Source organism: Microchirus variegatus (genome assembly GCF_963457635.1).
Source record: "Microchirus variegatus genome assembly, chromosome: 7".
In the NCBI taxonomy this organism is placed as follows: domain Eukaryota; kingdom Metazoa; phylum Chordata; class Actinopteri; order Pleuronectiformes; family Soleidae; genus Microchirus; species Microchirus variegatus.
In genome coordinates, this window is record NC_139808.1 from 13,818,832 (window position 1) to 14,107,189 (window position 288,358).

A 288,358-nucleotide genomic window follows, 5' to 3' on the forward strand; every position below is an offset into this window, starting at 1 on the left:
ACCAGCTGGATAGTCAAGACAGACGGTACCTGGCTCCATGGGTAATATCACACACAGCTGACATGGATGATGACGTGGCTACAGGTTGCAGCTGTTCTTGAAGACGCAGTGAGATGATTTGATGAATGAAGGCAAAAGAGCAAATACTCAAGCAAATTATTTAGTTTTTATGATTTCAATGAGCCTGAATAACTCCCCAACCCCCTTTTAAAAAAAAGAAATAAATACATTTGGGCATTCTGATAGGTATACAGTTTTAACATCTCAAGGTCATTCATAAATGTCTTACTGTGTTAGGTTTACCATAATAAAAAAAAAAAAAAAAAAAAAAAAAAAATATTTCTGTGGTTGCCAGGTGAAACCTCAGTGACTGCGTGTTTCCCAGTCTACTCATCGAGTCTATTTGAGGTCATGTGCAACGTCTCTCTGGACAGCCCTCTAGTATCTGACCAACTGAAATCAGACCTCAATCCTATGGTGATCATGATTTTGTCTGCCTCGTCAATGCCTTCATCCCCGGTCCCTTTCCATGTCTTACAGGTGTGAGTTCCTCCATATTTTCAGCTGTAGAATTACAAATACGTACATTGTCTGATGAGACACAATTTTACTTTACACGACTCATTCTGTGGTTTATTCCTTTCCTTAGGAGATGTGCATGCCTGTCTATTGCCAGTACAAGTTCTATAACTTGAGCATGCACAGAACAAACTATCACGAGCACGGCAGCAAGATCTGCTTCAGGGATGTAAATGTGATCCTTACTGGCTTGATGAGTCCTCAAGAGCTCCAACACTTTCTCGCCAGTTCACCTCTGCAGATAGAAGTCCATGATCGTGACAGGATGTTGGAGGAAATGCCAGAAACGCCAGTGATGGGTACAGTGGGGTCAGATGAAGACATGCAGAGCAATGCAGCACAACATAAAACAATGGGCTTTAACTCCTATGGCCTTGCAAGCCTAAACCTGTCTGAGATGCTACTCGGTAAGAAGAGTCTAACGGTGAACTTGCCAATCAAATGTGGCCCTCCGCCTCCAAAGCTGGACAGGGAGAGGACTGCATTGAAGAGGACAGATGCAGCCGCTCGAAGAGACCCCATGCCACAGGCCCATTACTATGTTGCCAATTCCCAACTCAAAGTCAGAGTTGAGATAGCTTGCCCACTGAATTCTGAGGAGAACGGCAGTGAATCCTACGATGGTTCGTTTGGTCGCATCGTCTTCCTCTTTCATCGCAACAACATCTCTGTTGTGACCAAGCTGAGATCAGAGATCCTCAGAATCAATGCATTGGCCTTCAATCTCCACTTGCTCCCACACAAATATATAGAGAGAGCTCTATCAAACAACAAAGCCCTAATGAATTTAAAGTGTAATGAGAGCGAGGATCTGGATTTTGTTACAGGATTCCATGTGCGAGATAAGAGCACACACATCTTTGTTCTTGAAGGGCTGAAACATAAAGCAGTGAGGAGACTCTGGGAGGCTGTTCCGATGAAGTAAGCCCCGAGAACACCGCCTTGCTCTTCCAGTCTGTGTTAACAGTTTTCAGCTGTGCTGTCAGTTTGGACAGAGTGTTTGAATTCCATTCAGAACCCTGTGCTGTTTTGTAGGATGAGAGGGAGTGAGGAGGAGCAGGTGATCGTCCTCTACAACTCAGATCTGGGTTTCTTTAAGCGCCTCTATGACTCATTAGACATGAGTCTGAGTCCCATTTATCTAGATGAGTCACTACAGACCATCGTTCAACAGCCCCTGGTCTACATTAGAGACAAGGTACCTCAACGCTGCTGCCATGCTTTGTCAAGGTACTCAAACAGTTATATATGTACACTGTATATAACACATTACACAACAGAGTTTTCATTTTATTTTTGCTTTACCTTAAGGTTGAGCCAGTTGTGTCAAGCGAGGCAACTCAAAGATGTGGTGCGGTACAATCTCTTCCCCTCAGCTGACATGATTGTCAGCATGAGTGAGGAATGTGGCACATCTGCTGAGCAGTGGGAGGAAAAAGCCAGAGCACACACTGAGATGGACTTACTCACTCCGTCTGTCAGGATGAAAAGACATGCGCCTGTCGACACACACAGCAGAGAATATGTCCGATGGAAACACAACAGCCAGCAGATGCCATTCGAACCCTTCAGGGACTTCATTCAGGTCTGGAGGCCTCGGTAGAGTTAACAGAGTAGAATGTCATCCATTAGCAGAGCAACTCACTTCTTTCAACTCATTTGTTTCATAGGAAAATATTCAAAAGGTGCAAGAGCAAAGTGAGAAGCTGCAGAAGCCAAAGGCTGCTGCATTAATGGTGGACCGGGCTACAACCAGGCCAACACACAACTACAGCATCCAGACGTTCAACTTAAATGAGCAAGGCAGGGAGCTGCTACACAAAGAGATGGCTAAGGTTTGAGACATATACAGTACAGTGCTGTTTTATAGATGCACATTATACAGTTTATTAGGGTATAGCTTTGTAGTTCATGTTAAAACAAAAAAACATGTTTCACCTTTAGTTTGCGAGATATGTCCTTCAAACATCAGCCTGGTCTACCCTGTATATCCCTGTGTTGCTTGCATACACTCACAGAAATAAAATTGCTAATTAGAACCATATAATGTTCTTCAGCTTGTCCTCTTGGGGGGACCCTTTTTGGCTTCAGGCGGAAACTTTTTATAAAGGTTCCACCTAGAACCCCTTTGGGCTGTTCCACCAAGAACCCCTTCAAAACCCCTTATTCAGGAAAGGGGTTTTAAAGGGTTCTCTGGATCAAAATGGTTCTCACTGGAACCATTAGTGTTACCCTTGGAAAACCCTTTCTTTGGGAAGCAAATATTTCCAGGTAGAACCTCAGCCCTTGTAGAAGGACCCTTTTGGAACCCTTATTTCTAAGAGTGTAGTTTGAAGACTCCAAGATCTTATGTTTCCGTTTCATGTTCCTGCAATGTGAACTCAAGTTTCACAACCAAAATGTTGGTTGCATATTTACATGTCTAAATGCAGCTATCACACTATTGCATGCTTCTGACACCGCTGCCTGTAAAATTCCCTGGCATGTAGACTAGCGTAGCCAGGTAAGAAACCCTTAAAAGAATCAAACCCTTGGAAGACCACCCGCTCTGAACCACAGAACCACTGAAACCACTGAACCACAGCCACCTCTTTGTCTGTAGACGTACGCATATCAACTTGATAGTTTCAACCAAATGTGGAGCCAAAAATAAACATTAATTAATAACCATTTCAACCATTTAACAATTCAACCATGTCTATTTATTTGGGTTATGAGTGCAATTAGGGATAGTCACAGTGAGTAATTGTTTTTTTGTCACAAGCTCCCCATGGAACCCACTGGGTTGAATCAAACTGGGCTCATAACACCAAAATATTCTGCTTTAAACTGTGGTTCTGGCGGGAATTAAGGCTGAAATAGTTTAGAAACACAGGAATCATACAATTTGCCAAAACAAAACAAAAATTGATGTAGAGAATGTATACAATTTAGATTCACAATGATAGGAAGAGTCGACATCTACGGTCTGCCACTAGTCAGTTATTCTTGTGGTAACTTTTTGCTTACACCCAAAAAGTCAAAATCAATGTCACATTTCACGTGGTTTGCAACAAACAGAGATTACCTGCCCAACTGAAAGATGGATGCATGCAATAATCGCAACCTGTAGAAATAGAACTTTTATATGAAATGGAAATCAATGTAAGGACACAGATGGCATTATCATCCTTTTTTTGTGTCCTGAAAGAATGTAAGAAATCAAGTGTGCTGTTTTTCTCTGGTGATAACTTCAGGTACCTGGACGGAGGTTCACCTACAGTCAAGAGTACCTCAGCGCCACAGTAGAGCCTGGAGACGCGACTCCTAAAAATGACTTCAGGGCTGCTTCTGCCTCCAGTGTTTGGGTCACAGGTTTTATCAGTGGCAGGTCCAGAGTGCACCCAAGACACCCAGACGAGGCTCGTGTGGAAGACCTAAGAAAGGTGATGTCACTCTCTGTGTTTAGTTAATTGACGTTCCCACGAAACTCGGCTCAGGGATTCAATTTCATTGCCGTTTAGGTTAGGATAGAATAGCATGTAACATGACATGACTAACTCCGTTAGCCCTGCTTGTCCGGACCACACAGTAATTTATTGCCCCAGTGGTAAAATAATATTTTTAAAACATTTTAAGCATCTAATTAATCTCCAGAGGCATCCAGTAATAGTATGCGTTTGTACCCAGGGTTAAAGCTGGAGTAGGCAGGACATATTTTTGTAATATTGTACAATTATTTTCACAATATTTTTCAATATAATGTAAATGTAGAGATATGAGAAAGAACTAGACCGCCACATCTTATTTGGACTCTGTTCAGACACGGAGAAATCTGGCCGTTTAATGGAGAAAGTGACCAATCACAGGGCAATTCAGAAATAATTGAATCTGCAAAACTAAAAAAGTCAGAGTTGAGATCGCGCACGATGCGTTTCCATGACGACTGACAGGAAAAAGACGTGCGTGTCTTCATGTTTACGTGACTCCGGATTGTTAAGATGAGTCTCTAAAGTAACGCTAAACTTTAAAAACAGAGGCACACATTACGCAATACACAGGCACGCTGGTTATTTGTAGCGATGCTCTTTACGTTTAATGCGCTAATGGCGCTAAAGGACCTAATGCAGCTAACGGAGCTAACTGGTAAACAGTGCCTGGACTTGCACGTAAACATGACGTCGCGCGTCACTTCCTGGTCAGTCGTCTTGGAAACGTCACGCGTTAACGTGCTAAAAAACAACAACAAAGAGTTAGACAATAAATGATCTGTTGCACATATAGACTGTATATAAAATGGACACAACCTATTTTTCCAAAACAAACTCCTGCTGCAAAGCCTCAAGATTCGCAATTTGACAGAGAAACCAGAAGTTCACGTTGTCACCTGCAACCAGGTCCCTATTGGTCGATACCAGCTGTCAATCACACTGGTGTCCATTCTAACTGGGAACAATTAGAGGTGCTGGTGCTAATCCCTGCTGGCAAAGGGCAAAATGTGGCAGGGAAAACTCTGGAAATGTCGCCAGTCAACCCAAATCTGCATGTTTTTGGACTGTGGCTTCCTCGGCTTCACATTTCAAAGAGGAAGACTACGTCCATTTTTATAAACAGCCTACGGTCACATATGAAACAAGTTAATCTCCGCATCTGTTGGAAGGGACTTAGGGCAGATAACAGATAATCGGGGAAATGTCAACAATAAGTTAGTTTTCCTGCCGGCTGCAGCTTTAACTTGCTAACACTGTTCACTGTGCATTCAGCCATGGAGGGAGAACATCCTTCATGCGAACACGCTGAAGCCCACGCTGTCACGGGACGTGTGGGTCTGTAGCGGACGCAGTGAGGACTTTCAGCTCTACAGCAAACCTCCCCCTGTCTTCAGCACATCTCCTCTCACCATTCAATTGGCTGGTATGGACGTATCATACATGTATGATTCTGGGTTTATTTTTTTTTTTACTTCCAGTGAGGTTAACAACATGTCATATTTAAATATTTCTATCCCCGTGGTCGAAGACATGAGTTGTAAATGTCAGGGTTTGGTGTCAGTCGGCGAGAATCAAAGTACGAGAGCTTTTTTTAATAAACATAATTTTCAGTCAGAGTTTACAATGCAAACAAGAAGAAAACCCCCCCCTTGAGAAACGTATACACTCACTGCTGCCTTAATATACCATAATGTCATGTAGGCCACATGGTGTTACTTACTGCAGGCCACATGATAGGCATGACATAGCTGCCAAAAACCAAAAGTACCCAGAAATTACACTTCAATAAAAGGTATTACATTACAATATGCTACTTAAATTAAACTGGCAAGTGACTAATTTACTTACACTTTATTTAGGTTTTTAGTCTTAAAGGTTTACTAGAGGTTTTTCTTGGTCTGGTCTGTGTGAGGTACTTGCTGGTAGTTACTTAGATGCTCTAGATGCAGTAGATGATAGAGTACTGTATATATACAGTATGCCATGGAGCCAGAAGGTTGTCAGTCAGATATAAAGAGCAGCAAACGGAGCCAAGTTAATGAAAACCACAACACAGCCCAAAAAAAGAAAGAGAGAAAGAAAGAAAAAGATTTAAACATTCACGACAGAGAGCAACATCTTTATCGCATTTTCAATACATGATTTTTCCTTCAGCCCTCACTGCGTAATGGAAATATTTTTCTTTGGTAATGTATTGCTTTAGGCTGAATGACTTAAATGATTTAAGTGCTATGATCAAAAGCATTGATTTACATAAGGATTGCTTAGAAGTGCACCATTTACAAAGTATGAGCTACAGTATGTCTGTGGCTATGTGTAATGAATTAAGTTTTAGAATTGTGCATATGTTGTTAGTGTTTGTTCAGTTTAAGGATCAAAATTATCAGGTAAGTTTTTAAAGTGTTCAGCTATAGGGTTAAAAATTTTCAACTATAGGGTTTCAATGTTCAATTTAAAGGTGCCACATGTAAGAATGTGGCCAAAAACTACACTCAAATTCAAAATACAGAGGTCTTTTATGTTTCGTTTACTCCGCCATTGTAGCTCAGACGTAACTGGTAACCCGTGGTTGCTCGGCAGCTGAGACTCTACTGACTGCAATGATTGGTAGACGGCGGTAGGTGGCGCCACATGCCAAAAACATAATTTCAAAATAAAAATAAATAAATAAATTTGCAGTCTGCAAAATATTTTTTTTAATGCAAATATTTTTGCCTGTACTGTTGTTGTTGTTGGTGAGTTGTTATATGAACATTATTCCTGAGTCTCTGTGACATATTAGGAGGATTTTACAGCCTGTCGCTTTGGATTTATTACAAAATGCACCATTAAGGCTGAAAGTGTTCAGTTAAAGGGTTTAATCCTACATTTATTGGTTGCACTACAGTATGTAGTGTATTAATTATTTCATTATTTTATCTTAAGTTTCTCCCAAATGAAAATAACTGGCTTAATTTCACACAGTGGACCTTTAAAGGGTTACCTGTAAGGGTTTGTCCAATTTTAAATAAAAATGGAAAGGGTTCATTATTAATATCATCATCACTATTTTATTAGACCTTGGTGCAGCGTAGACACCAAATATCAAATAAACACTGTATAAAATATCTTGTAATTCTGGACAAGATATTAACTTTCCGCCAGGTCAAGTGCAGCTGAGATGTTTAAAATGTGTCTGTGAACAGTTTATATTCAGCCATGCCAAGCTATGAGGAGCTCTTGGCAGTCACCGTGGCTTTGATTAAAGTTTTTCAAAGCAGAGGTTGGTTAGGGAGTTGCAAGGCATTTGTATTTCCATTAATCAAATGCAGTTTAAAAAAACAACTAGACAGTCTGTATTTCATCCCCACTTGTTACAGAAGATAACACCTATTTATTATTCTTATGTTCTTTGACCTGATGTGACCTCTGAGGTGATTATGAGGATTCACTAACAGCTTTAATATTTAAGATATTGTGGGTCCTGAATCTCTGTCACCATTATTTTTTTTGTACAAAATATTGTATACAAAAACTACGTTTAACTGGTTAACCTAAGACCCTCTGACACAAATACCTGAGGACCAAGTGAAGTGAATATGAGTTAAACTGTATCCAAGAGTGGATTTTTTCCTATGGCTGTCTCTGCTGTAAACATTTGAAAGCTCATATTGATATGTTTTGATTGAAGCTGCAGATGGTGGATATTTGAGCTCGTATCCGTCACACTCCCACACCGCACTGGAGAAAACATTTTGACAGGAAGAACTTCAGTATGATCGGCAGTAAACAGACGTACCTGTTGATATGTGTCCTGTTGTTGTTTGTCCAGCCTTTCAGTGCAGTCTGTGTCAGGTATGTGGAGTTCGTCACTTGTGTGACAGTGTTGTCGATCCTCAGGAGAGTCTCTGCAGCAGGAGCGGCTCGACGCAGACAGAGCTCGGTACAGGCGCTGGCTGAGGAAGCTGCTTCCTGGCAGCAGCAGCACAGAGCGACCAGACAACGGCTCCATCCCACAGTTCGAATGCCACATGAGAGGAAACTCGGAGACTCTTCAGAGTGTACTAAAAGACGAACCTAAGAAGTATTCACTGAGGAAACCAGGCCTGATGCTGAAGGTCGAGTATAACTGTGATCAACACACACACACACACACACGGTTAATGTGCAATCGTATCTATATAATGTGTATACAATACAGAATATGGGTTAACCAAAGCAGCCCCTATGGGAAAAGGAGCAGACAAAAAGGGATTTTACTCAGGTGATGTGTTTATACTTGGACATTAAACATTTTTACAGTGAGAAGGAACATTTCAGACTTTTCTGTGCATATGAAATGTCAAGCAGTATGTTTGCTTTAGGTAAGTTTATAAAATGTTCTCAATATCAGTGGTTTATCTTACTCAATATCAATACAAGTCATAACCAGGAAAAGCAATGGTGGTACGTCATGGCTTTAGAGATGATGCCTATAATATCTGGTGAGGCTTTAACATGGCAGCCACATGTGTTTGGGAATTATAATGTGCATTTAGCTCTTAGTTGCTAAAGCTCTTAGTTCTCTCGCTGTATCGCTCACTCGTCTCCCTGTCTGTCACTCGCTCCTCACTGCCTTCATCTGTCCGTATTCAGGGTCGCAATATTTAGCGGGATGCACAGATTTGATTGGCTTTTAGTGGCGTCACGTGGGATGTCTTAAGTCGAATGCAATTGGTCGGTAGGTTTCTGGATTCGCTCAACCAGTACCGTAAGGTCTAGAGAAGCTGCGCCAGTCAAAATAGAAGCACCTCGTCAACATTTAAAATACTTAAATAATGTATTCACTGTAGGTACAGGTCCGTACAGGATGGCGTCTGGGTCCGGACTCAGACCGCGGTCTGCCTGTTAGTGACCTCTTAACTAGACTGTTGCACTTGCACCTAAATCCTTCAGAGAAACCTTAAAAAAGGGCAATCCCCTTTTTCTGAAAACATCCTACCTACTGCGGCTTTAATAAACATGGCAAACTTGTTATTTAACAGTTGCTTATGAAGCATTTAGGCAGGCGTTACTCAAATAATAATTGGGATTATGGGGATCTTTTAAATGTACCGTTAGTCAAATATTCATTTCAAGTCCAGTATTGACTCTTTTTTAACTCTACTTTTGGTCTCCACCAACAGCTGCGGGAAATATGTGTCTCTTTAGTGGCTAAATGTTCCACAATATCTAACAGCTGCCTTGTGTGACTGAAAATGACTGCGAGGGTGGTGAGAGTGAACAAAAAGCTGTGGGTTGTTCAGTTTTAACAATAAGCTATAAACTCTGTATAAAGCTACATAAATCCAAGGGGATTTGGGCGACAATTTGCTGTAGATTTATGTTATTTTCACATTGATTATTATCATTATTATAAAAACATGAATTATGGCATCTTTTTCTGCCTTCTTTCCTACGATGCTTGTTAACATGTTTTTTTGGTTCTGGTTGCAATTGAATGAAATAACGCGTACCTGGTGAGTCAACAACTGTTTTTCCCTTTCTTGTTTTGCAGCCTTTGCCTGAACTGTCTGTGATCAATGCTGTCGACAACAGAGAGGAGCGACTGGCTCTGGCTCCAGGCCCCTGTGTGCGCCGCAGCCTCGGCAGCAAAAACAACTCCATCTCCAGACACACCCCTCTTCACAGCAAGGACCCCCACATGTCGGTACCTCACATAAAAGAGACAATTAAAAGCACAACTTTTGTCTTAATGTGGTCAACTCTGCTGCTTCTTTTGGTAGATTCAGTAAGCGGCGTTCTTTCCAGTACAAGCGGACGGTCCTGCCTCTGACAGACGAGGAGAAGAGTTTCTTCACTTTCCAGAACATGGACACACATCACCCCTCCAGCCTTTCAAGAGACACCCTAGAATTAAGATCTCACAAAAAGTGAAAGGCTCACAAGGACTGTATGTTCACATTACCAGGCCGAAGGAACTTGAATCCAATTCCGATTTTCAAATCAGATTTGTGTTACTTCAGTATTGAATCGGAACTGAAAAATAATGTGACTGTGAGGAAACAAATACTACCCATGTTAATATAAAGTCATATACTGTACTAAGTACATTTGCTGCTTTCATGAACCAATTTGAAAATGCTTCTAACCTTGCCCTGTCATAATCACGACCTGTAATTTCCAAGTTTAGGATGTCCTATTCACGACTTCCCACAGCAATAGAGTACATGTGGGACCATGCAGATTTACCTGCAAAGAAACCTCTGCTCTTGGGCTAAAAGGATAGGCTAGACCAACATGACTCTGAACGTTGATGTAGCGATACACGTGACACCAGTTTAACCCTTTAAGTGGGCTCTGAAAGTAAATCAAGTAGAAATATATTCAGTATCCCTAAAAAAAGGATTAAATTAGGAGCCAGAACTTCACAAGGATGCTTCCCCTCTCTGCTCTCTAAATGCCCACCCCAACAAGGGTGTCCATAATGTAAGAAGGAGAGAGGGGAATGCCAAAAGAACAACGTGTCTTGACGGTAGCTTCAAAGAGTACTTCAAATAGGACTAAATGAAAAACCATGAGAGTAGATTTAAAGTTTTATATTTGCGGCCATGGTTAATAAGAAACTATGAACACAAATCTCTTAATTTAATGTTGAAATAACTTCAGTAAAAAAATAGGGACGAAAAACAGTTCATGTACAGTAATTCCCGAGGACTGTGGATGGACTTGCCCTTGTCGTCAAAACAAGAGACACAGTGGTGGTGGTGTGGTCACGGGAGAGCGCTCAGAATGTTCTGTCAAGAGGATGAGAGCAGATGTAGGATCTATTTTGAAACACCGCCGCTGCGATCTTCTTGATGTTGGCTTCGTCGTTCTCGGGAGTGTCTAGAACAGATTGAGATGGGAATTACAAGGCAATTTTTCCCCCCATTCATTTAATACAAAATACAATATTCCCATCTGTCATCATACAGATTATTAAAAAAGACAACACAGTGTGACAGTAAAAAGCAGCAGGGGTTTGAGTGTTGGTATGCTGGGTTTGGGGAAAATCCGCAACACATGCAAGTTAGTTCTACTGACATGCTGTAAAAAACAAAAAAAAACAAAACAAAACGAAAACATGGAGCTGTTCCTAATTAATGTGTAGCGCTGGACTTACGTTTCTGCAGCTGAACAAGCGTGTAATTGTTCCTGAAGGAAGCCTCGTCGCAGAACGTGTTTGTGAGCAATATCTAGAAAAATCATCAACACAAGCATTCATTAGAACCTTCACACAAACAATATGTGACTGAGAGATGAAAACTAAATAGGAGACTCTTAAAAGAGGTCAGTGAATTCAATTGTGAAGACAGACGACTGTAAACATTCACTTAAATCTGTCAGTGTTTGAAAAACAAAAAAAATCACATTAGCAACATTTCTGGTTGAACATGGGATAAAGTAACATTCAATGGTAAAGACGACAAAGTTTTTGAATCACAGTGGAACTACACCATATGACTGAAACTGTTTTATGATCACTGTTTGGATCTTGTGTGACTTCGGCAAATCATCTCAGTCCCACTAAAAGAAGTGACCGGCTATCTTTGGAATGGAAAATAATTAGAATAGGATCCCACTGTCTGCTTTACACAAAAAAACATGGGTGGACCACTGATGCCTGAGGACAGAGCTGCACATCTGAGACACAGAAGACGACGAGACAAAGCATCCAGTGCCTTCTTTAATGTCTCACTCTTGAGGATTTGTTTTGCTCTAAATTACTGGTTCTGATTACACACACATGCACGCATATGTAGTTCCTATTGTTGTGAGGACACTTGTAGTCAAATTGAATTCCCTGGCCCCTTTCTCTTTCTATAGCCATCTCAAATACATATGCCTAACCACAAAGCCGTATAGCATTTCTAACCTAAACATAATTTTAACCCCATCCTGACCATCAAAAAGAAACAAAAACTCTCATTAACTCTGACGTCTCAAAGCATCATGTCCAACATCTATTTTCAAGCAAAACTGTCTGAACAAAGACAATAACATTTCACAAAATTAACAGTCAGGGCTGCATTTCAAACAGAGTGACGATCTGCCAGTGCCTGCAAATGCAGCTCACAATGTGTGGCAACAATATTTAGGGTGACAGCATTTATTTGTACAGTAAACTCATTCGTTCAGCCTCTCCTCATCACTACATCTCTAAAACATAGGCACATGTTTTTTCTAGCTCAGTCTCATGTCAGTCAAGAAAGCATCTGAATATTTCTTCATCCCATCAGGTGTAAAGTCAGATAACACATACAATTTATAATTCATTGCTAAATATTGTGTGGACCCCCAATCAATTGAATGGGTCACAGAGCCTCAATAGTCCCTAAAACCCACTTTGAAAAAAACTGCTTCACACCTCATCAAGCCTCTATTTAAAATGTATAAGCTTCATATAAACTATCGATTTATTGTTTGTAATGGAACATAATGTTGCTATAGATACACACAGATAAAAATATTTTTATCAACTCCTCCACCATTTATCAACTAAACAATAGAGTTAAATTAAAAACTCTATTTAAGTGTGTTCTTCACCATTTATATATTGTTGACCAATTCTACATCGAGACCAATTATGAGATAACTAACAAATTATGTAATTATCTGGCTATTTACAAAATTCATCAAGATTAACAAATGGAATTGCAGGGGTTATGTGTGTGTGTGTGTGTGTGTACTGTACAAACCTCATGTTCATGCTTCTTGAGGCCTAAGCTGATGGAGCGGCTGGTTCTGGACAGGACAGCTGTCATGGCGTAGAGGTTGATCAGCACATCTGCTACTCTCTTAAGGGCGATCTGTTCGTCCACTATCGTCTGATGACGTCAATGTGTGAGAAAAAAAAATGCAATCAAACATCCATGACTTATGACTTCAAAGATTAAAGTTGCGTCCACTTCAGCATGCCTTTTATAAATCTGTTTTGTGTTTTTATATAAAAAAAAAAAAAGAAACCAAGGAAAAGCAATGTGAAAGTAAATTTGTCCTTGGTTGATCTGCATTTGCTGCATATTGATTAATGGTCGTTACCAAAGAGAAGCGGGACTACGGGAAACACACACTTCATTTGTGCTTAGGAGACTGTTTAGATTTGGCTCTTGAGTTGTGATCATATCACTTCCTGTGTGTGGTGTTTTTTTTCCTGAAAGAAACCACAGTAGTGCCACCAGGATTAAACCTCGGTCAATGAGAGAAGGTCTGGTTGAAACGGAAACATTGTAGAGAAGAGTCAGAGCAGATTATTTTTTTAAACAGAAGTCGGTAATGCAAAGATGGCTGTGTATGATATAATGTGGTCATGACATAAACTACAATGTCCCAGTTACACTGTTGCAAGACAAAACCATTATGTGATGAGTTTTATCCTCTACTTTCCACTTTATATAATATATAATTTACACATTTGGCATCATGTTCTGTTGAAGTAGTGCTGAAACTAGGACTGCACGCAGTCATGAAAGGGCCCTCGCTCCGTGTGACCTCAGTGGTCCAACAAATCTAATTTGTTGGACCACTGAGGTCACACCTTTTGAGGTAGAGAAAATCTTTTGATAACTTCTGGGTGGTCAGAGCTAATGGAAGTACATTAGAAATTTGTTTGGAATCATTAAAGCAACAACTGTATCGAGTGTGGTTCAAATTGGAACAACTATGTGCAACACAAAAGATAAAAGAAAACAACTAGCCTACGCTGTTGGGGGCAGACAGCAGGGGTATATCTGCAAACTTGTCCAATCCTCAACTTTCCAATATACCCAAAGTATACGCACTCACACCTGCCACCAACTGTTTTAATTAATTATTAATAAATTCAACAAAATAACTGTTAAATATTATGATATAATGCTGACTACACTTTATACATGTTCAAAGTATCCATATAAACTCGATATTGAACACAGAATATCTGAACTCATACATTTCTCTCTAGTTTTTAATAAAACTAGTTAACCTATTATACCTTGTTAAATATTATGAATATTAAAATGCTAACCACACCTGCCATATCTTCAAAGTGTCCAAATGTCATGAAAAAGCATACACTATGTTTATTACATTTCATGAAAAAGCATACAATATGTTCAAACTTTCCATTCAATGCATTAATAAAGAAATGGAGGCTTAACTATTTATATGATAATTAATAAATTTATATTATAATGTAATAAATATTATGAATAAGTGCTAAATAAACCCGATATCCTCAATGTGTCCAAATGAGCTCAATAATAAAGAAAAAATGACTTAACTATTTTGTAACTATTACCAATCATAGCCAAAGTAATAATGATTGTACTTGTAGATAGTTGCTACATGAATCATTGTACAACATTTGAAGGCAATATCTCCATCAGTCTGGAAGATAAAGCCGAAAATGTGTTTTGAGCATAATAAATTAATTAATTTGCTAATGAATAATAAAGCTACAAAGATAGGGATAATTCTCAGGTGGTATGTGATGCCCATGCAAAATTTGAAGCCAATACCTGCAATACTTTAGAAGATACAGGCGAAAATATGGTTTTTATATCATTAATTAATTAATTAACTAATTAATAATAATGGTAGACAGCTCAAAGTGAATAGGGATCATCTACAGGGGGTATGTGACCCATAAAAAAAATAAGAACATTTAATCTCAAACGGCTTTCCAGTTATCGCGTTAACGGCTAAAATCTCCGGACACGGACGACAACGCGGGCGCGCAAGAGCGATTCCATAATATCTGTGCGTGTTTCTCGCGGATATAATTAGCATTTTATGCAAATTTGACCACTTGTCTTGTCAACAATTCCCCGAAAATTCCTCAAGAAAATTTGGACAAAGCCTACCGCACTCGCCAAATTTCGTCGCAATCGGACTACTTTTGACTACCATAGCACAACTTCTGGGGGAGCTATAGAGCCCTGGGGCTATAAACGGGTTAGAGTTGGCCCTGGCACATTTCGTGCTTGGGCCCTAACTAGTGATTAAGACCATTAACTCATCACCATAATGTTTACCGATGTTAAAATTCAAGTGAGAATTAGACTGGAAGACTATGTCAAATTTACAGTCGGTGATCGAAAAATGAAAAGCAATTTTCTCCCTCATGCTCCTCAGCAGCATCTCTAAGACTTCAACATGTGAACAGGAAGAACTGGAACCACCAGTGTGACACATTCCACCCCAAAACCTCCAGAGGTACTGCTGTCTGTAGCTTGTCTATGTCTCCATCTTTTCTCAAAATATCTTATTGCCTCTTGTCTAAAACAACAACAGCAACAACAACAGGCGTGACAGTAAAAAACAACATTTACACATGCCCATTAAACTTAATAAGGCATATGTGATCCACTTCCTCTAATAATGAAGACACCACTGAGATTAAAAGCCCACCAAGAACAATATGTTGGGAAAAAACTAGAGTCAAGTGATATACAGGAAGTGGGAATATGGGGAAAAAAAGACCTGATTCCAAAGGGTTTATAGCTTCTTTGGGAAAGCAGTGATTGCAAAAGTGCAGTCACATACAGGGGCTTTCTCACAGAGTGGAGCAGCTGTCTAACAGATGAACGTCCTACAAATTCTGATTGGAAGTCATGAACAGCTCTCTAGTGGTGTTGCAAAACAATACATGCATAATGGGAATTTTATCCAAAAGGTATTCCAAACATTTGAGCAAAAAAAAAAAAAAGGTTCCACGGCTCTATTTTTTATTTATTTTGAGAACATAAAAATATGAGTCCAATGTTACCTTTCCAAATCTGTACAACAGGGTCTCCACAGTCCATCCAAAATGAGTGACATTCAGCTCCAACTTCTTTGCACTTTCCTACAAACAGAACAATGTTGAGCCTCTGCTGAGTAACTAAACAAGTCTGAAAGAAGAAAATAGGCTGATTCCTTACTTTCAAGCTGGGATGTACCACGCCATCTTTTCCTGTCAGACCAAGGTCCACTGAACCTGGAGCCCTGTTCATCGCTTTCTTGGCTATCATGCTGATGGCCAGACCTATGTTTCCTTTCTTCATTTCCCTGGATGCAAAGCAGAAACAAAACTTAGGGATGAAGCCAAAGTATTTTCTTTATGACGATGGAGAATATAAATATTACTGCCATACAAAATTAGATCATTTTATTTTTGCTTAAAAATAACCTTAGCGTCTTCTCTTTTACCCAAGATGTTGTTTTTAATGAGGACAAATGTAAAAGGTAAGAATAACAACTAAAGACTTTAAAGATGACATCAATATTTTCTTATCACCAGAATTCAGCAAAAACAGGGTCATATGTGATGATACAAAATAATGAATATACTCTTCAGAATGTTATGGTGGTTCAAACTTTGTAATACTTTGTGAAAAGCAGAAAACACAATAACTAATGTTCTCTTAAATGTGTTATGATAAGGTTGAAATCCCAAGGGGGAAACAAGGACGAACACTGTAACATAACGGTTGGTGAATTTTGGTGAACTGTCCATCCATTATATTCTTACTTGATTTTCGATGTGGCAATTTTGCCAGCATACTGCATTCCAGTGAGAGCGATGTACATCCTCAGGACTTCATTGGTGCCCTGAAAACACGCACAAGAGAATCAGTAAGTCACACATTAACAATCTTACTGCTATTATATCATTATGTGTATGGTGAAGATGAACACCACACTATGTTTTCACACGTAGGTGTTCAACATCTTAATGTAAAGTGTAAAAAGCTTTTTTTTTTAAATGTTAACATTTCATTCTGATCAGATTTTCAGTGATTATGACACAGCTAATCAGATATGTGCTGCATTTTTATTCAAATTCTGAACAAACCTTTATCCTTTAACAACAACAAAATAGTCATCTGTAAATTTAATCCATGTGATTTGATGCCAAAGTCAACTGTGACACCTAGTGGCTAAAGCTTAAATAACACACTGATTTCCACAAGTCTAAATTCCCACACACCAAATTCATTTTCCGACCAGAGGGTTAAAATTTTCTTATGTAAATAAACAAAAATGTTCATCACTAAACAAGTCCACAATTACTTTACTATACTTTAAACGTAGCACAATGTAGGATTTCAACCTTCAAATAATGTCCCCAGGATTATAAAACAAGGTAATCTTATTTGTATAAAATCATATTTGTATGAAATGCTACAGCCTGGCATGTCTACAGACCAGGCTGTTTACCAACTGTGGCAAATTCTACATTGTGTTACTTTAAACCAATGGAAAAAATGTTTCAGTGGATCTTCTTAACAAATAGTAGCAACACAGGCAGTAGGAAAAGGGAGAAGGAACAAAGGAAGAGGAAGATGGAGGAAGAAGACAAAAAAAAGACCCTCTTTCTGTCTCATAGTCGTAGAAGAAATGGAAGAAGGAAGAGAAATTATTTTAATGGCGAAAATATCACAGTACCTCAAAGATGGGCAGAATGCGACAGTCCCTGAGATAGCGCTCATACGGGTAATTCTTGGTATAACCCAGACCTCCGAGGACCTGGAGAGCTTCACTGACACAGATCCACGCCCGCTCTGAGCTGAACACCTAAACACAAAACAGGGAATACACATCATTACACGGTTTTTCTTTACATGGAATTATTTCAGTGACAAAGTTGTCGAACCTTGACCATTGCGGCCTCTAGAGAGCAGTCTGGAAGCCCAGGCCTGTCCATCATCCCCGCTGTCAGGTACGCCATGCTCTCCATCGCAAAGGCGTTCAGGGCCATGTCAGCAAACTTCTCCTACAGTGACAGATTATTTACACATTATTTACTGAGCAGAAAGAGATGTAAAGATAATTCACCATGTTCCTCTGAGGGGAGAGTCGTCTCTACCTGAATCATACCAAATTCACTCAGGCTTTTGTTAAACTGCTTCCTGGTTGCTGCGTACTCAGACGTCATTGCTACAGAAAGTTTAACAAAGATGATTTTAGATTTTTATAAACAATACACAAGCTCTTGCTCAGTTATCTCCAGCTGTGGTACTGGACTTTTTACATACTTATGAGTTTTTTTATCATCCCAGCTGAAGAACTGCCCATACTGAACCTCCCCGAGTTCAGGATGTTCATAGCAATCTGTCCAACACAAAGCAAACATTCCCATAACCATACAGGTGCAGATACAGGTATGTAAAAAAATGTTGCACTGAGGACTGTAAAAAAAATCTCACCTTGAATCCACCACCAACTTCTCCAATCACATTCTCCACTGGCACGGGAACATTGTCAAAGGACACTTCACAGGCTGAAAAGGACAGAAAGTTTCCATGTTAATTACATTAAAAAGCACAGACTCTTCCAAGAGCATTGCAAGCACCCATTATTTTTCTCAGCCTTACTGTTTGAGCCCCTGATGCCCAGTTTGTCCTCTGGCTTGCCACTGGTGATGCCTCCAAAAGCTCTCTCCACAATAAAAGCTGAGATCTTATCTTTCTTAACGCCATCTACGTCCACCTCCGTCCTGGCAAACACAGTCATTATATCTGCCATCCCTCCATTTGAAATCCAAATCTGGCAACACAGATCAAAAATAGGAAAGATTAAGGCCACTAGAACAGTGAGGGTGGATATTACTTTGTCAATAAAAAGCTCAGATCTATGGTTTGCACAGCGTGATTCCTCTCACCTTGGAGCCATTGAGCAGGTAATGTTTGCCGTCTTCAGACAGGGTGGCGCGGGTCTGAATGGAAGCTGCATCGCTTCCACTAAAACGATCAAAGTGTAAATGAATGCATCTGTAGACTGAGACACAATCTACTCATGCAATCACACAGTGCTCAGTCATAGATTGTGAAGTACATTAATATGTTACAATTGGACTCTACAAATATTAGGTGGTAACAGTATAGTCTACATTTAACTTGAGCTCAAAATCTAGATCGTCTTAAACTGGGCCTGGAGAAAGTTTTCATCACCCTTGTGAGTTTTTGATTTATTGGCTTTTACATCATTAAAAACAATTTCTCTAACATCTACTGTGCCTCAAAAGAAAAACATATGATGGTACCTTTTCTGTTAGTTGTGCATGTCATCATATTGTGCATACATGACCGTTCAAATGACTTGAATGTGTTTACCTTCCAGGCTCTGTCAAACAAAAGGCTGCTATGTGTTCTCCAGAGGCCAGTTTGGGCAGATACTTCTGCTTCTGAGCTTCAGTCCCTGCGATCAGAATCCCCTGAAACACACACGACGACATCAGTGTCACTGGTACGGTAATCACAGACTTAAACTTTTCAGTTTCATTACTTTTACCTTCAGTCCAATGGCTTGATGTGCAGCCAGTGTCACAGCGATAGAGCCGTCCAATGAGGTGATCTCTGCCAGCCGTGCATACATGGTGTTGGACAATCCAAGACCGCCTGAGTTGGATAGACAGAGACAGGGTCACAGCAGGATATAGCAAATTTAACATTTATTAATATTAATGACATGGCTGTGATGGATATAAGTTAGCATTAAGCCACAATGTGAGGGGAACAACTGGTCCTGCCAACCTTGTGTGCACCAGGTGTGCAAAAGTGTTTTTCCCCCCCTCAAGCCTCTGTAACTGTGCTGTTACTTGATCTCTACTGCAATGTACAAATCTCACACCGTCAGAGCTCAGTACATACATTAGTGTTTGGGTGACCCTGCTAACAACCAAACAAAGAGCACATGTAACATAAACTCCTTCATTTAGGTCATTGTTTCGTCGTTGAGAAATTTCCTCAGATTTCAATTTAATCAAATACTGGTCATTGTGATCTTAAGAGATAAACTTCCAAGATAAATGGGTGCAAGTGATTTCCTGTTACTGTGATTTTTACCATACTCCTCAGGAACCATAAGTCCAAACAGCCCGAGCTCCTTCAGTCCCTTCAAAGTTTCCTCAGGGATTTTGGCTTCACGGTCAATCTTCGCGGAGTCAACTGAAAGCACAAAATAAAGTCCGTCACAGAAGAAACAGATGCCAGGACCATGACTGCTGCATGTTAGTGGCGTACACATCCACCAGTTTCCATTTCTCTCACCTTCCTCACTGAAGAATTTTTCCACTGGAGCAACAAGCTGATTGATCTCATCCTGTTCTTCTTTTCCAATCTCTGGATAAGGGAAGACCTCATCCTGGACGAGAAACAGGATAATTCATGTACCATTTTCTTAGAGCAGATGAAGCCTATCTCAGGTCGAACTCTTACACCAAGGTAACTAAGAAAACATTTTCAACATCAAAATTTGATCCAAAAATATACTTTAAAAATACTTTCTGGTTTATTTGTACAGCCACACGTTCAAACATACGGTGCAATTTGATTTGAGGCGTTGGTTACACATGGGAAGAACATTTTGGTTACACATGGGAACAACATTTTAGTTACACATGGGAAGAACATTTTGGTTACACATGGGAACAACATATTGGTTACACATGGGAACAACATATTGGTTTCACATGGGAATAACATTTTGGTTACACATGGGAACAACATTTTAGTTACACATATCAAAACGGAACGAACTGAAGGTTCACTTTGAGTCCAAACGTGTTTACGAAATCAGGGGGAAAACCTCTAGAGACCCTCCTTACCTTGTTCAACAAACCGAGGAACAAATCCTTAGCATAGGCCAGTTGTCTGCAGTGAGTTCTGAACAACCTCTGCTGTTGGACCTGCTGCAATTTTTTCTCAGCATGTCTGACGTTACAGGCGAGCAGCCGCTGACCGGACTGAACACATTTGGACAAAACGATAAGTCTGTTTACGTTCATCATCATCATCGTTCTTCTGAGTTCTCCCTTACGTCCTCTACTCCATCGATAAACCACTGGCACACACTAATAACACAGCCGGCTACCTTTCACCCAGTTCTGTCGCACACTGATGACGTAGCTGCAGGGTTAGAAAACAAATGCAAAGTTCCTCGCACTGTCACGTTCACGGGGACTTCTCACTAACGGAAAAATGATGATGAATAGTGATTTTCGACTAGATGAACACTGCGGCAGTTCGAAGTTTTCTGCGTGGATACCTTTTTTCTTGAACGCTGTGAGGAACTCCCACCGTCGCAGTTCCTCGACAGTTGTCAACACAAATTACTGTTTGTGAGCAAAAAACAGCTGATGGCCAGTACGGGGATCGAACCCGCGACCTTGGCGTTATTAGCACCACGCTCTAACCAACTGAGCTAACCGGCCCATGTGTCGAACAGAAAATACACCCTTTATATACTATACACAACAGACCACCAAAACCATTAAAATTTTACACTGAACGCGATAATGTACAAAAGATTAAGTAATTATATCACATGTTATTTACTGATAGATTACCTGTGACTTTGACCACAACAATTTGCAAACAGTCTCTTGTGGCCAAGTCCCATTTTCAGCTGCTATTGATTGCTTTTTGGTCATTTGTTCAGACGCGTAACTAGGAGAAACTACGACGTTACTTCCAATAAGTTTTCCATACAAAGTCTTGAAATCATATAATCCCATACAAGTCTCCCGAGCCCAGTCAAAAACGTTTTGCTTCCACAAAAATATCAACACCTGTGATCAGTGACATGAACTAAATATGTTCTGGTCAGCCTCGTCCTTTACCATTACGCCCCCAGGTGGTCAGGAGGAATAAACCCAGAGAATATTAATTATTATATGTCTGCACGGAGTGTCTTTTCATGCCCAAAAGTCAGGACTTTGACAACTTCTCTGCATTTTGTTCTATGTCGGAGAACTGTGGCGGTGAGTTTCGAACAGAGTTGAAGAAAAGAAAACTTCGAACTGTAGAGAAAAGCAAAAATTATTATAATATTATTATTATTATTATTATTATTATATTACAACCAGTTGAAAAGCATTGTTCATCATAATTATCCGTTAGTGATAAGTCCCCGTGAACATGACACTTCGAAGAAATTCGCATTTGTTTTCTAACCCTGCAGCTACGTCATCAGTGTGCGACAGAACGAGGTGAAAGGTAGCCGGCTGTGTTAGTCTGTCAGTGGTTTATCAATGGAGTAGAGGACGTAAGGGAGAACTCAGAAGAACGAGGATGATGATGATGAACGTAAACAGACTTATCGTTTTGTCCAAATGTGTTCAGTCCGGTCAGCGGCTGCTCGCCTGTAACGTCAGACATGCTGGGAAACAAGTGCAGCAGGTCCAACAGCAGAGGTTGTTCAGAACTCACTACAGACAACTGGCCTATGCTAAGGATTTGTTTTTGGGATCGTTGAACAAGGTAAGGAGGGTCTGGAGGATTTTTCCCCCTGATTTCTTAACACATTTGGACAAAAAGTCAACGTTCAGTTCGTGTAATGTGTAACCAAAATGTTGTTCCCATGTGTAACCAAAATCACAAATCAAATTGCAGTGTGGCAACAGTTACTGAAACAGTTACTGAATTAATATATTGTTAATCGGTGACTAAATTAATGGTCAACTATTTGGATCAAAAGTTTTCTGATTTTTCAGCTTAAATATGAATATTTTCTGGTTTCTTTGCTCCATGCATAAAAAGAAATAATTCATTTCCATTAATAGAGAAAATAATGGACAGATTATTCGATCTAAGAAGCTGGTAAAAGAATTATCCTTTTTCTCCTCCAGGATGAGGTCTTCCCTTATCCAGAAATTGGAAATGAAGAACTGGATGAGATCAACCAGCTTGTTGCTCCAGTGGAAAAATTCTTCAGTGAGGAAGGTGAGAGAGATGGAGACTGGTGGATATGTACGCCATCACAATGCAGCAGTCATGGTCCTGACATCTGTTTCTTCTGTGACTGACTTTATTGTGTGATTTAAAGTTGACTCGGCGAAGATTGACCGGGAAGCCAAAATCCCTGAGGAGACTTTGAAGGGACTGAAGGAGCTTGGGCTGTTTGGACTCATGATTCCTGAGGAGTATGGTAAAAAAAAAAATCACAGTAACATGAATTCCTTTGCATCCATTACTACTGAACAATTACCTAAAAGAAGGAGTTATCTGTGCTCCTTTTTGATTGTTAGCAGGGTCACCCAAACACTAATGTACTGAACTCTGACAATGTGATATTTGTACATATTGCAGTAGAGATCCAGCACAGTACAGAGGCTTGAGAAAAACTTGCATCTCTTCACTTTTGCACACTTTATGGATTTATTTGAGAAAGATTCAGTTCATATGCGCCCATTAATCTACCCTCGGATTGCACATTAACCTAAAAATTAAAATATTAAAGGGATAGTTGTGATTTTTTTTTTTGTTGGGGGGTTTGCGTTACTTTTTGAACTAGTCTCTCTCTGCACCTGACTCTATTGAGTGAGTTCAACTATGTTATTTATTTGCTGATTATTCTGAAGAAATAAGCAGCCATAGTCAGTGTTATTGCTTTTTACTGAAGGGATACGTCGTCGTCATCATCCTAGAAATTACCCCTGAACTTTCTTGTAAGAAGTTAGATGAGAAGATTGATGACAGAGCAGTTGTTCCCCTTATATCCTGGCTTGATGCTAATTGTATCCATCACAGCCATGTCGTCAATATTAATAAATGTTAAATTTGCTATATCCTGCTGTGACCATGCCTCTGTCTATCCAACTCAGGCGGTCTTGGATTGTCCAACACCATGTATGCACGGCTGGCAGAGATCACCTCATTGGACGGCTCTATCGCTGTGACACTGGCTGCACATCAAGCCATTGGACTGAAGGTAAAAGTAATGAACCTCAAAGGTTTTAGTCTGTGATTACCGTACCAGTGACACTGATGCTATCCTGTGTGTTTCAGGGGATTCTGATCGCAGGGACTGAAGCTCAGAAGCAGAAGTATCTGCCCAAACTGGCCTCTGGAGAACACATAGCAGCCTTTTGTTTGACAGAGCCTGGAAGGTAAACACCTCAAGTCATTTGAACAGTCATGTATGCAAAACATGCTGATATGCACAGCGAACAGAAAAAGGTACCATCATATGAAAATATGTTTTTCTTTTGAGGCACAGTAGATGTTAGAGAAATTGTTTTAATGATGTAAAAGCCAATAAATGAAAAACTCACAAGGGTGATGAAAACTTTCTCCAGGCCCAGTTAAAGACAATTTAGATTTTGAGCTCAAGTTAAATGTAGACTATACTGTTACTACCTAATCTTTGAAGTCTTATTATAAGATATTAAGATACATTACAATCTATGACTGAGCACTGTGTGGTTGCATGTGTAGATTGTGTCTCAGTCTACAGAAGCATTCATTTACACTTTGATCATTTTAGTGGAAGCGATGCAGCTTCCATTCAGACCCGCGCCACCCTGTCTGAAGACGGCAAACATTACCTGCTCAATGGCTCCAAGGTGAGAGGAATCACGCTGTGCAAACCATAGATCTGAGCTTTTTATTGACAAGGTAATATCCACCCTCACTGTTCTAGTGGTCTTAATCTTTCCTGTCTTTTGATCTGTGTTGCCAGATTTGGATTTCAAATGGAGGGATGGCAGATATAATGACTGTGTTTGCCAGGACGGAGGTGGACGTAGATGGTGTTAAGAAAGATAAGATTTCAGCTTTTATTGTGGAGAGAGCTTTTGGAGGCATCACCAGTGGCAAGCCAGAGGACAAACTGGGCATCAGGGGCTCAAACAGTAAGGCTGAGTCAAATAATGGATGCCTGTAATGCTCATGAAAGAGTCTGTACTTTTTAATGTAATTAACATGGAAACGTTCTCCCTTTTCAGCCTGTGAAGTGTCCTTTGACAATGTTCCCGTTCCAGTGGAGAATGTGATTGGAGAAGTTGGTGGTGGATTCAAGGTGAGCATTTTTTTTACAGTCCTCAGTGCAACATTACAGTGATACATACCTGTATCTGCACCTGTATGGTTATGGGAATGTTTGCTTTGTGTTGGACAGATTGCTATGAACATCCTGAACTCGGGGAGGTTCAGTATGGGCAGTTCATCAGCTGGGATGATAAAAAAACTCATAAGTATGTAAAAAGTCCAGTACCACAGCTGGAGATAACTGAGCAAGAGCTTGTGTATCGTTTATAAAAATCTAAAATCACCTTTGTTCAACTTTCTGTAGCAATGACGTCCGAGTACGCAGCAACCAGGAAGCAGTTTAACAAAAGCCTGAGTGAATTTGGTATGATTCAGGTAGAGACGACTCTCCCCTCAGAGGAACATAGTGAATTATCTTTATATCTCTTTCTGCTCAGTAAATAATGTGTAAATAATCTGTCACTAGGAGAAGTTTGCCGTCATGTCCATGAGCGCGTTTATTATGGAGAGCATGGCGTACCTGACAGCGGGGATGATGGACAGGCCCGGGCTTCCAGACTGCTCTCTAGAGGCCGCAATGGTCAAGGTTCGACAACTTTGTCACTGAAATAATTCCATGTAAAGCAATACAGTGTAATGATGTGTATTCCCTGTTTTGTGTTTAGGTGTTCAGCTCAGAGCAGGCGTGGATCTGTGTCAGTGAAGCTCTCCAGGTCCTCGGAGGTCTGGGTTATACCAAGAATTACCCGTATGAGCGCTATCTCAGGGACTGTCGCATTCTGCCCATCTTTGAGGTACTGTGATATTTTTCGGCCATTAAAATAATTTCTCTTCCTTCTTCCATTTCTTCTACAACGGTTTGATTATTTTGTTGTTGTTAATGGATAAAGGTTTGTTCAGTATTTGAATAAAAATATTGCACATGTCTGCAGCTCATGAAACATTTGAATAGCTGTGTCATAATCACTGAAAATCAGATAATTCAGAATGAAATGTTTTTTATTTAAAAAAAAAATACATTTTTTTTTACTTTTCTAGATGTTGAACACCTTCATCTTTATCATATGCATTATGGTATAATAAGTGTAAGATTGTTAGTGTGCAGCTTACTGATTCTCTTGTGTGTGTTTTCAGGGCACCAATGAAGTCCTGAGGATGTACATCGCTCTCACTGGAATGCAGTATGCTGGCAAAATTACCACATGGAAAATCAAGTAGGAATATGATGGATGGAGAGTTTAAAACTGTGCAATATAATCATTTCATATTAATATTATAAAGACAGAACTGTTCACACACTTAAAATGAATCAAAGGATCTTTCACAGTTTTCTAGTTGTGTATCAGGGTCTCATGAACTTAACACTTTCAAAAGTCACATTTAGCTTTGTGTTGCTCATTGCTCGACTAAGTTCACCAGCTAATTTCTAACTTTGTCTTCCATTTGGTGCTGGACTGGTTGTTTGTATACCGATGATTTTAACAGCTGAAAACAATGGACCTCATTCACCAACTGTTCTTCTCTTAAAACCAACCTTTCTGTTACAGTGTTTGTCCTTGTTTTCCCCCTCTGGGATTTGAACCTTAGAGTTAGAGAACATTAGTTATTGTGTTTTCAGATTTTCACAAAGTATTACAACGTTTAAATCATCATTCTGTAGTGTAGAATCATTATTTTCATCATTATTTAATCATATATGACACAGTTTTCGCTGAATTGTAGTGATGTGAAAATATTGATGTCATCTTCAACGTTTTTTCTCAGACATTTTTTCTCCTTAAAAACTACATTTCTTAGGCTAAATAGAAGATGCCAAGGTTATTTCTAAGCAAAATAAAATGATCTAATTTGTCCTGCAGTAATATTTATATTCTCCATCTTCCTATTTATCATCACATGGTTGTGTAATTAATTAAAGAAAATACTTTGGCTTCATCCCTAAGTCTTGTTTCTGCTTTGCCTTCAGTGAAATGAAGAAAGGAAACATAGGTCTGGCTATCAGCATGATGGCCAAGAAAATTGTGAACAAGTTTTCAAATTCCGTGGACCTTGGTCTGACGGGAAAAGATGGCGTGGTACATCCCAGCATGATAGTAAGGAATCTGTCTGATTTCTTCTTTAAGACTTGTTTAGTTATTCAGCAGAGGCTCAACATTGTTCTGTTTGTAGGAAAGTGCAAAGAAGTTGGAGCTGAATGTCACTCATTTTGGATGGACTGTGGAGACCCTGTTGTACAGATTTAGAAAGGTAACATTGGATTGATATTTTTATGTTCTAAAAATAAATAAAAAATAGAGCTGTGGGATTTTTTTTTGCTCAAATGTTTTGAATACCTTTACCTTTTGAACAGGTTTAAAAGGCATGCTGTAACCGCAGATTAAAGTAACTTTAATTGTTAAAGTCATAAGTGATGGATGTTTGATTACATATTTTTTTCTCACACATTGACGTCATCAGACGATAGTGGACGAACAGCTCACCCTTAAGAGAGTAGCAGATGTGCTGATCAACCTCTACGCTATGACAGCTGTCCTGTCCAGGGCCAGCCGCTCCATCACCATCGGCCTCAGGAATCATGACCACGAGGTGTGTACAGTGCACACACCTAGACACACACATAATCCTAACTCATTTATTTTCCACTTCCACATAATTTGTTAGTCATCTCATAATTGGTCTCTCAATTTAGAATTAGTCATCAGTATTTAAATGATTAAGAACACACTTAAATAGAGTTTTTTAATCAACGTGTGGGTTCAGTTTCAAATGCAGCCCTGACCGTTAATTTTGTGAAATGTTATTGTCTTTGTTCAGACAGTTTTGCTTGAAAATAGATGTTGGACATGATGCTTTGAGATGTCAGAGTTAATGAGAGTTTTTGTTTCTTTTTGATGGTCAGGATGGGGTTAAAATTATGTTTAGTTTAGAAATGCTATACGGCTTTGTGGTTAGGCATATGTATTTGAGATGGCTATAGAAAGAGAAAGGGACCAGGGAATTCAATTTGACTACAAGTGTCCTCACAACAATAGGAACTACTTATGTGTGCATGTGTGTGTAATCAGAACCAGTAATTTAGAGCAAAACAAATCCTCAACAAATCCTCAAGAGTGAGACATTAAAGAAGGCACTGGATGCTTTGTCTCGTCGTCTTCTGTGTTTCAGATGTGCAGCTCTGTCCTCAGGCATCAGTGGTCCACCCATGTTTTTTTGTGTAAAGCAGACAGTGGGATACTATTCTAATTATTTTCCATTCCAAAGCTAGTCAGTCACTTCTTTTGGTGGGACTGAGATGATTTGCCTAAGTTACACAAGATCCAAGCGAATGTTTACATTTGTCTGTCATCACATTTGAATTCACTGAACTCTTTGAAGTGGCTGCATCTTATTTTAGTTTTCATCTCTCAGTCACATATTGTTTGCGTAAAGGTTCTAATGAATGCTTGTGTTGATTATTTTTCTAGATATTGCTCGCAAACACGTTCTGCAGTGAGGCTTTCTTCAGGAACAACTACTTGCTACATCAGTTGCAGAAACGTAAGTCCAGCACTACACATTTGTACTGTATTATAAATTATTTTGGGGAATAAAATAATAATTGTGCAATTCCCATCCCAAACTGTTCCAGACACTCCCGGGGACAGCGACGAGAACATCAAGAAGATCGCAGCAGAGGTGTTTCAGGACAGATCCTACATCTGCTCTCATCCTCTTGAAAGAACAGACTGAGCTCTCTCCCGTGACCACACCACCACCACTGTGTCTCTTGTTTTAACGACAAGGACAAGTCCATCCACAGTCCTCGGGAATTACTGTACATGAACTGTTTTAGTCCCTTTTTTTTTCTGAAGTTATTTCAACATTAAATTAAGAGATTTGTGTTCATATTTTCCTATAAACAATGGCCGTAAATATACAACTTTAAATCTAATCTCATGGTTTTTCATTTAGTCCTATTTGAAGTACTCTTTGAAGCAAGCTACTGTCAGACACCTCGTTCTTTTGGCATTCCCTTCTCTCCTTACATTACTGTATGGACACCCTTGTTGAGGAGGCATTTATTCATTGACAAACAGCCAAACTTCACAAGCAGAGAGGGAAGCATCGTTCTGAAGTTCTGGCTCCTAAATGAATAATAATATTGGAAACGTTTCTACTTGGATTTACTTTCAGAGCACTGAGACAGAGCCCTTTCATGCCTTTCAAACCGAAAAACAATTGGTATGGCACCTGAAAAGTTAGTTTTGAACTGGAACTAAAAAAAATAGTGACTCTTTCTTGCGGACATCATCGGTGGGTGCGCCATATTCTGTGTTTGTGAAGATGAGTGAAAGTAAAGGAAGTAAGGAGATTTTACCGGTGTTGTGTTTAACGCAAAGTAATGTCCTCCCTGTGTATCGCAGATGGCAAGTTTACGCAAGTGCACTCTGCATTACTGTAATAGTTTGTGCTATTGGAAAAATTAACAGTTTCTGAAAGTTGTTTCAGAAAAAAGTTTCTGAAAGTTTCTGAAAGCGAGTCAAATCCAAAACACCTGGAAATAAATTTCCATTTTTTGGACATTGAGACAAAAACTCAAACAAATATTACTTTAAATATGTTTTATATTGTTTAAATTTATCGCAAAAAATCTGATGTGCATACACAACTACAAACATTTTTTTTTTGTTTCTTTGTTTTTTTTTATAAAATGTTTTGTCTAAATTTTTAATTGTAAATACACCCTTTTAACATGCAATAAACTGTAAATAACTGCCAGATATTTAAGTCATTCTGGATGGGCAAAAGCACTTGCTTAAAATAAGCAAATGAGTCCACATGGACTTTTTGAGGCTTAGTTGTTGGTGCTGGTTTGCCAGAAAGCACCAAGGTTCTGTGGCCAGGGTCACGTGCTGTACGTCACCCTTTAAAGAGCAAGTCAGCAGTGCAGCTGCAGTTCCAACAGGACATGTGTGCAGGTTCTGTCACCACCCTGTAAAGCAGGAGCCCAACAGCCCTCATATTCATGCCAGAATGTTTCCCTGATGTGTCAGGGAATTCTAGCTACTGCCCTGCAAAAGTGTTTTCTCTGTACAAGACACGGCTTAGTCAGGGAGATGACACATCAGATAGAAATAAGATCACACTGTACACTAGTTCAAACAATAATGTTTAGACTTTATATTTGCAGTAGTATTTACTATATGAATATAATTAGTTATGGTATATTGTATTTACTGTATTTCTACTTTTTCTTTTGACGTGGTGTCTGTTTTTATATTTGTAATTTAGTTTTGTTTTCAAATGACATGGCCGTATTTACTTGAGAGGGTTTATTATAACAATAATAATAATAATAATAATAATAATAACAATAATAATAAACAATCAAATGTTTTCATATCCACGTTAATAAGCTTAATGTGCCTTAATATAGGCCCATTAAAGTCGAACTGTAGCATAATATTTGGATATTAGTATTTCATTTGCATAGTGAACTATGTGAGCCTTTTTTCTTGATTACCGGCTTAAGACATTGTGTTCATGAAATATGCTACAGATATAAGTTTATCATTGTTGTTGGTTCAGTACAATCTTGCCAAAACAATCATGCAAAGGCAGTATTATTAATTTACAGCACTGATTCACTTAAATGCTAGCTGTAATCCCCTTTAAGTATAAGCACAGTGCAAGCATTTTAGCAAAGTATTATGAACAAAATTGTACTTTTTGGTGAAGTGGGATTCCAAATCACGACACTGGAGCTTTGGCATTATTAGCACCCTCTAACCAACTGTGATAATTGCCCTATGTGTTGGACAGAAAATGGTATTACGTAAGGTACAATGTGAGGTCATTTCAAAAGGTTAAATAATTTCAAATTCTACACTGATTGCAACAATCTACACAAATAAAGCCAGTATGTCATATTTCATCTACTGATAGATTTTCTGTGACTTTTATTTAACCAAGCAAACACAAGTACCATGAAAGAGGCAGAATACTTTTAGCTGAAACCAAAGTAAATATTGAGGTGGGTAACATTTCCAACACCACCTGAACACACCACAACAATGTCGCCAAAGCACCAGGTGGTGGCGCAATGCTCAAATAAACTGGATCAGGGAGAGTAACAAATAAATAATAAATTAAAAATAGTTCAAATGAGGGAGAAGGTTTATAACTTTGAGCCCATTTGAACAAATCAGAATTTTTAAAGGCCACATTTACATAGTAACTGTTTTTACATTTTTGCAATGTCTTGCAATGCTGTTTGTTATGTGTTGACAGGGTATGTGACCATGAACTCACACTGCCTGGAAACTCTCCAGTAAGGATATCTCTGTTTTTTTTCTGGACTGGATATCTCAAGAACACAACAACAACAACAACTACTACTACTACTACTACTACTACTACTACTACTAATTAGTTATAGGCATTTAGATCATGTGGATATTTTGTTACTGTGGATATACTGATCAGATTTCTGTGTTGCTATTTGACATCACTGGTTTGAGGTTGATATTTAAAATAAAGTGCATGTGTTATGCATTACAGTACATGTGGACTGTGTGCATGTATTTTTTACAACAGAACCAGTACATGAAATGCAGTGTTCTGTGAGGAGGCCCACCTTAGGAACAGAGGAAGTGAAGTCCTGCGTTGGCCCATCCCAGCTGCATGATTTATGATTTATTTTTAGCTCCAGCCTCAAGGGCCAGATAGACAAACAGGGCAAACCGTCTGTCACTCAGACCACCTGCCACAGTCAGACGGGCATTCAGCCAGGCGTGCTGTGCAAGTCTGAGGGAATTAAGACATGTACTGCTGTTTTAAGCCTCATCAGCAGTGATTTTTCTGCAGTTGCAGAAGACTTCAGTACAGCCGTAGAGAAAAGGGGAGATTATCGTGTCACTTTAGAGGCAGGATCGTATACTGTAGCTACTACGACATGTCACGTCATGGATTTAAGTGGAAATCTGCCTATATTGGACAGAGAGGTCAAATGACTTGTCATGGAGGGTATGTTTCTACAATCGGAGAGGAGCTTTGTCAAACCCAGTGATTGGTTATCTTGGCTTGAGTTGTGAGATTGCGACTTCAAGCCACACTGTGCACATTTTGGTGATTTATGTTGTTATTATTCTGCCTCTGTTCTGGGCTTCGTAAACAGAAATTATGTATTTTTTTTATGCTTCTTCTTTTATCTGAAAACAAGCTCTGTCAAGTCAGACCTGACTCGGGGAGCATCTGTGTGTATACAGTGAAGGGGGGAGAAGCATTTATCCTATCAAACTGCAGGACGACTAGGCTTTTTGAGTTGAAGCTTATATTTCTGAAACTTTTTTGTGGGTGCTTCTGTGTGTGCAGTTGTCCTGCTTTATAGTCTAATGCTACTGCTGCCTCTGTAAGGTTTGATGCAAAACATTATATCGTCTCCATAGCACTGGAATGTTGCCAGACGTGGGATATGGGAACACCTCATATACTGAGAGACACGTGGAGCTAAATTAACATGACTATACTTTGAAAAAAAATGTAAATTTACATTTCACGATTAACATATATAGCAGTTACAAAACATACAGAATCACAGCACGAACAGGAAAATGATTAAATACTCTAGCTTATAGAGAGATACAGCGCCACCTATGGAGGCAAACTAAGACGTACATGGACAATGAATCAATTTTCTCCTTGTTGTCCGATTGCCTGTCTTAATCGGACTAAGTTCTTAGCTCAATGTGCATGTTTAAACGTACTGAATGAATAACTTAATGATAGTCAAGGACTCAAACTGCTTGAATCGCACTGTGCAAGTTCAAGTCTCACACAAAGCAGGGGTCAGTTAAAAACATGTCAGTCATCAAACATCCGCTTTGACCATGAGGTAATTGTTGTAGTGTAGTGCCACCATATCCAGCAAAGGTTAAGCAGTGTTGCTTTAAGCACCAGTTAAAGTGAGTTAATAGTTAATGTATCGCCTTATTAGCCATTGCAACTGAAAGCGATCATTTGGCAGGAATCATCAAAAATGCTTAAAATGTTTGTTTTGATGGAAACTCACCATTTTAAAAAACAGCAACACCCACATATGTATGCTGACGTGTAATCCAAACTTTTGTATTAGAGATTGAATGCCCACAAAGTCAACTATTTTTGTCAGCGCGTTGGCTTGCTTACTGCAGAGTATAAAATCTTCCGGTTTTCAAAATAAAACGTGGGTATAGAATGTATGAACATATTTTTATTTTTTTTTTATAAGAAAGAAATAATGTGTCTCATGAAGCAAGTGTGATCCTGCACATATTTTGGGCCAGTAGCTGAAATAACCTGGAAGCTATTGAGCTAAAATATAATATATTTACATAAAAAAATATGGGCCATATTAAAATTGAAAAAAAAAAAAAGCTAATAGGTAATAACAATGTCGGCCATATAATGTTCTGAATCGCACAGTAGATTATTAAAAGATAGCATCTAGCATGAAAACTGTGTGACTTCGAATTAACACGTTAATGAAAACTCACCCCTTTAGAAGTAACTCTAGAGGTAACTACTGTATTCCTCAAAGCGTCCAATTATTCTCATGCAAAGAATATATCCGTTTGTTGTTCATCAACTCTGGAGAAAGTTTGCAGCTACATGTTGCGGCTAGCTGCTTCTTCCGGTAGCATTTCCGTAGCATAGCAGAAGTGAGCTTGGTGTCGTCGGCATCACCAGAAGCCTCTGTCTTCGTGAAGGAGTACAACCAAATATTGGCGCTGTATCAGCCACACTTCTTCTGTAGTACGTTTTTCCTCGTCCATCTTCATTCAACGGTGAAAACGCACGCAGCTTCTCGAGGTTGCAGTAACCAGCCTACAGGAGCAAGGCAGCTGCATATTAAGTAGCCACGCGTTTCTTCTGAAGACCCCCAATACTGTCTTGTCTAATTTGAAGTATGGAGTGGCTTCTTCGTGATTTAAACTTGCATATTCGGTAAAAAAAAATAAAATAATAATAATAATAATAATAATAATAATTAAAAAAAAAATCTCGGGGGGTTTTGTAAAAAAAAAACAGTTTTTTCTTCGTTTACTCGACTTGGGGCTGGTTTTCTTGTGGCTGGTCACACATGCTATAAATAAGGGTCATTCAGACACAGCACAGGTTTGACAGTATATCATTTTATTTTGCGTTCTCAACATCGTCACAGTACTAGTTTTACATCAATAGGGTTTTTGCCTACTTAGAAACAGAATGCATATTAAAATAAGTTCCATTTTAACCTCAAAAGTGGGGCTGTGAGCATGAGAGAACAGGAGCATCTCGGGGAAATAAGTCCGAAACAGTGTTTTTACTGTGTAACATTTGGTTATGATACTTCAGTCCTGTTGGAGGCAGAGAGAAGCAGTTTAATGATTATGTAAATACCAGAGCGGAGCAGGAATGCACCTTCAATGTAACTGCAGACTTTGAGAAGTAATCATAATAATAGTAATAATAATAATTTATAGACCATTCACATATGTTTTCTCATTCTTTATTTCCCACCCACACATTAAGCATTTCCTCCCTTTCAAACCCTCTTTACTTCATCGAGTAACATTAGATTATCCAAGATGGACTTTGCTATTTACACTCAGCAGCAGCAGCAGCAGCACACTGCCACGTCTTCATACTGTACACTACAGTGAAAAATAGAGGTGAGATGCATGCCAGAGTAGAGTGAGTGACACAGCGGTAAACGAAAAGACACCCAAGCAGGCCAGAACTCATCGAAATGTAAACGAGCATCAGTCGAGAGAAATCCAAACTACGCTGAACGTTTAGTGTCTAGTCGAGCCTGCTGCTCAAAAGAACAAGAATTTAAAAAAAGGAAAGAAAAAAAGAAATTGTAGGCATCAATGGCATGCAACAAAGCACCTCACACAGAATCTGGACAGGCTTTACAATAGGTCTGTTATACTTCCAAAGGAATTGGAGGGTTGTCTCAAAAATCTTAAAACATAATTTGGACAACAAAAGGCTATCGGCATCGAAATAAAGCAAGTTTTATTTTCTAATTCCAGAAATACTAATAATCAGATGTTGGTCTGATGACAGAAATAATTAGTGATTCGTCAAATGTAGCACTCTGTTTGCTTGATTCAATTTGGTATACCCAACATTTTTTGTTTGGTAAGAAACTGATTGAAAATGTAATGAGTTTGCACATAACATGGCACATAACTAAGTGCTGCGAATGGAAATATTTGACAGATTTGACACATCCTATACATGTTGGAGAGTGATGTTTTCGAGAACAGTAACACTTGGAAATAATTTGTATATTGTCAGCAAGTTCCATATTTGTCAATGCTTCATTACCAGGTTGTGCAAAAAAATCTCTTGGGCAAGTGTTTATCCTTCTTTCCCCCTGAGTTGCTTTGCAGAGCGTTAGGATGTTGAAATGATTGTTGTTAAAACTGACGCCCTAAACCACAGCCAGTGTTGCTAAGTATATTATGGCACTTACTGTGGAAGATGAAAGGAAACCCTGGCCAGCACGACAGATGCTTTCCCCACTATCTCTTTATCTCATCATCAACTCCCTGAACCACTTACTGCTTTTCTTGTGAATAAATACAAGTTATGTTTGTATTCAGTCAGTGTAGTTTCTACATGGTGCAATATTTACATCAATGCTCACTAGTTTTCTGCTATATGCTTTCTCCGCCGCTGATCGATGGAACAACGAGGAAGCAGGAAAACATGGACACGGTCGTACAAACACTGCTTTGCCATGCTGCTGCTGCTAAGGGTCAAAACTCCACAGTGCAGCGGACAATTATTTATTTGATGGTTAATGGAAATATTGACCGAGTTAAACTTTTAACTGTGGATGACTGAATAAAAAAAAAGCAGGATAAACACAAGCTTGGGGGATTTTCTTGTTTGAACTGCTAACGTATAGAACAGTGGTAAAGATTTGATTAAAAAAAAATATTATGTAAAGTAGCTTATTTTAAAGGTCCAGTGTGTAAGCATTACTAGCACCTAATGGTGACACTGCAGATTTAAACAAACTCCTCCACTCACTACGCCGTATACCAAGAGCTTCAAGACATTGTTCTTCTTTGTTTGCCTGTAATGTAATGCATGTAACATGGCAGTGCAAGATGTCAGCTTGCCTAAATGACCTAAAAAAAAAAAACCAAGCTGTTCTATTTTTAAGGGTTTATACACTCATTTTGGGCCAATAACCCCTCCTAAATGTTACACAATGGACCTTTTAAAGTAACAAATTCAAAACTCATTATAAAGTGTTATTGGAAGGTGGAATCTTGGAAACTTAAAAGAATTTATGAGCTCCGGGACAGCACTTGATAACAGTAATGTGTGATTCATATACTCATAACTTGTCTGTCTGACTTCCAAATGGTGGGGAACATCTGTCATCACGCCGACTGTAAAGATTACAAAGATTTATGTTGGCGTAGAACTTTCTTCTTCTGTCCAACAACTGTGTTAATGTCCGCCTTTTTCCTGAATGCTACGATCCATGAAACTACTCTCTGTGGATCGGTGAGAGAAACAGATTGGTTTATCATCTGGAGTGACACAAATACATATTTGACTCCAGGTAGCCGTAATCATAGAAGTTGAAACTATTCTACCGTTAAAAACTGTCATCAGAAACTCTGATATAGTTTGGGAATACACAACAGATAGAAATAGCCTTGGAATACATTGTTGCATGCAGTCATTATGTTTGACATTCTTTGTCCTCTTGAAAGGTCCTGTCCTTTCAAATCAATGTAGATACTTCACACATATAATAAAGGAAGAAATGACAAAGGACTCTGACAGGTTGAAAAGACAAAACTAACAGAATGGAACAACCATCCGTTTGAAATTGCTCATACACAAACAACGTAAATATATATTGCACAACTTAAAAAAAAACAAAAACAAAACAAAAGCAAAGCCACCACATAGCCTTTAAGCAAATACAGACAAACTCCTGCCATTGATATCAACCAAGTAAAACAAGTGCTTTGTGTGTCGACTTTCAACTGAAAATATGCTCCAGCACTCCAGCCTCTAATCTGCACACACTACAGATACTGTGCACGGGAAGGCTGGAAACTACATACAATCAGCCATCCCGTAATATGTCAAAAAAGGTGATTGATATAAAACTGACATTTGTGGAGAGAGAGGGTGAAGGATTGCTGCCACCACCACAGAATGATAATTATTTATTTGTGCACTGCGTCATCACCAGTGAGGCTCTGAGGAAAAGTCCAATCAGGGGAATAAACAGTACTGCGGGAGTGCACTCGTTGCTCAGGAGTCGCACGGTGGAACTACAGAGAGGGAAAGGGGACACTCAGCCAGCTGAGAGCTTCCACATCAGGCGAGACACTTGGACACTCCCTGCCAGTCTGCACAGACTCCCTCGGTTTCCACGAAAAAAACATTAAAAACCTCCTCCTCCTCCTCCTTCTCCTCCTCCTCCTCCTGCAGAACAGACTTCGAGAGTCTGACCAGGTACAATATAGAGCGTTCTGTATTGTTTATTAAACTCTTAAAAAATAGCGTAAAAAAATAAAATGAGGGCGGATGAGCAGCAAGTACTGGAGGGCGGACATTCAGATGAATCTGTTTGCTCAGCAGCTTCTTCTCTCCAGAGCAGGAGAGGTGACTCTGAACAGGTGAAGTGCGATGGGAGACACTGTATGCAGGGCTGCTGTGCCACCAGCCTTCAACAACACAGCTCTAACTCAAAGGCAACCGTTTACACTTGTGTTCCAGATGTGTTCCTGAACTACCCGACTAACAGAAGCTGTGACTGATTTCTGAACAGTGAAACTACGCCACCTACTGTATGTATAGTATAATACTGAGAGTTTTAATTGATGCCGTGTGTTTCCGTCATAATACGATTTATAATAAGAGCTAATATTATTTTACAAAATACTATGCACATTATACATGAAGCAAGTTTTGTGACTAAATTAGTAAATGCTTCAATAATTGGCACATTTATCACTGCTAACAGAGATATCACAGTGAGCTACCACTACGTTAAATACTCATACAGCTACTGCTGAGGCTGACCCTCTGTCTGTCTGTCTGTGTTCAGCCAAACCACCCCGACACTAGATAAAATCACTTTGTAGACATAAACATCAAGATTACTATTTTCTTCCTGTGTAAAATATTAGTAAGACATTTGATCATGTTACTTTTTTTTCATTAACTGAGGAAGAACAGTAGTTGTGGTCTTTGTGCATGCTCTTGCATTGTTGTCTGTTTTGCCCGCCGAGGAAAGCAGACATGAGTTATGACCTGAAAAGAAACTGAAGGAACAACAGAAAATAAATGTGCTTGGGTTGAATTAACTGTCTCACTGATAAGTGTGACAAAAAATGCTGGAGGAGACACAGAAATCTGGCTGGCTTCACGTCCACAGACAAGTGATGCACAGTGCAACCGTTCTCATCAGCCGAGAGCCTCGAAGGAAGAGAAAATGAAAGATCAGTCACAGAGCCCCGGAGCAGGGCCCCCCCTTGTGCACCTCACACCACTGTACTGATGCCGCTGTGCTTGGGCTTGGTGCTGCTGGAGGCCTGGGAGGGCGCTGGTGGCGGCCCGTGGTGATGGGAGCCATGAGCAGGATGGGAGGAGTGGCTCCCGTGGCCATGCTGTGTGTGTGGCGGGTATGGCTGCTGCTGGCCGTGAGTTGGAGGAGGGTGGAACTGGTGCGGTGGGTGCTGCAAGTGGGCTGGTGGATGGTAGTGGTGGTGGTGATGGTAAGGCGGGGGGTTCTGGGTCATTTGGCAGAACTGGGCATGGTGCATGGGGGCCGCCGTGTCTGTCTCGACTCGGGCCGTGTGGTGCAAGTTGGCGGGATGCGGGGTGTGGGAGATGAGGGTGGGGTGCAGGGCCTGCGGGGTGGGACTGGGGGACTTGACACGCCTGGTGCCGAACAGAGATCCAAGCAGGGAGGAGGAGTTGGGCAGGGACTGGCCGCTGTGGCGGGACGGGCAGTCTCGGCTGGAGGGCGCTCTCCGCCGCATGTGGGGACTGCTAATGATGGACCCCTAAAAGAGAGAGGACAGTCAGAACGACAGACGATGCGAGAACAGAGTCTACATTTGCTATTCAGAAGGAAAACGACACCACGAGTCACAACTAATTGGACATTTTCCACTTTTTCACAGGGCAAAAATAACTACACGACCAGCTACAGCTGATCTAAAATCCCATGTGATTGCTTGTTTTGCCTTGCGGGAAAGTCTCCATTTCCTTTTTCTGGTTCACTGCCTTTGTTTGTCCGTCTATGTTAACATCTCGCAGTAGATTCTGTCTAAATGGTTGGGAGGCTCAGCATGCTTGAGATTGTGAGAATTCACACTGTCAGTCTGTCATGAAGAGACAAACAGCTTATAAGCCTTCACACACACACACTCTCTCTCTCTGTGTCTGCTGATACCCCTGTTACTATTACATCTGGGTTCCAGGTTTGTCATTTCCTATTTATTGTAAACTACAGTAACATGCTTTTATATCATTACCATTTACAGATGAAGGTTCAGCGAGTGAGTTACAGAGAGTACACAGTGTTCATGGTTTGCCTGACTATGACTCCTACTTAAAACAATCTGAACCATCCCTTTTATTAAGTATAGTTTGATGTGTCTAGATCCCTACTCAACAAGACCACATAAACATGAGATTTGTTTCCCCAGTGTGGGATTAAGTCTAAGCTAATGTAATCTAATACAAAAACAACAGCAACAACAACAACAACATTACATGTCTTTTTAAGAGGACTCAATAAAAAACAAAACAAAACAAAGGCACATATATCAGAGCCATGCATCACATGCAAATTAAACCTAAAATGATATTAGTAGTTATTATTAGTTTATAATGTGCTCTTATTTACACTGCACTGATAGAGCATCAAGGTGTTTGCTGTAATTCATACACAAAGTTCCCAAGAATACTCCGTGGAGACTCAAACTAATTCACGCTATTAATCTCTGATATCTACAACAGTCCTTACTAACCGTAATGTTTCCAACAGAAATAAAAATCTACACATGGGTGCAGGTGCACACATTTTGTTTGAATGTTATGCAACGGAGCTGTAGTGACAGATATACAGACAAAGCATGACAAAGAAGTGAGTGACACAACTTTGAGGTTTGACTGAAATAATGGGATGGATGGTTGAGGCAAACAGCTGTATAACGATAGTTAATAATCTCTTATTTTATTATGAGTATTACTTTGGTTGTAATGTCTAAATAGCTAATAATAATTACACTCAAGAATATTCTTTTTTTAAATTTGCCTTTTTCTTTTAGCAGAAAGTAAATTACTTCAGGCAGAGAAGCAGAGTGGAAAGTACCGAGAGATGTACTTCCACATTGTTTTGGGAGTTTTTTTGGGGGGTGGAATTTGTTGACAGTAAGAAAAATAAAGAACAACCTTTAAGTTCCTGGTCTGACAACAGCTTCGTATTCAAACTCGTGCAGGTGAAGTGGAAATTATTCTAATTTCTTCTTCGTCTGCTCTATTTTCTCATTCCTAGTGCAACACTACTATGTACGTATAACTTCTGGCCGTTACCTTAGACATTACTATAAACCTATTTATCAATCGGATCATCTAGACTATTGATTTAAAGTCATTTAAAGTAAAAGATGTAACCACCGTAACATTTTCACTTGGCTCCATAGACAGTGCAGTCAAACATTATTACGAAATCTCAACCTTAGATCTGTTCACTGTTTAATGCTGGTAAGGACGTGTGCCAATATGAGAGGACGTTCTTCAGAGGTCAGGGATCAGTAAAAAAAAAAGAAAGAAAAAGAAGCAGTGTGAGTCAGTCACGCCAAACTGAGAGCATGCAGATGCTGGAAGGGACAATGCACAGGTGGGTGTACTTAACTGTGTGAACAGAAAAAAACCCAACAACTTTATATGTAGCCCACTGAACATAAGAGGGATGACTCAAAGGTGAGCATTGACGACATCAACTCTGAGCTGCCCTACTGTTGTGAATCTGGACCAGTATTACTCAAGCCATGCTGTGAACGTGAAGGGTTAACGTGTCGGTCACAGCAAATCATTCCCGTTCAGCCCAGCGCATGCATAGTGTGTTCACGGTGCTCACAAACAAAAACACCATTAAAGCAGAAAAAAAAAAAAACTCAGCAATAAAAAGAAACAATCATACACAGACTTGTGTGTCTAGAATATACAACATTAAGTCAGAGGACAACTCGACATCAGTTGCATCCAACTTACTTCCATATTGCTGTCTAGTGATCCTGCACTGCTGCGTCTCCCACGCTTGCCTGCCCAGAACATGTAACATGACACATTAGACACAGAGGTTCACAAATCCCTTTGTCTAGTAGCGGAAGCTGCTATAAACTAACACCCTAAGGTGACAGAAGTGGCACAGGGCTTACTAGAGGCAGACTGTCATGGTGACAGAGGGAGGTGAAAAAGGACTGAAGGAAAGGAAAGAAGAAAATCACTTCTACAGCTCCACTACAAGGTCAGCCGTAGCTCTAGTCTACTCTTTTCTTTAGGTATCTACACAGCAAATGAAGCCACAGTTTGACAGCAGACCTTGAAGAGATACCAGCATTAATTATTCAACACCCATTAAAGCTTGTAATGTAGAAAGGGGATCCCAATAGAGGGCCATGCAATCGTCAGAACTACAAAACACGGGAAGTTGACCAATGGCTATAATTTCTCTAAAGACTCTGGTCACGCACTGTAAGAGGACAGGCAGGAGGCCAGGTTGGTTAGAGACAGGAACATAGCCAATCGTTCCTTGGAGTCCAAATGAAATGACTGGTCATGTTTAATGGACAATCGCAAGGACGACAGATACCGGCTTGTTCCGCAGACAACTTAATTCATTGGCGGCTCTTGAAACTCAAACATAATTTCGACAAATAAGATTAGTATTTCAGAAACTTTAAGAGGGAAGCTTCAAAAGAGACACATGGTATCCTGAATGATTGTTCCAAATATGGGTCTTCATCCACAAATTCTACATTTACCATAATGCAACAACAGCATTTTATCTGGTGCTGAAATGACCAAATCTTTCAAACTCAATGTTTCCCGTTTCTAAAAGGAGCTTTCTGTTAAAAAAAGACATGTTGAATTAGGTGAAAGTGTTCTGATTACATCACTATGACATCGATACTGTTGCCTTCAACTTCACATAATTAATCCAGAGCCACAGAAGACATTGTTTTCACAAGATGAGCAGTAAAACAGGGGTTCTCAAAGTTTTGATACCTAAGGGCCAATTTAGGAGCCCAACATTGGACTGAGGGCCGCCAAAGGAAAAAAAAAAGGAAAGAAAACAAAAAGAAATCCCATTTGTCATAATTTTAATGACCAGATTGCAGTTCTACAGTTTAGCGTTAAGTAATATAAGCGTTGATATAATGTCATTTAATTTTAACGCTTTATATTTTACTGGGTAATGACCCAGTATTTTGGCCATTGTTCTTACCTTCTAATTACAGGTTAATACCAAGTAACACATTTTTGTTACCATATATTTACTGGGTAAATAGCTAGTAATTGGGGGCTGTAGCTACCTGCTTATTACCAGCTTATAACACAATAATACACTAAAATTCACCATATAGAAACCAGGTAAATACCCAGTATTTTTGTTTACACTTATTGGTCTGTATCCAGTAATGTCCAATAAACATTTAACAAGCTTAGTACCTCCTGGATTAAAACTATCAACTGTAATTCACTGCGGGACGCCAGAAATGTTTCTGCGGGCCGCCATTGGCCCCCGGGCCGCACTTTGAGAACCAACGCCTTAAAGGGCACTATTAATTCAACTTCATATAAATAAAATTTCAGGGATGCAGTGCAATCCTTGAACTCTAAAAATACTGATGATAAAAAAATCTGAAAGTGAAAAGGCTCTAGTATAAAGGCCACTGCTACTATTTTGTCTTATTCAAGAAGCACTCATGGACCAAAAGCTGCTCAATTCATTATTTTGCATTTCTTCACTATTCCAAACCCAGTGTTGAGGTCGCTCCTGCGTGTTCATGCACAGCTGCTCTGCAGTGTAACTGGCCACACTCTCGCTGAATCAACCGCACAGCATTAATTCCTCTTACGGCTAAGATGCTCAAATTGATCACGGTGACCTACATAGCGCTGCTTCCCCTACCACTGTTGACACAGGATTATTAGCTGAAAGCCTCTAGTAAATAACACCTTAGTCCATGAGCAAATACACACATCTTTATCTTCTTGCTTCACTGGCCTCATGACTCAGAGATTCTCAACACAGCAGGTCAGTTCAGGTGACCGCTGACAAATCAAAACTGAAAATGAACCCAGTCTGTTCCAATTTTCCAAACCCTTATGGTCCAAAAGGAGTAAATGATGTTATAATAATAATATGGCAGCCTTCATTCAGCAGCTCAGGTAAACACTAGCTAAAGAATGAGACGTGTGACAGTGTGTTACCATGGTAATCTTTGATTTTACCTGCATCCGAGAGGTCTCGCAAGGAGCTGCTGAGGGCGCTCCTCTTCAAACCCTCACCAGTAGCGTAGCTGTCATCGAGGCTCGCTCGATTCAGGTTGCCATTTCCTGTTTCCTTCTTTAACCCTGAACTCTGGGACATGCTGGGCCTCACCACTCCCTTCTGCTTTTCCAGTTCAGCTGTGCAAAAGGAAACACGCCAAGAAGTTGACACTCATCCAAGTGTCCATTTACAATACAATACAATACAATAAAACGCATCAAGGTGATAAACCCCCCCCCCCAAAAAAAGGAAACTCTCGCTCACATTCTATCCGATACTTCTCCATCTCTTGAACTTCAGCAATTGATTCCCGCAAATCATCGGTAAATTTTTTGCGGTCCTGAGGATTGGGTGCGTTGAAGTTGATGAGGACTTTGATGTCGGCTCCGGGAATGGCTGAGGTCAGGCGGACACCATTGGGATAATCTAATGAGAAACAACATCAGCACTTACACACCTGTACACACACATAGACACACCACACACAATGGGAGTCTATAGACATAAAGGTTGTTGAAGTTTGGCTGAAAATGCCAAACCAATTTGAGTTTGTCTCTTCATTTTTTTTTATTTCCAAAGGGTATTATTATGGTTTGCTGAACAAAATGCTTCTGGATGCACCAAGATAGATCTACAACCAGTTGATAAAACATGTTATGTACCACAGCATATCGGAAAAGTCTCTGGAAGCATCTTAAGTGCAGCTGTTCGATTTTCTGTTAGAGAAAATACACCATCCAATTACACAGATTAATACTGATGGTTTTGCAGATTGCACGGGCCTCGACACATCATCAGCAGCCATCTCTGTTATTAACAAAATGCTGCAATGTCATTCCTTCCCTAATTTAGACATATATTGTGATCAAACTGTTTGGTCTCAGGACAGTCACACAGACTTCACAGACTAATGTGTTTGAAGCCTACAGAAGTTTACATAAACAATCTCCAGGGCACTTACACTGATTCTCAAAGAGCAGCACTTGCATGCCATAAAGTGAGAAGGACTGCCTAAAGCTGTATGTCACCGAGTTCTTCTTCTTCTGGAAAATTTTAGTCACCTGTGGAAAAAGAAGCACAGCAATTAATGTGGTGCAGACTCTCTCAGTGGGATGTCTTAATGTGTTTCCCAATGTGCAGGAAGAATAATGTGTGCCATACCACGAGCAGGTCATTAAAGAGAAAGATCTCCCTTTGGTGAACCCCCAACTTTTGTGGTTTGTTGGGGTCGGGAACTTCAAAAAGTCTGCAGTAACAGACGAGTCGTCGGTGGGGTAGGGACAGGACCTGCACACAAAGTTTATCATCATTTCTGACTTGGAAAATAACCTTATACAAACACACAAAGCTAGCACCTTTTTCATAATGCATCTGTATTTTACAAAGGTTAATCTCAATCCAGAAGCTCCTAAACGTTTCAGCTCCTGACCCGTGAAATAATGGTGTCACAGACTAAGGACCATTATCCCCCACTATCTTATCGTAACCACAGATGTAGGTGAACAAAATAAATACTTACACATCCGAGACCATGGTGTAAAGTGCCAATCTAAAGAGTAAGATAAATAAAGACATTCATTTACATGGATTAGTAGACATATATATAGAGATTCTGAATCAATGATATTAACAATCCAGTTAATGTTAGGGGACAAATTTAAAATACAGAAAAACAAGATTTATGAGAAAACGCTGGAGATACATGTCACGGTCCCTTGGACTTTTTGCTGATTTGTCTCACTAAATTGAAGTTGATATGATGAACAGGGTGTCAGATCTAAGTGAACACCTTTGAGCTCGTTGGCTGTGAGGATATTAATCATATTCATCATTACGGAGCTCTTCAGAAAGCCCTTTTCATTTGCTGGCTGCAGGGTAAAAGACATATTGCAGTCACAGAGCATTAAGCGCCCCAGGCCTGAAGAGTTAATGTGCTCCACGGAGAGGAAAGACGTTTCAGGTAGTGAACACTCTTTCTTTTCTCTTCTGTTTTGCAGGAAGTTGACACGTAGAGAATGGGGAAGCCTGTACTCTATGTAACATTTAGTTTGCAGTTTGGCAATGTATGGTCCTAGATTCAGGTCTTAAAGAAGCGCATAGCAATGTGGTTCCAGAAGTAAAAAGGAACTCATCTCTGAATTTACTCATATAATGCAGTGCTACACATATTTCTCTTAGATTTGAATCATCAGCCATAATACTGTAAAAACCTAAGGTAGACTCATCAATAGCTAAAATATTGTAAAATAATATGTGTTTCTGTGAGAGCCATACGTCCTTATGATATCAACTCCACATTAAGAAGAAAACTTTTTGTTTATGATCTCAAGGAGAAAAATATTACGCTATCTACAATCCTCAGGTGTAATAGCAGCATCTCTGTTCAGTGGAGCTCGCTGTTACCTTGAGCACAACCTTGAAAATCATGTTGGTTCGTGTCGTTCATGGTTTAATCATTATGTAATACATTACATTTACCACAGAGCAGCCATGCCTTTCCTTTCTAATATGCTGTAAATGCTACATGCACATACATTTCAATACATAACAACATTATTTTGGGTCATGTAAAGAAAAGGGGCACCGGAAGCGATCGTTTTCGCAAGATTTATGAGATGTATAGTTCCTTTATTTGTAGAATGATCGCATACACGCTCCTGTACTTTGAAAATCAAATGTGTAAATGGTTACAATTTATCTTGTAGCTACTCGGCCTGGGTCCAGATTCAAAAACGATTTTCTGAAACATCAATGGAGAAAATGAACGGGAACGGGACTTCCTGAACCAGAGCCATTCTAAAAGTACGCAGAGAGAATCTGTCATATCAATGGCAACAATGTGACAACAATCCAAGGCCAAACTCAAACTTACCGGCTTTTTTCCAACAATGAGTTTTTCCACTTTTTGAACCTGAGACACATGGTCTTCATTCGTCTTGAGCTCCCGCTTGCGAATGCGCTCGTATATCCCGACCAACATCTCTCGAGGGATGTCCTCCCCATCATCCACCCCTGAGGACGAAAGAAAAAGAGAGGAGAGGCAAAAAATAACGGCATTAATGATTAACTAAGAGATTTATGAAAGTTGAGGAACTCCTGAATTGACACATTTCTCACAGTGTTCACAGAAATGTCCTTCACAACTCATTGAGGATGAGTAGTTCTTCTCCACTCAATACTGTACTTTAATTGCTGACATTCCAATGGGCAGAGAAAAAGTTAGCCATGCCTCAAAGCCCCTCTTAATACCCACAAAATCTGCTCAGGGCAATTACAGAGTGCTTCACCTGAATAGACCTGAAACTCTTCACTATGATGCAAACATTCCCCCCTCTCCCAAATCCCATAAGATCCCTTATTTACAGTGATATTAATGAAGGCAAAAGGGAGAATATTCGGTTTTGTGTATTGTGTAAGGAGTGCAGTTACCTCGAAGGTTCTTAACAAAGTCCTCCAGCTTCATCTTCCTCTCGGGTTTGACATTGGGGCTGTACATGTCTGTGTTGAGAAGGATGATGGCAAAGGCCAGGATGAAGATGGTGTCAGGGTTCCTGAACTGTCGCACCACACCAGGGTTGCAGATGCAGTAGCGTTGGCTGCAAACAGGATATTAGACAAAGTCAAACTGAGTTTATGTCTGATAAGAAATCACAGATTCATTGAAATATCAAGAGCGTAGCTGTTGACTTTGTTAGAATAATTTGGCAAGCCGCAACACAAATCTGACTGAACACGAACGACGAAAAGTTACTCAGGGCACAAGAATGCATCGTAGAATGCATCGCTATATCTGTTTTTAAAATGTTCACTTAAGTCTGGACATGTTCATGAAATGGTCCAACACAAATTCCAACGAAAGGCACATTTGTTCGAATGAACCCATGTGAACCCAACACAGCAAGAACAATTATTCCGAAAAAGCAAGTGTCCTGCCTCCTACAGTGCATGCTCAAGCCTGGTGCCACACCCTGAGTGGACGCTGCGCACATTCTCCTACTGAAAAATCTCATGCTGTGTTCATCATAAATTATGTGCACAGCATTTTTCATTTTCAGAAATTCATGCCTGCAAAAAAGGCTATGAAGACTTTTCTTTGGGACATAATAAATCAGTATAAGCTTCCTGTATGGTGATTAGTTCCACTTCAGGCGCATCTGTTGCTTATATTGAAAGTGAAATTTCCATTGTCGGTGCTGTGGTCATTTAGTCACATTATACTTCATTAATGCTTAAGTCAAAGGAATAATGAGCCAGTACTGGTGAGAGTCAATAGAGCCTTAAGCTATCAAATAATTGCTTTATTAACTTTTTCTGTCAACATAAGTGAGTTCCTCATGGTATCTGTACTGGGGCTGCAGGTGCGAGGTAGATGATCCGTTTATGTCGTCTCCCTCAAAGAACAGTGGACGTGGTGTTTAGTGTCCTTGCCCTGTGCTGATCTAAGCTGGTTCTGCTGCTTTTTTACCAGAGGACTGGAGAAAATATATGAGGAACAAAGAGCATCCCCTGTGGGCGAGTTTACCCTCAACTTTTTGGAATCACCTCTGCTTTCGAAGACAGTGGTGTTTCAGAAACAATGCATAGCCAGTCTGTGTTATTCATTAATTATATACACACCGTGTTAGCATAAACACTCGACATGGGAATCAACCCTGTAATGATCATCCCGTCACAAAATCAGTTGGTCCAAGATGACGTAAGCACAACACTGGCAAAAACATTACTTTATATCTCATTGCCTGTTTTCTTGTGGGAATTCTGCACAATGGAGCCACGTGACACGTTACACCCGCCGCTTTCTTACCTGTAAGCCTCAATCAGCCGCTCAACTTTCTGTGCTTCTCCCTGGACTCTGATGTGAGCCTGGAACTTCCGGAGTGCTTCGTCCAGTTCCATACTGGAGAAGTCCATTTCATCCACCACACAGCTGGTGGAAAACAGTCAGCAGAAAGTATGAGGGGCAGTTTGGATAGAGGAATATAAAGTGTAACAGAAAGAAATGTCCACAAATATGCAAAAGTGCATAGTATGGTTTATGGATGGTTGTATAAATTCACAGTTTGTGGAAATATGTGAATATTAAACTGAATACCTTCACAAAGCTGTGGGGAGCACTTGAGTTATTATTCGTGTGTAGCTTAAATACATATATCTGACTTGAGAGCATCTATGCTACGAACGACTTGTACTTCAATAAAGGAGCTGAACAGTTCTTATTTTTAACTGAAGAGGGGATTGTGCCTCTGCTCTCCAGAGGCCCGGTACCTTGATACCTTTGCGTGTCAGGATTTAGAGACATTTTCTCAAGGAAGGAGTTCTTTAGAAATGCCGGTCAAACTGACATTGACAGACCTCTCCTCCACTGAATCTCAATGGTCTCTGATAAAGCTGTTCTGCTGTCAGTGTGATTCAGATAAGTCTGTCCAGTGTAAAACATAAATTAGAGGCACTCTTTGAATGATGAAATGGATCAGTGCTGTAAAATATATCTTTCACTTCCCTTCTTTATAAAAAAAAAGGACTGCAGAGTATAAATGGAATCTGTTTGTGTAACTGAGCATCATGGCACATTCCTGAGTGGATCCTATTTCTGTTTACTTCCTGGATGGTAACATGAGTCATTATGTAGTGCTCAGAAACTCAAAAGACTGTTTGAATGATAGTAGATTGCAAATTGGCAACCCTACTTTTAACTAAATTATAGTTATGTTCCTGTGAGGCAGATAAAAAAAAAATTGCCGTGGCAATTTAATCCAAAACCCTGAATCTAAATGTTTTCAGGGTGATTCATCTGCATATAAATACACAGAATACAAAGGCATGAATTGCTACAAACTCACTCGAGGACATCTCGGTTGAACTGTTTCTGTCTGTTACCCAGGAACTCGCCAATCATCTGCCTACTCAAGCCCTTCCTCTGAAGCAGGAAGTGTGCCACACCCACTGGGGTGTCTGGAACAAAGTTTCGCTCTATCAGATACTGGATGCCTTTTTCGGGTTTCCTGGAAAAACAGGAAAGAGTAGAGACAGAAAAGGGAGAAAAAGAAGAAATAGTGAAGACACTGTCCAAATCTGTGATAATCCACACTACACTTAAGCCCCTGCCCAAAATGCGTGTCAGGATGAAGAAGAACATTTAGGGAGACAGGGATGGACTGAAAGTGGGGAGCGGGAGCTACTTTTCCCCATGGTGTTGATCGCAAATGATTTCAAGGAACTTAATTGCTGGCTATGAAAGAAACCAAATCCACAATCATCTGTGATTAAACATAATGACACAGGCTTTAGATGACGAGGAAGTGGGGCAGAACGAGTCCTGGGTTAATTTGCACCTTAAGTAGAAGGTGCAAATTAAGAACAGGCCGATAGCTGTAGCTGTGTTTCAATTAACGCCATGGCATATTTGTCATACACAAGAGTTTCATGTTGGTTGTTCAACAAAACATTATTCTCTGAACCACATGTAAAGGCCTGGATCTAATTTACATAACATCTTCTATCCCTGATTGCAAGCAATGATTGTGTCTGTCTCTGTGCGGACAGTTTGTTGGAACTTACTTGTTGAAGAGGTTTAGGCCAATGCGGTAGTGCCTCTTCCGGATGATATCGTTGCTGAAAGCCGGTGAGTCCCAGCTGTTGCGAGTCTCTTTGTGGTACGTCTGCTTGCTGAGTGTCTGCTCCCTCAGACTGTCTCTGGATGAAGACTCAGAGCTGCAGTTGATGGTGTCATTGGAGTTGGACGTGCTGTTGATGCTGTCATTGTCACCATCAGAGAAATCCGACTCAGACTTGCTCTGGCGGTTTGCGGTGCCGTTGATGGCCAGATGTGCCTCCAGTTGTCGCGGTCGATGGCGGGAGGAGTCATCTTCTCTCGAAGGCCCTCGGGGTGGCAAACCATGGCTGATGTGTTTGGGGCTGCCCTGCTGGTTGCTCAGGCTTCGCTCATACGCGTTCTGTCTCTTCAAGGAGCTGCGGTCAGAGCGGTCACTCAGTTCCACAGAGCTATCGCTGGGAGGCTCAATGGTCAGCAAGGGTAAGTGGTCAACACGCAAACGCTGCTCTTGACATTCCAAGGAAGGTGTACTGCGGCAGCTAGTGTCCGTGTCTCCTTTCTCATCCTTATGAGCCAGAGACCAGTAATCCTGGGAGGAGTTGAGGGAGCGGTGACGCAAATCTGATTCCGTACTGGAAGGTCGATCTACGGAGTGAGATAGCGGTAGGGGCGGTGAAAGTTCCTCCTCATCAATGTAAAGCGTTACATCACTATAAGATGCCGTCATCTCGTCCAGTTTTTGGCGATCTGAGGCACTGTGGGAGGGCTTCACCTGGCAGCTTACCACCCTGTCCATATCCTGGTGACCTCCCCCTGACTCCGAGTGGCCCTCATCACCATGCATACCGCGACAATTCAGAGCATCATCTATGGACTCCGCTAGAGATTTCACCTGTCTGGAAAAAGCATCTTCTAGTTCCGTGATAGCATCCGTAAAGTCACTTTGTGTTGTGGGGGCCTTTCCCTGCCCCCCCATATCCCCGCCATGTTCTGATTGCACCAGCGCACCCATTTTAGAGCTGTCATCTGTTAGTGAGACCTGTTTTCCCTCGAAGTAGGAGCTGTGGACTTTTTCAGGTCCTTCAAAGGAAAACTGCATTCTCATATTGGATAGGACGATTCGTCTGGACATACGGTTTTCAGACATAGAGCTTCTAAGACGCTCAAAGTTTTTGTTCATCTGATACTGGCGGAAGGCTGTCTGAATGGTACGGGCTGCATGCCGGGTTATGAAACGCCCGCCATATTTACGCTCTAGCATCTCCACCTGCAGGGGGAGAAAGACAGTTTGAGACATAAATCCTGAGAAACAACTGGTAAGAATCTAAATAGTCACTTGGCTTGGAAGGTTCTCTGCAATGAAAACGAGTGGTGAAAACAGTCATGATGAACACAATATTAAAAAACATGCTGTACTTTGAATTTCTTTTTAAGAATGAAATGTTCCTGTATGAAATTAACTAAGGTCCATTTACTATGAAGCACTTAATAGAGGTTTAAATATTTGTCTTAAATAAAGAATGGCCATATGACTCACTCTTTCATGTTAATTAAATGGCCACAGAGTCGCAGTCAATTGACCAAAAAAGCTCTGCAGAATTAGAAACACAATGGTGTCAGCCACTGACAGATGACGTTGCCTTATTTGATAGCTTTATTATATCTACTAATGAGGAACATGACAATGACAAGTTGACATTTTGATGGTCTGCAAGAGTTTTATCACTCAAGTAAATCACAAAAGAGCATGGATAACAGCGGACTGTGATCAATAATGATGACTTGTAAAGGCCTAATACTGTGTTACAGTATTGTAAGTCAGCCAGGCCTGTATTACATACAGTATGCTAAACTGATATTAAAATGCACTGTATTATCCGGGTAATTCATAGCTCTAATCCGACCCAGGTTTCCACATGTGAACTTGGTGAAAATGACACTGATTTTGCTGCTCCATGTGACAGGGAACATGGATCATGACTGAGTATCACTACATGAACAGTATCTCCCCCACATAGACACAGATGTGTTTGGGTCTCATTGGATTACTTTGTTGTAAGTTGTAAGTTCTGTGCGTCAGCAAGTGTAATACCCCTAAGTGGAACAAAGTGGACTCATTATCAGTTTTGACCAATTTTTTTTTTGCCTATTCCACGTAAACATTGCAAAAGTTACAGTACCTCTGTTGTATTACCACCTGAGCCAGAGATTATCCCTCATCCTTTAATTTCTGTCAGACTCAGCTACTGTAATTCCCTGGTCACCTGCCTCAGCAAATCATCTCCGAACACATCCATCCTTTATTCTTTACATCGACTTGCAATTACAGAGAAAACTTTCGTGTCAGAGAAAGCATTTCCTGTTTGATCACTTTTTATAAAGATGCAGCAGTAGCAAGATGCTGGTAAGGGCACAGCCGTAATGAGCACCCATGTGAAAAGCCTGAACAAAACAGGGTGGATGCCTTTGTCTTCATTTTTTTTGGATATGGAATATCATAATTCCTTTGCTTGCTAACCAGAGTCATCATTTTTACAGGAGAAAAAAACATTGAGAGCAAGGCTTTTAAGGGATCAGTATAAATGCAGATAGTGTCATTTTCCTATAATCTTTACAGATATTGTGTTACGGACATTGTGGTTGCGTTTTCTATGCAAAGATGTGTCTTATTCAGCTTACATGTCAGGATTCATTTTCCGGTTGTGGTGTTTAAACTTAGTGTAAAAAGTAGCGCATGGCTAGGCACATATCTGGCTGGTCCAAGCCCAAAGACACAAACAGGCTGCATACATTTTCCAACAAGTTGATTAAAAACTAAACACTTTTTTAACATTAAGTGATGTGAAAGCTAAAATAGTAAATTAATTACACTTATTACTAGTTTTTACTCATTATTAAGCAGTGCATCATGATATGTACATAACCTGAGCAGATGGAGACAGTGAACTGTGAAATGACATGCATTGCATCTGAGACCATTTTGTGCTGACCACACTGTGGATCAAATCATATTTTCCCCTTTCTGGATCCAGTCCAAAATACTGGGTCTGAATAGATCTCAGCAAAAACATATAAGTGGAAAAGAAAAGTCAAAATACATAAAGAAAAACCCAACAAGATTGTTGCACTTTATCTGCAGGCTAACCCTATCAAATGAATAAAGAAATTTGTGATGATAGCTGTCCAGGTATCTGGTATCATGACAACAAAAGCAGCTGATGTTATTAAACACAGAGGGATATGCCCCAATGGTTCATGTTACTTTGTAGTAAAGAAAACGGTGTATTTTGTGTGTCCCACCCCTCTCACCTGCTTGTCCTGTAGATCTGATGAGAGCTCATAGCTCTCCGACAGCGAACGAGAGCGTTTGATGGCCTCCTCCTCTGCCTGCTTGCGGAGGATGGACTGCGAGTGCTGGAGCTTGGGTCGGCGAGGTCGCAGGTGGCCAGGGAGCAAGATTTGCCCATAAAGCTGGCTGTCCAGGTGGTCAGAGCCGAGCCCGCTGCTGCGGGTTACTGGGACGCAACTATAGCCACCGCTGTGGTCCACAGAGGCTCCCACCTCGCTTCCTGGAGCATCACCTTCCACACTGCAGCACATGGAGAGAGACAAAGCACGATGGATTATTCTGCTGCTGAGTCACTTTCCTGACATCACCAACTGCTTTGTGTTTCAGCAAGAGACACGTGACAGATAGAGAGAGTGAACTTTGATACTGCTGGCCGGGTATAAATGTGGATGAGAGCATTTATAGCTGCAATCTGAGCACTGCGATTTGTCTTTACACATCCAAGCACTGCCATTTGTTTTTCCCACGTTCCTTTTACAATCAGGAATAACCTCAAATCCTCCTAAGCAGCAAGCAATGTATGTGGACGAGAAGGGATTAAATGAGTGTGGATGAATTATGAATAGCTAAAGATCAACTAACACTGATATCACTGCACCTCCACCACCATCTCATACTTTCTCTAAACACAAAGCAAAACAATATCAGGAGTGACTGAAGCGTGAAGCAGCTCCTTGAATATTAAGATAAACAAGGATCTTTTTGAAGTCACAGGAGCACCAGCCTGAGAAGATAATTGGATGAACCACGGCAGGCGGTGTTGAGCAGTGAACAGCCGCACCACCCGAGACAGCAGCACTTAAATGTCAACGGCAGATCTGATCACTTCCTGCACACTTCTTAGACGACTACTGTGATTAGCTGCGGGGCTAAAGTGCACTGGTCTGTGGTTTATGTGAAGGTTTGTCAGAAACTATAATTCTGAGGAAACTATTAGTCATTTTCAATGGGGGAAAAAAAAGGCAGAAACCTGGTCTGCCTGCTTTATCAAAGTGTGAAATAACATTATGTCCTCTCCAGTCACAGAAGTCTCAAGTTGTTAAGTCCATTTCTCGGTACAAATGTTAAAAACAAGAAGGATCAAATTTATAATACACAGAGATTTCAAACGTAAATGAGGAAGCCAGCTCAGCAAAGAGGAACTGCTGACATGAGAAAAAGGAAGGGTTCTGAATAGTGTGTAACATAATTCAAAGTCAATATACACCGTCCTCTCGAGATATACACAAAGGGATTAACTGTTAATTATGTATAAAGGTGTAGATTAGGTCTACTCACACACTCACACACACATGCACGTCTGCAGATGAGGAGAAAGAGATAATGGCACAATCACTGCTATCAATTATTATAGTTAGCGCTCTATGATGTATGATGATGGAGAAGTCAGGTGAGATTGAGACAGGTGAAACAGCAGACACCAAGGTGCTAATCGCTTGTTTATTCTTATAGACAAACAAAAGCCTGAGCCAAAATTACTTAATAACTTAAGCATAAAAGGACACTCCCAAACCCCAATCACAGAAGACATTATACAAGTGTTTTCATACAGGTCAACCTGTTTCCTAACAACTAAACTGAAGAGAGCATTTTCTGAACCAAATTTCCATAAATTATTTACAGTATATGTCTATAAATGGCTGGTTGTGGCATTTTTGGCTTAAATGAAGAAATGAGGGTTGTGATAATGTTTCCTGTGGTCAGGTTCAGGAATCAAAATCACATGGTTCGGGTTAAGAAAAGGTCATGGTTTTTACTCATTGGATCGTTATCATCTACACAGTACACTTACTGGCACTATGTATGTGTTCATATATTGAATGTGTGTATTGAATTTTACACTTTTATTGCCTTTTGCTTCTCTATTTAGAAATGTTGATGTGACACATATGAATCAATTTGCCAGATGTTAAATGTTTTCCTGTACATAATTCACAAATGTAATGTTTCCAAAAGTTTGCAAAAACAATAAAACAAAAACAAAAAAAGCAATGGCTTTCTGAGAGAGCAGGCTGCAAATGGTCTGCTGTATTGCTGTTGTGTGAAAGCAGTGAAGTGTATTTCATTACATGGACTGATAAAAAAAAAAATCCGATACTGCAACTAAGCAGTCCTGCTCCTTGATTTGCAGCATTGCCAACAATTGCACCATCAAGGTCAGGCTCTATAGTACCGCTAATATATTTATTTAAAAATAAGTTTGCCTTTTAATGTTGTGTCACAAATGCCCAAATATCAAAATAAACGACAAAAAAAAGCCAACAGTTATAAACATAAACCATACAGACAAACTTTACAATGCTCAAAAAGCAGATGACAAAGCGTTCTTTTTCCTGGCATCAAGGCACCTGACCTTGTAACAACAGCTCAGTCGATCAGTCGTTCTTTCTCGTATTTACAGATACCGTCTTTACAAATGAGACCTGATTTCCTGAACTTCATTTTCTGTAGTTGAGTGTCAACATTTCTACCTTCAAAAACCTTTTATTTTCAAAGCAAAGTACAATCAATATCATTTCATTCTGTTTGTCATGGGCTAATGGATGAGGCAGTAAGACTCGGAGCAAGGTCATCCATTCAAGCACATCAATTGCTACATCCTTGTCAAATACCTAGAGCTCAGCGGGAGAATGTGTCAACATTAGATAATAAAAGACTGAAATAAAACCTTCCAAAGGTTAATGTTAAGGTTTGACGTCCAGAAAATGGCATTTTATATTTTTAGTTGTATGAGAGGAATGTTGACAGCTATACCATCTGCTTTAAAGCTCCCATAAACAAGAAGTTCCAATTAACGCTGTTTTTTTGTTGTGTCTGTATCTCTTGACTCTGGTTCCGACTCCAGGTCAAAGGCATAAAAGGGACTGCCGTGGGGAGTCCCGACAAAGCCATTTTTAAACATTGTTAAAAAAAGGTTTTGACAATGAGTAGCAGTGCATCCACCGTTCCAGAGGGGGAGCTGCGCTTCTGAGAGCTGATGTGCTAATTATGTCACTTCCAGGTAACTGACAGTTGGGAAAGCTGTCGTTGGCTGGCCAATCACAACACAGTACGTCTTCTGGGGGTGAGATTTCGGTCTGAAATAGCGTGGCTGACGAGAGCTTCAGTGAGGAGAGATTTTGATCAGCTGGTTTGCAGCAACTCAGCAAATAAGTTAATGTATGTAAGTAGACCTCCATAACTCACATTATGTGCGATAGGACCACTCTGGGAGCTTTAAATGGTTGCAATAATAAATGTGACACAAACCGCATTTAAACTTCTTTTTGAGTGTTTTGTCATCTTGTCAATCTACTAGCACCTCATCCCTCGTTAGACTGTGTCAGTTTTTATACCGCAATACCAAGACGAATCACAGATAAGTTCAGACAAAGAGGTTGTTCTTATTGGCTGTTTTACTAAGTACACATTCCCTCATAGGTAAAGTCGATATTCCAGCATTGGCCACAGTTGCCAGTGTTACAAAACAACATAAAAACAAGAGTCAGACAGTAACAGTGGAGAGTCAGAATTGGAGAGATTGCCTTCCATTGCAGCACCTGTATATTCCTACAGTACAGAGCGGTGTATTTGTCTTTAACGACCCGGATGGGACTCAACAATCAACTATTTCTCCAGCAATCCTGCTTACTGCAACTTAAATTGAGGATATATTTTGATGTGTATTATCCAGACCATTGATTTCTAAGCTGGGATTCTAAGGCTCAGGGGATTCATGCGTTTCATTTGCTCACAGAATCAAATATGAACGTGCGGGAACTTTCTTGGCAACAGCAACAGCTTGTTGATGCTAAACGAATCCCTTCCTGACTCCGGCTCGGAACAAATCAGATTGATATTGATCTTTTTAGTAAAAGGGGACCAAGCGAATTCCCAAGCTGCTGACCAGGACCACAATGTCAACAAAGCGATCGAGGAGGCATACCGCAAAATCTTACTTTTCTGTGACCGCTATTTTTAAAAGATGTCATGAGATAAATGTGTATGTCCTCCTCTCCAAATCTAATCAGACATATAGAGTCCTCTAATTAGACCACAGGGTGGGAATGTCTAATTGGAAATATCCATTTGTTTAGAGTGGCTGAGCATGAATTTCAAAACAAGACATATGCATCTAGAGAGTGCTATTGTAGCACTCCAGGTATGTTTATGTCTTCACTTAGCTGGTTGTATTGCATTAGTGATGCTGAACATGAAGTACTGCACTTAGTTACACCTTAGAAGGGCATGCCATGCCTTTAAAAATTCAAACTATAAACACAAAAGCACACACTTTTAATATGTATGAACCCAACCTTTTTCTTCATTGATTCACCACAGAAACTTAAGTGTTACCGATCCGATTCTCTTATAATGCACGGGGCAAAAGAGCAAGAGAGAAAAGATATATAGAGAGAGATGACTTTGGTTTGACCCGTGGTCTAAATAAGGGCCTGTGCCAAGTATGCATACAGCCTCATTAAAATTAATATCATTCACCTCCCAAAAATCTATTTTTTTTAAATCAAGAGGCAAAATGGATAAGAGTACATGAGGAGGATGAATAAGAGAATCATGTCAAGAGAGAGAAAATCTTATTCTGAAACAGCTCACAGTCATCCTCACATTGGGAACAGCATTACTCTCCACTGGTGCCATGACATGGCATCATAGTAACAGACGTCATAGAGTTGTCTTTTACATGAAGACATATCAGCAGAAAAAAACACATAGTAGCATCTCATCTCTGGTGGTGACGTTTTCATGCTTGGATAATTGATGCAATAGTAGTGTAGTGTATCAACAAAAGTGGCATTTAATACAAGGTATGAACACCAGCCTCCTGTTACAAAGTTCTGTGGTTGTTGACTCGAATGTCCAGCACCACCTTACTTCTTATCTGAGCTTTGTTGCTCTTTACTATATGTCACCTTACTTCAACCTTGGCACCTTTTCATAATAGCTATACCTATAAAACCTAATCCTGGAGCTCACCAAACAATAAAAGCAAGTATTTTATGTGATGGCTGGGCCACATAGGGTGCAGCCCCTTTCAGTTAGGGCATGCATGTTAATCAAATAGTGCTGTTTTTTGGCAAAGTCAGATCTATCTTGCCAATATATTGCGTATGGTATTGTGTGTTCATGTGTTGCTCCTCTTACTACATTGTCCACCATAATCACTCTCCTCTCCCCATTAACTATTCACTTTGAATGTATAGCCACCTTTATCATATGAGGTGAGATGAGCAAGATAAGCCCCATCACCACAGAGAGAGAAGTTTTCCTTTACACACCTTCCTATTCATTGGCACGAGAGGCTTTTGTAGAGCTCGGGCTTCCATCAGTGTCCTTTTTTCTCAGTTACAGATCTAGGTACACGTTGGTTTCTTGTGTGGTTTCACTGCCGGATTTCAGGAATGATTAAAAAAAAAAAAAAAAAAAAAGCTACTTGGAGCATTAGAGTAGATTGTACCTGTTTGCCAGAATTACATTCTGGTGGCATTAATAGTCACTGGAATAATAATCCTATTATTCCAAAATGACATATTTTGGGGGACTATTTGGCAAGTTTTGAATGGCATGCACACAGGCTATTTTTGAACAAAACAAACAATTTCATCCAATAAAACGTTGAATGAAAACCAAGTGTCAGCAGACATATCCAGAATGAGAAGGGTCAAAACTAACCTCATTCTTCAATTACGCCTAGAGAGCCACAGGAGACATAAAATATATTTTAGCAATCTGAATACTTCCCAAGTTGCAAATTGACTTTGACCTGTAAGATCGAGCCCTTTAAAATTTTGCCCCCTTTCTATATATCTCAACACCGTTATCAGCAAATTAAGCAAAGATTACACTCACATAAAAGGGTGCTCACATTACTTTCCCTTATTTTAAAGTGTCAACTCAAAAGCCAACAAAGTACTGCAGTGTCCCATGACGGTGCATAAATTGCTGGTTGGTCGTGGATGGTGAAGTGACGGCTCCCGTGCGAGGGCCAGGTGATGTGAGGACAGCTCAGTTGTCAACACCTCCTCTCGTGACACCCTCGCCGTGCCGCTGAGTGGCTCTTCAAGATGAGCATCTTCACAGTGTGACACTCCACTGTGATGAATTAATTACATCAACGTACACAGCTCTGAGTTTATGCCAGTACAGGTCCAAAGGAGGTAATAAATAGAGATACGCACACTCAAGCAACCAGCTTGTTTTGCACTCATTTGGTGTAAGGTTATGTGATATAATGTGGATGTGACATAATTCTTTTTTTTGGGTGATTTCAGTTGTTGTTGATATGAATATTCTGCCTCTGTTTTTCTTTGTGAACAGAAACAATGTAATATTTCAGTCTACAATCAGACCTAAGGGAGTGTTTGTGTGTATACACCAGCAGCAGGGACTGGAGCATTTATACTGTCAAACTGAGGATTTTTTTTGCAGTAGAATTCACTTCTGAAACTTTTTTGTGGGCACTGCTTTGTATTTTCAGTCATACTCCACCTGGGTTTGAGTCATGTCGCCTTACTTAGTGCAACGTTGTTGTTTAACTCTGTCTGTCTTTACATAAAATGGATCACTTCCTGTATGCAGTGTGGGAATGTAGCGATGCAACACATGATCTAAACACTATTACGGAGTTGTCTTGTTTAGTGTTCTTGTTTCCATATTCATGCCTTTAAACTCCTGGGGAAAACTAAAACTACAATACAAGTTTAAATGGTAAATGCTATATCGCGCTTTTCTAGTCTTAATGACCACTCAAAGCTGCTTTACACTACAGTTTTTGCCATTCACCCATTGGGGAATTTGTCAAACTGGGAATCTAACCCACACCATTCGAGTTGAAAGACGACTCGCTCTACCACTGAGTTCCATTGCCACATAATATATATATATATGCCCATGTGCTTTAAAGCACTTCATCTTTCATGCACTGACATTTTATCATGTCATGGAATGACATAATAACTGAAACTGAAATAGATATGATCGCCACTACGTTCCTGTTCATAGCCACTTAATTATAATATCTGCCTTTTGAAATTCTGATATTGTAATGTATTTTTTTTTTTTTCTCTTTTTAGCTTTTTAATGTCTTATGAATGTTGCAATGTTGTTGTGCAATTTATTTGTACTGCTTTGGCTCTGTATAATGACAAAGAACTGAGTTGAATTGGATGCTCCAGTTTGCCATTAAATGTCAGTTTTGCCTCAAGAGCTTTTTTAATGATATGGGCGCAGAGATTGCCGCCATCACCAGGGAACATTTCCAAAACATGTATTGCAGTATGCGTAATAGTCCAACATTCAATATGGCAGTAAAATCAGAATCAGCGCCTGATACCACAATGGATTGCTCTCATCTCAAATCTCTAATTTGCATGTAAGTGTGTTTCTTGTGATTCTTATCAGCAGCTCTGTACCCTGTCACATAATCCACCGCATTTCTGGCAACTTATCGAGTAACAGCAATTTTGTTGGAAATGATTTGAGTCTGACAGCAGCGCCTGAATAAAGGAGCCAACATTAGTGAAATGTACAACCTGCATAATGCCACTAATCCTGAACCCAAATCACTAAGCGCATGTCAAGCAACTTATTAAAACTACAGCACACCACGCCAGCATGGAACCCCCCTCAAAGTTGAGCTTACCAGCCATCTGAGTCCAGCTCCAGTAAGGACTGAGTCCTGTCAGAAGCACACTGCAGACACCACATGTTGCCCTCTGAGGCCCTACATCAAACCCACCACCACCCTCATCTCCGTTACTCCATCCGCTTGTTAAACATAGCGTCTCGGCTCCGACCGCACTGCTTGGACACCTCTTCAGCTCTGGCCTTCTTTCGTTCTCACAAGGAGGGGCGTCCTCAGGAAGAGGGAGGGGATTCCTCCATAGGAAACTGGGTCTTATGGCAGCGGGAGAACTTCCACAGATCAAGAGGGTCTCAAACAGGAAGGGACAACACATAAGATGCAAAAGTGGGAGGGAGAGAGAGGGAGAGAGCAAGAGAGCAATCTCTAGTGGCTTTATTATTAGCATCAGACAGGGATAAAAGCCCCGGGGAAACCCCTGGATATACCATTTTAGCTGCTGTGACTGAGGAGTTATGGCCACAGTAATGTGAGCCTCACGCCGGGTACAACTGCCGTTGCGTGTAAACCCTCAGCTTCATTTAGAGGACATGCCCAGTGTTTGATAACGTCCTCCCATCACGACTGCTGATCAAGGCTTTAAACGATGAGAACAAGCAACAGCCGTCTGCCCAGTTTGCCCACTGAGCTCTCGTTTGAACAAACAATTCAAGTTAATAGGGAATGTTTGACTCACATCTCCTCCCATAATCTGCGCTATGATGTTGCGGGTGATTTCCCTTCCACTCCTATTCCCCTGTCTCGGCCCCAAAAGTGAAGCGATGAGGGGCCTATCTATTTCCGCAGAATGACATCATTATCCAAACAATGGGCGTGTATCAAGTGAACCAAAGATCTTATCGGCAGCCAAAGCTGTATGATAACAGAATGTTTTTTTTTTAGTTTGGGTAGAGATTTGTCATGACCGCAAGGTCTGATTCAGTACTGTAACCAGGTCAATACATGCCTCACGAAATAATAAAAAGAAAGGCTGTGGGCATTATCCTAATGTCAGGATATAATAAGTAACAGGGAATAGGGAGATGGTGCATAATGTGTCTCTCATGGGTCATTACAGGACTTAAAAAAACAAGAAGTAATTTCTGCATCCATGACCCAAAGCTAGAAAACCTGAAATGCTGCAAAGTCTGGATCATGTGTGGCCTGTTAAGTATGAGTTTACATCCAAGTTGACACTAATTCAAATATTGAATCAAGCCCTGAATACTATCTAAGACAGTTCTTCCCATTAGCCTCGGTCCTGACTGTGAAGCTTAATGCAAAGATGCAGCAGTTAACGCCCACTTAAAGTGCATCTGTTTGAAAGCAGAGAGGCAGCTGCTATTGAGCCCAACCTTTTTTTTTTGTCCTTCTTATGTTTGTCCTGACAGTGTGGAGCTATACGGTGCAGACGGGACTTGAATGATGCGATGAAAGTGAATATGTGGTACACGCACTGGACGGTGATAAAATTGGAGATGCAATGGGGCAGAGCCTCGCGCTCGTATCACCGACATGGCAGCGGCAATGACAGGCAAACAAACGAAAAAAACGGACAGGGATGAGAGTTTCTGTACATCATTCCTCTCACACCATTAATGTCAGTGTTAAAACAACACTGTGCAGTTATTTTACACCATAAAATAACAGCTTCAGAATAACATTGACGGATCACTGACATGTAATAGAGTAAGTATGTAAGCTGTAGGTTTGGTGAGTGGAAAACATGATGTGTAACTTAATGACAGTCAGGGACTCAAAGTGCCAGAATGCAATAAGTTGCGGTAGTATTACACAAGTGTACATTGAGTCGGTAGCAACTAGACTAGACATCAATGTGCTGATTCAGGAAGCCTCTTGGATGAGAGGTGAAACATCCTCAAGAGAAACTTAATGTCCAGTTGCTACCAAGTCAATGCGTTTTGGATAACGATAACCTGGATGAATGAGAATCAAATTCTTTGCAGCATATAGGCAGAATTGGTCAAAGTCTCACATCACTGGACAGATTTCATAGGTAATAAAGTTTTACAAAGTCTAGAGGAGGGGAATAAGTCTAGTTCTCTCTCATATGACTTAATTTACATTATGCTGGGAATATGGGATTATTGTACAACAAAGCAAAACAAACAACAAAGAAACCTGTTACTGCACCTTGCTTTTTCACAACTACCAAGTCAAAGAAAGTGCAGGAGTACCCCCTCAGGTTGTATGTTGATGGTCCAGAGATTATAAACATCATCTTCATTCCGCCCAGTGTTTGGCGTAAAGCCCGTCTATTGTGATTCTAAAATAGCACGTCTCATTATTCCACCACTGCTGACTGTGCTGCTGGTCTTCTAACACTCCACTTTGCATCAGGTTGCCCTCGTGACCTTTAACGTGCGTGCGTAGAATGAAAACACCTGAGGAAACCAGACCAGGCTGTGGACACGACAGGAATAACTAAGGTAACTGAGATATACATTCTGAGACTATGTGCTTAAAGCAAGTAAGTAAGAGTAAGAGTAAGAGTAAGTAACAGGGTTAAAAATGGTAGTGACAGTTTCTTAGCTTTTTTGCAGCGGGCAGCTCTTAAAAGGTCTTGTCTCGCAGACACACCCGTCACATTCAACCTCGACTCCAAAGTGGAAACAACAGGGTCCCTGATCCTTCTTTTAATCCCTGCCTCAGCTCCAGCTCCACAACTGGTCACACAGAGCGTGTCACACAACCACCATTAAAGCCATTCTTACTCCCGTTGCCTTCTATCTCCAGCGTCCAACTGTCTGCTTCTCCCTCAGCATTTAGGTTGATGACGTGCCACTCTCTCCCCCCCTCCGCCATCACAAACACTCCCGATAGCATGACGTTGGTTTCGCGCTCAGCATGGACAAAAATAGTGTCACAGAGAGACAATACATTTTCTGGTCTGCTTGGTCAGTAAATTGACCAGGTTGTGTGCGTTGCACCAGCTGGAGACAAAATGTGTCTGCACATCCGCCTCCCCAGAAGCTATATGGCCAGTCTGTGAACGAAAACAACAGCAGTGCTCATTAGGAACACAAAGAGCTTGACGAGATTCACCATGCAGAGAGAAACAGGGAGCTCTGAAAAATCTGACACAAAATAGTTTATGTTGTAAAACCCAATTGAGTTCAGTCGTAAGTTGGTAATTTAAAAAAAAATAAAAAAAACTCTATACAGTAACACATTAATCACTGCTTATTCCATGGCTACTAAAAAAAAAAAAAACTTAAAATAAAATGCAGTTTCCTTTAATGAAGAGGTAATTGTATTCCCTCAATGAAATAATCTGGAAGGTAATTTCCCTGCTCTCAGTGCCTTTAAAACACCCTTGATTCTTCTGTGTTCTTTTTGAAACAAGGAAAATGTCCAGCATTAACCTCACATTTAATTATCTCCAAATATACAGTATATGGTGAGAAAAATACATATATACACACATAACAAACCATAAAATGCCATAATGAGAGCCGTGAAAAATTAGGATTCAACCAAGATGTGTAATAAACCTTAACATTTCTGCTTATACCTGTTTTTACTGTTAACAACAAGACATATTGTCCACTGACGTCAGCCACAGAACTCTGTGGTGTGGAATATCCTCTGAATATACAATTCAAATATATAGGAAACAAGAATAAGATTCACATATTATATTTGTTGACATACTGCAGTAAAGTAAAAACACCTTAATCTTAATACCATCACACAATTTCAAAGGTATGACCAAATGACATAAAATACTTTATCTTAATACCATTTTCCATGAAATATAAGTGACATGGCACATATACTATGTCCCTTAAATCCATAAATATGCATTATACAAGACCAGCGCACTGCACAATCAGGAGCAGACAGATAAAATGCAGTGGATGTTTTGTTGATGAGCATATGGCATTGAATCTGTGCAATGTTCATGCTCAGCAGTGGTGGCTCCTCTGTCCAGGGCGCAGTATTTAGTATTTATCTCCACTAATCCTCGTACAGTAACTCAAGCTCCATCCTGTTTCTGAGCCACCAATGAGCTCTCGTGCTGAACCAACACTATTAACCCACAGCGTGAGTCGTAAATACTAAGCAGTCTCTCACAGAGGCTGTAGTAGAATGGTTACAGTTTATTACAACCTGGGTCTTATTTGATTGTACGTTTGGACATTATTTTTTAAACAGGTATGATGTGAATATACTTACTAAAGTCTACACCGATAATCAAATTAAGTCCAATTATCGAAAAAAAACACAAGGTGCAATTGAAAGTAAGTGTACCTGCTTATTCTACATAATAATCCCTGATTACACAATGATGCAAACAAATACAATAATTACACTGGCCATCCAGGAATCAAACTTTCATTCATCCATTGTCTACCTCCACACGAGGGTCAAAGTGAGCTGGAGCCAATCCCAGCTGACATAGGGCTACACCCCGAACAAGTCGCCTCTCCATCACAGAGACAAAGAACCATTCACTCTCACATTTACCAATTACCAATACAATTAACTACTGCATGGAAACCTGATAATAATATATATATATATATATATCCCCTCTGTGACATCCCATGCTTGTTTCAAATCTGTTATAATTAAACTAATTTGGTCAGATTCAATCTCAGCCAGTAACAGTAGGTATACCTCTGCCTGACTCACAAATCTACCGTTTTACTTCATGTTTTTGTTTCACTGAAGGCGTTAAGTTTGTATCACCAGTTCCTATCTCACCAGCGTTTGTTATTGCCACGAATGAATTCTTCGCAGACAAAGCATCCACATAGCATCGCGTCAGAATGAACTCAGAATGATGCTATGTGGTGATAAAAGACAGGAAGTCAGGTGAGTGCGTGTGTGTGTGTGTGTGAGAGAGCGAAAGAGAGAGACAGATGCAACAGGAAGTTCAACTGACCAAGATGTTGTTCATAGAAAATTCCCGAGCAAATCAGATTTGTAGCACACCATGCAATACGAGATAACACACATTCTCATCGCTGAGCCTAAACAAGTCTTTCCCTCGTACAGGAGGAGTCGCAGCAGATCCCGACATGTTGAGTTTGTAGGGAAAACAGACGAGAGCATCACAGTGACGCAGACATGAGGCCCTGCTGGACAAGATGCCGCTTCATTAGTATTCATAAACATTTTCCCTTTCCTGGAAGAACAGCTCAACAGGGGTGTGCTCAGACTGTGTCTTAAAAGGGCTGGACACTGGGATGGTGTGAGGGAGGAGGGGAAAAAAAAAAAACCAGGAACTGAAAAGATGAGGTAGGCTGAACAGGTGATGGCTGCAGTTTGAGGCCTGGTCACACTTCCTCATCTTGTCATATTTTCTGCATTATTTTAGCAAAAGCAGTTGATAGTATCAAGGATGTAATCACATTTTTGTGCCAGCCACAGTGGACATAGCAAAGTAATTTTCTCATATTTGACATGACAGCTCAGCAAGTTACAGATTTAAGTCGCATGGTCACAGCATCCCAGTAAAATGTTGCTATATTACCTTTCTGCACGATGTCACATTTGTACGGTGAAAAAGTGTTTGAATTTAATATTTTGCTGAATTGTGTCATGGACGTCATGCCAGCATCATTCTAATGAGTTTTAACTGTGCGAAGGTTTGTTTTTATTTTATTTTTTATGGAGAGGATGCTGACACCATGTGTTTTTGTGCCTAAACCTAACCACACTCACAGGAAAACATGAGCTCACACATATGCATGTGGTTCACAGAGATGTACAAGTCTAACATGTGATTCTGAAGACTAAGTTGCATATTCCACGGCATGGACAACTTATTAAAATTGACCTAATCATAACTATAACTACAATTCTCAATTTGAAATGTAATGTCACATGTGATTATATATATGGGATTATAACAAACAGTGGGAATAAGTTCATCCCCGAAAAATCTCCCTCCTGATAAAACATTACAATTCCAACAACAACTCTGAAGTATAGAAAAAAAAAAGGGAAAGTTAAGTCTTTACAGCTGGCTCATTCTGGTCATTTCGTGTCATTAGGTTTTGCCCATATGACCCACATTAAAGGAGAGAACACTCAAAAGGAAAATTGTTTTCGAGTTTGAGGGGAAAATATCAAAGAGGCCTTGTGTGGTTATAAGTTCTTGCAGACACAGTCAGTGAGAAGCTGAGGTGCAATCGTGGTTTGAGGTTTAATGTCTTTGTATTTCTTTCGATACAATCCGAAAAGGTTTTGCAGCTGCAACCGACAGCGACAACTACACAAAAAAACTTAGAATCTGACTCCATACATCAGTGGAGTCTTTGAATGTTGAATGGTGGTCTGTCGTCAGCCCTGCGAATTAAGTTGTTTGTTCCTGGCACCAGCTGCGTCAAACTATTTGGATGAAATGGCGTTTAATTCCAGGTGGAGTGGAGAAAATGAATGCAGCCAAGTGTTCAATCCCCTGAATGTTCCACACACGTCTGCAGAAACTCTCTTTCTGCTCCAGCTTTTTTTTTTTTTCTTCTTGCAGCTGCAACTGCACTCTGCACATTTACCCCATCTTGAGGTTAGAGTTGAGATTATACAATTTATAATATGTGAAACTACTGAACAACGAATTCGACATTCATGACGGGAGAGTGAGCGTGAGCTAACTTTGGCTGCAACTTTCTGTTTTGCTTCCATGTCCAAGAGAAAATGGCACAACCCAAAATTTAAAAAACAGAATGTATGGGCTGCAAATGAAGATTTAAACTGAAGGAATCTACCTAACTTCACCGTTACCAACAACATGAATGATAGATCAACAAGGACAGAGGTGAACAGGGAGAAATGGAGAGAGGTAGAGGAAGACTGAATTATCTGCATAACCCCACCTCTTCTTTTCTTCCACTCTGCAATTCTAGTTAAGTGGTCATGACAGGCCACAGACACGCCTGCTGCCCCTGCTGCTTCCAACGATGCTTTATCCAGAGCAAAGGAATCAGCAGCTCAGGAAAAAGCAGCTGCACCTTATCTCCTGCAAGGCACAGGACTGAAAACTGAGGAAGAGTCTATTATCTTCTATTATGCCGTCTATTATCTTCCACAGGACAAAGTAACCAAAACGCCAGGACAAGGTCATATCACAAATATCAAAGATAAGAACATGGTTGCACATGTACCAGCAATAAACAGCCTAAATGAAGGATGCCAGACATTATGAAAGAAATGAATGAAGCCACATAAAAGATCACAGTGAGGATGACAGAGATAAACCTACCGTGACTGTGCAGAAACTCACAGAAAGTACAGCTGACTCTAGGTATGTCTTGACAAAGTATAAACAGACCTGGAGCTGTAAAGGTAACGCTCAGGTAATAAAAAACAGGGCTCTTCTCCTCTGTTACACAGATGGATTTCCAGTGGAACACTGAGCTACTTCTGGTTGGTGAGGCTCATATAGGCACCACCCTGCCTGGCTCTCATCTGCCAGCTCCTGTCCCGGCCCCCTTTCTGTGGTGTGTGTAACTCACACTGAGGTTATTGAAGGACAGGCAGCACCTCTGTCTACACGCAGCCTCTGGGTGCTATTGATGTTGGCATCTGCAATAAAGGCTGTCTTTCTCTTATTCACAGGTCTCCCTGCCCTCCTGCTGGTGTTTTCACCTCTGCCAAGGAGAGATGTGAGGCTGAAATGGAGGAAAGTTTGTATGATGGCATTGTGTTGGCTGTGTGCCTGTGTGTGTCTGTGTGTGTTTGTCTGGGGAAGGGAGTGGCAGCCTGGTGTGACACACTTGATTACCCTCAATGATTGGGGATTATTTTAGGCTTCCACTGGCAACCATCCTAAAACTGAAACTCTACGCTGCGTTTTCTTCTATAATTATCTCCTGCAGTCGTCACTTCGCTTTTTCAGTCACTCATCCGACTTTTTTTATTTGGTGAAAAACATGCTATCACATAACCAGTGTGACACCCAGTGCTACTTCCTCTTCCTGGATCAATTTAAGCAAAATATGGAAATGGTTTAGTGTGAGACAGAGCAGAGAGCACCAAATATTCAGCAAGAGCAATGCCACAACAACAAAACATTTGCATAACTTAGTTTGTCATGTGTCAAATAACATTTCAAATATCTAAATCCTTCAATTAGAATGTTTTTCGTCTCTGATAAGCCTGAAAGTTACTTTCCCAGCAGTGCAAATTACCATGAAACACACACACACACATCTCTGCTTAATCTGTAATAAGCAGTTATTTGTGAGTGTGTCAGCTATAGAGGTGAAATAAGGAATCATAGCCTAACTTAAATGTGAGGCATAGGCTCATTCTGCTGCTATAAAATAATGAACACACAGAACAGCCTCCCCTCAAACAACAAGATAAAAGCGCTCCCTCAATCCACTTCACTTGCTTAATTTCACTCAGTTTATGGATGCCTATGGAGCCACAATTCTTATTGAACTTAAGAATAGCCCATCAATAATTGAGCAACACATTGCTGTTTCACATAACTTCTGTCATTAGATAGTTAAAAAGTTCTGTCCTTAGGCTTTTATTAGTTTTTACCACTGGCTCAACCAATATGCAATATCTTCCTTTTAAAATCATGAGTTGAGTTATTTTCTTATTCATTAACTGAGACTGCTCTGTAAATGTTTAAAGCTTCCCTGGAGAGACTTCCCATTTTGAGAGCCCCTGGTTTCAGTTAAGACCTTAGAAGACAAAATATGATTTACTACATAATTCCCATTCATGACCTCCACTGAGTGCGTTTCAAGAAGAGTTCTCCATCATATGTTAAAAGTCAATCTACATCAAGTACAAATAGCTGAAACTGTGCTGTCAGCCACACCAAATAGTTGCTATGGCAGTACCAGCTGCAACTGCATTTCTAAATGTAACGTACTAAGCATATTAAGTCCTATAGGTTAGTGCAGCATTTGTAATTAGACTAATTGTAAGTCCCACTGGGCAAAAACTGTCAATATGAGTCTTTCTCAGCAACACAAACATGTCCTATTATGCCTCATGCATACAAATATGCTGTATACACAGACAAGTGCTTTAGACAGCAAAGTTAATTATCTTTGACATTGTAATTACTATGTTTGTTGTGAAAGGAGTGGCTACTAAAATGCTTAATCTGTGCACTAGTATAGCAGTGTTCCTCTTTGACACTTCCTGTTCAGATATGACTAGTTGCAGCCTAAACTTCCTCTCCACACGTCCAAAGTAGCACTCCTGCTCCAGTCTATTGTGTGTAGACAACCCGTCTCTACACCAAATTTTGATTAATATGGAGCTGACCAGTGGGAGGGGGGTTTCAAACATGGAAGTCATGCTGACTGAGCCCAAACTAAAAATGACACTGGAAAAATTTGTAAATTGTCTGATGTTCAAGGGTGAGAGAAGTGCAATTGCTAATGCTTTTAAATGATGATCCTTTGCCAGACAATGACATTTAAACAAGGTAACTATCCACTATCCTGCAGCATCAGCATGGCTTTTACAGCAGGGTTAATTTCTTTCCTGTCTCTGAATAAAATTCAAATCTCAGCAAAATTACATTTCAGTGATTATATTTTTGGATGCTCAGCAGAAGTAAATTCTTGAAGCTCAACAAAATATGAATGTTGCAAATAGAAATGACTTCTAATCGTATTTAGGGATGAGAAGGTGAACCATGTTGAAGACTTGGTTTTATTCAATCCTGTTATTCCTTTTCAAAAAAAACTAACAAAAAAAACACTATGGGGACCTAAAATTTACATTATTTGTCACTAGTCTTGAAGGAAGAGTTGAAGTTGAAGGAAACTGACACCTGGGAAATACAGACAGCCACTATACCTCTGGCTGTTTTCTGTTTTTTTTTTTTAAAGTTGTCAGGTGGTGTCCCAGCCAGACAGTAATGTTTTTTCCATAGAGTAACTTCAGGAGTCTCTGTCTCCTGAGGGGATAAATATGTTGTCTGAATATCTGCCAACAGCGAGGCCTGACAGGACCTGTCATGCAGCATTAAAGTAAGCGTCAGGTTGAAGCACTCCTCCCCTGCACTCTGTTGCCATTCCCTTCCCAAAAATGATGTCTGCTTTCCATGTGAATATGACCACACCACAGTGTACCGGAAATGTGTTGGAGTCTTTTAAATTTGACATACACATATTGAACTGAGGAATGCATGAGGAGTTCTAGACAAACGCGGGTATTTGCTGTCCTGCCAGTAAATTATGACTTAAATTGAATTATGAAGTTAGATTTAGACACTGATTAGTCATAAACTAGTGCTTAGTAAGCATGTCAAGTGTGAAATCTGCAAAACTGTAATTAGTTACTCGGAAATATGAAGAGGCATCGTGCATTGCATTGTGTTTACTTCTTGGAAGCCGAGCAACTCAGAAATCGTTTGCTTTGGTGAATAATGGAAAAGCCAGCAGTCAAACCACAGTCACAATAGGACATTTGGCAACAAGAACATGGAAAAACACTCACTGCATTCTAATACGTTCTTTCTACTTCAGGCTGAAAACTTTCTGGAGTGAAAAACCATCTGGAGAGTTTCATAATGTTTTACTTCCAATAAGTTGTGGTAAAGGATAAACAAAATCCATGTTATTTAAAAAAAATGTATTTAACATCTTTGTTAGAGAGATGACATTTCTAAAGTACTTATAGGACAAGGGTTTGGTGGTGGCATGTCACACAGTGAGACCACATTTCAAGACTCAACGTCAGACTATTTGGAGGGGATTGTTGTGATGTTATGAGAACATTCTGGTGTTTTTATGGAGAGCTTGCAAAGCTATGAGAAAAACAAAATTGACCTAGCCCTAATCACCCTCAGTCCAAAGCACCACAAGCAGCTAAAACACTATTATGTTTGTATGCACGTCTGTGGACATGTAAATAAGAAACATGAGCTCACACATATCAGTGGTTTGCACATGTGATAGTGGCAGCCTGGTAGTGTTTGCACATTTTGACATGCGTAAATACATATCTTGTAGTATTTTTAGTATTCCTCTGAGTAGTAGCAGAAAACCACTTCCAGAAAGTGTCATGCTATATTGAGAGCTGCTATTGGCTAAGAGAAGCTTGGCGGTTGCTTCCGCTTACCCTGGATTTCCACTGGACGCGGAACGGCCGCGGAACGGCCGCGGAACGGCATCGGCGCGGTTCTGCTTCGTCCTCTCCCCAGCGTCAATCCCCACCGGGCGCGTTACGGCAGCGGCGCGGAGCCTTGGGAGCCGGCGGTATTCACGGAAGATCGCGCGATAATATCGAACGGACGCGAGTTCGCGAGATCCAGCGATAGACTGTGTGTATAAAGTAAACAACAACAACACAGCTTCTTTTCATTCTCCGACGTGGAAGAACTGTTGATCTGGTGTCATAAATGATTTTATGTTCCTCCACTTCAACAATCAGTCTCTCGTCGTACATTATGACTCTCAGAGACGCTCTGATTAATTGACTGTTTACCTGGCAGCAGCGGTGACGACGTAATGTTGATGTGAAGTTGTGACAGGCGATATTACCTGCGTATTGTGTTTTATTTTGAAATGGGGGCGGAAATGTTTTACTTTGATTCTGTGTCGCTTTTCCTGTCTGGTGCGATCTGCTTCGTTGAAATTTACGAGGTTCAGCAGCGGCAACGGAAAAAATAGAACTGATTCCTATCGATAGCGCTGCGGCGCGGCGAGCCGCTTCTGGGACGCTGCTGAGACGCTCCGCAGCGCGGCCGGTGGGAATACTCTCATTGATTAGAATGGAAGCGATTTGCAACGGCGACCGCGCCGCTGCCGTTCCGCGTCCAGTGGAAATCCAGGGTGAGGTCATAGTAATCCTCTTAGTAAGGAGATACAGAGGGCACTCTGCATCCTTCCAAATTTAAGGAAGTGATAATTTCTATTTGAATAGTTACAATAAAAGCCCAACTTCTTAGTAAAAGCACCAGTCCAATAATCTTGGTCCAATACTCTAAAACATCACGGCAGTCAAAGCCTGTACTAACATGTTGCCCTATTATCATGTACTCTCTTTGCTCGGACATGTCACAGCTGCATGACTAACTGCTGCCATATTGTATCAGTGAAATTATAACACTAACGACACACCATCGTTCACAGTGTTCAGCATATCCAGAACATTAAGTCTACTGACAGTAATTGTGGTAATAATTGGAAGAGACAATGTAAGCACCAGCAGAATAATCCCCTGCAGCTTTTCCCTGCCACATGTTACTGAGCCTTATGGCAAACTGTTATCACCAATCCCAGAGACCCGGCGGGCCAATCCTGGGCATGCATAAACATCTTGTAATCGACAATATGCATTGAATGAACCATGCACTCCTTTGATTGTGCAAACAAAAACTAGACAACTGTCCCTTACCTGTCACATATGCACATTTAGCAAGTTCACCTTTTGTACACTTTGTTGTGTTTACAAGATGCCTGAGAATGTCAAGCCCCTCAGCTGTTCAATTCAATTCAATTCAATTCAATTCAATTCGTAGAGTGACAAATCACAACATTATCTCAAGGCATTGTTAGACAACATCACCGAGAGCAGAGAAACCCAACAATTTCCACAATGAGCAAGCACTATTGGCTTCAGTGAAGAGAAAAAAACTCTGACAGAACCAGACTCAAAGATGTGCAGCCATCTGCCTCGACCGATTGGGGTGAAAGGAAAAAATGGGGGACAGACAGATGAAAGAGACCAAGAGCAGGAATACCACAGTTGTATCAAATTATAGGCTATAATTCAGTCTACAATATTTTTGTATCCCATAGAGGTTCACAGGGAGCTGGAAGCAAACCTAGCTGACATAACGAGAAAGGTAAGGTACACCCTGGACAGGTCGCCGGTCCATCGCAAGGACAAACGCATAGAGACAAACAACGATTCACAGCAGTTCACTCTCACGTTCACACTTACTGGCAGTTTAGAGTGTCTAATTAACTACAGTACATACTGTGCCTAAATGCATATTGTGTTGACATTGTGGAAGTCTGAAGCCGCTGCGACACAGCAATCATTCCGTTCTCACTACGAAGCCTGTGTGGACATTGTGTGACAGTCTAAAATTGGCTAAATAATTTAATCAACGGCGTCAGACAGCACAATTACCCATCTAAACAGACCATCAAAGTCAACATTCATGACTTGACGAAACCCAATACCACAGTCATGCCAGCCACTTGTATTGCACACACCCCCTACTTTCTCAAATGAGGAATAATACCATGAACAAACCTGACCGTGTTAACAATGGCAGCCACCACACAACCCACAAGTGGTCACTTGGTCACCAAGCTCCCAGCACCATCTTTGAATGAATATTTAAATAGATATTTGGGGATAAACAGTTGTTATTCTGCAGAATTTATAGGCATGACACAACTTTAGGGACGGAAGCCTTCAGGTGTCTGTTGTCCACAGGTTACTGATCCAAAATGCATTGGCTGGCAGCTTTTTCTTTGCACGGTTAACATTTTACAGTGAACACAAAATGGAAATATTGGCCTGAACATCTACTGACTAAATGGAAACCCCAAAATATTGGCTGTTGCCCCCAGACATTAATGCGTTGCTAGACAATAGCGGTTGGTTATCAAGATCGATCAGACACTAACAGTATTCACAATTGTGTTACTTTGTTCGAAATTAGATTTTTTCTAGTGCAGCTTTGATGTCTCAGTGTCTTCAATTCGGATTCTGTTCAAATTTGGCAGAATCCTATCACAATCATTATCCCGGAATGAAATTTCCTTAGTGGAATAATGAATGACAGGCCAGAAAAAGCAAGGCCCTATCCAGTCAGAAAGCCTCTACCACAACCCTTTGAATTGCAATGTAATATGACTCATCAGATACTTGTCACAGCTTCCTGGCTCCCTATCGTCTCCTCTGAATACTCCTGAATTTCTGTGATGGACCCATGATTTATTTAACACATGGTGATGTATTTTTCATTAAAACAGCATCAATGCTTCAGTGCACTTCTCCGGTGGAAAAAAAAAAAAACGGCTCCTACAGCAGCAATTTGGACGTCCTATTCTCTGCGTTAAAGTTTTGTTTTGCCAAGGATGGCCGATTTGCAGATTTAAAGCAGGCAGGAAACATTTTTTGCAAAATGTTGGACAAGAAAACACATTTCCTCTGACAGCTGTGATATACTGACTATGGAAGTTATGGGTAACTTCAGAGTAGCCTGCCCGGCACAGATCCTCGCGAGCATAAAACAACAACTCTCTCAGCCCATTTTAATTCATAACCACAAGAATGATATGATACCATGCAGCTTAATGGTGTATAATCTACCCAACCTGAAAATCCTACCCCCGAGGATATAAAGCAAGGAGTGGAAAAAAAACAGATCTGGCCTAAGAGATGGAATTGTATCCACCAAGATCACACAAATCTGTCATAATCCTGTGCTGTGGGCCACAGCCCCAGAATTATTATCGATGAATTAATGTGCGCTCTGCCAAAACCTATTAACTATATTAAGATATGCAGGTACTCTAGTTTCTTCCCACAGTTTCAAAAACCTGCAGAGTTAATTGGACACTCTAAATTGCACATAGGAGTGAATGATTGTTCGTCTCTGTATGTTGGCCCTGTGATGGACTGCCGACCTGTCCAGGGTGCACCCCGCCTTTTCGCCCTATGTCAGCTGGGATTGGCTCCAGCGACCCTGGAGGAGTTGCTGCGTGAGTGTGAGCCTCCATCTAATTTGCAGTAATGGGAAGTATGGCACAGGTGCCAATTCACTTTGTGAGTTGAAAGTTGTCTAGGTCAGCACAGAGCAGCCTGATGCAATGAACTATTCCTGGGGTTTGTTTATTTATGGGATCAATAGGGATTCATCGCACGGCTGCTACACGCTCAGCAAAAGACCATCAGCCAGCCTGTGGCAGGACAAAAAGGAAACAACAACAAAACAACAAACAACAGCCTCTGTCTCATCCCCAGTCTACACAGACACCACACATACATGACAGTATTAACAGTCAGACACTGTCTGAGAAGTTCAAATGTCCCTTCTGCCCTCAGTTTGCAGTGAACAGTGGGTTTAAACATCAGCTGCCATGACATCAAGCTACAGAGTTGGTAAGAAGGGGGTGGGTACGGGGGGCCCATACCAATGCAGCTGCTGCTGCTGCAGACACCTGCCTGGGCAGCAGATGTACACAGAGCATGTGCAGCCCCTGCAGCACTCCCCTCTCCTACATGCTCACTCACCTCACATGGAGGATGCGGTCATTGCAAGTGTTGCAAACAGGACATATTTACAGAGGTAGATGATGACAATGGACAAACAAAAAAAAACAGAATAATTGCAAGAAAGGTAAGCAGCAGCATTCCTACCGACAGAGAGAGACAGCAGGCAGCCCGCCACACACTCCACACTGGCAGCATGAAAGCAAAGGACCATCCTTGCACATTCACCTCCAGCTTGACAGAGAGACAGCTCGGGCCCTTCTCACCATCTGCCTCCCGTGCTCTGAGCCTCTCTCTTCTCCCCCTTCTGTCACTCTCTCCTCATGTGTCTCTCAGCCCCTCCCCTCTCATCACACACTCTCCATCTCTTTCTCTCTCCCTTTCTCTCAGCAGAGTTGTGTCCAGCCTGATGCAGCTTGGCGAGTCCTTGCCTCTCACTGGTGCTGCTGCAAGGTCAAAGTCTGTCTCTGCAACTCATCCCCTGCTGCCAGAGTCACAGCTCCATGCCCCCGAGAGGATGCTGGTGTTTAACGGAGCTATTTCACAGAATGGCTGTCTCTAAACTCCCAGAGTGAAGGCGCGGTAATTAATGAAATGGGTTTGATTGCGGGGAGAATGTTTGGCAGAGAGGTGGAAAAATAAAAAGGAGGGTAAAATATGGATGTGATAAACAAGCAGCAGACGAGAATCAGTCGTGCTGCCGAGATAAAGGTTTACATTCTGCTTTTCTCACACAGAGAGGTCACGTCAACAAATAGCATGTGACTAGAGTTACATGTCAGAGATGTTACTGTAACGCACACAAAAGTGGTTGAGAATACAAATGCTGAAATTTGGTACAAAATCAATAAAGCTCAGCTGTCAACAACAGGATTATAAAGATGTTTTACAAAGTCCCAAAATAGCCAGTCATCTGTGTTAAATGCTCTCTAAACAAATGTAGCCTAAGTGGCTGATGATTCCTTGACATTTAACAACACTGGCAACCTGGCACATTATTTGTTTTTTTGATAAAATACACTGGAACAACAGGAATAACTGACAACCCACAAAAAAATCACAACATAGATCCAGCAGGCTCTTAGCAACTAAACCAATCTGTGGAGCCTAAATGTATCCAAAGATCTAGTGAAAAAGTGAGTGAAAAAAAGAATAATAATATCATAAACATGAATAATAAGAAGTTACTATAATCAAATCCCAGTCTATTGGGTCAAACGTCCTGTGTGTCGACACTAACATCCAACATTTCTCCATCCTTAACATGTGGGCTGCATTCCTACCATGTTTGGTTCTGTGGTCACAGCTCTCTCCACTCTCTCCAGTTGTAATGCCTTTGATAATCCCCTTAAACTTTCACAGCACCACCATCTGGTCAACATTCATATTGGTCCAATAAAATAATTTGGTTTAAATTCCTGCAAATTCCTCACTTAACTGTTTGTAATAAAAAAAAAACAAAAAAAAACAATTGTTGGCCTGCTTAACATAGATGGCATACACATACATCATTCTACTTGCTGAATAATACTATAGCATGTTTGCATTACATTACTCATGCACAGAGCTTCTTGACTCTTCGCCATTTAACGCTAATTGTAAATTTTTGTACAGAAGCAGACGTACATCAGTAAAATGTGATCACACGTTCAACGGGATCTTTGGGTGCCGAGTCCACATTATATATTATATTGACTGACATCCTCACACAGGTCAGAGCGAAAAAAATATCATGCCACTTCTCTCATACTTTCACACAGCATAGCACACGGCCTTCTACCTGATGAAACAGGGCAGTCAAACCAAAAACTGTACAGAGAGAAAAGTAGTATCCTGGTGCAGGAAAAGCTCAGGAGATGAAACTTACTCTTGCAACTGTAAACTGCAGCTGGCATGAAGCGGCATTAATATTCCGAGGTGAGTCTCGTTCTATCCACCTGGTAGGAAGTTTGCCAGGGGTCGTGACCCCTTCTCGCCCTGGCACTTGCAGGCCTGCTGCCAAGACGACTAGTGTGGCAGCACAACTGTTGTGTGGTGCCAGGAGGTACAAAGAGAGAGCGAGAGACGGAGCGAGAGAGTCCAGACGAGTCGCTGTGCTCGTTCCGCTGGGCCTATAGGATTACTGGTAATGGGATTTCCAACTAATGGCTCCATCTGACAGGTGGTGTCCCCGTTTAGCTCAAGTTTAGCTTTGGCTCTAAAAACATTAGTGAGGTTTAAAGCTCTCCTTCCCAGTATTCCAACTATTCAGATTGTGATCTAAGTCCGGCAAAAAAAATATCCAGCTTAAAGCTGTTTATAGACACTGGGAATCCTATTTTCTCTACAGGGAGCACAGGAATAATAAACTTTCTACAGTTTACGGTGTTGTGTTAAGGTAATACCTTAATCCTTACTTAAAGTCTATATTGTAATAGCATTATTGTAAACCGATGTAAATATATTCTATTTTCTGTTTTTTAGTTTTCAGTTGGAAAAAATAAAATTGGAGTGTCAGGAACTCATTTTTGTTACATGTTTTTACAACATCACGGAAGTTAGAGATAAGACAGTCATTGCTGATACAGTCTCAGCACACAAATAACTTAGTGAATTCACAGGCTTTCAGCTACATCTCATGGCCTTCATGAGGAAGTGAAGTCAAAGTTATTGTTTAATTATTTGTATCATTGTACTCCCAAATGAACTTCAAGTAGATTAAAAAAACAACAACAAAAAACAAGGCAGCAGTGGCCAAAGTTTGAAGGGATATAGGAGTGAAAATAATAATAACTCTACCCATGTTTTGCATAATGCAAAGTTATGGCTCTCTTTGTTTTGCATGTTTACAGAGACAATAATGGGTGTTTTGTTGCTTAGTCTATAAGCCTGAGAGAAAATAACCTGAGTGATGCCAGTGGAGTTTTTTTTTTTTAATCAGACTGGACAAAACTCCTTTAGAACCACAGCAGACATTGTACACAATGTATTAAGCCTGAGCCTATATACATACCAGTATTTTGCATTGGTCGCTCACGCTATAACTAGTGAATTGACTTAATGCATAAACAACAAACAGGCAGAATAACTGCTGTTGGCGATAACCACCATTATCTGCCTCTTTCTGTTTTCACATAACTATTGCTTGAACCCCAGCACCACTGCATGCAAACGGTATTTTCTTTATGGTGAAACCACTTCCACTGGAGTAAAATATAGTCTCTGACATTTCCTTGTTCCTCTTCTTTCTCATGAAAATTTAACAACTTGGGCGTGGTTGAGTTTATTCCAAGACGAGGACCGACAAGAAAACAACTAAGAGGGAGAGAGAGCGCAGGAGACACAACAATAGTTGGAGGCGAGTCAAAATGTAATGATGCTAATGAGGATAAGGCAACTTGTTATCTTTTCTCCATAAGCCTCTGAAGGCAGGACAGCTTGTGACATCACGGGGATCAGGAGCACTCAGTCTCACACTCTGCAACACAAAGCAGCGTGCGAGGGTGTCCACGCTGTGCAGCTGGACACAAAAAATATTCACCGAGAAAGTTATGAGAAACTTTTCGTCATCCTCATCCATCTCCATTTCTTTGCTTATACTGGACTTTTAGAGTTTGCATGAGAACAAATAGTCCTCTGAGGTTTGTGCTTGTTTTTGTGGCAGTGGTTCACATTTCACCGGAAAGGCACTTATTTATAATATAATAAATATTTCCAATTTGTCCTTTTTGGATGAAAAAGCAATAAAAAAACTCATTGGTACTGACTAGTTTGCTGCTCCTAATCTGTGATATTGAGGCTGCACTCCTCACTGAACAATCATCCTCATGATTATAGCTGAAAACTCCTTCCCAGAGCTGTTTCACGCTAGCCTTTGATAAATTGCAAACCACACATCTAATAGAGGTTAGTACAAAACCACTAAACCATAAAAAGAAACTCTTAGTCACCTAATCTGTGCTGTTAGGAGTAGTAAAGCAACTTTGACTTGAGAAGGAAAGAGATTGGAGGTGAATGTGGAGGCAGGTTTCACTTTGATTTACTGTGTGAAATCTCTGTAAACAGTGTCCTCTTACTCTTCAAGTTTACAGAATTCAGATGAGAAAAGCACCAGCTTTATACACACTTCCTGAGCTAACCATGTGATGGCTGCAGCCTCAGAGGAACATCTGTTTTATTTTTTGAATTGACATAAAAAAAAATGATGAGCAGCTTTATGTAGATGTTAAAACAGCATGCTCTGCAGCTGATTAAATTATATATTGTTTTGTATTTCGTTTTAATGTCTTTTTGTATCTCCTCCCTGCATGGTTGTAGGTTATTTATTAAATTATTATTTTATTCTCTTTATTCTTTTTGACATGAAAATATAGAAATAAAGATTAACACCGTGCCATATTTGGTATTTTCTATATTGCTTGTTATATTTAGAGAAAGTTCAAATACCAGTAACAAATATATGTCAATGAAAAACATTCCCGTAGCTTACAATTGTGATATAATAAATATTATCTGATTGTGTGACATGTGAGCAACAGAATGAAGCAACCATAACCTCATCGTTCATCTTCTGTAATTCAATATGCAACAACTACACAAAAAAATAACACAACTATAGTTTGTATTTATACCTCAGTGTATTTGCTTGTTTAAAGTCCCTTTGGATATATTTTGTAAAAAAAAAAAATTGCCCAGTTTCCTTTCCTCTGATAAAATATATGTGCACTCCTGACCAATCAGCTCTCCGCTCCTCTGGCTTTGTTGTTAAATGGCCAGTAGAGGGAGACATTTTTCTAGTCTTTAGGTCCTTGTGAGTTAAGGAACATGCAAAGCACTTTGATATTTGGAGCCAACATCAAATTTAGGTAAAAGGAAACAGACATTTAGCAGCACATCTGATGCTTGACGTCTTCCACAAAAGAACACCTGACACCTTTCACTTCACGCATGCACTTTTCCCCTCGGCTTATTGGACACATTGTGGTGATCTCACCCTGCAGCAAAGCATGTACTAGAAAATTTAATGAGGGTGAAGGGGCTTTCATTGTGATTTTGCAGGAATTGTTTGGTTTTTTTCTTCTTCTTGTCTTTTGTCCAAAGTATTGTCTCATGCACTTCTGAAGTCTCCTCTTTCTTCTCCCACAAATTAGAGGCAAGTGTGCAGAGTGAGGGGGAGGAGAGAGGACAGGCCATCTCCATCAGCCTGCTAACCACTCAGGGGATCTCATTAGAGCGGCCCGCAGCCCAGGGGCTTGGTGTTGTGTTGGCACTACTTCTGACACCCCGTCAGAACCGTCGGCTTCAATGCCACCGAGAGGAAAAAGCTGAGATGAGGAGGCAAGGGGAGCTTTTAGCTGCATCTCCTGACAGCCCATCACAACACCGAGGTGTCCAGCTGTAGGACTACGCTTCTGAACAGTGACACCTCGTGAAACGGCTTTCTTCAAGCAGGCCACTCACCCAATCGTGGTTTTGTAAGTCTGAAGAAATACAGAGGCTAGTGTACATGACACTCACACACACACACACAAATTAGGTTGATGTAATCCCTCTGACAATAATAAAGAAAGTAGAAGAGCTTGCACAGGAGACCATACCTATGTGCCCCCTGTGCAGATGCAGGCAGCAGGGACAGTCTGTAGCCTGTGATGTCAGGAGAGAGAAACAGAGATAGAGAGACGCAGATTCTGCTACATGACGGCTTTCTAAAAACATGTGCATGTTAACCGTGTGCCATCTTTCATACATGGCCTGTAGCAGCAGGCTCTGTTCTGCATACACATCTCATCACCTATTACGTGGCAACACTCCTTCACTTCACAGCTTCAGAGAATGGTGTGTGTATGTGTGTGTGTGTGTGTGTGTGTGTGTGTGTGTGTGTGTGTGGGTTTGGTTTGGTAGCAGACGCACGCCAGGGTGGCACAAAGACCTGACATGCAGTGGTGCCTATTCTCTGAGAGAAACCCTCATGATTGAGTGCAGCAGGTAATGGATAAGGCTCACTGACTCATGACTGCCAAAAAGATGGCAGATGTGTGCGTGTGTCTCCATAAGGGAGACCAAAATCTGGTCCTGATGAGGCAGAACTTTTTTTTTTTTTTTTTTTTGCAGAACTGGATGTTCTTATATTTGAATTGTGGTTAGGTTAAGGTTAGGGTAAGGCATTGACTGGTTATGGTTAAGATTAGGGATGATGCATATAGGTTAGGCTGTCCAAATGAATGGAAGGCAATGCAGAAGGGCAGCTGCACATTGGTGTATTGATAAAAGGTAAATGTGAACATGTGAACAATATTCACTTAAAAGCAGTACATGCAAACGCACATAAGTGTGCATTTTCTTTGCCCCGTTTTGGAAGATTTGTTTTAAATCCATGACATGTTTTAATATAAACCTGGCTATTGTCACTGGCGAGCTTCCTGTCCTTTAGTGTTATTGGCATTCCCCTCCCCCATGAACGCTTTAAGGACATTTATTCAGCAACAAACAGCTGAACCTTTCAAACAGTCCTATAACCCGCTGGTCCCATCTGAAACTATACCACAAGCAATCGTAAAAAAAAATCTAGTAATAACAACTCATTTTACACCGCAACATCCTTCCAGGATCAATAGTATCACCTTTGACCACTGTCATTGTCCAGTCTGTCATCATATTCAAACACCATGAAAAATCCATGATATTAGTGAAAAAAACTGAGAAACTCCACAACTGAAAAATCACTAAGGAAAAGTTAAAAAACGATTTTGATATAGGGAGTTTTTTGGTTTTTGATAGAGAGTGAGTGCACATTGAAAACTGAGCAACTCTATGATATCTGACAGAGGGGAGGAACAGAACAATGCTAACAGCTCTTTGATGAATTGATGCTTTCAAGCCAGAAAGCACAAAAAGGATGAGTGGGGTATTCAATCACATTAAAATAACAAATATCATATAAACCTGTGGACACTGCCACTGATGAGACTTCATCTCAGTCATTCAATCATTTTACTTTTCTCTTTTGAGTCGTCAAACGCTCCAGACTCCTCAATGAGCTGCGATGGAGACAAGAACAAACAACGTGCAAACACATCCTTATAAAACAACCATAATGGACACGCAGCACAATTATCTACACCTGGATCACGGAGCTCCTCGATCAGAAAACCAATATTTATCTGCATATACTGCAGCCTCATATCCAAACCACACCCACGCCCACAGAGTGTCATTAAAAGCTAATCAGATGTTAAAAGGCTTTTCATTGAGGCCAGAGGAAGACAGATTGGTGTGCGGGGACCACTGACTGTGCAGCATCGCTGCCCAGTAATTACCAGTGGTCCACCACCTGCCCCACCAATCACACTGCCATCTCATCCTGCTGCTCATAAAACATGCTACTACACAGCTGTGCATATGCCCTGCTTACATCTGAGCACTCGCTTCATGAACCCTTCCTTCTCTCTCTCTCTCTCTCTCTCTCTCTCTCTCTCTCTCTCTCTCTCTCTCTCTCTCTCTCTCTCTCTCTCTCTCTCTCTCTCTCTCTCTCTCTCTCTCTCTCTCTCTCTCTCTCTCTCTCTCTCTCTCTCTCTCTGTGTGCCAACACAGAATTAATCTACTCTTTAATGAGGAGGGCAAGTCATCTGGTGTGGGGCAGTTACTGTACGTAAACCGTTGGTATGCATGGCTCAAGAATGTTGGTCACAACCAGCATTTATCGAGACACTGGGATAGGCTTTCACGAAATCATGCAGTCTCACTCATTTCAACTTAAATCTTGTATAGCAGTGGTTTAGATCTGGTCTTAGGCTGGCTTTACACGACAACGATCTGAACACAAACCGCAAAAGTGGCGTTGCGTTCCCACTTTTTATTTTTTCGCGTTTAGACGAGCGTCTTTGGGTGGAAATCTGCGTGCACACGGTGACGCAGAGGTGTGTAAAATTTGATGTATTATGCATGCCAGGTGGCTAGGTGGCGCTGTGAAGCACTGTCATTCAACAACACCAGGAGCGCGCGCATGCGCTGAAACGTCCTTCTACTTCTCTCTAGTAGCGCTGAGTAGCCCACAGTCGAAAACCAAAACAACTCGCCGTAATTGCTGAAATGACTCCTGGATAGGTATCAGAGCAGCTAAGGTGACTTGAATGTCGGACTGATGGATAATAATTCGACATGTTTGTTGTTGTTTGTCTGTACTGCACATGGATCTGACGTCAACGCGTACAGGAGGATAGCCAGCATGAGCAGCTCAGAGAACACTTTTGCGTTTTCAACCCTTTAGACGGGAACGCGACAGCGGAGAGTTTTTTAAGACTTCCACTCTGGAGGGTGGGTTCATTTTTTTGCGTTTTTAAGCCCCCGAAACGACGTCGCCGTCTAAACGAAAGGCACATCTGATAAAATATTTTGTCGGTTTCACCCGGGAGTGTTGCCGTGTAAAGTCAGCCTTAGATCTTGAACATTCCCAAACTACACAACTACTACAAATTTGAAGAATCGCCTCAAAAACAATGTGATGTATATTCACAAAAGACCTCTGTCAGGTCTGCTAACATTGCTTGACAGAGCCCATTGTCAGAAAAAGGATGCAGCTCATAAGTAATATCACATTTCCTCTGTTCAAGAAGACCAAACATCAGCAAAAATCACTGCAGCTTTAAATGACTGAAGGAATGACACAAATTCCAATTCTTTGCATGATTCCACCAGCATGAGAGAGGGCCATGGATACACACATGCATCTCCTATCCATTTCCATTCAATGCGAGGGACAAAATAAAACATACGCTTTATCCAACCAAATCCACAGTGTGTTTTTCATGTGTTTGTGCGGTTGATCCCAATTGGCTGTCATTGGCTTTTTTTTTAATCTTCAAAGTAAGCCAAGACGGTGGAGACCATGATGCCTGAACGTAACGATGCCAGATGTGAAAAATTATTAATTGCCCAACAAAAGTGAGTCAGGAGACCACCACTGAATGTGCATCAATAATGTCAGCCACAGCTTTATAGACAACGCTGGTTTCAGAGCGTCTCATCCTGCACGGTCAGCAACCGATATGCACACGTCTTCACCTCTGTACGCGATCATTGATTTTGCATTGATTTTGAATCCAATCTCATCGCATAACGTTTCTCAATATTGTTCTCGCTCCACCCGACATCAGCTGGGACCGGCTCAAGCTTCGACTAAGCAGTACGGATGGATGATAGATGGATTCTTTCATTAGACCGTCACTACTAACATGACTGCAAAGTCAGTATGACAATTCGCAGGTTCGTTCCTGCACTGTACAGATTCATGTGAGCAATGTAAATTACGCGGCACAGCCCACTCAACTTGATTAGTGATGCTGTGTAGTAGTTGTGTACTCTACTTGCACGCTTGTTACTGCCAGCTCCATCCTCCCTCTTCCCTCCTTCCCTCCATAATTTATGACATTGTTAATAAAAGAAAGTGTTTAACAGAGAGGAATTTCAAGCATGGAGGAGCTGATTGGGTCTTCTCTCGTACTAAATGACTGCAGATTGCGACCACAAAACATGGACAAAGACGTAAAGGAGGGAGACTGGGCAGCAGGAGAAGAACAGTGACAAGGTCAAAGCAGGTAATAACTTTTTTAGTGCATGTCGGGTCAATAAATAAAAGAACTAGAATTTCTGCATTGACCTAATCAATGTCTGATTTACCCAGGCTCACTAATCCATTCGACTTGCAAGGAGACCTGCAATGAAAGTGTTCAATATGATATTTAATTTAGTGTGTGAGCCACTGCTCTGAGATGATTCATCCTCACAGTCAAAAAAACCTCCCAAAAACATTGGGTGTGGGTGAGCAGCACGGCGTGTAGCACATTAGCCATAGACTGATTAGCTACAGGGCAGCAAATTACCCAAACATGTTGTGAAATCAGCTTGAGGCAAATAACTGCATAGCACACCTGCCTGTCTGCGTCAATCTCAAGTTTTGTAAAGTAAAACTACAAAATGTGGGGGATCTTTGTTTAATTGTGAAGTGACTGGAAGCATTTTCTTTTGGAAAGAGTGAGAAAGCCAGAGCCTAATCCAACATCTTGCGTAACCACACTTCACCCTTCACGTTGACTCGTGCCAGTGGATGACTTGAACAAATTAACAATAAAGTGTTTTTTTTTTTCAAGTTTTATGTAATATTTGACCAGCCAGATGTTGCAGCAGCGGTGCATGCTCTGCCCTGAGCTGCTGGGTTCATACTGAAAACCCTCAAACACTTGGGTCGGTTATGCATACACACAGCCACAGTCTGGCGAGTGCTACCTCCAGCTGTTACATGGAACACGGCAATCTGTTCTGAATTTGCAAAGGTGGAGGCGTAACTCTTCCCGATGAGAGAATAATGGACTTTCTGGTGCCATGCTATGAAAAGTGCTTTGGAAGTGAAAGGTCACTTAGAATATGGCCAGTAGCTTAGATTTTAAGAGGCTGCTGGATCCTGTGAGAGCACTGCCACTGCTGCTCTAATCCATCTGAGTGCCATTAACAGGTAACACATTGCTGTCATTAGATTCAGGATGAAGTCAGGCTATAGTGGGCATCCGGGGCCTGGCTGAAGTCACCCCCTGGACCACTGACAGCCTGGGTTAGAGCCTAGCTGGCCTGAGATAGAGTGATCCCTGTTCAGGGCCAATGTGGCCATAAATGTTGGATGAGCGCAGCCTCATTGAAATGCATAAAAGATGGAGGAGGGACTCAGGTGGCGGCAGCTTCCCCTGATCACCTCAGCCACTGTGAGCTCATTATTGACCGAGCCACGGGTCACAACTAGCGCAAGGTCCAGGCCAATTTTGAAGCCTGCCAGTAATTAAAAAAAGGACTAAGAGCACTGCAGTAGCCAGAGCTATAGTGACATCTAAGTTATTATCCTGACATTTCATCTTTATTACAGCAATTTTAAATTCATTTCATTTTCATCCAAGGCAAGGACTGGCAGCAATAAATGCAGATGATATTTATGTCTAAATTAAACATCAATCTGCAGATACTGTGAACCAGTAGAAATGTGGACTCCTAATTCAGCAGTGAACAGAGCCTCAAGTTTTCCCGAGTGCTGTATTTTTGAGTTTTTCTCTTTTGTACATATTGGACAACATTAAAGAGGGAAAACATTCACACTTTCACAATTCTTTTAAAGCGGACCTAGACCGGAATTTCCAATTAACGCTGTTTTTCAGTATGTATCTGCGTCATTACCTTGTTTAAGAAGCCCTGAAGGTTCTAAACAAACAGTTCAGCCATTGCTAAGAACGCTGTGTTGTGTTGTAATCTCGGGCTCAGCCAGATCTCTGAAAAAACCCGGTCCGGTTACGTAAACAGCGGTTCTCCGGAACAGCAGATCCTCCTGCTCCGGGCACTAGTCCAGGCACATCCGGTTGCGTACATTGAACCGCAGAAGACGAATAACGTCCGTTGTGGAGGTGTTTCACGAGCGACAGTGTCTTCTGACTCTGGGTCTGACTCCGGGTCAAAGTCATAAAAGGGACTGCGGTGGGGAGTCGTGACGAAGCTATTTTTAAACACTGTTAAAACAATATTTTGATAATGAGTAGCAGTGCATCCACCGTTCCAGAGGGGGGAGCTGCGCTTCTGAGAGCGGATGTGCTGAATATGTCAATGTTGGTACTGGCCAATCACAAGACAGTTGGGAAGCCTCTACGCTGGCTGGCCAATCCCAACACAGTCTGTCTTCTGGGTGTGAGAGTTGAGTATGAAATATCGCGGCTGGGGAACAGCGTCAGAAAAGAGGATTTCGGCTCGTTTACAGCAACTAGGAGGTTTTTGACCATAAAAACAAGTTAATGTATGTAAGTAATAATAATAATAATGCATTATATTTGAAGGCGCCTTTCAAGACACTCAAGGTCGCCTACCTCCATAACTAACATATGTGCAACAGGACCACTCTATGTGAGCTTTAAGTAAAGGACCAAAGTAATTCCTCCACCACTTTCCAGATTCCAGAGTGAGGTGTGAGACAGCACAGCAATTCTTTTTTTAAAAAAAAGGCTATAAACATGACTGAACTGCACTAAAGTAGAACTCAACAGATCTACTGTGAGTGAAGAGCACAAAGAATGAATCAAATTACCAGTGGAAATAAGACACTTCAACCCTGAAATATTCATAACAGCTCTCGGCATACAGTCAAACAACAAGCAACAATATTAAAGCCTCAGACTTAACAAGATTTTCTTGGCGTGCAAGTTCCTGAGAGAAATTCATTGACCTCAAGACAAAAACAAGAAGAAGCAGATACAACTTTTCACTGTGTGTAACGACACAGACACTCCTGCGTAACACAACCAACTCTAACAAGCCACATCAGGATGAAAAGAATTCCTGCCATGCTAAAGACACTAAGTGTGAAATTGCTGAGGAATGGCAGCGGAAATAAAGAGACCTTGAAATCAATTGTGCACAGGTGCCAGAGTCCCAGACTCACATCCCAGTGTATAGGAAAAAAAAAACAGAGCACAACAGGCAGTTTCCTCAGAGAACACAAAAACAACAAATCCGCACGATTGCAGAGCACGCCCTATCCTCACATAACCATCCCAGCTCACCAAAAGTGAAACACAGCCAAACTCACCATATGCCTTCAACCCTCCTAATGATAACACTCCCTCTGTGTCTCAGGTGTGTTACAGCAGAAAGAGGAGAGCAGGAAACTCTTCCCGAGACCCAGAGGGAGGTGTTGCTAACAGCTCACTGACTGCTTGCTTCTGTTTACAGAAGGCCCTCCAATTTTTTTTTTTCTGCCTGTACCTTTAAAGAGCAGGGTGGTGGAAGGACAAGTCAGCTTTACTCCACAACACAGAAGGTATACAGCGATGTAGGCAAACCACTGGCTCTGACCTGCACCGTTTTCTTGCTTGCCAGTAAATTACGTGGAGCTGGATCAGTTGTCAAGGCACAAGATGATCTTTAGGCATCACTGTATAGACAAAGTACTTCCTTGCCTAAAAGATGTCAGCTGTATGGGAGGCAGAAAAGACGGACACATACTGTACGCCATCGCAAACTGGCAGCTCCAACTCCAAAGTCTGAGTCCCTGGCTTAAATAAATAATCCTCTGTGCTTGCAGTTGAAATGGTCAGATCATGTTCCGTGGCCTCTACTGTTTCACTGGCAATCCTTTTTTTAAAGTGCCTGCATGTACACACCGCCTTGGATACAAATACAGTATGCTAAGAGTTCAACAACTCTTTACGGAGAATTTATTTTACAAAACTGCTCCTGCAATGCAAGTCAAACATTCCCTGCAGATACTGGGATTGGTATGTAGTCAGGCATTGGATGGGAGAAAAGACAGAGCAGCGAGGTCAGAGGAGAGTGAGACCTGCATGTGAGAGGAGGGGGGGAGTTGTTGACGTATGACTCCTATCTTCAGGAATGCTCTGCAGGAAGATGACACTGCTGCCTTCATTTGCTCAGACAAAGGTGTGATCAAAGGTCAGTCTTAAAATGTCTCGAAAATAATACCGCGAAAGGCTTTGTGTGTTGTTAAGATGCACAGCAAACAGTAGTCATTTTCCTGCAGGGTTGAACCTGAAAGTAAGTCTTAAAAGGTGACTTCTATAAAAAATTCTAAGCAATTTAAATATTTTGCCAAAAAAAAAACCCGCCAAAGACATTTACAATGAATTAATGTATCAAAACTCATTTTCAAAACTGCAGCATTCTTATAGTATCTAGGATTGTGAGATAATGTTCTAAAGTCGCTGTTGTCTCACTATTGTGGTATTTGGGCCTCAAGCTCTGTTCTCATCAATCTTGTTTGCAGCCAGAGCTAGAAAATTCAGGCTGTTTTGAGCTTAAACTCTCATAAATACTCAATATCCCATTTAACAGCTGAAGATACAACGTGTCAAAATAAGATTATACTGTGGTGCCATGAGATTTAATAGCAGACAGACTGTTGTCAATAAATGTGTAAATTGCTCCTTGTTGGCTGAATGTGTGGGCAACTTGTTAACCTCACTAACTGGAGTGGGCTACAAAGATGTTATATTTATGTATTACAACTGTCAGTGTTGGTGCCATAAAGTGAGACACAGTGAGTGAGATAATAAGAAGGACACTACAAATATAGACAAGGTTATTTAAAAATACCGTGCACGACTTAGGCCTGTAGGTCTCGATGTACACACATGAGTGACTGTCTGGTCATTTATAGCCGAGCACACTGAACGGAGTCCAAGCTAAGTGGAAAAACCATGTCACTGCAACATTCATGAGAAATAGAGACGGAAAATGTCTCGTGGCCAGATTACACAAAACCATGTGCTTGTGTTGTACCAGACACGATTTAGAAAATTCAATAAAACAAGCGTACACACTGAGGGGGCGGTTGTGGTGGTGGTGGTGGATTGGGGGGAAGATTCATTTCCGTATTAAAGCTTGAATTCCAAAATGTTGCTATCCGACCTGAGGCGACTGGAATTACAGACCATAGGAGTGTATGAATGGTGATTGGCTACTGCTGACTCAGGCTGCTTTAGCCACAATGGCCACTAATTTTAGCCTTGCAGTGGTGAAATCACTCTGTGGAACCATTAATGTTTTAACCCGTCCCCTACAGTAGCCCAGGGTTTTTAAAAAAAAACAAACAAAAAAACAACACTGTTGTAGGGACAGCAAATCTTTTACTGCATGAAGTTTACAAAAATCTTGTGTATCTATTGTGTAACTATTTTTATACAATCATAAATACAAATGGGCAAATCAAGCAGTCTCTATATAAACCTGAGCCTCAAGAAGTGTCAATGGACATTTTACATGGTTCTAATATTTTATGGACTATGCAGTTAACTTAAATATTATAGACAAAGTTGCAGTCAGAATACAACATTCAGAAAGTTATGAAAAGTCAATTAAAACTACATTTCCCCAGCACAGGGATCAGCATTAAACCTTCACAGAAGTTCACCACCATGCTTTGAGTCTCTGGAGTAACATGATTCACCTACCTTATAGTCCGCACTGAAATGCAGTACTTCCACATTAGATTCCACATGTCCCTGACATCGTCAGGACAGAAACTCGAGATTTGGAGTGGATTAAGTTCACTGAAGAAAGGGCAAAGAGGTAAAGGATACCCAGATGTTTTGAGGCAACTGAGGGCTGAAAACTGTCTGCATGAGAGAGGAGTATGTGAGAGTACCTCCTACCAGCATCCACCCATGCCACTCCTTCCTCTCTTCTCTCCAAACGTTGACCACATTAACATGTACCAGTCTTTCCTTGTTCCTGAGGGAAAATGACTAATGTCCTCTCTTTTGGTTTCTTCCGTCACTACTTCTTCTGAGTTCCTGTTTTCATTTATTTTAATCGACAAACCGTTCTCGTCCGAGGGGAGCAGACCACAGACTTTTCCAGCACTACCAAGTAAGGCCAGCTACTTCGTGGTCCAGACAAGGAGCAAAATCCCTCCTTGCTTCAGTGTGTAAAGCTAGCGCACGTTCACATTCCACCAGCCAGCTGCTGTCCCTTTCTTTAGCAGGCTGTCACTTACTGCTGCCACACATTTCCCCCCTTAATCATAATGAATGCTACAGTAGGTGTGAAAGGTTGGGCCAGTGTTTGATTTCATTCTACTTTTTTTATAATAGTGACAAACCTTTTTCACAAACTCTCTTTTGTGAAAGACATGACTGTTAAATGTAGCTTTTGGAGGCTGTTTGCCTTGTCATGTCGACTTCATGACAAGTGGAAGAGAATAATTTCATTTTGCAGAGTCATGCAAAGTAGCAGTTTGGTTTATTTGGGATACATGACAGACTGTGTGTGTGTGTGTGTGTGTGTGTGTGTGTCGGAAAAGACAAACAAATAACTGAAGTTCAAACCCTAGGACAGGTCAAGACAGGTCAGAGGTCAATTTCACTATCACTAATTGGTGTGTGTGGGAAAAAAAGCTAGTTCTTATTCTAGAATAGTCTTTATTGTGAGTCCCATGTTTTAATTTCCATCATTATTACTAAAATAACAACTGTAATGTCACTCTATGAACAAGCATACAATAAAAAATAACAGCCCACCCTTAGTGCAAAAACAAATTGATATAAATTAAAATAATAATAAAAGTTATGTAATGAAAATAAACCTGTATAAAACAGTGGTGCAATGTGAATTAAACCACTAAAACAGGCACAGCAAATAATAAAATGATGCACCATAAAGGAAGTAGGAGTCTGGTGAGGTGCTGAGGTGTTCACCTCTGACTGTGTCATAACTGCACAACAGTGGAACAAATCTTAATATAAACATTTATAAATACAAATTGTTTGATTGTTGTTGCCACTAATGTGATAACTTTCTGTTTTTTATGTAAACCTAGTGTTTAGATGTTATTAATGCGGAACTCAGATCCTAAGGGGCATCATGACGATATATCGTCTATAAATAATGGCTGTAGTCTCCAAGTCCAAAAAGTAAAGCCAATGCAGACGTGTGAGAAACCTGTATTCTTTGCGACGCCACTCGTTTGTATGTAAGTCTATGTTTATGGTTTTCAGGTGTTCTTAAATACCCTCTTAGAAATAAAAGTGCTAAGTAGAACCATATAAAGTTATTCGGCTTGTCCTCATGGGAGAACTCTTTTTGGCTCCAGGTAGAACCTTTTTATACACCTGGAACCCTTTTGGAGGGTTCAACCAAGAACCCTTTTAAAAACTTTTATTCAGGAAAGGGGTTTTAAAGGGTTCTTGGATCAAAATGGTTCTTACCGGAACCATTAGTGTTACCAAGAACCCTTGAAAAACCCATTCATGAAAGGGTTTTTCAGAAGCGAATGGTTCCAGATAGAACCTCAGCCCTTGTAAAAGGACCCTTTTGGAACCCTTATTTCTAAGAGTGTAGCACATGATGTCGATGTTAAGACATTATGGTCCTGTAGAGAGTCAAATACACACAACACTCAGAGTATACAGGCATATAATGTGACTGACAGTGGATGTCAACTGACAGTAGAAGTTCATTTTCATGGGAATCAGTGTGTTTCTGTTAGTTGTTTTTGCTGGACCACTAACTTTAATTTCATAATCAATGGTAAAACTTGGCCGGCTTTTTCCAAACAAACCTCAGTTGCATGTACAGGATATGCTGACACATAGTAATGCAAATCCTCACTTTGACCATGTGAGTTGTTTGCCTTTGTTATTTTAGATAGTTCAAGAATAGCCAAGTATGTTCGCTCCCCGTTGGCCTCTGTGGCCTTCCTCTGAGCAGCTGCCAAACCTCTATCTCTCTCTCTCACTCTCTGACCCTCACTTTCATGACAGGGTCATCTCCTGGCAGTCAGACAGACTGCAGTCCATCATGTGGTGAAAACCTCTCTTCAAACTCTCTGCTGTCCCAAACTACACTGAAGACGCAAGCTGATGAAACACAGGACACACATAATTCGTGTTCACAACAAACGTAAACAAGGGGGTGCTGTGCTCACTGCGACACAGATCTAATTTACAGCGACTGCAGCCGAGTATTGCATCACCATACCAGTACATATCCACGCCGCAGATCGATTTGACAAGGGGCCTCAGACTTTCATGTTTCCATTTAACGCCACGGAAAAAAAACAAAAATCACAGCGAGCGTGGCTGATAACAAACCGATTGTTTCGTGCCATGTCTGCCGCTCGGGTTGTGCCGACTGGGCTGGCAGGCTGCAGACAGCCCACAGCACATGGTGTGAAAGAGCTGCTGGCAAAATATGAAAGACCTCAGTGTCACTGTGGACTCTGTGGACCAGCACATTCATAAAATCACGCTTCATTTGGCCCAAAAATTGAAGGTAATTAGCACTCTTTTTAAGACGACACAGTGTACTTAACACAACATTAACTCAAAAAGGATATTGAATTATTTACTACACTGGGCTACTACATGCTGTGTTCATCCAACTGGTGTACAGTGGCCATCAGTGAGCATGGAAAAACAAATTAAGGCTATTCCCCTTATTTGAGTGAGCTGGTGTGAATCTGGAAAGCCTCTGGAGATCTCGCAGAAATTCATCTGCAATTGTAAAGACTCAGGTCGAGCTCCACTGGGATCAGTCCGAGACAAAGCAGGCCTGGAAAAAGGCTTTTGATGTCCTGAATTTGGTCCTCAGTGGAGACTGATCCCCCCAGGTCCACAATACGAGAAGAATATTAAAGGCCATGGCTCTGACTATTAACTTCAGATAAAAACTATAGTCAGACAAATCCTTATGGAAAAGGAGGCAACCCCTCTATCTTTGTGCAGGGGGGAATGGAATACATAAAAGAGAAAACTTTGATGTTTAATTATTCCGTCAAGATGGTGTCATGTCTGTCCTGTCTGAGTAAAGAGGATGGAGGGAAGTCAGTATGCATAAATGAATGGGGAGGAGTGTGTGGGGGAGTAGGCACTAATGGACTACAGTGTTTGGACAGTTTGATGTAGGTCAGTAACCCACAGCAGAAGTGAGGGCAGAGCTGTATCTGAAAGTTTTTGGTGTTGTAACTGCAGCTCTGCATACACCACAATCACAATCAGCTATTAGAGGAGGGTTTAATAACGATTTAATCATTCAAAAATAGTGTAATTGTTTTGTTTGAATATACACTTTTTGTTCGCAATTATCGGTAACCTTGGGCGGGCCTTTGGCGGCCTCCTGCTAATTGGCTACTGAGTTTCAGAGCTGTCCGTCTGGAACGACATCCGACAAAATAATTATAAAAATCGAACGTTTGTCAGATTATAAACGTTAGATACTTAGATACAATTATTGTAAGTCAGATGTCGACAGGGAACATTTGGGGAACGTGACTCCAAGCCTGTGACTACTTCCAGTCCATTGAGCTGTCGCTCCAAAACTCAGTAGCCAAACGTATTCTGATCATTGCAAACAAAAAGTGTATTTTCAAACAAAGAAAATACAATATTATTGAATGATTAAAACAATATTTTATTTGCAATTTGTGTACTTTGATTGTGTGGTTTATTGTTGTGTTGTTCGCATCTTAAAAAGTGTTCACACAAATCTAATTCCATAGAGGGAGATGATAGAACCAGAACATAATTTACTTGTATTTTTATTAATGTGAACAGGGACAGCAAAGAAAATGTTGTAACCCCATGAGAGTAGACTAATAGTACTCTATATTTCTATTTTCCATAGTTTACTCTGGTGTGAAACATAGATTTTAAAGTGTTACCTCCTCGGCTGATCTGCTACGGCGTAACAGCATAAGATCATTTGTTCCAAGCATCATTTGTTTGAAGATAATTGCTGTATGTTCTTCTTATGCAATATTAGGGAACTGGCCCTTTAAAAATGTCTGCATCAGATAAGAGAATAATGTTAACTTTTTAATTCCGTCCTAATTATCCTGCTCTCAGAACAAATCCGTGCTCCACAGCAACTTAACACTTTACAGTTGCACCGCACTCTAAAGCAATATGAGAGTTTGGCTCATCCTTGAGCTTAATGAAATGGGTCTCCACATCCAATCACTGACTAGTATTTAAATGGATACACGCGTGCATTAAGCTGTGTCATGGGGGGGATGTTTTTTGTCTTCACCCCCCAGAGACTCATCTCTGTGGAGGAGATGGTAGGGGGATGGGTGGACTCATGAATAAATATGGCCCAGAGGTGTGCTGCAACAATTCATGCTTGGAGATGGCTCCTCTTCACATGACATATTCTCCGTTTTGATTATAATTCTCTCAACCAGACCAAGAGTTCGCTCACTTCATCGTGACCCACGAGGGCTTTCTCATTATAGAGAAGACGAGACTGGCACCGAACGAGTACTCAAATTATCTTTCAAGATCAGCGTGTCACTTCTTTTTGAGTCTTACACTGCAATTTGAATGTTAAAAACAAAAAAAAAAATGTGTTTGTTTAAAGTTGATGTAATTGACCACTTTGCAGGTGTCTTGAGCAACAACTATCCAGCAGTCTTTCATGAGTTACATTTGAAATCATTCTGTAATTTCACATTCATTCGTCCAATTTGCGTTTAGTTATGTTAAAAATGTGGTAAATTAATCAATTAATTAATTACTTAATCATTCAAGACGGTTTTAAGAGACAAAGCAAAGAAAAGCCCACAAACTTAATCCAATTCCCTTTGCTCCATCATTTATAACTAGATTTCATAGATAAAACAGAGCAATAATCCAGATTATTTCTTCATCGCATTAGTATATTTGCAACAAGGTAGCCAGGCAACCACCTGAGGTCACGGCGACCAGGTAATCTGAGGCAGTGCATGTGTCGTTACAATATAATTTTACAATATTCAGTTTACAAACTCCTAGCCAGTTATGGATAATTGATACGTAATATAGCCTAGAAATAAATGTAATGAATTTGATTAATCACCAGTGCTTAACTCTAATATTGCACTTTCATAATTGCATGATGAATGCAGCCATCAACTGGCAATCATTGGTAGTCATTTGTCATTACACAAATACAATAAATGCCATTATGACATTTCCTCACATGTGTAGAAAACCCAAGCATTAACATGGAGCAGAAAACATCACAGCAAAACTTGAACACAGACACTGTTTGTGATGGTGGAGTAAGGGACATGTGTCGCCTCATGCTGTCGAAACCAATAAGCGTGAGTGTGGGACCACACACACAATGGAGTGAATACAATGCTGGAGCTTGTCAGGGTCAAACCACAACAATAGCACTTCCCTTTAGACAGATTGACCTCAGCGACACGTGGGCCCCCGTCTCCATTTCAGTCCCAACATACATGTATAAAAAAAGCATGGGGGGGGGGGGCTGTCCATCACTCCCAACTTGCTTAAATGTGACAATTTACACAGAGAGAGGAACGGACCTCTGTATCCTGGACAACCATAACTTGTGCTGGTTGAATTCAACCCCACAATATTACCATAAAGCACCAGCATGGTTCTTAGTGAGGCGGTTATTCCAGTTTTTAAAATCCTGCCTTTCTCACTTCTTGTTTCAAACATTTTGGAAAAGTTTTCACCTTTAGAATAAACAGACATTATACATACAGACAGAGCGCCTTACCTTTTATAAAAGACATGCAGGGGCTGCAGACAGAGGAACTGCCAGTAATCCAGACAAAAAGCTTTGAACTTCAACATTTTGTCACTCCCTTACAAAGCGTGGGGTACAAATGTCATTCTGCATGGAATCCATAGGAAAAAAAAAAAAAATCAAAACAAATAATAGCTCACAATTAGAGGAACAGAGTAAGCCCTGCACAGCTCAGGCTGAATGGCAACAACAGTGACATCCCACATGGTGCAGTCCCATCTCAGCATCTGCCTGTGTGCATCTAGGCCAAATGGAGGGGGCTGGACCTACATCCCCCTGCTCCCTTTGTTATCCCTGATTTGCCTTTGCTGTCCTTGACTCCCTGTATGTCCAGGTATAGTAGAAGGTAGAAGTGCCTTGACAGAGATATTAGCCCACAGACCCAGTGGCTTCTGATGGAGTTGCTGCTTGACAAAAGGTTTGTCCCACCATAACCCTCAATTGCACAAAACCTCCTCCTTGTCTCCACACTCAGCACTCACTTTTTTTTTTTTTCCAGGATCAGTCAATAATGGAGCAGGTTTCTGTCTCCATCATTGCAGCTCCTCACACTTGAGTTACAGCTGCTCCCATTGTCTGAGCAGCCACACTGACAAGGTGTGTTCCCCGCTGTGCCTCGCCAGGCCAACAAAGCACACAAAGGCCTCCCTCTGTGGCCGTATCAATTAAGCTTTATCAGATGCTGCACCGTCCTCTGCCAGCCTGGCCTGCTCTGAGACGAGCTAATCAGCAGCAGCACATGGTGTGCAGCGAGGGGGCGAGGCCGGCACCCAAGAGACACACACACACACACGCATGTAAACACACACATGCACGTAAAGCCTTGGTTGGTTGCCAGGACAACACCAAACAGCAATAGAGGGCACTGATGGATCCTCGATGAGATTAGTTCAAGAAGAGAGCTGACAGTCAGGATTTTGTTGAAAAAAAAAAACCTGTTAATGTCCCATTAATATTACAGTGGCCAGTACAATGAAAATAAATGATCAATCATCAGATATTTATTGATAAACCTGTAGAAACAATGCTGCATTAAATGAAAAAAAGACAGTTGCAAATGCCAGAAGGAATTAATCACGACTATATCACTAAAAGCTGTTAGTATTCAAGGCCCGACCTCGCTCTGATTCTTATCCTGGAAGAGATATTACACATGCAGAGTGGTTTATATATCGAACTGAACTTTTCATTCAGCTGCAAATAAGCGAATCAATCAACTATACATGTGGTAGACCTCGACACAAACCCATGAGAGTACCATGGTCACACTCTGTTTAGCACCGATATCACTGTTGGACGAGGTGTTGTTGCTCTCACGCATGATGATTCAGCTGTCAGTAACATCCTGGCAGAGACGGTGAAACGAAAGCTGGATGCAACACCAGTGCTGCTCCGTCAGCTCGCAACCCCGCGGACCGGGCTGGGTAGGGGAGCTACGGCAAATTATTCAGCCTGGCACGTCGCTTTGAAGTGAGAACAGACAGCATTTTGTAAAAGGCTGTGAGTCATGAAATGTGCAGAGGAAAGCTTACATCGCTGAATAGTGCACGGTGGGATGATGATGCAGCCCAACACACTCATTCTGCGTGTTTTATTGCAGAAGTATGTGCTCACAAATCAAACGCAAATCGTCACGGTTAACTATAGAACACTACAATTAGGGACAGCGAAAGATTTACAAGTGCCGCGATATTCAAAACAGCAGAGTCAGTGATATCCTGCCTTTTATTTTAAAGATAAATGCAGACTGCACGCAAAAGTGGCAGTGGCACCACATAAATCCATGCCAAGCACCGCCATGTTTGCAAGTGTCAAGAAATCTGTCCACAACATTTGGTTTTATATACGGAAAATATGGAAATCCGTTTCAATCAACAAACCGCACCGTCTTTAAAGCTTAACCTCGGCATTTGTTCTCGTTTCAAAGACGGCTCGATCTCCTCTAAAGTCGAGTCAACAAACTGCATCGGGGTCTGTGCTCAGAGCAGCTTGTAAGAGCAGCTTGCTGAGAAAGGACCAAACAGGGACTGCTACACAAGTGTACGTATGTATTTCTTCTAATCAAAATTGAGTTTGATGTCTCCTGCTGGGTTTCAGTCGTGATACTCCAAACAGCTCTTACACACATATGCTAATACAACCTTTAAAAGACCTGTGTCTTTCAGACGAGTGTTTTTCGAGACTGAATATATTCCACATTTACAGTATCTATCAAAGTCAGATGAAGGTGAATCTGTTTGTTGACCATAATCAATCCTCCAATGCCTCTCTGTACTTCACACTGCATTATGTTTGTGCCGCAGCTGCATGATGACATTTATGTCATTCCATCAAAAACACACCTGAGTGGACTTACAAGAAACTCTTGGAAACTATGAATTTGCCCTAACTTTATTGATTTGTTTGAAAAATGTGTTTATTTTACTCAAGTACTGGCGACAGTGAGAATACAACACGTACATAATAAACCAGAGAGAGTTACTTTTTCTCATAACAGTTTATGTAGGGTTAGCATTGCTAAATTTGACATTTTAACCCAACAGTCTATTCCTTTAAAAGCGGGCAATTAAATGATTTAGGTGTATAGGCTAACTAATTTATGTTAAGTAGTCAAGCTTTGTACAATAAAAGTCATTTCCTTTTCTTTCATTCAGCGCCCCAAGTAGACAGCTTCTTGACTGGGCCACACATGTTCCACGTGCCAGAATAAGGACCAGTGTAAACACTCTCCTTTGTCTCACTGACAGTGTAAGGGGGGCCCCAGTCATGGTGGGCCAGCAGCACATTATTGAGCAGACAGTGCGACCAAATGGTACAGATCATCCATCATGTGGTTTCCTAGAGCCTGAGGTCTACACGGTGGCAGAGTGAGACGTCGTCCGTGCTTGATCACCTTATTACCTCGGCCAAGACAAAAGAAATCCCGTGCCACGATCTAATAACTACCCCGTGCTTCATTCATATTGCATGACTACCGTTTTGGTATTCATGAGAAAACAGGACGAAGAAAACATTTCGGCGACAAATCTTGAGATGTTGCACTGGAACAACAAGCTGTTTCATTTCAACTATGAAACACATCATCTTGTTCTGTTGCCAGGTGCAGCTCTCCCTGAAGCTGTGGGCTCTAATGAGCTGGGGGAAAGCATCATGGTGAGAACTACAGAATATGTTTGGAAACTAATGATGGACAATGTGTAAACTTCACCTGGTGTGGGATTAAATATAAACTATGATGCCTCTAGTGCGCGAGTCAGAGTTTAAAAAAAAACAGCATTATAAACGTTTGATTAATTCTATACTTGACAACATGTAGTGACATTTTTGCACAATCAACATCAGCAAGTATTTATCTATGGAGCCCCTGAAATGACATGAAAAAAAAAAAAAAAAAGACGATTTTTTTTTTGAAATCTCGAGTTTCCAAAAAAAAAAAAAAAAATTGAAAACTTTTTTTTTTCATAATTTTTTGGAAACTCAAGATCTCGACTCGAAAGTTGTAACAAGTATCCTGTAAAACACTCTCACTACTGTCCACGGTGCTGAACCAAAGAAGCATTTTTTTTTTTTTTCTCATGTCACTTCGGGGGCTCCATATTTATCTGATTAAAAACTCCAAAATTTGTGAATTCAGGTCTCTTTCTCTGACTAAGTTTTTTCATGTCTGGCCATGTCTTCATTGAGTTTTTTGGCTGAGTTGCTGACCAGCTATTGGCAGCAACTGAAATGTGTCCAAAATTTTGTGATTAACATTTTATCGAATGTTTGAATGGACAGCATACACAAACACCGCAGCAGATTAAAGCAAACAACTTCAAACAAAGGGAAAAGAGGGGGAGAGGGGAGATGAATATGCAAAAAAAAGAGAGTAGGTGGATACTGCATAAAGTAATGAAGACATTTTCCCATTAAAAATAAATCACTCAATCCTGCCGAGCAAGGCAAAGTAAATATGTTCATATGCCGCCACCTTAGCAAAGCTTATTATGCCAGTCAGTAAGTGATAGTAAATAAGTGGAATTCCACAGACCAGGGGTTCTCAAAGTTTTGATACCTGAGGGCCAATTTAGGAACCCGACATTGGACTGAGGGCCGCCAAAGGAAAAAAAAAAGAAAAAAAATGTAACGAAATCCCATTTGTAATAACTATGTCGTCCAAAATTTGACCATTTAAAAAAATAATAATAATCATTTTTTGGGGAAGAATTTCAACGCCAAAATTTGACAAAAACGTTGTACTATACTATGTTGTCCAATAAATTGACAATTAAAAAAAAAATAATAATTTTGGTCCAAAATTTGACAAAAACGTACTATACTATGTCGTCCAAATACTGTGTCACTATATCATCCAAAATTGGATGACATAGTAAATACAGTTCTACAGTTTACACTCATTGGTCTGTATCCAGTAATGTCCAATAAACATTTAACAAGCTTAGTAGCTCCTGGATTAAAACTATCAACTGTAATTCATTGCGGGCTGCCAGAAATGTTTCTGCGGGCCGCCATTGGCCCCCGGGCCGCACTTTGAGAACCAATGCCATAGACCATCAGTCCAATTTATCTATGACTTTTACCAAAGCTATTCTAATTAACTTAATAATCTCTCTAAATGTGCACATTGGGGTATCAGAGTTAACAGCGTTGTAAAATGGGAAATTTTCCAATACTGACAATCAAAAAAAAATGAAGGCCCACTTGAGGCAGAATTTGGACAGATGACTGGAGCTGAGGAAGTGGGCTCTGAGCTCAGTTTTCATTCTTGGTGTTTGTGTTTTAAATGCCTTAATGTACAGGAGATCAACAATAAAAAGTGTGCTGCGAGTTGTTATCCTACTTGTTTTGGTAATGGAAAAGCCAGGACTATTGGTTCATCCCACTGCTGACGTCTTTCAACAAGTTAAATCATGTTTTGGAAGACAGTTTGCATTTAATGATCCTCTAAATGCTACAAACTGAGACTGGAGCTTGGATTTTATTCCAAGCTGCACACATGATACACACGTGTGTCTTCAGTTGAAATTGGCAGCCACACATAACCTCATGTGGTGTTTGAGTAACATTTTATTCCAATGGGATGGTTGTTAGGATGCTGCTGCTGCGGATGTTGATGAGCAATTGCAGGTATTTAGCACATTTGAGGACCGTCAGTTGCTCACATGAAGAAAAAGTATGAAAGAAACATTTGTTACAGTCATTATTTCTAACTTTTCCTCCCAATCTGATCCACAAATGGAAAAAGAAGAAACACAACCACCAGCGGAGTTTCGCCGCAAACATCATGCAATTGTCCATGTTAATGGAACGTGGAGCTTCTCGCTGCATATAGGAAAACAACACTACAGCGGTTTGCATTTCCTTGACAAAACCAGCTGAGGCAACAAAGCTCCTCCAGCAGCCACACTATCCTGATCTTTCACTTGGCAGAACAGATCCTATTAACTTGTTTTTCCTCATGGAAATGTTACAGTTTACCTCGTGCCCTGTTTCTTTTTTTCTTCTAGATTTAGGTCTCAGGCAGGGATCTGAAAAAATGACTTGCTGTTGATTTTAGAGGGAGTCAGAAATGTGCAGAAATCTCCACTGAATCTGAGGCTAAGCTTTGTAGGCAGGTGACATATCGGTGCCTTTATCTGAGGGCAGCACCTCGACCCCGGCCTGCTCTGCTCAGAGTTTATTAAGGGCTTTGCTCTGCTGAATCATATATAGTATCAACTGTCAGAGATTGCGTGCGTTTCCTGTTCACCTGCTGTGTCTGGATGCTGTGTTAATTCCCTTTTAAGAAAAAGGCCGCCTCCCTGCAGAGATGGCAGCGTGTGATGAACAGTCAGTGCACGTTTTATCATCACCTTTAGATTCCGACCTCAGGAAACCAATAAAGATGGCCCACGGCGTCTCTGCCTGGCCCTAACAGCTCCCATGAGCCCGCTGCCACCCAGGGGGAAACTGCCGTCCATGTAATTGCAGCTATTGTGAGGCCACGAGGAGCCAGCTGAGGCCTGATCGGGAGTGATGAGTTGGAAAAGGAGGAGGTCCTGTACTTCATGTCTTCACGTGCCTTGAATTAATCACTGATTGATGGCTATCTCAGGCTCTGCCCACATAGGACTGAGCTCCGCTCCTGAAGATCTCTTTGACTAAAGACGGGAGCTGACTATAAAGCTTGAGGGGAAACTCCTGACAGCTCTCTTAGGCCTGGGTGACACTCTGAGCTAAGAGTTATCACATACGAGCTGTCACATAAAGGTAGGCTTACCCATTACATGCTTCAGCATCAATGCCCTGCAACAAAACCATTGAATTTAAATACATACAACAGCTAATCTATACTTTACAACTAAATAGTTGGATTTACTTTCTTGATGAACAATTTGGATGATTTGCTTTGCTTAATTGTGTCAAAAACCAAGATGTCAAGCTGAGCTCTATATTGTACAAATCAGTTTCCTAAACAATTCCACATTAAAAATAGTAAAGTGATGTTTGTTCTGATCTTTGAGTAAAACAGAAAAGAAGTAGAAGCAGTTGATGTAACAGACAATGTGAGTTTTTTACTGTAAGTATATTTGTAAAGTATCATCTTTTAGTGACTCAATCATTCGTGCTAAGGTTTCATGGTTGTGGGTAGACTCTCACAGGAAACATCACAGTCTGGTTTATTATTGCAGAAAGAAAAGTTCACTTTCTCCTCAGACACAATGTGTTCCTTTTCAATTTCCCAAACCAATTTCACACTGATGTAAACGTTGGTCTTACACCTCATAAAGCTGCCATCCTCCACTCCAAGCACCGCAGAATCTGTGACCCCCAATAAATGAATTGCAATATTTAATAGGACATTCTTTAAAAAACAAAAAAAACTAACTAATCAAAACTCAAAATAACTGCAGATTATTAACATTTAAATGAACAAGTCATCAAGTAAGTCTAGATAGCTATAAAAACTAATTAAGCCATGTCGTTCCAATGATTGCAATGATTAACATGAATTGTCTGTGCTCGTGCCAGTTTGTGCCTAAACGTTTTTTCTTAAGATCCCATTAAACTCCGACAATCTCTGGTCACACCCACACCCGTACGATCACTTACCGCCAAACCAATAGAGGGTTAATTTGAGTGTATTAGACTGAGTGTATTAATCAGCCACTGGAGCTAAGTCAAACAGCCAGTTAGACTAAGATAATATTTACACTATATCAGCCACTGCAGCCTCCGAGTCAACTGAGGATTGTTCTGCTGTGGGGAGAACATTAGTAAAGGCTTAGAGCAGTGCTCCCTCTAGTGGATTTCTGCCCTAAAGACCTATGTTGGTGTGTAACACGGTAGCAGAGGTGTGGTCACACTTGTCAGTGTGCTTCAATCGAGGTGTAAGCTTGGTGCTAATGTGCTGCTGCTGTGGATGATGATGATGATGATATGATTAGTGCTGAGCTACAGATGCACTGTGTCTATAACCTCATTTTATGAATCTTTACTAAAATGTGTGTTTTGTAGAAAAAAAATTATGAACATTTTCATAATATTCATTTATTAACATAGCAAATGGTAACATAGCATTTTTTTTACTCTAGGCAGTTTGTCAGTAATTATTGCATAAATATAATAATAAATAAATAAATGAATGAATGAATGAATGAATGAATGAATACAAATGTTTGCTCCTGAGTGAGAGATTTTAAACATCTTCAGAATATAGAAAACAATGAAACCCGTTTAACCAGAACAAATATACTTCAAAATCGTCCACATAAATCCAATTATTTAACAATTCCACTGAACACATTTTTTTTTTCACATGCCTCATTTTAGTACTTGATAGAGTCTAATCAGAAAATGCATCAGTTAAAAGACTCACATTGCACTCGAGTGTCAGCGCCACAGTGTTTTGTCGTCTACTGAATTCCATATCACAGGCATGGAAACTGAAATGACATGTGACTGAAATAAAGACATCCAAATCTAAAGCTGGATGAAGATCCCTATTTTTTTTTTTCCAGAAGACAACAACACTTTTTTTTTTTTTAGAGTGTGGAAGCAGCAGCATCTAAGGCTCCATGCAAGGCGTTTTCCTGAGTGACAGCCAAGAGCCTTTGCTGTAAGGACACTGCCAAACTCTGTCCAACTGTGTGCAGACAACAATCTTTGATCCAAGGCTAATTTTACATCTATTTCAGTGAGCCCACATAAAAAACAAATTCAATCTTTACAGCTACTATTTGCTACATGCTACTTTGTAACGTCAGTTATGAGGACCCTGCTATGCCATTAAAGTTTATTTAATCAATAATTTCATAGTAACCTTTCAGCATCATGCAAATCAGGTGATCTGAGAGAGAAATAGTGTTACGCATCTCCTCTTCAGGCTCTGCTTCAGCTCTGGGAAAGCTAAGAAGACTGTCGCACAGAGAGAGAGCGCTCCTATTGGTTAATTTACCTCTGCCAAGGAGGTATACGTTTTCAACAGAGTTTGTTTGTCTGTCTGTCTGTTTGTTTGTCTAACTTTTAGCAACATGACTCTAAAAAGCCACAGACGGATTTGGATGAAATTGTCAGGAAATGTCCGCAATGGGACCAGAAACAAATGATTACATTTTGGGCATGATCCTTAGGGAGTGGGGGGCTGAGCTGCCTCGGAGGAGGTCTGCGCTCTCCGAGTGTTTTTCTAGTTTACTGTGTAGCCGCACATACTCACATACGCACATGTTCAGTTACAGGAAAGGTTGCTAATCCAGCAATATTAAAAAACAAAACAAACACTTTTACTTTGAAATTCTGTGAAATATCATCATGAATATCTTAATTGTGATATCATGATGGAATACTGCATTAGTATTTTAAGCTCATATAGCACACTCGTGAATGAACAGTTGTTGTTTTTTCCCCTCTTGACCAGACTAGACGCTTATTGGCCCCCAGGTCATTTGTCTTTGACACCCCTGATTTAGACGAATATTATGATGTGCTGTATGCTTCTACAACAATAACTAGATCAATTATTTAGGGTAATGTATTGCCATATTGTGAGTTGCCCTGTATATTTACCAGCCAGCACATTCGACTATCATTAAACTGCAGTTAAGGTTTGAGGTGAATTTTAAAGGACGGTGGGTTTGTTTAAAGCAGAGGCAAAGTTACCCCCTGGCATATTTCTGTGTGCTTTCGTTGCCCTCGGGCAGGTCGAACCTGAGTCCGGCCAGTCTCACCTTGTCTTTGAAGTAACTTCTGAGTGGCAAGCACTTTAGGTGAGCCTACAGACGAGATGAAAGGTGAAGCAAAATGTCAGCGGAGCCACGCTGTTCAACCTCTCATGTGCTGACTGTAGCTGACGCAGCCTTTTAATGGCATGCTTCAAAACAAATAGAGAACGTCGTCACATTGTGGCTGAGGATGCAGGAATGAAGAAGGTTAACACATGATTAATTAGGCTGGGTTTATCACACTGAGCCTCCTGCTGAAAATAGGCATATTTCCCTGACATGGAATCCTTTGAAATGGTGTAAATCAGAAGCTTGTTAAAAGAAACTGCGAGGTGCTGTGAATCTCTGCCACACTGCTGTTTAATCAGTTCTGTGTCTGGGTGCAATCCCACACAGAACGCGAATTAGTGAGGTCGGAGAAAAAGAGGCAGTTTTTCTCAGCACTCTGCCATTTTTCCTGTGACCCCCTTCACTTACTGTACTTCAAACTGTCGTCTCTGCTTTGGCAGGGTACGACTCTCTGGGTTGTTGTGAGATTAAAAGCAGCTTTGCACAAATTATTAATTAAATATACCAGTCCATCATTTGTACATTCTTTTCTCCATCATGTCTGTATTGGCTGCACTGGTGAATTAAATGGGGAAAAAAATTATGAAGAGTTTGTTATGGGATATACAGGGTTTATGCCGAAAAAGAAGTAACAAATACATTCATTTGGACAGCCTGAACAAACCTATCCCAAACCTCAACTATATCCAGTTAATAATCTACTAACTTTAAAGGTGCAATATGTAATAAATCTAAAGCAACTGGCCATAAAATAATAATGTCACTAATATGTCACAGAGACTCAGGAATAATGTTCATATAACAAACTGAACTCACCAACAACAACAGTACAGCCAAACTATTTGCATTAAAAAAAAAACTTTTGCAGACTGCAAATCAATGTTTATGTTTTGAAATCATGTTTTGGCATGTGGCGCCACCTACCGCCGTCTACCAATCATTGCAGTCAATAGAGTCTCAGCTGCCGAGCAACCACGGGTTGCAAGTTTGTCAGAAAACGAAACCTAAAAGACCTCAGTATTTTGAATTTGAATGTAGTAACCATCTATGGCCACATTCTTACACATGGCACCTTTAAGCTAATCACATTTCATGTCTTAACCACTTCCACCAGAGCCTCAGAGATGACATAACAGTTCTAACAAAACAATTCAAGGTTGTATCCTACTTTTCCTATGGATCCTGATACACATGCCAAATATAGTCATACACACACACACACACACTAGGTCTGTTTATAGTTTCTACATTTTTTTGCAATTCATACAACTCAGCAAAAATGTGTCCTACCAACCCCAAATACTTGATCATTCATGAAAATCCACACAGCTCAGTAAGAAATACACATTCTGTTTGAGTACTCTCAGCCGAGCGAGGACTCTGAGTGACGAGGAGGAGGAGACGTCACTTTTGTCACCTAAGCTCTGATGCTCCACAGACATTTAGAACTAATGTTGTGTATGCAGGGTTTTGTTTGCAGAGCAAGTTTATATGAGAGGCAAACAGAAAATGGCCCTCCAGCTACTGAAACGTTGTAAGAAACCTCTCTTTCGCTCTGCATTTTCAAAAATGAGATGGGAGTTGTTATGCCTTAATATGAGGTCCATGTAACTTGTGGACAAATTCAACAATAAACCAGTTTTCCAGGTGAAAACCAGCATTGGTATCTCGTATTATTTGCTGATCCAGGTACAAATCTTCACAGTTACGTGTAAAGTATTGAAATTATATCAGTGTAACTTCTGCCTCTCTGGTCAAACACCAGCGACTACGTTCAAACATTGCCATTTCTTAGTCCACTCTTGCTTCACTCTTTCATCAGCCTTGCGCTGATTCTCGTCCCAGACTCCTGCTTTTCAAATACATTCAGTAAAACCAACAAACAACCCCCTGATACCCAGTAGCAAAAGTTTGAGTTTACATAGCAGTGCCATCATTTCATAAATAATCAGGCTGGAATAAAAAATAATAGATAAATGAACCTTATTTAAATGTTAAACTAAAATACTTAATTCTCACACACATCACACGCTATGCATTTAATCTAAAAGAATATGTTTAAACATGATAAGCAACATTAAATAGTCATTAGCGTGAGCAGCTGCAGTTTGTCCAACTGAGTATTGTGATTCTGGTGGTGTTCAAGTGCGACGTGTGTGTGTGTGCGTGTGTGTGGGAGTTGACGTGACGTGAAATACACACACTGACAACACCATTAATCTTGCAGCACTGTCATGACTCTAAATACTGAGACATGTAGCCACCGTCAGTGTGCAGCTCACTGAAGCGTGACATGTTGGCTTGAGAACGTGTTCCTGCCTTCACGGCCCATAATACACCTGTTGTTAGCATATCATAACAAGTTTTGTTTTATGGGCATATTAATCTGCCATCACCAATGCTGAGGCAATATCTTTTACAACGATATAAAGTAGACAAAGGAGGTAAATCCGCTCTTTTGACAAGGGAAGACATGTGAAACCGTTTCTATCTTTTGTTAAGTTTCTTTGGCGCTGTAGGACCCAAACGCTTGCAGCAGGCAAAGAGAGTCTCTTCACTGAAGATAAATCCAAGGTCGATACATGGCAAAGCAGTCCAGACCATACAAAGTGCATAGGTGGCAAGCAAAAACACAGAGTGAAGATCAATCATTAGAAAAATAGGCAGTGGGGAAAAACACTGCTGGATACCTCACAGTTAAGATGAACTGGCAAAGGATGAACTGGAGAGGTGAGAATCAGGGTAATGGAAAACAGTGCACAGGTGAACAGGAAGTGTAGAATAAAAAGTGAAATAAAACTAAAAATAACCTCATTATATGACATAGAATATATATATAAATCCGAAAGCACAATGCAAGTCAAAACACTTAATGCAATTTTTTTTTTCGTAATTAATACATTTTCCCAAACGTATTGTCTCTGTATGTGAAAGCTGGTGTTTAGGTGATGATGAAATTGCTATGATTGCCAAGCAAACTACGTAATACAATCAAACATCTTTCTCCATGCACGAACACCAGTGAACAGCAAAGATCATTACGTCCGTTACACATCATGCACAGCCATCAGAGACAGGATGACTCCAGTGATGTGCTCACAAGATACAGCGGGGGTAATTTAGCACAGTGAACTAGCTGTGCCTCTGCCTCCGTGCAGATTTATAGAAGAGTGCGGCTGCTTTGATCTCCGATACTCTCAGCCTGTGCTCCGCAGCGCTGCCATGAAAGAGACTGCACAATTCACTTCAACACAAACAGTGGTGGCAGGACAGCGAGTGAAAAGCCTGATCTATTTATGGCCTCTTTGTGCACAGTGACAAAGCTTATAGGTTACTTTTAATTAGCGGGAGCATCTCTGGTCTTCTGTTCCATCTGACAATTTCCAGCTGTAATTACGACAGCTTGCTAAAACTGTCACACACACACGCTATGGAGCTCTTATATCACGGTGGCAAACAACAACAACAACAACAACAACAAATACACACAGAGACCTCCAACTAAAACACACTGAGGCTAAAACACCAGGGTTCATTTGAGCTGCATCGAGCTCCTTTAAGTGTGTTTGCTTATGTGTATTATATGTGCATTAAAACAACTGTTGCACAAGAGCAGAGTTTAGCTCATAATTCTCTTGGCAGTTTAAAGTACTGCATAAAGGCTGTTGAACAGCGCCGCTGTCAGCTTTCAAGATGTAACGGCATTAAACTTTAACCAGGAGTGCTCCCTAAATATTTAAAGGCGCCCATTCATTGGAGAGTGTAAGTAAGCCTGCCTCTATGGATAGGTTTACTTTTGTGTTGACACATAAACGTTCTGTGGTATTCTCTGTGGAAAAGTGCAGAACGAGGACGTTTTTTTTCTTTGAATATCAATCACATCAATCTTCGGCAACACTGTCATTTGATATTGCTTGTCATGAAGAGTGATATATGTGGCCTCATTACTGCAGCTCTATATGCACACTTGGTTAAGAGAGACTGTAAGATTAATGAGAAGGCCTCTATCAACTACAACCCCCAACATCCACTTTCTGACAGCATGGCTTCTCAATAATTAACAGCCATTTGTGTCTAATTGTGAAGCACTTCTCTGAAGAGAGCTTACACAATAATTACTTAATCGCTTTGTTAGGTAACGTGTCGTCACATTATTGAAGGCACACACACACACACACACACACACACACACACACACACACACACACACGCGCGCACACACGCACGCACACACACACCAGCCATGTTATTATGTACACCTGTTCAAGATAATATCTAATCAGCCAATCACATGGTAATAGAGTGAGCAGCTGTACTGTACTGAGTCCAGTAATGGTGGTGTGTCTCAAAGGAAATTAAAGGCCTGTTTTAAAAAAAAAAAAAAAAAAAAAAAAAAAAAAAACTCATAATGCCAACATCGAAGTCAGATGTATTTACAAAGTAAAATGCATTTTTATGAAATTTGAATTTAATACTCAAGTGCACTCACTGGCCACTTATTTAGGTACACCATGTTGTCTAATCAACCAAGTGCATGCCAGCAGTGAAACACACTGACGTGGTCAAGAAGACCTGCTGAAGTTCAAATCAATCATCTGAATGGGGGAAGAAAGATGATCCATGCGACTTTGAAACGTTGGTTTCTATGGTACATGGTTGAGTATTTTGGACTTGGAATTGTCAGTTTCCAAAAAAAAGAGAAACTATCCAGTGAGCAGCAGTTCTCTGGATGGAAATGCCTTGTTGGTGCCAAGGGTCAAAGGACAATGATCAGACTTGATAGAGAGGCAAAGGTAAATCAGCATGTCAATAGTTCCAAACAAAAACACATGTGTACAACACATATTTGTACATCAACAACAGATTGAATGACTGTGAGTAAATTGAAAACAATCACCCACTGTCACAAACCACAGCAGTAGTTTGTATATACGCTGCAGTACATACTGCAAAAATGGAAGCTGGTGCTGCTCCCTGTAGAGGAGAATTTATAATAAAAACCAAAGGTGTCTATAGTTTATTAACATATACAAACTGCAGACCAAGTAAAGCTGAAGCAATAGATCCTTGCCATTTGAGTTTCATTTGAAGGAGAGGAATTTGTTATTTCTTCTTTCAACAGCTATTCAATTTTGGACGAACACATTAGCTTAAAGTAGAGATGTCTACTTTTCCTGTAATGCGTTTCAGAGAGAAAACAATGTTCACACCTTGAGGAAGGTCCCTGTGCAAATTGAAAATGTTATCATAATCACCAGGTTTAATAGTAGTATTAGTCGTTCATTTTGCTTGTACCGAATATTTTCTTCCTTCCATCTATGTACATGTCCTTCAGAGTATTTTGACATAAAAGCAGTTGACAGAGTAATGGGAAAGCAACCAGAGACCAATAGGCACAAGGCGCGTTGTCCATCATGTGATGCTTTGAAGTGTTTGAAAGACAGCAAGTCATCACAGGCCCCTGAGTTTCCCACAGAGCTGGATGAAAACAAAACGCTTATAATGGACACCTATTGATCTCGTCAGAACAGAAGAGAAAACCCCAATATAATTGCTATACCTCCTTGTCTGCCTGAAGATTGGATAAGTGTCATATTGCTCATGCCTAACAAGAGCAAAATGGATGAGAAGCTGATTAATGTCAAAATAACTTTACTTTTTTATGCAAGAGTGAATGAGGGAGTGACTCGAAAACCAAAGCTGGAACCACTGCTGAAGTGATCAGTGGTTGAAAACCAAGTGTAAATACATCTTCATCACACGCTGATGTCAGCACTATTAAAAAAAGCCATCGACTCCAGCGACCTTAAGCCTGTGGAGGATCATAGGTTCTACCATTTGCAATCATGTGTCTGTCCTGACTGAGTGAAGGCAATGGCTGCTTGGCTATAATGGCAAAGGCTATAATGAAAACCCTGCTTAGAACAGACAAGCCTAAGGTGGAACAGATGGAAGCTCCTTCTTTGCTTACGCAATCCAGCATTAGTGAGGTAGAAAATACAGCTTTTATGAGACTCACTGTGTGTCCGATAAATAAAGAGTCTAATTAATTTAATGGGACAAAAAGAATCAGCTTCGCAATTAGATGGGCATTCGTATTAGCAAGAGGTCAACTTGCTGTCCACCCACCATGCCTCATACTGCTGAGGCTGATGTGACATATTCTACAGCACAGAGTCACTTTGTATGGTGTGCAAAATATTACATAAGCCTGGTGCATGACAGCACATTTTTAATCCTCCAGTATTGTCAGTATTAAATGTCAGTTCTGTCCTGATGCATGAATAATTGCAATTGTGAACCCTATCATATTTTGTTGTGCAATGTGAACGGCAGCCACTGTCTTCATGGATCAGGGTGATACTAGAAGTTGTGATCTTATTTTTTTTTTAAGTTAGAAGGACTCTTTTTTCGTTTTTGAATTAGAATTCGCTTCATTTGCACACACACCAATTAGTGACAGTGAATTTGACCTCTGATTTTAACCCATCATCATTACATACCAGTAGCGAAAACCCACAAACCGGACACAAGCAGCAATGGGCAGAACTTATCCGCACACAGGGGAGCAATGAAGTACCCTTGACCTCTTTGGAATTTGACCTGACCTCCAGCCAGCCAACAAATCTTGTTGTGTTTCCATCATGGTACACTTTGGTATGGTTTGGAATGGAGAACAGTACCTTTACTTAGGTAGGTAGTAGTTAGGTGGGGTGTGTGCTATGCACGATGGCCGTGTCAGCGAGACACGCAGGATGACGTTGTACCGGTGCATCACAACAACGAAACAAGACAACAACACAATCAAGCAGCTAATTTTCTGTGGCAGTTTGTCACAAGTAGATACCAAGCTTGTATGAGAATAGACTGCAGGCGTTGAAGATGCATTGGTCGCAAGATGTCACCCAATCAGCTGACTGTCGCGGGTCTAGCTCCACCCGTACCGTACCATTTCTCTGGTACACCAGGTTATTGAAAAATGGAACGGTTGGGGCAGGGTATTTTGGTACAATTCCAAATGGAAACTCAAAAAAAATATCTGCCGCACCATACCAAACCGAACTGTCCCACTCGGTAGAAACATGCCATTGTATCGTTGGATTCAGGGCTACCCAATACACCATGGTTTCTCATTACCTGTGTCGCCTGAGCTATTCAATTGAACTAAAGCCTGGTACTTGTGTTTTTCCAAAGTGCCGTCATTGTTGGCTGTCATTGTTTATGTTCACCTCTGGTTTGCAATGAATCCTGGGAAAGACTGGGCTGTGAGTGATCCACTTGTTGGATAATTTGTTGCTCTCTGATGGAAGAGCACATTTGTAGTAGGAATGTTGAGGGATTTTTGGACTGGGACAGTCAAATTGCATCATGCACTTAGCTGAATTGAGAACCTGAACTGAGACAAAGCTGTTTTAATAAATTGGATTCGCTCGAACAGCAAACATTTAGACTCCTATAATAGAATATAAATTAAGGTCAACATAGCGCTCCTAAATCTAAGTAAAACCAACAGTCATTGGTCATTTCAATTGTGTGCCATTATCTGTAAAGCATATTACACAAAATATACAGAGCTGCAATCTACATGAATATTTAAAATAGGATTGCGTCTTTATCTCTCATTGATGTCTGCCTTGGTCTGTAATTAAAACTACTAAACATGTGATTGCGTCTGAGTGTTGTGTGTGTAGTATCTCTGTATGCAACTAGCATCACATGTGCCATGAGGCGCTACAGCTGAAGGCTCCAGATTGACCCGAACAGAGGGATTAAACATGCTGAGAGAAAAGGATGTTCTGGTGAATGGCTTTGAATAATAATAACACTTGAGGAAAGGGTGAAAAAAAGGCAGCCTTCTTGAGACCCCTGCTTTCTAAAAATAACCCAGCTGGTGTGACGTCATCAGTGCAACGCAAACAGCGTCCCACCTTTGCTTCTGTCAGTGCAGCAGAAAAGACCGTGGAGGCTGAGGAGCTGTTTTAGCTTGTGGTTGCATTTGTGGTTGTTTGAGCTGACGTGATGTAAACACAGAAACGCATGCACACACAGAATATGACAAGCAATACATTTTGTTATTAATATTTTGCTTGTTTTCAGTTTCTTCCATTTGCAAATGGGGGACGAGCACATTAAACTAAATAGTCAAACATCAGATTCTTATTATCCCTACAGAATATAAAATCCCCATTGTCATTACATGCTTTCCACAACCACTAAAGTTTGCAGGCAAACTTTAACTTTCGGCAACCTCATTCCCACATCCCCCCAACATGCAACATTTACACTCACGAGTACTCACGAGTAATGATGGCGTCTGTGAGTCATGGCAGAGCTGGGAACCTCTGTGTCTGGTCTGGGGAAGCAGAAGAACACAAAGCTGAGGCACACACTGACTAGCATGTTAAAGCTCCATCCTGAGTCACCCATCAAAGTCTCTCTCTCTCACTCTCACTCTCTCTCTCTCTATCTCTCTCACACACACACACAGCATGCTTACAGTAGACCTTTACCCTTACCTTAACCATCGCAACTACATGCCTAAACCGAACCCTTAAACTAAACCTAATTCTAATCCCTAACGTTGCAAGGACCAGACAAAATATCCTTACTCTCTTTGGTATACGAGTTCCTCTCCTTCCCTTTGTCCTCACAAAGATACACATACAAGAATGCACACACGCCGTCTCTGCTTGCAGCTCATCCAAGCTTGGTCACAGTAGGGATGATGGCTCACATACATCAGTCACATGATGCAACTGGCACTGTACATCATTTGCATGCACACACCACACACACACACTTCCACATACACACAAACTCGACTGAATTTAACCTTCTTATTCTATATTAATGCACGTGGTCTTGTGCCATGTCCATTAAATCTACTTAAGCCTATCTGCATGGTCGAGATCTATTAGTGCTTAAGGCACTGTTTTGTTGTGCAACAAAAAAAAAAAAATTTCCACACAACAATTTCCCTGTTTATTACTTCCTGAATCTAAACACAAATGTATAGATTAAAATGGCTGATACATGAAGCTGAAATAAGTGACCTGGCAAGCTTTCATCAGTCAAATCTTTGAATCTTTACGGCTGTAAATATACCAAACAATACTTTAGTTTTTAGAGGCATCTCATGTCATCAGTGCTTCATGCCCCACACCATGAAAAGCATTTCTGCTCTCACACGTACAGTGAGAGTAACCAAGCAAGGATTACCTCAATGTAAAGGGACCTACGCAGACAGCACACACTGTACTACTGTGCTGAGATGGGGAAAGGGGATTGGCCTTCTGGTCTCTATGGAAACCATTGGGTAAGTTGAGGGCAGGTCTAGAGAGGGAAATGCATCAAGGAATAAAATCCTTTGTGCACTTCTCATCTCGAGCTGATGAATCGTCCACAGCTAAGAGACCACTGTAAAATAATGACCGGGCAGGTGCATCTTAATCACGTTCACATGTCATACGGCTACACAAGTTATTCTGGAAAAACACAGAGTTTTACTTGCGCAAAAGCATTCACTTAAAGCTCCCATAGAGTGGTCCTATCACGCATATGTGAGTTATGGAGGTCTACTTATACTGTACATTAACTTGTTTTAAACCTCCTAGTTGCTGCAAATGATCCGATAGAAATCTCTTCAGCCGCGTTGTTTCAGACCGAAACCTCACCCCCAGAAGACAGGACTGTGTTGTGATTGGCCAGCCAATGAGAGCTTTCCCAACTGTCTTAAAATTGGAAATATTAAAATGGCTTCGTCGCGATTCCCCGCCGAAGTGCCTTTTACGACTTTGACCCGGAATCGGACCCAGAGTCAGAAGACACTGACACAAGTGAAACACCTTCACAACGGACGTTCTTTTTCTTCGGTTCAATGTACGCAACCGGATGTGCCCTGACTAGTGCCCGGAGCAGGAGGATCTGCTGTTCAGGAGACGGGATCCTTACGTAACAATTCCAGGCTTTTTCAGACCGCTTGTTGAGCCCGAGAATACAATAAAACCCAGCTCTGTTTGTTTCAAAACTTTAGGGCTTCATAAACAATGTAATGGCGCTCATGGAGCTTTAATACTGTAATTTCCCATGTTTATGTTTTGCTCAGTGTTCTCTTCCCTATTGTCCAATTCTTTTTCCTCTGTTCTATTAACTGAACAAAGTCTGCGCTTATAGTTTGTTGTACCTCATCTATAACGTGTAGCTTGTTTTCCCTGTTTCCAGACACCTGCTGTGTTAATGACCATTAATACACACACACAGACAGATAACATATCATGTCAAAATACAGTACGTGTCCAAACCCAGCTGGACTCGTATAGGGTCAGCGCTTGAGTGTCCACGCTCCAGTGCACAGCCATGTGCTACCTCTGTCAGCAACAACAGATGGCTTTATGTGTAGGTTCATGATCTACTGATGTTGGTGACTAAGTGAGAATTAAATTGAGATTTACAATTGCTTCACGACTCATCGCTGGCGTGCGCGTAACTATTATAGTAATAGAGCAACTGTTGTATATACTTGGGAATGTACACCATAAATAGACTTACTGGCTATAATTCCACATCAGTATAAATCAATTTGAGAGTAATGCCCCATTTCGCCAGGTTCTCCAGTTTCCTCCCACAGTCCAAAAAGATGCAGATTTGGGAATTAGGCAAATTGGAACACTTAAATTGACTGTGTGAGTGGATAGTTGTTTGTCTCTAAGTGTGGCTCTGTGATCCTTTCGCTCACCAGCACAACCCCCCCGCCCCAAGTAACCCTGATGTCGACGATAAAGCGGTAGAAGATTGGGTGTGAGTGAGCAATGCCCCCATCATTATTATCATCATCTCTGTTTCTGTCCACACAGAGAGCAATGCAGCCCTAGAGTCCCAAACTAAAATGGAGCCAGCAGTGTTTCTAAACCTCTTTTTATGTGCTATTTCATTCTGGGGTAATGTGCATGGCAGACATAACTGCAGCACATAAATATAATACTGTGGAGTGAGGTCTTGTCTTGTATTTTTTTTCCCCCTCCTCTTTGTCTTAAGGCCTCCTGGAAGGTCGTGAACCCTTGGCTATAGAAACCACCGATGTAGACGGCACACATTGTCTGCTTGCACAACACTTTAAAAGCCAACCATCAGGGTTGTCACTGCAGTGACAAGGACGTGACTCTTCAGCAGCTCCCCACCAATGGACACTGTCAATGATGTTTGTTGGAAATGCAGCTAAGTCTGAGGTAAAGCTGCCGGGGCCTGTCGAAGCAGCAGCAGTTTCATTTTAGAGTAGCTCAAGTATCACATTCTATCAGTCGCTTACAAAGTTATTGTCAGCTCAAACAGCAACACACAGGCAAACAGCCCCATATTAAGTAGTGAAAGTGCCTAAGTATCTGTTAATGGACCTGTCTCAGGAGTAAGAGGCAGGTGGGATATCAGTTGTCACTCGTAATAAAAAGACTAGAGGAGGAGCAATTCACAGCACGTCAGGGAAACGGGGTCTTGTACTGTTTGGGGTAAAATTGCCTTTTCTCTCTTTACAAAAACATGTCAAAGCAGCAGATGAGGATTTATTTCGGATTTAATGATGGCATCTCAACCCTGCCTTCCATCTAACTGCAGCGCGGGACTGATTTGCAATTCTCTGGAAGATGCATTTTGTAAAGCAGAGACAAGGAACGGAGGGCGGAGTTGTTCACTATTGTGTGACCAAAAAGAAGGCTGTAAATAAGCAGCTCCGCTCAGCAGATAACATGACTGCTGAATGCGCTTTGCATGTATCACATTATTGTCGCACTCGGCTACCCATTTCTCACAGGAATACGCACCGTACAGACGTGGCTCTTGATTTTTGGCATGACAAAAGTGGGGACAGAAGGAAATGCAGAAACATCAATCACAGGCGAGGCCTTTAACTGTCATGATAATAGTGATGACTGAATGCAAAGATCCTCTATTTCTGCTCTCTGGAGAGTTGCTGACATTCAGCACCAGTCTACTTAGGCACAAACTGTCGTCATCACTGTCATGGCTGCAGGTCCATGAGCTCCCTCTCCCCTTTGCGCTCTGTTTAGTCTTAGAATGTGACTGATCCATATGGGAGATGTCTTCAGTCTGCTTACAAACAGGGAGAAGATGTAGGGCAGGGGTTGCCAGTTTGACAAGTAGTGCTGCAGTGGATGCTGCATGTGTTCGCTATATGGTGTATTTGATTTGTCAAACCCCTCCCTCAGCTGCAGGGAATGAGCAGAAACCCCCAGGGGCCATCGTCCTGTTTCTACAGCACCAAACAGCAGTCATCTGTAGAGACATCTCGACTGAAATGACACTGACAGCCACGACTCTGGTCTGATTCATTTGACAGACTTGGCAGTGCGTATTGAGCATCCAAAAGCTATCTGCCACCAACAAAACGGAGGCTGAGGTTGACGACGCTGAGAGGACATCACTGATAAAGTATGGTCTGGACTCACGGTAAAGGCCTTTCAAGAATGAGGTATGAGCCATTAGTACTACACAATCACAAAAAGAGGAAGCCTCCACAGAGCACATTCGTGTAGTGGATAGCAAGATGAAGAGATGTCAGAGAAAAAAAAAATGTCGGCTTCTTGGACAATCACAGCTGTTTCCATGTGTAAACTGTGTTGCTTATGACGTTTACGTTGTTTTCCACCCATGTCTGCTGAAGTGGACACAAATGCCAATGTTGACTCCAGGTAGAGACTCCAATCACAGAAAAAAAGCCCATAAGCTCTCTCTGTGTGTGTGTGTGTGTGTGTGTGTGTGTGTATAATTAGATAGAAAGTTATTAAGCCACTCTTATCTCTGCGTCTCCCTCCTCTTTCATATAAAAATATACATTTTTAAGTGCATATGTGACACCTAGTGAATGAAGAAAAGGTAACAATATGTGGCTCGCGTGTCCTTAGCATGAGAGCTGTAAAGGTTGGATGGTGCGGTATAAGAACCCTGGAACCAAGACATCTAAATAGCTTCTAGGCTGACCTGGTGCAGAGGCCAGAGAGGAGGCCAATACTGAATACACAACAAAATATTCAGAGTGTGGGATAATATGCACACACAGAGATTAAATATTTGGAAATGCAATGCATCAGTTTGTTTTGAGGCGATGGAATGAAACCCATGAGAAAAAAAAAACACCCTCCACTATGTTTAAAAGTAAACTGGAAATATGATGTGGAGTTACCGAGTTGCCTTAGGCACTGGGGCATTGGAATGTATCAAAGGAATGAGTGCTGCACGTTACAGTCTCTGTAAACTGGGCTTCAGGTGAGGGTCTCGAGTCTTTCAGCAGGACACTGACCACATAATATAAGATATCAAACAGCATAAAAGAAGGTGTGAAAGGGAGAGGATGGACTGATAGAAACTGGCTGGCAACTTACGCCCTACAGTATGTCCTACTGAAAACCTTTGCATAAATGGAAACTTTAGAGGTTTTCATGGTTGCAAAAGGTTCTGCAGGTTAATATTAGTGAAGGATGATATTTCATTATAGCAAAAATAATCTGGTTTGCTAAATTGGTTTCACTGACTCACTCACTCATTGTCTCACAAAGGTCACAGTTGAAGCCAATCCCAACTGACATAGGGTGAAAGGCGCGGTACACCCTGGTGACAAACAACCAGTCACTCTCATATTCACACCATCAATTTACAGTGTCCAATTAACCTCTGCATGTTTTGTAACTATGGAGGAAGCCAGAGTAATCAGAGAGAAAACCCTCACATACACAGGAAGAACATGCAAACTCCACACAGAAAGGCCCTTGGTATAAATGGGATTTGAACACTTGAACTTCTTGTTATGAGGCAAGCGAGATAGCCATTACACCCACTATATTGGCTGATTCTGATAATGTGAATTAAGAAGTGGGTATATGCTGTGGGTATTTAGGTAGGTACTGTACTAGAATTCCTTGTGATATCGAGTTAAAATGTTTGCTGCACCATGTTTGATTCACATGACATATTTGAAGCAATATTTCAAATTTTTTTTAGGGAGGTAATGCCACATTTTCAACACCGTCTGGTGTCAAACAGCCTGGGACACGGGACACTTGCCTCACTGATTGATTGTTCCCAGAAGAGACATAAGGTTAGTCACTAAACCTTATAAAACACATGTTTTTTTTAAGTTTCTGATATATTAAGACTATATATGCTGCTTTCTACTATCATTAGACAGCTTTTCCGTGACATGACACATGATATCCATACAGAAAATCTGTACTGCTGCCCCCATCAGTAAGTCCTAAGTAAGTTCCTCTTGACATTATGTGAACTAAGTAAATAATGCATGTATCAATAACTTGGTCTAGAAGTCCAGTCAGAAACAAATGTGTTACTACAGCATACACATTTTAAACAAGAGTCAATTTGTTTGTTGTCAGTTATGCAATTTCACTGAATGGCCTTGTGACTTTAATAATAGTAAGTGGATTGTAAGGTGAGGAACTTGCAGTTCGAGTCCTTATATAATGTGTGTGGCATTGTGTGGTCACAGTCTGGCATCAGTAAAAGTACCAACAGAGGGCAGTGTGTTTTCACTCAGTGTGGCTTGTCCCACATGTTCCACTGGACCTCATCCTCAGAAATAGGGCAGTGTCAACACATCATGGTTGATGCTGGGCCAAAGGCTCATGTGAATCGTTCATTTACAGTCTCTTTGTATGGAGACATCCTCGTCTCCAGCAAAGTGCTCTAAAACTACTGTACCGGCCTCTCACTTCAAACACTTTGTTGATGCTCCATTGAGTTTCTGCGTTTCGTCCACAGCTAAAATGTTCTCAGCGATGTTCTTCTGCCATACAGGTCGTTGTATGGTGTGGCAGTGTGTGATGTGTGAAGTGTAGCGTAGAGTTTCTTAGTGAACAGTAGAATCAAGCTCAGGAATGTATCCTTCCCCTCCCCACAGAAGCTTGCAGATTGACATACAGTGACACTGTGGAAAAATGTAATATTCAACTATGCACATTTCCTTCATGGGCTATTGATCTGTGCCACGTCATTTCAAATATGCACATGTTGGTAAGTATTGGTTGCAGTGCAAGTTAATTTCATTTATTAGACGGATAACTATCACATACTAGTGTGACAGTGAGTCTCAGTTCAGGAAAGTGGTGTACCCAGTCTGTTCCCCCTAGAAAAAGTATGTTATTTAACTGTTCTGTAAAAACTACCATAGGACATTCCGTCAGAAAAAAATGTTTCAAACGTAATGTACTTGAGGCAAAATTCTCACAAGGAATCGAAGAGTCCATATGGCGGCGTGAAGAATAGTGAGCTGGAGCAAAATGTCAACTAAGCTGCAAACCACAGTTCATGACCAGATCGAGGTTAACAGCTGGATTAAGGAACCAATCATCAGGAAAACCACTTATTTCCACATCAGACGAGTCCTCGGTTGTGCTTGGCTCGTCACATGAAGACGGCAAAGTTAAAAGTGTTGGTTGTTAATTACCAAGTCGATAATTACATCCCCTAATGTAAATGACTTCTTTAGAAGCACTTAATAATGTATGGCGAGAAACACCCCTTGCTGCCTAATTACATCATTGCTGCCAATAAGAACAATTACAAAAAGAGTTATGATTAGAAAAAGGAAAAAAAGCCCAGGACAGAACTCGTAGAGAGAACCACAATTTCAACACCATGTAATATGCCAAGAAAAGATCAGCGTCTCACTGAACGTTACAAGCCATAACTTTAAGTGTCATGGATTATAATTCTTCCTGCGAATACAATATTTTAAAAAAACCCTGCATACTTCACCAAAGGTCTTGAACTGAAAATTAATTAACGTTCAATTTTCAGCCACAAATCATGTAGGGTATTTACAAAGGTGCAAATGTGAGAGTGAAAAAAAATGTGTGTGCAACAAGCCCAGAATAAATTGTGGCCTGTGTCAGATTTATTTGTGACATTTACAGAAGCAGAAGCTCTGCCAAACACACGTACGCGTCCTATGCAGGGTACACAATTCTTCCAGGGAAGCAGAGCATGAGCCAGACTCTGTGACTCTGTGACTGAAAGACCACTGCACCACGATACATGGAGTTTCAACAAACACTGACAGTACTGTATACTAAAAATGGTATATATATTTAATGTGCTTATACGTTATCCTTTGAGGCCTTGCTGTGTGGAGTTTGCATGTTCTCCCTGTATTGTTGTTTTCTGTTTTTGCCCACAAGCAAACGTTTGAAACAATTTCTTTGACAAATTGTTCAAGTCCAAAAACAAGCGGAGGTCAATCGGACACTCCAAATTAATTTGGTTTTACATGTGGAGGATTAAGTGAATCTGCATTCAGTTTACTTAGATTGTCGCCGACAGTGGAGCATGTAGGCAGAAAAGTCTTACCCGATGTTCTTATATGTATACACATGGAATATGTATATTATCAGTGTGATCCAACATTTACACAGCCATTTTAAAGTTGAAATTGTAAACCTTATTCCAGCTGGAGCTTTAAGGTATCCCTCACCTGTGGTTCTCCCCAAGGTTTCTATCTCTTTCTTTTTCCCTGTTACAAGGTTTTTTTTCCCCCATGGTAGTTTTTCCTTTCCCTGGCCGAGGGTCTAAGGACAGAGGATGTTACCAACCCTGTGAAGCCCGTGAGACAAACTGTGCGTTGCAATTGTGGGCTATATACATAAACATTTATTTGATAGGAGAGGTTATTCTTGTTCTTCTTTTATGTTGATAGTAATATGTGTTTTTCTCTAAGGTTGATTATAGCAGGACGTCTAGGATTATGTTTGAGCCATGCTAAAGAGCACCTTTCCTCTCTTGTTAACTGTGTGTTAATTATGTGTTTTATTCTCTTGAGCTGCATGAATTTCATGGAAAAAAAATACAATCGTCACATTCATATAATCATGTATCATTCATACGGTACATCGTAAACAATCAAAGGTGACACAAAGGCAACCTAGCTGCATCTTTTGCATAAAGGGAGCTTGATTATGTGCTCGGTTTTGTTCTAGCTTCAGCTACACTCCACTAAAAGCTGCTCTTTGACAGTGATGAGCAGCATCAACAGTGTTCTCAAACACTCTTCCCTTGCCTCATCTCCAGCGGGCAGAACAGGAAGCTGCTTCTCTCAGGTCTGTCAAGCCACCACTACCACTAACCTCACTGTGTACACACACACTATCTCCTCGTCCTATTAAAGTCATGTCGCAGCCAGACAACGATGTAATGATGATTAAAATGATACTAATCGAAACAGCAAATGGTGACCATTATCATTACAGTTAATTATCTCACACTGCAGCACACAGGAAGTGTGACAGCGAGCTGTCATGGGCAGGCGAACAAAGAGAGGAGCAATAACCTGAATCAAAATAATGGAGAGTGAGACTTCACAAGCAGCATATCTGAATATTTCCCTCTGATTCTATCGGCAGAGGATTTATAGTGATACACAGTCGATCTGACACAAGCTCAGGCTCTTAGGGCTCCTTTAATGTTCAGGAATGATTTGAAGCACAGATGCTTGCAGCAGCAACGAGAGGTTGTTATTTAAGATTGTGCCTTATGAAAACAACTTCATCCGATTTTTTTTTCCAGGCATGTGTGTGTGTGTGTGTGTGTGTCCTGTCGACTGTTGTGACAAGAGGAAAACCGAGGGTGTGTTAAGAGTCGTCAGTCAGCAGATTGTATACGGCCTTCAAATCAAATCACAATTGAACAATTTTCAAGGTCAATGGCAAGAACAACTTCATCTTTAAAAGGATCTAATCCAATTTGGCCTTGACTCCTGCCCTCTAGCCCTCATGGAGTCTTTGTGAGGGATGGGGAAACCTCATTGTTGGACCAGTAACCCAGTCAAACGATCAATCTGGCCATGAACCTGGAAAAGCCTTCTGGGCCATTATGTCCTTTGATAGAGAAAGGAGCTGGGAGAACAAATAGTAGTACTGTCTTTCACTGCTGCTATCCACTGATGAATTTGATCCTGAAGCTGGTAAACAGGATGAGACATAACAATACGTTAAATATAACAGTTAATAGCAAACCCTGACTGAATCTCTAAGCATTTAAAAATACAGTAAGTTAGACTGATCTGATCCAACAACAAAAACACAACTGCTTTAATGCACATATTATCTGTGACCTAGTGTTGATTCAGGGATGACAAGTTTATTATTATCATTATAATATTTAATTGAATTAAAAGGCAAACACTACAGTGCAGAACTTCTGTCACCCTGGACTTAACTCCACGGTCTCTACATGACCTACTTTTCTCTCCCCACGCTCCTCCCCACTCGCACACATAAAAAGAGAAGAAAGAGAGAAGAAACGGTGCAGTCTTCTTTGTAAGATATTACATTTTAGTTTCTAGGGGTAATTTGGCAGCTGTGATTGACACATGCAGGCACAAGGTCAGATAAATGTTTAGGGGACCGCTTGGTTTGCTTTGCATTGAACTGATGGACAGACAATCACATTTGTGAGAAGCTAAAATCATGACTGTACATTTGCTCTCACACTGCCTGTTTTTAAATGTTGACTAAAACCTCACTTCTTCTCCTCGACGTTCCTTGACCATGTATAAGAGCTGTCAGTTTTAGTGTTTTATATATATTTGTTGAAATTTGGGGTGTTTATCACTATATTTTTAGCCTGTTGTGTAGTTTTTATTCCCTGTATTCTTTGTTATTTATTTATTCATTTCTAGTGCTTGGTACATTCTCTCCCACATGCCATACAGTGTTTCCACATGCACTCTGGATTTGAGTTTTTGTGTATGGTTGTGTTGTGGAGTGGTGAAACTGAGGAAACTGAATTGCCCTAAGGGGATAAACAAAGTTATCTGTATCTGTATAAACTCCAAGTATTGTTTAGCTGTTATTTTTATTCACTTTATGACTAATAAGGGTGGATTTAAGAAACAATATGAACATCTTAGAAAGGTCACGTCCAGTTAAATGGATGGGTTTACATTTACTATGATTTACTCCAATTACTCCATTTACTATGACAAAGTAAAGTATTCCAATAGACATTGTGGTTGCAGAGATATACTAATTTAATTATGAGTGTGCAATTTTCCAACAGAGACCTACAAAATAGGCTTAAACGCTTGAAGGGTTAAAGCTGCACTGTGTAACTTAAAGGGGAAGTAAGTAGTTTATAGTGACATCTAGAGGAGAGGCTGAAATTTACAACAAAGACCTGCTGCTCTGCTCACTCCCTCCCTTCCCTGAGCGCTACGGTATCCTCAGCTGGTCAAATGTCGTCCTCGTCGTCTTTCTCCGTGTCAGCAGATGAGGTTCGTGAGGTGAGGGAGAGGGCGAGCTACCGCGGCCGTAGCAGACGAAGCGGAGAGAGAGGAGGCGGGACTTCTGCTACAAGTAAAGAGACGCTTGATTTGTTCTCTCTGTCGTTTGTCCTTACAGGCTCCAGTAGAAACATGGCGTCTCGCTGCTAACAGTGGCTATGCGACCGCGGCCCGCGACCATGTTATTTTAAATGACTTTTTGAAACACTACGAAAATGAAACAAAGAATATTATACAGCGACTAGACAATGCAGGAGCACATAATATGTATACAAAAGTGGATTTTGGGTAATATAAACCCATAAATACTACATATTGTCCCTTTAATGTCAGTGTCAGTGTAAGACACATGACACTTGACCTCGCACCACCCGTACCCCTCTGTTACCCTGTTGCAAGAATCGTTTAGCCCTTCAAACTGCCTAACATCCATTCATTAACAAGATTCAAAATACTGCTACACTGATCAACACAGAGAGAGTTGCACGGAGCTGATGGGCTTAATCAGCATTATGTGTCCTATAGTGAACATGACTTAATTGCTTGAGTGAGTAAACAGTCATTTGAGATCTCGTTCAACTGAGGGGCAGTAAATTTAATCCACAAGTACTGGATCTGCTATGCATGGACACACATGCATTTAACATTTCTGGGCGCTTGTAGATATAAAATCCTAACGCAAATATTTTTCTGACGACTGGAAACATGCGCTTTCATCCTCATGGGCTGAATCTTTACTCAAACAAAAAGAGGTCACACTGTGTGCATAACATATCAGCTACAGTACATCAAAACATGCGATTTGGAAGTAGGCTAATGAATGCAGAGCGTTAGATGATGTCTCCTCTGTTCTTTTCACAGTGAGACGTCAAAACTCTGCTCAGATTGAACCGAAAACAACATCACTGTGGTTTCTTGTCCTCCGTTGAAACAGAAACACAAAAACTGAGTCATTTGCTCGAACTCGTTGTTTATTCAATACAGTGTTCGACACTGTTATACATTATATATTTGAGAACTTCTGCAGTCTTCTTGTGACGCTCAGAAGAGATAATGAATTCATAAATGGCAGATTTCTTACTATTTTGTAAAAAAAACATTTAGACTTGACGGATAGACTGACAAGCAGATGACTGTGTAAGTCAATAACTCGGGATATGCATAGAAGGCCCATAACATCAACATATTTCAAATATATTTCCATTAACGATTCATTCTATCTGTTAGCACAAGATGAAGCAAATCCCATAGTTAGGTGACGTATGTGCATCACAAGTGAACTACTTCATTAATTGACTATGAATTGTGGTTAAAAGCCTCAAACAATTATGGTCAGAAAACAGGGATCATGGATTCAGAAGTGTTACCTACTGATAATGACCTTTTCTTAAAAAACCAACTTGTTGTTAAAGGGGAACTCATCAAAGTTTGTTTACAAATGATGGGTATGAGGCTTTTGAGTCTGTCCTCAAGCGCTCCTTGGTTAAGTCACTCTCAGCTGGAGCAGAAGCTTAAAAAGAGAAAAACGTGCGCATGTGGAGTTAGATAGAACGTTACCAAACGTTCACAGCCTGCTCCTCATCTCAGCCTGACGCTTGAGTTTATGCTATTTCACTTCTAACGTAACATACCTGAACCTCGGGCAGTCAGCGTCTAGGGCACTGGGTTTTGACAGAAAGTAAGAAGAAAGTATGAGGAAAGGTTAATGTGTCTGTTTCTGCTGCGTTCATTTTTAATGTTGTTTTCAAAACTATACATCATGAGTCTGAAGTTCTGAAAACCCTTTCCCAAAGAAAGGGTTTTTCAAGGGTTCTTGGTAACACTTATGGTTCCAGTAAGAACCATTTTGAACCCCTTTCCTGAATAAATGACAGCAGACTCTGAAGCCAGTCGAAATATTCTCTCCTCAGCACTAACAAAGATGATGTCAGTTTATAGATTATATCATTTCTATCTTAATTTTTAATATGTGACAATCAAAATTCATAAAGAGACCAGGTACCTATCTAAATCAATGGGAAGAGTCCAAAAACATGCAATATGGCGATTAGGTAAATTGGACACTGTAAATTCACCGTTTGTGTGTGTGGAAGGTTGTTTGTCTCTATATGCGGCCCTGTGAAGATCTGTCCAGGGTGTAACTGTCGCTGAGAGGTTTGCTTGTTTCTTTGGTTTGGTGGTTTTGTATTTGGATATTTTTTAATTTATTTTGTGAAGAATGTGGATTGTAATCTGTATCTGAGTTGTGGTAATGACGACCCCTAGTGGTTGTATAGGTGGGCTGCACTGAATAGTAGGACGCAGTCATGTGATTAACGCAATGAGTACCTGGGAAATGTACATGCGTTCTGTCTTCGGAGCTACGGTGCTAATGGAGCAAGATGTGTACAGAGTTCGACCATAGCAGTTCCTGATTTCCGGTCAGAAGGCGCACACGGTATGAGAATGTGTTATTTTTGTGCATTTTATATTTATTTTATATGTGTAATTTAAGTTTAATGAGGGCCACAAGAACATTTACAGACTGTGATAAAACTGATGTTGGCAAAAGAAATACTTCGAAGGGAAACCATATTTATGTTAAAATGTAATATTTATTTTATTTCAGTTTTTCACGGTGTTTGGAGATGTCTAGTGTGGAAGAAAAATAAAACATCAAACATCTGTTGAATCGTGGTTTATCTGACCAGAAGAAAAGCTTTGGGAGCAGCTACAGTGAAAAACGTGTCCCACCTCGGAGCAGAAAGGTGTCCACTCGAGGTGATCGTGTTCATGCAGCGAAACCCGGAAGAAGGAGAAACGGCCCACGAAAGAAAACAACGTGGATAACCGCTAGCTGAAGACCAGCGCGAAACCGCGAGCTGAAGAGCAGCGCAACACCGCGAGCTGAAGACCAGCGCGACACCGCGAGCGGCGGGCCAGCGCGAGCAAGAAGAGGACGGTGCTGCAGATGCTGCAAGAGGACACAGGGTAGCAGCAGCGTCACATGAACAATTCAGCAAACGAATATTTTTGCTAAGGATAACAGGTCAGACTGTATATTTCCCACTGTGTTTTTAGTTGATTGAACTGAATATTTTTTGCACTGGAAGTTATAATTGCAAAGGAAAAAAAGACTAACATTTTGAAAAGGTAAATTGAACAGAAATGTAACTTTCTTTGCATTTTATATTGAGTGTTTTCATGACAGTTCTGTATTGGTGTCGGCTACTATCATACTATCATACTGTAACAAAATGGAAGAGTTCAGACCAGATATGTCTGTACTAGAGGGAGTACTAGAGGCGCTGGAAAAAGAGAAAGAAGAGTTAGAGGAAAAATTGGAAACTGAAATTGAAGAGTCAGAAAAACAGGCAATTGAAGAACGCATAGTTGAAATTATTACAGATCTTCAAATCCACAAAATAGGGCTCAAGGATCCAGCACCTCAGACTGAAGGAACAGTGAGGCGATCTGAAAGAAAGAAGCATCCCACAGAAAAAGGGCTTGAATACACAAAAGATGAGACTTCAAAGAAGGAAAAGAAGTTCATGTTTACATATGTCAACTTCAAGGCTGAGGTTCAGTATACTAGGACTAAATTAAAGGAAGAATGCTCCAAAGGAGAATTAGGTGACATGATTCTAGCTTTAAGTAAATATGAGCCAATACTAAAGCAAGAATATGAGAGCTTGCGCGCACTGACTGCACCATCTCAAGATATCAGGAGAAGAATGGATAGCTGCACTTCAGTGACAACAGAAATAATGGCACTCCTGAAAATACGCTACTCAGAAGCAGATAAAGAGTTTGATCCAAGGACTGCGAAAGAAGGACTCTTGAAGTTACTCCAAAGAGAAGATGCCAAGTCAATTTATGGCTCAACTGTGTCAAGAGCTGCAGGGAGTAGTCTGCAGGGTAGTCAGGTGTCATTAAAGAAGGCAGAGGTGGCAGCGCGATTGGCGTCAAAACGTGCTGAAGTTACCAGGGAAGAGGAAATATCTGCACAAAGGAAAGAAGTGTTGGCACAGCAAGAGAGGTTAAAAATGATGGAAGATCAAAGGGATCTTGAGGCTATGGAGGCTGAATACAAGGTGTATGCTGAAGAGGAATCAAAATTAAATGCTGAAATAGGAGATACTCGAGAAATATTCTCACTGCCTCCCCGTCAGCTTCCGCCACAGCATAACAACATTCCATGCATTCAGGCTTCCCAAGTTCTCGCAAGCCCGCTAAGCTCTGAAAGTAAAGTAGCACCATCATCGAATGAAGCCATGCTGGTTCAAGCCTTAAAAGAGTCCCTGGTAATGACTAGACTTCCAGCACCAGAGCCATTCACGTTTGCTGGAGACCCACTCAAATTCACTGAGTGGTGCACTAGCTTCAAAGCCTTAATTGAAACAATTTGCTCGAACCCAGCGCACAGGCTCTTCTATTTGAAAAAGTACATTAGTGGAGAAGCACTTAGTGTGCTGGAAGGGACATTCTATCGGAGTGATGAAGAAGCTTATACACAGGCTTGGGACGCCCTGAACAAACGTTATGGCCACCCCTTTGTTGTCCAAAGAGCATTCCGGGGGAAGCTGAGCAAATGGCCTAACATTGGACCAAAGGAATCTCTGAAATTGAGAGAATTTAGTGATTTCCTCATCTCATGCAAGAACGCAATGCCTCACATAGCTGGTCTAAGGGTGTTGGATGATTGTGAGGAAAATCAAAAACTGCTACAGAAACTTCCTGACTGGTTAACATCCCGCTGGAACCGGCATGTGACTAAAGCATTGGATGAAGGAAAATTGTATCCTGGCTTCGCGGAGTTTTCAGGTTTTGTGGCAGAAGAGGCACGTATTGCGTGCAACCCAGTCTCATCTCTTCATGCATTGAAACACATAGATGAGAAAATTGTTAAGGAACAGAAGCGTCCCAAGGCCAACTCTCTGGTGACAACAACAAAGGTACACCAGAAGGAAAACTTCACTGAGAAGGACTCAAGCCAAGCAGAGGGTTATACAGCCAACCCTACTGCCTCTCAAACCAAAAGGCTCATAGAATGTGTCTGCTGTCAAGAAAATCACTTTATCTACAAATGTGAAAAATTTGCAGCAATGCCTCTAGAAGAGAGGAAAAAATTTGTTATGAGTAATAATATGTGCTTTGCTTGCCTCAGAGTAGGTCATGTTGCCAAAAACTGTCGAAAGAGGGCTACTTGTAACATCTGCAGGCGGAATCACCCATCTCCACTCCATGAGGAACAGCCTCCAAGTGAATGGCAAGAAGTAACATCGCAAAAGGAAAGTTCTTCCACGAACTTATGCAGTGTGAGAAAGAACAGTGGTGACCGCACTTCAATGATTGTCCCAGTGTGGCTTTCTAGCACAGCTAGGAATAGCTCAGAAATCTTGGTATATGCATTACTAGATACACAGAGCAGTAATACTTTCATAGATCAAGATGTCTGCCAAAAAATTCAAGCGCACACAGAACCTGTCAAATTAAAGCTGTCAACAATGACAGACAAAGGTTCAATAGTGAATTGTCACAGAGTAGTTGGATTGAAGGTGAGAGGGTATTGTTCACAAGAGTGCATTGAGCTACCACCAGCCTACACACAGGAATACATCCCACTGGAGAAAAATAGTATTCCAACTCGTGAAACAGCATCAAGGTTGGTTCACCTTCGCAGTGTGGCCGAAGAGATGCCAGATTTGTTGGATTGTCCTGTAGGACTACTGATTGGCTATGACTGTGCGAGGGCTCTGAAACCAAAGGAAGTGGTGTCAGGGGAAGAACATGAACCCTACGCAGTCAAGACGGCGTTGGGCTGGAGTATAGTTGGAGCCACTATGCCTTGCACTAATATAAGAAAGGAGATTGGATTCTGCCATCGCATTTCTATGAAAGAACTACCACCCATCACACCCACCTCTGTGATTAAGGCATTAGAGATGGATTTTCTGGACTCAAACCCAAAAGACAAGACAATATCTCAAGAAGATGTGCAATTTCTACATATTTTGAATGAGAAAGTCAAGCACAATGAAGAGGGACATCTAGAAATGCCTCTACCATTTAGAGCACGCCCTCAGCTTCCAAGCAATAAGCAGCTTGCTACAGTGCGTCTAAAACATTTAAAAAGAAAGATGGAGAAGAATCCTAAATACAAGGAGGATTACATTAAATTCATGGACAATGTTTTTAGAGATGGTGATGCAGAGGAGACGAGTGTGGCCCCTAAAGAAGGCAACATATGGTACATTCCACACCACGGGGTGTATCATCCTAGGAAGCCTGAAAAAATAAGAGTCGTATTCGATTGCTCTGCCAAATTCGAGGGCACATCTCTGAATGACCACCTGCTCACAGGCCCAGACTTAACGAACACTTTGACTGGAGTCCTGTGTAGATTTCGACAACACAAGATTGCAATCAATTGTGATGTGGAAAAAATGTTTCATCGCTTTCATGTCAGCCCAGAAGATCGGGATTTCATGAGGTTCCTGTGGTGGGACAATGGAAACACAGAAAGTGAGCCCAAAGAATACCACATGCGAGTGCACATATTTGGTGCTGCATCATCACCTGGATGTGCTAATTATGGCATGAAACACCTTGCCAGAAAATATGAGAAGAGCTACGCACTGGCAGCGAGTTTCATTTGCAAGAATTTTTATGTGGACGACGGGCTGGTCAGTGTCAATTCTGTTGAAATAGCAAACCAGCTCGTTAGTGAAGCACGAGAACTCTGTAGTAAAGCACAGCTGCGTTTACACAAATTTGTCTCCAACAACAGAAATGTTTTGAATGCAATACCAGAGAGTGAACGTGCTAGTACTGTGGTAGATGTAGACCTGAACTACAGTGAGCTTCCAATGCAGAGTGTACTTGGAGTAAAGTGGAACATTGAGAGGGATGCATTTTCATTCAATGTTGTCCTCACGGAAAAGGCAGCTACACGGAGAGGAATCCTATCAACAGTCGCCAGTGTTTACGACCCACTGGGATTTCTTGCTCCCTACCTCTTGAATGGTAAAAGAGTGCTGCAAGAGATGTGCAAACAGGGTATGGGATGGGATGAACCTGTTCCCCCTGAACTAAAGCCAAAGTGGGAAGCATGGCTCCATGACTTAAAGAGTCTTCAAAAAATTGAAATCCCAAGGTGCTTCGTTCCTGAAACCTTTGGCAGGATCCAAAAAATTGAGCTGCATCATTTTTCAGATGCCAGCAACAATGGCTATGGGCAATGCTCATACATCAGGATCGTTGCAGACGAGCAAGTGCACTGTGCATTAGTAATGGCTAAGGCCAGAGTGGCACCTATAAGGGTTGTCAGCATACCCCGACTTGAGCTAACAGCAGCTACAGTGTCTGCTTCTGTGAGTAATACCCTCCGAGAAGAGCTGGAGCTGGAAATAGATCAAGAGTTTTTCTGGACAGATTCACAGGTGGTGCTCGGGTACATTAAAAATGAAGCCAGACGGTTTCATGTATTTGTAGCCAATCGCGTTCAGAAGATAAGAGACTCTACTGATCCTAGTCGATGGTTCTATGTTGAGACGGGTCAGAACCCAGCAGACCATGCATCTAGGGGTCTCAAGGTGGCAGATCTTCTAGAATCAAGTTGGCTGAAAGGGCCAGAGTTCTTATGGCAACCAGAAATTTTCACAGACCAAAGAGCACCAGAGCTTCTTGTGGGCGACCCAGAAGTAAAGGTCTTAAAAACTGATACTGCTGAACAGGACAGTTTCTTACAAAGGCTGTCAAGAATTTCTGATTGGAACACAGCCCTCAATGTCATTGCACGGATTCGAAGACTGGCACAAAAAGGCAAAACTGGACCCATCAGTGTTGAGGAACGAAGAGAAGCTACTCTTGTGCTCATCAGAGCAGCACAGAGAGAGGCTTTCGAAGTCGAACTCAAATGGTTTGGCCAAAAGTCCATGAAGTTGCCAAAAACTCACAGGATGCATCAACTTGATCCAATATTTGAGGATGGATTGCTCAGGGTAGGTGGCAGATTAAGAATGTCATCTGCACCCCTGGAATTTAAGCATCCAGTGATCTTACCTAAGGAAGGCGTTGTCATATACTTGACCATTGTCATAGGAAGACACAGCACCAAGGCCGAGGGCAAACGTTGAATGAGCTCAGAGCCAATGGTTTTTGGATATTAGGTGCTAGCAAGTTAGTGGCCAAGCATATTAAGAACTGTGTCATATGCAGAAAGGTTCGTGGGCCGACAGAACAACAACGTATGGCGGACCTGCCCAGTGACCGAGTCGAACCCTCTCCTCCGTTCTCATACACAGGGATTGATTGTTTTGGACCTTTCTACACCAAACAGGGTCGAAAGGAATGTAAGAGGTATGGTCTCTTGGTTACATGCCTCAGCTCTAGGGCCATCCATATAGAAATGTTGGAGGACCTCACCACTGATGCATTTTTAAATGCTTTGAGATGCTTCATAGCAATCAGAGGACCAGTAAGGCAGATTCGCTCTGACCAAGGGACAAATTTCCTTGGAGCAAAGAATGAGTTGAAGAAGGGTCTAATGGCTCTAGACAAGGACAGGATTGCGACCTACCCTGCAAGAAAACAGTGTGACTTCCTCATGAATGTTCCTGAAGCAAGCCACATGGGAGGCATATGGGAACGCCAGATACGGACAGTCAGGAGCGTCATGAGCACGGTTCTGGCACAAGCTAATGGAAGACTTGATGACACCTCATTGAGGACATTTTTCTATGAGGCTATGTCAATTGTGAATAGTCGTCCGCTCACCACGGACACGATCACAGATCCTAAGGGTGTTGAGCCTTTAACGCCTAATCATTTGCTCACAATGAAGTCTATTGTGCCCCTCCCACCACCAGGCAATTTTGTAAAAGAAGATTTGTATGCCAGGAAACGGTGGCGTAGAGTGCAATACTTATCGGAGCAATTTTGGAGCAGGTGGCGTAAAGAATACCTGGCCAACATAAGCCTGAGACAGCAATGGCATGTGCCCAGAAGGAATGTGAGGGTGGGAGACATAGTTATTGTCAAGGAAGACAATGTTCCCAGAAACGAATGGAGACTTGCCAGAGTGGTCGAAACAAGGAAGGAGGATGATGGTTTGGTGCGCAAGGTTAAAATTCAAATAGGCCACAGTAAATTAGGTAAGCAAGGTGAGCGCTTAACGCAACCAACCTTTCTTGACCGTCCAGTTCAAAAATTAGTAGTGCTAGTTGAACAGAATTCATAGACTAGTGTCAAAATAGCGTTTAGCACTGATACTAAGGGTTAAACTGCTATACAAAAATAGGTGCGATAGTTATTTTCTTATTTGTAGAAAATTACAAGATTTATTTCATAGGTTTAAAACAAAGGTAACAAATCTTTGTAATTTTGGTGGCAGTGTAACTGTCGCTGAGAGGTTTGCTTGTTTCTTTGGTTTGGTGGTTTTGTATTTGGATATTTTTTAATTTATTTTGTGAAGAATGTGGATTGTAATCTGTATCTGAGTTGTGGTAATGACGACCCCTAGTGGTTGTATAGGTGGGCTGCACTGAATAGTAGGACGCAGTCATGTGATTAACGCAATGAGTACCTGGGAAATGTACATGCGTTCTGTCTTCGGAGCTACGGTGCTAATGGAGCAAGATGTGTACAGAGTTCGACCATAGCAGTTCCTGATTTCCGGTCAGAAGGCGCACACGGTATGAGAATGTGTTATTTTTGTGCATTTTATATTTATTTTATATGTGTAATTTAAGTTTAATGAGGGCCACAAGAACATTTACAGACTGTGATAAAACTGATGTTGGCAAAAGAAATACTTCGAAGGGAAACCATATTTATGTTAAAATGTAATATTTATTTTATTTCAGTTTTTCACGGTGTTTGGAGATGTCTAGTGTGGAAGAAAAATAAAACATCAAACATCTGTTGAATCGTGGTTTATCTGACCAGAAGAAAAGCTTTGGGAGCAGCTACACAGGGTGAACCCCGCCCATCGCCCCAATGTCAGCTGAGATTGACGCAGCGCCCCCCACGACCCTCATGTGGAGGATAAAGCAGGAGAAGATGGATGGCTGGAAGTACACCTATACAAGCACATTTCTACATGCCTCATGCTTTACTTAATCTGCCACTGTCAAGCAAACAGCTTGTCAGCAGGTTACCGTGTCTTAATGTGTTTTCCCTTCAGATGATCTAAGGCTTGCATGTCACAAGCCTGCCTTTCTATTTACTGTTGCACAGGCTGACAACATCTTACAGTCACACGGACATTTTAACTCATTTTGAAATCCAAAGCAGGATTATACATGTGCTAATGAAATTTGAGCTACACTGCAGTCTAATTTTTTTGGTTGTAGCGAGTGGATCGGCTTCCTGCTGTCGCTGTATAAATGACTCTGTGCACTTTACACATCCATCACTACATTCCCTGCCTTCAGTCCTTTGAAGTAGAATTAAAGCTCAGTGTATGCACAGTTTCCGTTGTCCCACACTGCTTGCATTTTTTTTAAATATATATGGGGATGCAATGAAAATTAAGCATGAAAAACCATAGCGACCAAATTCACTGTATAAATGATGATATGCGTATACAACAATTTAGTTACAGACTATTTATACAACTGCTCCTGTAACATCCAATACTATTTTGAAGAGTTTGACAAGTCGCCTTTCAGATGTGCAGACTTTCATCATTATCTCACTGTTTTTTACTCAACTTTACTTTCACTCACCATCTTTGAGCTTTTAAAACGCCTTAAACACTCCTAGTCTGTAACCATGGCTACAGTTGATCAAGTATCCCATAAAGGGTGGTGATGGGAGTTTTGAATCACTCTTAGCACTACTGACTGAGGCATTCGGTACAGTCTTTGTATGGATTTGGGAAAAAAAGTTGATGCAATTTCACATTATTGCCCAAATGAATGGTTTGAGTGAACTTGATTGTGTCAGTCAAGGTTGCATTTAAAGACTTGCTAACATGACGCTTTGTCAAAACATTTCGCTGTTAAAATGCTACTACTGTTTTTTTGTTTTTTTCATTTTGCTGCAGATGTTCTTCAGCAGATTAGGCTCTTTCATAAATGAGTGAAACACAGACAAACATAGTAGAACAATATGTAACCATATGGGAATTAAAGTACAGGTGCAGCCGGATGTAGCCGATGGTGCTATTGTCTTTTCCAACAATACCGTATCAGAGCTAGTGTGTGGTCCTATTCTCCAGGAAAAAAAGCACTGGTGGTTTAACAGCTGAGATCAACCTCTGCAAGGACCTCTCGCTGCAGAGTAAATTAGGATATTTATCTCTCGGACACAAATGTGGGAATTGCGACATTGTTGTAACACTGCAGAGCTGCTTCTTTAAAGCCCGTGCACTGATTTACAGCCTTTAAACATTTTCAGACACTGTCGCAATGTAAAATTGACAGAGCGCAACCAGAGACGTATATATGTTTTTATGCCACCTTCTCTTACTTACATCAACTTTGGCATTTTCATTACCACCATGCAACACACCAACCCACAGGTAACTGAAATACTTGAATGCGTGGTGCTTGTAGCAGCTTCGAGCAGCACAGTAGTAAAGAGAATATACCATATACCATAGTGAGAGCAAAGGCTTATGGGGAATCAATAATGGATGCTGTCATTTTTTCTATCACCACTATGCGATCACTTTTAATTTGAGCCAAAAGGCCGTCTATTTCAGCTTTTAAGGTCATGAACATATGCATTAATATCCTCCAGGTCACCTGGACGTTTGTTGTAGGTGTTTGCCCACAGACTTAAGTACAGTTAGACACTGGATATAAGACTTTAATTTTCTATAGTGTACTCAAGTATATCCCATGTTGGCAATATGGTCAAAAGCATTATCACAACACAAAGTCTCACTTCAAATGAATTAGCAATAAACAAAATGTGATGAAGAAGAGTTTTGCTCCTGAGTGAACGTAGAATACACATTTAATTATGCGTTTCATCTTGAACTGTGTTTGCACAATGCATAAATATTATATCAAAATATATGAAATACTTTGTTGCATTGATAGTGAAGAACAAATTGTATTACAATGTTTATTTCTATTAAATTATTACCCAGCCCTACCCATACTTTGTTTACAGTTGAACAAGCAATGTAAGACAAAGTGTCACATCTGAATCTGTTTGTTTTCTAAGTGTCTAATCTCTATTAACAGGCATGAATTACCAAGCTGATGCAGTCAACACATTTCTCTCCACTCAGATTGTTGACCTGCACACAAAAAAAACCAGCCTGCTCAAACATGATTGGTAAAACGAAGTCAGAGGGCTCATGGCCCCCAGATCTTACTCCTTAGAAATAAGGTGAAAAACAACAGAATCAATGAAAGTAGACAGCAGACCAAACAATGGAGTACAACCACCACCAAAAACAAATTGTTCAGACTTAAAGAGCCAAGGATTCATGCTCCCCATCAAGTAAAGTGCCTTTGTAAGAAATAAGTCATACTAGATTTTTATAACACTACAAAAACCTTTTCAAAAAGAAGCTGAATAATATAATGCCATAACTTGCTTGGATATTTTTTTCCTTCAAAGAATAACCATGGGCAGCAAATGTAGCCTGTGAGTTTCTGAACACGTCATCCCAAATGAAGAGGGATGAGAATGGATCGGCCTTCACTCTGAATGACGCGGAATCAAGTTTATGTGGATATTGCTTTCACCGGACCATGTGTCAGCTTGTGGAACAATTATTTGACTTTTGAGAAATCCCCAAATGGAGGCAATTATCAAATAGCAACAGTCACTTTAAAACCATTATGCCAGCTTCAAAATCAAGTTTGTTTTGCCTTGCTGGGCCAGTGAAATATGAAATTTGCATTTGAGTCAAAAGAACACATCCTTACATCATCAAATGAGAGAAAATAAGCTAAATAGAGGTCAGACCTTGGCTCCAAAGCACAAGAGGCATCCAGTGCCTGCTTTATTTACCGTGACCTTGCTGTGGCCTGTAGCCTCATTACTATGCTGCCCTCCACACACAAGCAATGCCTACATATTGATAAAGAGGGAATGAAAAGCTGTCCATTGCATATTGTATACGGCAGTTAGATTTGCCCCCGATACTGCACAACAAAGTCTGCCGCTGGCTGGAAGAGAAAATGAAAATGTTTATGCAGCAACTTCCACACTGACAGTTTGATTAGGAAGAATACACCATCTTCACCCTTAGTCGAGCGGCCGTTTATCAGCATTGTTCACAGGACGGATGGTTAGCATTATCGCTATCTGATGGCAGCATCTTCAAATTATTTGCCTCAAACACATGCATAAAAATGGGCATTGGCCACCTGAAGTGTGCCTGATGACTACAATTATGGATATGTGCTTGACGGCAGTGTGTGCAGTGTGCGCCACTGTGCACTGACAGGAAGAAATACAATTGTTCATTCAAATATATTTCAAGTCCAATTTGAAAGGATTTCCTGATGGATGTCTTGACATATCACATCTGCAATGCTTAAAATGTAAGCCTGTAATGATATACATATTGAAACTGAAATCGTGACTCTCTAACCCTGTGGCATGGTAGGAAAAGGCAGATTCACGACATGCACGTTCCAACTCCCAGAGTTTGTCCTTCCAATCCAGATACAGCCCTATTGAGCTATCGGCGCTTGCAAACATTTCAAACAACAAGTTTGGCGACCGCTAGTTCAACAATTTGTGCAGAGTAGGAAACGAGGCTAATTACACTGAAATTACTATGGACTCCGCTTTATTTAAGTCAGCAGTATGGGAGCATTTTGGCTACCTGGTAGAAAATAGATATGGCAATCTTGTTGTCGACAAAACCGACACCCTTTTGCTGTAAGTGTCTCTCCAAGTGTCGGGCAACATGTCGATGCACGTTCAACGACACCATCCTGCGTAGTTAAGTGGGACACGGAAGAAACTCAAACCGCCGCAGTCTACGTTTGCAGCGGTCGAGAAAGGGAGGTTCAAGTATTTGCTCAGTGTGTTCGAGCCCTTGTAGCTACATCTGTTCCCAGTGAGAGGTTTTTCCTACAGAGGACACTCGGGACACTGGGGAGAGTGAGAACAGAGAGCAAGCCTCTCACCAGACAATGTGGACATGATGGTGTTTCTGAAGAAGAAGTTTCATTTGTGGTTTATGGCACAGACAGAAAGTTTGCCTCCTATGCGTAAATCATCTCCACGATGGAGTTTAGTTGTGTTTATTTCTCTTTTGTTAAAGCTCACATAGAGTGGTCCTGTTGCACATGTTAGTTATGGAGGTCTACTTACAAACATTAACTTGTTTTTATGGTCAAAAACCTCCTAGTTACTGTAAACGAGCCGATAGAAATCCTCTTTTCTGACGCTGTTCCCCAGCCGCGATATTTCAGACTCAACTCTCACACCCAGAAGACAGACTGTGTTGTGATTGGCCAGCCAGCGAAGAGGCTTCCCAAACTGTCTTGTGATTGGCCAGTACCTGGAAGTGACATATTCAGCACACCTGCTCTCAGAAGCGCAGCTCCTCCCTCTGGAATAGTGTATGCATTGCTACTCATTATCAAAACATTGTTTTAACAATGTTTAAAAATAGCTTCTTCACGACTCCCCGCCGCAGTCCCTTTTATGACTTTGACCCGGAGTCTGACCCAGAGTCAGAAGACACTGTCGCTCGTGAAACACCTCCACAACGGACGTTATTCTTCTTCTGCGGTTCAATGTACGCAACCGGATGTGCCCGGACTAGTGCCCGGAGCAGGACGATCGGCTGTTCTGGAGAACCGCTGTTAACCGGACCGGGTTTTTTCATAGATATCGCTGAGCCCGAGATTACAATACAACACAGCGTTCTCAGTAGTGGCTGTTTGTTTCGAACATTCAGGGCTTCTTATACAAGGTAATGACGCAGATACACACTAAAAAAAGCGTTAATTTGAACTTCCGGTCTAGGTCCGCTTTAAAGAAATAGCGCGTGTAACTGTAAGTCTGTTAACTCAGTGTGGAGGAGATTATTTTTTTTTAACAATAATCGTGGGTCGAAAATCATGATACAAACCAAATTGTGACTTTGGTGTATGGTTACAGGCCGTCACAGTGATGAAAACATTTGACCACCAAAATATAATCACCTCCAAATGAATATGAGAGCCAACTTTGGAGTCAGTGACCAATAATGCAAACCGCTGGAAGGTAAAGCATGACTACAGTGAGAGGCCTGTGGTCAGTGAGCGCAGCGTACAACATGTGATGCAACACATTAGCTGATTAACGCTGCATCGGATAATCTGACTGATGCCGTGCCAGGCCACTAGCCCCTCTGGCATGAACTAACCTCCAGAGTGGTTGCAGTGGCACTGATCAATGTGCACATGCACACACAACTACAATGATAACAGGGGGACAAAAAAAACAACTAAATCAACCAAACAATATGGAACACAGTGACTTAACTGAAGTCAAACTACAATACACCAAGTCAGCATCTCACTGTCTGTATATATATGGCTGTGTATGCGTACTACGTGTGCGTGTGGTGGGGTAATGGTGGTTTCCCCGCGGCTCCAGAGGTTTTGAATCATCAATCTATCAATTACAGCTCAGCGCGGCCCCTTCTCTCCTCCCCCCAAGGCACTGGGAGACACATTTGAGTTAGAGCGACACTATATAACACAGATATGGGGTAGAGACACCACACTGGGATGTTGCTTTAAAACGCCTCCTGTGATTGGGTGGTGGGTGGACTGCCGACTGCTGCAGCAACAGCATATCAGTATGTAAAGCCCAAGCAGCTGCTTAACACCAATTATAAAGATATTAGCCCTGTGGCCAAAACATAAAACACACTTGTTCACTCCATCCTTCCTGTGAAATGCCCACTTCTTTCGATGGGGGTAACAAAGTGTTGTTTTAATAAGCACTGTTTAGTGGCTCCATAAAGAATAATGTAATTCAGATAGAGCCTCATTAATTTAAGCATGTGTAAAGGCCATCACAAGAAAACAACAGAGTGGTAACTCTTGCAGGAACATTATCCGATGGTACCAGACAGTGATGTCCTCTGTCTTCAGGGCTAAACAGGAAAAAAAAAAGGCTCCACCTGACTGGTACTGACTGATGTGCTGGCTTCCTCCTCCCAGTCACTTTTCAGCAGTCTGACATCTGCTATCTTTCACTAATACGCATAGCCAAAAAGGAACACACTGTCTCTTCACCCTCTGACTCTTATAAAAGGCTGGGTCACACCCAGCCATCATGTTGATCTGCTGTGACTGTACATTACTTGTGCTTGTTTGTTTTCAATTACACAACTTTCAACCGTACAAACCCTTAGAGGACTTGGAGACAAAGAAGGAATAAAACGAAACAGCTGCAGCTGCACAGAAACATTATAAGAAAAAAAAAGAGCCAATACAATATTCCGTATCGATCCGATACTGGTCAAATCCCTGCACTGGGTATTGGTAAAATTAAAATGTGAAATCCAAATACCATCCCCAAAATCCTAAATCTGATGGAAACCACACATTAAATATGTTTGAGGGAAGCTGGCACAAGGCATCGGCGTTTAAAACAGAGCAAATAATGTTCAATGTAAGAAATAACTTACTTTTGTTGTTTCCAGAGAGACAAGGGGGATATCATTTAATAAAACCAAAGAGGGAAACTGAATTTAAAAATGTAGGGTGCCAGGACAACTTTAAAAAGTATGCATGTTTCAATCTCATTTATAAAGTCTATAAATTGAGTTGGGTTTAATAGGAATGGGGTAGGTACATATAAGTTGATACTTCTGCCTACTTCTTTTCAAACATGAGATGAGACGTAAATGTAAATGTGTCGTCATTGAATATGTTGAACATGTTTGAAATAAACTATCTATCTATCTATCTATCTATCTATCTAAACGTCAAATAAATGGTTCATTGAGCACAGATTGTTGAGTGAAACATCAGCCACCAACATCTTGTGACCAGAATGTGAGTGATACTCAAAGGGGGTGATATCAGTATCTGTATCAGTCATGAAAAAGAGATGTCAAGCTACTTTGGGAAAAAAAAAAGACGAAAAGAAGAATAAAATATTGTAAGAATAGAAATAATAACAAAAGCTACTTGTCTGGCTTAACCTTGTCATTGTGCTATTAAAGCTATGCACGACCATTGCAAAATGTAATTACATTGCTTGGATATTGATCCTTAAAAGTCTTTGCCACCAGAACATGGGTTTCACAGAAAAATGACACCTTGATTTACAGCACAAAGAGATTATGGAGTTTATAGAGTTAGAGAGATTTAGAGTTTTTCCACAGTGACCAAACTACGAGACTACGAGACACACATTCATTTTGGGACAGGGTTTGGAGTAAATCCATTCACGCTCAGTTCTTTTTCACATTGTGAGATACAGTAGGGGACGGTGAAGAAACCAGAGTGCTGAAAGGAAAGTGACAGCCAAAAAGTACAGAAAGGACAGAGTACAGATTTGTATAATCAAAAAGTACTATTTCAAAACCCAGAAGGCAACATTATGCACAATGACAGAGGTGGATCAAGTCATTTCGACTTGTGGAAAAGGTCATTTTGGCAGTGTGTGGGTCTAATGTCACATTTCCTATGCAGAGTCTTGTTCAGAGAAAGAAAGAGAAATTGGCTGCCTCACTTTAATTCACAATGTGCCGTGATGTGTTAAATTGCTCCCCTGTCAGAAAATAACAGTCCTTCACACTGCAACACAAGCCTTTGTCATTAGAGGGAAGCTCGCACTGAACCCCAGAGTTTTCCCATCAGCAGGACGTGTGTATGTGTGCATGCTATATCTATATGGGCGCGTGGTCGGGAGGCTGTATCAGCAAAATACTTCTCTCCCTCTGAAACATCCATCATTAATTATTTCAACACTGTAATGGAAACACTTATTCCTTATAGTGCTTGTTTCACCATATAGGCTTGTGTTGCTTAGTTACAACATATGACTAAACACTTGTTACCCTTTGACTCTAAACATTTGTTCAGCTTTAACCTAATACATGCACAGTTTAGCTCACTCTTAGGTTAAACATTCACACCAAACTAATTAATTCCCACAATAAAATGATTTACTCCATATTTGAGAATCTTCCTGTTGCTTCAAGGCCCAAGGCTACATTTCTCCTTCTGCAGGCTTCTCTTTGTATGCTGCACAGATAAGCTAATGACGTGACAACTGGCTATAAAAACTGTGTAACTTTTCTCTGTGCCTCAGAGCCATTTTGACCTGCCTGTGAGGCGTTGCTCAGCTTGACTCTCTCTTTGCAAAGCAATAAACTGCACTTCAACAATCCATTTGATACTCAAGCTTTTACATCCTGATCAGATTAATAGAATACAAATGTTTCCACAACAAACACAATGCAGACAACAACAGCACCCGCATGGATATGATCAAGCTCTATGACGCCGAAATACAAGTGTCACATAGAGAGGAGCTTTGTGTTGATGTGGCCTCAGTACAGCGCTGCATGGCACACCGCTGCAGCCAGACGAGCACATAAGTAAGTGTTTTAATGGGAGGAGGCTGACCTTTTGTTTAAAAGGGCAGACAGAGGAGCATCATCCATAATGCCATTAACCCTGAATTATCAGATGCACATATCCATATTGATCTATCTTCATGTCTGCTGTTTGCTTTGGCTGCTCCAAAGGCAGTAATCAAAGTTGTATTTGGGAAAAAACACAACAACTCTGATACCTGAACAAAAAGATGACTAATTTAGAAGTAGGGATGGGTATCGGTCCAATACTGGTGAAAATCCCTGGATCGGATAGTGGACAGATGGTTAGGGTTATGTAAGGGTATGTAAAATCCAATACTAGCATGGTTTATTATGCACACTATGACTAAAATGCAAAAAAGTATCAATCAATAATCATCATCATCATCATCATCAATAATAATAATAATATCGAACACAAGTTCGTATCGGACACAAAAAAGTTTGTCCCAATCCCACTTTAGAAGCAGGTAAGGTTTCTGTTATTTTATTTTAAACACTTCTCTACAGTGGTTTAATTTAAAACTGGGTGTTTGCTACAACTATACGTCTTTTAAAGGCCTACAACTAGGCCTTCATTTGAGACATGCTGACTTTATTAGATAGAATGTGCAAAAATATCCCAGGTTGCTGCAATGGGCCCGGCTGAACCAACTGAGCTATCCTTATTAGTCGACAATGCTTCCATACTAACATCCAGTATTCCATTGATGGACAGAAACAAACACACACAGCGTAGCACTACAGTTCTTTACAGGTCACTGCACTGACTTCCATTCATTTGGACAGTCTAATTCAAGTCTTAGCCTGATTACTTTTAACAAATCTATCTGCCTATCGTCTCCCTATAGGTCGGCTCTTTGCAGACTGGAGGTGAACATTTCTTAGGATGACATGACACCTAGCAGAGCCTTCAAGCAGCTGTGTCAATAGAAAGGGTAACAATGCTTTTCCCTGAGGACTTCCTGTTTAGTAAACCAAACTTCCCTCATACCAACAATTGTGGAGCATTGGAAATGTGTCACTAGAAGATTAGACTTCCCTGCATTTAATGGACACTTGTGGGCTCTGTGTACACAATACTATGATGTCTAACAGAAATGCAATATTTAGCACATGTGTGTAATTTGAGGTAACATGGTGATCTGCATAGAACCCTATGGGTAATTGAAATTGCAGTCTAATGTCATTACTTCTGTTCTCTTCAAGGCTTTGATGGCTCAACTGCTAACTCTGTGGGTTGGTGTGTGTGTGTGTGTGTGTAGCAAAGCAGTAATATGTATTTCAAGATACTCAATCTGATCCCAAAGACCACAGGGCAGTATGCACCCAGAATACACATTATCTGATTGAGAAAGTTCCTTAGTATTTGTCTTGTGTGTAATCTGGGTCCTTGCACCGTGGAGGCTGCAGGCCATGAGGAATACAGCTTTATGCTTTCACCTTTGATTCATACTGTTTACATAGTGCCTATATTCTTCACTTTTGCTATGAATATGTCCTTAATTTTGCCTTCAGAAGAGCTACATATCAAGTACAAATGCCTCAGGACGCAGTTGAACATAGTTTTTAAGCTTTGCCCGGGTTCGAAAATGTCTGAGAGCCTGAGTTAGGGATTAGCAATTTCCCTATACATTAATCATTGCCTTTAGCCAGAAGCAGTAGAGTTCTTCCACAGCCTTTTAACTCAACAACAGTAGCAACAGTGGCTTTCCACATCATGGAAATAGTACATTCATTCATACACAATTAAACTATAGAATATTTAAACTATTAAAGGGGACATATTATGCAAAATCAACTTTTTAATCATTTAAATCCTTATATTTGGGACTCTGGAGGTCCTATCAGTCAGCAAATTGTGAAAAATATCACTCACTCGTGTTTTTTTGGTCCTCCTCAGTCTAAGTACAGGAGATAAAACATGCGATGTTGCCTTCTGCGCTCATTGGGACGTCACAATGTGCTAAATTCCTGGAATTGTTGTCTTGCGGAGCTCCGCTTTGTCCATAAAACACGCCAAATGCTAATTGCTGTTAGCTCCCAGTAGCCTCTGTGGCTGATGTCATTTCTTCTCCCTTAAGTTTTGTTTTTTTTAAGAGATACTACTAACGCTTGGCCCTGCATTGCCTGATTGAACTGCTGTGGTGCTTCATCCTTATGGTATTTTGGCCAAAGCATGTCACAGACATGTTCATTAGGACACCAGGGAACTAGTTTAACTTGGAGAAATAGGGTATAATATGACTCCTTTAACAGTTTTTGCCTAGATGAATACCAACAGCACAGACTTCAGTGTAATCTAACCATAAAAATGATATACCTGCTGTATAAACACTAATTATAGGTCAACTAGCAAGTGCTTGTGTGAGAGAGAGAGAGTGTAATATCCTAATAAACTATGTTAATGTATGTTTTTATTTATCTGTGCAGCTTAAATGCACCACTGTCTACTGTGACCTGTCTGACTAGTGTTAGTTGTTTGTCACTGTGCATGGGCAAAATAAATTAGTTTCCCCTCTGGCCATTAACAGATATTTCATCTCATGATCTCATTACAAACAGCAAAGGATTCACTAACAGGAAGTGGAATCTATTCAGTGGAGAAAAAAAAGAGGTTGATGAGTGTCTGTGAAAATAAAATAAAAAATATAAAAAGTATCCAGCAAATAAAACTCATCCCAGTGGCACAAAAGCATGTATTGGAGGCAATAGTCTTGTTTGTTTACAGTAATTAAACTAATGATCGCAAATTAACATGTTAATGATTTATTGATGTAGAAACACAACATGTCGTGCCTTAATGAATGTCTCAAATTCATCCTGCTGATGCCGGCACCTGTGATGCCACAGTGGAAACAATTACAAAAATAGGGTCAGTCTTATGCGTGAAATAGCATTCATTTACTTTACAAATGTGCAAGATAGTTTAGTTTCATTTGATATTCAGCTAATTCAACCTCACGGGATGTTTATGGGAAGGGAGACATTAGGTGGAGTAAGAGATCCAATGTAATCCAATGGATACTCACCAGACACTTTATTAAATGCAAATGGACTGCTTGTCAACATAATTATCTAATTGGTCAACCACAGCGGTTCAGTGCTTTTAGGCATTTAGACATGTTGAAAAACAATGAAATTCAAATCAAGCATCAGAATAAAGAATTAGGAGAAAAGAAAAAAAACTGGAAATGGTGACTGTATATAACATTGGATGAAGTCTCCTGGTTCAGAGATTGAAGGCAATGCAGAAGTGTTTGAAACCTGTATTTTATTGAATGGCCATCGGGTTGCGAATCCTCTAGTTGCAAAAATAACTCGTCTTCAGTTTGACATCCTTGAGTAAAGTTGAAGATGTTTCACCTCATCTAAGAGGCTCTTTCAGGCACGTCAGATCCAGAAGTGAAGAAGCTTTTTGTATGAGATGGAACGCGAGTGAGAACTTGTGATCTGTGCATCCACGTCTATACCTACACCTGTGCACCTCGGACAATTTGTGGCTTTCAAATTAACAAAACAACACACTTTGCCTGCAGAAAAATCCACTTTGTTGTTGTTTTCTGGAAACTGTGCTGACACTGTGTAAGTGAATAGCCTGGGATTACATATCATCCTCAGACATCCCAGATGGCCCCTGATCTCCCATTACAAACTGCTTCCAGACAGCTAAAGAAATTAAAAGTTGCAGTCCTTGGAATGCTGCTGAGGGCAGCTCTATAAACCAACTTGGAAAATAATGATTGCAAAGAAAAACATAGGATATTAATTACTATGTATACACACACACACACACACACACACACACACACACACACATATATATATGTGGTAGAATGGATCCTCTTAGTTGCTCTTATTGTCAGGGAGAAAAGTTTTAACTTTTTTTCAGCCTCCAGGTCATCACTTTGTTAGAAAAGAGTTTATGGGATGAATTACCATCTTTTTCTTTTCACGGCATATCAATGCAAGGCTGCATTCATAATAGTGGTGAAATCGGGCTTCTGCAGTTACAGAAAGGACTGTGAATGAATTGAAGTTTCAAAGGGCAAAAAGAAAATTGCTTTTTCTATTATACTCAAGTACAAAAAGAAATGAGAGCAGGACACAGACCAGAACACATGTTCGCCAAATAATACCCACAGTTAGTGATCACTTCCTTGGTCAGTTTTAGAGATGAAAACCTAACGTGTGCAAATTTCAATATTAAGTTGGGAAAGCAGTTGCTTTAGTCATTTCGTGTGAGCACAAGAAAATGGGCTGCAACAAATTCAATGTGGGTGGTGAGCATATTGTATCAGTTACACCAGCTGGGCACTTGTTAAAAGTCTAGGAAGCAACACATTGCAGAGTTTGATTTCATATGGCTATTTTGATATGAAACAGATTCTGTGTCATCTGGTTTAGGGAAAATGTCGGGATGGATGTTGTCCACTTCAATGCTGAAAACTAAACCAAACTAGACCAAGAGGATCACAGTATTGTGCTGAGGTCTTAGGCCACCATTAGATTTGTTGTTTTAGCAATGCTATAACGGCAATAGAGGATAATTAGGGTTCGAGCACGACTGTGCAAGAACCCTATTGAAACTGTAGGGATTATTATTTCTATTTCACTTTACTGGAACACATCCAGAAAATATGTATGCAATTTTTTGTTGTTGTTGTTGTTGTTGTATTTAGTGTGATCTACCCTTACACCTGAACAATAACACAGCTCTGTTAATACTGGAGTGGAACCTTAATTAATGTTACTGGTAAATCCTGTGTTTGTCCTACTATTTCATTTAAAGAAATATCTGCTGTAAAAAAAGCATCAATTATGCCAGGTTTATTCAAGACATAATGCTTGAGCATTACATACACATGTTGCATGAGTTAAACTCATTGACAGCTCACTAATATATAAGACCAGCTTTAAGTCGCATCACTTCATTCCCAAATTCCAATGATCACAGAATTTGACAGACAGAAAAAACAACAGAGCTGTTGGTGCCTGGAACTTTTCCACAGTACTGTTTATCACAAATGAAGTGGAAAATACTGATTATTTAAGAGACTGTTTAAACATGTATATTTGCTCTAGCTCTTTATTTTCTTTTACTGTGACACATCTGACCTAATGTGACTGCTTTTGTGTCCAGCTTCCTGCCTTTGTCGTGTGGTTGTCTTACGTTTGTCCAAGTTGCTGTGTAATCCACTATATAGTTATTCGTTTGCCTGACTTTTCAACAGTAAATGCTAAATGCTATTAACTATAATATAGTTATATATTATACAGCACTACAATATCACAAGGCAAGTATAAATGCTGAGGATGCACAAGGGCATAATGACAGAGGGTAAGAATGAGACCTATATGATGAGTATTTCAACACTTTCCTTAGACATATACAATTTAAAAGAAAACCTACGATATACAGTGTATGATTAAAAGTATCTGTTTTGTCCCTTGTCTTGAATATACTGAACTCACTACATCGTGTGCAGTCATGAGAGCCACTGCAAAGGAGGAAAAACACTCATAACCTCATCTCACCAACCACTTTCATCTCACTGAGGACTATCAAAAAAGCTATTCACTGTAAAGCAGACATGATGCATATATGGGAATAAGATTTAAACTGGGACTTTGTCACAATACTACACTATGCAGGGTGAGTGTACAAAACACGACAACAGGGGCTCAGTAATTATCTAGAATCCAAGATTAAGAAAATATGCAACTTGATATATCAAACAAGCTTTAAATATGTTTACAGACTTAACAAACGTTATCAGTATTATACTACAAGGTGCTCTAACCCATGCAGGATCTGCACAGCAAGTTACGTGGACTCAAAAGAGCTTTGCTGTGTTTCCTCAAAAGTCTGATTGAAAAGGTGGCGACGTCCACTCGCAACAATGCATTATAAACGGTTTCTATTCAGTCTCGTGCACCAATTTGAGAAACAGCAAGTGTACCACATTTTAAACAATTATATGCCAGGTAAAGGTGACCTGCAAGTGATTTGTAATTTTTAATAGGAGCAGTTACAAACTGCACAGCAATACTGTGCAGTAGTATCAGGAAAGCCACTTAAAAGTCGATGTCAAATTCTGTCAAAACAATAATTTTCAACAATTGAGGCTTAACAGTTCTCTTATTTTCTCTCTGTGATCTTGTAAAAACTGTATAAAAGCTATCAAAATACAGAGTTAACCCCAAAAAAAAAAGCCCTGTGGATTATGACCTTTTCATCTTTGAACCATATTTCTGCATTATTGTTTGATAGTTTGGAGGTAGGTTTTTCGATTTCCACTGCCATGGTTACTTAAATGTCCAAAGTATACAAGTTTGGTAATAAAAAGAAGACATAAAGATAAGGCCAGATAAAATAATTAGACTTAAATATTCTATTGTATTATTTAGTTTCACTTAAGATGCAATCACCTGACTTTATAAATTGTTGTTTTTCATTAACCCAGAATGAGCTTCGTCAGCGCTGGAGAGGCTGCCATTTTGGACCATGTTTTTACAAAAGCCCACAATGGACAAACTAAGCATCTTTTTTTTTTAGTTTTGATACTAACTGAAGTGGTTATAGATTATCGGAATGATTAGTCGACTAATCGGATAATAAAATCACAAGTTCTTCATCCAGAGTGAAACCATACCTATCATACCTTTGATATTTTTGGGCAAGAAAGTGTTAGAATGGCAGCAGCCATGTCTCTCTGAGGTGTACCTGCCACCATATTTTTAATACTTTTCTGATAGCAGGGGAGCCCCTTTGGAGGGGGAACTTGGCTTGTGACTTAATGGTTTCAGTGCCCAATCCCCATTGCTCTTTGTTAATTGGACACTCTAAATTGACCCCTAGCCACTGAGGGCCACATCCAGTGTACTCCTTGTAGCGGTTCCAAGTCCAGATAAATGGGAGGTTTATGTCAGGAAGGGCATCCGGTGTATAAATCTCTGGCAAATCAAATATGCAGATTATCCACCGTGGCGACCCCCAAAGAGGGAGCAGCCAAAAGTGTCATAATTGTCAGTGATAATGGCGTTTTCAGGACCTTGTAGTGGAATGAGGCTGATCTGAATGAAGCACTTAATGTTTTATTCCTTTGAAAACGTCTATTTCAGATATTGTATTACCTCCAGAACAAGTGCTCAACAAAGTTTATTGATAAGTAAAACATATTTGACTGGATGGAACAGATGAACCACCTTTTTTATTATTTTTATGATGTAATTTGGCAAATCAGAACAGGCATCAACTGACTAATTCTTTGTTGGTTAGTAAATGTTGATTCAAACCACTGTGTAAATGTGATAAAAGTTTGATTGTGGATGTCTAAGTGCATTCTGATTTTATCTAGTAACAGGTAAGTATGAAGAAGAGCTTGCATTAGTAGCCATCAGAACTGATCTGGAAAATACATTTACATTTAAATGTGGAAAAATGAACGCATTAACAAAGAAAGGGCTGGTGCTTGAGTAAAAACACACTGCTCAGGTTGGCTTACCATGCGTAGTCAAAACCTGAGTGGCTGGTTTGTCGTGTAGTTTGGTTGCAACTCAAAGAGGATGACAGTACTTTAATTCTCAACAAAACTTTAATATTTCAGAGCCCCCAAAGCATGCACAGAGGGAAGCTGAACGATCCATTATGCAAATAATCTTGGCATTTATCTGTGTGGATCCAGCTCTGCAGTGAAAAAGTGACAGTATGTCCTCCAGAAACCCTCAGTGTGGTTCCTGCCAGTAAGCTTCGTCTCCTTCCCAGCAGGGCAGACGACTGGACCTCACATATCCATGCTCTGTAGGCTGAGCTCACACATACTCATGCATTCACTCGCAGCTGATGGAAAGTTAATTAACTGCCTTTTGGAGGCAGCAGGTCTGTGATAGCCCGGCCACTCGCGTGGCCCTATTACCCCAGCCGTTAACAGTGATGAATTAGCACTCCTCTCCTGTCTGCCTCCAATCATGGACAACTTTAGCCCAAGGGAAGGAGCACTAGTCCACTTGGTCTCTGGTACTCATTCATCAACAAGCCCCGACGCAAACAAGGGACTAGAGGTTTGGGAGAGGTGGAAGAAATTAACAGACAAGGACCTGAGACTAAAATAACAATAAGTAGAAATGAAGGATGATAATTTGGTTTTCTTATAAAGCAATAATCTAGTTCAGCTACTTATTTTGTTTTATTCTAAATGACACTAAGCAATAATTAAAGCGGGTTATTACAGGTAATATAATAAGATATAGACATGTATTGGTTCTAGATACATATAAAGTGCATGTGTAACTTGAAGTCCTAGAGAACACAAATAGTACACAACACAGTCCATCAGTCAGTGACAAGTCAAGGTCTAGTGATCCACAATCACAGCAGACTAAAAGCAGGACTACATCTTTGGCCGGCTCAAACCTGACTGCTTTAAGCCATCACAAACATTTATAATCTCTGCAGAGGGAGATTAATCCTGTCATTACTCAACAGAGAAAACTGTTTTGATGAACTTGGGGATGCAAAATCTGTTGTCTTTTACTTTATCTCTGCATTTGCAATTTGATATTAAACTGGTACAAGGATGGTGTGATTTATATCACTCTTTAGCAGTGTCAGTAAAGCTATGATTGTATTATACTATGAAGTAGAAATGGGCTTATGATATTTTTAAGAGTTGTTTATTTCCTAACAACTTGTGCTCTGTGGAATCAACACAACCTCCAGCTCTGAGCAAATCAAGGTGACTGTGAACACAGTCCTGCTCTTCACAACCTAGTTAAGAAGATTAATGTGCTCAAATGCCCAAACCCCAACCCTAACCAGTGGGCGTCCACTGAACACACAGTGGCCAAAATTATATCTGACCTCTGTCAAACTCTATAGGTAAAAAAAAAAAAAAAAAAAAAAATACGGAATCTCAAAAGAGTATAGGTGTATTAACTGGTTTTATAAGCAGGCTTAAAGGTGCCATATGTAAGAATGTGGCCAAAAACGATTACTACATTCAAATTCAAAATACCGAGGTCTTTTAGGTTTCGTTTTCTGACGTAACTGGCAACCCGTGGTTGCTCGGCAGCTGAGACTCTACTGACTGCAATGATTGGTAGACAGCGGTAGGTGGCGCCACATGCCAAAACATGATTTCAAAACATAAACATGATTTGCAGTCTGCAAAATATATTTTTTTAATGCAAATATTTTGGCTGCACTGTTGTTGTTGGTGAGTTCAGTTTGTTATATGAACATTATTCCTGAGTCTCTGTGACATAAGGAGGATTTTATGGCCAGTTGCTTTAGATTTATTACATAATGCACCTTTAAGTATAGTTTTCATATCTTTGCTCAGTAAACTGTTCCTTCAAAGTACCTCCATTGTCATTTCCCCACTGTGCAGAATAATAAACGTGATTTTATCTCATCCACATGAGCAGTGTATGAAGTAAATAACAAAGTAACTGCGGGAAACAAAACACACATTAGATAATCAGCATTCATTGCAGTAAAGATGCATTCAATAAAGTCCACCCACTCTGCTGAAGGACAAAGTATTTTCCGCCTGCTTGTGTGCAAATGAATGTAAGTTGAGCAGAGCATTCACGGAAATCTAAAAATATTCCCACAGCTCCAATGTCAGGCATTGTTGGCATTTATCAATCCCATACAGTGCTGCGTCACAATCGCAATCACTCAGACACAAGGAAACAATATGCAGCTTTTTTTTTCTTTTTCTCCCACAGCCTTTTTCAGCCACAGCCTTATGCAGCGAATTGAACATGATTTTGATTACAGGAAACAAACTGACTTAATTTCCATGTCGTACCGTTAATTGTGAAAAGTTTCACGAGATTGTCAGGACATGTTTTCTTGTTAACTTCTTTATTACCGAGATGAGGGTTGCTGTTGTACAAATATGGTAAAACTCAGTCTCGAGGATCACATGATGCCATGATACAGTTACACAAATACCAGATAAATGTGAGGAAACATTTCTTATTATTTTGTGGTAATGTTGATCACTTCCTGGCTATTAATGCGTTTCAGTTTAGGCACAGAGAGTAACCTGTGGTTACATTTAGGCACATAAAGCACCTGGTTAGGGCTACAGAAACACCACAGATTCAACTTCAATCTATCCAGGTTGCCTCAGATAATTATCAATCACTTCAGCAATGCAGATATTGTATGAAACCATTTGCACACAAATGAGCAAATGGAACATTTCCCATTAATTGTGCAAGAGCAATATGTTCCAGGAGATACAGCTGATGGAACATAATAAGCCACTGACATGTTTTACATTATTAGGTCATCACTGGCGGAGGAACGGATACAGCACTCAGCCAGACACTATCAGATGAAATGAAGGCACAATTAACTGTGTGGTGTGAAGCTAACTTGGCCCTAACACAGCCTGCATGCTAATCTCACACACACACACACACACTGACATCCATAACTTCTGACTTACATTAATTTCCTGGAGACTTAGTTTAACCTTAACCAAAAGTTCTACTGGCCTAATCCTAACCCTGACATTAACCTAAACCTAACCTGGGCTTAAAGGTGCATTATGTAATAAATCTAAAGCAACTGGCCATAAAACCCTCCTAATATGTCACAGAGACTCAGGAATAATGTTCATATAACAAACTGAACTCACCAACAACAACAGTACAGCCAAAATATTTTAATTATTAAAAAAAATATTTTGCAGACTGCAAATCATGTTTATGTTTTGAAATCATGTTTTGGCATGTGGCGCCACCTACCGCCGTCTACCAATCATTGCAGTCAGTAGAGTCTCAGCTGCCGAGCAACTAAAGGTTGCCAGTTACGTCAGAAAACGAAACCTAAAAGACCTCGGTATTTTGAATTTGAATGTAGTAACCGTTTTTGGCCACATTCTTATATATGGCACCTTTAACTTTAAAACATATCTTCACCTTAAATATGTAGTAATTTACATTATGGGGACTTCTTTTTCTTTCCCCATAAGGAAGTGACTGTGTAAACAGATTTTGTTCCCCACAACATGACACATATTTGCAGAGAGCTACACTTCCTTCCGGATCCATGGTATATGTTTATCAGCCACTCACTATGCATCTCAGCACAAAATAACACCAACGTCAGCGGGGAGAATTAATATTTTGTTGCATCAGGCGGTCAGGCGGTGGACTGAATGCAAATTTCATTTCTACAAACAGAGAAAAGCGTTGCTTTCTTCATCCTGCTAAAGTCCAAAACCAACAGCACACTTAAAGATTGTATAGCCTCTGTTGTCCTTTAGGCTTAAACAGATAAAAGGTCATAGAAAACAGATCATATTAATCCAAAGGGTTGCTCAGCCAACACCCAAACCAAACCCTTTATGTGTATTTAACGATCTCATAAATGACACCCGGTTTCATAATATGCAGATATGTTGGGCTGCAACTAACAATTATTTTCATAAATCGCCAAAACTATTTTTTTTTCAAAATGAATAAATGAGTTGTTCGATCCATAAAATGTCAAAAAAAATGTTAATTGCTGTTTCCTAAACCTTGAAATGATGAGGTTCTCAAATTATTCAGTTTAAATTATTTATCTGTTATATGGAGCAACGGAAAGAAATCACATTCAAGAAAGTGAAACATCAGAGAACTCATGTTCAATCAACACAGTTGACAATTAATTTAGTAAGTGATTATTAATTGATTAATCCATTAGTGTTGCAGCCCCAGCAGTTATAAGGACATAATAACAGAGGGCCACACCACAGCAAAAATAAATATGCACAAATTCAAGCAACGTTGACTTAACTGTAACAATAAAAACCTAATTACTATTCACACACACATTCAAAACAAACACCCAATTTAATTTCTCCACTAATGTCATGACTGAAACAACAATATTATTACTTTGAGGATGGTGTGTTGGCAACACCAGAGGAGGTCACACTGCATTAAACAAGCTGAGCTTTCAAGAGCAAAGAGAGACACAAGTACACATGAACACCTCTTGTTTTCTAAACTAAGAAGACCGAGACTCAGCGACAGAAATGTTCAGATGCATCTGCTTAACAAAAACACATGGAAAGCAAATCTGCAGGACAAGAAGAGCAGTGTCCAAATCACGCCTTGAGGACACAGTCCAACGGTCCTGTTCAGACCTGGGCCTCCTGGGCTATACCGTCACAATTATAAGACAGTGTTAAGTAAAAAATAGTCGATAAAAGCTGAGTGAATCAATGCACGCTGCTGTAACATCAAATAAGATTTTAACAATGAGAAAAAAATTAATTGTGTATTCATCAGTGACACAACCCTTTCTTATTGATTCAGCAACCTTCTAAATGGCTTTTTACTGAATGTGCATGTCATATTTTCTATTTCTTTAAAGGACATTGACATATTCCCATATGCCCAATTCTACCCTCTTTGACACACAATCTACTGCGAGTAACAAATTGTTCAATTACAATTAGGTATTTACAACACATCAAGTACAAAATCTATAAAAACCGGTCGTGCAAAAGGAGGCTCATCAGGACAGAAGAGAGTGACTTTTATGTTGTTATGGGCACCGATGTGTTGTTATCCTTAATGCTATGACACAGTGTGATGCTATGAGGAAAATTCCTGATCTTTTTCTTGCCCTAACTAGACACCTAAACCTAACTCGAGATTTTGTGAAATACACCAGAAATTAGAACCAGGAAATGGTTCTCATCACCCTAATTTCCTTACGTCTGTCTAAAGCACCCCAAGCCATTAAAACATGATATGCTCCTCTATAGACATAAATAATAATGTAATTTTGGGTCAGAAAATGTGGTCCATACAAAACAAAATTGAGGATGCATTTAAAGGTAGGGTTCATTTTCTGGAACATTTTTTTACTGTATTGCCTAAAATCCTCTTCATTCCATTAATTAATACATTGTCACACAAATGACAATTGTCAGTCACGTGTGGAACGGTCAGGCCTGTAAAAGCACATGAAGCATCAATCAAACTGCCATCTGACCTCTCCTCCCCACATGCACGTACCCCTCTTTGTGTACTCATTGTGCATGCTCAGAAGACCATGTCAGAGCTTATGCTAGGCTTGCTAAAAAAAATAAAATAAACGGGACAGTTGCAGCAACGTTGTGGCAGAAAAGGTGCCAACAACAGGTGTTGGTAGCAAACAAAAGATTGTTTTTGAAAAAGATACGTCCAAGAAAATGGCTGATGCAGAGTTATCCACGACCAGAGTGAACATCAGTTCTGCATTTGAACAGTGGCGACAACCAAAAGTGCAGAAAGGGCTGCAAAGTGATGACATGGTTGCTCTGTTTCTACTAGACTAGTAGGTTAACTTTATGTCGTTGAAAATAATTGTTAGCATCACCGGAAAGTACCGAAAGTACCGAAAGTTACCGACAAAGTGCTCATGAATCCGTGTGAAACCAACGCTCTTCATGAACAAGAATTGTGCGTTCCTGTGATCTGGAGGCGTAGATTTGGAGGGAAGTCTGCAGAAAGGAGCTTGGAATTTTGAATTCTAAATGTAGCCTGTGGAACAGTTTTTCCAGGATCTCCAACCCAACGCTGTGCACCATTGTAGATAGGGTATCAATTAAACCACAGAGATACAGCTAATCACATTGGTTTCATCATCAACAACAACAACAAAACACTTATGGAGAGTGCAGTCAGGAGAAGAGAAGATGAACCTGATGTTGTGGTTTAGAGAAAAGCCATTTACACAGATCACTAGCTGTTTTTGTGAATCACATCCACACATCCAATGAAGCACAGACTGGAAGTAACCTGCACCTCAGAACACTGGGCAGAGATTATATCAACAAATAGAAAGGATGAAGACATCCACAATATCATTGTATGCTGGAAGACTTTTAATGCCTCACTGTGGTTTTATTAAAAAAATATACAAATTAAACAACACCAGATTAAACAGAAAAGCAGATAACACTGTCTTCTCCATATGCAGTTGGAATTTCTGCAGAGTTATGGAGGTTTTTCTTTTTCCTCCAAACACAAATGACTCTTCTTTTCCAGCCGGGCAATATGCTCTCCAACAGAGCCTGGTTTATCTGAGGGACCGCTCTGGCAAACATTACTGAGGAGAGGCACACCTGTGCAAATAACAAGCTATCCAGACACTTTACACTCACATACAGACTCCATCACATTCCATATAGAGATGGGTGATCTGCAAGACACGGTTTCTAAACACGACCAGACGTTGTTCATATTCGAGATTCAAATTTAATTCTTGACCTGGAAAAAAACCCACTAATGAACACAGTCAGCAGCATTAAGTCTGTGAAGTAGCTATTCCATAGCTTTTTCACACACAATCTTTATCAACCTTGATGTATTTTATTGTCCTTGTTATCTTCATATTCTTTTAATTATTCATTTTTACACTAAAACAACCCATCATCTACTGTATGTTTGGCTTCTAATTTGAGTCCTTGTACAGCAGCAATTAGTGGCTCACTAACTACTTGCACCATGGTGTCACTTCCTCTCTGCCTCTCAGGGCTTTAACAATCAGTCTACACACCTACCTCGTCCTATTGTAAGTGCTTGAACCACATGTCACTCAGAACACAACTCCCTGGACAATTGTAACTGATTTGCAAACAGTTTTTCCATGTTTGGTAGCAAACACCACCTAATTTAGCTCAAGACCTTACCATAATCACATGGGTTTAGATTTGATTCTTAACACTCTCTTTATCTCCATCCCCATCTGGTGAGCACACACACAACTAATTAGGACCTTCACTATCTGCATCCCTCTCAGGTAAAAGTCCTATAGAATGAGTTGTTTGTAGTGCATCTGTTTTGCTCCCCACAAACTTGCCTTTAAAATCTTATCTGAATGAAGCGCTGCACTGGATACTCAATAGATACAGCATCAAGAATAAAAACCCTTTGAAATTGCTACAAAGCTTTTGAAGCTTATGTCCCACTGCTCAACACTCTCAGGGTTTGCATCCCTTCCCATCTCTCCTCATTTGCAGAGCAGCTTTCAGGGCCTCACTGAGAAGCTGTAATGAACTCCAAGGAAAAGCATCCTCGTCGAGAGGGACCACAAGGATAGCCGAGCAGACAGACCATTACTGTGCTGCACTGTGTGTGCTGCTGAGAGATGCTTTGTACAAATATGCTACTTGCAATATAATCTACAAAGTTGTAGCGGTCCAGAACATTTTGTCACTCACTTCCAAGGATATCCTTCATCTATTCCATCACTTGCAAAGTAATGCTGAATGATGGAGGAAGTGGAGGAAAGAGAAGTGACATCACAGGGGTCTGTTACGCCTGCTATATTCCAGAAATCAGTTGGTTCCCCTACTGTGCCTCTGCCTTTGCTTCTGTGGCTGTAATGGGTTGGGTTGTTCATTTTCCATCTAATTGGATTTGGAAGAGGAGGAGGCCACCTACCAGCTGGTGCGCAGTAGAGGGTGGAAGTCATCATGAGCAAGAGGAAAGGACTGACAAAAAAAAAAAAAACACTCAACAGCACCAGCATGAGGAATGAAAAGACCAAACACAGGACTGATAAATAGAATAAAGTGGCAGCAGGAAAGATAATTGTCAGGAAACGATGGATGATAACTGTGATCCAATGGAGAAAAGGTGAATGCAATAAGAACAAGAAAAACCCTTTGATTTACCCAGAAGATGCTGACTTCCATTTGCGACAGGGGTAACTTCTTCTACATGGAGGGGCAATTAGGTTTAGAGGGATCTCTGAGACTTCAATAGGCAATGAGGTATGTCGCCTGCAACATAAAAAGAGAGAGGGACATTGGAGTAAGTCATAATGCACATTTCATTAAATTCAAGAAGATATAGTTATGCATTTTCATCCAGAATCAAGGGGGTCTTTTAGAATGCTAACCCCGACTGAGCTTAATGTTGGATTTGTACACCTCTGTTCACTGCCTGCAGCATTATAATGCATCCAAACCAGAGCCTGCAACTCCCATACATGCTCTATGACAATAGGCTGAATCAGCAACAGGTTGAGAGCAGTGAGAGGAGGAGAAGGGAGGAGGGGAAGAGCAAGCAGAAGATGACACATCTCCAGAATGTACCACAGTGTGTGAGTAAGGCGAGGTGAAAGGAGAGGTTGTGAAGATAAGAAATAAACAGGAAGAAAGCACAAGACAACAGGAAGTAGATTAGAATTACACTCCGTTATCCAAGTTGTTGGCATCAATGACTTTCCCATTTCCTATATCTGAAGAGCCTGTAACATCCAACAATACAATTCATGTTTCAACAGAAAAATCACAAGTGAAAGCTGCTCAAATATTACAAACTGTGTCTTATAAATGGTTGCCACTGTGTAGTATTCATGGGTTTATATAACCCAAAATCCACTTTTTTATACATATTATGTGCTCCTGCATTGTCTAGTCACTGTATAATAGTTTTTGTTTAATTTTCGTAGTGTTTCAAAAAGTCATGTAAAATAACATGGTCACGGGCCGCGGTTGCATCGCCACTGTTAGCAGCGAGACGCCATGTTTCTACCGGAGCCTGTAAGGACAAACGCGAGAGAACAAGTCAAGCGTCGCTTTACTTGTAGCGAAAGTCCCGCCTCCACTCTCTCCGCTTCGTTTGCTACGGCCGCGGTAGCTCGCCCTCTACCTCGCCGGCTTCTGACAGCTCTACCGCGGCCACGAAGAGCTGTCCCTTGTCCTCGTCCTCATCCTCGCCATCTCCCCCTCCCTCTCGTTGTCTGAATAAATACTAGAACCTCATCTGCTGACACGGAGAAACACGACAAGGACGACATTTGACCGGCTGAGGATACCGTAGCGCTCAGGGAAAGGAGGGGGTGAGCAGAGGAGCAGTTTGTTGTTGTAAATTTCAGCCTCTCCTCTAGATGTTACTATAAACAAACTACTTACTTCACCTTAAAGTCTAAAAAGCAGCGATGGAAAGTTTGTCCTATACACATCCTCATTTGGGGTGTACTTTTATTTCGTAAGTCTCTAAGATCTTTTTTGCCATTAACACAGACATTGCCAGGATTTGTATTCCTCATCGACACCAAAACCTGGTCCTCATGAGGTAGAGGCTAATTTCTCCGGAACTGGTTACGTTTTTGCTCTAACTGAATTGTGGTCAGATTATGGTTATGGTTATAGGCATTAGCAGGTTATGGTTAAAGTTAGGGACAACACTTAGTTCAGGCCGTCCAAATAAAGTACACTAGCTGCACAAACCAGTGTGTGTGTGTGTTTGTCTGCAAAGGGATGACATTATGGCCAACTAAACTAAACAGTTACAGTACACTAATAAAGTGTCCACCTCTTTGGCAAACTGGCAAACTCAGCACCTGAGCTAAGAGGAAACTTTTTCTGATGTTAACAAAGCACTTACTAATAGTTGTTCATGGCAATATGAGAGGTTTGAAGGTTTATTTCGAGTACAAATAGACAAACGGCAAACTATGCCATTTGTCACTGTCAGCCAAAGCAAATCACAAGTGTTTTTTTTTTTTTTTTAATCTGGCTCTCCTAGCACCACAGTCACCACATGTAAGAGGCTGCCCAGAAAATGTTCATCAGAAAAATGTTTAGCGAAGTGTTTTCTATGGTGCTTATAAACCCACACAAATAAAGACCAGACATCTGCAAATAATATGTTCTCAGAAAACAAAATATCCCATATACTTTCTCTTCTTACAACAATAAATCATTAATCTGAACTTTGGTAAATGGTTCAATGACACTGTTAAGTTATATATATATTTTTATTTAATTTTTACTTATTTTTTTGTGACCAGGGAGATGTGCAAAGTAAGAATTTCATTGTGCAGTGTGACGTCTGTCTTAACTGAACAATAAACCTCTTGAATCTTGAATCGTGAAACGGTCAATTTATGTAGTGCTTTTATAGTCTTGATGATAAAAGTGCTTTATACTGTAGTTGTACATATTTAGCACAGCTTGATACAGGGCTTTTTCTATCAAATGTCATTCATCCAATTGGGGTTTAAGTGTCTTAAGTGTCGAGAAATACATTAGCATATAGGCTTGAGGAGATGGGGATCAAACTCCCTACCTTCTGTTTGGAAGACAACCCATTCTCAATTTGAAAACAGTAACAGATGTCTCTGCTTAACTGATTAGTCACTTTGAATATTGACCTTTGATTCGCAAAAGTCTTAAGCATGCATCCTTTCAAGCAAACCACAACAAAAACAAAAAGTCTTTCGAACATTCAACTTTTTTGGTCGAGCACAAATTATCTCTGTTTTTTGGAGTTTCTGCTGTCGAAAAGTGGTCGGCTGAAGACTGTGGGTCCCGTGTGATCAATCATCAGTCGTAGTCCCCGTCTCCAAAGTCTTAAAAATCAGTTGTGAGCATGAAGGGGAGGCTGAGCTCACAGATACCCCTCAGTGCTCTGATATGATTGATATTGTGGGGCAAAAAAGTTTGGAAACTTTAGTTTGGTTTAAGCATTTCAAAATAACTATGTTTTTTTCTAACAAAGACATTCTCACCTTTTGGTCAACTTTTCTTCAGATGTTATTCACTTTGTATTATCCCCATGAGCAGAGAGGAACGTCCAGACAAAGCTTGGCTGAACACAAGTCACCAAGAGCCCAGGGTGGCACATGGCTGCCGCGGTGAATCGACGACTGGCCATAAAACAAAACAGCCATACGTCCTTTGCTCTGTAATTGCTGCAGTGGGCTGAGTAATTGAAGAAGCATTTGTCACTGAACTATCTCCATAAGGTCTAATGAGGACCAGTATGTGAGACAATTTGCGGCAGGGGGCTTTGGTCTGCTCGTCTCCCACACCCAGAACAAACACACTGCCCAGGAAAGTTATCTCACAAAAATGTTTTTCTTGAGTTTCCTAGTTTTAAAATAAAACATGTTTTGCTCTCTCCTTTGGGAAAAAAAAAAGTGTAAAGTCAATTTCTGTGAATTGATTTTTCCCCAATCCTGACAGCAGCAACAACAGCAGCACCTGTGTCTGACAGGCACACTGGCATACAAAAAAAAAATCCCACACACTTACAGACATAACATTTTCTGCTATTATCAGAAGGGCTCTGCAAAACCTGATACACAGAGTCCCACTTCTGTGTGGGACTTTCCACCAGTTTGAGGTGATTTTGATGATCTCAGAAACCTTCATAGTGGACAACTGTGGTAGAATTAACTTGTATGTGTGCATGTGAAGAATAACAACTATTGTTTTGCCTTGAAGAAATTTTGGGCGGGATTGGACAACCTTTCCAACAGGCTCCAGTTGCTATATTCCCAAGACAGCTTATAGATATTGATTCCATTAGCTATATGAGTTTTAAATAGATATAATTTGTGCAAAATGAATCTGGGTAAGTACCATAAGGAAGTATGCCACCCCTGTAGTAGTGTCTCCACATAAAAAACATACAATTTCCTACTTTAACCCATTTTTGCTCAGTAATACTTTTTTTTGCAAAAAGGTCTAGAAAGTCTCGAGGAACCTCTGCTGTTATCGTCTGCTACAGAGCAGCGATAACAGTCAAGTTACTAAAAAAATACACAAGCCTTTACTTCACAAAGACTGTACAAGTTACACAGGTTACCTGGGCTGATCTATAATGTTGATTTCAACTATTGGCCATGTCTTCATTCCAACTTTCTCAGCTGCTGTCACTGTTAGCAGGCAATAAGTCGCACCTGCTGTCAGCATGTTTATACTTAGACACACCCCATAATCACAATACGACTAATGACTTCATTATAGTATCATAGGAAATGATTCAGTTTTGTAAGACACCATCAACCATCATTGTACATAGTTAACAATGTCACAAATTTCCTGAATGGAACCGGCATTTTAGCCAAAACAACTAAACCTTAAGCTGTCCAGCTAAATTACAGCATATTCCAATTACAGCACACTTTTATATGAATGCAATAATTGAAAAATCATTTGGCACCGAATGACAAAAGCTGGAACAGACCATGACGGGGGAGCTGTGATTATTTTTGATTTGACATTTTGTTGACATTAGTGTGCAACATCAACCAGTGTTTAATCTGTAGGTGCAACTGACCTCATTATATATGTGTCATCTGGACTGAAAGATAAAAACAAATACAGCAACATCATCATTGAAGTGTGAACTTCAAGACCCAATGTAGTGCAGCTTGTGATGACAAAACGTATCAACCAGCAACATGTCATATGGATAAACCTGCCCCAAGGACAAATGGGCTGTGCTCCTCAGTGACCCCACGCTTCCAGTGATAATCTCTCCATATGAGGTGATGTCCTGGATGGAGATTTTGCACTGCCTGCCACATAAGCTCCCCGTTATCACTAGAGTGCAGGTCCTCTGCTTACATAATGGTTGTCTCTAAACACACTGGTCCAAAAAACTTTGTATGTGTCAGAAGGCTGGCAAAGTGGTTTCAAGGACTAACGGAGCTAATGGTTTTCGACAATACATTGAGGTTCATAGTCAATGCGGAGTCTGCCGGCGTGTTGAGAATTGCTCACTGCTACAGTTAACATGCGTCACCACAGAAAAAAAGTTTAGTTCTTTTAAAATTGCCGTATATTTCCCCAATGTGGGACTAATAAAATATTACTTAATAGTCTCTCATCTTGAGTGAAGCAGAGGTGTTGTTACAGTTAAGTAGTGGACACAGAATGGACCTCAGCTCATTGAGTAGCATTTACCTCTTATTAACATTAGTTTAGTTACATATGATCATCAGTGGGATTGGGAGCCAATATTCAGTGGGATCCAGGGACATGAACCCTTGTAGAAATATTTTGGGCATCGACTTCTACATTCTATTGCCCCTAATCCATCATATACACTGATTGCTATTATTTGTATTATTTATATTATTTTGTAGTGGATCATTCTCACACACACCTTGTGTCCACTTTGCTTAATCCCCACATTTGTATGTTTTGGACAGTGGGAGGAAACTGCAGAACCTGGAACATAAACCACACACACACACTGGGAATGCAAACTCTTTGCAGAAAAGCCTTTTTTCTGACCAGGTTGTGAACCCAGGTCAGTGCTACCCACTACATCAACCATGTGGCCCTAAGGTGAATCAATAATAGGAAAATAAAGAATCAAGATGTTTGAGATAAACTAAGAAAAACTAGGATCCAAAAGTATGATGAGGAGAAACATATTGACCAATGCTCCATGAATCCTGTACATGATACTTTAATGTCCCATCTGGATGAGTAATTTTCACTCAAAACTGTGTCAGTGGAAACTGACATGTCAGATAAACAAGCACTGTGCACACCAGACAGTGATCAGAGACTACACTTGGCAAATTAGTCTACATAATTAATGGAAAACACTGTTTGGATAATCCAACAACTCCCTGCATCTGGATGCAGATAAATTAAAGACTGAGACCAAAGCATTTTGTGTGCCACTTATTTTGCCCTCACACAAACTGTTTGCACAAGTAACCAAGGTCAAAGTGGGGGGCACAAATTTTCCTCTCCAAGTATCAAAAGGGAAACCCCAATTTTTATGGATGCTGTCTGCATTAAGCTTTTCCCTTTACATAGGTCCTCATTACAGAGAAAGAACGTAGATTATGTCCAAGTCTGTGAGATCGACAGATACTTAACATAGACAGCATCCATTATATTGGGGTTTCAGCTTTGATTTTGGGAGAGGTGAAAGTGGACAAAACTAGACATGTCCATGAGATAGTTGTTAGGCGTTTAACAATGTCCCGTCAATCGACTGACATCAGTATGTGTAGAAGTTCAAGGAAGTGATGGTGATAAGTCAATATGGTACATTCCCCTCCCTTAATCAGCACAACACCAAGGTCAGCTGTGAAAACAAAGTCATGTGCTGCTGCTGCTGCACCGTCACCACTCCAGCTCAATCCATCAGGGCTCAGTGCACAAAACAGTGAGCTTTGACAATGAAGAGATAAACAGAAATGCATGTGGAGTGTCTGAACCTGTCTTACAATACAAATCGCTAAACTAAACTAAGTGCATGTGAGACCTTTTTTCCCCTGCTGACACAAATCCCAGCAACAGAACATTTTATTTCCTCCCGATGGGTGAGAAGTGAGTACTTCTGTCGGTTACATCACACAGAGAAGGGTTAAGCGACTTTGCTTCGCGTAATACGAAAATCTTAATCTGTGTATATAAGTATGTTTCTCTGTGGTATTACTGAAGAAAAGAGAGCTATGTAACTGTCATTCACTTCTATTTTTCCGAGAAAGTCATCCAACAACAAGTCCTTTCTGTTGCACTCTTGCACACTTGTAGGCCTGATTATGACGAGATCAAACCATTTTCTCCAAAGAATCACAGGGTGATCTGAGAGAATTTAACATCATGCAACAATATCACTTCAACAAAATCTGAAAATCAACTTTGTCGTGAACCTCCTTCTATCTCCTCTCTTCATCTAAATTCTCTCGATGTCAATAAAATCTAGTGGGAAAGATATTTATAAGCTTCAGTTCTAAAATCAAAAATGTAATAATTGGTGCCCACTGCAGAGCTCACACCAAGTAATGAGGTCTGGCTTAAAAAAACAAAAAACAGAGCCTACCTCACTATTAATTATTGCAGTTAAATCACATCTTTGAGAACTGGGATCTGCATTACATGAAGCCTTTGTGCTCAACTGGGCCATTTCACTGTACTGTGCAGTGCCACCACCACCACCACAGGCATTGTGCTGATATGCTGAAGGAGCCACTTCACAGAACATGCATGGCCTACATCATCTTATTTCCCAGGAGCAGATTAAGGAATGGAAAAACAAACACAGGCCCGATAATGCATTAGTATAATCAGGAACATGGGCCCATCTGGCTGTATAGTAGTTAGGCTCACCATGGTGGACTTCATAGATTGTGGCAAGAACATGAGCTATTTTCAATACTCTCTGCACAGCAGAACAAATTGAGACCAAATTAATTAAGATGGCATTAACAACCTGCTTTACCTTGTAAACTATCGTCACCAATGAATTGTCTTTTGGAGGAAACCTTAATTTTGTTCCATAATATATTAATATCCATCCATCCATCTTCTACCACTTTATCCACCACAGGAGGTACACCCTGGACAGTTCGCCAGTCCATCGCAGGGCCATATATAGAGACAAACAACCATTCAAACATTCACTCACTCTCACTCGCACACCTACGGTCACTTAAGTATGTCCAATTTACCTAACCCCCATATTGCATGTTTTTGGACTGTGCGAGGAAACCGGAGAAGCCGGAGAAAACCCACACTCACACACGGGAAGAACATGCAAACTCCATGCAAAAAAGGCCCTTGTTCCAACCGGGGCTGAAAGCCGACTCTTCAATCAATGCTTTTTGCTGGAGGGCACAGCTGAAGTTGCAATATGCACTACTTCACCAGCAGCTCCCTGATGCCAGTTACTTAAAATGAAAGGGGTGTACATTATACACTCAGAGATAACCAAAGCCTGTTAGCCAACCATTAACTTTTAGTCATCGAGATTTTAATGTTCTATTCATGGATGAGCAGAGTAATGATATACCATACCCTAACCAAGTCTCATGAGACCTAATTAACTTTAACTGTAAACAATATTACCCATATTCTTTATGTGGAATGGCAAGCAGGTTGGAGGCTGGAACACGGGGGAGCAGTGGGGAGTGAGGTGGATAAAGCACAAGGATAGATTCTTTTTGCTCTTCACTGTTGACCTCATGTTTCTTTGATCTCTATATTTGCACAATATATCTGTGCTGTCTTGTAAAGTGGAAGTTGAGAGGTGGAGTGGGCATGGTTTTCTGCCCCTTTCTTCTTCTTTTTGTTTTCTGTGTTTGTGTATTCATGAGTTATATCCTATGGTCACAAAAAAAAGATTTGTAGTGTGTGACACAATAAAAAGATATGAATACAATATTTTTGATAACAAGGTATTCATTTTTCATTGGGTGAATAATAGAACACAGGGATTCACAACATCAGACATTCAAAACTGAATACAACAAACCAATAGGCCAGTGTTTACCATTAATCAAATGGGCCTGAAGTTTAGACACCAATATTTGTCCTATACACCACAATAATCCAAAATGTTTTACACCTCACAATAACATAAAAGATCTCCGACTCAGTATTTTGTGCTGTGTGCAGCTTTTCCGCACTGCCGTTATCTGCCTCACAAACACATTGACACATCTGTCAGTGTTGGACTGGACAGCAATAGGATCCAGCATGTCTGTGGTCCTGTGGACTGTCAAAACATCCATAAACCCTTTGGCAGAGTAGACCTCGGCACAAAACCTGCTATCATTGTCACTGGGGTGTGTGAGATTGTACTGTGTGCATGTACAGTTGGCAATCATCATGCTCAACCCTGACAAACAAGCCAGACCTAACTTTGTATTGAGGACAGCTTTTGTACGTTGTTGTTGCTATTGTGTTTTTCCAGATTGGCAACATGTTCCTGTGGAATTCTGGTGGCAATCAGTTGACTGTGAGAGTCGCAGTGGAGCATACCTGCTCAGATGTTAATGACATCCAAAAGATTAGTTACTTCAGTGGCAAGCCTCAGGAAGTACATCTAGTTTACTTTGTCTAATTTGTCTAATATGATACAGAAGACAGGTCTCTAAAATAAAAATAAAATAATATGTTATATGCAACAGTCTGATACTTCAATGGATATTGAAAACCTTCTACCTTCTGTAGCTGAAGTCAAAGTTTAGTGCACCAAGCTTGACAGCAAAATCTATTTTCTATGTAATTACTGGTGGGTTTTGGGGAGGCAAATAAATAATGTTGCCAAAAGATTCTTGCAAAGTGTTGCATCATGCTCAGGGTTGGGCCATGTCCTTCCCAGTCAAAGTGCTAAGTCACTCTATTTTGGATGTTATCTTTATCAAATCAACTAAGGAGCTTTAAGTAGCTTTCAGTCTTCAAAATGACTTCAAAACTGTACTTCAATACCTTCCACCACTGCAGAGAGACATTGAAAAGTAGGTTGCTGGTTGTGTGGTCATAGAAACACCAATATTTATATTATATATTTAATGGTAACTTCCTTTACTGTGTGTTTCATATGCTTCATTCATCATGATTAACATAGACAGCAATATTGACTGCCCCTAATTATGATAATTATTTAACAGCACTCCTGTTCACATGAGACGTTCTCCTTTGCATATCACATACATTTTAAAAATAACTTTCTCTGAAATCATTCAGGAGTTATTGCAAAAACCACAAAAATGTATTTGTTTTTCCTCATTGCAATGCAAATGCTTGGAGCACAGGAATCTAATAAGGTTGTAGCCTTTATGGTAGGAGCCTTTACGTTTCTTCGCCCTGATTAGATAGAGCAGTGCTGCAGTAAATGTAGAGATTTCTTTACACAGGTGTGCTGGTGCATACCACGTGCCGGCATACAACTACAGGCCTTTACAGCCTTGTTAACCTTGGCTTGCTTCTTTTTGCAGAATGCCATGTCAGCAAGAACAGTGCATTTCTCTCAGTGACGCAACATAAATCATTTTAAATCCATCATTCAATGAGTTGGTAACCCAGCCACTGGGGTGGGGGGCAGATGCAGTGTACTCCTAGTGCCAGTCCCAAGCCCGAATAAATGAGTTGGGTTGTGTCGGTGGGGGGTATCCAATGTAAAATCTATGCCAAATCAAACATGCAATGAAAACAATACACAGGACTCCAGACTAACTGTTTTGCATTGGTTGGACTGGTGTGCTAAACTTTTACATTTAGGTGTACCAGCACAAATGGTTGTTGAGGACGCACCCAGAACACCGAGGCATCGGGAATTGGACACAAGCTGACAGAACTGGGATGGGGGACAGCTGGTGACAGCATCACAGAACAGACAGTGCTCGAGGGAAATTGTCAATGGCTTATGGTCCAGGAGGAGCAAGGAGTTCTAGTACCAGCACAAAAGTTAGCATTGATTCTGTTGACAAAATGTAGGGGAAATATGGGGGAAATTATGGTGCACTAGTCAGGCAAAGAAAAAGCTTCGAAAAATCTACGGTCACATATGCAACCAAATAGGTCTAGAGGTCTAGAGCCCTGATACTGCCATACCAGAATGGTTAATTCCCGGGTTAACACCTGTGGTATTAACCAACAAGAGAGTAGAGTGAAGAGTAGAGGGGTAGGGCATGTTAGGAGGCAGCAAGACAGAATGAAGTGCAAAAGTCTGGGAATGAGAGTCGGGAATTTAAAAAACCATTACATTTGATGGAGAGAAGACGGGGAGATATATTGCATGCACGAGTGACCAAGTGTAAGGGAAGCAAGGCCAGGAGCATTGGAGGTGGATTTAAACTGTTCTACCATAGTTTAGATAGAAAGCAAAATGGGGATTCCTGAGGAAAGAGTTTGGGAAGAGTGATCTGGAGGTGACGAGAGTCAGACAGAATCATCAGTTCGAAGCTAGAAATTGAAGGTGTGATGCTGGATGTTGTCAGTGCTTATGCGCTACAAGTTGGTTGTCAGTTGGACGAGAAGGAAAAGTTCTGGAGTAAGTTGGACAAAGTGGTAGAGAGTTCTTTCAGAGGAGAGCGAGCGATGATTGGAGAAGACTTTAATGTTGGTATGTTGGTGAAGGGAACAGAGGTGATGAGAAGGGGAACAAGACAGTAGTGAGAACTGTTCTGATGTATGGCATGGAGACAGTGGCACTGTCCAAAAAGACAGGTGGAGGTTGAGCTGGAGCTGGCAGAGCTGAAGATGTGTTTTTTTTTTTGTTGGGAGTCACCAGGATGGACAGTTTTAGAAATGAGCATATTCAAGGGAAGGCTCAGGTTGAACTGGGGATAAAGTAAGTACCATGGACAAAGGCTTTTGAAGATGGAGCTGCCAGGCAGGATGAAAAGAGAAGGACCACAGAGAAGGTTCATAGATGTTATGAAGGAGGAAATGAGGACAGTTGGCATAATAGGGACACAAGGGAGAGGGCAAGATAGAGGCAGATGACCTGCTGTGGCGACCCCTAAAGTGGAAACCCAAAACAAAAAGATTCAACACGGGTTAATGCGCTACAGCTGCCAACAGACCTGGTTCACCTCACTCCCATGAGACGAGGAGATAGCAGGAAGTGAGAAGGGTGAAGGGAAGGTTAGCAGTGACAACACTGCTTGTCTGCAAAATGACAAACCTAGAACGCCAGAGAGTCCTGTGGGACAACAGAATATAAGACCGTGGAGCAAACAGTATATTCATCAAGTACGACACAATAGGCCTCTGCACTCTACTTACCCACACAAACACGCAATATGTGTCCTTGTCTAAGGTTAGACTGATATTCTTGCTCGGTGATTTTATCACTTGTGATATGAGAGAATCATTGGTCGCTTGCATAAAGTCACTGATACTATCAAAGTTATCAGAATGGCTGACTTTAAAGTGCTAAACGCTTGTTCCAAAAACAGTTGTTCGCAGTAACATGAGGCTTTAAGTGAACTGCAGACTCATCACCATGCTTTTTTTTTTCCAGATATGTAAATTAAAGGTGCCATATGTACGCATGTGGCCAAAAACAGTTACTACATTCAAATTCAAAAAAACATTTTAGGTTTTGTTTTCTGACGTAACTGGCAACCCGTGGTTGCTCGGCAGCTGAGACTCTACTGACTGCAATGATTGGTAGACAGCAGTAGGTGGCGCCACATGCCAAAATGTGATTTCAAAATGTAAACATGATTTGCAGTTTGCAATATTTTGTCTGTACTGTTGTTGTTGGTGAGTTCAGTTAATTATATGAACATTATTCCTGAGTCTCTGTGACATATTAGGAATTTTATGACCAGTTGCTTTAGATTTATTACATAATGCACCTTTAAATGATTGTATTGTTTTCCTTTATCAGGTTGTCTTTGAGTATTCACCTTTCTATAATTATTATTTTGTTGTTGCTTATTTCATTTATATGACATTTATATTACATATGTATACATGTTTGAAATAAACTACGACTTATTTCTTTACAAATTCAAACTGCGGATGTCACTCGCACATTCAAGGTAGAGAGTCAAACTTATAGAGAGTACCTTTACTTTTGCGGATGTTAATGTTGTAAACAAAAGACAAAGTTGCCTCCCTCCCTGCAAGGTAACTTTGAATAAATCCATTTCCAAACCTCAGCAAATGAAGTTTTCTGAATACAAAGCCATTTGACTCTAGGTCATATTCACATACATTATTTGTGTGCGTTGCTATTTTACCTACCCGACAAAGGCAACACACAAAATTAGAGTTTGTTACTCGAGGGCTCTCATTAAATTGCCATGAAGAGACAGTGGGAGTTTGGGGGGAGCCTTATGTGAAAAGCGAAATGAGAAGGAGAGCTCAATGTCAACAGTAAAATGAAAAAAAAGGGAGCAGCCTCATTCCCATACATTACATTAAACAATGTTTCTTGTACAGTAATATCATACAATTCTGGTGCATATACCAGAGACTAATATGATGCACTATCAACTGTGTATCATCAAATAGAGCAATGTGTGTATGTGTTGCAGATGGTCCAAGAGTAATCCACGAGTGTTATTAAATCCCCTTAAAGGGATACTTCACTGATTAGCATGTGGCTTTGTATTGCTAGAAAAGCATTATTATTTTTTAGAAGTTTTGCTGTCCTCCCTCATTTTTCCCCTCATTTTACAATAAAAGCGTTTGTGTAATCCTCCTCTGACGCGTTATGACGCGTAACGCGTCATATCGCGTCAGAGGAGGATTGCGCAACGTCGAGATTAGAACTACAATATTAGGTTCTGCACTTTTTTGACTCACCCACAGGGGGACGAGACTTCCCAGAATAGACGAGACTTCATTCCCAGAATGAAAACACAGTGTCCGCCATCTTTGCTAAAAGCTACCACCGGCTCTCGCTCTCTTTAATTTGGCCTTGTAAACTCAGAAGACAATGACAGAATGTAGTTTTCAAACTGATATGGCTGCGAGGGAAAGGACCTGCTTTTTGGCGTTGCCCGCGGCCGGAACCGGGTACCTGGAGAACTTTTTCTGGGCACTTGAATGTGCCGCCGCGGGCTCTGGCTGCCGCAGCGGAGCGAAGCTGCACACACTTCGGCCTGGCACTGGCCGGACCTGGAGCAATTCGCTCCAACTCGGCCGGGCGGGCAACGGGGGTAGCGGGCGCCGGTCCGGTGGATGAAGGAAACGGGATAAACGGCCGCCTCAATATAAAGTGAGTATTTTTTTTTTTACCACCGCATTTATCCATGTTTACATGTGACGCCAGCTGAACTAACGTTAGCATATTTACAGTTCATTCACATGTAAGAACAGATACTTCGATTCGCTAACGCTATAATCATTGTTTTACAGACAGTCATATCACCTAACACCTTACCATCACTGGAGTGGATCCACAGACTGGGGAAAGACGATCGTCTTGTTTTACCTGACTGTGTTGTTGAGAAGAACATACGCAGCTCCTGAAAACAGTACTGTCTATGAAGACTGTTGATAATAAGTCTGATTTTTCTTTTTATGACTATTAATATTAAAAATCTAAATTCATATATGTTGTGGTTTATTTTCTAGCCCTTAGTGTTCCTCTATTACAGTATTATTAGATGAAAAGTGATTTAATTTGGAGAAAAGGGTTGATAAACATTTCAGAATTAATAAAATCAGTAACTATTCAGCCTCCTTCCTCAAGTCTTTACTTTACAAAAATGTACAAATGCATGCAGGGTGTGAAGGTGAAAAAAATAACTTTATTATTCACAAAGGAAAATGTTTTACCATCATATTCAAGAGTACACATTAAAAATAATCAAGGAGCCATATCTAAAATCATGTCTAACACAATATGCAAACAAAAAATAAATAATGAAACATGTAGAGCGGTGTCAGAATCTGATGTGGGACAGCTGGAGGAGTCACAGTGGTGAAGAGGAGCAGAGCTGGATGCTGTGAAGAGTTTCTCCAAGACTTGATTAAACCAGGCTTCAGCTGTAAAGGACAAGGAATATAATTACACATAAAATATGAACGAAGATTTTACTTCTTTTCAGGAAAACAAACATTTCAGCTAAATATACCAACTGGGTGAGCTGTGAGCATTATACTGTTGTCTATATAGGCGTCTTGAACAAACATGAACAACAATAAAACATTTGAATAACACTGACATTATTCTCCAGCGAAAACAAGGTGACTTTACTTTGCTAACAGAATACGTGTATATAACGTGTGTGTAATTGTCAATCAAACGTTACGTTTACAAAGTTGTTGCTTCACTGCCGACAACTATATCACATCGAATACTATGATCAGAAATAGAATGGCATATTATCGCCAGTCTTACCTCTCAGTTACGTCTTCCTGCTGGAACTGTAGACTGTGAACCCCGCTAGCTTCCAGGTTTTTTTCTTTCGATTTCTTCACTCCAAACAAGCTTAGCATAGCTTAGCTTTCAAGCTTCAGCACCGCTCTGAATCTCTGACCGGCAAATAATGGGAACTTACTGCTTGTCCTTTCCTTGTTTTTACTGCACGTCCCGATATAATTTAGCACAGTAGAGAACAATCCTGTGTAACCTGCAGGTCCGTTATGTATCCGGAATGTATATGTAGCTTTTCCCCTCGGGGATTTGTGTCCGTGTATCACGCTGTCTGCTAATGGACGCGTCTGTGTCTCTCGGGAGCAACAATGGCGGCGTGTGAACTCTCGCTGGAAACGAGCGCTGTGCATTCTGGGAGTTGGTGTCTTTCGTGTACATGAGCGATAAATACATTTTTCTGCTTTTCTCAGCCAAGAAGGCACTTGCTTCAAATATTATTTCACATTTATACTACATAGATGACCTAGTTTTAATAGACATCCATCTTCTCAACGGTGAAATATCCCTTTAACACTGCAAAGACATAAAATGATCATAAATAATAATCATTTTTGACAGGTCTTTTTTTCTAAATTCAATTCAGGTACTCTGTGGTGTCAGGTACTGCGACACCACAGTGGTCACCATGAAAAAATAATTTGAATGTGCAGTCGCATGTAGCTCAGGCAGCACTCTGTAGTGTTGGCATTAGCTGATTGGTGGTTGAGCTTTGTTTCAGAGCCTTGACTTTGTTCCGAAAGCTTTACTTTGTTCACTTAGTACAATTAGTCTGGTATTGTATTCACTGACTGCCGATATCCGCTGCTGTGCAGAAGGCCACCAACACCCAGGGACCTGAAGGTTAGTCATAGTAAGGCACCATTCAGATGTAGTTTTCGAAAAAAAAAAAAAAAGGCATGAAATATGTTTTCTGACATCTTTATTTAAGGCACTTGGAGGCTGAACTCCTGTCGCGTCTGTTAATCAGCAATCAAAATGTGCATGCTGAGCAGACAATGAAAGCAGTTTACTCACCTCTTCTCACTCGGCTAAGACAAAAAAAAAACACTGTGTGGAAATGTGAAAATATGTGGAAAATATTACACCTTACTACCCTCAATTGGTTCTCTAAAATCTATAATAGAAATACTAAATAGGAATACTTGTGCAGCTGTCATCACCAGGCCAAAGCAATGCCATTTTGGCAGGAAATGGTGCTGTTCACATCCGTAGACTTGTATAACCAGCATCATGTACACCTGAATATAATGTGTCAGGTAAACTCATCTCTGCACTGGCTGGAAACACAAGGAAAACCTATATTGGGAAACACTTTTGGGAAACACTATGAAATCAATAAATACTTGCAAGTGACATTGAGAGTGATGTCACTTGCAATAAACTCATAGGCTGAACTGTTTATTTTCTAGATCAGGCAACATGAATGAAAAACATGCATAAAAAAATCACTCTGATTATCAAGATATACAATCACTCCCACAGTCATTCACATTATGTCTACCAGCTGAGTGGTAAAATCCAGCTGTTTGCTGTTGTTGTTTTTTTTTATCATCCTACTTGTCTTATTTCTTCTATTATTGAAAACCACAGCAATCACTGACAGCAGCTTTAACCCATTAAGGCCTGAAGCGCCTGGAAAAAATGCCTCTAAAACCTGAGCTTCAATGGCTACTAAATAACTGATTTCTCAGCCTCTGTATTGTGTTCCTATATGTGACCCGCCACGGACCAAAAGGCAACAAGTCGGCCAGCGCAAAACGAGAAAAACAGGAAAACGTTTTTTTTGCCAAAATTAGGGATTTTCGTTACACAAGTTGAAGTTTTGAAGAAGCCACTACATGCTTCAAATCACAGTATTGTGGGTCTTAAAACCATAAACTTTGTGTTTGAATTAAGGTTGTTTTATCGCTGTGAATCGCTCCTAGTTTGGGTGTGGTGATCTCACATTCCAGAGCCTTTGTTGTTTTTTCAGCCAATCAGCTGACGATCACGGAGAATACACATGGCTAATTATACGGAGAGAGAGTGTGTCCAGCGTATGTGTGCAGTGCGAAATTAAAGCGTGATTATCATCAAAGCTTTGTTTGACAAAGGAAGACAAAGAGAACAGGACAATAAGTCAGCTGTGGCTGAGCAGCTTTTTCACGGACAGGGACAGCGAAAGCACAGAGACGGTGTGTGTGGACTGTTAGCATTTTAAGCTAGCGATCTTTATGCTAACGTGTTAGCAGACTTCATCGTCACAAAAACAACAAACAGATGATTATTCAGCGGCTGAAAAAGAGCAGGACACACACGGTAGTTGTCTGAGATGATGACATGACGCCAGCACCGCGCATACTCCTATCAAATTGGACTTTTGGAGGCGAACAGACGTAAAACTGCAACGAAAAGGAAGCAAGCCCGGACCTCTTATGATCGGAGGCACTGAAGTTCTTATGGGGTGAGTTTTCATTAACGTTGTTAATCGATGTTATATTAGTGTTCATTCAAAGTCACATACAGACGCACATAGGGACGCTGTCTTTTAATAATCCACTGTGCGTTTCATAATGCCGTTTGGCTACATTGTTATTAGCTGTGCTCGCTTAGCTTGCTAGCTCGGTACTGTATTATTACAATGAGAATGATGCGCACATCGAAACATTTGTTCGGTCAGATGAGCGTATTATAATCCGTAAGAGGAGCATGTCACGGCCCTCTTTGAGATTTTGTACACCCGCAGGTTCAGTTTGATAATTCAAATGCTTTGAGACGAAACTCCCGTGTTCGAAACCTAACATTGCATTGAATGATGTGTGAATGCCACACCTTTGCATGCATGAATCACACATGATTAACACAATGTGTGATGAACGTGTTAATTACACGTGCAATTCATGCACATAAAGGTGTGGCATTCACACATAATTCAAGCAATACTACTGATCAATCTATACTGATTCAGTGATTAAATGCCTTTTAACATGAACCATGATCTGAAACAAGTATTTTTTTTCTTTTTTTTCAGAATCCTGGGCATAAGGATTGGCATGTGAAGTTGCTGCCAACCCATGTGTCCAAGGCCTCAGTGTGGCGTCAATACATGAGGTCGGCTAAGGCTCTTGGTATGTGAATAAATTGATTTCTATACAATAGCCAAATGCTTATATAGACTGCAATATGTAATGTGTAAAATGTGATTTTTTTGGAAAAGTAAAATAATTATTTTCATTGTGGTTCTTGCTGTCAACAGGTAGTGGAACACAGCTCTCCTGAAAGTCGCCTCAATATTCCGCAGCTTGTTGGAACTGCAGATGGCAGAGTGATAGTAAAGACCATCGACTGGCAGACACATCTGAGTCCCTACTTTCGAAAGCTCCCACAGATCGAGAGTTATCAGCACTTTAGGTATTTATATTCAAAATTCTGCATTTTATGAATAAAAAATCATAATAGTGTTCCATGTGAACAGTGAGCCATGTTTTAAATATCCTGTTGTGTGCTTCTATTCTGTCACAGCTTTGATGCCAACAGACCAGGTGTGGTGCTTGCTCAAACTCACAGTGATGCAGAGCCTATCGAGTTTCAGCTACTGCGCAACCCAGGAGTTCTGCCCCCTGTTGACAGTCTTCCCGTCCTGCCCCCACCTGGACTGACCATGGACAGGCAGACGTATCTTTTTGAAAAAATCCGGCCTTTCTGTTCTGATGAGGCAAAATACTTCACATGCCCAGCACCAAAGGTTACAGCACAGAAGAGTAAGCAGAAGAGGGTGCGTTTGTGATGTCATCATTTAGTCCGCATATTAACTGTGATGGACAGAGTGGGTACAGCCACATTGTGGGGGAGGAACTGGTATTGAAGATGATAATATAGTCCATGGTCTGGAAAATATTCCTTCACACACTTAGATATATTTTATTTCTTTATTTTAGTTCTATGCACCATATATCTGGAACAAACTCCCAGAAAACTGTAGGTCTGCTGAAACTCTCACCTCTTTTAAATCAAGAGTGAAGACTTTTCTGTTTGCCGCTGCATTTCAGTAATTTCCAATACTGCACTGTAACCTCTATTCCTTATATATACTCTTGATTTTATTTTTTATCTTTTTATTTTATTTGTATCTATTTTATTTTTTAATCTTAATCTTTAAATTTTACCTGCTTGTTTTTATTTTGATGTTATATCTGATTTTATAAATGTCTCTTTTCTATGCTTTTTAATGCTTTATGTAAAGCACTTTGAATTACCTTGTTGTTGAAATGTGCTATACAAATAAACTTGCCTTGCCTTACATTGACATGAACTACATTCATTCCTTTTTTTTTTCCAAACTGCTACACTGTTACTGACCTGTGGGCTAACAGACATCAGATGTCACTGACAGCTAGACTGGGTGGGGGGTTGTGACCATGTTAATGTCATGCAAATGAGCAGCTATTGGCCTGGCTCCTCAAGAAGGTCGAAATCTTTCAGGCTGAATTTCTCCCTAAAGCAGTTTGAGGAGTGCCTACATTCAAATGACCACATCTTCCTCAAAAATTATCAGATGGACATGGGTTTGACATTGTTGGAAAGCTTAGATATCACACTTTCGGAATCTGTAAATAACTCCAAATGTCCCGAAGTAGACATGTGAACCCTTTTGCCATGGCTGGACACATATTATAGGAACACAATTCAAAAAGCATTTGAGAGCTCACACCTGTGGCTTTCCTGTGACATTTAGTTTATTTAGATGCAAAAATCTAAAATTAAAGTGAATAACTATTTTCAATATCAACTTGTGTCAGTGCCTTGATTTAGTCCTGATGGAGTGTGAAGAACAAGAACAACATGTAATGACTGTAACAGTCTGCTTCATATGTGACGGTGATGGTAAACCCACTGTCACCCCTGGTGCGCGGTTGTAAACACTCCGTCGATTACGGTGGTAGTTATCGTCATTATCGCCGACCTTGTCGTCTTAATTATGTCGTAACCATAAATCCCGGTTGATTTGTTCAGCGCGTTCGAAGTTATCAGCGATGACGTCATCGAAGACGAGAGAAACTCCTCACAAATCTCTCCGCTGTCAAAGTCCTCCATGTTCGCGGGAAGTAATTTCAAAACAATGTCGCGAGGAACCCTTATACCCCCTGAAAATTGATGTATCCCGCTTTACCGGCGTCTATGGTAGAATAAAACGCGCAGCCACTCTCCCAGCGTCAATGGGTTAATGCTCACGTATGCATTTGTTAAGAGTATTGTTGTATTGTTCTTGTTGCTTGGATTCTTCAACACTTTCCTAATGGAGCAGAAAGGTTTCTGTGAAATTTATGTGCTTAAACACGTTTTTGATAGTGGTGAATTATTCACTTTCCACCTGCTCGGCTAACGGATAAACAGTCAACAACCACGGTGGGACAGGAATTACAAACATCTGCCTCCTGGTACATATGTGAACGCAGCTTGTACAGTACATTCGTGCTTTGGCAGGACACATCACATGTGTCTGTTGACTGTACAATACAAATCTTCAGTTTAAGACACTGTCAAAGTGACAAATGTGTTTTTAATTATACAGCAACAGCAACTCATTTCACAGTTTATTTGGTTGATGGAAGGAAAGGATTATTTTCTTTTCAGCGGAGTGAATCTGAAGCTCCACTCTTGGGTCATCAGTATGCTGTCCTGTCGTCTCATTCAAAACACCATGTATGCAGGAGCTTTATGAGACATGACACAAAATTAAATCTGAATTTCTTACAGCAGTGGAGACATGTCAAATAATATATTACACCTATCAGGCAGTCATCTCTCAAGAGCTGGAGGTTATTACCATAAACCACTGCACAGCCCACCCCCCAAACACCCTCCATATCCACAGTCCACTGCTAAGATGAGGCTACAAACAAGAAGAGCTGAACTAATTCCATGTCTCCATCTATGGGAAGTTTTGAAGTTCAGGTTGTTACACGGCTTCAATATCCTTCCAAAAAACCTGCTCATTAGAGTTTATCCTTGACCCCATCAACAATTCAGTTCTGTGATTCTTTGCTGCTTCTAAAGCCCAATTTATACTTCTGCGTAAAGTGCTCTGCGTAGGTTACGCAGAGTCCTCTGCGTCAGCGTAGAGCCTGTCGAAGAGCCTCTGCGTCGTCTCCGACTGCACTAAATATTTTTTAAGTGTCCGTCACGCCGTCAAGGGACAACGGAGAAGGAAAGAGCTGCGATTGGTCCTCAGGACAGGCCGAGCGAAGCTGCTCTGTGCCGGCTCACAGTGAGCACCCGAGCGTCCACAGACGCGGAGCTGATCCCCGCCGATAACGCCGCTGCCGAACTATAAATACGTCATATCTTAACACACACAGCACATGTTTAGACTCTAAATGGCCAATTTCTCACCTCAAATTATCTTAAAACTGCGTTCCGTCACACAGAAAAGGGAGAAACGGCCACTGTTTCAACAACAACAGTCTTTCTCTCTCTTTCTCTCTCGGACGCTATTGCTCACTGTAGCCTGAAGCACAACAACCTTGCGCAGCGACCCCTACTGATCGGGCGGGAAATTGCAGCGTGTGTCCGTCACCACGACGCAGAAGTATAAAGGCTCGAGTCGTCTCCGTGGTGACGCAGTCGGATAACGCATTACTCAGTCGGAGAAGTATAATGTGGCCTTTAGGCAGAAGGAAACTTCTTTCACCGTGGCTTCACAGTGGCAATGTCTTCATTTAATTCAATTACCAGCAGAAAGTCTTTTATATGTACTGGGTGAAAATAAAGGATGACCACTAACATATGTATCTCATCAAGCCAATATCATATAGATCTCCACAAAAGGTTCAGAATTCAGTTGGGGCATGATTTTGTACTACTGGTTACTTGGATCACTCCTTTGCACACATACACACACACACAGTATATATACATTATATATACATATATATATTCTACACCTCGATGTGCTGGTAGCAGCCATAGCCATAGGCATGCATTATATTTTCAGTCCATGAGCACAGAGGTTCACTCTGACTCGAGGATAAACTGAAAGTAGTTTGATGGTCAAATGTCGAAGGACAATGTCACTGTGATCGAACATTTGAAAAGCCTAAAACTATATCATCACTAAAAGTTGCATTTGTTATTTTATTATTAGCAGGTTAATAGTATTGTTTTATTTGTATTTATTAAGGACACAAGACAGCCTATGCTGGCTTTTCAAACATTTGTGTTTTTCTACAATAAAAATACTTGGACTGGCCAAGTATTCTCACAGATGCATACAATTTTAAAGACTACATTTTGACAACATAATTAACTAGAAAAGCACTCTGAGAGCACAGACGTCCGCCAAGGCAGCTCAGCTCCCCACAAAATAGCAATAAAAATAGTGATAGTGTCTACGAATCGCGCCCAAAATGTAATCACTTGTTCCTGGTCCCATTGCTATTTCAGCCAAATCCATCCGCAACTTTTCGAGTTATGTTGCTAACAGACAGGCAAAAAAAACTCAGGCGTAAACATATACCTTCTTGGTGGAGGTCAATGAACTGATTGTTGATAAAATGTTTTATAAAATAAAGCAACTTTACAATACTGCAGCATGTATTCAAACAGCTATAACTTCCATACTAAATATAACACATTGCACTTCAGCCTGGGTTATATGTTGCCAAACTAGTAAAAACTCCAGTTTTCAGTGCTATCAGCCACATGCTGTTTCAGTCCCATCAAACTGGAGCATCTATCACTGTGATGAAAGGGTCGTGCTGCACGGTGATTGACTTGGAAAGAACAAGGTTTTCTACAGTCTCAAACTCCAGTGTCTCTGGGGGGGGGGGGGGGGCAATTCATCTCTTCATGCGTCTCACTTTTTCATGGGACGCCATGCAATGTGGCTGACGCACAGGGTGGTCAGGAAAAATCAAAGCCATCAGCACAGCCATCTGTAAGCTAAAACACAGCTTGTCTGAAGATCCTACACGTGTTAAGTGATGGCGCATGCCATGTAGGACCTTACTAATACTGTTAATAAAACAAAGTCAATTCCTGCAGTCAGGAAAGCCTTTCCAGCCTCTTCCAGCATCACATTAGTATTAATGGTTTTGGAGTTGCTCAATTATACAATGTCTGTAGGTGTGCTATTAATTTGACTCTCAATTAACAGTTGGTCAAAATGACTTTGACCTTCAACATCAAAAGTAAGATTTTGTTAAATTCATTTTCTCTCCACCTTGTCAACTTGGCATATGTTCAGTACACATCTGAAGAAAAAGAGAACATTCAAAATTTAAAAAATTCAACCACAATATTACATCCTAATATAATATAATATAATATAAGGCACCTGAAGATATGGTGGCTGCTACCAAAAAAGATAACACAGTTGAAGAGCAATGTTCTATTTCCCTGAAGTTATTGGTTTGGAGACCTTGGTTCCCCAAGAGTGTGGTTAAAAGAAGAGTCACTACTAGACAAAAGGGTTCCTTAATACCACACATTAGGATAGGTAAGCCACACCCAGTGAGAAGTCAGCAATGTGATCCATCTGCTATACTGTGACATGAAACAAGATATTAAAATGCATTAGTCCTTCTAGATTTGTTGAAGTTGCAGAAATTCAGTTGACTAATTAATAATGATGAATAATAGTAATGAATAATAATGATCACAATTCTAATTCTTTTAACCATAACCACAAAGAAGCTCGAAAAATAACGTGCGACAACACGGTTTTACCCCAATGTGTGACATTCACAGACAATGTAATCAACTTTTAAATTAGTCGAGTGTGGCATCAGACTCAGAATTGATAAGAAACCAATTTTAAGACTTGGATTGGGGCTAGAAGAACTTGATTAATTTGAGCTTGAAGAACTTAAAGGTCATATCTTGTATTTTTAAATAATCTATATATGTAAAAAAAAAACTGTTGGGACATTATAGCTTTTTCTTTCCGTCATGGACTGGGAGAATCACATAATCAAGAGTGCATCAGGTTTGTTCATGCTGCTTCATCTTGTCAGGTTTAGAGTAAATAAATTACAATTAGTATAATGAAGAACTTGAAGAAGAATTAAATAAACCCAGATAATGTTGCATAGCTAATATCATATCTACTGCACAAAGTGTGAGTAAAAGAACTATATAGTCAGGACTGAGCAGAGTCAGTGTACTGTGACTACAAAAGATGACAGAACTCCTTGCAGACCTGGAGGAAGAATCGACCAAAGAAAAGATGAGAATCTGAGAAAATAGCAAAAAACAATCTTATCTGGTGCTGAAAAGTGAGCATACACAGCACCTCGAGTCCAGGAGGATTAAGAATTTGATGAGGCCGTGTTTGATGACATGTGACTGTCAGTGGTGTGGAGAGAAAAGCATGTTCACAGGCAGAAATAATGAGAATGTCTGTGGAGAAACATGGGCTTAACATGAGGCACATGCTGAACCTGAGACACCAAAGTTTTTCGCTTTAAATGTGACTAAGGCGAAGACATCAATCAGGAGAGGAGGGAATTAAATAGAAGCAACTTACTTATATAAAAAAAGCTTTTATATTAAAGGAGTTAGCATGGATAGAATAACATTAAGTCCAGTTATACAAGTGAAAATCATGATGCTGCACTACCGAGTCAAAAAAATGGAGACCGGAAACTGCACTGACAGCACAACTTTACAGTTGGTTAAATAAGAAGATCCTCATACATAACTGAAGGAAGCGCTAAGCTAAGCCACCAATTAAACCAGTGATCTGCCTTCATTGCTTTTCCAGACCAGCAGGTCTTAGACAGTTATATCCCAGTGGCCAGTCAGACTGAATATCCAGCGTTTAGAGGAGAGAGTATCAAAAATCCAGCACATGAATTCCTGCAAACATAACTCAGCAAAACTCAGATGTTTTCTGTGCAAAAAAAGTTTCATTCAGCTCCACCTTATCACCGTGAAATTATCCTTCTGATACCTCGAAGCTGCATACATCAAAACAAAACGCTGCGCGCAACTTCCTCTAATCCTAATCAACCTGAGAGGATATTTCTGAAATGAAATTGACATGAGTTTGCAGCAGGGATGCAGGATATCACATAAATATCAGTATAAGAATATAGTGCCTTTAAAATGTATTGTCGGATATTGGCAAACAGCTAAATAGGCCGTGACCTTCTTGACTTCTACGCTTGTGCCCTCTCACTACTATTATGTTGTATGTTTATTCATTTTGATGAAGTACATTTAAATCTACTGTATATCTGCTGTAGCATGAGTAAGCAAAATATTATGTTAATTTCACTACAGGCCTATATGTATATATATGCATATATACGTTTTCCCTGCACCCAACTGCAGAGGTCTCTTCTGTAGTGAAATTATATATATGTATCGTATCGCTTATCAGCCTGAGAACTCACGATATATCGCCATATTGGCAAGAAGTCCAATATCGTGCATCCCTAGTTTTTAGATGCCTGCCGTGTTCTGCATTTTTTTGTCCCGTGCCGAGCAGATGGTTTAGTGGAAGACTGGCATGTAAAGCTCATACTAAAACACAGAAAATTACAAGCTGAATCGAGCAAAATTTGGATCTTTAACCTTGAGCAGCACGGCTGGATGTAGGCGCGTGGGTGTAATGGCGAATGCCAGCATGACTGTGGGTCACCGCAGCGTCCAAGGAATGTCCTGTCAGAGCCCAGCGGTCACACAAGCAGACAAACTCACGAGAAAAAAACGGAGGCAAAAAAGGTCCCGTCCTTTACGGGGCATGACTGAAATTGTGTATGATCAACTTCACTCAGAAAGTGAGAAGGACTTTCAATTTAGCTTGTGCTTGACCAAGTGAGACTCTGTAACGTCAACCCTAATAGGTTTGACAGACTCCTTCATTAAGCCCAGGTTGTCTCTCACACTCCGCCACATCCAGCTAATAGGACTCTTGTCTTTGCTCACTCTCCCTTCAGAAGAAAAGTGTCAGGTTTTTGGCTCCCAGTGTTCAATACTCAACTAATGAGAGTGATCTATCAGCTGTATTGAATTCTACTTCATAGATGTGGGTGAAACAAATGCAAGCTGAGATAGTGTTTTGACACCTTCATCCACTCTGTGTTTTTTTTTCCAGAAAAAAGGGACTGAAGCACAGCAAATCCTTTACTAATGGCATAATAGTAGCCTGCCTGTACAAAAAGCTGCTTTCCTGACACAGTCCTAAGCTTCACATGTTCTACTTTGTCACCGCTGTCACTACAAACCAAGCAAAGTAAGAAAAATGTCCGAGGTGGTGAGGGGCTGAGGGGGGGAGGGGGGGGTTAAGGTAGGCAAGAGCCAATTGCCCTGAGGAAATCATAAACTGTCAGTGTGTGAAACCAACAAAATGATTAACCTGTCTTTTGTCAAGAGCAAAATCAATGAAGGATCATAAACAACAAGACTGCAGGGGCAAGTCAGCAGTAAAACATTGGGGGGGGGGGGGGGCAAAGACAACCGTCAAAGATTAGATAGTCACGAGCGCAGCAACAAAGATAGCGATCACTGGTCTGAAAAAAACAAGTTAATTATATTGATACGATTGCCAAGATTTGTCTTCAGCTACAGAACAGACCACAGTAGGACTGGAGCACTGAGCCTGGGTATTTATCAAAGCCTGCGACAGCAACTTTGGTCTCCTAAAAATCATGTTCTAACACAACTAAACTGCAACTGCATGTTTTGTGAGCGTCATAATTTCAATTTCTGTAACAAAATGACCTCTTTTCACACAACTGCACATATTAATGTGATAGTGTTTTAAACGCTTCTGGTGCATTTTTGGCATTTTTAAGGAAATGAAAGTGATGATAAATAAAATATCTCCTGGTTATAAATGTATCTCAGTTTAGGCACAGTGAGGAACACAAACAGTATGTGGTTGGGGCGAAGTTTTTTTTCCACACAGCTTCAACATCTTTTCGATAAAGACGCTGTGTGTGTGCATGGTCTCAAACTGTGCGGTGGACCTCTTAGAGACCAGAACAACAACTGTGCAGCAGTTCTTCCAACCTTTTTTTTTTTTTTTTGTCAAATTAGTTCCCATGTGGTCTGTTGCTTGGTGAACGCTTAGTGGATCTTTTGCTTTGTTACACACCACCACCACCACCACCACTGTCCCCTCCATCTCTTTGAGGCAATTTTGTCGCAAATCCTCAGAGATATATATAATCTGTGAGAATATATGTTTCTTTGTAATGTTCAATGTAACTGTGGTAGTGTAATAGTTGCCAGGAAGAGACGGGCACTGATGATAGCAGCAGCAGATGTACTGTAACTTACTGAAGCAGTCTCTTGTATAATGTATCCACATACTGTATACACAGTATGTCCCATAATGTTACTATGTTGGGCTTATTACAAGTATTGATATTTCCTGATTTAACAGAATGTATTAAAATTAGTAGCATAATGATTTATTGAAATTTCACTTTATGCTGAGAAAAACCACTAAGCTTTGACAGCAACCTTTCCAGGGTTTAGTCACACTGGCAACAAAAACACAGAGTTATCCAGTCATGCAGTCAGTTGAGGATTTGAGATGTAATACTGTATATGAGCTTTCAACCTCAACTCTAGGACAGTGAAGGCAATGGGAAACAAAACAGTTAACCACCCAAGGGCAGATGTATATGCTTGGCCAAGAGGAAAGGAGTTGTGCTTGTAACCGGAAGGGTTGCCAGATCAAATCCCGGGACCCAATCCCCCATTGCTCCCTGAGCACACACAGATCAGTGCTGCCTACTGCTCGTGTGTCGGGCTTGTGTGTGTTCACTACTGGTGTAATAAGGACAGGTTAAATGCAGAGGTCAAGTTCATTAGCACCTGTTGGTGTGTGTGCAAAAAAGTTTATTTAAAAAATTATTTGTGGCCAATGGTGAAACAATACAATGGAGTGAGTCTTCCCTTATCACACTACCTGGATTATGAGCTATATGGACTATACCTGCTTATGAGATGCAGAACAGACATGGGATTTTATCCTGAGTTTACATTCAAATAAAAACACAACTCCCACCTTCTGGTGAATGCATATCTATAAGGGAAAGTGCTGTTTGTTAAAAAATGTAGTGTACTATCTATTTAGACATACCCCTGACATGTTTTTGACCACGCAAACTGACTCCAAACCATTCATCTTTTTGTCGAGCACCTCATCGTCCAGCAGAGGGAGAATCCATAAAAGTGGATTTATGAATAAGCTTCCTCATTTCTCTGTGGTTGTGTATTTTCTCTGTAGCGTGTGTGTCATTGAGAAATGTTGCTCTCGTGTCAAACACTCAAATAACTGTGTCAAAGAAGATCAAAGTTCACCCTCTGCAAATAAAACCACATGACCACCAGGCCCATATTTCACCCAAATCTACTGTAATGATGTGGAGGCCTAAACTAAATACAGATCACATTTCAAACCCTGGACATAAAAAACTATATACACAAATGATGATAATTAAAGTGAATAAGGGATAATGTGCAGTGAGCTGGTCATTACTGTGAATAAAAACCTCAACGGGGTGATAAAGGAACTCAACACAAAACAGAGGGGTGCTGCATTGCTGAGAGGGGACGTTATGCTTCTTACAAAGCTAGTAAGAAATAATAAAGGCTTTAACAAGAAAACGTGGTCCGCTACACAGAAATATCCAGCCCTAAAATATCATAATCCACCAATCAGAATCAAGTACAAAAATCATTTTCTGTTTTGAGGGGGAGGCAAAACATCTAAAGTACAAAGATTGAAGGCCTTGGATAAGATTATTCTTTAATCAACCTTTGCTAAATCCTTGGGGAACCATAACGGTTTATTATGTTATGTGAACAGGAAATAAGCCCTGGAGGCTGGCATATCCATGTGCAATGATCAGCGGTGTGTCACCGGCAACATTCCTGCTGTATCCTCCCTCCTGATGGATGGGTACGCATCACACGACCCTTCTTTGTTCAATCTAGGAGACTAGAGAATGTGCAACGGACAACAGCAGAAGAGCTTGAAAGTACAGGATGTGACAAGCAACGCCCACAATGACTGACTAATTGAAGGGAAAAATGAAGGATCAAGCTGGGTTGCCAGAGCAGATGCTTTTTAATGGGAACAAATGAAGTACCGCGGCGTTGTTTGATATAATGTATTAACTTAATGGTATGTTTTAGCCACTAATAAATCAGTTGTCCACTTATGTCTCTGTATTTCTGGCTACAAGATGAATGTTACTGAAATATTCACTCTGACTGATGACTGCTAAATGCTACAGTCAGGTCCATAAATATTGGGACATCGACACAATTCTCTTCTTTATGTCTCTATACACCACTACAATGGATTTGAAATGAAAGATTCCTAATGCAAATGTCACTCCTGGAATCAACTTTTACCTGCGTAATTGAACATGACATAATGAAGGAATAGCCCACACCTGTCCGTGAAATAGTTTTTCAGTCAATTGCCCCATTACTTTTGGTCCTCTAAAAAGTGGCACATATAGAAAGTGTTGAAATTCCTACACCATTCACTCGATTTTGGACGTAAATGCCATTTAAGTTTCATTTAAAATCCATTGTAGTGGTGTATAGAGCCAAAAAGAAGAGAATTGTGTCGACGTACCAATATGTATGACCCTGACTGTGCACTCATTTTCAAGGGTTTATTTCATAAGAAAAGCTAATTTCCCCTTTAGGGTAACTTGTAACATTCAGTATTATCGATCACATTGTCCTTCATGGTATGTTATAATGACACAGCTACACATTAAGGTGGTGACCAGAGAAGTAATACAGATTCTCCATCAATTGAAGAGGTTTTTAACAGGCTAACGTGTTATTCGACCAGCAAATTTCATTTTATCTAGCAAATATTGACATATTTTATTTGCCCAATCATTCTTTCTTATCTGGTCTGTATGCTCTGTAATTTGAATGGTGACAAATTGCAATGTTACCAATAGGCAAAACTACTAAAGTTAAATTATAGCTGTAATAATCCTTCTCGGTCTGTTTATCAGCTCTTCGGTGTAACTTCCTGAGGATACAAAATGTGTGTAACCACAAGACAACATTGTTTCCATTTCCGTTTCCATTTCCCAGTTCAGCTCGCAAATCTTTTCATTCAGTCCTAATGAGGTTGAAAGGTTGAGGCTGTACTGAGAAATGAAATGATCGTTGTGTTATGTTCTATTATGGCAAAAGCGCTTCCCTCACAATCAAGTGGGCTGCAGCAGTTGTCAGGCCAGTCATAGCATGGATTAGGACAGTTAACATAATCTAGACCCACAGTTTGTTTTCCAATCAATTAGAAAAGTTGTAATAATCACAGATGAATGTCAGTCATTATGCAGTGCATTTGTTACAGCACCCTAACCTTCCATCTAGAAACACATTTCATCAAAAAAAAAAAAAAAATACATCCAGTGTATATTCTGTGCCAATTTCAAGCAAGAATCAAATCCAAGTCAAACTAAAAACTAATGAAAGATAGTTTAAAATATAACACTGCCCCAACCCTGCAAAGCAGCCATATGGAGCTGCGCAGGGAAAGGCAGGAATCCTGGGCAGCAATGCGGGCAAATGCAATCCAGGCATGCTGTTATGAACTGGCAGGGGGCTACAGCCAAGCCAATTAAATGATATGAGCTTGAACATAAGTGGTTTTCATTACATGACCTCGAGAAACCCACCGCAACTAAATGTAATCATCTCAGCATACACTAAGAAACAGTCATGCCATGACACTTTCTTAAAAAAAAGATTACAATTCCCTTGACGAGTTTTAACTTTCAATTTTCCTTTTTTTTTTTTACGTGGGCTGAGGTGCAAGAACTAAAGCTCCTTTCATAGTTTAACTGGCCTCCTCAGTTTCATTTGCACACAAAGAAGAGACGAGGAGGATACTGTTTCAAAGGGTATGTGTAAATGTGATTTCTCTTATAATTCTGGTTTCGTTATGGTTAAGTGCTGTTTTCCGTCTCCTGTGTCCCTCTGTATACAGAAAAGAAGCTTCCTTTGACTCCTGCATAATAGGCCATCTTGAGCCAAGTTTCCATTTTCTTCTCGGGGTCATGCGTCAATTACATCTGTAGCTGTTTAAATAAACAGTGTAATGAAATTAACCTTTTCACATGCTGGGCAATATATCACAGCCAAAGAGGACAAGCACAGTGAGCAGACTCTCTGCTGCATCACTGGATGCCCATAGGGGAACACATCAGAGAGAGCCTGACCACAGTGTTACTGGAGCATTTAAAGGGAATACAGAGCAGAAAATCCAAGTTGTAGTTGGACTACTGAAAAGTGAAGTTATAAAGGGAATCTGCGTGACTGTTCTTTACTATGTTAATTGGACAGCGTAGTGGTGAATCTGAATCTGAAAAGAAACACACTAAAAACTAAACATGCCTGAATTAGGAATTTTATGAAAAGACCAACATTCCTTGTTTGATTTGAAAGAACACCAATAATCCAAACATTAGGCAAGTTACTAAAATGTTTTGCCTTGAAAATCACTTCACCGATTTCTAAAGAAATTACCAACAGCGACTAGATTTCAAAAGGCACAAAGCCTCAGATAGTGATGTCAGTAAAAGTCAGATGAAAGTCCCTGAACAGTCAACAGCTATTTCCTTAGGAACCGTTATAAACAGTATACACTGGTGATACACTCTAGGAGCATTTTATGAACAAACCATGTGGGAATATCACCTGTTTACATCTCAAATGAGATAATGTAATTATTCCTCTGTCTTCCACTATCTAAGGAGGAAGTTACCACAAATGATGTATTGTGTGTGCATATGTGAAGCTTCTGAAGGAGCAACAGTCATTCCTAAACATTGTTAATCTCACTTTTAACACACTAATGTGCTGTGTGTACAAGTGTTCAACTTTTGAAGCAATAAAGACCGGGCAAGACATCATGAAATTTGACTGGTGAAGCAGGGTAGATTGGTGGAACCTTGAGTTTACAGCAGCTCCACTCCCTGAGCAGAATTCAAATGACATCATAACTGCAAGGTGGCTATTTATTTTTGGCTTCATTGTTATACAGTAGGAGGGGGGGGCAACAATCTGTTGTCCTTCTTGGAACACAGCTATTACACAATCTGCAGTCCCTTCTTTCTCACAGTGACAGTCGGAGGATGATTAAACGGTGCTAAAGTATAACCCGACCATCAGCCATTAGTAAGTTGTCATCCAGCGACAAAGATGTCATCCCTCACTGACTTCCCAGTCAAAAACAGCGGCTAATTGTTCTCGATAGAGCACTGAGCTAAGTTGGAAGAACATGCAAATAGGGTTTCACTGATGCCAGAAGTACTGGCATTATGCTGATATGGTATATCCCACGGGAAATTCACTTACTATACTATTTAGTTAGTGAATGATGGTTTTGGCTAATCCTCACAATGAGTCTGAGAGCTTGTCTTGAAACATTTTGGAATGCAACACCATACAAGTCTTCAAATGTATGTTTCTGGACCGTGCAAAAGTAACCATCAGGTCTTACAGGAATACAGGAAACAGCTGTTCGTTCATGTTACTTTACAGAGGAGGGTTATGTCGAATAATGACGATTGTGTACACACGGAACACACAAACATTCTTTCCTTGAAGACATACATATAAACCAAAATAACTAAATCTTTCCAAAGGGAACGGCCACTAATGTGTACTTAACTTTGTAAATAGTTAATATGTCTGTATGTGTATATGTTAATAAAGTCATACATTTAACACTCTGTATACTATATATATATATATGTGTATGCATGCATGTGTATTGATAATAATATATGTGCATATGCATATATCTGCATGTGCTACATTATAATCCATACATTTATTTTATAATTAATACTCTATATCAAGTCCTCCTTGATTCCCTCTGTTTTCAGACAACAATATTTACTCCAGAGGGAATTAACACACCAAATCTTCACCGCAAAAAAACGGATTCGTTCTTCTGTTTATCTCTAAAATGACTGTGAAATGAAATGAAATTAAACCTAAAATCAAATTACCTGTGAAAGAAACAATGACTGGTACAGAGCAGAGGTAAATAACACACAGATAATGTGGAATATTAGCCCGAAACCAGACTCGAAATGCCATCTGAGCGACGGTATAAAAAAGGAACCGTCATTCTTATTGGAGGATACGATCATCCCCCTGCGAGTAAAGTACAAAACAGCAATTTGGGCACTCTGCCAGCAGTGGTAGTTTATGTATGCGTATATGTGAGTGAGTGAATGAGTGGAGTTGGAGGAGCAGAGTTGTGGAGAACGCTACCTGGAGAGGCTGCACTCAGGCTGAACTGTGTGGGTCAGTCAGAGCCAGACAAATATATGCACAGACACAGACTGATGCAGTCTGAGACAAGTGCTGACAGGCCTGCTCAGGCTGAATAGCCATATGTCTCCTTGCAGGGTCTTTATAGCTAGGGCTTGAATCCTCTAACAAGTATAATTGTCACAATGGTAGAAGCCAGGAATAATATCTATTAACAACAAGGTCAAATGAAAATGGAAAGAAAATTACATTTGAATCTACTTTGCTTTTGCAAATCAAAGGGTATAGGTTTTAAAATTGGCCTCTTGTTAGATAGGATTGACTGGTTGGGCCAAGTGAGATTGTTAAATGTTTAATTTTGGGTTAAATTTTACAACATGTTCTAGGTTGACTCAATCAGACTTTGAGTCTCTGAATTTGTCTGAAACACCCGGAATAGAATTGCTCACAGTATTTCGAAACAGGAACAGAAATTTGAACAGAAATGAAAGTGTGTCTTATCACAAACAGTCCAAATTACAAATCACCACAACTTTCTTCAGTTGTACAATGTTGTATTAACTGTACAAACCAAAAGAGAGAAAGACGGACGAACGGACAGATGGATTCAACATTTTAAATATTTTTATTTAAAATGTTAAAGTTTAGCTGTGTCTCCATCCAGGGCCATTAGTTTTTCTGACATGTCTACCATTCGCTATTAGCAACTGAGCTGAATCCCAGCAGTTGTCTTGTGCCTAAAAGCATGTTCTTGGGACATTGTGTCATTGTTGGCTGCTACTATCTCCTTTCAAAATATCTGCCTCTGCTGTGCAACGAATCCCGGGACAGGTTTAGCCAGGACATCGGATCCCTCACTGGTTGGAGATTGAAGGACACATTTGTCGACTGCATTAGGAGAAGCCTTTGAAATGTGTCAGCCAACTTTCAAATACAACCTCCACAGAAAGCCACTCCTTAATTGAGACACAGCTTCATCAGCGTGTCTGTCTAACTGTAATTTTTAACAGCCAAAACACTGACTTTGCTGGGAGGCAGAAGTCTCCCCGGACAATCTGTTAACTCGACTCACATAGAGCGATGAACACATTTACACCTCTAGGTTACATCCAGTTCACCTGCCCAGCGAGTATGAAAGGGTGGAAGAAAAACTAACACCTGAGGCAGATAAAAGTGAGAACATATAACGTCACCAAAGAAAGGCCTGCTGTTGTGTGTTCATTAGTCTAATGGAAGATACAGTGTCATCACAGTCATGCTAATATTTGGATAATAGCTGCATAATCGCTACACACTGTTCTCGCTGTGCTCATTTATCATATAAACTAACTTTAAAGAAAGTGTAAACACACTCACACAATCACTCAGGAAACATTAAATTTGCTTTAGTAATAAACCACCTCGACAATACTTGGCCTCTTCTTACTCCAATATCTCGCTCTATATATATCTATATATAGATATATATATATATTTCTCCATCTCACACAAGCACATTGATGACACCTTCAATCTGAGTTGAACTGGCTGAAAAAAAAAAAAAATTAAATATAAGAGCATTCTCTGCGTGCTCATGGCACAACCACAATATCCAACCCTCTCCTGCATCAAACTTCAGATTATTATTATTATTATTTTTTAAATGATATCTGTCAAGAGAACGGAAACACAGCTTCAGTGTATGCTAGTGTCGCTTGAAGGTAAACGTGAATATGTCAACAGTTAAGTGTTTGCTCATACATTTGCCTGAATAGAATGTTTAACTGGTTTGTTGCTGGTGGTTAAATACTGTACATTCAAATATAATATTCAATGTACCAAAACAGGCTGATTTTAACTTGAATTTTCAATCACAGAAACCTCAATAAATGTTTAAAAAGAATGTTGGATTGCTTTGTATTACTTGAGATGGAGCTGTACATAAACTGCCTTGAGTGATGTCATTTGGGAGACCCTACCAGGCAACACGTAATGCTACGGTGAATAAAAGCCCCCATCGCCAATGTCTTTGTGAGGTAATGTAGGAAGGCAGGAGGGGAATGCTAACACCAGGAAGTAAATTAAAAGTTAGTCAAAAGATGATTGCTGACAGCAGCTTTAATTTGGCATTCAATACTAAATCATTCTCCAACAATGCTTCTTCAACACTATATAATAATCAAGATTGTATATCGAACAAAATAATGACAACTGTGTCATTTGTGTTCAATGTAAAACACTTTTTTTTTTTTTTTATGGAGCACTGGAGCCCATCTTGGAACGCAACTCAGTTGCAACCTTGGTCACTTGGACTCAGGTAATGGGGATTTAACCGACTACTCAGACTCTTGAAGTTGCCATATTGTATGGCTCCTCTTTGCTTTTCGACGCAGGGGAAGAAGTCGTCTTTAACAAGAGGAAAACAGACGAAAGCAGAGGAGACAGCAGTGCAGTTTTGTCACCGCTACCACGTTAGCTGTGCTCAGAGCACACCAACATATTTGCGCTCACGCTTCATTTACACATCTGTTAAAATTATACTCACAATGCGTCTCCGATCACCTCCTGAAGTGGTTTGGCAGATCAGATAACAATCCATCCTCAGTTGTATCCGATCACAGAAAACGCATTTTAATGCCTGGTATAAAGGGGGACTGAGACTACATGCATGATATATGCTGCTATAATGTTGCACTGTGAGCACAGCGGTGATAGTTACCTAATAACCACTGTTAATGGCCATAGCATTTAAAATTTCTATGGTATAATAAAGGCCTGTGGCAGAATTTCTACAGCATATTGTGATCATTATTTGATGTGTGAGCACTAATGCCTTCAAACCCTTAGGAGAGCACTTAATATGTGCCAGCATGTATTGCACAGATATTCCTAATTACATCTGTGACCACGGGGAAGTCAGAACCACATGAAAGAAATGATATGCACCGCTCACGCTCGCTACATTAAAGAACATGGAATACAGAGAGAGAAAAGCGCTGATCTAAATCTATCATCAGTGTAGCTCACAGCTGACAGCATCAAACATATCAATGTCTGTCTGCCAGCGCAACGGCAGCAGCTTCACACAGAGGAACATGCACACGTGAGACATAAATTATCTACTAGATCTTTTTTAAGGCACTTTGTTTATTTAAAAAAAAGGGTGATGATGTCAGAGAGCTGTAATGTTCTCATACAGGCTAAAATGTTTGTCTGTTTCACATGCTTCCCCTTCTGAATCGACCACTGCTTGTGTCAGTGGCATGTATTCACTGCAGACACATTCATCAGAGACACAATATATGAGGAAATGTTCACTAGCAATTATACACACGTCAGTCTACATTTCTAGGATGACTAAACTCATATCTTCAAATGGCTCTTATACACCGCACAGAGTTAATTGAATCTGTGCATTTCCATTTTTTTTCAAGCAGAAATAAAGAATGAAGTCAATGCACTATCCCTATGCATTTGGTTATGCTTCATTAACTCATTAGACCACCAGATATTGCATTATAGCAAACTTCTGTGTGACATGGAACATGGAAAATCCCACTTCAGTATGTAGTCAATCCAATCTCTTTAAGACGAACGGAACAAAAGTTTACACAAACTATTTAAAAGGAGCAATGTGGAGCATTCTCACATCAATAAATCATTTGGAGAAATTAGTATAATTAGCAGAAACAAATGAGACCACCACTGAGAGCAGGCCTGGCAGCCTTCTCAGCCGTGCACTGCATTTTTACTTTTGTGTGCCACCACATTTGATTTGGCTGCAGATCTATGGGTTCACTTTACAGCGTAAAAACAGGACGAGGGTCTTCTGGTGTGCCAGTGCAGATGGAGATGAAGCTGTCAGAGCTTCTGCCAATGGCAGATGGTGGAAGGAATGAAAAGGCAATTGAATGAAGGAACGACTTCCAAACATGCTTATCCTCTTCAGTAGCGCCACTTTAAAGGGAAATGAGTTTAATTCTGAGACACACTGACACCAACCAGACCCCTTATTTTCATAGAGACTATGAAAATAGAGAATTCAAATGCTCCATGTGACATAGTGTGATAGTCAACTGTCTGTGTTGCATCTGCTTCTGAACCTGGTGCAGCTGGTCTACATGTCAAACAGAACACTAATAATCTAAGTCAAAGAGTATTCAGTGTTTTACTTAAAAATCAAGTGTGTAACATTAGGGCATTCAACTACTGATTAGTATGAATGTAGGTGTAACACCCAAAATACACTGGTTGCAGAATTGTTGGGCTGCGTCTCACATTCTGGTGCTTGTAAGGATTATTTCTATGATGTTGTTAAGTGAAATGGTGTCAACACAGGATGTTTTATTCTGAAATGTTTTATTTTCCTACTTCCTCTCCTGCCCTTGGTGCATTCAGTTGAATTTATGCAGCTCTGCTGCAGCATCCGCCAGAAATAGAAGTGCCGCGTATCCACTCAGACCTTCCGCAACTGAGCGGACTTGACACGCAGATTTCACGCAGACGTTCACAACCGTGTACTTTTACAAATCAAGTGAAATGGATGCGTATCGGATCGTAGATGCAATGCAAACTTTTTGGGCGTAAACGTATGATCAAATTCAAATAAAAAGTCTCGTCTGAGGCCGCAAGCTTGTGCTGCCATGTTTCTTGCAGCCCACAAGGACAAACCAAACCGCAGCATGCTTTCCACATTTTGAAGTGGAAGCCGAACAATTGCTGTAAGTGTCTTGGTTTGTGGCCCAGATAGAAGAGAAGCAAGCTGGAGTGACTTGTGTGTGGATTGATATGGAGCTGTGAACAGCTGCTAAGGTGTGATAAAGAAAAGTATTATACCTAACGACCAATTCAATGGCTGAATTTCTTTTTCATAAAACATACCATATATTCTCTTTAGACCCAGCCAAAAATAAGATTCAATAAAACCTTATATTGATCAACAATGACTTTTGACTTTTTACAGTACAAAGAGTCAGCGATGGCAGTTACAAGAATGTGAGCTGATGTAAGCCAACATTAGCTACTGATCATACCATCCAAAGGCAAAAGCAATAACTGTGGCTGTACACTACTACAAAAAAGCAAGAGCAAGAGTTTGTCAATTCTGACAAGTTTGGGACTAACTTAAGCATCTGTCAGTGCAACAGCAAGGACGATCAATCTATCAATCAAATACTGAAGTGAAAAACACAATGACCTGACATTTTCAGGCCACGGTGATGATACATTATATGAATGTTTGGAGACAGGATGAAGTAAATTATGTGGAATTATTCATCCCTTATAAATACTGGACACCCTGTGATGATGATGAGAGTTGCATTTTCATTGGACAGTATTGTTTTTTATGAGGCACCTATACAATTAAAGATGTACATTGTCGATTATATTCATGGGATCCAAGTAGAAGTTCACATCTCTGCTCGGGGCACAGAACACATATTTCGTTATGTTTCATACCTGCCTGTTTGAATAATATTTTCAAATTATTAATCTTATTCTTATTAATTAACATACAGATGCACACAAAACATGCTTTTGGAAAAAGAGGTGTAGCATTGATACTTTTTAATTACACCCTTCAATGGCGATTGGTTGACAAACGGAGGAACTGGGAAGCGGCAGAGCAGAACAAACCACATGTGAAATATGTTTCTGGTGGACGTGTAACTTCCTTTTCCTTTGGCGCTGCCCATATAAAGCAAAGCTTCTCCAGGAGCTAATTTCTTTGGGCATTTGGGAGCTAATATAAGAACAAAGAAATGTTGATATCTGACAGATAAAATACAAATGATCCACCATCTTCTGTTTACTGCGCTCAGCAATGTGATTATGCAAATTTGGTTGGTGGGAAGTGAGACTGTGAAAACCTGCACTATAGTCCAAAGAGGAGTGACACCTCCATCTCCTTTAATCACATGTCATGTGGCTTTATCTCTATTTTCAATCGAGCTGTGCCGTCCTCTGTTCAAATAAAGCTGGTTATTAAAAGCCAGCGGATGGCTGCGCCGCGTACGACAAGAAGAATTCAATAACATGACTAACAGCTGTGTTTTTAGCTGAATTCTACTTTGAGGGGATAATATTCGACATGACATAAACTGTAGATTTGCAGGTATGAATTGTTTTGCATATTGAAAAATTCCATAATGAAATGAAAGCAACTGGCCATAAAATCCTTCTAATATGTCACAGAGACTCAGGAATAATATTCATATAACAAACTGAACTCACCAACAACAGCAGTACAGACAAAATATTTGCATTAAAAAAAATATTTGCATTAAAAAAAATATTTTGCAGACTGCAAATCATGTTTATATTTTGAAATCATGTCTTTGCATGTGGCGCCACCTACCGCCGTCTACCAATCATTGCAGTCAGTAGAGTCTCAGCTGCCGAGCAACCACGGGTTTGCCAGTTACGTCAGAAAACGAAACCTAAAAGACCTCGGTATTTTGAATTTGAATGTAGTAACTGTTTTTGGCCACATTCTTACATATGGCACCTTTAAATGTGAATATTTTCCGCTTTCTTTGCTCCATATAACAAAGAAATCATTAAAAGGGAATATTTTGGGCTTGTGGATAAAAAAAGGACATTTGAGAAAGCCATCATTTCCACATTTTCTGAAATTTTATGAACGATTAATCGAGAAAAGAATCAACAGATTAATCGATTAGGAAAAATATTGTCAGTTACAGACCTGGAACCCCTCACAATGACACACACTTCCAGAAAAAATGAATACATTCACATTTTGCAGTACACTGTGAATGTGTCCCACAGCCTGGTACTGTGGGAGGCCTCATACAGTCGTCCGTTTCCTTGTAGAAACCAGAGGACTGTTAAATAATAAATAAAGGGTCTGATTCCTTTGGAGAATGTCACTCAGCAGCCCTCATCTCACTTTCTCTCTCATGCCTTCTCTCTTTCTCTCCTTGCCTCTCTGTCAACCCCCACCTCACCAAGACAAGTCAAAGTTGAGGCGAGATTTTCAAAGCAGGCTCTTCCTGTTGAATTATCTCCACACCCCCCTTTGTTCCTGTCATTCAGACCCCCTTCCAGGGCCACGTTGCAGCTCTGACCTCACCTCCTCAGCCTTTTCCTGCCCTCTGCTCAATCCCTCCCCTACTCTACCACCGCACAGGTGATGCACTTGTACTACACCATGGAGCAAAAACTCAACTTAGCTCAGTCAATGTTTTTTTTTTGGTTTTTTTTAAGGCTCAGAAAATATGTCAGCAACACCAGAGAGATGAGAAAATGTGCTCTTCTCTTTGCAGGAGAGAAATTTGCTCAATGGCTGGAGCAGATTCTGATTTTCAAAACAAACGCCTCCACATTTCACAGGTAGTCTGTCCCTGCCTCTGTCGAGTGACATTGATTTATCCTGGAAAGCTATTAATGAAGCGCTTCTCTCCATGTCATAGTAACAATGAGACTTTGGTTGGACAAAGCATATCAGCCAATTGATCGACCAGGCCAAGAGACCCCAGCCGTGGTGGAATCCATCAATATTTTTGGTCAATTTGGACAAAAACTAAAAATGCCTGAAAATCTGAAAAAAGAAACTAAATTGTTGCAACAAAGATTTTCTCACTCGCCTGAGGCGGAAATGTCATTGTATCAAAATGACACAAAGTGGTGGGTGAGAGTAAAAGTTTAGTGATTTGCCCAAAGTCACTTTTGCATATAACAAAGAAGAGGTATGTGTGTGTGGGTAATGAATTGGAGTGTTTACATGTCATTTTCCTGGCCCAGGTGAAGCTCCCTGGTACTCAGGCTGCTGTGGACCATCATTAGCAGGTAGTCCAAGCAGACAGACGGTCCCAGCTTGAAACTTGCCTCAAATGAAATGGCATAAATCATGAGGCACATTATCAATCACAGGCAGGGGGGCAGCTCATTCTCATTCAGTGTATATGTGCCACACAAAGACATGTTCTCTAACACACACTCACAAACTGCGGTGGAGAAAGTGGGGCAGAGGAAAAGCAAAGCATAGTCTCACAGTGGCGTCCAGAGATCATAACCCAGGCAGCACTTTTTATTCAGCTCCAGCACTGTCTCCATACACCCCGGATTAGATAAACGTAAATACAGGAGAGGAGTCCCACCATCACAATTAAGGTGCAAAGTGAGGTCAAAATGTCGTGGTCGACTCGACAAAAGGTTACATTTATTTTTTTTGCATGTGGTGAAAATATGTCCCATATTGGAAGAATAATGACTTCTAATTTAAGAAATATTTCTCCATACCCTGCTATTCCATTTGAAAAATACTAGTATTGAAATGCAACAGCACCTCTGAGTGGCAGTTGTTCCCAGCCAGTCACTGAAAGTGAAGCTGACAGAGGAGGAACATGGAGGGCAGATTTTTTTAACGATTGGCTCTTCTTCATCTCCACAGTAGCTCCAGGAGCATGTACATGTCCAGAAACAGCCCCAAGACAGACAATTATAGTCTTACTCTTATCTCGGTGTCTACATCAGACTGTCTTTGCTGTCTCAATATTAGAACAGTTGGTTGAAGATTTTCTTCTACCAAAGTTATATATATATATATATATTATATATATCCTGCCACAGATCTGTCAACCAAAGCTAGAATGGCACAAAGTTGTCATTTTATGATGACAGATGACTGACAGGCGCCTCCTACAACCACCAAAAACACTGGCTGCACCTGAAATGGACAAACGCTTTCAATCATGCCAGAACAATATGGCAGCTCATTCGGAATCTTTCCCTTTTGTGACAAAATGGTTCACTGAACTTTGTTTTATAATAGATTTCTGAAGTGAAGGAAGCCATGCAGTCATTGCTGTTGCCTATTTAAGAAAAAAGAAAAAAAAATCAATGTAGTTTCATGAGGCAGTGAGTTGAGCCGACACCTCTGATTTGCATAAAGTAGCCTGGGCTTCAACTCCATGCAAATGAGCAGCAGCCTGCACATAACATCATGTCTCTCGAAATGCAAAACTTCACTACCAGAATGCGCTGCGCAGCTGCGGAGATAGACAATGAATGGGAAGTGTGGAAATCAGTAGACGAGTGGACACGATTAATACAAGCCTCCTCCGCTCACCTTCACACACCAGACAGGATTGTAAACACTCTTTTTACAATTCTCCAAACTTCCACTCTCTCTGCAGTTTCCTCTTTCTTCTTCAGTGGTTTATGGACTGAGTTTATGAAGGCAGCGCTGGTCTTTTTCATTTGCATTGTGAGCTTCCTCTTCATTAAGCAAAATACACACCCACATGGGCTGTTGTAGAAACATGGCAGCACAGCCTCTTGAAAGAAAGGCCCTTGCTGCCTGTTACTACATATTAAAGCGTTAAAGGTGGATTTCCACTGGGCGCGTTACAGCCGCGCCGCTGATGTGCCGGGTTTCTGCTTCGACCTCTGCCCAGCGGCAATCCCCACCGAGATCCCGCGATAGACTGTGTGTATAAAGGAAACAACAACAACAAAACAGCTTCTTTCATGCTCCGATGTGGAAGAACTGCTGATCTGGTGTCATAAATGATTGTATGTTTCTCCATTTCAACAATCAGTCTCTCGTCGTACATTATGACTCTCCGAGACCCTCTGATCAATTGACTGTTGACCTGGTAGCACCGGTTGTGATGTAATGTTGATGTGAAGTTGTGATAGGCTATATGACCTGCATATTGTGTTTTATTTTGAAAGGGAGGCAGAAGTGTTGTACTTTGATTCTGTGTCAGACTTCCTGTCTGGTGCGATCTGGTCTGTTGAAATGTACGCGGTTCAGCAGCGGCAACGGCAAAAATAGAACTGCTACCTATCAAAAGCGATTGGGCGCGGTGAGCCACTTCTGGGACGCTGCCGAGACGTTCAGCATCGCTGACGTGCCGCGGCTGTAACACGCCCAGTGGAAATCCGCCTTAAGGCTGTGGAAAAACAGCCTTATTTCAATTAAATACTTCTAAACACATACTTATGGGTAAAATGTTCAATTGCTGTCAATGAACCCTCCTAAATCTTACACACCATGTCTTAAAAACTTTATTTGTGCAGTCTCAGTTTTGGCTTATGCCCGATCAATGTTTGATATGACTGGAGGGGTCGTGATGTCAATCTGATTTAACACTATTCATTAATTAAAATCTAAAAAAAACAAGCAGCACTGAAGTATAAAATGTACGAATAATGTGAAAGCACAATGTCTTCTCTGAGCTGGCCTTGGCACTATAACAAAGAGACAGTATTATGTAACTGTAGCTGTAGGTGCTGCCATAATCCCCTCCCTCTCACAACAGATGCCTAAATCTAGGGCAGTGGCCTTGACTTATAAGTTCATTGCAGTTCAGCCTGGCCAAAGCAGCCTGGCCTGTGGTGTGGTGCAGCATGGGAACCTGTGAGATTAAATCCACAGAGACCACAGTGTGGCCACACTGGCCTGGGCTGCACATCTGTGACCAGATAAACAGTAAAGACCAGGGATCGTGTAACATGCCTCCTCGTCCTGACGTCAGGACATGACAAGAGATCACAGGAAGTGCCTTAGTGTTCTTTCATTTCCTCTGCAGCATCAGGCACACAGATATCATTCCGCAGTCTGGCTGTGGCTGTAATTTGAAAGATATGTGGGCCCCGCACAGAGACATAAGAAGTGATTTACCACAGTTAGAAAGTAAAACTGAAAAGCTGACATCTACAGAGATTGATTCATTCCGTTGCACAAACCTCCCTGACACATCATCATCATCATCAAAGATCATTTACAATCCTAAGAACTGGTGGAAATTATGGTGAATTAGAGTTGAATTTACATAGAGCACACACTCTGGCACTGGTTTACAGTTTACCTTATTCAGACCCGAGGCTTCCTCGAAGAAAAAGCCTGGTAAATCCTCAGCACTGAGGGTTAAATGATGGTTTTTTTTGTTTCACAGTGTCTGTCAGATGTAAACATGATATAAAACTCATGAAAGTCGTGCTTTCATTGATACATTGGAAATTTACATGTATATACTCTTGAGATTTAGTTGCATATGATCTGTTGAGGGCTTCGGACTCTCTGTACTGATCATGTGACTGCCACGCTGGTCACGTGACTAGTTGTTCTACTTGGCCTTAGTAGCTGAAATGCAATGGCATGTGTACAATGGAGTAACTTCAAATGCATCACATCACTAGTACACCAAGCTAACAAATACAACATCTGAAAAAATCTGAAAAAAGATTGTCATCTTGACTTTAATCATTATCGACCACACTTCCTCTGTAGACTTTCATTTACATTTCATTACAATTTATGTCACAATACTTTTTTTTTTAAATTTCATATCATTACAAATCGATATCATGTCCATCCTTTGTGAGATAATATGTCATTTCTTGGAATGATTTGCCTTAGATTTGCAAAATGTTTCTTTGTTGAACCTTTCTTTTTTACTTACTTTGTTTGGTAACACCTACTACAGTACTACTAAAGGAAGCAAGCTGTCTTGTTTGAATTAAGTTAATTTACTAATTTCATCCTATTAAAGTCATTTTGTAAAGAATGTATTTTTCTCAGTCAAGTTTAAAACCAAACTTATTGTTATTTCAACATTCCTTCAGGAGCAAAACTCAAAATTTAACAATCTAACATTTCATCACATTATTTTTCAATATCCACTCATTTGAAGCCTTTAAATCATAATAACGCTTCGCCTGTATCCAACCCCAGAGCCCGGACACAGCGATGCTGTTCAACCAGGATTACCAGTTCTCAGTTTTTGGCATCAGAAACCCACTCTCCCGCTCAGACTCATTCTCTCATGCTGACAAATATAATCTCACGCCAAATAAGTAAAAGCCTCAAAACCACTCTTTTGAAAAAAAAAACAAAAAAAAAAAAAACATAGCCTAGTTAGAAATAGACTTTTTCTGCAAACAGGGCAAAGTCTGAACATCTGGTTTTTATCACATTTCAACTTCACTGTTGGTCAATCGATGTTTCAGAGAGCACAGAAACACACAGGCAAACTTACGAGGGACGCTGTGTACTTTTCTAAACTTCAGGCATTTCACCCGTCACACAGATTTACAGTTTAAGAGCTGCAGTCAAATCATTATAGCACCCTGCAAACCTCAGCCAGAGTCAAAGCTGTTGGCAGATGTTAAGTTTGCAACAAGTAGAACTTGGGATGGGTGAGAGGGGAACACTTACTTATAACACAACTTATTGAAGGTTTAAAGATATAAATGATGTTGGTGATACTTTGATGTCTCATCAACTTTACTAGACTACTATCTTCGGTTGGCCGACATAAAAATCTGTGGACTTGAGCTATTTTATTTTCATTGTAGTGAAGAGGTCTTCGCTTTCCACCTTCCAGCCTTTAACACCCACTTAAATCTGCCAAGTGGAATAAACATCATCTGCATTCACTCTCGGGTCAAATGACTCAATAGACTGAGGGTTTTTTATCAGCTCCGGCTCCAATAGGCATTGATGTAAACATGGCACCTTGGCCAAAGCAAAGGTCATTTTTCATTTGCCACTTTGTTCTGGCATTTGGTGGTGGAGTCTGCACTCATCTGCACATTTTACAGTGTGACAACATGATGCACATCATTCAAGCAGGGATTTACAATTCTGTAGTTACTCCTGAGTTTGAGAGAGAGAGAGAGAGAGAGACAATCAAAACAAAGTCAGTGCTCACCATGGGGCTTTCTCCAGATGTCTGTGAGTGTTTTTTTTTTTTTACACCAAACACCTACTTCAGTAACAAAAAGAGTCGTCCTTTGTTTAAAACCCAAAATATACCCATTCAACTTGTTGTAGAAGACTTCTTCTGTATTCTTCTTGTCTACGGCATGTAGCACATGTTACTTATTAGTGATTTCTGGTTCAGCAATGGCTGGCTGCCGTTTGTGATCGAAATCTTCTTATACTTTTTCCTTGTTTTATGTGGAAGACAGCTATTTAAAACTGCCCCAACTTCCATTGGATATGTACACATGTTGCAAAGGAGTAATGCGATCAGTTGACTGACGTGGGTGGAGCCGGTCTGGCTCACACCTTACCTTACCATACCATTGTAATCTGGTATCTGAAGGGAAGGGTGCCAAAAATTGGAACAGTATGGGGCTGGCTATTTTGGTACTATTCCTTATGGAAATGTATACACATGTGTATATCTATATAGTACTGTACCAAATTCAGCCCCAGATCTGGAAATTGAAGCTATAGCGGAAGTGCTTGAAACCTGTATTCTAAATGACGGTCCCATTAAGTGTACAATAAAGCACAATTAGCGAGGTTATTCAGTCCCACCCACTCCCTGCTGATCTCTGCTACAGACAGACCACAACAAAATCATCAGGGGAGGCGTAGGTGGAAAACAAGTACACCGAACACAAGACTGAATTAACATTAGCAATGGGCCATTAGCAGCTGACTTTGAACACAATTGGTGGTCATTGATCAAGGTCATTGATCCATAGTCAGTGGTTGGCAGAGAAAAATTGATCTGGGTATTCACTACAAACATCAAGGAGGAACAGGGGTTAATCCCACCTGGACTGCTCATTATGTCACCACATGGTGACACCACATCCACTCTAATAGATCTAGAATCACTGGATCGGATATCAGAAGGATTAAAATGTAAAATCAGGTACAATCCAAAAATCCTATGCATAGCGTTCTTCACTATGCACGGACTGTAAAAATGTAAATACAAATCAGCAAAAGGCATTTTAGATGAGTCACGTTGTGGGTGGCTTATTTCTTCTTTGTGGGAGAAGAATATTTGCTACACAGCTGGAGAATTGTGTCTTTGAAACTGCTTCAAATGACTGTAGGCGGTAAACGCATCAGCACAAATCTGTTGTCAACAGCTTCGTTGTTTAAAAGGAATCGGAATGTATCTGTATGTATCTGGCCTATGTCACTGTTGGTACAAAACTATCCTCAAACATTCAAACATGACTTGCTTAAAAGTATGAATCCATAGTTAAATGTGCCTATTATAGGTTTAAGCACTAACCACAGCTTTTCGTCACTGGGATTTAATTGGGAGTGAGGCAGACTAACAGCAAAGAGAGCATGAGTCACAGCAATATTAAAGCCAATGAAAGAAACTCAACTGTTCTTCTGTTATAGAAAATTGTAAGGAGCTTATTGTCACTACGCTAAAAAGCTCACCACCTACAAAAAGGTTGGGAAAGAAATCTGGGTTCTTCATACTCTGGGAGGTGGGTGCAGCTGGTTAAGACAGAATGGCGGAAGTGAGCTGATGGGTGGAGTTTAAGCTGCAGATGTTTGCTTTAATAAAGTCGTCATCACCGAGTGCATCGCCAATTATATCTCTTCAGAGAATGAAAACATGCATCCAAATGACTGGTCCAATTTAGCATTTGACAGAAGAACGTTATGAAGGGGCTATAAATGTTTCCTTTGTTCAGGGGGAAAAAAGTGTGCTTGATCTGTTTCGGATAATTCTACGGTGATGTTCATTGTTAAGAGGCAGCTTGGACAGTCTGGAGAGAGAAAAAGATCTTTAATCAATAAGAGAGACCTTGGACTTGCAGGGAGTATGTGAAATAGCTGCCTGCATGTTTCAGCAGCATGGACGACTATTATCTTCATACACAGCAAGAGCAGCTAATTAGTTTGCAGAAAGCTTTTGCAATTAGCCCAACTGCCACAAATGCTACATCATGACTCATAATGGATGTGCTGCTGAGGAATATAATGTCTGGATGACCCGCACATTTGGAGCACGCATTCTTACAAAGGCATGTTAATTGGTATAGGACAGGTTGTGTCACAGCAAGTAAAGCGATAGAAGCAACCCAATAAATGAGGAAATGGTCTAATTTATGAAGAAGTTGATTTTAAATATGCAATGGGGACTTTTTACAACACAACATTCTGGTACAATGGAGTTCAGACCAACAAAAATAGCAAACACAAGTAGTGAGACGCAACATTTAAATACTGAATATGTTTTAAATTAAAGGGATCCCTGTACAACTGTAGTGAACACACACAAACTAGACACAGGAGCAGTTGCAGCACTTATCTGCACCCAGGGAGCAATGGGGTCAGGTCCCTTTGCTCAGGGGCAAACAAGCCCTTGGCCTGTGTCAGCATTTGAACCAGCAATGCTCCGGTTACAAGCCCAATTCCCTTCCACTGGGCCATGGGCTACCAAGGGTTATGCAGCCCTCACATACTGTATACCTGTAGCTATTGAACTACATGATTCACACATGAAAATTGATCTTCCTGCCAGGTCAGAGGGAAGATAATGCATAATGCATCTTCTGCACAGACCAACCAATCTATTGGCTATTATAACTCAGTTAAAGCAAAGTATTTGAGCTTTCAACTTAACAGCAAAACTCAAGATTCAGTGTGAAGTGTGAGCAGATGCAGTATTTTCTCTGGCTTTGATTTTACAAGGCTATAGCCAAGTATTTGCTCTTGTAATTCATAATTTCACTATATCTTGGAAAAAATAGAAATATATAACATCCCAAACCCCTGACGCATTTTAATGTAACTTGCGGGGCAGTGTTGACTCATCTTGTTGCTGCATTCTTGTATCATAAGATGCATTGTTTCTCTGGTTGTATTTTTGGAACTTTTGCTGTTGCAACACTGAGATTTTCCAAATCACCCAGGCCACAGTAAGCAAAACCATTAAATCAGGGGCTCAACATTTGTGCACCTATGCTCAATGTCAGCAAGTGACCACAGTATTGTGGCAGCATGACTGCAAAGAGAAGCCTCAGCTTCACATCCATATCAACAGTCATCAACAAGCTTCTTCTGGGTCTTCATCTGTAACAGTGAAGCTTGAGGTTTGTTCGGGTTTGCTGTCATCATTTTCATATCATCATGAAATGAGTTCTATCGAAGTTATATCAAGTGCATATAGTTTTTCATATTGAGGAAATGTTCCATCGTTATCGTTTTATCGCCCCAGTTTAACTGCAGCAGTCAGTGAGGACTTCATTATTGAGCCATGTCTAACAGACACATTCATTTGGAAAATGCAAAGAAGCCAGTATTAGCGCTTGCTGACCACAACCTTTACTCTTCCGTGGCAGTGACACACTATTTCTACACTCTTGCTTTAAATAGTTTTATAAATGTTCTTGATTACGAAAAGCCCAAAAGACGAATACATTAAAGATGTTATTGATCTGCCAGATGGTCAGTCCAGCCTTAGGAGGGACCTTTTCTCAGCAGGCTGTAACTGTCAAAATGGATGGATGGCTTGATGAAGGTCGGGAACTGTTTTGAAATCTCAAGTTATCTGTAATCTGTCATAACTGATGCATTGTTTGATGATAATATTGCTGGTTCGCAGTCATACCTTTCGGTATGTCATTTAGTCCAGACTGAAATATCTTCAAATACAAAGCATCACCCTTAAAAGAGATGTGAATGTGAACCTGAGATGGTAAATAACAGGTAAATCACATCGCAGATTCCCCTGTCTCTCCAGAATGAATTCTCACAATGTGCCAGTTACATCAAATAAATCAAAAATAAATGTGTTGTGCTCTCTGTGACGCTTTTCTCCGTCTGTGTTCCATCATACATTTAACTTACAATGTTTTCAACTTTTCAGTGTGAGGCACTTGACCGAGGCCGCCAATCAAATCAAGCAAAAGGTAGGTTTTACAAATGCAAAACCTCAAATATTAAAGCACAGGCTCGAGCTCAGCATCTGCTTGAATACATTTTTGTTCCTTTGTCTGCACCATGAATGGGCACAAAAAGGTGCAATACACCTTTTTATTCCTGCCTTTTCCAAGTTATTTTTTAAGCAGCTATTGTGATGTTGCCTTTGGATGACCGGCCCCTAACCTGAGTGATCTGATCAATTTTCCTTTAGCTATATGAACAGGTCAAGCATGCTTATTATCACCGGCTTGTATATTGTTCCAAGAAACTTCAACACGAGTGCCAGCAAACATCTGACTTCCTGCTCTGGAAACCAGTATATGTCTAATAAAACATTCTTGTAAAAGGACCTAGAAACCTAGTTTGGGATTACGTGTCTTGACCATCGGTACTTAAAGGAACTGCACATTATCCTGCACCAAACAGTATCAACAGGAGCCAGAACCAAGTATGATGATGATGAGCATATAATTAGAGAAAATTCTATATGAGCCTCTCTATAGCGTCTCTATAATAAATGTATGACAGGAATCTGTTTATGTTTGACATCAATCAACTTAAAGTAGCTCATGTCATATCACTCAGCCCTTAACATTAACCCAACCTCTGACAGAGCCTAAGGAAATCCCACAAGAACCTAAGAGGAACATGAAATTAAATAACTTTGAACTATTGTGGTATCCATTTGGGCTTCATGAACGCAAGGATGGTTTTGGCCCAAAGCACAAACTGTGCTCATATCCCAAATGTAAATTTGCAGAACTTGCTTTTTCATAAGCAGGTAATGGGTCACATAAACATTAAAATACAACGTCTGCAGGGTCAGTGATTTACTTTGGAGAAAAAGGCTAGAGAATTTTTCTCAATTTCTTTCTGTAAATCCATCCATATGGATTTAGAAGATCACAGTTCTCCTAGGGTTCTGGGTTCCACAAAAAGATGCGCTTGGTCTCAACACTAAACTTCACCCGAGAGAAATGATGGTGGGATTTGTGGACGACAGACAAGTCAAACAGACTGACGGACATTGAATATGAGACACGCCATTTATAAGTCACAAAGATCTTGATATTTGGTGACATTTATCAAGACTTGAAAAAAAAAAACGTAACTGATGCTGATTGAAAATCATGAGACCAGACCTCCAAAACAGAAAATCTCTAGATAAAAACGTATGTGACGATCATTTATCTTTTGACACTTTTTGACCCAAAAAGGGATGGGGCATTTTTAAATATTGCCTAAGATAAGTTGCCTTTTATTTCCTGGGCAAATGTAAAAAATTAGGAACAAGTTCTTGTTTGAGTCTGTCCTGATTTTGTTTTGGCTCGATTGCTCTGTAGATACATCTTCTGCATGCATTCACTTCGTGAGTTCCACCTTGTATCCCCATGTGATTTGTGCCTGGAGATATTATCACATGACCCATCATAAGAGGCCTTCCAGAGTCTCCTTTACAGGCTGTTTCCTTTACATTCTGCAGAGCATTTACTCTTGATATCTAAACTTGGATCAAAATAACAACATATGGAAGAGGGATGAAAACTTGAAACAACACAGATAGTGCATTTCAAGTGGGATTTGACTTATTTCCCTCATCTAGAGACAGAGTTATTCATAATTCATTCTCTTCTCAGTGTGATTAATCCTGCAAAGCTGTTAAATGTCCTAACCATATCGCTCTCCTGTCTGTCTCTGTTTGTCACATGGTTATGTTTGAAATTTGTTGACAGAACTATGAAAGAGATTATATTATATTGGCACAGCTTTCCTGCTGAAAGAAAAGTGGCAAAATTATGGATGTATTTCAAGTAATCATGTCGTTCTACAGTGAAGGCAGAATTAAAGCCTCTACCTGCTTTCATCACCACACAGGGTTGAAGTTCCTGATGTGTGGTTTTTAACATGTCCTCCATAAAAGAATCCCCTGCAGCAATTGTCATGCTCGTGACTGAGCAGATGATTCAGGTGACTGTGAATCCCTGTTGCCCCTTTCCACTTTCATTGATCCCACTGGAATATCAATGCAAACTGTGAGAACCAACATGTACAACTGGCACACGCACCTTCCTCCCTGATAACTGACAAGTTGCCAGACAAAACTGCAATTCCAGCTTGTTCAACAATGAGCCTTTGGGTCCACTTTGATATAATGGATGAGCAGTGGGTCAAGCCAGACTAAAAGACAGGTCTTGGAGCTGGCAAAGAAATGACTTCAGCTCAGTGATAAATGGCTTCCATTTACACATCCGATAAAATCCCAGAGAAAAAATGTTATCATCAGCTCTCAAATAGATGGGGCCAAGAGAGGCTCACCTGTGTCAACTGGATAAATACCAGTCCACTTATACAAGTAGTGTACAGTGTTTGCCATTTGCAAGCAACAAATGCTTAAATAAGTAACAAATGATGCTTGAACTATAAAAAGGTTTTTAAAGTGCAAATTGTGTACAGTACAGTACATTCTACTCATAATGGACTAATCTGTAAATTATTTTCACACTTACTTGATTCATTGTTTGGGTAATTTTATGTCAGAAAATGTTGATCGGTGTTTCCCAAACCTTTTGTCAACAACAAAAACCATACAGTTTGAATCATTCCTTGGAGCAAAGTATCTGTAAAATACTTGCATTAAAGAAGCTAAAAAAAAAAAACTTACATTTTTTAGTCTGAGACGGATCCTGCATGTTGTCTCTTAAGCCAACCTGGTTGATTCTCCAAAACTGGCATGTTGCTTGCAGACTTGCAAAACTGTCATAGGTAGCATATGTTTGCAGTCGCCAGCAAGCTTCATTTAAATGTGGCTATATCTGTCAGTTCATCATTGTCTTTCTTTGAATAATACTGTATCTGTAATTGGCAGACTGAAAAAAATCTAAAACAACAGTAAACAGTAAAATAAGCTCACTGCAGATTAGAAGAGATCATTTGACCACAGTCATGCGAGCAAACACTCCCACAAAGATTTCTTGACTTACCAGAAATCCAATGGTTTATAATTCATGTCATTGCTGAGACACCACTGCCACTCTCAAACTGAATGTCAAACCATCCATTGTGGCAGAAACTATACATTAGCCGAGTACAAAGTGAAGTACCATTCACTGGACTTCTTTCTGCCAATTGCCAAGAGGTCCACCATATGATCAGTGCAACCTCCCCATGGTCTATTCTGCTGTACTAAAATAACAGAGTGTAGGGTTCAATAAAACTTTGTGACTGACAGGTCATTATGGACAAAACAGAACTTTTTTGAAGGAAATGCAATACTTGATGCTTACTTTGGATGGACACTCCATCAAACTCTATCTAAATCTATATACCTCTAAAGATGGCTCAGAAAAGTGTGCATTTCTGCACCGACCACAGCAGCTGTGGTCCTCTTACAGTTATATAGTTATGATTTTGTGGTAGATATTACGGCTAACTATCTTGGGTCCTGTCCTGAACATAAAATAAAAGTGAGTAACTATATAAGCATGTTCTCTGTATTCTGTGCAGTTCTAATTCTAATAAGAATAAAATATCCAACCATTACTGGGAGGTTTTCAGGGATTCAGGGATGTACATAATACACATAATGGCTTTAAGGCAATTGTCTTAATGTACTAGAAAAGTACCCTTTTCCCTTAGCAAGAACTAAACGTGTATATAATGTGTACTGATCTTCTCCAGGACACAGTATTGCATGCTCCCGCTCTAACACAAGGTTATCAATGAGCACAATTTAGCAAAGAGCTGGTGGTCTATTCCTGGAGGAATAAGATATAAGATTTCAAGGGGAAGGTCACGACTAAGGTTGCAAATTCCATGTATTTTCCTTCCTCCTGTGATGGAGTCAGGCTCCAGAGAAGACTCTCTCTAATCATATGGATGTCGCTGGGATAAATAAATGTTGCCTGGCCAATCTGGGGTACCATGGACTGTTCAATTTGCACGTCTACATAATTTACATCCAGAGGTGAGGAAATTCCAGTGCACTTAAGTGGTGGATGTAGCCACACTGTTCTCTGCCCAAGTCCCAGTTGTAATGGTGCTATGCCTCAGCAAAGATGCAGCTCAGAGAGGTTGCTTCATCTTCCCTAACATTTGTTTCCATGTACTTTACGACTACTTCTTCTGCTAAATAAAGCATTATCTTGCTTGATGTACACCCTCCGCTGATGCAAAACTTAAAACTCTGGAGAAATAACTTGCAAATGAAATGAAATGGACATTGTGAGCCGATTTATTAAAATGTCTGCTAATGCATAATCTGCCAAGCAGCAGACAGTACAAGGCCAGTTCAAGAGCAAGTTGTGTTACGAGGACATTCTAACAAATACACTCATGGAGAGCATAAGGTTTATCATCACACTTATTTCCTCATTATTGCCAATAAATGTCATAAGTGCATAAAACACAGATATGTTCCTTACTACATGTAATAAGAGTTAAAATGTATTTGTACAGGAGCCTAATTTTCAGATGACAAAGTTAATATTTAACAGACACGTCTAAATGGTACTACAGTTTGACTTTATTCCACAACCAACCATCTACATGACATTGTTGACAAAGATTGTTAAAGCTCACATGGTCACGTGGTTCTGTTGCACATATATGTTAGTTATGGAGGTCTACTTACATACATTAACTTGTTTTTATGGTCAAAAACCTCGTAGTTGCTGTAAACGAGCCGATAGAAATCCTTCTTTTCTGACGCTGTGCTGAGCCGCGATATTTCAGATATAAATCTCAAACCCAGACAGACTGTGTTGTGATTGGCCAGCCAGCGTAGAGCCTTTCCAACTGTCTTGTGATTGGCCAATGCCCGGAAGTGACATAATCAGCACACCCGCTCTCAGAAGCGCAGCTCCCCCCTCTGGAACGGTGGCTGCACTGCTACTCATTATCAAAACATTGTTTTAACAGTGTTTAAAAATAGCTTCTTCACGACTCCCCACCGCAGTCCCTTTTATGATTTACCCCGAGTCAAAAGACACTGACGCGCGTGAAACACCTCCACAACGGACGTTATTCGTCTTCTGCGGTTCAATGTACGCAACCGGATGTGCCCGGACTAGTGCCCGGAGCAGGAGGATCTGCTGTTCAGGAGAACCGCTGTTTACGTAACCAGACAGGGTTCTTTCAGAGATCTCGCTGAGCCCGAGATTACAATAAAACACAGCGTTCTCAGCAGTGGCTGAACTGTTTGTTTTGAGCCTTCAGGGCTTCTTAAACAAGGTAATGACGCAGATACACACTGAAAAACAGCGTTAATTGGAACTTCCGGTCTAGGTCCGCTTTAAAAAATACTTGTTAATGAGGTAAAACAGTCACAACAAAACAGTGACAGTACTCAATATTCATAATGGAAACTGTGGTTTTATTGTAAATCATATCAGACCGACATTGAGACCGTTACTGAAGCCATTATAAGTGACAAATGTCTCCTGTTGATTTGGAGATTAATTAGGTTTTCCGTCATACATCATGATCTCACACCTGGGGGCAAACTCAAAGCAATCTCATAAGAAACGGTTGCATTTTGAAAAAACATACTGAAAAAAACCCCCAAAACATTCATAATTTATAGGAGATCATACACCGGATCAGTGTAAGTCAGCTTTCATTTATTATAGCAGTGGATTGTTGGGGATGTTGTGTGTAACCACTGTGTAATGATTTATTTCTCCACATAGGGATTGGCAATGCATCAATTTCCCATTAATGTCTACCTTTCGACGTATTCTCGATAAATCTCCAGCCTCTGATGTGCAATCTGTATCAAGTCTCCAGCTGGTTTACCTGCATAACACCATACAGCCTTTTCAACACAAAGTTACACGTGGAGTACAAACACCGACAGAATCATATGCAGTAAAGTAGCACATCTCTTTTACTTGCAACAGCAGACATGAATATTTCATTCTTAAACACATCCTCCTTTTGAAATCTTATTCATTCTTCTCATCTTCTATATTCAAAAGGCAGCCTGTCGAGATCATCCCCAGGCTTCAAACTCTATACTGTTCTCTGTGTGAAATCGTTTTCTGCCTGGGCTTTAAATGCATCCCAAACAGTGTATATTTCATTGCTTGCCCACAGCAGCTGTGGCATACTGTCTGCTTACTCATGAAGTTGAAACTTTGTTACATTCATAACCAATTTTTCATATGTCCTTGGGCAGCACTCACTTTTTTTACTTCTGATTTGCTGCACTTTCTTAACTCTGCTGACCAGTGAGCTGTTAATGTGTCTCCTTCTGCACAGCACACAAACATGGAGACCCAAATGTAAGAAATATACAGAAAAGCAGCTCTGTTAATACCTGAAATACTTTGCAATTCAGGAGTTCGTCCATTCTCTGCTTCAATTAGTGGATCTAAAGTGATGAAGAGCATCAGGACCAAGGTTTTAGCAATCCAAACACTAGACTGGAGTATATCAGATTGTACCATTCAATTAGTCCCATGTAAGTGAGTGGACAATCCTTGAGTAGACAATGAAACTTAATGTGATTGAGTGATTGAGAGAGAGAGAGAGAGTAGCAACTCCAATGCATTTGGTAACAGAAAAGAAACCTTAAGATGGTTTGCTAAATGCTCATAAACACATGCCATTAAAGGGATACCTCACCGATTTGAATGTGGCTTTGTATTGCTAGAATAGCAGTCGTATTTTTTAGAAAATGTGCTTCCCTCCCTCAGTTTTTCACTGAGTTGTAAAAAAATCTGTTTTCCATTTTCAAAATGTGCCCTACTGTGAGTCAAACGACACGTTTTGCATCACAGTAGGGCACATTTGGATAAGGGAAAACAGATTTTTTTACAAATCAGGGAAAAACTGAGGGAGGGAAGCACATTTTCTAAAAAATACTACTGCTAATCTAGCAATACAAAGCAACATTCAAATCGGTGAAGATCCCTTTAAGGAGAGGAGAGACAAAGCAAATGTAAGCTCAAATGTAGGACTAGAGCAGTGAAAACAGAAATACAGTCAACTCTTTCCTGAACAACAGGTGCAAGGTTTGTTTTTAATTTCCAAGAAATTAGCCTTTTATATTCATATCAAGTGATGCTAACTGTAGGATGCATAGTTCATCACACTTTGAATTAAAAGGGTCAGGTGAGGGTCACTGCAACATTCAACTTCAACAATAAATTGCACTCCGTGCCTTAAATGCTTCACCACACATACTGCACCATAAGCTCCAACGGAAAAAAAACATGTATGAGGAACACTGTAGATGGGTAAATTAAGACTTTATCCATACCAATAGTGATATTAATACTGATACTTTTCAATTACGTGGTTCTGAGGACTGGTGGAGAACTCAGAGGAACAGGGCCAAAAGCCAGATTAAAGGTTCAGTGTGTAAGAATTAGTGACATCTAATGGTCAGACTGACCATTAGACATTCACTCATACATGTCCCATTTGTCCTCCTTTTTCTTCATCGTTTTACACATCATGTTTAATTGGCCTGAGTGGTTCTTCTTCACCTATGAAGCTGTATAAGCAGCCTTGGATAAACAATGATCCAAGATGGTCTTTGTAAATCAAGGCCCTAACCTTGAGTACATATAAAAGGCTATTAAAACCAGATGATTTTTGTTTTCAATTGCACACTTTTACTAGTATGTTTAATTTCTGCCAATAAACCCTCATGTTCCCTCTGGGATTATTCAGCACATACAATAAGTTCTTAATCATAGCGAGCGTTACCTTCCATCAGCGTCCGAGCTTTGCTACAGCAGCCAAACCTGCTGCGGCCCCTCATATTTAAATGAGATAGTCCACCATGATGACTGGAAGGTAAACCAACGCTGCAAAATGTCTAACATAATTGCCTGAAGTCGGCAGGTTCATCATCATTAGAGAACATTTGGGAAGCGGATAATGCCAGCACACTTCATCCCTATGTGACACCCTTTATAATGCAATCTCTTTGGACCAATGAACTACAATATCATGATGTGGGCTCCGTGTGATTATAATAATTACGACAATAGTGCTGTGGCCCTGTGATAAAACGCAGTCATAATATGTTTTCGTGCTGTGCTCATGCGGGAAAAAAGTTTTAATCAGTTACCAAAACCTTGATGACACAGAAACCCTGAGGTCAGGTAGATTTGTCCTTGGTTTCTGAAGCTGCCACATACGGTGGTCTGCTGTGGGCCCTGTAATTAAAGGGAAACTGGAGACAAGAAGGCACACACGTGTGGGTAAACGGGTATCTAACTGCCCTTGGCCACCTCACATGATATGTTCAACCAGCAGTTTCTACCCACAAATTGGTGTGATTTGATGTCACCGGCTCACATTTTGTTCAGTCCGCGTAGATGTTGTCAGTTTTACAAAGGAAACCTGTGCTTTATTTAGCTGTTATTCTGCACTTATCAAATCTGTCTGTACATGTGCCCAAAACAAGGCATTACACCAAAGTACACAGAGAACAGCGGCACACAGTCTGCTCTTTCATCTGCTGGTGGGAACAACATGCTCTCATTAAAGGAACAGTTGACTTGGTCCAACTGACCACAGACTCCAACTCAGCTATGTTTTTGTGTTTATGTGCAAAGCCAAGTGATTTTAACAAAGAAAAATATGCCCTTGTTTTTTTTAAAAGGATGTAAAAATAGGTTTCACCACTCAGGTATTAAAGGACAAGTGATCCTGAAACACGAGCACCCGTCCTCTGCCCCCGCCACTGATAACTATTTATAGCCCCATACAAATGATGAGTGAGCAAATATGGTAATGATGTCATAGGTTAAAAAGGCCAGGCAGCTTTGCACTCAGCAAAAATAAACACAAGTAGGTTTTTGCTTGCTGCAGGTGTATCTGTCCTGAGGAGAGGCTCTTTTTTTATGAAGGTATATTCAGCAAAGGCAGCAGCGTAACTGGCAGCATGAGAATGTGTGCTGGGATCATCAAAATATCTGGATGACTATGAGCATTGTTCAAGTCGACAGTATGAATTTATCAAATGTGACTGTTTATTCCTCCTCCCTGTTTTTTTTCAAGGTTATTTAAGAATCCAGTTCAGCTGACTCAACCAGTCATAATACAAACTTGTGTAATGTTGAGATGATGTCATAATGCGATGTCAGCTTTAGGTCACAGTGACACATGGTGAAACCACCTTAGAGTCACTTACATTTTGTGTGAACAATGTGCACAAATCAAATCCACTTACTGAGGCAAAGCAAATGGACAGTGTGGCTTTTGCTTTGAGGTCAACTTAAGTAGACTTTAAACAGCTCTAAGTCACAGCCTTAACCACAGTGGTTGTGGATGTCACTTGGCTGTTTTCAAAGTGAGCCCGAGGAGAACCCGATATTATCTGTGTTGAACTAGCCAGTACTTATTATTATTAACAATATTCCCAGGATATAGTATTAACTACAACAACCACAGGCCCCCCCTTAAGCCCAATTTATACTCCTGCGTAAAGTGCTCTGCGTAGGCTACGCAGAGTCCTCTGCGTCAACGCAGAACCTGTTGTAGAGCCTCTGCGTCGTCTCCGGCTGCACGGAATAAGTGTCCGTCACTCCGTCAAGGGACAACGGAGACGGCAAGAGCTGCGATTGGTCCTCAGGACAGGCCGAGCGAAGCTGCTATGTGCCGGCTCACAGTGCGCACCGAGCGTCCACAGAGGGCGGAGCTGAACACCGCCGACTTCGTCACTGCCGAACTATAAATACGTCATATGTTAACACACACAGCACATGTTTAGACTCTAAATGGCCAATTTCTCGCCTCAAATTATCTTAAAACTGCGTTCCGGGACACAGAAAAGTGACAAACGGCGGCTGTTTCAACAAAAACAACAGTCTTTCTCCCTCGGACGCCATTGCTCACTGTAGCCAAAAGCACAACAACCTTGCGCAGCGACCCCTACTGATCGGGCGGGAAATTGTAGCGCCTATCCGTCACCACGACGCAGAAGTATAAAGGCTCGAGTGGTCTACGTGGTGACGCAGACGGATAACGCATTACGCAGTCGGAGAAGTATAATGTGGCCTTAAGACCACACCACTGACCTGGAGCATGCACATTTGCATTCAATCTGTGGCACCAGAAATTTTGGGCTGCATGTGAAAGTCCACACAGGGAGCCACAGCAGTTGGCAACATTTAGTGATGCAGAAACTATGAATTGGCCTTATGCAAAGAAACCAAGATGCAACTGTACATGGAGCTCGAAAAAAAAAAAATGTGTTAAAGTTATTTTCTGAGAATCAATTTAGAGCACTTTCACACCAGAGCCGTTTGGTCTGCTTTAAACGGACCAGAGTTTGTTTCCTCGGATAGGCGACGTGTAAGAGCTCATCCACACTCACATCCACTCCACACTGATGTGGACAAAACAAGACAATTCTGGTCCGCCTGAGAACACATGTCTCGGTTCACTTTCAGGAGAACCCTGGTGTGGTTTGCTTACAGAAGGAAATGCAAACAGACAATCCAGCAAGCCAAAGAGAGGAAGTAAACCAAAGAGAGGAAGTGAGGATAGCTCGCTGCCTCGCCTGCTGCTCATACTGGTCAGCTTCTTGTGAAAACCCATTAAGTTTTAAACGCCAAAGTAAAAACAGAAACCCCCAAGACTGCATAAATTTGGTGCTGCGCCATTGTTTGTTTGTGTGATGAACAATACGACTGAAGGGGATGGATTCATGGCTAATCGATGAGCTGGGTTTCCTCCTACCTCATGCATCTTTTCTTCCTGGTCAGTGATTGTTTTGAGCAAATACAGCCCCAAGCAAGCGTTACGTTGTCCACACGGTTTGGTCAGCTCACAAAAGTGCAGTGTGAAAGTGAAACAAACCAAATGAATGTGTGGAATTTGTTCCCGGCTTTCCCCCTTCCCCATTTGAGTCGGATCCCCTGGACTATCCTGGTGTGAAAGTGCCATTAACGTACAGGAAGATGCAGCAGTTGATTGTGCTTATATCACAAAATTACAATATGAAACCAAAACTATGACTGGGTTAAAGATGTGCAGTGCAATGAAAACATGAACCTTGGTTCAGACTTAACTGTAAACACACAAAGATGCCGTCCACTTGTCTACACTGTAGTGACCTAAAGGCAGCATTTCTCAGTGTCTGCTGCGCTTCATTTTTCAATCTTCATTCCATCTCCTCCGCTATGACTGAGTCACTGGAGTGCAGCATTATTAAAAGCATTTAATTCACTGTGAACATAGTCTACATTCAGACCGTTTCCTCATTTGAGTTTCAGCTACTCTATCAAAATTAGAGCTGGAACAGTTGACTGACAGGAAATTAATTGCCAGCCATTTTGATAGCAGATTAATTGTTAATGTCATTTATCAAACTAAATGCTTTTCTGGTTCCCTGGTCCCATTCCTTAGTTTCTATGAAATTCGATTGGGTAGCCTCTATGACAGACTAAACAATTATTAATAGTCATCATAACAATTATAATGATGACGAAACAATAAGCAGATTGCTGAGTGCAGCACACTCCCTTTAAGTGTCACACTGATCCTGTACTGTATCCTGTGTATCACAGATATTTCATGAGACTTTTCAGTTTAACGTCCATTGATAAAATGCACCATTTGAAAATGTTCTCAGAAGGAAAAAGAAAAAGGATTTATACCAAAAGAGAGGGAATTTTTTTCCATAAGAGTAAAATAGAAACCATGCAAGATCACCCAGGATGTTGTCTTCACAGACTGACTGCTCAGAAGCAGGACACTGGCTGCCATTCTTTTGATTTCACATGGCTTCTATTGACTTTAATGGAAAATACATTTTTCTGTGTAAATATACCTCTTACAGCTGACTGACATCCTCTCTCTACAGCAATATTTCCTTCCATCCATTGAGTCTGTGTTTTCAACACTTTTTGCACACATTATATAAACATATCAGACCCTGAAATGTCTGATTTCTGGACAGGAACCATGGAAGATTGTGATTAGTCATGACTTGGTGCTATTTAATATTTTAGGATTAGTGCTGCTACAAAGGTCTATGAAATGACTAAAAATACTGATAAAAAATATATATTTTAGATGTTATATAAATAAATCTGACTCATTTGCATCAATCTCAGCAGAGAAAATCTGAAAATTGAAATATCTGCTAATCGATATCTTATTGAATGTAAATGAATGTGTCATTTGTTCAGACACTACACTTCCTGGACACCCATGCTGTGCAGTGGTGACCTAATAAAGTGCAAAGCCTCTTTAAAGCAAACCTGGAATTGTGCCCAAATAATGACAAAAAAATACCACATAGTGCCGTCAAACTCCATAAATGAATCCACTCTGCACTTAGCTAACAATAATGACCCAACAGTGTGTGGAGAAACATGTCTTGGTCTCTGATTAACTCTCGTGGCAGTGTTGATGAGCTGATTCTGCGCCTTTTTTTTTTTTTTTCAATTTAAAATCACAGCCACCGCGTTGGCGGGGGGGGGAATAAGTGAAACGCTGTCGTGCACACGCGCCGACTCCACATCCCATCATCACTCACTGGCAACATCTTGCAAACACAGATGGTGGAAAAGGGGGGGAAAAGAACTCAAGCAGAGCGCCAAAGACGCGTGAACTGACAGCCATGTCCACGCCTAGCATACAAAACACAGTCACACCCACTGAGCCGGACCGACTCTGCTCTGATACCGCTTCAAATCTGCTTTCTATCAACACCCATGCTGCTGTACAGTAGAAGAAACTGTGCGCCTTTTTTTAATCTGATCCATATTGCGCAATACGCGTATAATGTGCGTAGTCTGTGTACGCGCGACTGATCCTGAAATAATCTCCGGACAATGCACAAATGACACGGACCATTAAACAACAGGAGCATGAACAGTGAAGTGGACATTTGGTTCCACCTGACGCAGACGCGTGTCTCTTCAGGCCCTGGAGCAAACAATCTGGTGACACAGTAAACTTTGGCTAGCGCTAAAACACACACACACACACACTGACACTGACGGACACGCAACTTACTTTTCCTGCATGACATTCTCCTTGATGGCTCCCAGGCTGGAGTAGCTCCCCTGCTGCTGCTGCTGTTGCTGTTGCTGCTGCTGCTGCAGCTGGAGTCTGCAGGTGGCCAGGTGCCGCTGGTGTTGATCTTTCAGACACACGTTTTCAGCGCACAGATCCGTCACCTGGACCTCCAGCTCCTCGATGCGGACCCGCTGCTTCTCCAGCAGCTCCTGTTGGGTCTCAATGATCTTGTTTAGCTCCTGTAGGTACTCCGCTGCCTTGCTGGGGTTCTCCGCCGGGTTCTCCATCTCGTGAAAGCCCCGCTGTCCGTCCATGAAGAAGATATCCTCACGCGCGCGAGGGGGAAGCAAACAGCCCTCTTTCGCTCTCTCTCTCCCTCTTTCTATCCTTCGCTCTCCCACTCGCACAAACAAACAAACAAATAAATAAATAAATAAATAAATAAACAAACAAACGCTGAATCAGTAGTAGAAACAGTGTGCGCTGTCAAATCCACGCATCCTCCTTCGCTCCGACATGGCTCTTGTGTAAGTGTAGTGGCAGCAAGCTTTGCTTTGAACTTGTCGCGCAGCTCTGCGCACGCCTCTGCCGCCGCTGCCGCCGCGTCCACAAGCTCCGCAACGCCAACAACCAAAGTATAAGCTCCAGCCGCTCGATCCTCACACTGGAGCAACAGCAGCAGCGGTTAACCCCTTCGTGACTGGAGTGGTCGAGTCCACGCTCCACTCACTGTGGCTCTCCTGGGTAACGCGGCGCGCGCGCGCGCGCGCGGCCATACTCACAGGTGTGTGCGTGTGTCCGTGCGTGCATGTGCCATTACGCATCTGCTCAACAGGTTTTTTTTTTTGGTGTTGTTCTTAATTGTTTGTTTTTATTGCCCAATTGTTCAAACACTATACACATAGGTGGAGACCGGGGATGGTTTAAACTAAGGGATAGTTGTAACATAAGAGTCATGTGATCAATCCCATGTGTAACCACGCCCTCCCGGACCTTGCATGTGGATTTAATTTGCATTTTGCATGGCTGTGTAAAGTAGCATAAAAACAACAACAATCTTCAGGTAAGACATTTTTGATAATTCTGATATTTGTTGACACTGTTGAAGTTTGAATGATGTAACTCATGTTAGAATAAATACAAGGTTCTTAGTTTAAATGTGAGTCATTTCATCAATGCTAATGCTAAGCCATGTGTGCTGCTGGTACAGCTAGTCAAACAATGGCTGACTGGTGGGTTTCAACCATCCCCTGTAATTACAACTTCCATATTTTCTCTTACCCTACTTCTTTTTTTCCCCACTATGCCAAGATGGTGTGTGTGTCTGCACATGCACTTAAAGCTGCATCAGATGAAGTGAGGCAGGGAAAAATCAGCGAGGTTCAGTCACTAAAAGGTACTTCACACTGCCATGTAACACTGAGCAGATACTGCAAGAAATTACAAAACCTTCAAGAACAAGAGAGCTGCTCACTGTGGCATATATCTGTCATCACTGCGACTGTGATCACTCTGATTAGATAGATAGATAGATAGATAGATAGATAGATAGATAGATAGATAGATAGATAGATAGATAGATAGACACATTTATGTTTTATGACTTGAGGCAAACACTGTGTCCATGTGTGTTGTCTTTGTAAGTGGCAAACATCTTACTTGAATCATGTTGATTAAGAGCTGCTTCTGTCCTCCTGCTGAAGTTTTCCAATCAATATGTTCTATAAAAGTAATCTAGCCTTAGGATCCACACCACTGTTCATCTAGTTGTTGTTGTTTGAAAGTGCTTTAGTGTTGGCACATGCACACAATAAGCTTGCATTGATGCATATTGTGTTATGTGGACTCAATTTGTTGTTCTTCAAATCTTAACGTGACAGTTTACCCCAGATTGTGTTAGGAAATAAAGTGTTAACAAGTAAAAGGTGTAAAAAGGTCCAGGGTGTAAGATCTAATGGTGAGACTGCAGATTGAAACAAAGACTGAGAATTCCTCCACTCACCTCTCCCTGTCTTATGCACGTTAGTTTCCTAACACAGGATGTTGTTCTTTGTTTGTGTGGGAAGCTTCCTCTTCAAAACACACATTTTTGGTTTGTCCATTCAAGCTGCTGTAGGAACAAAGATTCACAAGATGAGGTTTCAAAAACAATCAACATGTGTAGCAAGTTTTGTTCATGTACGTGAAACACGACAAAAAGTCACCCGATGAAAGCTGTTTTTCATTTTCGTTTTTCATCTTAAGCCCCTTCCACTTCCATTTCTCACGCATTTTCCCAGCATTGCTGTCAGATGTAAGTTTAGATTCTTTCTGATGTGGTCGCAGAAATCCATGAGTTTTGGGGAATGTTCAGGGCTTGAAATAAGTGATTTACTTTGAGGAAAAATAATAATAATAAGAAGAAGAATAACTCTTTCAGTTTCAATAGGGTTCTTGCACAGTCATGCTCGAACCCTAAAAGTACTCATAGGTAGTATATTCCATCCATCCATCCATTATCTACTGCTTTAGCCTCCACCGGAGGGTCACGGGGGGTGCTGTGCCTATCTCAGCTGACATTGGGCGATAGGCGAGGTACACCCTGGAAGGTTCGCCACATATAGAGACAAACAACCATTCACTCACACTCTCACTCCTACGGTCAATTTAGAGTGACCAATTCACCTAATGGTAGTATATTCAATTTCTGATAATAAACCACACGGGACCTGTAAGGCTGCAAGCAGTGTTGCATGGGCTCGGGAATATAGATACAGGAGGATCACAGTGTTACCGCTGAAAATTAATAGTTAAATATTTCAGAAATTATAAAAAAAACTCTGAAAATCAGATATTGTCATACACACTGGGTGTCTTCGATAGGATGGTTTTAGAGGTTGTTCATCAGGGGACTCATTTAGAAAAGTTACGTCGTGTATAAAAGCATTTACCATCAAGGATAATAAAAATCCGTCAAGGGGAAAAAAAATGGACTTTATATAATTGAGTTTGCAGACACAAACTGTGCGACAGGTAGTTTAAGTCTGTGGTGCTTGGTGATGAAGGTTCACACCCGTCGTGTCAGCTGTGTTTGTTCATGCGTGAGGTGAACAACCTTCTCCACATTCCTCTCCACCAGCTCCATAATGTAAACACCAAGTCAGCTTCACGGGCCGCTCGGAAAGCAGCTTGCTCAGTCAAGGCGCGAGAGTGTTGAAGTGTGTGAATTGATAATTAAAATATAGTTCAAATATAATCTCCCTTTTAAAGGCATTCTGCATCATGTGATTCTGTCATTTAGAAAATGTTGGACAGAGAACTAAACTGCCACAGAAACTGTTGCACTGAGCCACATCTCCTCCGGGCTTTCATCTCATGCTGATTTATTACACATGGCGTTGTTGCTGCACGGTTAAACACGCATCGCTTTGGGAACATGAAAGCACGATGCCCGTCTTGGCCCCTTGGAGGCAGCAAAACCCCTAAAGATTCAGCAAAATCTTCAAAGCCCAAACTATATCAGATGTGTGTATTGCCTGGAAGTTAGCACAGCGCTGAAGTAGACCTGTGGCAGTGCAATTTTAATATTTATCCCTTTTACAAATGTAGTAAATATCAATAAAGATGAGCCCAATATTGATCAAAATGAGTGTGGCTACCAATTCGATCATGACATAGAGGCCCTTTATGTTGTTGACATGTTAAATATGATATATGTCATATTTTATTATACTTTTTTATATATTTAACATGTAGTGCCCTCTATAGGGACTTCTGTGACACTACAACATAAACTCAGCAACCCAGCTGTTGTATCACTAATGTTAACTAGCTGTTAAATGAATGGGGGTTGCATGTATAGTAGTTTATTTAACTTTAAATGTGCACATTATATCATGTTCCAGCAGGAGTATGGGTATTATTGTTAAATGAATGAGTCTGGACGCTATAAAATAAATTAATTGTGATGTTTTTCATATGACTGAACCACTGAATGGATGGAGGGAGCTTGCCGCTCATCCTATGGAGAACATGTGTAATCATGGTGTAACTGATGTGCCATATTAATCACAGCCGTAGCCTTTGTCACATACATAAACGCCTTGCTCCTCCCAGAGGATCAGTGGATCTGCAGCCCAGCTGTCTTTGCGATTATAATTTTTTTCCTCCAACCCCCCCCCCCCCCCCGTAACCATCTCTGTGCTGATGCCCTTCCCACCTGACCTTCATAATTCCTTAGTAATTGCTTGTGTGAATGCTGTTGCATACCCTGCATCAGTGTGGACCACTCAGTGGGTGTTGCCGACTCAACATTACCATTTAAAGAACATTAAATTCGCACGAGAGTCGAAGCCTGCTCTGCTTTTATTGGCAGCTGCTTACGCTCACTAAAAAACACACCGTTTAGACGACAGCATATTTTCTGTGTAATCACACTTTGATTTATTAGTCTATTGACAGAGAAAGCTTCCTTTAATTGTATGGCTTTTATGGACTAAATGAAGAATTAAAAAACAATAGATTAATCAGAGATTGCAGCTTTTTGTTAAATGTGGCCATTTAAAAGAATAAATGTAAATGCATAATATATGTGTGTATATATATATATATATATAGTTCTTGTTCCCATTCAATAAATATGTATTGATACCTTGTACGTGTAATCATCTTAGACATGCGTAAGACAAGTGTACAAACATAATGGAAGGTTTTACTGGCTGAAATTGAACATATCCATAAGTGTGTGTTTTTTTTGGTGTGTATTGTATGGTTTTCATTGCCATAAAATAGGCTTATATATATATATCTGTGTGTGTGTACTTAAATTAGTATTTAGGGGCTCTGCTTTGACAGCAGCCTAAATGGATATCTGTTTATGGTTTTCAATTGAAGGTGAATGGCTTTTCCCACATAAATACTACTAGACATAAAGGAAAATACAATTGCCAAAGACTGAAACGGTGGAAGATTGTGGTTTTGTAGTTTTTATTTCCTTCCGTATGCCGCTGTAGTTCTCTGGCCTATTTGGGATCCAGGTTCTTGTTGTCTGCAGTTTCATCATCACCAGAGGTCAGGTCTAAGCAGCCAATTGAATCATTTTTTAGAAAAGGAGTGACAGAGAAAACTGAAGGTTACAGTCAACTACTATCAGTGATGTTATCATGATGTACTGACCACGGCCTGCGTTGTTCTTCTACATGACTACCACTTTTGCAGCAAGAGCTCAGTTACATTTGTTTTTGTTTTTTTGAGTCATAGATGAGAGAAGCCCATCTGGGTACTTTGCTCTTCTGTGATGTCTCCACCTGTGAAAACATACTCTCTTACTAGACTGGCTGCCTGCAAATACATATTCTGAGGTCTCATATTATAGCACATACAACTACCGTATTCTGATAGCTCCCTTTTATAAAAGAACATCTCTGCATTACTATTTCAGTGCATCTGTATGTACTATTCTGAACACTTTTTTAGAAATCATTATTATATTTATTATATTATATTTATTATTGGTTGATATTTCTCTGGGTTCTCCGGTTTCTTTACAGTTACACTGGACACTCTAAATTGACCATAGGAGTGTGAGAGTGGACGTTTTTTTTGTCTCCCTGTGGCCCTGTGATGGACTGGTGACCTGTCTAGGGTTGTGACCCTGCCTATGTCAACTGGGATTGGCACCAGCAACCGTCAAGCCGAGGATAAAGTGGTAGACAATGGATGGATTATTGGTTGATGAATCAAATTCTACACAAAATGTTTTAGTCGCACTGCGAGTGTTTTCAGTTGGTCGCTGGTACTTTTACAGTGTTTGTTTTCGCCCATATGGGGTTGTGGTCCTTCTGATAAGTTACGTGTGTGTTCTCGTCTAAAATGCATGCACACACAGGGAAACATAAAATTCAATCTTTACTTGCTTTAACTTTAAAGTCCATAAAAGTAATGCAACATGACTACATTAACAATTGAGTCCGTCTGCTGTCTGGTTTTTCTAACTGTAAAATTATCTTAGAGTGAAAGACCAGCTATTTTCCCCCAGTTTTTCGTAACAATGCAAAGGAAGATCAGTGTAGGATTCTATGCATCATCACAACAACATGGTCATTGAGTTCCTTGGACCAGCAGGAGATAACGCACACGTCTTCTGTTCCATATCATCCCTTCATACGTCTTGAGTGAACGTATGGCACATTCATGTTCTGCTCTCCCTGTGTGAAAGAGTTTCTTCACAGCAAATAAAACACTACACGGCCTCTTGTCCATGGAGAAAATGTAATTTTTTTGGAAATGTGCAGGGTTATTCTGTCTGTCACGTTATAATTACAGATGTGTGTGTGTGTGTGTGTGTGTCACAAACTGTACCACAGTCTTTTGATTTGGGCCATCCATCCCTTCCTCCTTCCATCTTAAATTGATTTTAGGATAAAGACAATAGTTAATAAAACAAGACTACCTGCAGAGAACAAGGGCATCACTAATTCCCTCCTTCACTGTGAAGAATCCTCCTCACGTAGAGCCTCTTTCTATAAAGTAATTACAAACTAAATGCCAGACTTTCTAAAATGGATCCCTGTAAAAATGCATTATATAATTGGCAAATGCTTTGGCAGCAACATAATTGTTTTAAAGCCAATAAAGCTACTTGCATTTAAATTGAATTAAATCTAAATTATGAAATTTGCTTTTCACACAGTGTTGAAGTTGGTTAGAAATTACTTTTTGTCCAGTTTAGTTAAGTAAAGTTTATATTCTATAGCACTTTCAAATATATAAAATACATTAACACATATTGAAATAACAATTTAAAAAAGGATTAAACAATCGACAGGGAATAAAAATGTCAATAAATAGTTAAAACCAACATTTTAAAATGAATGTGGATGAACTTGAGATCATAAAAAGTCTAGCCTTGTCTCTAAAAACTCATGTGCTACTGGATCATTCTTTTACACAATGCATGCCCTCTGGTGGTTCACTGCATTCAGGGCAGAGGCAGCCAACACTGTTGGGTGTGAAGATGTTAGCTGTCCAACCAATAAACTGTGTAATGTGATGAATCCAGAGCATAAATGCTAGCCTCCAACTGCTAAATAAAAGGGTGGGTGTTCATTCACATCGTGTCTCCTGACGAACACGATGCAGCTGGCTAAAATACTCTCAACCATCACCCGCCAAAACCTTTGATGCGTTGAAGCACATCACTGAGGGGAAACTAGGAAATGATAATGTGCATAATTCACAAAAAGAGTCTCTGATCCTTTTCTTTAAAGGAAAAAAAAAAACATGGCAGATTACAGTACGACGACCCACCGATCTTTTACTGAGGAATGCAGTGTGTTCCGCTAGCTGCATCTCTCAGCAGTGCTGTAACACATTCACTTTTTCATCCGTGTGCCACTTCCACTGGATCCTCGGAGTATATATTTTTGTCAGCGCGTTGGCTTGCCTCAAATCTTCAGTGAGAAACACAAGTGTCATCTCACAAAAGGCCAACATATAAAAGGTTGCTACAGAAACGGTGACAGCAGCAGCTGTAATGCCACATCCCATATGTCCCCCAAGATGAAAGAGCGACAGGCTGAAGTGGCTGAAGTGTGAGCGGCAGACACGGATAAAGCAAAGCTGGGGCCAAACGGTGAATTGGAGAGCACACGTGGGATTGTGTGTTACACCTGCAAGCTCACAGTTTGTGATTCAGTTGGACTGCACTCGGATTAGATTTATGTTCATGGTTAAGAAGGAAACCTCTCCCTTTTTTACAAAATAAAGTCAGTGTAAGAGAGAGGACACTCCTGAGTGCCCCTAATGGTGGAGTTCAGTTCAGTTCAGCTGAACTTCGTTCGGAACTTTAGAGCTGATATTTGAGCCACTGTTCCTGAAAATAAATAAAAAGAATAGCATGGATTTAAAGCGGCCCTTGCCCCATGTTCGCGTCGGTGCACCCGCCAATCTCAGCTGACAGGAAAAAAGGCCTACTGTCAATTTATAGTGTCCAATCCCCATGTTGCATCTTTTTGGACAGTGGGAGGAAAACGGAGAACCCAGAGAACACGGGGAGAACATGCAAACTCCATGCAGAAAGGCCTTCTTGTCCCAAAGGTAAGACTGCTAACCACTATGTGGAGGATAAAGCACTAGAAAATGGATTTATAGATATGCAACATTTTTTTAGGTAGTCAATGTTATATTTTATTCAACAGTGTACTTATTATTTAAAACATTCCCAACACAATGAATCTCTATTTCTATTGAATAAAGGTTTTATGGAGTCTGCTAGAACTTCCTGTGCAAACCATGATAAGATGAGGAAATGTTAGTTAATGGGTGTGTTTTACCCCGTTTCATTGTAAGTCTTTGTCACTAACGGATCATGACTGCTCATTGCTGTTTGCTGCATATTCAGTCACCCCGAAGCTCAAAACACACAGGGGAACCAAACAAGACAACAAATCCCATGATCTCATGCTGCTTCCCAACTATATCAAACTAGGGCTTTTGATGTTGTTTACTGTGTATTAAAGGACTATTAGGGGGAGGGATTCAGAAGGTTTCAAGACTATTTACTAACAGCATAGAACAGGCCCCTGCCCCCTAACACGAGTGACCACATTGGCCATTGTGTGGTGCTAGCAAGAAGCCGTCGATAATGTGTTTAGTTGGAGTATAGCAAATGAAGATGAAAGCTTTACGTGTATAAAAAAAAAAAAAGGTTTGTCACTGTCGTACTTTTTGTTGCCAGTCAGTCGGTGGCGCCGTGAGTGAATCTGTCCTTGGAGCACCACCGTTGATTATTAAAAGCACCATTTCTCTTCAGATTTCATAAGCAAAGTGGCATTCATTTACATTCTCAGCTCGCAGCACAAAAAAAAACAAAACATCAAATGATGCTGCTCAGTGATATCAGGGATACTTTTTCCTCCATTTCCAGAATGCCAATCCAGTGCTGCATGTGGATATTGATTTTTCAGCCACTATTAGTCATCATTAGCAATGACATGGATAATAGCAGGCTTTGGATAATTGTCTGCTTCTTTGTCTGCCTGACATATAGGTCTGTGTTTCCTCAGCCTTTCTCAGAGCTCAGTGCTGAAATCCATCAACTGCCACATTACAGAGTTTTATTTTCCCATGTCCGATACGATATCAGTGTCAGCCTCTGACTCGGGTTAGTCCACCTTTTCTGTTGATTTCTTGTCCCGAAAGAAATCTATATTTAACCATTTCAAATATTTACATGGTCACTGGGCAAAGGATGACTGGAGTTCTACAATCTGAATCCAAACTGCGCCTGTATGTCACAGCCAAACGGCTGCTACTTCCTTTGCACAGCTCCGTGTCCTTCCACAGCACCATGGACAGCGCCAAGACTCAGTCGCTGTCCTCTCCACAAGCCAACACGCTGTACCATTACATCTGACAATTTATCATGATTCATCAAATGATTAATTTATTAATAACACAGGTTATGAGGCTGGGTTGGCTACAGGGAGGCAGCAGGCTTGAGTTAAGTCTCCAAGCTTGTCTGTTGCATAGCAACTGCAATACACTATGTGCATGCTGATTGGAGGAACTGATTCCTTGTAAACCAGTGCTTTATGAAAACTTTTGTCTGTTGCAAAATTGCCATTTGTATTTATTTGTATTTATTTTTTTTACAGCAGTTCTTATTGGGTGTTTCATGGCATTCATTGGGTTTCATTACTGCCTCCACCTCCTCTGTTCCTTTGCTCATACCAAAGAAATAGCTAATTTCAAGGTGTGATATGTTGTGATTATATCACCGCTTAGGGTGTGAACATTGATGTTTCATGCTAATATGTAATTATAATACTTATGCTGTGTACAGTATAGTCTACTATACTTTCATAAAAGCAGAACTCCAGGGTTTATCCCTGGTTTATTCAGAGCACCTGAAACACTACAGAGGAAAACTCCTCTCTTCAATTCTTTTGTTAGCCAGTGCTAACTAGTGAATTCCCTCTGATCCATAGAGAGAGGCTGAGCTGTTTTATGATGGAGTGCCATTTATTATTGAACAGAAGCTCATTGGTTGTGACTACAGTGAGAATAGGTGCATGGAGTTAATCTAGCTCTTTCAGCACCTCCTGCCGATTGAGACAGTTGACAACTTTGATTGTTTTGATTACTTTTAAGACCTTTAATGAGTGTGACAAATCCACGCGGGGGTTGAGTGTTGAATCTTGCATTTTCATTGTATTTGAAGGTTCGGTGTGTAAGAGTTAGTGACATCTAATTATGAGACTGCTGAGTGCAACCAAACCTCTCACCTCTCCTTTTCTCTCCATTCTTCCACATTCATGCTTCTACTTCAAAGCAGGAAACACACATTGATTCATGGTGGCACATTGAGGCGACACTGGGACAGTCCAAATTGTCAAAAATGTTAGTTAAATGATTTATGGTTAAATGATCCCTCACAAAGAAAATAGCCAAGGGAAAATAAGATGGGTGAGTGGGGAAGATGTAAAAAAAAAAACAGGGGATGTAAAATTACAAAATTGCATAATACTAAACTTGACCATGAGAGATGATGTAAAAATGCAATGTAAGAACTGAGAATTAAAGCTAAAACAGAATAACGGGCAAACTAAAAGACTAACTGTCCCTCAGAGGCAGACAAACATGCTTGATGTTTGTAATAAATGTTTTATATTAAGACATAAAAGGACCATCATATACCATCAAATTAAGGAAACATGTTGAATTGATACACTGACTTCAATAATAACGATGGTGCAGCCAGTATATTCATTTGTGGGAGACTAACTCCATTTATGTTTTGTTCCGTTGCTCCTCCCCCCCTGCCTGCACCAAATAATGTAGCTTTTAGTACTTCATCACATGGGATGCCAGCAGAGTGAGCAGAAATACTGAACAATACTGGACCTAAAAAGCCTTAAATGGTCCTCTCGCAGAGAATAAAGACAAAGGTTTGCAGTGGACATGGGTTAAAATATAGACTGCTGAAAACTACAGAGGAAGCTGACAATGATATTATGAAAATAAAACAGATGGGTGGAACAATTATGATTGTGTAAGTGTTTCTGTACGAACACTGTGTAATGCCAGGAATCAGTGCAGCATTTTATTATTGTATTGTTCTGAGAATCTGGCAACCACGCCCCTGCAATGTTTTCAAACGGGATTGTAGTGCTATGGATCACTGTTGTTAACATTTTACATATATCACCCTTAAAGTCTCATTGAAACTGCGTCATTTCAGTTTGTGTTAAAATGTGAGCAGCTAAGAAAAGTGACAATACTGTCAGTAGTTACCTCTTTTAGGGATATGTTGCTACTACTGCTACTGTAAAGGTGTTCACTTTAATAGGGTGGCTTTGAAAAAGTATTATTATTTTCCTGCCAAATGTGTCTTTAAAATGTGATCACACCACACACTCTAAGTGAAGTACAGAACTTTGCTGTGAAGAGCCAAATAATGTTCATCTGTCAGTGACACACTTGCATGATACATGAGTATACATTATATTAGACCTCCAGTGTGCATAGTGTAACAGTTTAATGTATTCGTCTAGTGACTGTAGATAAGCCTAATGCCAGTGCAATTTGATTATCTTGCTTCTTTCATCTCGTGCAAAAAAGATGAATGTCTTTAACATCACAATATGGGGGTAATGTGAAACAAAAAGAGACTTTGCTGAGTGATTTTCCTCCTGTTATCAGATGCATGATAATAAAACTTGGGCTGAAGTCTCTAACAATACCAACGCAACCGCCACTGATGCAGTTCTTTTTGTTTATTTAAATGCTTCATTATCTGCAGTTAAATATATCTGTGGTGCCTTTAAACCACACTTCTGAGACCCACGTAATGAGAGGGAGGAGAGATAAATGTGACACTTCAAAGCGTTAAGACGCATTTTGGTGAAATAGCTCTTTGCAGTTTTGTAAACATCTTTTCGCTGTGAAATATGTAAATGAATCAAAGCAAGTGGCTCTTTCATCAAAATGACACTGAAATAGCAGATAGCGGGGTTAGGGGGTACAGCCAGATGTTGCATACTAAACCATTGCATTTACTCGCAAAATGTAGATGTCTTACAAAGCAATAGATAACTGCAGCTCACTCTGAGTGGATTTACCGACGATATCTGGGTGTTCGGTTCTTTTATTCCCAGAGGGGGATTTTGATTGTGTGATGCTGAGCCACGAGCTACGTTTATCTGATTTAATCAAAGACATTGACTGCTGGTCATGCAGCGCTCATACATTCTCATTATTCAGAGTTTTCAAAAAGAGGCACTGCCACAAAACTGCTGCTGCTCCATCATAGCTGCCAGGTATTTGAGCCATGGCTAACGGCAGCGGTATGAAAGGTGCAGAGTTGTAGAGGCGAGTCCAACTTGCAGTAAATAACAAACTCTGACTGAAAACACCACATAAATAAAAGATCACGCGCTCCTGTTATGTCTATTATTACATTTACTCCACACATCACAGCTTAGACTATTTCCAATGGCCCCTGGGGATAATATCTTCTCCAATCACATTTCTCTGCGCTGTGAACTGGTTCAGCTTTACATCAGGGTTTGTGATGCTCTATTCTCCACCGTTCCAGAAAGGTTGCCGTCACGAATGGAAGCAGAAAATTACATTTACTATCGATATTGTTGATAAAAACGCCAAAGGTCATTTAGTTCCTGGCATTCTAGGTCAAAATCAAAAGCATCTTTGATGTGGTTTAAGTGCACATGCAAAAGCGCAGCCGAGCAAGAAAAGGTGTGAAGACGACATAAGTCCCTGAAAATTGAAATTCAATTGTATGACCAAAATCTGTTGTGTGGTTTGGTCAGTGATTCGGTTTCTACTTGATGTGCAGCCTTGTGAATGTGAATTTTATGTGTCTTTGTCTTGTAAAACAAAACATTCTAATTTGGTAGGTATCACTATTGTGGCACTTAACCAGGTAGGTTTTCTTGTGCAGTTCACAGAGTTGGCACAGTTATGTACTGGTAGTGAAAGTAAGATAGCAGAAAGTCGTTCAGAGCCTCCAGCTTAAGGCTCTGGATTTACTTCCACAAAAGTTTGTTCTTCAGATAAAAAGGCTTCAGACAAGGAGAGCGATAACACAAGGTCAGATATTGGTCTGGGATTCAGTCATATGTAACTCGAGGCATTTATTATGTTCCGTATCTGTGTTCATTGGTGCCAAGAATAAGAATGATAGCCCAGTGCTATCAGTTGCCACAGTCACAATCTAGTGCCACTCAAGTATTGCAATATGGACCTTTTAATATTATGATCAACTATGTACAGGACACTGCAATGACACCATGGTTGGGAACCCCCTTAACTAAGCCCAACACCACCATCAGGTTTGCGTCAGGTCTCGAGGTTGACCAAGTTAGGTTAAACATCATTTTGCTCTGCAACTATTTGTAGATCTATGACTCATTTGCATCAAGGACACTCAGCTTCTATGTTAAGTGACATCCTTTTTGCACACCAAGGACAAACCAAATTTGCCTGTGACCAAACCAAATTTGGTTATTTCGGGGCCACATCCAAGAATGGCAGTTGTGTTCCAACAGACTGGTGAGGAAAACATCATATTGATTTAGAACAAACAATGCAAGGTTTGGGAACACTTCAGTGAGTCTGTTGCTTATTTTCTTTTAGTCTCGTGCTCAAATCTATTCAGAAAATGCACCTGTGGATGTAGTTGCTTCACTTTTTGTTCAATATGCATAGGCAGTGGGAAAAACGTGCAGCACCACAGTCTGTGTCGACACCTCATGTTAATCCTCCCTCTCTCTCTGTAATGTGCTGATTTGTTTAATCCCCAATAAGCATCATTCGATGCTTGCGATGCGCGACTCGTCTGTGATCGGATCCATTCAGGTGAATTGACTAAAGTCACGACAATCAAGGTGTGTGCTCAGAGATGAAGGTGTTTACTTGCAGTCACATGCTTATTCTTTCACTATTCTGTCTCTTGTGTGACTTAAACACTCACCATTGGGAAGTTAGCCAAGTAATGTAATGGAAGGCAAACGTTTACAAATGAAATCCCAAACAGCCCGAAGGCTCACCGATTCCTCTGTTATGTGTGGAACGTGGTAATGTACGTCCATTCTAAATTCTGTAATCGTCACTGCCCACACAGATGTGTCCGTTACATCGTTTGTTCTGCAGCACGCCCACTAGATAGCAGCACAGAGTCCAGTATTTCTAACAACAAACGCAGCAAGAGTAATAAAATGTATCTTCAGATCTCCTTCACCAGTATGTAGATATATGAAAATATATGCCATAACAGTTGATATGAATTTGAATAACTGGGATAAAATGTGGATGAATGCAAGCACGCTTCCTGTTTGTATCCCATGGTCGTCATAGAACCTGCTGAAGGGACATATTTTCTGGCCTGGAGAAGCCTTAGAATCCACCAGGAGGCGCTGGAATGTGTGCCAGGACAGAGAGATATTGTCAGAAAGACAGAACTGTGATAAAACTACAGAGGGTCAGGTCAAAGTGAGAGAACCCTGGAAGCCACTCCGAACCTCATTCTTCTGCATTATCTGCTGATGCTAAAAACCTCAAGCTGGGATGTGTGTGTGATTTTTCCTGCTGAGAGTGAGGCTGTTAAAGTAGCACCGAGATCAATAATTTAACAGCTGAGCAAGTGTGACTTATCCATTAGGAGGAATGTGGGTGAGAGCAGGTGATGTGTTAATCGGCGCATTTGTGAATGCGCTGTTATTGAACAGTCAAACCACATGGAGTAGACATTTGTGTGATACATGTATCGATTTAAAAAAAAAAAAATGCTGGTCACGGTAAATGCTGATATCACAGGGCTAAAAGGCCAAGTGAGCTACACTCCTGACCACATTCAACACCTAACATTCACCATTTTGTGTAGTTGCGAAACATAACTGAGCTGAGGAGGATGGAAATTACAATGATTTGTCTGCTATTAAAACATAAAACACATAATTAGACAAACTGAAGGAGGGATTATATTGAATATGACTGTTTTCACAATTAATTTATACAGAAGCAACTAAGGCAAGATGCAGCCACAGTGTTCAAAATAAAGTTCAACATTTCAGATAATGAAACATTTTTACTCAAAGTTGTGAGGTGTGAATATTTCAAATGTCTGTGCATCAAGTTAATGGAACCAGTTTTTTTTTTCAGAAATATATTTATTTTATGTGAAATGTATGTTTTTATTCCTGCCTGGCAGCACTCAGCCCACAGTGAAGTCAAGAGTCAGATGGTTCACTTCTGCATTAAGCCACTTATATTGCAAACATTGCTGAAATGAGGCAAACATGCTGATGTAGTGGACCCCACTGACCACTGCTGAATGTATGGGCGACGGAGCCCGATGGAGAACTGTTACCTGGGAATATAGAGAGTGTAATATGACATAACATTAGCAGCGACTGCCTCACGTAATGAGGGCGCTGTGCACTTAATGAGTAAAAGCAAACAAAAAAATAACAAAAGGCAAAAACAGCAGCAGTTACAGTCCTCAGTCTGTGCTTTGATGACTGCTGTATAATTGTTTTCACTTCTTCCACAACATTAAAGTTTGATGATGTTTTAACTTGCTGTGCATTTCCAAGTAAAATTTATTCAAATGGGAAAAACAATAGTGATTGTTAAACCTTCTAATTTCATGATGCAGAGGTAATGAAAGTTGTTAAGTTTCTCATTAACTGTAGACGGCAATAGACGGCAGTATATTAAATATAGATGTTTTCTTTCTTTCATGAACCATTAATTAAGTATTCATTTTTTGGGAAAAGAAATTGTATTGCCAAGAAAAACGTAGAAATGTCGAGACTGTGTTCTTTGTTTAAGGCTGTTAGGAGAGTGTATTTCCATGTATGAATAAAATATAGGCCACACATAACCTAAAGCGTAACAGTAATGTTGATGACCAAAAGAAAAAAAAACAAACCAGAGTGCTGTAGTATCTTGTATCTAGACAGCACAGTGTCTTAAAGGAACATGTCACAATTTCAATTTGATACACCATGTCGAATGAATTTAATGTGTTTCCATGCTTATATTTAATTAGCATATTAGCAATAAACCCACATTACAGCCGAGGCCGATGGAAATGCTATTAATTCTGCAAATCATAATATGCATATTGAGAGAAAATGAGAGTGATTGCTGCTGTTGTAATTATCGTGCTGCTGATCAGTGTGTCATTAAAAAAACGAAAGCCATGAACCCGTGGATGAGCGCTGACAGCATCAGGACACTAATTGACACTACAAGCCGTTGCTCGTGAAGATAAATGGTTGTCTTTTATTGCAAGGCTGCCGTTTAATATACAAAAGTAAAAAATGTAGTAACTGCAACATTTTTACATCAGACCACTCGTGTTCTCTAGCCTCTCAGCAGGAAATCTGCTTCACTCGAGCAGGCTTTGTTTTTCCAGTTTCACTCTGGCCGCTCACCAAACTCAGGAGTCTGTCCTGATTGACAGCTGTATACAGAATGCTGCTGTATTACCACATGCAGCAGTTCTACTCAACGTGCACTAACGGGAGCAGTGGTAGAACATGCCCAGATCCCTGACATCTGTGCAATTGCTGCACTTCTGTATCTAAATCTATTTAACCACTTCCAGAGCTTTGTCCTCTGGGTTCTAGGGACCAAGACCATACTTTCCACATTTCCCAGCTCCTAATACAGGCTTTGGTCATCTCCCGCCTCGACTACTGCAACGCCCTGCTAATAGGCCTCCCGACCTGTGCTGTGAATCCACAACAGATGGTCCAGAACGTGACGCCGCGTCTGGTCTTCAATCAGCCTAAAAGGGCATATGTCACTCCTCTGTTCATTGAGCTCTGGCTACTCTGAGCCGTCCGCATCAAATTCAAATCACTGATGCTACCCTACAGTGCTCCATGGGTCTGCTCCCTCCTAAATAAATGCTCTCATAAAGGCTTATGTTACCCCTCGACTACTCCATTCATCAAAGTATTGTCGTCTGGCTGTGCCAACACCCCACACAGGACAATCCAGACTCTTTTCATCTGTCATTCCACGCTGGTGAGCACTACCAGAACAGGGGTGTGTCCCTGTCTATCTTCAAGAAGCTCTTCCAAGAGAATCTCCTGTCCTAGCGCTTACCTTACCCCCTCCCCTGCACGATCTCCTACTGCACTTAGATCCACTTATGCACTCTCACCCTCTGACATCCACTGTTCCTATCTAGTGATCTATCTGTTGCGTGTTCTTTCCAAGACTTCTTCTATGTAGCTTATGTGTTTGAAATTAAATTTCAAACACATAAGCTACACATTAGACAAATTTTGTCTAATTTCCATGCAAAAAAAAAATATCTCCCTCTTTTGTAAGTCGGATAAAAGCGTCTGCTAAATGCTTAAATGTAAATGTAAATTTCCACTTGCACATAATGACCCAGGTTCCATTCATTCTACAGTCTATGCACTTGATCTACTTTGCATTCCATTGGTTGTGATTTCTTGCCAGGAGTTTGACCCTATTTGAATGTCCTTGCATTCTTTAAAGAGATGGGGGGGGGGGGGGGGGGTGTACATGTTTCATTACCACTGGACCGGTGGTTGAGTGCATCAACAATTGGAATGGAAAGTGTTGTGCCACAGGGAGCAAGCCATAAGCATCATCATTAAAATTGTGTGGGGCGCTCACAAACAATGTGCATTTACTTAGAGGTCATGCATATGTGTCCCTGAGAGGCTACGTGCAAGTCTTGGTTCAACCAGGACATCTTTGTGTGGAATTTGTATGTTTTCCCTAGGGTCTGTGAAGGTTTTCTTCAGGTGCTCTCTCGCAGTCCAAAAACATGCAGATCGGGGTTGTTCATTTGTGATTCTAAATTGGCTGTGAATATGACTGAACATGAATGGATGGATTTATCTCTGTTTGAGATTGGTCCCTGTTGGCCATAAGATTTATATATAGTAGATTGGGACTGGATGGTTTATCATCTGATGAAGCTCCCCGCTGCTCAGTGAAAAACAGTAGATTATGGCTCCATGTGTCTCACAAGTGTCTTGACCTTTTACAAATCGTTAGGCAATTCAAAAGTGAATTAGCATTAAGCATGTCATGTTAATAAGTCATTCAATATTTTAAAATAGGAAATAGACCGACAAATACAACTAGAAAAGCAGTCGGAGAGCGCAGACCTCCGCCAAGGCAGCTCAGTGCCTATAAAATGGTCAGACAGCAAGTGTTGTAACCAGTAATAGTGTCCGTGGATCACGACCAAATTTAAATCACATGTTCCTGGTCCCAATGTGGATATTTCCTGAAAATTTCATCCAAATCCGTCCTTGACTTTTCGAGTTATGTTGCTAACAGACAGACAGACAAAGAAACTCTGGCGAAAAGGTAAACCTCCTTGGCAGAGGTCAACAAAGGTGGTGTACAGCACATCACATTCATTCAGTATTATTAAAGGTGCATTATGTAATAAATCTAAAGCAACTGGCCATAAAATCCTCCTAATATGTCACAGAGACTCAGGAATAATGTTCATATAACAAACTGAACTCACCAACAACAACAGTACAGCCAAAATATTTGCATTAAAAAAAATATTTTGCAGACTGCAAATCACGTTTATGTTTTGAAATCATGTTTTGGTATGTGGCGCCACCTACAGCCGTCTACCAATCATTGCAGCCAGTAGAGTCTCAGCTGCCGAGCAAACACGGGTTGCCAGATACGTCAGAAAACGAAACCTAAAAGACCTCTGTATTTTGAATTTGAATGTCTTAACCGTTATTGGCCACATTCTTACATATGGCACCTTTAAGTCTTGGGGCTAAGTAATGTCCTTTTCAAGATGTTTTGTTTGTTTTTTACATTGTTAGAGTACACAGGAAATTGTAGTGCTGCTTAGAAGCCCTCATAAACATTCACAGATTCATACTCTGTCAGCAAACCTAAGATGAGACAGGGAAGAGAAAATAAAGAGAGTACAATTTCTGTTTTGTTCATTGATGGGCTCCATTTAACCAAATTGACTGATTTCATGAGGCTGTTTGCAATTACAAAACCATTAGGCTTCTGTTTCCAGATTTAAAACAGCAGTCTATACCTTTATATGTTGGAATCACAGCCTCAGGGCAGAGACTTGTTGCATCTAATATGCATTGAAACTTGTGTTATAAGGTAGATGATGACAACGGCATGAGTAGTTATGTAGTACAGTATTCTCAGGAGAAAATCAGGAGTTTCTCCTCTGCACCAGTCTGTTATTCTGGGTGATGAGTGGTGATGTTGCATTACTGCCTTCTTCTGGATTCTTCCTTATTACCCTTGCTTATTCTGGTTATTTTAGATAAGTGTTCAAACTGAGGACGTTGGACTTATTTTTTCAAAATCTGAATACTTTTTCATCAAAAGAGAGAATAATGTACCAAAATATAAATATGTAAAAGGTAGAAAAAGACAGGCATTTTTGAAAATAGAGTGAATATCCGAAGGTTGTGCAGTTGGAATGCTGACATTCCAACTATGTTTTCTGCTTGTGGAAAAATGCTCATTTTCTAGTTTACACACCAGCTCTTCTGTCACGGATGTGATTGCAGTTCTATTTCTTTCCGTCAGCAGAATTAAGGTGATGACAGTTTGGGTGCAAAACTTTTTTTTGTGTGTGTGCCAAGCATCAACTTAATATTTTCATGTCTGATTGCAGTCAGTGATGACACTGCTTCTGGCAGAATCAATGTCTCACCCTCCTGACAAATCTCTTCTTAAGCTCTTTAGTGACACCCTCTGCCAATGAGTTGTACATCCAGAATGAGAACTGTCCATGAGAGTGAGCATTTCTAGTGTTTGCTCAAGCAGACGCTTTATTTGCATGTGTGTGTGTGTAAAGTGAACGTTGGTCAGGAATATGCCAAGCTTTTCATTATTATCATATTCTACCTACAGCTCAGGTTGATTGTTTTGGATAGTGATTATATTGGACAAAGGATGCTGAACATGGAGCTGCCAGATGGGAGGAAAAGCAGAAGACCACAGAGAAGGTTCATGGATATTGCGAAGGAGGACAAAAGGAATATTGTTATTTTCCTCCCCCCCCCAAAAAAATATAATGGGAAATTTAATCCAGAAGAAGATGGTTATATAACATGATGAATGCCAACTTATGTTAAACACCACTTCTAACTAATAGAGGTAGCCTGATTTATCGGCCAATTAGGACATTTTTTATAATTGGCACCAGTCAGCTATCGTATAATGCAGGGTTTCTCACTCCTGGTACTGGGGAGCCACTGTCCTGCATGTGTTAGAAGTTTCTCTGCTCCAACACACTTGATTCAAATAAATGGGTCATTATCAGGCTTCAGCAGAGCTTACTAACGAGCTGACCATTTAAAGCAGGTGTGTTTGAGCATGGAAACATCTGGGACAGTGCAGGACAGGAGTGAGAAACCCTGCTATAATGTACTGGCTGATTGTCACTTATTTCTAAGTTCAAACATTTTTGTTCTCAAAATCCTGATAAATGCCAAACTAAATATCTTGAGTTATGCTGCTCACAGACCGAGAGACAAAACAGACAAATGTAGCCAAATATATAAACCAGCAACTTTAAAGGCTATGCTCCTATTTAAAAAGAAAACAAAACTAAACAGCAACTGGAAATTTAATTTCTGTGTCAACAACGCCTTGGGCCCAATTTTCATTCAGAGTCTACAAAGAAATGTTTAAAGAAGTTGTTTGTGAGGTGTGTTGCTGGAAGAATAATTAATATTTTCAGAGACAGATTCAATAACACTGTTAGTTAGAGCTGGTGTAATCCAATAAAGGTCACAAGTCAGCAGTGGACCTCCATTTGCCTTCACGACCCCATCTGATAAAGGGCGCGCACACACACACACACACACACACACACACACACACACACACACACACACACACACACACACACACACACACACACACACACGTTTATTTCATTACTGGAGCCTCAACATAGAATATTGCTCACTTATAGCTGAGCGCTTAACATTTACTTGTTTCATTGTTTATATTCATCATGTTTATGGTTGGTGATCGCTGATTGTTTTTGTATCCATAGCATAGCGTCACCCTGTTAAAAGTTTTTCAGGAAACACAAACAACTTCACACACTTGACATAGGCCATTATCATAGGTCATTATCTTAAAGGGGTAAAATCGCATGAACTGATCAACTGATGATGTAGGCGATTTTACCATAAGTGGCCTGTGTCATTAGGAGATGATCGAGGCAAGAAATTTACAAAAAATTTACAAAAAATGACTTAGGTGATTATTTTAAAAGTGTGACGATAGTGTAGTTTCATTTACCACCAACTGAGTGATGGTGATCGTAAGTGTGGTATGTTTTGTTTGTTTTGTGTGTTTTTTTTTTTTAATGCTTACCACAGCTCTTCCCTCAAATGCTTTTAAAATTGTTGGTTACTAAACATTAAACAGCCTTCAACCACTTCAATTAACATCAGTTGTTCCTTCTCTTGTTCCTGCCATAGTTGAATTGTAATCCTGCCATGAATACAAATGCTGGTGGTAGCAGTTACATGAGCTACTATAGCTTCACGGGTTGGCTTGCAAATCATTGCAAATTGGAAACGAAATATTCAACATTTGAATATATTATATATATCGAACATAAACATTTAAAAAATAAAAAATCTAACACAAGCAATATCAAGCAAACCAAATTACAGGATTGTTTCTATGGTGTTTCATAATGATGCATGTGGGTTATTATCATCACGGCACTCTTTACATGTCTGCCAAACATCAAGATCAACACAGGAAGTCACTTGAAGCATGAAGTGACCAAATTAGAAGTGGCACCACTGCATGAGCAGAAAATGACTGTACATTCAATTTTACAAACGGCATTTCAAACTGTACAGCAGTTTTTAACTTTTGATATAAGGTGCATTTGAGATTAACCGGGATTAGCTGTCTTGATGACAGCTGCTGGAAGTAAGATGATACATAAAAACTCTTTATACAGTTTATACTTCTTGTCACTCATCACTGAGGCGACATGTTTTTTGTGTTATGGAAGAAATCGATCTGTTTAAATTAGTAGTGTTTTGTCTTTTTGTTGTTCTGCAAAGTGCATGAGGAAAATGAAATTATGTCTTGAAAATAGAAATACAACTTTATGAAGTGATCACTACACAAGCAGAACGTGTTGCCTGTGGGCTCCCATCACTCCGTCTTCTATGCTCTCTTTCGGTGCATTTTTCCTTTCCAACTCTACCGTCACTAAGGGTCTTCGGTAAAATGTGTGTTTGTCCTTGACTTGTCATCCTGGGGCTACTGGAAGTCTATGGGTCTGCAATGCATCATCAGTGCTGAGATATAATGAGCAGATAAAAGACCTGAACATAAACCATGTCATGCAGTCTTAAAGGGACACTGTGTAGTATTTATGGGTTTATATAACCCAAAATCCACTTTTTTTTATACATATTATGTGCTCCTGCATTGTCTAGTCGCTGTATAATAGTTTTTGTTTCATTTTCGTAGTGTTTCAAAAAGTCATGTAAAATAACATGGTCGCGGGCCGCGGTTGCCTAGCCACTGTTAGCATCGAGACGCCATGTTTCTACCGGAGCCTGTAAGGACAAACGCGAGAGAACAAATCAAGCGTCTCTTTACTTGTTACTCTCCCTCGCCTCACGAACCTCATCTGCCGACACGGAGAAAGAAGACGAGGACGACATTTGACCAGCTGCGGATACCGTAGCGCTTAGGGAAGGGAGGGGGTGAGCAGAGGAGCAGTTCTTTGTTGTAAATTTCAGCCTCTCCTCTAGATGGCACTGTAAACTACTTACTTCACCTTTAAGTCTATTTGAGCCAATCCCTGGCATCACAAAAAGGGTTCTAAGCTACTGCAGCCAGTGGAGAACAAGTGGATGAATTTAATGTAGCCGCCTTAATCCTGCAATATTTCTGCGACATTGTACATCACATGACAGGAATCATGTGCTATGTCAAATCCTGCATGCATCATGTCAAATCTGCACACACTCGTTATATATTGACAGAGCAAAAGATCCAGTGGTGAAATGTACTGTACTGTGTGAGGAGTAACACTACTCACCTGCTTCTGCAGAACGTGTTTATGACATGCTCCATTACATAAAACATCCGTAGGGCCCAGCTCAGTGATTTATTTCTCCTACACACGGCTTTTCTGCCATTAGATCCAGCTCCACAGTGTTCAGCAGATAGACTCACTGTTAGAATAACCAGTCGATGGATGGCTGTTGTGGTTATTTCATGGGAACACCAGTCACATACTGTGCTTCTGGCATTTAATGGCATTAAAAAGGATAATTCAGTCATCATTAAAATGGCACACAATAGGCTTTTTACTCCCAGTGAATGGCACCTGCTTCAACATTTGCTTTGATATAAGCAAAACAGAAAAACAGACGCATGTTTTTGTGACTTCTTGTCAGCAGTCGGGTAGCTTTTCACAGCAGGAAGGACACAAACTTTGAAAGATAACTTGGCTTCTACAAAAGCAGGTATCGGATGTTTTGTCAATGGTTGCTATCACAGCTGGTATGAGTGAATGTTTGATGAACATTTTAATCATCAGCCGGAAAACAATGCAGATGTGAAGCGCCGTGTGAACTTTTTCCTTCTGTGAAGAATGAGGCGGAAAGCCTTTAATTAAAACTAGTCACTGAAGCGTCCCTATGTCGCTCTGTTTCACTGTTGAAAATAAAGCCTTTCCGGACGGCTTGTCTATGAAATGCTGGTTAAACTTTCAAGGCAACGTCTTATGACAACATCAGACAAAGTATTGCTAGTGGTCTGTTTGTGTCCCAAGTAACAGTCGATATGCACTATATGGACAAAAGTATTCAGATGCCTGACCATTACACCAACAGGGACTGTAATGGCGTATTCGTATACATATACAGGACTTTAATATGCAGTTTCCACACTTTTTGGAAGACTTTGCTCAAGATGTTGAAGTGTTTGTGCAAGAAAATGCAGCAAACATAATTTGCTGCTATTCTGTGAGAATATTATTCTGACAAGTGTTGATAATTGTGTCAACGCGTCACTCAACCACACTTCAAAAAACCTGAATTAGTGAGGGGTTTGTTTTTCGAGGAGACAATGGGACAAGTGTGCTTAGTCTATTTCCACATGTCGTTGACATGCAGACAAAAGTGAGGAATCCTTCAATATTCTGACTGAACAGAGATTAGAAGAAATTAATTAATTAAGCTCCTCACTGGCTGCTCATTAGCATTTCACTAGACGCCATTTACATGCCACTAACTTCAAAGAGACCTTGAGTTGGATGCTCAGCCATTAAATACAGAGTAATCATGAAAAGCATCTAAAACCTCACAGGTGGAATTTAAACCCTTATTCTGCCTTTTTATCACTCATCTATTGCATGATTGTTAGAATATTGGGCACATTTCTTGTGTGGTGAACTTTTGCTTCCTGTCCTGTCTTCCTTGTTGATTGTCTGCCCCGCCCTAATGTGGGTCACCATGTGTCTCATTAATTTCACCTGTGTCTGATTGTCCTTGTCCTCGTGTGTTTAGTCTCTGTGCTGCTCAGTGTCCGTGTGCATTCATTTTGTTTGATACATGTCATGTTTCAGTTCTGTTGCTCTGGTTTGTATGTTGTTGTTTTTTTTTTTATCTGGTCTGCTCCCTGTGTTTCTGCTACATGTTGTTGTTTTTAAGTTTGAGTTTTTACCTTTTAGTTTGACTCCTTTTGTTCATTTTCGAAACTCTTTTACACTTCCTGACACTATCTTGTCACACACTCTTCATTCTAACAAAAATGCCATTAGGGGTAATTCAGCAGCCTCCATGAAGTCAACCATCAGAATTAATTTATCATTTGTGCGTACTTTATCTGTCATTTGCCACTCCCTTTTTTTTTTAGTATATGTCCTTTTCTTTGTTTCTCTGAAAGTTTAATACCATGTCACTTGTCTTGTTAGTCTTTTTTTTTTTTTGTCAGTCTTTGTTCCTACAATGGTCGTATCAATCTAAAGCTTTTAAGTGTAGCTTTGCTGTCTGGCCTAATGGCAACTGAACATCTGGTACTGGGATAAATAAAGTGTGGTGGAGTTGTACTTCATCAAGCCACATGGATCTCAGCCGACTCCCTCTAAATGTGACGATTCAGTGAGTGCCTTGTGATGTGGATGATGTGAATGGATGTAATGGAGAGGCACGTGTAGGCAGCAAGCAACAGATGGGGACTCTTCAGAAAATAAGTTACTTTTACTGTTTAAAGCCACTTTATTTACTTGTAATGTATTTTTTGGCAGGAGTATGAGTCCATAATGTGAACAGTTTTGCCTCATATTTCCCACAGTCGGATGAAACCGACATCTCCTTTACCTATACCAAGCCGCATGTTTGCTTGGTACATTTGACTATGTGATCTATGTGAAGAACATTAAATCAGGTAGGCTTACCATGCCCACCCTGATGTGTCTGGTGTCCTTTATTGCTAGAAAGGTGAGAGGAAAAGTAGAAAACCGTTGCATGCCATTTATAATATGTAATCTGAAAACCACCGACTGTGTTTCAAATCCACTCTAAGGTCCATGTGTTGGTGAAGTTGGCCTCAAATATACAGTTTTGATAAGTTGTAGGCTCTGTGCATGTGGCATGCATCTGTTCTGAATACCATCACATTTTTATGCATCATGTTTATTCTTAAATAATGAGTTGTTGCTCCCTGTGGCTGACTACGTAGGAAGATGCTCAGTTGGATGAATCAGCGGAATCAAAAGTAACTACTTTGTTGGTTTTTGGTGCAATTTAGGACAAGCAAACAATTTACATACACACACACACACACATACAGTCTGTGTGTGCAGTGCAGGGTGGCCACATGAGTAGAGGGAGCATAGAACAGTACATTCACATTTCATTCCATCAGTCACACAGCTGGCTCACCATAAACACAATCAATCACTGCACACAGTCCTGAGCATAATGGTCAGTGAGTGATGAATGGTGGAAGGGGGCTGTTGGCAGGGAGCTGAGCCACATTATGGATTATTTTGAACAACACCAACACTGCAGTGGAAAGCTTCAGCCGTGTCGATTACTGTTTTAGTGATTGATTTCCTTCACAATATTTCCCCCCCGAATTGTGTTGCACTGAGGCTTCACTGGTCTAATTCTCCATAGAAATATCTCAACCCAAATCCTCTCTGATTTGGCTCACATCAACCATGCCAAGTCACAAAAATCAAAAATCAAATACTAAATATCCAGCAGACTTTAGCGCCACTTCACACTGACTTGGCAGCATGACTCATGAACCACAGACTAGCTGATTTCAAAGTTTGTGCATTGCTCTACTCTACCTTGATGTTAGAATGATTGAAGTGGCTTAAAGGGCAGCATGACACACGTCTGTCTGTACACCTTAGGTTTGAGCCAAAGTCCTAAACATGCTACTCTCATGTACTCTACTCTCTCAGCAACAGATCCTATATGGGGCAAGACACTAATCTGAAATATATAATGAGAAAAATTGCATAAACCACCCTAAATTACACTTAGGGTCACACTGGAGGGTTTGCCGAGTCAGAAATAAATATACCTAAATGCTAGGACTTTGACTGCAACTAACATTTTTTTTAATTTATGGTTTTGTCCATAAAATGTCGATTGCTGTTTCCCGAACATTGACTCCATCCCCAAACGTTTAGTTCAGGGGTCTCAAAATCAAATGACCTGGGGGCCAATGCGCATCTATTGTGGTCAAGAAGGGGCCAGCCTAGAGAACAAAAGGGGGGAAAAAAAACAACTGTTCACAATATTGCATCATGATATAACATGTATACTTAATAACACTATTTATGATGCAAAATTAATATATTAATATCCAAAACAGACTTTTATTTTAAATTACATAAATAATAGTGTGGACAACTGTAATTAAAATTCGTACCAGGAGCCATTTCAGCTACTGCCATTTGTGGCTGAGGCCCTAACAAGCATATATATTGAATGTTGTATATGATACATTTAATAATGGGATAATTATGCCCAAATGTCTTATTATTACTGTTATAAAAAAAAAACATTGCTAGCAAACAAATTATATTCTATCACCTCACTGGCAGCTGAGCCTCAGCTCCACACTGGGTTTAAAAGACGGTGAGGTCGTGGGCCATGTTTTGATTATAAATGATATTAAGCGGGGGGGCCGTATGTAATCGTTTGGGGGGTCGCATGTGGCCCCCAGGCTGCCGGTTTGAGACCCCTGGTTTAGTTTGTCCAGACTGCAATGAAACAACTTAAAACAAATTGTGAAAATGCTCAAACAGATTAATTGGTTATCAGAATAATTGGATAATTTTACGACCATTTACTAATGGTAGAATAATCGTCACAGCCGTGGCCTTGACTCTATTCAGTATAAGGCTATTGTCTGATCACAGACAAAGGGCTCTGTCTAATAGGTGGTGCAAAGCAGTGCACAGTGCAATGCAATATCCTTGGAAGTTTACAAACAACACAGTTGTCATTTCACGTCCAGCTCCTACATTGTGAAAGTTACACCCTTCAGCGCATCCAAGGGTGTGTTGGTCTTAAAATGAATTGTGGTTGGGCACATTGTTTGCACATTGCTATCTTGAAAGCCACTGCATCTTTGACCAAAAACAAAAGCCTGGTCTAAATATACGACATAAGCAGTTTCACAATACACGTGCACTCTGGACCTGACTCATGTCCACAATAAGCTCCTGCTCCTCCCCTTCCTCGTCAGTTAAATGCAGGTTAGTAGATGGTGAGTTGATTAGTAGATGAACCACTCACGTACCTTCACCTCATGCATGAGCAGATCCGTCCATACATCAGAGAATCATTCACTTCTAAAGTTTCCTGCATTCACCATTCAAATAGCAACACAGCAGACACAGGCATACCTGGCTTTTTAACAGAATGGCAAGAAAATCTCTTTATGCACAAAAACACGCCTACAAATATATAATATGATCTGCACCCAAAATGTATGTGGCAATTACGTATATCTTATCATATGTGCTGCAAATATGCATTCACTTGGAAACATGTTCAAAAAGAGTTGCAAATCCATGATTGTGATATATTCATGTTAATACTTTAGTGAAAGAGCTTCATTCTGCTTATTTTATGAAAACAGTTCTCCCTTCTCAATTGTTAAAAGCCCTCCAAACGTTGTGCTGATGTTTAATTGATTCAACAATGAACCAACTGTTCCTTCTTTAGGAACCATGTGTATGTATCTTGCAATTGTATGCGTTCATCCTCACTCATCTGATTCAAACTGGAACACATGGAAAAACTGTTCATGTTTTATTCCCACACAAAAAAAACACGTGTCCGGTGTGACTGTGATATGAAACTCTCTGACCTATACCCTTCAAAGCAAAGTCTACAGAGTACCATCTCATTTTGTTGTACTCCACTTCCACTCTCTCCTGTCAAGAGTGTATGTGAGTGTTGAGAGCCTGAAGGTCATCCGATGTGTGACTGGATGAGAGGAGTTGGGTACATGCTGTGACAACCCATTGATGTCAAAGCTGTGGGGCTACTGCTCCCTCCCATGGCTCCATAGCATTATTCTCTGTTCTCTGTCAGGACCACTGTGCTCTGTGAGTGCCAGTGGTTAAAGCTCCCACAGGGGGCACAGTCCCGGAGTGAGCGCACAATTTAAACTCAAGGACGTTGACAGTGTTTGATACTGAACAGCATGTAGAGTCCAGCATTTATTTATTAATTTATTTATGTTGAAATTCCATGGCATGCAGAGGATTCTTAATAAATGTACAAAGCACATGTGGTGAACACAGAGTTCAAGTGCTGGAAGGAAAACTTGCTCCTAAATACTTTGTGTTTGATTTCCATGATGTTCTTTATTGTTATTTTTAAAATATTTGATGACAAAAGTATCTTAAACTCATTACTAAACACACATTAAATGTCTATATTACAAATATGAATATTATATTACAAATAAATCAAATCTTTTCTGGGGATTGCAAATACATTGCAAATAAGTGTCCAACTACTGTGGAGCTAGCTCCAGCCATCAGTGTTGTCACCATCAATCAATTTTTATATAAAGCCCATTTTCCAAATTTATGATCGCCTACATTTTAAGAGCAGTAGTATGTTCTGGTGCCTTAAAATAAACATAAACATTTTATAATAGTAATAAAAAACACATATGCCCAGAGTATCTTTATGCTCTCACTCCACTTTGCTCTGTGCATGAGGTGGTGCCCAGATCCCAATGATACATGATGAATTCCAGAGTCTCTTACCCTTAACCATAACCATCACAACTAAGTGCCTGACCCTAACCTAAACCCAGCTCTAACCTTAACCCTAAAATCAACCCTTAACCCTGTAAAAGACCTTTAAAGTTGTGGGGCCCAGACAAAATGTCCTCAAAAACGACAAAATGTCCTCACAAAGATAGGTAGGTTTCTTGGACCTCACAAAGTATAAATACGAGTACACACAGAAACACACAATAGCTGTGCAAGTGTTTCTTCTGAGGACACTTCAATGACTTCCATTAATTAGTTTACGCTTTGCCTCAGATCAACAAAGCATTATCCCTAACCTTAAACATCACCAGTTAATGCCTAACTCTAATCTTAACCTAAATATAATAATATAATATAATAAAAATAAACAGAAATAGTAATAGCCGGTTTCAGTGCTGCTGTTTCTAAAATTTAGATAATAATGTCTGCTTCTCATTTTCAGTTGATCATTTTGAAATGTCTATACTACTACTACTACTACTTTTTCCATTTTCAGTTAAGTAAACAGGGTCTGAGTCAGTGATTTGTGCAATATGGATGACTTTGGCACCTACAGGTAGCACAGAAGGAGGCTGGAATGATGGCACTGCAAGCAACCACAAAGAGAGCATTTCATGACATCACTGCCTGGCTGTGGAAATCAGATGATGTTAACATTGGCCTGGGCAGATGGGAAACTGAGAGGCACTGTTTGAGATGGGAATAAAAACTGGCTGCCTCTGTGGTCTGTTTTTCAGTGAGAAGAACAGCTTTGTTGTCAGTCAACATAACAGAAACACAGCAACCACTATATGCTTTACATTTTAAAATAGAACTGAGGCATTGTGCAGTTGTCCAATATGTTAGAGAAAAAGTTGATTTTCGTGACTTTAGGGTTACCTTATCACAAAATGCAAAGTTTTTCAATGAAAGGAGATGTGACGTGCAGTTAATTAATTAATTTTAATTTCCCTTTGAATTTAGGTTGACTGGAGAATATTTAACAAAATATCTACAACCCTGGTACAAGTGAAAGGGCAAAGTAAAAAAAAACGAACAAACATGAATGGGTGACTTCAGCACTGGACAGCAGTGTAGTGCACATGCAGCCACAATAAATAACAAAATAAAACTTACCCAAAGTCTAACAACAAATGCATTTATTCCATTTACAATTGATCATTCACTATCAAAATCTATAATTAAATAGTTCGAATTTGCCCTTATTCTTTTTCACGTCAAGCACCAGGTGGAAGGAAAGGTAGTGACATGTAACAGAGTAAGATGACCAAAGCAGAGTGTAATTTGAAACCAGTTTCCCATTTTTCTCCCTGTGTGTGCCTGGGTTTCCTCCCACATGGCCAAAAACTTGCAGAGGTTAATTGGACACTCTAAATTGCCTGTAGGTGTGAGAATGTGAGTGAATGGCTGTGCGACTCTATATGTTGGCCTTGCTATGAACTGGCGCCGTGTACAGGGTGGAGTACCCTGCCTTTCGGCGTATTATGTCAACTGGGATTGGCACCGGCAGCTCTGTGACCCTCATGGGAAGGATAAAGCAGTAGAAGATGAATCCATGTTATTTTATTTTTGCAGTGTTCTGAGGACATTGTGGTCCCTGATACATTTGCTACACCGTTCACGACCACACGTGATGTGTTTTCATGCCGGAAAGGATGTTAATTATCTCCCCCTCGTACTAACCAGGTGCCAGGTCCGTAAGATATTGTTATCAAAACAACAAATGCTTCTGTAGACATGAAAACAAGTAGCAGGATTTGGCTTCAGAAAGCATGTTCCAAAATGTAAGTGAAAAGGCAGTCATGGCTACAGATGAGCTCAAACGCAAACGGTAAATCTTGTCAAGACAAGCGGCGTCCTACCAGCAATGGAGAGCAGACCTAATTGATGATGCCCATCTAATTTATTGTAAGGACAATTTAAAGTCAGTTTGTTTATACATATATCTCTTGCATTTATTATCCGAACACGGGCCTTCGTAAATCACGTCCTAATTTTAAAGCCTGTCAAATAATCTGTTGGATTTTTAGAAAACATTTATAGATTTCACTATAGAAAGGATGTTATAACTTCTGTTGTGTGGCAATGAGTCGCACAACACCATATTGATTTTAAGGATTTAGGTAAAGCCAAACAATCAGAAATGAACATTACTACACGAGGCAGCCTTATCTAATGTCTACACTTAATATTGTGAAACTGAATCTTTTCTAAGCGGTCAATAAAACTATCACATCGTGCTGTAATCCCTATCTATCTAATCCTCCTCTAATAATGTAGACTGTGTTGTACAAAGCATTATTTCCCTGTGCGCCTGATTGCTTTCAACAAGCACCTTGGTCTGAGATATTATCCCCAACTATCAGTGTTGAGGAAATATCAAGTTGGTTCAAGAGATAATTGTTCCTTCTGGCTTCAGTGGTGCAAATGGAAAAAAAAGAGTGTACAGTACATCTTTCTCCAAATATGTCCCCGATGACTTCTGAGAGGAAGCTTTCATCTCTGTCTTCAAAAACAGCCAGGACAGATTAGTTTGTTCACCGCAGAAAATACCATGAAGGATTTATGAAATCAGGTAATAGATGTGCAGTATTACTTTGGAGCAGCTTCACTTATCGTCCATTTTTTATCTTCGGCATCTCTGCCTCAGCTGTCGTATCTTTGTGTTATTTGTTCCTCGCTGATATTAGTGAGAATGAGTGACTGTCGTGATTAGTTTTGATGGTCACTGCGGTAACGGATACTCAATATTGTTGGTGGGGTATTTATTTTCTCAAGTAGACCATCTAGTTCGTGTCAGATCTGGACCTTGCTGCCGTTTCACTAACTTCAGCTGAATCGGAGAAAGAACAATGCCAACTGGAAGACCTAAAGAAATAAGTATGGAGCGGAAAACTAGAATTAATGATCACACTATTGTGAGGAAATAAAACACTGACATTATAGATGTGTTTGCATGTCTGTAAAGTATGATTTGTCTCTGTCTCTGGTTTAGTGTTGCTCTAATTAGTGTAAGAGTTATTGTACAAGATGCATAGAAGGGGCAACGGGCATGTTACACAGCATAATAAATAAACCATCCATCCATCCATTTTCTACCGCTTTATCCTCCACATTTTCGCAGGAGGGGCTGTGTCAATCTCAGCTAATATAGGGCGATAGGCGGGGTACACCCTGGACAGTTCACCAGTCCATCACAGGGCCACATAGAGACAAACAACCATTCAGTATCACACTCACACCTACAGTCAATTTACCTCAAACCCCTAATAGCAAAAAAATGCTGAAGGGTATAAATATAGGTCCTTTTTAACTGGACCATACAAAGCTGACAAAGTACAATACTGCCCACATTTACTGTAAACATCTGTCCCACCAGGTTGGGCTGAAGCGTGCAAGGTTAGTTCAATGTGTGTCGTTTTTAGTCGGTGTCCACCCCCGAAGCTTGAATAATGTTCTCTGTCCATTAGTAAGCACAGCCACCCATGCGACACCGTCATCAACATACGTTTGTTTTCAGCACAGTTTAGGATGCGTATGATACATGACGTTTGGAGCAATTGTTTTTTAATGGAGGCTGTTAACATAATTATAAATTCTATGCGGATGAAGACAAAATGTTGAACATAAATCACGTCAATGCAGTATCCTTAAGACGGATAAAATGAGCTGAAACTACAGTATATCATAGGCCACAGTAAGGTGAAAGAAAACCCAGTGAAGGTCTACTAACAGCAATATAACAGTTATTTGGTAGTTCTTTCAGTCCAGCAGCAGTGGACAGATCGCACCTCAGCTGCTCAGAGGCAGACCATCTCTATTACCACACACACACACACACACACACACACACATATGCATTAACATACAGTATGATGCTATTTATAGATTCTGCCTCTTCTTTTGCCAAAAGCCAGGATTACAGAGTCATCACATTCTACAGATAACACTCTTGTCTGTCGGTGATTGCATTGCAGTGGTAAAAAGGCTGTGGAGTGTGAATCACTATCACTCTGCTGCAACGCACACACAAATCTCCAGCGTTCAGGGAGAGCTGCACATTATTGCGCACACTGAGATGAGTAAGGATGCAACTTTATTAATCCATGTGGGAATTGATAGTGTTGCTGAAGTAAAAGTTGTACTTTACTTTTCTATTCTACTGTAAAGTGCTATTATTGTTTATTTATTTTCCCCTTTTAGGTTCCTTTTTAAGATCCTTGCTGCACATTTTGACATGAGGTAAATATCTGAGATACAGAACTGATTAAGAAACCAGGTGTATGTTCAAAAATGTGTGCTGTATTACATTTAGCAAAATTATCAGTTGCATTCCTAATGATGCATTACTTCCTTCTTTTTCCCTTGCCTCTTTGTCTCCTTCTCCGCCTCAACAACCCCACGCATGATAATTAAACATATTGTTCGGCGTAAGCTTTAATTACATGAAATTAAGATAAATAAATGCATTTTAGCGATGCAATGAATAAGACTGTGAGGATTGATATGACTATAAATGACACTATTTCCCACATCGAGGTCATTTGGGTAATGAGGCATGTCATTACATTAATTAGTACATATTTGTATTCTTACATTTTGGGCCATGCATTTACAGATGTAATTTAATGATGATTCTTTATGTTGTGACACTTGGGCTACAGACCAGAATTTCAAAGTGGATTGGAATAAGTAGCTACTACTTAGTGATGAATTTGAAGTTTGACATGTGCAGCAGTAACAGACATCCTGGTGAGAATGTGATAGACTGGAACATGGTGGTGGATAGAATCAGTCTCATTTGGCTCTTCCTGCTACTCTAAATTTGAACACCTGTGTCAAATCGTACCCAGCCTGATGTAGGAGAAGCCAAACTTCCGAGACATGGTATCTTTTTGTTGGGTAAGGATTCATTCTGCAGCAGGATATTGACCACAAACACACTATAGCGCTTTGCAAGAACAAACTGAAGACCACAGACCAAGAAGTCACTTTAGTATGGTATAATATGGTACTATGAAATATAAGAGTTAACAGTTAATATAATACAGTACAGTGGAGCCCTGTGCAGGAATATATATACATATATTTTTTTTTTTAAATCCTGCTCCTACTGAATTTCACCATTTCCACCCACTCCCGCTGTCTGTCTCTGTCCCGCAATATTTGTGTCCAACGATTAAATACGATTAAATAAGTTTTATCTGCACTGAATGTTTTATTTCAGTCGAACAAGACCAGAATAAATAAAAACTAATTCGACAAAAATCTCTCAGCTTTGAATCACAAACTGGTAAACTGAGGCCAAAAAAACGAATCAGATGGGCAAATGTATGTGCACTTTTAAAAACAATTAACAAATCAATAGTCAAAAGTGCAAATATCACATTATTATGTACAAGAGCAACTCAAAAACAGATCAAAACCTTGAGACACATCAAAGAAATACATTCAGACTTGGTAGTTCCACTCTTTAGCACAACATTTTTGGAAATGTCCCCATTGTGGGACAATAAAGGTATATTGTATCGTATCATATCGTATCTTTGGGTATATAAAGGTATATTGTATCATATTGTATCGTATCCTCCATTGCACTCTCCATCCTGCCAACAATCTTGGGACACGATGTCTATTTTTAGCTGCACGATCCGACCCATGGCAACCTCAGAACCACCAGACCAGATTGGCGTTGGGTCCCATGAGATCCCAGTCCCAATGCAGAGCTCTACAGTACAGTACAGTACATCACATACAATAATGTGACTAGGTCGTGTGTGCACGACAGTACACGTCTAGTAAGTACAGTACAGATTAGTGTATAGTACCGTATAGTATAGAATGGTCAACAAAAGAGTCACAGATAAAATATGATGATTAAACATGCCAATCAAGCAGTTTCCTGCAACTACAGCTCAAGGTCCAGCAACATTTAAAAGGTTTTTAATGGCCATAAACTGTATATGTGAGCCATAAGTATGTATGTATAAGTGTGTAGTTGCTTTAATGTACTCTGATAGTTATAGCCTTGGAATAATTCATTTACATGTGCTTTAGGGCCTTGTTCTACCAAGACTGCCATCTTGTGCAAAAAAAACTATCCAGAACATACCTTTGTTTCAAAGCAGAAGCGTCATGAATGACTTCATCAACAAAGGAGGCAATGGCAGAGAATCTATGGAAACCCCATCCGCTATCTACAAGACAAATTGAAGCACTTGTTGACGACAACATGCTGTTTGGTATGTGACGGCTCTTGTTCTGTGACGTACTTGAGAAATGGAGGTTTGCTTTAATCTGCAGTCTCACTATTAAATATCAGTGATTCTTGCACACCGGACATTTAATATACACAGTAAAGAAGAATGACTTTGCATATTGCATCATTTATCCAACTATAAAAACAATTTAAATAAATAAATAATGCCTTTAAAATATATCACTGCTTCAAAAACAGTGACGATTGCCCTTTAAATATGTAGTTATCTTGTTCATACAAGCACACAGCAGTATAACCTGTTTTGAAACAATCAAATACAACATTTTTCCTCTTCTGCATCATAAACCAGGAAGTTATTGAGAGTAGGATAGTGAAAGGGTGAGGCGCCTTTTATCCGTGTACGCCACCAGCGTACCTGAGAATGACGCTCTCGCGCACACTGCGTACGCATTCTACGTAGCGGCGGAGCACAGGGCGAATGCTACCGTTGTTGAAACTGTCAGAGAAAGACGCTTCGAGCTGCTGAAAGACGCTTCGGCTCAGCGAGCTGCTGTCAAACAATAACCCGAGCTGAAGCCTGTCAGGACGGACGACACAGACACAGTCTCCGCTGACTAATTCACAGCAGTCGCTCGCTCGCTCGCTCGTTGACTCGGGCTTTTTCCCTCATACAGTTGCAGGTGAGTTGTAAATGGCTGTTGGTCGCTTCTGTGGCGTAAAGCTTTTTCAGGCCGTGTCATTTAACAGCTCTGGAAACACGTTTTTTCCGAATGTCAAAGAAAATGAGCTATTTTAAACATGAAAGACCTCCTCGCACAGACTCCACTGCTGAATGTGAGACATTTCCTGATGCCGTTGCGTCTTTGGAAATGAACACATGCTAACTGCGCATGCGCAAGCACACAGATTCATGCAGTGCATTATTCTCAGCCTTGCCTGTGATTATGTCTCCACATCACAAGTGACAAAACAGAAGAACCTTGGTTTGATCACAAACACTTGAATTAACTAAAAGAACAAATAAATGTACAAACATGCTTTCAATTAAAAGTAAAAGTACCAACTTGTATATTAAAACGTTTGTTCTTTTGTAGTGTATCCATGCAAAGGTTTCCTTAATCATTTACTGGATATTTTGTCAAATACAAGAAAAGTACAGAATGTTTCAAATGATTTCAAACATTTAAATTCAGTAAAATTGCAAATATATGGGCAAACATGCTTTCAAGAAAAGTATTACACGTGAAATACTTCCATGTAACAATTTTCTTTAACAGTTACTGGATATTTTGTTAAGTACAGAATGTTGCAGATGATTATACTGAAAAAAATATAGATGTATTGTCATTATTTGTTTTTTATTTGTTATTATTAGTACAAGTGCATTATTTATGTTTTAGAAAAATAACTGTAAAAAAGACTGTTATCTTCATCATTATTTATAATTGTTCTTTTTATTCCAAATAGGACTAGTAGTAGTAAGTATTCCAAAATCAAGTGGTGTTTGTTTAGGCACACTTTGCTCTCATTGAAGAAGGCTGCATCCACTTATTTATTAATTTTATTCTATAAATATAAATTATGGTACATGTTCATTGCATTGTAGAAATGATATATGAGATATTTGCAACTATTTGTCAAAATTACCCAAAAGTAACTCTACTTAAGTACATGAGAAATGTTCTTAATTACAGGAAGAACGCAAATGTACTTCATTACATCCCATCACTGTTTTTCTGTCATAATAATTGTTGATGTCCCTGGTGTGACTGTAAACATTAACATTATTTATGTCTTATTCATATAGATGATGACAGCAATGCCCGAAAAGCATGTCTCACAAAGAAGATAGTGAAGGGAAAAGGTGGTGAGCGGCACAAACAAACCTCCAGTGTTGTTTATTAAGCCACTGGGGAAATCACTCCATGTAAATCTAATGTAGCAGTGTTGATCTCCTTTTAGCTCTCATCCCACTGAGCTGTACACCAGCGTTTCCCGAACATGTCTGCCCATCGTGTACCACCCAGACTACAACATCACCTTCATGGGCCTTGAAAAGCTCCATCCATTTGATGCAGGGAAGTGGGGGAAAGTCATCCACTTCTTGAAAGGTAAGGGAGCATTAAACAGAGTGGCAGATGGGGGAAGGCATGTCCCCAAGCTGCTACTGTGTACGTGGATCAGAGAGGTGGAGAACAAAGAGGAGATAGTTGGAAGGTGAGGTGTAGTTGTAGAAGTGGAGAAGCAGCGCAACAAAACACAGACGATTAAAGAGAGGTGTCCCTGTGGGAGTCTGAGCACGTTCAGTGCATCAGGCCCAGTGTAGGTTTCAAGGCCAAGGGAAAACAGTTCCTGCATAACTGGCATGAAGATATCAAATCGCAACTTGGATAATTGTCACAATATAAAATGTCATAAACAGCTTAATGATTTCACCAAACTCTCAGAGGAGTGAAGATAAACAAGAGAGTGCATGTTTATGGAAGAAAACCTTGGCCTGTTTAATGTATTCTTGTGATAATTGGAGAAAATGTAGATGATGCATATTAATAGAAAATAACATGGAGCTGACAGTATTTTTGAAACACTTTACAATGTCCTCTGTGTTACATTCAAAGTCAGAGGCTGAACTTTTCAAAACACAAAAAACAAAGATAAAAGTCAAGAGTCAGTCAAAATGTGCTTTCATTCAGAGGCACCCCAGCCCTTGACCCGTCTCAGGATTTGAACTGGCAACCCTTCAGTTACAAGCCCAATCCCTTTACTCAGCAGATAAGCAGCTCTAATCTGATGTAGCTAATCATTCCAGAATGACTGCAGTGATTCTGATGGGGGAGTGTATCTGAATTTAAATAAACTGAAAGCAGAGTGTCCATCCTTTTTTGATACATAAGGGGGGAGCAGCAGAGCATTCACCTAGGTAAGCTTCATTATCGCATTAGAGAAATAACCCGGGTGACAAAAGGTATTGCTTAACAACTGTAACCTTGTAGGAACTTTTCCCCTGCTCCTCACTGGTTTGCTTTGTTGAAGTTGCGCTCCTTGTGAGAGTGAAACTGATGAAGAATGAAAGCGAGTGGTGGTTTTCTGTTCATGTATTTGCAGATGATATAGCAGCTTATATAGCTCAGTGGTATAGTCCACAGACCTTTGTGTGAAGGGCTGGGGGTCAAATCCCGGTCAGGGCAGGTCAGCTAATGCCCAGTGTGGGTCCTTAGGCAAGGCCCTTAATGCTACTTGCCTTTCTGAGATGTGAGAATTGGTCAATGTAAGTCGCTTTGGATAAAAGTGTCAGCTAAATGACATGTGAAGTAAAATTAATTTACATCAATCACATCAGCAAACTCATGTTACACAAAGAACCTTTAACAGAACATTGCAGGTGTGGTCGCTTTTTTCAAACATGTTTGCTAGCGAGTGAACGGCTTTACAACAGAAGCAAACATGGAGAAAATGCAAATACTCATAAATGAACAGAGAACAGAGTTTATCCCAAAAATGACTTACAAGTGCTGCAGCAAGAATGCCAGGTCAGCATCCGTTTTGCATGCTTCTGTGTTTTTTAGATGTCGCCATTCCAAAAAGCCTGTCAGAGGTTTCCTCGTGTGTGGCCACTCGCTCATTCAGACACTAGTTTCCTCTTCCTTGCTTCCTCAACGTTTTTCGCTGCTTCTTTTTGCCAGCTCTGCCATGATGAATGTCTAAAATAATGCTATCACAGACTTGATCTTATTGCTGATAACTTGCCAGGAGGTGTGTGTGTATGTCTGTGCATGTGTGTGTGTGTGTGCGCGCGCCATAAAGCAATTTGGGTTTCTTGCGAGACCCTGATTCTGAGGACTCTTGAGTCGCCGCCCCTGATCTCTGCTTTTCCGCAAACAGACGGTAAGGGGAGTGGAAACAGACCCCATTCTCACCCAACAAGAAATTTAACCATCAGAAAGACTCCAAAGCTGTTAAATTAGGGTAAAAATACTACATAGTTCTACTTGCATCCATCTTCTTCCGCTTTATTCTGCACATGAGTGTTGAGGGGGGGCGCTGGTCCAATCTCAGTTGACATAGCAAAAGACGGGGTACACCCTGGACAGGTCTAGTTCTGCTTTAAATTATGTTAATTTGTGTTAATGTTGTTTGAATGAAGCAGCACAAATGTTGGAGCTGATCTAATCTATTGATTTGTTGTGTAGTTTGAATGTGGTCTAGTTGAGAAAATCCTGAGATCTTTTTTGTCCCAATCCAAACCTCATTAAAGTTGACCTGGTCTTTTCCATTAGGACTGTCTGTCACTCTTTGTAACAACCTCCCTAAACAGATCCAATTTTTGAGATCCATATCGTCTTTCAAAAACCTAATTTTGTTGAGCGTGCTTTCCTAAGGCTTGAGGGCGACTGTCTCCAAAACCAAAGTCTTTCTCCTGCCTCCTATCTTATTGATTGTGTAAATCCATTTGGGTTACTTTATCTTCTGTATTTCCACCTCAGTGGAGCATGATCTTCAAACTGCTATTATGTTTTATTATGCCATATAAATGCATGAAAGAGGCCATATAAATAAAGATAGTTTTAGATGTGTTGTGTGATGATTGTTTTTTTAATCATAACTTGTCTTAGAGGAGCAGTTCCTCACTGATGGAAGCATTGTAGAAGCCCGGGAGGCCACCGAGGAGGATCTGCTCGTTGTTCACACCAAACGCTACCTTAACCGATTAAAGGTAGATTTTTTTTCTGTCTAAACTCAAGTGCAGCTCAAAGTTTGACAACATGACATTTTCAGCACACTTCTTCATCTCCTTACTTCTTTTTTCTTCCATCTCTTCTCTCTGAATCGAACGCATCATTCAAAAGGCACTTAGGGATGAGCGAGCCATCAGGATTAAAATGATTTACTCTTATGTGTGCCTTTTATTGGATTAAAAGTATTTATGTGATTCAATCCAGTGAGTTTGTTTCCTGCTGCACTTTTGTCTTCTTCCACCTCTCACTGTAATGCAGGAGGTCACCAGGAGTTCTCATCAGAATGCAGTGGATTATCCCATAGGGGACTTAATCATCATTCAATTCAGTCATGTTAAGTGTATTTAGCAGAAATCACCTCGTTGTGATTCAGTGAGGTTTATATGCTCTCACATATTCAGCCCCAGGAGCTGATAAGGAGGATGTTTGATCTATGTGAACGTGGGATACTGCACTTCATCTGTTTATGACTATTTCCTCCAGTCAATGAAATTGAAATACCAACATGTGGTGTGGCTGTAAATCTCATAAAATATTGTCTGCAGCTGGAAAAAGTAAATCTGATAACAGTAATCCTATCATGTTTAAAGACCACATTTTCTGTCTTCGCATATTGGAGGGCTTGACAGAGGTACCTCAATACTTATAACCCCCTGGCAGTGTTATTGTGTGTTTCTGTAGTGAGTTTGTCTACAATCCCAAGTGAGCACATGTTGGAAAAACATTTTTTGTACCTGCTGTTTGACCTACTGTGATTTTAAGTTACACGGGGCTCATTTGTGGTTTTGTTTGCATAAAATCTGACAGTCAGAGCACAAAAGGTTATATTTATGTTGTGTTTAATTGTGTCTATTTTCCTCGCAGTGGTCTGTGGTGGTGGCGACGATCACAGAAATCCCACCGCTCATGTTTCTGCCTAACTTCTTGGTGCAGCGGAGGGTCTTGAGGCCTTTGCGGACACAGACGGGAGGGACAATAATGGTATGTGTCCCTTTTATTTGTCTCTAATTGGTAAATGGTTTGCATTTATATCGCACTTCTCTAGTCTTGATGACCACTCAATGGTGCATTATGCTATAGTTTTGCCATTCACTTATTCACACCCATTTACTCACACATTAGTAGAGAGCATCTATGGCCAGCACTTTTTTTCTCACATCTATCATACGTATTTACACACTGCCTTGCTCAGGGACACATGTTCATGTACAGTTCAATTCATTTATTGTATCACTAAGCAGCCATTGAAGAGTAGAGGTCCATCAGAATTATATATACTTACAATGGAGTATATGGCAGCTTGTGTCTCCTATTATGCTTATGAGAGTCCTCCAAAAAATTAATTCAATCATGAATAACAAGTAAGTGATATTTTTTGCTATGTGAGAAGGACATCCATCATTCTCTTTGTGTAAATTATTGTTGTTGCTTTCTTTGTCAGTGACTTACGTGTATATTTTCAGATACAGTATCACCCACTCACACATGTCCACAGAAATCTGTCTGAAAGAAAGTGGGATTGCTGTAAAAATATTTAAAAAGTATCCAAATATTGTACATCTTTTCCATTCACCAATACCAACAATGTTGTTTTTACTCCGTTCTGCTGACACTGTGTTTTTGTGTGAGAGAGAGCGAGAGAGAGAGAGAGCAAACAGAGTTGGGATGTGCTGACTGTCTGAACGAATACAAGAGCTTATTTGTACATGTTTTTATTGTTCTTGACAGGTTACCTCTAACCCTTTATTTACTATTATTACTTACCATTATACAAACAAAGATTACTAAAATTGCCATTGTACTCGTTTCAGCTGCAGCACTCACATTTTCATTGTATATCCTGTACAATGACAATAAAGGCTTTCTATTGTATTTCGTCTTCTTTCTTATGCTAACCTGCAACTCATTTCACAAATGTGTCCTTTCTTGGATATAAACTGTAATTTTGGTTGGAGCTTCACAGACGTGTATATTGTCTAGGAATGAGCTAACAGGAACAGGATCTTCTTTGACTCTTGTTGATTCTGAATAGTAACTCGTAAATCAACACCTATGATGATTAATGTGAAACAGTTGCTTTTGATAAATAGTGTAGGTAGTTGGTCACACGAGACTGATCTACATCCATTTATGGATAATTGTGGTAGTGAAAATGAAACAAATGAAAATGAAATGCATCTGGGACTAGGTCTACTCCCACATTGGTCTAACAGACCAAGTTTGATTGATTTTGTTCAACACAAATGACAAAGCGCAGAAAGGTCTATATTTTCGGGCCGAATGCAAGGACACAAATGTGCAACGACAACACCAGGATATTGTCCTGCTGTTGGGAACATGTTTGACACAGTAAATGGTTTGAGTTCAGTGTGAATGGCAAACTCTGAAGAATGTCCTGACCCCAGTTATCTGAACATTTTGCAGAGTTCATGTCTGAAAGCGACATTAGTTAGTGGAACATATTGAGGAATTAAGTTTGATGCTGGATGCTAGCAACATTTCTCTGACATCCCTTAGTAAACAGCTGTTCATGCTAAAGTTGGCTGAACCTACTAAAAAGCTTCCTAAAGTATTTGACAGTTTGCTCTCTCTCTCTAAATCTCTTAATTTGTGCATATGTTGTTGTCTGCAGTGGAGCATGTGGAGAAATATATCTCTGTTAGTCTTGTTATGCAAAAAGGAGGATTTAAAAAAATAAACAAATGGAAGACAATATATATATATATATATATATACACACACATATATATATATACAGTACATATATATATACACACAGTGTAGAGAGAAGCCCCCTTTGATCATGCCAGACACAAATCTTGGCCTGCCTCTGAAAGATTGATCTGCCACATACAACCCCATTCCCCTCAGTGGAATAAGACATACTTTAGTGAAACCTTTGTGGAGTTGTCTTGTGGCTGACATGTCTTAAGTATTCATGATCTACCCGGTTGTTGTATCAAAACTGTTAGCAGATAGTAGATCAGGTTTTTTGAAGTTTGGTTGTTAGAGGCGCATAGTCAGTGTTGGCTGTAACATGCCTCCTCCAGACACCCAATAATATAAACACTTGAAGTCTATTATATTATATAGGTCTAGAGTGTAAGGCCTGTTATACAGTGCATACATGTGCGCCACATTACAGCTCCAATAAGACTGCTCACATTGGCTGCTTGAGAGACGCTTCTGTTGAAAATGCTGACGTTTGTAAATTGTTCACTCTCCCGCACCAAAGTTCATAGAGAAAATCAGCATTATTAGAACAGGGACATGGGAACTGCTACCTGCTACTGCTTTATTTGATAATATCACTTGGGTTAATTTAAAAGAAGATTTTCAGACACCAGTGCTCTGAAGTCAGTGTTGACTGTCAGTTCCTCATACCTCAACACTTCAAAAAAAAAACTTGAACTATCCTGTATAAGATGATCAGTGTGTAATGTGAGCAGCCCTTAGTAACAGCTTCCTCATGCGTAGCCATGCACATCTGGGTTAAATTCATAAAAGCATGAGACAAAAACAGTCTGAATCTCATCTCTGGAAAAAAAAATGTGTCCTGGGGTACAGTATCTCCGGTATCAGTGCTATAATATAATTGAAATTTGATGATCATAGGTACATTTATAGTTAAATGAGAACATCTTATCTCTGTCTGTACTTTCATCGTGTCGGTACAAACAACAGGATGCCTCCTGGGCACCTACCATAGGAGCTTTTCCAGGCAACTCCAACTGGGAGGAAACCCTGAGGTATAGATCCATATGCTGGACTATCCCATGTGGCCAGGAAACGGCACAGTATGCCCCAAGAGGAGCTGGAACACTTTCTAGGGGAACGGAACATCTGGAATACCCTGCTTAGCATGCTCCAACACTTGTGACCTGACCATGATGGATGGATGGATGATGGATTTTACATGATAATGTCCATCTGCTGAAAGTCTGTGGAGGTTGACTGTTGCATCAGAACAACATCCATCCATCAAAGTAAATCTACCAAACAAAAAAAAAACTTGCATTTTTTGAAGTAACCCTGGCAAAGTAAAGACCGTACAGAGATGGTCGCCAATGAACTCAAGAGAGCCACTGACACCACCAGATAATCATAAAATAATTATGCATAAGCTGGAGTTGTGCCACATGGCACTGTGTTGGTTAGCATTGACACCTAGCAGCAAGAAGGTCACCTGTGTGTGTGTAGTTTTGTTTTGCATTCCCTTATGCATGGTCTCCCCGTGTGGGTTTTCTTCTGGTTCTTGAGCTTCCTATCACAGTCCAAAGACATGCAGATTGAAGTGTGGTTACTTGAATGTCAGCTTGGATTGGCTCATGCTCCCTCCATGACCCCCAGAGTGGTTGATAATTAAAGGCAATAAAATAAATGATACAGAAATCCCCTCAAACATAATGCAGGTCTGATAGCTCTACTGAAAGAGTTTAGGTGATGATATACCAAAAGGGTTGACTTACTTTGTCCACCAGCACTTTGAATGTTTAATGCGTGTGTTCAACAAAACACAAATAATCAAAATTGTCTATTGCTGTGACATGAAGAAAAAACTGTTCTTTTCAAATTGGAAATACAGATTAATTTTTTTGGTAAAAACAAAGTATTTTAAATGTTTTTGTTTCTGTGTGTAGACTGGAGCAATATTTTGGTGCATTTTGCCCTGGGACATATTGGGATAATTTATTGAAAAATAATAGTTTTTTTTGTCTGTTGCTTTATAAAGATTAATCGGTTTATGGTCAGAGAGAAAAACCCCACAGTGATTGTTTGCTGCATTTCTTTCGTAAAATGGCTTTCTGCATTACTCAGAAAAGGTCCTCTTGATACATCTCTCTGTGTTAATATTAAATGCTGAACCATATTGCTTTTTTCCCCCACAGGCAGGAAAGTTGGCTGTTGACCGAGGCTGGGCTATAAATGTAGGTAAGTCGGTTTCAACACATAAAATGATCTAAGCAGCTTATCAGTCTATCCCCTATTTGAATCACTTAATTGGATTGCTGCCAATCCCAATAGTTTATTATCAAATTTGTTGATTTTTTAGAATCAGCATTGAGTAGAACATATGTCTGGGACAGTCACACTGCCTGCATTTTTATCTTTATTTAACCGTAGACATATATTGCACAACTGTAAAAGGTCCAAAAGCACAATTACGTCTGATTTTCTTAACACTAGAGTGGAGATTAGCGCAAGTCTAGAAAACAATGTAAAATAGACTGATATGGAGCACAGACAAGTGGAAATGAATCGTCCACAAAATATGGTGAAGGATAAAAGTAGTCATAGCAAAAAATACCACTATGGATGATCAAGCAATATGAATAAAGATGGCATGTGTATAGCCTGAAGATAAGATGATACCCTGTTTCGCAGCTGGACAGGTAGACAGGTAGCAGCAGAACAAATAGAAGACAAAAGGGTACGAAGAAGGAAACAGCCTTCACCATATCTCAAACCAGAAAACACAGAATTAATTGGAATGTTCAATCACTAGTCCTACTTGCGATCTTAAGTACTACTGATCGTGAAATGTGAACACTAGAATATAAGTTAATATAAATGTAACATATGTCATACTTTTTGTGACTCAGAATTCAATGACCTGCATTGGTTGCATGTTTTTTGAGTATAAAGAAAATGAATACGCTTATGTACAGAATAAAGGAAGTGCCTGTCACTCATAGATTTTAGTCCCAATGCCAGGTGTAAAGTGATGTACTCTGAGGCTGTGTCTTTCAAATACAGGCAATTACTGTTGGGCAGACATCACCGGACATTACAATGAAAAGTCATCCTTCATGATGCCAAGTCCTCCCTCCCTGCTACACACAGGTTATAGCAGGGATAATTAAATTTGTGTCTAATATATATTATTTATTTCTCCTGTACTCTATTTCGGGACTAGGGAAAGCACAGGTACATAATTAATGTTGTTGCAGTCTACATCTTTAAAAAAAAACAAAAAAAAAACGGCAGATTTGATACTGTTGGCTCTTCTCAAAAATTGTTCTACTATTGATCAGCTACTTCACTTAGCCTTGCTGATGTCATTGTGTTTACGTAAGTTTCGTTGTGTGATGGGCAAAAGTGCAGATAAGTGCAATTTGCCAGGTTTGATTTACAGTTGATAATAGTGTCAGTTTTCACAAGTGTCATTTGGTTAATACTGTGAATTGGGGTAGTTTAACCTTTCATACATATAAACATTAAAATATTCATTTTTACAATAATATCATCTTATCATGTCTTTAGTGCTATGATGTTTTTTGCACTTCCTTTTTGACCTGCTGCCCCCAGTGGCAGAGCTGATCAAGTAGAAAGTCTTTGGCTGACACACCAGGGTGATCCTTTATTCTTCTCACTTACTTTGTGCCAAGAAGGGAGTAAAAAACGAATAAAAACCTTCATTACATTTTCACTTTGTACCTCTTGCTTTCTCAGCTACTTCACACCTGTTAATGAATCATGGGAAACATTCTTCTGCACACACACAAAAAAAAATCCAATTTATACATGATATTCATGTGTTTCAACACTGTGAGGATGTTAAGGCGTTATGGAAGCCAGGCAATAATTTCTAATCATATTCTTACTGGCCTTTATTAACATTCTACTCTACACAACACTATTTGCATCGCAGGACAAAGGGGATTTTTAACTTTTAACCTGAATAAAAGGTTATCATCCCAATTAAAGAGGAAAATCATTTTCTCTCCATCACAATGCCTTGCTGCTTTACGAGCTTCTGACCTCATTCTGGTGTCAATAAATCAATTATTGTATCACAGGGGAACAGCATCCATTCTCATGAGTTCAATAAGCTCCCATTTCAAATCACCAATGATGGTCACTTTGAATAACAGACATCTCAGATGTGCAGTGACCCGCTCAGCTCGTCTAATGGCCCTGACAAAGAAAGCAATGAATTATCTGGGTTTTTTTTTCAGGAGGAGGCTTCCACCACTGCTCCAGTGACAAGGGAGGTGGCTTCTGTGCCTACGCTGACATTACCCTCGCCATAAAGGTAAGATTGTTGTTGATTGTTTCAAACATTCATGCAGAAGAAGAAGAAGAAGGCTTTTTTTTTTCAGATTCAGTAAGATTGTCTTCTTGTCGTTAGATTATGTAACTGCATGTTTAAAGAAGTAACGCAATCTTCCTCTTGCATATGTGATCCACAGTCATCTCACTGCACTCGGACAAAAGATACATTAAATAACAAATTATAATATTTATCAAACAGATATCTCATACTGCTGTATATAATGTTTGCAAATTTAGGATTTTTTTTAAAGAGGTAATGTCTGTAGTACCTACCTAGACAGGTCAAAAATATTCATCAGGACTTTGGAAATGAATGTTGTACAGAATAAGAGCTGTAGATGTTGAGATCCATGGTCTTAAAAGCTACAGGGGTAAACAAAAGCACCATCTTCTTTATCTCTTGGTTGAGCAGTGGCAGAAGCACTTGGTCTGAGCTGGAAATTGAGCCCAGTGGCTGACAGAATAGCTTAGAGATAGCGAGGCTAATAGGAAAGTAATCTAAACTCTGATGGTGTCATTATTCATTAGCCGTTCCATTGTCCAATTGACATTTACTTCATGAGGATAAGCTAAAGCAACATCTCACCAATTGCTACATGGAGAGAATTTTACTTTTGAGTCAGTCTCATAATATCCTGCTGCCGCCAACACTAAATCAAACAACCCATTTGCTGCAATCCGCCAAGAAATAAGTCATGGTGAAGGTCTATACAGGTGCACTGTTTTACTATGAATTTACTCAGCTTAAAAAACAAAAAAAAATCTTTATAAAAGTAATGATTTTCCATTTCTACAATAAATGTGGCTTGGGAAGTCAGAAAGCATGATTCTCACCCATAGCTCACTATCAGAAAAACACTATTAATTTTGGTTTAATTGGACCCAATGGCTTAAATGACATTAGTCACGTCTTTGTGATGTTCAGGAAAAACTGTCATTGATTTGAAAACATTTGAACGACTTTAAACGAGCACAAGCTGAACAAGGTAACTATGGGGTGTTTTATGGCATCAGTTTACTTCTAAAAGTTTTACTTCTGGATCCCTTGGCGTAGAATCTAAACTGTGAATGTGTGATGAAATATTTTCCAATCCATGTTTCAGTTTCTGTTTGAGAGAGTGGAAGGCATCTCCAGGGCTACCATCATCGATCTGGATGCTCATCAGGTGAGCCGGTACCATTACTGTCTTTGTGTCAATGTATGGTGCTGCTCAGGTGCCGACATTGATGACAAGATAACCCTCTTTCACCATCCCTCCAATCATTGAGACTGCCTGTGAGCCAAATTGGCCCTTACTGTCATATTCAGTGGAATGTATCTAAAAAAAAACAGCTGAAAGCCTACAGGCTGTGATAATATTGAACTATCACTGGGATATCTGCAGCTACTGTACTGTATGCTGCATGGGCGACTGGACACTTCCTTTTTCATCATATTTGAAACAGCCATTAGTGGTTTACAGTAACAAATGACCTACAGATTCACCGTCATTTAAAAGTTAGATTTATTGAATGTGATTACATCAGCTGAGGCATCTACTGAATTAGTCAAGGTGCAGTGATATACAGTATAGTTGGACACAATATTAATGAGTATACAACAAAATTGTCACACTCAATTAAGATTACTAAACATCGAGCATGTTGACAAATTATAGTTTGGTGGTGCATTAATAATAAATAAACTCTTTATGTTGTCGAGCTAATGTGTGAAGTCATGGATGCCAATGTTCACCTAACTGTTGGTGTACAGAAGTGAAAAAGAGATCAGGCATATATCTTAATGTAAGATATAAAAAAGGGGACAATGACAAAGGAGGAAACGTGAATTCGACTTTCAGAACCTTCCATGTGTGAGATTGTGAAATAATAACAGAAAACATGATCCCTTTTATAGCGGGCCTAGACCGGAAGTTCCAATTAACGCTGTTGTTTAGTGTGTATACTAGAGCTGCAACTAACGATTATTTTTGTAATCGATTAATCTGTCGATTATTTTCTCTTATGAATCGATGAATCGTTTGGTTCATAAAATGTTAAAAAAAATGTTGATCAGTGTTTGTCAAACCTGGAAATTACATTGTTCTTGAATGTCTTGTTTTGTTCACAAACCAAAATTATTCATTTTTAATGATTTCTTTGTTATGTGGAGCAAAGAAAATTCACATTTAAGAAGCTGAAACAATCAGAAATCTTGTTTTAATCATGAAAAAAGCTTCAAACCGATTATCGATTATCAAAATAGTTGGCGATTAATTTAGTAATCGATTAATAATCGATTAATCGATTAATCGTTTCAGCTCTAGTGTATACCTTGTTTACGAAGCCCTGAAACAAACAGTTCAGCCATTCACAAGACAGTTGGGAAGGCTCTACCCTGGCTGGCTAATCACAACACACTCTGTCTTCTGGGTGTGAGAGTTCAGTCTGAAATATCGCGGCTGGGAAACAGCATCAGAAAAGAGAAAAAAAATGTCTATCGGCTTACCTTCAAAACAAGTTAATGTATGTAAGTAGACCTCCATAACTACATGTGCAACAGGGCCACTCTATGTGAGATTTAAGGACAGCAATACATTCATTCACATCCATTTTCATTTTGCACTGCTGTCCCGAGATTAATCCCAACAAAAATGCAGGTATATTTCGGTATGCTCACCGCTGTTCATCACCTCATCCAAACAGGTCATCATAATATTTGATATTAAAAGAAATTAGACCCACTGTGGCTCAACCTTTATGAACTAAGCTCACCGCAGCTTTAGATTACATTGACTCAACATTTTTTGAAAGTCTGATTATCATATTTTAGTCTTACTTTGTGTTTTTTCGATATAATGACTTTTCCAGCACCAATTAGTGCCTGAGAACTGTGTTAACATTGATGTCGTCTCGAGGTTCCCAAGGTCTGCGGCTGTATTCTGAGAAGTAGACCTGCAATTATTTTGAGCTATTGCTCGTTGATCATGATGTGCACCCCTATAGACAAGCAGGGGATCAATCGGTACGTAGAGTAAATAATTCATGAAGAAGAACAAAAGAGCAAGTCTGCGTGAGGGAATTGACGTTGCCCTGAAGTTCACCACTCAGCAGATAATTTTGTCAAGAACAAATATTGGTGATTCACAGTAAAATCCTAATTACGACCCTCAAACATGACATGCAGGGCTCGTTATCGCACGTAATTCGAGGTTACAGCTCAACCCACTCTGCTGCTCAGTCACCCAGTAAACAGCAAAACAGTTACTCTCATATGTATGCTCAATTTACTAGCGAGGCTGAAGCCCTGCTGTGGAGGCATATTCCTATTTGTCTATTAACTGAGATAAGGTACGTGATAAAAATGTGATTTTCTAGACTTTGTATACCGATATGTAACACTTTACCAAATAAAAGAAACAATGTAGTGCTGTGGCTCAGCTGCATTAGATCTGAAATTGTCACCAATCTGTTTTGTCCTTTGATAAACAATAATATGTAGGAAAAACTGAATAAATGAGTGGAGAAACAAACAATAAAGTCGCAGTAAAGAGTATTATTGCATGTGAATTGACTTGCTCACCGAGGCCCTGATCGGCAGGTTGACAAAGAGGCTCACAAATACTCAAAATGTGCAAAGAAAAACGTGAACTAAACAGAAGCAGGAAGCAAGACCAGGAATATAAACAGATGGACAAGTGAATGATAAACAAACAGACAAAGTGATAAAGAAAAACTTGAACAAGGGGCACAGGGATATTTAATGTAGACAGTTACAAAGGCAGGAAACTAGACAAAGTCTGAAAGTGTTGTAGACTGTGGGAACTTTACTACTGTGTAAGTGTTGGACTTTGAAGAAATCGTAGCGTGTTAAAAATCACTCACTAGTGTCATCTGGTAATAAAGCCTAAGAAAAAAAAAAGTCCTCTAGTCCTTTCAGGTGAAGAGAAAATGTTCTTTGTCATCCTGGCTTTTTGATCGTGTGCTGTTGATGGTGATTGATGAAACTGAGATGTCAAACAGATGTTGGAACTTGGTGAGGGAGACTTTTCTGTTCTCAAGAACGGAGTGAAAAGGGCCTGCTTCAAAGCTGCGGTGCTGATGCTTACAATTGGCAGTAAAACGGCTATCAGCTTTTATTGTATTCTAAAATATGTGGAGGGAGGATATACTAATAAGACTTCAGGCAGCAGGAGCTTAGAAACTCATATAGGCTGATTTATAGTGTCTGACAGTTAAAGGTGGACCATGGCATTCAATTACATGCGCTTAATCATTGTTTAATGTAAGCGTATGGTAAATGAGTCCCCAGTGTAACATGATATATACCTTTTATACACCCTTATATACACTACACAGAGTCATTGTCTTGAATCACTACCCAGGGCAAATTGCATATTAAAATTGTAATGCACGGTTACTTTTGAATTAATGAAAAACAGTGTGACATACAAAGAACTTTCCTTAGGCTGCTACCTTTTAATTGTCTTGTTATACACGTAGACAAAATAAGTCAACCACCTCTCCAGTAAGAATGTGACCGCTGACAATCATGTTTACATTTGTGTTTATAGCTGAAGATGTAATTAACACATAGTATTTGTAGGTGTGTGATTATTATTGTTAGTGTCACAGATGTCTTTATGTTAAACTAAGATAATCTCTTGGTTCCAGCACTATACTGAATACACAGACTTTCGATGAGTATCTATTATCTCATTTGAGGTAGGAAGTAAATCACAAAGGCTTTGAGCTATTCTTTTACAGTGCCTTTTCAGCTTCTGACAGGAGACAAACAGAGAAAACGGAAATTAAAAGTGTTATAGTAGCCGTGATGTCTTTGTGAAGTATTTTAATATGTGTTGCTTACAGAAAACAACAGCAATTGCTGATCTGATGCTGTCACTCAGAACAGTACATCTGTTGTTTGTATCCCTTGGCAGAGGCGACAATGTTTATATTTTTACTCATGGAAGGAAGCATTGTCAGTCATTTAAATCCAATTATTTAATTCAGTTTGTTAAGTGTCAGGTGAAGAAAAGCAGAAGCAGAAATCAAAGTAGTGAATGAAACGTTGTGTGTCTGCTTTGTTGAAGGGAAATGGACATGAACGAGACTTCATTGATGACAAGCGAGTGTTCATCATGGATATGTATAATCGCCACATCTATCCAGGTGATTCATATGCCAAAAGTGAGTGAAAGCACCATAACTTTTTCTTCTCAGACTTTATTTGTGTTCTGGCGTTTAAAGCTGCTGCCAGTGATGTACTTAAAATCTGTGTTTAATAACTCCATTATCTGACAGCTATGACTGATCCAGGGTGTTTGCTTCTCCTGTATCCCACAACAAATGATCCAATCAGGAGCCAGAACTCCTCAAAGAGGCGGTCCTGTCTACATGTGAGGTTAAGGTGTTTGTTGGAAAGTAAATGGCCCCTTTTCACCAAATGTGGTGATGTATTGGGAGAAGGAAGGACGATAATAACTACAGGAAATCTGCGGAAACTTTGCTAAAAGATGACATCACTGACGGCAGCTTTTATGTGACACATCTGGTTCTCCATTCATAACTGATGCCTTGTTTGCAGTTGAGGCTGAAACATGGGGGGGGGCTGAACCCTTTGAGGGCCAGCTCCTAGATGTCACTCACTCAGTGTCATTTCAATTATGCAGTGATTTCCCTCGGCTCTACTATATACTGTATGTTGAATTGTTGAAATGTCTTGCATGTTTTTCTCTCCACTTCTTTTGTCACGCCAAAGATTTGACGTGATTTTACTCACCGGAAATAGTTTCCCCTAGAGGCACAGTTACATTTCTAGAATCTGAAGTACACCATAACCATGGCTTTTACATTAATTAAACCATCATTACATCAAAGCTGATCTGACAGACATCTCATGTTAGTATTCAAAACATTTAATCACTTGTACCAATATTCAGATGAAACTTCTGAGTCCTGTCTTTAAAATGCCATCCTCCTCTATACGATTAATTGGATTCATGACATTTTAATATTAATTTATTCCCTTATTAATGTACATTCTGGCTTTTTTAAGATAAAAAAAACAACACAGTTTTATTCTGCTTCATATTTCTTCGTCCAAGACCTACACATATTTCCTTATACTTTCAAAGACCAAAGCTTCCAGTTCCTTTATGAAGAACCTGCAGGACTCTACTTCAAAAAGCCAAGATGCTCATGCATCGTTCTATTTGCGCTTTTGGAGCTTAATTCTGTCTTAAATTTAAAACATAAAGGTCTCCTAATAACCTTTTTCAACGTGTACATTAATTATTGGAAATGTACAGTACATGGCTGTTAATTGAGTTACTGCTCTGTGAAGCGTTCTATAGAAAAGAATTCCAATTACTTACCTGAACCCCACATAAGACCTCACTTGCTTTGCTCTAACATGCATTAAAGTCAATTCTGTTGCATGTAATACTTCACTAGTCAGTATATGAGCTCAGCATAACTGCTGCATTTTCATAATTTCTGGTTTATCGATGGCAGCTGTGTTCTCCGGACCTTGAATGCACTGTCCCGCTAACTGTTTTCCTGTATTTCAGAAGCTATAAAAAGAAAGATAGAGCTGGACTGGGGCACTGAAGACTCCGAGTACCTTCAGAAAGTAGAGATGCACTCAGAGGGAACTCTGAACGAAGTCCGACCTGACATCATCGTCTATAATGCAGGCACGGACATCTTAGATGGGGACCCCCTTGGAGGACTCTCCATATCGCCACAGGTAATAGAGTTGATGTGTGCCACATTTGAGGGTTACCGTATCTTATAAATATTCCAAAAAAAAAAACTCTCTAAAAGACAAACTGAGCATAACAACTAGAATTAAAGGGATTTGTTCTTGGATTAGACTGCGTTTGTTGGAATGGTTGCTCAACTTTGCCACCATGGAAGTCAAATATGCACTGTGCATTTCAATACACAGTTATTTGAGTAAAAGGTCGAAGCACCTGCAGATATGATTGTTTTGCCCTGTTAACCTAGTAGGAATCTAAAGTGAGAATCTACATTCTGAAACACTCTTTATCTTATTTGTTGAATTCCTTTTCGCATCCTGATTATACACAAATGAATACAGTAATAAACACAACTAATCATTTCCCCAGACCCCATGGACTGATTGGCTCGCATAATCAGGCATATTATGGTCACCTGAGCGGTGTACATGCTTAAGTGAAAGAGTGGTGAAAAAAAAATTGCAGCGAAAGACAATGACGAACTGTTTTAGGGGTAGAGCTTTGATGGTGGGGTTGAGGGAGAGGGTGGGGATGTACTGGTTGTGTTTTCCAAAGCTCAGCCGGCTTTTGCCAGCTTTCCCACATTTACTGACCTTAGCGTTGAAGGCAAGCTTTCACTATTTTCATCTCCTCAGCAAAAAAATGTGGCACATTCAGCTGCGTCAGGTCATGTCAGGAATTTGAAAGCACACTCAGAGGAGATCCAAATAGTCCAAATGTGAACTTATGACTCGCCGTGTGCAGAGATTCCTTGTGATCCTGCAACTCTCAGATAAATGCAAATGACGTGAATGAAGTATGTTGGATGTGGCACTGCTGTGTCGATTTGAAGCTCATTTTAAAATGAGGCTGGCTTGAAAAGAAAACTCTTGGTCACTTTATTTGTGCTCGTGATACAAATTTCCCAATAATATACAAGATTTATGACACAAGCTGGTCCTGCTTTCAGTGCCCAGACAAACGCGTTTGTGTTTCTTCTAAGTCATTTCCTTATGTGTCACCCTGTGAGGCTAAGTGCTCCAACATGGAGCAGTGAGATACGGGGAACTATCAGGGCTCTTGCAGGCGTCTGCTCCCTCCTCAGGGGAGGAAGGAAACACAGATAGAATTGTCTGCCAGCAGAATTCAAAGAAAATATGAGCGCTATCTGAAGATGGACAGACCGACGACTTCTTTTTCCCTCCTCTCGCCAGGGCATTGTGAAAAGAGATGAGATAGTGTTCAGGGCAGCGAGGCGCCGAGGCATCCCCGTACTGATGGTAACATCCGGTGGATACCAGAAAAAAACCGCCCGCATCATCGCCGACTCCATTCTCAACTTGCACCGGCAGGGCTTGATTGGAGCGGAGGCTCTGCAGGGGGAGGGGTCTTCATCACTGGTGACCAGTACGATGTGCCGCGCTGGACCTGCAGCAGCTAATGCTGTCTAATGCTCACAGGTGTGATATGAGACCATACTGAGAAGAACAGTGTGCGTTTGTACGTGTACAACCAAAATGATTCACTCACATTGTTAAATGTTTACATTTTTTAATGTATAAGATGGTAGCTACTGAAAAGGGACTAATTATTTTAAGGTGGAAATTTGGACTAAATCAATAGCACTGCAGATTTAGGACTACTGCAGATTTACTTAAGCTCTCACATGGCCCAAAAAGAAACTTACACATTTTAATCAGTTGGAGGACAGTGGGTTTATGTTTAATGTATGTTCAGGTGTGCCGGTAAGAGAGGCATTCTTTTATCTCAGGAAATGTAGTAATGCAATTTATGAAGGATATGATTAATTAATAGTCTATGAAAACTGTACAAAGGCAGAAACAGGGAAAGTCTATTAATCATCCTCCATCTCAGCGGTTATGGAGGTTAAATATATATATATATATATATGAATTAGCACTTGAGAAAAACACAACTACCAAATATAATTTAGTATTAATGTGTGACCTTAATTAGCTTTTAGTTTAATTATTTCTCGGATAATTATGTTATGTTTTTCTCCAGATTATATTAAATAAATAGTTATTGGTGTTGATGTTTTTTCTACGCGACGCTTTTAATACACTCTGATGTCGACTGTTGTGTGTGTGTTTCGTCGTGTGTACCTTTGTGTTTTTGCACAATATATAAAATACTGACATCAGATTATTCAGGCTAATGCAAATCTTTATAAGTGGCTGTTGGTTTTTAAGGGTGAGTGAGAAGGCAAACAGGGAGAAAGCGAGTTGGTATGACATATATGTGTGCACTGGACCTAATCCATTCTTTTCTCCATTTATTTTGCTATTAAAATGCTGGTGTAATTACCTTATGCCAGTAATGACACCGATTGTTTGACATTGATTCCACAGGGCAAGAAAAGTAAGTGGCCTCAAACAGACTCAGTACTCAGTGGCTGCAGTATAGTGGTCTTAAATCCCGCTCCCTCAACGTAAGTGGATGGGACATGGGCCAAACTAAAAAGTCAATACTAAGGTAGTTCCTATCATTGATGTGTGTCACAGGGGTCCTTTTTGTCTAAGATGTTTGTTTGTAGGTAGCTGATGCTATAAAAGAAAGGTGAGACTTAATCAGTGACAGCTGAAACTTTGAAATTAGATGGCAGCACCTGTAGTATATATTCGGGGTAGTCTATCGGTTTTCAGTGGAAGTCTGTTGTTGGGGCAATGTTTTTTTTCCAGACAAGGAAGAAAAGCACAGGAAAACCAATAATATAAAGCTGTTGCCCAATTGAGAGGACATGTTCAGAAAGCTAGAATCGTGGCCATGGTGTGGTTTTAATGCTAAAAACTAAATCCTTGTTGGATCAGATGTGTTTTTCTGTCTTACAGTTGAGTGGACCTGAAGTGGCAGGTGCTGCTCTAATGATTTTCTAATGTATTTTCTCATTCATTATCTTCTGCTTAAAAGAGCGTAAGGAGTATGGAGTGTAGCACAGGCCTCTGATCATTTTAATGTTTATAACCCCTATCTTTGAACAGGGTGAAGAGCAGTGCTTACAGTTTGGACGTTTATACAATGATTGTGTGAGAGGCAGGCAGCTACATTAACAATGTTAGGGCTAATTAGGAGGAGCCTTTGATCTGGTCTGCTGCTTTTGAACGTGGATGATGTGTTTAGCGAAGTCTGCCTTTAATTAAGACTCAGAGTACACTTACTGTGTGTATGCAGGCCTCCTTAATACCTGATGAGAACTTAAACTGTGGCTCAGTCGCTCAGCTATCGTTTTAACCATTTTGAGCGAATCGAATGACGCCGTGCCAAAATAATACTAATGTCTTAAAAGCTGTTGTTTTGTGGTTTGTGCTTACATTGAAAACAATGTATATTCATCGTGACACTGAATAAACTGCAATGACAAAAAGGACAATCTTACTTTTTGCCGTGATTGACTTGATTTTACTGTCCATACTAAGATTTTAGTATGTTTGGTAAACCCTGATTGTAGTGCTGCTGCAGTGTTTCTATTCATGTTGTGTTCAGTGCTTCCTTTACCCAATGACAGTTCAATTATACTGCAGTCAGTACACTTTCATGTATAGTTAAGTGGAACTGTGGTTGACTTTGAGGTTTAATTGGACTACTGTCCTTGTCCCGGTATACAAACATGAGTCAGTTTATTGAAAGAAGTGTGTTGAAGATTCAGTTTGTTAGTATTAGGCATAAATCCAACGTTTTCAGTCGGACTACTATGTTAACATTGCTTTTGACAGTTAATTTGGCCTAAGAGATTCATTTGTTGTTTATTATATTATGTAAAGGTCCTGTGTGACTCATTTAGAAGTCGTCTCTGAAAAGCTTTGAGCATTGAGCTTTACTCATGCATCATATTGCTGAAGTTTAAGTCATTCTTTAAGGGTCACGGTGCTTTATGTCATTCCACCTTGATGGCATGAAAGAACAAAACACGGTGCTCAAGGCCCATGGAGAACACAATAAAAAAATATAAGAAATAAATACAATATAAAAAATTAAGTTCAACAGCCTTAACAGCCTAAGGAAAAAAGCAGGACCTCAACCACCAGTTTCTGGCCAAACAGTCCTTGTGAAGGGTGGTTGGAGTCCTTCATGATCCCAGAGGCCCTGATGTAAATGTCCCTGATGGATGGGAAGTTGCATCCAGTGATCTTTTGTGCAGCTTTGACAACCCGCGGCAGTGCCTTTCTGTCCAGTGAAGTGCAACTGCCGTACAACACTGCAGTGTCCTGGGTCAGAACGCTCTCCACCCCACATCTGTAGAAGGAGATGAGGGCAGAGAGGCCAAGTCCAGCAGCCTTGAGTTTCCTCAAAAAGAAGAGGCGTTGGAAGGCCTTCTTCACAACACCGGCTGTATAGACCCAGGTACTTAAAGCTACACACCATTTGAACTGCTGTGCCTCCTTTGTCTTCACCACTTTTAATGCAGAGGTCGTTAGCTGTGCAGCAACAGTCCAGATGTTGTACCTCCTGTCTGTACGTTGACTCGTCATTGTGGGAGATTAGTCCCACCGCGGCCGTGTCATCCGCATACTTGACAATATGACAGCTCGGGTGAAAAGGCGAGCAGTCGTACGTCAGCAGCGCAGTACAAGAGAGGACTAAGGACATGTCCCTGAGGGGGTGCCGGTGTTGGGAATGATTGGTGAAGAGGTGCGATCATGGAAATTTACCACCGAAGACCAACCCCCTAGTTCCGCAGCGATGGTTTGAATCCCAACAGTGCCAGCTTGTCCACCAGGGTCTGCAGGATGATGGAGTTAAATACTGATTTTAATGGTGCCAGTATCTCAAAGCACTTCACAACAACGGATGTTTGGGCCGCAGGGCGATAGTCATTCATTCGTGCATGAGACAGTGTTCAGAGTTCTTTACTTGCAGCTGTGAAGCTTTTGACCTCCGGTCTTACTAAGGAGCTGTTTTTTTGCTCGCCAGAAGCATCATGTTATCTGATTGCCCATCAGTTCTTCTATCGCTTTCTCATCATGCCGATATCCAATGAACATCTTGACGGACTCTAATGTTCTCTTGGGCTCAATGATGAACTGAATAGATTTTGGCGGTAGAAGGTTAAACCCACTGTGCCTCGTTAATTTGACCTGGACTTTCTGTTTTCAGAGTGTGCTCATTTAATTTAACACAAAGACACGTGCATGTGACATCAGGGTGTCAAAACTTTTGCTGAGCAACAGCGGGGAAAAAGTAAAATTAAAAATAATAAATTGGACACAGGGATTAAACTGCAAATGTCGAAGAAAAAAAAACGCATTGCATCTTGGTGAGTAACACTGAATGTAAACATAATTAACTCCATGCGCAATTTTAAAAGTTTCTCCACACACGCACACACTAATTTGGTCTCATTTGAACCTGTGCTCGAAGCAGTGTGCTATGCCTGGACTTATGTCAACTCCCCAAAGTCACTGCACTAATGAGAATCACTGTCCTGTGCTGTATTACTAATGAGTCTCACTAAAGCTGCCATTATTCAACACTTAATAGGCCAGCAGTTCTATTAAACAGGTTTATTTCTCAGCAGGCAGCTGTCATAACTTAGTGTTTCCCCTTTCCTCTCCGTTGGCTTGTTTTCACCGCAGTCATTTTGACATGTTTTGGCAGGAGGGAAGGGAGAGAGAGAGAGAGAGAGAGGTGCAACAGAACAAGTACTCATTTACAACAACAAAACAATAGAATACAACAATAACAACAATTATAATAAAAAGGTTAGCGTTTTACACAAAGTGGACAGCATGCTGCTTGTTCGGAGAGAGAGAGAGAGAGAGAATGTTTTTCTCTGTGAATAAGCAGCACAAAAGTACTGTTCTGACAGAGTTCTGACACAGTTTCTCCTCTGTTCCACAGCAAAAAAGCAATACACTACGATCTGTTGCCAAATCGTCGTCTACTGTTTGAAACACCCACGTGACATTTTTGTCTGGTGTGTTGGTTCTGTACAGGTATTTCAAGAGGTAGAAAGGACTGTGGGCTATGATTCATCAAATACAATCCAAGAAAAAAAAGTTTATTAATTGTCTTTCCTCCTGTTGTCTCTTTCCTTTTCCACCTTTCCCCCCCCCTTGTTCTATGACTGTCTCTTTCGTTTCCCTGTCAGTGTGAGCAGGTGTGTTTGTGGGAGCGTCTGTTACCTCCAACTCACTCCACTGCCGCTGATATACTTGATTCCACTCCTTTCTGCTTAAAAGCCCAGATCATTTGACCTGTCTTGGCCAGAATGTTTTGGCACCTCAACCAATAACCCTGAGCTTTATCCTCTCGTCTTTGATGCCTTTTTTTCCCTCACATATTTTTGCCTGTGTTTTTCCCTGGATCACCAGCCCTCCTTTGCCAGCCGTCTTCATCCAGCTGCTTCCTCCGTCTTTAGCGATGCGCCTTTAGTTTCCCCAGCTTTCTTGCATCAGCCTTGCTGTCGTCTTTTTGTTTAACAGTTTTTAGTGGACTGTTCTTCCTGAGTTTATATGTTTTGATTCATCAGAAGGACCTTTTGTTTTTTAACTTGAATTGTGCCAGCGAGTCTGCTATTTGGGGTTCCAATCCTGCCTTGGTGTCAGCCTAAGAGGAAAAATAGCTGTAGATACATATTTGGATCTCATCACTGGGTCTGAAGGCTAATATTGAAGTGGTTGCAACCTGTGTTCTCGTTTTTGTCTTTAAAACACCTTAATGTCACTTTAATGTCATTTGAGGGATCATAAGGGATGAATTCCAATAAATTGTGGGCATTTGAGCATTTGCATTTTGTAGAATTTATTGACTCTGCTGAAGCATTTCGATGGTTAAAAGGGTCAAATATGAGCCTCCAACATGAAGTTATTTTGGGATAGAAACAAACATTCTGTTGCAAGGTCGGAGCTTTAATCAGTATTTTTGATGACCACTGATTGTACACTCTGGGTCTAATTTTCAGTCTTCTTACTAGAGGTTTTAATCACTGTCCCCACACGTTCACGCAGTAAAGAGTGGACTGTTGTGGGCACAGCTAACGAGAGCGCTGACCCACACCGAGTCAAATGAGGACTTCACAATCAGGCAAAAATACATTTAAAAACCCCAGCAACCTGTGTGGGAGGAAACAATGGGTGTGAAGGCTTTAACGCTGCTGCATATTTTATATTGTTGTCATTTCCCAACTGACAAACAAACTGTAGTTTTGTGGACAAAGAGGTGCAGTGGCAGATTTGAGCTTTTAATTGAAAAGGAATTAACAAGCAGCTGTACAGACAAACAAAATGTGGTCCCTATTGCTTTTAACAAGGGGAGGATTAGCGTAGTTTTTTTTTTTTTTTTTAATAATGCACACATATCAACATATGGTGCTGTCTGAGTAACTGTAACAAACTGCACTTTTTAGCCTCACGTGCCCCAATACTGCCCACGATCAATGGCTCAGAGCCAGTAATATTAATGAGCCCATTAATAGGGCTATAGTGAGTGCATTAATGAGTGCATGTGTAAGCAACAGCATATTTATCCTCATATGACACATGAGTGATATTGATATGGACCCTCCAGGGAGCTCTAAAATGTAGTCAGTCTGGGGTGTAAGTGCAGACTTCTCTTTTATTGTTGTAGATTACTTGTCTGTTCATAGACAGACAGACAGACAGAGAGAGAGAGGGAGTCCATCATAACAAAAGGGTGTTGGGGGGGGGGGGGGGAAAGAAGTCTTATAATGGGATTCAAGAAATGCGATTCCTTGGCCGTTCGCCTGGCCGCTGAGGTCTTACCTCAGATGAACTGCTCCAGGGATCCAGCTGCATCAATGGTGAGACTGCTGAGCGTTGGTCGTCTGTTGGCTGTTAATATATGTGATGATTGTATTTCTTACATCATTAAAACATGGTGTCCCATTTTATGAATTCTGCTCCCATTTAAAGTCAAATGTATGGAAAAAAAAAAAATAGCGCATGAGGGTGTGACTATATGCTGTGATTTGTAGCTAATGTCAAATACGGTGACTGGTTTTAAACAATTCACAAACCAATGGATGATGTCACAATGTGGTTTCTAAGATTGTAAATATACAGCAGGTGCTTTAGGGTTGCGTTAGGGCCATATTTGTTTGTGTTTTAAACAGTTTAAAGGGGACATATTAAGCTAAATCAACTTTTTTATCATTTAATATTTGGGACTTGGAGGCCCTATCAGTCGGCAAAGTGTGCAAAAAGATGTCTCACTCATGTTTTTGTGGTCCTCTTCAGTATAAGTGCAGGAGATAAAACACGCGATGTTGACTTCTACGCTCATTGGGACGTCACAAGACGCTAAATTCCGGAAATTGGTGTCTCGCGGAGCTCCACTTTGTCCGTAAAACACGCACGAGTGCTGGCGAGGGCAACGGTATCTGAAAACCGGAAGTCCGCGAAAAGTTCTATTCTTCCACAGTGCAGCACAGAGTCCTACACAAACTTCCAGCTTCAGAGGATTTATCTGTCCAGTGGATACATGTTATATAAGATGACAATGTGCCTGCTAGAGCCTGCAAATGATCACGTTTCCAAATGCTAACTGCTGTTAGCTCCCAGTAGCCTTTGTGGCTGATGTCAATTCCTGTCCCATAAGTTTCTTTTTACTTTTGTTTTTAAGGTGGACCTAAAGAGATACGACTAAACAGAGCGTTCTGAACAGGGCTGTTTTCAGTCCTTTAAACCAACTGCAGGGCCCACAAAATAACTGAAATCATTTGGGTGATATTCTGGTTTGTTGAGCAGATTTTGTCAAGATAGTTGTTGTGAAGATGAAAGTGTCGGAGTGATGTTGGAGGAGATTCAAAGTGGCTAAAGCTCACACAGACACTTTGAACAGGAATTAAATCAGCCACCTCACCTCTCCAAAAGCATTTGCTCCTGCCTCTGATAAGTGTGCTGCGCTGCGAATGGCTAAACTGTGCGTGAAACAGGAGGAGAGTGTGTTGAAAAAGTATGGAAAATCATCAGCATTAAAAGTGACTTATATTTTTTGGCTGTTGCCAATGGTTGTATATCATTAGCAACGGATTTGCAACCTTTTAATGATCACCTCTGCTTCCCGTAAACTTAATGTACTGTAGCTGTTTGCCTCATGTCTGTTAATACCGTGTGATTTCCATGTCTATGACCCTAGTAACGCTGAGATATCCGAGACAGACAAAACCCCCTGTGGTGACGAACAGGGACTTTGTTTCCTCATTAAATGCCTTCAATTCAGCGAAAGCCTCACAATGGAAGTTGTTTACAGCCTCCCGTATAAGAGATTGTGCAATCTCTCCCCTGCACTGCAGTGGGAATATTAAGCTGTCTCACTCACCTTTGTCACATTTGTGTTGTAGGGAAGGCTGCCTACACTCTGCTGGGTGTCGCTTTGTTTTCCTTCCCAGCGGGTTTGAATGTAATCAGGAGGACTTAGCAGCGACCTTTGAAGACGTTAAGTGGATCATTTCTTTGTATCAGACCACAGGGAGTCTAATAGTACATCAGTTAGTAAAGTAAATTACGTACATTTTTCTTGTGCACTATCAAAGACACAGTTTCTCCATCTCGCGTTGCCTCCTGGGTTTAGAAATATATTGAGTTTCAAATTGGGGAAACTTTTCTTGAAGAAACCAGGCTTGAGGAGAGTTCTACAAGATGTGGTCATTTAAAGGGACACTGTGTAGTATCTATGGGTTTATATAACCCAAAATCCACTCTTTTATACATATAATGTGCTCCTGCATTGTCTAGTCACTGTATAATAGTTTTTGTTTCATTTTCGTAGTGTTTCAAAAGGTCATGTAAAATAACATGGTCGCGGGCCGCGGTTGCATAGCCACTGTTTGGCAGCGAGACGCCATGTTTCTACCGGAGCCTGTAAAGACAAACGCGAGAGAACAAATCAAGCGTCTCTTTACTTGTAGCGGAAGTCCCGCCTCCTCTCTCTCCGCTTCGTCTGCTACGGCCGTGGTAGCTCGCCCTCTCCCTTACCTCACGAACCTCATCTGCTGACACGGAGAAAGATGACGAGGATGACATTTGACCAGCTGCAGATACCGTAGCGCTCAGGGAAGGGAGGGGGTGAGCAGAGGAGCAGTTCTTTGTTGTAAATTTCAGCCTCTCCTCTAGATGGCACTATAAACTACTTACTTCACCTTTAAGTATTGTCCTCCAAGGTTGAGTAAATATTTTTTCTGGTGAACAAAGGTGTTTTAGTACCCTCCAATAACCAGGGTTGCCGGGGATCATAATTTTGCAAAGGTACATTTTGTGCAAAATACAGTTAAGTGTGAGCTAACATTTCAGGAACAAAATTAAATATGTGTTTGGTACATGTCTACAGGGTGTTCCCAATTTTGGCAGAACGTAGGGTTATAAAATAATATCCTGGTTATGAGTGTGGAAAAGTGTGGGCATAAAAGCACCTGGTTAGGATTAGAAAAAGTCATTCTGTTCATAAAAATCCAAAATGTGCCTTGGAGCAGACTGTAGGTTACTGTATCTGCTGCTTCAGGTTGAAATTAACTCTAAGGTAATTAAAACTAAGAAACAGTTGCACATATGATCATGACTGTGGACATGTACATTTTTATATTATATCAAGATACAGTAAACATGTCAAACGGTTAATACTTAGCTGTGGATAAACAAAACACAGCTGCATCATTTGCGTTAATATTGACGGAACAATAGTTAGTAAAAAAAAGTTTTATTTTCCCTTTTAAAATCCCACATGGTGTTTGGGGGCGGTGCAGGACAAATCTGAGGTCATGACCTCCACAAAACACCACATCTTCTCCTTCTTTCATGTTCACACACAGCAGCACATGGCAGTGACGTGACAAAACACAAGCAATTCAAAGATGTGTTGGACATTCTACTTATCTCCCTTCAGTATAACTTTATCTTATCACACTATCTCTATTGTGATTTACAATGCTGAGCCCAGAGAACGAATCTGGCAGCTGTGTGAGATTTGTGGATGTTTTGAATGGCATAACTCAGGCTGTGTGTGTATGCTGATGTTTCCCCCTCCTTACAGATGGCAATGCATTATTCATTCCTTCATGTTGTAACCCTTGTTCCTAACCAGCAGGTGGCCCAATGAAGAGAGTAGATTCTGTATATGCACAGTTGCACTCTTGCTTGGATGGATCTGCTTCTGTGACAATGTCAAATAATGGACTCTTCTCTGTTTTCTTGAAAAAGAGACTCCCTAACTTTTAGACATGTTAGCTCTGGCCTACAGAAAACAACAATGACACGATGAGTGAGTATAAATAACGGATTCTATTCCCACACCGCAAACCCTAGACAGCAGTTACACCTCCAAAGCTCTCTTTACAGACCATAATTTGTTCACAGTGATCGTAAAAAACACCATTATATTTGTGGGGGGATGCAGCAGTGAGAAAGAAGAAGTGCAGCAGTTCAAAGTGAGCACAAAGGAAAACAAATGTCAAGATGGTTTTAGACTTATTTTTGAGGGTCTCTTGAAAGTGAAGGGTGGCTGACACTGGAATTTATGTTTATCTCCATAAGAGAAATATAAAATCAACACAAGATTATAGTTGTATTCACAGAAACAGCTTCCAAAAAAGGAGCCATCCAATTCTGCCATGTATTTGTACTTCTATACAGACTGTGCAGTATATAAAAATGCAGATTATTAAAGGAATGTTTTTTTTTAATCATTTTTTTGATTGACGGCCATAAATACTTCATCTCTCAATCCCATTGAATTGCATAAGTTTCACCTGCATGGTTTAAATTAAAGAGTGCTTATGTTTTATGTCTAATATTTGATTAAGCCTGGCCTCAAACCACTGGCCTGACTGCTGTA

At 40.4% G+C, this 288,358-nt stretch overlaps 5 protein-coding genes across 6 annotated transcripts; 3 read left to right on the forward strand and 2 right to left on the reverse strand.

Moving 5' to 3' along the window:
• The first annotated feature begins 7,901 nt into the window (after positions 1 to 7,901).
• Positions 7,902 to 9,971, forward strand: cfap92 (cilia and flagella associated protein 92 (putative)). Its single transcript, XM_083892289.1, has 3 exons — positions 7,902 to 8,146; positions 9,565 to 9,713; positions 9,794 to 9,971. Exons 1-3 carry the CDS (start codon positions 8,060 to 8,062, stop codon positions 9,942 to 9,944), a joined length of 387 nt encoding a protein of 128 aa, XP_083748415.1. The 5' UTR covers positions 7,902 to 8,059; the 3' UTR covers positions 9,945 to 9,971.
• Positions 9,972 to 10,692: 721 nt separating this feature from the next.
• LOC310929452 (complex I assembly factor ACAD9, mitochondrial-like) lies at positions 10,693 to 20,876 on the reverse strand. Its single transcript, XM_083892217.1, has 18 exons — positions 20,620 to 20,876; positions 20,063 to 20,156; positions 19,859 to 19,960; positions 19,305 to 19,411; positions 19,127 to 19,227; positions 18,676 to 18,754; positions 18,389 to 18,560; positions 18,221 to 18,294; positions 18,050 to 18,125; positions 17,881 to 17,951; positions 17,668 to 17,787; positions 17,460 to 17,588; positions 16,543 to 16,622; positions 15,953 to 16,079; positions 15,799 to 15,876; positions 12,749 to 12,877; positions 11,173 to 11,245; positions 10,693 to 10,895 (listed from the first exon to the last, which is right to left on the reverse strand). The coding sequence occupies exons 1-18, from the start codon at positions 20,806 to 20,808 to the stop codon at positions 10,795 to 10,797; spliced, it is 1,902 nt and encodes a 633-aa protein (XP_083748343.1). The 5' UTR covers positions 20,809 to 20,876; the 3' UTR covers positions 10,693 to 10,794.
• A 1,177-nt stretch (positions 20,877 to 22,053) lies between these two features.
• LOC310930130 (complex I assembly factor ACAD9, mitochondrial-like) lies at positions 22,054 to 29,136 on the forward strand. The gene is made up of 18 exons (XM_083893056.1): positions 22,054 to 22,273; positions 22,642 to 22,735; positions 22,839 to 22,940; positions 23,617 to 23,723; positions 23,801 to 23,901; positions 24,279 to 24,357; positions 24,474 to 24,645; positions 24,739 to 24,812; positions 24,912 to 24,987; positions 25,086 to 25,156; positions 25,248 to 25,367; positions 25,447 to 25,575; positions 25,916 to 25,995; positions 26,748 to 26,874; positions 26,951 to 27,028; positions 27,239 to 27,367; positions 28,246 to 28,318; positions 28,410 to 29,136. The coding sequence occupies exons 1-18, from the start codon at positions 22,085 to 22,087 to the stop codon at positions 28,508 to 28,510; spliced, it is 1,902 nt and encodes a 633-aa protein (XP_083749182.1). The 5' UTR covers positions 22,054 to 22,084; the 3' UTR covers positions 28,511 to 29,136.
• Positions 29,137 to 38,313: 9,177 nt separating this feature from the next.
• iqsec1b (IQ motif and Sec7 domain ArfGEF 1b) lies at positions 38,314 to 222,798 on the reverse strand (the record flags this gene model as incomplete). Its single annotated transcript, XM_083892436.1, has 16 exons — positions 38,314 to 38,838; positions 41,057 to 41,106; positions 43,304 to 43,480; positions 43,608 to 43,769; positions 44,305 to 44,404; positions 44,505 to 44,630; positions 44,863 to 44,892; positions 46,216 to 46,355; positions 46,773 to 46,939; positions 48,148 to 48,270; positions 49,184 to 49,345; positions 49,902 to 51,163; positions 53,206 to 53,485; positions 114,675 to 114,728; positions 159,870 to 159,977; positions 222,482 to 222,798. The coding sequence occupies 16 exons, from the start codon at positions 222,796 to 222,798 to the stop codon at positions 38,314 to 38,316; spliced, it is 3,783 nt and encodes a 1,260-aa protein (XP_083748562.1).
• Positions 222,799 to 258,539: 35,741 nt separating this feature from the next.
• On the forward strand, positions 258,540 to 278,512 carry hdac11 (histone deacetylase 11). 2 transcript variants are annotated; one of them, XM_083892546.1, is made up of 11 exons: positions 258,540 to 258,713; positions 259,841 to 259,897; positions 259,996 to 260,144; positions 262,647 to 262,747; positions 263,634 to 263,750; positions 267,659 to 267,701; positions 269,729 to 269,805; positions 270,929 to 270,991; positions 274,901 to 274,997; positions 276,380 to 276,558; positions 277,765 to 278,512. In XM_083892546.1, the coding sequence occupies exons 2-11, from the start codon at positions 259,866 to 259,868 to the stop codon at positions 277,999 to 278,001; spliced, it is 1,095 nt and encodes a 364-aa protein (XP_083748672.1). In that variant the 5' UTR covers positions 258,540 to 258,713; positions 259,841 to 259,865; the 3' UTR covers positions 278,002 to 278,512. The 2 variants fall into 2 exon arrangements, with proteins under 2 accessions (XP_083748672.1, XP_083748673.1); XM_083892547.1 differs by having other exon boundaries at positions 269,732 to 269,805.
• The last annotated feature ends 9,846 nt before the right edge of the window (positions 278,513 to 288,358 follow it).

Excerpts from the sequence above, each read along its gene's own strand:
- hdac11 (XM_083892546.1), top strand. The coding sequence starts at position 259,866 with ATGTCTCACAAAGAAGATAGTGAAGGGAAAAG. Across the intron at positions 270,992-274,900 it reads TCGATCTGGATGCTCATCAG|GGAAATGGACATGAACGAGA; the intron begins GTGAGCCGGTAC and ends GCTTTGTTGAAG. Across the intron at positions 274,998-276,379 it reads AGGTGATTCATATGCCAAAA|AAGCTATAAAAAGAAAGATA; the intron begins GTGAGTGAAAGC and ends CCTGTATTTCAG.
- LOC310929452 (XM_083892217.1), bottom strand. The coding sequence starts at position 20,808 with ATGATGATGATGAACGTAAACAGACTTATCGTTTTGTCCAAATGTGTT. Across the intron at positions 19,961-20,062 it reads AAAATTCTTCAGTGAGGAAG|TTGACTCCGCGAAGATTGAC; the intron begins GTGAGAGAAATG and ends TTGTGCTTTCAG. Across the intron at positions 17,952-18,049 it reads GATGATAAAAAAACTCATAA|CAATGACGTCTGAGTACGCA; the intron begins GTATGTAAAAAG and ends AACTTTCTGTAG.
- LOC310930130 (XM_083893056.1), top strand. The coding sequence starts at position 22,085 with ATGATGATGATGAACGTAAACAGACTTATCGTTTTGTCCAAATGTGTT. Across the intron at positions 23,724-23,800 it reads ATCAAGCCATTGGACTGAAG|GGGATTCTGATCGCAGGGAC; the intron begins GTAAAAGTAATG and ends TGTGTGTTTCAG. Across the intron at positions 27,029-27,238 it reads TGTTGTACAGATTTAGAAAG|ACGATAGTGGACGAACAGCT; the intron begins GTAACATTGGAT and ends TGACGTCATCAG.
- cfap92 (XM_083892289.1), top strand. The coding sequence starts at position 8,060 with ATGAGAGGAAACTCGGAGACTCTTCAGAGTGTACTAAAAGACGAACCT. Across the intron at positions 8,147-9,564 it reads AACCAGGCCTGATGCTGAAG|CCTTTGCCTGAACTGTCTGT; the intron begins GTCGAGTATAAC and ends CTTGTTTTGCAG. Across the intron at positions 9,714-9,793 it reads CACAGCAAGGACCCCCACAT|ATTCAGTAAGCGGCGTTCTT; the intron begins GTCGGTACCTCA and ends TTCTTTTGGTAG.